This window comes from Dromiciops gliroides, chromosome 4 (assembly GCF_019393635.1).
Source record: "Dromiciops gliroides isolate mDroGli1 chromosome 4, mDroGli1.pri, whole genome shotgun sequence".
In the NCBI taxonomy this organism is placed as follows: Eukaryota; Metazoa; Chordata; class Mammalia; order Microbiotheria; family Microbiotheriidae; genus Dromiciops; species Dromiciops gliroides.
This window is the reverse complement of record NC_057864.1, coordinates 366938482-367226839: the sequence shown is the minus strand read 5'-3', so window position 1 is coordinate 367226839 and position 288358 is coordinate 366938482. Positions and strand designations below refer to the sequence as shown.

The following is a 288358-nucleotide window of genomic DNA, read 5'->3' as shown; positions in this document are numbered from 1 at the left end:
AAAAAATTATCCACTTGGAAGACTTCTTTAATAAAATAAATACTTGTTCCCTTACTTATCTGCTTATTGAATAAAATTATGAATAATTATTTATGCTTAAGTAATACTTTAAGATTCATGTTCCCACACCAACCCTTGATATAGATGGTACAGGTATTATTCCCATTTTACAGATAAGGAAACTGAAACTTAGAATGTTTACATGACAGTTCAGGTCAAACCAACAGTTGCTCATGTTACCAGTTCTCTTCCTACACCACACTACTTACTACTCATATAGACTAGCTTTGCTTAAAGCAACTAGTCAATTTTATATCAGACTCAGCTGCTGTCCTAGGAGTTCTTGAATTGAACCTAGGGTAGCCACTCATCAGGTATACCAACAAGCTTAGCTCCTTGCTGTGAAAATAATACAATTCCATTCTCCTTTGATAAAACATGGGGGCTGGTAAGCAGCACCCTTTGCACAGTCAATCCAGATCAGTACACTGCACCCTCCTTTTTCCTCCTGGGAAACAAGCTTTCTGGTTTTCTAAAGTAGGAGACAAGCAGAGCTTCTGTGTTGATAAAACAAACAGAGCCAGCAGGGAAAGAAATGACCGAGAGCTAGGCACAGGGCCATTGTGACTAGCAGGATATCTTTTAGAGTGTGCCAAGACCCTTAGCTATAGTCTCACTGCCAGACAGTGGTAAATTGTAAATTTATCCTCAGGGACTTCCTGGAAGCCAACAACCAAGGGCCAGAGAGGTAGTTCTCAATCCTGTGGCATGCAGAGAGGATGAGATGCTGTCCTTGGGCTTTATAAAAGTCCCACCATTCCCTGATAATAGTAAGATAAGCATATTGGTGTAGGACCCCAATAAACCTTCCTAAAGGTTAGCATCCCGTCACATTTACATAATAAGGCTCCAAGCTACCACCAAAGGAGAGCTTCAAAATGCTCATTTCATCCTGCAATGAAATGGAAGGATTTTAAATGCTTTCAGCTGCTTGTCTCAGGGATTGTTTGCAACTACCCAGGAAATAGAATCTGGCAGGTGGAAAGGGGAGAGGGAGGAGGGGGGTATGGTGGAAGGAGCTATAGATGTGAGTCTCCAGCAGGGATTTATAGATAGAGGGAAGACTTGGCCAAATAATTCAAACATCATGTTTAATTAAGAACTCTGCACTCCCTGATGGTAACTGGAAAAATTGGAAGTCTCAAGGAACTAAGCAAGTAAGAATTTAGTTTATGTTGACTTCCTCATGGTAAGAGGAGAATGGGAAGACAAGTCCAGATCAACTCAATTCAGTGCCTCCTGTGTTCAAGGTTCTCTGCTTGTAGGAGAGAATAGAAGAGCACACAGATAACTCTAGGATAGTTAGATGCAATAATTGCTGAATTTGATGGTCTTTCTTCAGTCCTCATCTTTCTCACACAAGGTAAGCACTTTTTAAATGCTTGTCGATTGATGATTGGTCTGTAGTATTCGCTATGACCACACTCTTCTCTGGGATATTGACTATCCTTTTCCTGGCTTTTCATCACACTACTCTCTCCTGGTTCTCCTATTTATTAAACTGCTCCTTTTCAGTATTTTGATGGATCATCATTCATATCTAACCCCCTAAAACCTAATTACCCCAAGGATTTATTCTGGAGGCTATCCTTGTCTTTCCTCACCCCTCCTTTCAGTGATCTTATCACCACTTTTGTGTTTAATTATCATCCTTCTATGCAGAAGACTCCAAAATCTAGCTCTAGTGTTTCTTCTGAGATTCAATACTACACACCGCCCCCTTGCCTGCTGTGTATTTCCACATAGATACCCCTTAGGCACTTCAAAGTTAAGACATTTTCAAGACATAACTCATCAAGACCCCCACTCCCCAACTTTCCTATCTATTTAGTCAACCACCATATTTCCAGTCACCTAGGATAGCACCCTCAGAGTCATCCTTGAGTGTTCCCTCTCCTTTATCTCTCCTTCCTCCTTAACCAATGAGAGACAAATCTAATCAACCCCAACCCCACATCATCTTTTGCACCCATCTTCTTCCATCCTTTTACACTGCCATCAGTCTAATACATGGCCTTTGACACCTCTCACCTGTTTTATTGCAATAGCCTCCTAATTGTCCCATCATTATTCACTTCTCTCCAATTTATCTTTTACAAAAATACCAAAATAATCTTCCTAATTTGGCCAGAATCCTGAGCACATTTCTATTGCCTTAAGGATACAATATAAATTCAACTCAGTAAAGTCCTTCACAGTTTGGCTACAAGGTAGCTTTCCAGGCTTATTAAATACATTCCAGCCAAACTGGGGAACTGCTGGTGCCCAAACATGGCACTCCATATTCTGGGCCTTTGTACAGGTTATCCTCTTTAATTTGGAATGCTTGCCTTCCTCTTCTTCCACTCTTCTGCCTCTTAGAATCCCTAGTTTCCTGCAAGGCTCTGTTCATAAGCCACCTCCTATGGAAGGTTCCCAATTCTTTACTACCACAAAATGTGCTGCTATGAATAGTTTGGTATATCTGAGACCTCCTTTTCTCTCTTTGACCTTTCAAGCTGCTTTTAAAAAAATTAGGGCTCTTCCATCAAGTCCAGCACCACCCTGTTTTTATAGCCTTTTTCATAATGTTCCCCATCTCACTCTACTCTATGTGTCCTTGGGTAAATTACTTAATGGGTATAGACTCATTTCCTTATGTAAAAAATGTGAGGGCTAGACTAGATGTTGGGTTTTTTTTTTTTGTCTGATAAAAGTATTTTATTTTTTTCCAGTTACATGTAAAGATATTTCTCAACATTTGTTTATACAAGCTTTCCAATTTCAGATTTTTCTCCCTCCCTTCCCCCTCCCCTAGACAGCAGGTAATCTGATATAGGTTATATATATATATATATATATATATATATATATATATAACATTAAACATTTCTGCATTAGTCATGTTATAAGAGAAAAATCAGAGCAATGAGGAAAAACCTCAAAATAGAAAAACAACAGCACCCAAAACAAAAGAAATAGCATGGTTCATTTAGCATCTATACTCTACAATTCTTTTTCCCCCCCCTGGATTTGGAGATCCTCTTCCATCATGAGTCCCCTGGAACTCTTCTGTACCATTGCATTGGTGAGAAGAATCTAGTCCAGACTAGATGGTTTTTAAGGTCTCTTCCTAAACTCATGATTCTAGCTATCTGGTCTAGGGAATAGAGGGAAAAGCCAACAAAGGGTTACCTTACAGTGGCCATCTGGATGAAAAGTCATAAACATTTTAGTTATTTTCTTAGCATCATTACAAATTACTTTTCAAAATGGTTGGACCTATTCTACCACCATATATGTGTCCATCTTTCCAAAGTCCCTCTCATATTGACTACTTTCCTTTTTTATGATGTTTGCCAATTGGCTGAGTGTGAGGTGAAACATTTGATTTGTTTTTCATTTCTCTTATTAGTGATTTGGAGTAATCATTCATATGGTTATTAATAATTTGTAATTCTTTTGAGAACTGCTCCTTCATATCTTTTTATCATGTACACTGAGAATAGCTTTTGAAGTTTTATATTTTGGATATCAAAACATTAGTTAGAGATATTTAACTCATTTTCCCCAACCAACTTTCCCCACTTATCTAAGTTGCATTGATTTTGCTTGTCCAAAAGCTTTTCAATTCCATGCAATGCATGTTATCATTTTACCTTTTATTATCTACTCTTTCCTTTATTTGATTAAGAATCCTACCTCTAGACATACCCATGAAAATATCTCCACCCATTTTTCTCCATTATTTTATGGTGTGACCTTTTATATTTTATTCTATTATCCATAGGAATTTATTGTGGTATATGGTACAAGATATTTCTTTGTGCCTATTTTTGGCAGAAATTTCCCAATTTTCCTAGAAGTTCTTGTCAAATAGGGAAGCAGTCCTTCCCAAGCAGTTTATGTTCTTGGATATCTAAAATGTTAGGTTATTAAATTTGATTGCTTCTGATGCTTCTGTATCAGTTCTATTTCACTGATGTTTTTTCTTTTCTTTTTAAAAAATTAGTACCAAATCATTTTGAAGTCTGGAGGCACTACTTCACCTTCAGTCCTTCATTAATTATCTCTTTTGAGAGTCTAGACCTTTTGTTCCTCCAAGTAAATTTTGTAATTACTGTAAGCTTAATAATAATAATAAGCTTAATCCTTATTGGCTTTTGATCTGGAAAGAAGTTAAAATAATTTTTACTTTTTTTGCAGGGCAATGAGGGTTAAGTGACATGCCCAGGGTCACACAGCTAGTAAGTGTCAAGTGTCTGAGGCCAGATTTGAACTCAGGTCCTCCTGAATCCAGGGCCAGTGCTTTATCCACTGCACCATGTAGCTGCCCCAATTTTTATTTTTAATAGAAAAAGCCCTTCAACTAAGGAATTTCTTTGGGCCCACAAATCAGGAATCAGAGAACCTCAGAGTTAGTAAGACTAGCAGAGGCCATTTTTTGTTATGTAAAACATTACCATATTTGTCATTTTGTACAAGCAAACTTTTAATTAAAAGAAAAAAATGAAAGAAAGTGAAAAATAGCATGATTCAGTCTGTTCGATCAATATCAGTTCTTTCTTTGGAGGTGGATAGTATGTTTCATCAATAGTCCTTTGGGATTGTCTTGGATCATTGTATTGTTGAGAATAGTCAAGTCATTCACAGTTCATCAAACCATATTGCTGTCTCTGTGCACAATGTTCTCTTGGTTCTGCTCACGTTACTATACATCATTTCATAGAGGTCTTTCCAGGCCTTTCTGCTTGTCATTTCCTATAGCACTATAATATTCCATCACCATCATATACCACAGTTTGTTTAGCCATTCCCCAATTGATGGGCATTCCTTTGATTTCCAATTCTTAGTCACCAAAAAAAGAGCTGCTATAAATATTTTTGTACAAATAGGTCTTTTTCTCTTTTTGGGGATGTCTTTGGAATATAACCCTAGCAGTGGTATTAGCAGAGGCCATTTGATCCAACAAACACTTAGGATGGATCTGTTATTGCCAGGCAATGTGCCAAGTACTGGGGACATAGAAACAAAAATAAAACAATTCATTGTCTCCAAGGAACTTACATGTTTTTGCAGAACACAGCATATGTAAGCATAAATAAATAAAAATATATACAAAGTATTTTGGGGAGGAGGTGCTAGGGACCATGGAGATCTGAAAGGATTTTACATAGGAAGTAGAATATGAGCACATTTTGAAGGATATGAGAGATTCTAAGAGGATGAGGTGATGAGGGAGGGCATTCTAAACATGGGGAAAGTACATGCAAATATATAGAAATGAAAATAAAATCTTATACACAAAGAACATAAACTGTGATAGCTTAACTAAAAAGGTCCATGAGCCATGCTGTGAAGAGTTTGAAATGCCAAGCAGAGGAGTTTATACTTTACCTTAGAGGGACCAGTGAACCACTATTGAGAAGAGAGTCATATAAGATCTGTGCCCTAGGAATATGAATTTGATAGTAGTATGGAGGGTGGCAGATTGAAAAGGAGGAGAGACAAATTCATGAAAGCCAATCATGAGATTATTACAATAGTGCACACAAGAAATAATGGCAGCAAGTCACTTAACTGTGTTTGCCTCAATTTCCTCATCTGAAAAATGAGCTGGAGAGGGAAATGGGAAACCACTCCAGTATCTTTGCCAAGAGAATCCCAAATGGGGTCACAGAGAGTTGGACATGACTGGAACAAATGAACAACAACAAAATTCAAATTATTGTTAAAAATGTTGGGGGCAGCTAGGTGGCGCAGTGGATAAAGCACCGGCCCTGGGTTCAGGAGTACCTGAGTTCAAATCCAGCCTCAGACACTTACTAGCTGTGTGACCCTGGGCAAGTCACTTAACCCCTATAGCCCAGCAAAAAACCAAAAAAAAAAATGTTGAAAAGTATGGTGCCAAACATAGATCCCTAGTGTGCTCTACTACAGATCTATCTCCAGTCAAGAGCAATACATTAATTGCCACTCTTTGGAAGAGGTCATTCCACCAATTCTGAATCTACTTAACAATACCATCATTTAATTTACCTCTCTCTAGATTATAAAATCTAGCTTAAGTGTTGGTTTTAATAAAGGAGCAAACACAGCCATGCATGCTATTATTGAAATGACATTAATAATTAACAGGGCAGGGCCTAAGGTGTGGTAAATATAAACTTGTATAGTATATAGATAGTTCTTCCTTCCCATTACCTCCTCCCCTCAGGAGGCTAACCATCCTTGAATTAGTATTGTTATATTTGTGATATATGTCACATATATATATACACACATACACATATACACACATATATACACGTTTTTGTTATACAGTATTGTTATATTTGCTATTTGTAAAAAGTAGGGTTCACTACAATGAATTGTCTTGTTAAAATATTCATGAAAACAAGACAGAACTAGCAGAGTAAATGAGCAGTGATGAGAATTGAAATTTTATAGAGTGAAGGTTTGAAGAATGAAAGGGATTTTTGTGTTTTGCTATTTTCATCTTTTCTGTTGATAGCTATGATGTGCCAGCTTTATTCAGATGAGAATTAGGAATAAATGGACATTTTAAATGCCCTGCCAAAACAGAACCTGTGTTTACTTGGTTTTTCAGGTTTTATAATGCTGGTAAATATTTGAACTTTTGAACTGGCAATGCTGATATGCCAATCATGGTTCTTTTATTTGAAGACAAGTAGAAATCAATGATTACACCAGAGTATGTGCAATAAGTAAGTACAAAGTAGTACTATAAAGTTGTTTTGATTTTCCCCCCTGAAATGAATGTACTTTGCTTTGCCTGGTGAACAATAACACAATCTGGCTACAAAGAACAAATATGTTCTTTAAACTAGTGTGGGAATCCTTCACAGAACTGGCACCTTCACTTCACTGTTAAAATGCCCATGAAGGATAATGCAACTATTCTTCACTTAAAGGCAAGGATTCTTAAGCTGGAGTCCATAAACTTGCCTTTGAATTATTTTACTGTTTTAATGTAATTGGTTTCCTTTGTAAGCCTATTATTTTATTTAATATATTTGAAAATCTTTTTCTGAGAAGAGGTCTATAGGCTTCACCACACTGCCAAAGAAAGTTAAGAATAAAGAAGCTCTTAAGTCAAGTCAAGTCAAGTCAAGAACCTCTGCTCTAAGGAATAAATGCATTCAATTTACTGCTTTCTACAAAGTGAATTTATGTAAAGTAGACTCTATTTTCCCATAGATTCGTTTTAAAAAATCAGCAGTGTATTCTTTTATGACAATAAATCCAGTTAGATCAATGACTCACAGGTCTATGGAAAAGCTTCCTAATAATTAGAGCTGTCTAATAATGGATGAGCTGCTGAGGAAGTTCAGATTCCCTATTAGAGGACTTCTTCAAGGACAGGATGGATAACCATTTGTTATGTGTGTTGCAGAGGGGATTCCTGTACAGGTATGGGCTGAACAGACTGGCCCCTGAGGTACCTTCCAATGCTAAGATTCTATAACTAACTGGATACTTTTAAATGTTCATTCTAGCTCTGAAGTTCTATGGCTTGGCGGCTTCTCAGCCTCAGATTTGCCATCCCCACCAAATCCATTCTGCAGATTAACCTTTCTAAAACACTGCTTTGACCTTGTTAAGCAACAGTTGGAAAACCATCACTGGCTCCCCATTGCCTCCAGGATAAAGGTCTAAATTGCTTTGATGGATATATTTCCAGCCTCATGGTCCACTCTACCCTATAACAAAGCTTTAGCTTTTTCCGTTTACTCATTGTTTCCTGAATTCACCTTGGGTTCCTCGATTTTACTCATGCCATTCTACTTACCCACAGTTCTCCTTCCATATATCTCTATCTAAATCCTATACCATCAATGAAGGGTCAGTTCAAACCCTACTTTTCACATGAAACCTTCTCTACTAACACTTTCCCCTAGGATGGTGTCTCTCTTAACTATGAAATCTTATAGTACTTCTCGTTTTTACTATTCATCTAGCACAGATCATATCTGTCCTTTTATTTTTAGTTCTTTTCATGTAGTTATCTTATTTCCCCAGTTAGATTATAAGTTTGTTCATAACAAGAAATGTGTTTTGGATTTCTTTGTAGCCCCTATAGCTTCTAACATATTGTCTTGTACATTGTATGCACTTGATTCTTAATTAATTTATAGAAAATGTTGTGTGTGGGTGTTGAGGACAGAATTAAAGTGGTGGCCAAGTCTATAGTATGTGACATTCTCTAGTACAAAAGTAACATTGTGCCTGCTTTGAGTAATAATTCTCTCTTATAAATTAATTTTTATTTTCTATCACATGATCATATATTTAGAACTAGGAGGACAAAAAAGGCCATCTTTGGTCAACACTCCCATTTTATATTTTTGTTTTGTTTTGTCTGATTTTGGGGTGGGGCTATGAGGTTTAAGTGACTTGCCCAAGGTCACACAGCTAGGAAGTTCCAAGTGTCTGAGGCCAGATTTGAACTCAGGTCCTCCTGAATCCAAGGCCAGTGCTTTATCCACTGCTCCACCTACTGCCCCCAACACTCCCATTTTACAGATGAGGAAACTAAAATCTAGCAGTTTAATGATTTTTCCCAGTGTTAAGCAGCAAAGAAGTATAAGAGCTGGGATCTGAACTCAGATCCTCAAGTTCTTTTTATACTATAGCACTTTTTTTTCATTTTTCAAACTCCTTTGTACAACTGGATATGCCTAGATTCTTCAGATCCAGAACTTTTTCTTAAGCCCAGAGATCTCATGATTCCAATTGAAAAGCTTCTAAAATGTCTTCACTTTTGCTTTTGTTTAGACATTTGTATTACTCACATGGGTATTACTTATCATCTTACTCCTCAACTCCTGCAATAGCCTGTTGGTTGGCCTTCTTACATCAAGTCTCTTCTCACTCCAATCCATCCTTCACTCAGTAGCCAAAGTGATTTTCCTAAGGCACAGGTGTGATCATGTTATCTCCCAACTCAATAAACTCCAGTGGTTCCCTATTACCTCTAGCATCAAATATAAAATTCTATATTTGGCATTTAAAACCCATTGCAACTTTCCCCCTTTTTGTCTTTCCAGTCTTTTTAATGCATTCCTCTCTCCCAAATATTCAGAGCAATTCAGAGTCACTGACCTTCCTGCTATTCCTTGCACAGCCTATCTCCAGACTTCAGTCCTCTTCATTGGCTATGCCCCTGCCTAGAACACTATCCCTCCTCAACTCAACCTCTTGGCTCCCCTACCTTCAAAGCTCAGTTCAAATCTCACCTAATGTAAGAGATCTTTCTCAAGCTTCCCCCTCTACCTTCCAGTTTCTGAGGACTTTTCTTTTCAGATTACCTCCCATTTACATTCTATATATCTTCTATGTATATAGTTGTTTGTATGTTTTCATGTTGTCCCTCTCCTTAGAATATGAGTTCCTTGAAGGCAGGGGCTATGTTTTTACCTTTCTTTGTATCCCAAAGACTTAACACAGTGCCTAGTATATAGTAAACATTTAATAAAAAAAATGTAAGTGCTTGATTGATAAATGTACATTAATAAAATAGAAAAAGAGAGGATTAATTCATCTGTTATGGGGTTTGGAATATTAAAGTTTAAGCTGGCTAGGTAAACTAAAGGACACAGGTTTGGTATAACTCTCCTTGAGAAGCTAAATTAAAGGAGTGACACAGCTTGAGAAGTAAAGGAGATAATCCCATTAGTCATGGCTGCTGCCTTAGTGGTACTAAAGGGACAGAAATAAAACAACTGCCCCTCACTCAACTTCTCCCAACCCACCCCCAATAAGGGACATTCCACTCTCAGATGATCACCCCCATTTACCATCTATAAAAGCTATGGACTTTTTCCTGTTTGAGGAGATAAGTATCTCAGAGAACCAAGTCACTGAACCATCTCTCCATGAGAGAAGTCCAAGGATTTCTCTCTTAGTCAACTTTCTCTAGTGCCTAAGTAAAAGATTATTTTATTCTAATTGAATTCTTTAAAGAGGAATACCTAAGGATCCCCACCAACCAACCTATTCTCGCCCCCCCCCCCCCCGACAAATAGAATGTTCATTGTTAAATTAGGAAGCCAAACAAACAAATAAACAGGAAAGAAATCTTGAAAACTATAGAAGAAATAGATGGCAACCAAAATTATTATAGAATCAATAAACAAAACTAAAATCTGGTTGTTTGAAAAGACCAACCAAAGTGATAAGTATTTAGCCAACCTGGTCAAAAAGAGGAATTTCAAAAATTAAATTGACAAACTAAAAAATGAGCAAGGTGAAAGTATAACAAGTCTAGAAGAAATAAAAAGAATAATAAAAACCTGTTCTACACAGCTATACGCCAACAAAATTGACAACTCAAAAGAAAGATGATTACTCACAAAATTGATAGAATGCCAAGTATAAGTTTTAAATAATCCATTGTCAGAAAAGGAAACAACTATCTATAAAGAAACTACCAAAGCAGGGTGTGGTGGGAGAGAAAACCCATTCCAGGTAGATTTAAAGGAGAATTTTTTCAAGCTTTTTTTTTTGTTTTGTTTTGGTTTTGGTGGGGCAGTGAGGGTTAAGTGACTTGCCCAGGGTCACACAGCTACTAAGTGTCAAGTGCCTGAGGCCAGATTTGAACTCAGGTTCTCATGAATCCAGGGCTGGTGCTTTATCCACTGCACCACCTAGCTGCCCCAGATTTCTTTTTTGGGGGGGAGGGGAGATTCTTTCTATATAAAATCAAAAGCTAGAATTTATGTAATGGGGAAATACTAGAAGTTTTCCCAATAAATACAGGTGTAAGCCAAACATATCCCTTTCCCCTATTTATTTTTTGCATTTCTAGAAATGCTAGCAAAATAAGACAAGAAAAAAGAAATTAAAGGCATTAAGATAAGCAAAGATGATGACATTTATTTAGAGGCAATCAATGGCTTTAATTAAAGTTGCAGGCTCCAAAATAAACCCACAAAATCCATAGTATTTCTATATAATACCTAAATCCAGGAGGCAAAAATATACAGGGAAATTAATTCAACATACTCATAAAATACATAGACTACCTGAGAATCATTCTATAGAAGAACACAGTACCTATACATATACAATTACAAATTTCTTCTTAGAGAAACAAAGAGCAACTTACATAGCTGAAGGAATATTCAATGTTCAAGGCTGGGTTTTGTCAATATGATAAAAATGACAAATGTAGCAAAGTTAATGCACATATTTAGTGCTTTTCCAAAGGCATACTTTACAGTTACAGAGAATAAAAGAATTCATTTTGAGTAACAAACATCCAGAATATCAAGGGAAATAAACATTTCCACATGTCAAACTGTTATAAAATGTTAATTAGCAGAATTATTTGTTGCTTATTTATTTTTCCCATATAAATATTTTATTATTTTCCAGCTACATGTAGAGATAGTTTTCAACATTTGTTTTTATAAGATTTCTTGTTTCAAATTTTTCTCCCTCCATCTCCTGACTCCCCGCTTTTGTTGCTTATTTAAAAAAAAACCAAAAAACCAAGTAGATCAAATGAATAGAATGGACAAAAAATAATCATAAGCAGTCAAACTCAGTAAACAAACAAACAAGTGTTAGAAAAAATTTGAAAAAATAAATTACATAGGAAATAACTGCCTATTTAATAAGAACATTAGGAAAAATGGAAAGTAATCTGGCAGAAATTAGGTTTATAATGATATTTATGCCATATATTATAAACAAATTCAAATTTAAATTTAAATATTAAAGATCACACCATGAAAAATTTAGAAGAGAAATAGATACTATAACTTTCACAGAAATTACCAGAGATGAATTCTTAAACAAAGGATAGAGGCAATGAAAGATAATAGAAACAAAGAAGATAAAGTATATAATTTTGATAATGGGAAATTAAAAGCTTATTCCTGAACAGAATAAGGTAAGAAGGAAATCAGTCAACTGGGGAAAATGCATCATATAAAGGTCCAATATCCAAGATATTTAGATAACTAATAGAAATATATGACCCAAGGCCATTTTTCAATAAATAAATAAAGGTCAAAGTTTATGAACAAACTCTTCCCCAAAGAATTGTAAACTATTAACTATATGAAATAATGTTTCACAATGAGTGAAAATGTTCAAGTTCCACTTCATACTCAGTAAATTGGCAAAGAGGACTAAATATGGCAATATTCAATATCATAGGTGTTGTCAAACAATGGGCACAAAAGTGTATTACTGATGTAGCTGTGAAATGATCCAACTTTTCTGGAATTGTGGGAAAAGAATGACTAAAACATCTATATCTTTGACCCAGAGATTCTTCTGCTAGTTATATGCCACCAAGAAGATCAAAGACAAAAAATAAAATGTCCTGTATTGTTATGATATTTTAAAATTCTATTTCTAATTTATGGACTAAAACAAGATTTTCCATAATATAACATAATATAACAGAACAGAACAGAATAGAATAGAATAAAAATATGATTGCACATGAAAGCTCAAATCTACTATTAAATATACAACAAAATCATCATGTAAAGTTCTTTTTTCCTTTCCCTCCTTGACCCCCAGGAAGTAGCTACCATTAGACACAAATGAGTTTATATATATATACATACATATATATATATATATATATATATATATATATAAATAAAATTATTCTATATGTCTATTTGTCAGTTATTTCTCTGGATACAGAGAGTCTTTTCACTAGTATTAAAAATGAAAATGGTGTATATTTCACCAATGAAGATGTCATAATATTTATAGAGAACTTTATGTAGTAAAAAATTAAAAACAAAGCAGATGCTCCTTCACTTAAGAATGGCAAAAAAATTCCAACACACACCACAACAATTCTGGTACATGAATATAAGACAAAGTTACTATGTATTTAGTATTTTATTTTTTCCCAAATTACAAGTAAAAACAAATTTTAACATTGATTTTTAAAACTTTGTGTTCCAAATTTTCTTCCTCCCTCGCTCCACCCCCCCTTAAGAACGCAAGCAATTCAATATATGTTATACATGTGTAGTCATGCAAAACATTTCTACATTAGTCAGGTTGTGAAAGAAAGCAGACTAAAAAAACACTTTAGAAAAAGGAACCAACAAAAAAAATTATGCTTCAATCTGTATTCAGAAGACATCAGTTCTTTCTCTGTAGATGGAGTGCATTTTTTATAAGTCCCTTTAGAGTTGTCATTTAGAGATATAAAATTTCCCCTAAGCACTGCTTTGGCTGCATCCCATAAGTTTGGTATGTTGTCTCATTATTGTCATTCTCATGGATGAAGTTATTGTTTCTATGATTTGTTGTTTGACCCACTCATTAATTTTCATTCTTCCTTTCCATGGCTCTTTACTACATGTAATTTTTATTGCATCGTGATCTGAGAAAGATGCATTTACTATTTCTGCCTTTCTACATTTGACCATAAGGTTTTTGTGCCCTAATACATGGTCAATTTTTGAATATGTGCCATGTACCTCTGGAAAAAGGTATATTCCTTTCTATCCCCATTCAATTTTTCTCTAGACATCATATCTAACTTTTCTAACATTCTATTCACCTCTTTAATTTCTTTCTTATTTATTTTGTAGTTAGATTTATCTAATTCTGAGAGGGAAAGATTCAGATCCCCCACTAGTATAGTTGTGCTGTCTATTTCCTATTGTAGCCCATTTAACTTCTCCTCTAAAAATTTGGATGCTATACCACTTGAAGCATACGTGTTTAGTATTGATATTACTTCATTATCTATCATACCTTTTAGCAAAATGTATTTTCCTTCCTTATCTCTTTTAATTAGATTTATTTTTGCTTTTGCTTTGTCTGAGATAAGGATTGCTACCCCTGCTTTTTTTTCAAATTAATAAAGTATTTTTTTTTCTGTTACATGTAAAGATAGTTCTCAACTTTTGTTTATACAAGCTTTACAATTTCAGATTTTTCTCCCTCCCTCCCCCCTCCCCTAGACAGCAGGTAATCTGATATAGGTTATATATATATACATATACATACACACACACACACACACACACACAATAACATTAATCCTATTTCTGCATTAGTCATGTACCCCTGCTTTTTTTACTTCAGCTGAAACATAATATATTCTGCTCCAACCTTTTACCTTTACTCTATGTGTATGTCTCTGCTTCAGATGTGTTTCTTGTAAACAACATATTGTAGGATTCTGATTTTTAATCCACTCTGCTATTTGTTTATGTTCTATGGCAGAGTTCATCCCATTCACATTCACAGTTATTATTACTGTATGTTTCCCTCCATCCTATTTACCCCCTTTGTACTTTTTCCTCTTCTTTTCACCCTATTCCTCCTCACCAACATTTTGCTTCTACCGCTGGCTCCCCTAATTTGCCCTTCCTTTTGTCAGCTCCCCTCTCTTTTCTTTACCCTTTTTCTTCCCCGCTTCTACCCTCACTTCTACCAGCACCCCCTTTTCCCCTTAATCTTTTACTTCCCTAAAGAATAAGCTAAATTTCTTTATCCAAATGAACGTATATGTTATTCCCTCTTTGAATCAAATCTTTTTTTTTTTAATTTTTTTTTTTTTTGGTGAGGCAATGGGGGTTAAGTGACTTGCCCAGGGTCACACAGCTAGTGTTAAGTATCTGAGGCCAGATTTGAACTCAGATCCTCCTGAATCCAGGGCCAGTGCTCTATCCACTGCTCTACCTAGCTGCCCCTGAATCAAATCTAATGAGAGTAAGGCTGAAACAATTTTCACTGCTCTCTTATTTCCCTCTATTGTAATAGGTTTTTTGTACCTCTTCATATGATGTAATTAACCCCATTCCACCTCCCCTTTCTTCTTCTCCACATAAACTCCTTTTTTCCACCCCTTAATTTTCTTTATATCATCACATCAAAGACAATTTATATTTATACCCTCTGTGTATAATCCTTCTGTCTACCCAAATAGATATACAGTTTTCAAGAGTTATAAATATTATTTTCCTGTGTAGGGATGTAAACAGTTTAACCATATTGAATAACTTTTTTCCCCTGTTTACTTTTAAATTTCTCTTGAGTCTTGTATGTTAAGATCAAATTTTCTATTCAGTTCTGGTCTTTTCATAAGGAAACCTTGAAACTCCCCTATTTCATGGAATGTCCATCTTTTCCCCTGAAAGAATATACACAGTTCTGCTGGGTAGTTCATTCTTTGTTGCAATCCAAGCTCCTTTGCCTTCTGGAATATAATATCCCAAGCCTTGTGATCCTTTAATATTGAAGCTGCCAGGTCCTGTGCAATCCTGACTGTGCCTCCATATTTAAACTGCTTCTTTCTGGCTGCTTGGAGTATTTTCTCCTTCACCTGATAAATTCTGGAATTTGGCTACAATATTCCTTGGAGTTTTCCTTTTGGGGTCTCTTTTAGGAGGTGATCAATGGATTCTTTCAATGACTATTTTATCCCCTGATTCTACAATATCAGGGCAGTTCTCCTTGATAATTTCCTGGAATATAGTGTCTAGACTCTTTTTCTGATCATGACTTTCAGGCAGTCCAGTAATTCTCAAATTGTCTCTCCTGGATCTATTTTCCAGGTCAGTTGTCTTTCCAATGAGGTATTTCAAATATTCTTCTATTTTTTCATTCTTTTGATTCTGTTTGACTGATTCCTGGTGTATCATGGAGTCATTAGCTTCCATCTGTCCAATTTGAATTTTTAAGGCACTGTTTTCTTCAGGAAGCTTTTTGTACCTCCTTTTCCATGTGGCCAAATGAATTTTTTTTAAGGAATTGCTTTCTTCAATCTTTGTGCTTCCTTTTCCAAGCTGCTGATTCTTTTTTCATAATTTTCTTGTGTTCCTTTAATTTCTCTCCCCATTTTTTCTTCTACTTCTCTCAATTGATTTTAAAAATCCTTTTTAAGAGCACCAGTCCTGGGTTCAGGAGGACCTGAGTTCAAATCCAGCCTCAGACACTTGACACTTACTAGCTGTGTGACCCTGGGCAAGTCACTTGACCCTCATTGCCCCACAATAAATAAATAAAATTTTTGAAAAAATCCTTTTTAAGCTCTTTCAAGAAGGCTTTTTGGTCTTGAGACCAATTCATCTTCCCTCTTGAGGCTTCACATGTAGGCAGTTTGAGAGTATTATCCTCATCTGAGTTTGTGTTTAGCTCTTCTCTGTTGACACAGAAGTTCTCAATGGTAAGAGAGCTCTTTTTTATTTCTTACTCATATTGCAGATTATTTTTTTTAATTGAGGTATGCTCCTGGGGCCCCACTGTCACTGTTTCAAACTTGTTCTGTTGGGTAATAGGGACTGTGTCACTGGCTTTCTACTCTGAGGCCTCTATGGCTTTTGGATTTCTCACTGCCCTGCACTTGCTCCTGGAGTGCTGGGATGGCCTGGTCTGGTCGTGCCTGTCCTGTGGGTGGCCTTCCAGCTGGCAGCCTGCCCTCTAAGATGGTACTGGTGAATCTCACCACTGGCCTGCTGTGCCACCAGCTTGATGAGTCAAGATCAAGGGGCCTCAATTGCTGTGCTTTGGCCTAGAGCTTTCTGCTGACTTGCCCCGACCCCCTCCACGCTGTGCTGAGGTGTGCTGCACTCTTTTTTTGCTGGAGTGAGACCAACTTTTCCTGAAGTCTTCTAAATTATCTCAGGTTGGAAGATTGTGTCTCTCTGTCTTTTTGTAGGTTCTGTAGTTTTGGAATACATTTAGAGGCTTGATTTAATGTTCTTTTTGAGGGAACCAAAGGAGAGCTCAGGTAGCTTGCTGGCTTCTCTCTGCCATCTTGGCTCCATACCCCAAACCCCCACAATTGTTTTGACCTGAATCTCTCCAATCTCTCCAAAAGTGAGTTAGAGCATTTTTTTCCATATGGCTATATGTAGCTTTGATTATTTCATCTGAAAAATTCATGTATTTTGATCATCTCTCAGTTGGGGAATGGCTCTTATTTTAACACATTTGACTCATTCTCTATGTGTTTGAGAACTGAGGCCTATCAGACAAACTTGTTTCAATTTTTTTTTCACAATTACTATTGGTAATTGTATTTCCCTCCATCCCATTCCTTCCCCATGATATTTATTATATTTTCTATCTTCTTTCACCCTATCCCTCCTCAAATGTGTTTTGTTTCTGATTGCCCCATCCCCCAATCTGCCCTCTCTTCTTTCACCCCTTTCCTACAGGGTAATATAGATTACTATACCCAATTGAACTATACCCAATTGAACTATACCCAATTGAGTGTGTATGTTTTTCCCTTTTTGAGCCAATTCTGTTGAGGGTAAGGCTCACTCATTCACCCATATCTCCCTCATCTTCCCCTCTACTCCATAAGCTTTTTCTTACTTCTTTTATGTGAGATACTTTACCCCATTTCACTTCTCACTTTTCCTTTCTCCCAGTGAATTCCTCTTACCCCTTAATTTTATATTTTAAGGATATCATTCCTTCATATTCAACTCAGACCTGTGCCCTCTGTCTAAATATATTCCATTCAGCGGCCCCAATAATGAGAAAGTTTTTATGAGTTACAAGTATCATCTTCCCATGTAGGAATATAAACAGTTTAACTTTAGTATCCCTTATGATTTCTATTTCCTCTTTACCTGTTTATGCTTCTCAAATTTTCTATTCATCTCAGGTCTTTTCATCACAAATGCCTGAAAAATCCTCTCTTTTATTGAATTCCTATTTTTTCCCCCTGAAGGATTATAATCAATTTTGCTGGATAGGTGATTCTTGGTTATAATCCCAGTTCCTTTGCCTTCTGGAATATCATATTCCAAGCTCTCCAGTCCTTTAATGTAGAAGCTGCTAGATCTTGTGTTATCCTGACTATTGCTCCACAGTATTTGAATTGTTTCTTTCTGGCTATTTGAAATATTTTTTTCTTGACTGGCAGCTCTGGAATTTGGCTATAATATTCCTGGAAGTTTTCACTTTTGGATCTCTTTCAGGAGGTGATCAGTGTGTTCTTTCAATTCCTATTTTACCTTATGCTTCTAGAATATCAGGGCGATTTTCCCTGACAATTTCTTGGAAGATGATGTCTAAGCTCTTTCCTTGATCATGTTTTTCAGGTAGTCCAGTGATTTTCAAATTATCTCTCCTGGATATATTTTGCATCTTCACTGCCCTCAGAGTCAGTGGCAACTTTCACTATTCAGAAACTATAGTGTTCCAGAATATACAATCAGGGCAACAATTATGTTTAAAGAAAAAATATGAATTTTTGAACTTGAGATTGTCAAAAGCACTATACAAACATCCAAATGCAATATAATTCACCTCTTCCATATATACATATGCACATACATACACAATGCACATAAACACACATACATATCTATAACTGTATATCATGTATGTGCATGTATATATGCATGTATATGTGACTATATTGTGTTTTTTGCAGGTGGACACTAAGTTGGGACCATAGTTGAATGGATTGCATTTAGATATTTGCATAGTTCTTTTAACAAATGTACATATATGTAATGTATGCATAGGTGTGTGTACTAACTTAACAGTCTGAAGATCCAACTGTGTGTCATAGTCTAAACAATATTTTTCATCTCTTGAGTCTGTCTGCCATTTATATTTCTTCACTGTCTGGCTCCAGCCTATCTTTTCAGGCTGATTACACATTACTCCCACTCTAATACTATGTGCTCCAGCCAAAATGGCCCATTTACTGTTCCCCATATAAGAAATTTTGTCTTCTGCTTCTGAATATGCCCTTGAATAGCCTGTACTCTATGCCTGGCAGGCTCTCCCTCTGTCTCTTAGAACAGCTAGCTCTCTCAGTTCAAAGACTATGTCCCTCAAATGTCCCTTCCTGATTCACCCAGTTGTGTGCCCTTACCCACAAATCCCTGTTTGTTTGTTCGTTTGTTTTTAGGTTGTATATATCCAGCATGTACTTATCTGTGAACATGTATCTCCTTAACATAAGTTCCTTGAGGAAAGGGGAAAATCTCACTTCTGCATGTGTATCCCTGTTGCCAGTGCCTGTTACAAATTAAGTTGTTAAAAAATGCTTATTGATTGACCAAAAAATTACTTGTTCATTTGACTAATCATGAATCTTATTGAGGAGACTCTATAAGTTAATGGTCAAATGCAATTTTCTGAAAACAGAAGCATCATTCCCTAGTTCTAGAGAATGCATTTTCCAATTGAACCTTGTACAGGACATAGTCCATGATGATGGTGAACACCTTTAGCAAGCATGCATCTTCTGGTTTTATGCTTTTATTGACATCAGAAATCATATAGTCATTGAACAGTTATCTCTGTAGATGCATTTATCAAGAAATCTTGAAGGAGTTCATCAGGTACATGAGAGATCCTTTGTTGAAAGAAATACTTTATGGGATGCTTTAGTTCATTTTGCAAGGTCAGCAGATAAAATCTGTTTAAAATGTACATCCATGTTGACCACAAAGAAGATATAAGGAAGAAAAATGTCACAAGGGCAAAAAGAAGACCAAGGGGTGTGGGTGGAAAGGGAGAGGTGCATGTTACTCCCAGGCAGCAAGTCTTGCTGTTTTAGAAACAGTATTATGTAGTAGACAGAACACTGGGCTTGGAGTCAGGAAGACTTGGGTTCCAATTCCACCTCAGATACCTATGTGGGCCTAAACTTAACCTCTCTGATTCTCACTTCCCTCATTCATAAAGTAGGAGTAATTATAGGGCCTGACTCATAGGGTTATTATAAAGATCAAATGAGATGACATATGTGAAGTTCTTTGTAAAACTTAGAGCATTATTATGAAAATGGGAATAATAATCACACCTATCTCATAGGAGTTGTTCTCAGGATCATGGAAGCTAATGTCTATAAAGCACTTTGCAAACCTTGAAGCACTATATGAAGGGCAGCTGTTATAGGACAGTGCTGTACAATGGAAAGAGCACTGACTGTGGAGATAGAGGATCTGAGTTCAAATCCCCCCTCTGACTCAGTAGCTAATAATTATATGGTGCTTTAAAATGTAACCCAAGTCCCAATGCCCATTAGTATGGGACTGCACACTGGTGCAGATCAATTCCCTGCATCTGTGTGAGGGGAAGAGGCAGAGTTGGTAAGAGTGTGAGAGAGGAAAGTTTTAGTTTTCTTTGAGCTTTCTTTAAATGTCTTGATTCTCTTTGTGCTTTGGGTGATTTTGGCTTCCATCTTCTAGAGAAAAGATGGAAGATGCCAACCTGCTTCAGATTGCTTAAGGAAAAGATGCTGAGAAGAAGCTAACATGAGAGGAGCTGGCAATCTCTATCATATCCCTATCCCCAGGTGGATACTGGAGACTTCAGGGAACTTCCATTTTGGGTGAGATCTCTACTTTCTCTCTTGGTTGAACTGAATTACCTCATTTCCAATGGGAGAGCTCCTTCATTCCGTATTATATAGTATACATTCTCCTATGTGTACTTTCTCTGTTAAAATTTGGGTTAATAGCCATCTTTGATATTTGCTATATGTGTGTTCACTGTGGAACTAGAATTTGGTGGGGAAAAGTCAAGCCTTGAATATAAAACTTGGGATCCTGCTTTCACCGTTAATGAAAGAGCTTGTAGAAATTAGCTTGAACCTGAAATACCACATCCCCATGACTAATAATATTTAAGGGAGCAGAAGATATAATTCTAGCCTACTACCCCCATTCTCCAAAGAGAATAGAGTAGACAGCCATCGGGCCCCAACCTTTTACTTCCCTTCCTAGAAGGAATTAAGTCTCTCTTAAGAAAGGTGGGGGGAGAAGAGACTAGAGATGTCTATTCTGCTTCCCTTCAAGCTATACAACAATAGCCCGTGCTACATGTGGGAGACAGCTCTCATAACAAAAACAAAGGTGTTTTATGATATAAATATGAGCTGTCTTTAGCCTAGCATATTGAACAAAATATACCTGATCACATTTGTTTCTGTTACCATTTTGTAGCTTGACATTTGATTAATAATCTCCCTTAGGGGGGAACCATACTTTTTTGGTTAACTCCGATAACCAAATGATTAGTACAGTGTCATGGAAAATGAGGATGCACATGCAATGAACATGGGGCCAGAAAACCTCGACTAAGTCCTAACTCATGTTAACTTCCACAAATTATTTAACCTCTCTGGCCCCATTTCCTCTTCTGTAAAATGAGAATATTGGACTAGATGTTCTCTATGGTCCATTCCAACTAGCTCTAACCCTATGAACCTATAATTCTCAGTTGAATACAGAGAAGCATGGGAATACTTAAGTAAATTGATGCACAGTAAAGAGGCAGGAAAATGATAGACACAATGACTATAATAATATAAATGGAAAGAATAATTACCACAAAACTGTGGTAATTGTGCTGTGAAATTATAATGACCAAACGTGGCACCAAAAAAAAAAAAAGGAAAAGGTTTGATCCTTCTTTAAAGAGATGAGGAACTATGGATGAGGAAAACAATCCATAATGTCAAATTTGGATGATTTTGTTGGTCAGTTTTGCTGAAATGTGTTTTTTTTAATATTTAAAAAAATCTTTATTATAAGGGATGGAATTCTGGGAGAGGGAGAGATAAAATAAGACATAAAATTAATTTTGGAACCTATATCAAATAAAATTTAAAGGCAAAATTAAACAGTAAAACAAAAAGGTTTTAACCATTAAACTCATCCTAGAGTTTACTTTTGTTCTTGGTGAACCCTGAAAAAGCATTTAGTTAGGATATACTTACTATGGGACCATTGGCCATGTTTGGCCCAGGGTTATACCATCTGTGCTCATTACCATTCACCTCCTGTAGATGTTGACTTGTGCTGATTTGGAATTACATAGTTTCCTAGCTCTCTGCGGAAAAGGGAAACAAAATAAGAAGCTTAAGATAATTACTGTCACTTAATGTTTTTAGTTTTATATATTCCATCTTTTAAGGATTTATTTGCTTCTCAAAAAAAATGTGATTTTGTAGTTTGAGTACACTGACCCCTCCTAGCAGTGATGTGTCCTGAACCCTTGCGGTCTAAGCAATAAAGAGTGGGTTTTGTATGATATCCCAGGAGGCAGCTGGAATTTGACTCAAAGTAGAATTTTCCATGCTTTTGGTGAAATGATAATTCTTTCATCCAAGTGTTGAGCTTAAACAACTATTGCCAAGAAAACAGATATTTCCTTGGAACAACTAGTAAAAGAGACAAATACCTAGGGGACAACTTGGCACTTTTCTTACTAATTATTACATTTTCCTTTATGCACTTATCCTGACTCTTAACACTGGAATAAAAGTCCTATCCTGGCAACGTTCCCCCAATCTTCAGGCCTTGCCTCACCCTCAGTCTGCCTCTGGCTGCTTATCTTACAATGTGATGGTTATACATCCTTTCCATCTCAGTCATATGATAGGCAATTCAAACTAATGAAAGAAAAGCCCTTTCTTTTCTAGTCAACTAAAAAGGTTGATGCCGTTTCTTCTGAAATTATTGTGCTTAGATTGTCTCTGTTCATTCTCTCTCTCTCTCTCTCTCTCTCTCTCTCTCTCTCTCTCTCTCACACACACACACACACACACACACACACACACACACACACACGCACACGCACACACGCACACAAACAGATCAAAAACAGGAATAGAAAGTACAGTCTGGATTAATTCCCCAAAGCCCCACATCTCTTTTTCATCAATCAGAAGGAGGCTTTTTTTTTTCAGTTCCTTTTAAGTCTTCTTTCACTGCCCTTCACACTTCTATCCCTCCCATCTACCCCACATCCTTTGTTCCACAGGCTAGATTTGTGCATTGTGGCTAGAGTTAATTTGTAGCTATAGATAGCTGGCTTCCTTTTGTAGCACCCTAACCATTTGGTTTGGAACAGTTGCTATAACCATCCCTGCCCAACCCTGGGAGGAGAAAGGTGGTGATCAGAGACTGAGCCTGAGCCCTCAAGGATCTCTGTCGGAGTGTTCATGTTTATCTGGTGAAGTTACTTCTGCCAAAAGATGTAGACAGTGAGGAGTCTTGGTCAGAGACCAGTGATGGGATGTTTTTTAATCTCAAAGTGCTAGCCAAGCAGGAAGGAGCTGAATTGTTAGGCTTGAGCCTCTTGGCTTAAAAGACAACAGAAGCCCCTTGGCAGCTTCAGAGAAAATGTTGCTATGGACTTCTTCCTGGCAGGCACCAGTAAACTCTATTGCATTAACTCCCAAGTCTCAGTTTTCAGTATTTCATCACATCATCTATTTAGAGCTGCAAAGGATCTTAGAGGCCATTTGGTCCAACCACTTCATTTTATAGATGAAGAGTTGAGGTCCAGAAAAATTGTCCAAAGTCACATAGGTAACAAGTAGAAGATCTGAGATGCAAATCTCTAACTCTAAATCCAGTGTTCTACCCACAGTATTATGGTGCCGACCTCTCTGTAGGATTTCCAGATGCTACCTCACAATCTTAGATGATGGAGTTTATAGAGTACTAGATAGGGTTTTAGAAAGACTTGAGTTCATGTCCTATCTCTGACACTTACTATGTGAGTGACAATGGACAAAGCATTTAATCTCCTTAGCCTGTTTCCTCATCTGTAAAATGAAGGAGTTGGTCTACCCTCAACTCTAATTATCTGCTCCTATGACATGCAACTGAAAAAGTGAATGCAATTTTAGGCTACGTCATTGAAAATATCAGGTGCAGAGAACAAGGGAGACACTGCACTCTGCTGCATCTGGACCACATGTGAACAATTGTGGTCAATTCTGGGCATCTCATTTTGAGAAGGAGATTGAGCAAATCCAGAGGAGGTGGCTCAGGTTAGTGATAGGACTAGAAGCCACATCATCAAAAAGGGGATCTTAATCCAAGGTCCACAGATCCCTTGGGGGATTTGAGGGGGAAATTATATCTTTATTTCAATGCAATTGGTTTCCTTTGTAATTCTATGTGTTTTATTTTATATATTTAAAAACATTTACATATTTTTGTTGCTTATTTGAAAGGAATAGCAAGTTGTGTATAGTAGATTAGCAGTTTCATGCACAATCATCTTTTTATTGTACTACGTTATGGAAATGCTTGTTTTATTCCATATTAATATTAATTAATTAATATAAATTAAAAATAAAATATAAACAATTAAAAAGTAAGTCTGGCACATAGTAAGTACTTGATAAATGCATGGTTGATTTTAAAAAAGACATTATTCTGAGAAATATACATAGGCTTCCCTAGATTGCCAAAGAGCACTGTGAGCAAAAAAAGGGGGAGGGTTAAAAACTGCTGTCCGAGAAGGATCCTTTGGAGTAATTGTGGCTTTTTTATCTAAAGAAGGGGAAGCGCCACAATAGCAGTCTGTAGATATTCAAGGGCCATTAAGTGAAAGAAATGTTAGATTTTTCTGCTCGGTCTCAGGGAACACATATAAGAGCAAAGGGTGGAAATAGCAAAGAGAAAAGTTTAGATTCTATATTAAACAAAAAAGCCCTCTAAAAAGTTAAGCGAGTGCCTTCTAAAGGCAGTGAGTCTTCTGTAACAAGAGGTCTTTAAGTAGAAGCTGTGTAACCATTTATCAAAGACACTGAAGAGGGGAGGTTCTTAATCTATTGTGTGTCATGGACCCCTTTGGCAGTCTGGCAAAGCCTATGAGGCCCTTCTCAGAAGAATGGTTTTAAATGCGTAAAATAACATACATAGGACTGCAAAAGAAACCAATTACATTGAAATATAATGATTAGACATACATACACATGAATGTATGTATGTGTATGTATGCACCAGCTAGGTAGCACAGCGGATAGAGTGTCAGGCATGGAATCAGGAAGACACACCTTCTGGAGTTAAAATTTTGCTTTAGACCTTACTAGCTGTGTGACCCTAGACAAGTTACTTAATCCTGTTTGTCTCAGTTTCCTCATCTAGAAAATGAGCTGGAGAATGAAACAAATGACTATGGTATCTTTGACAAGAAAACTCCAAGTGGGGCCACAAAGAGTCGGACGTGACTGAAATGATTCAACAACAATGACATACACACACACACACACACACACACACATACATACAGGAGGGATTCTAAATTTGGGAGATATATAGATATAGATTCATTCATTCATTTATCTATCTATCTATCTATCTATTTATTTATGTATCTTTATTTATTTATTCATTCATTCATTTGTTTATTCATTTGTTTGTTTATGGACTACAGGTTTAGAACCCCTACTGTAGAGCAATGGTTCTCAAAGTGACATCTAATGAACCCTGGGGGTCTCCAAGACCTTTTCAGGGGATCTATGATGTCAAAACTATTTTTATAATGCCATGATGATGTTTATATAAACCACACAAACAAAAGCTCTGAGTTCCTTTCTAATTTTTAAGAGTGTATAGGAGTCCCAAGACCAAAAAGTTTGAGAATTTTTGCTTTGGAGGATAGTTCTGTTCATATACAGGTCGAAATAGATGACTTCTGAAGTTTTCTTCCATATTTTGCTCCCATATTTTCCATATTTCTTCCATATCTGTGGTGCTATCTCTTCACCCTTGAGAGCTACCTGGATTTATTTTGATTAACCCAGACCTACCCAACCACATTATTCACTGATCTCTAATGTTTAAGACACTTAACCAAGACAACTGAACCTTGAGATGCTGGTTCCTAGACAGTACCTCTGGCTGCTTGAATCCCTCACCCAGACAGCTTTAGCCCACAATCTATTACTTCCTTAAAGGTCCTGCATCTCTACATAGTGAAAATAATTTTATACAACATTCAAACAAGAGCTTTCAATAGATTCTTAAAATATATTTCATCCTATGGAGTGAAGAACAGTCTTCTCTCCTTTGTACCTGGGATGGTCAGAATACTTCCTGCATAGCTAATGATTCACTTTGTTTTTCGTTCCACTCACATACATAAAATGGAGAACCGACCCAATTATTTGCAAAAGGGAAATCCTTCCCAAAAGATGATCTAATTGTTGTTCTCTTCCCTTCCTCAACTCCAGCAGCAACAACAGAATCAGTATTTTGGTTGTAAACATAGCACTGAGAGGAAAGAGTGCCAGAACCAATGTCAAAATAACTGTGTTCAGGGCACATAGATGGTGCAGTGGATAAAGCACTGGCCCTGGATTCAGGAAGACCTGAGTTCAAATCCGGCTTGACACTAGCTGTGTGACCCTGGGCAAGTCACTTAACCCTCATTGCCCCACAAAAAAAGTAATAACTGGGTTCAAGTTTCAGCTATCATTTGCTATCGTGTCACTTTGGGTAATAATAATAGCAGACAGAATTTATATAGCAGGTTTGCAAACTCTGTATACATGTGATCTCACTTAATCCTCTCAACAACTATTTGTGATAGAAACTATCTTTTAAAGAGGCAACTGAAACTAGGGAAGTTAAGTGACTTATCCATATAAGGACAGTTAGGTGGCACAGTAGGTAGAGTGCTGGATCTGGAGTCAGTAAGACTCATCATCCTGAATTAAAATCTGGTCTCTGACACTTACTAGCTGTGTGATTTCTGCCTCAGTTTCCTCATCTGTAAAAATGGAAATAATAATAGTTGTTAGGACAAAATGAAATTATAATTGTAAAACATTAGCATAGTGCCTGGTACACAGTAAGCACTATATAAATATTAGATATTACTATTACTTGCCTGAGGTAACACAAATTTTATGTGTCTGAGGTGAGATTAGAATTCAGTTCTTTTTGACTTCAAGTCCAGTCTTCTTTCCCACTGCCTCCTAGCTGTTTCATTTTAGCCATTCTGCATCTATATCCTCATTTGTAAAAACCAAACCAAACTGGGGCAGCTAGGTGGCACTGTGGATAAAGCACCAGCCCTGGATTCAGGAGGGACTGAGTTCAGATCTGGCCTCAGACACTTGACACGTACTAGCTGTGTGACCCTAGGCAAGTCCCTTAACACTCACTGCTCTGCCTCAAAACAAACAAACAAAAACAAGGTAAGTGGACTGGATTATCTCTAAGGTCCCTTTCCCTTTCTAACACTTTAAGTTTCAGGGTTAAAAATCTTTTTTCTTTGGATGAGTCAAATTTCTCAAGTTTTCTAAATCACTCATTTAAGAAATATTTACTAAACATCTCCTACATGCAGGATGCATATAGTTCTCCATACATAGATAAAAGGGTTCCTAAGAATACTAAAGGCTCTGGGTACAAATTATGAAGAGATCAGCAAATGAATCTTTGTAGACTGTCACTTTCAATGATCTGGTGGAAAGAGCTCAAAGATACTCAAAAGGCTTCACCTCTGGGAATTTATTTTATACCTAATGCTATTCTGCCAGCGCATACACACAATGGCTCCTTTTCAAGGATCGTTGATACAAGGACTATGGCCAATATGTATCAGTGTAGTTGAAAAGAACAGCAAGGGATCGATAAGTTGATAGGTACTCTGTGCATGTGATGATTGGCCTTTGATTAGAATTAGCTACTTATTATCTGAAATAAGTACTATTGACTTTTTTTTTTTTTAAAGACTGACTTCCTTAATTAGGTTCTTGCTTAAAGAGAAAAACTCTATTCCAAAGAACTGTCAAAAGGAATGTCTACTGGTTGCAATTCATCAGATGAATCTAACTTGACAATGAAATAAAAATAAAAGCTAACATTTATATAGCACTTTAAGGCTAGTAGAGAAGGACTATTGAAGAAACATACTATTCACCTCCAAAGAAAGAACTGATATATTTTTTTTTTTAGGCAATGGGGGTTAAGTGACTTGCCCACGGTCACACAGCTAGTAAGTGTCAAGTGTCTGAGGCCAGATTTGAACTCAGGTCCTCCTGAATCCAGGGCTGGTGCTTTAACCACTGTGCCATCTAGCTGCCCCGAAAGAACTGATATTGATGGAACAGACTGAAGCATGCTTGCTATTTTCACATTCTTACATTTTTTATGATTTAATTTGCTTGTAAAAAGTGACAAATGTGGTGATGTTTTGCATAATCACACATGTATAACCCATATTAGATTGTTTGCCGCCTCAGGGAGGGAGTAGGGGAGGGAGAGAAGGAGGGATAGAGATTGTAACAAAAAACTATAAATAAAATAAATTTTAAAAAATTATAAAGGGGGAAAAAGGCTAGTAGTGAACTTTATATGTATTATTTCTTTTTTTGTTTGTTTTTGGTTTTGTTTTGTGGGGCAATGAGGGTTAAGTGACTTGCCCAGTGTCACACAGCTAGTGAGTGTCAAGTTCAGACACTTGACCAGATTTGAACTTGGCCAGATTTGAACTCAGGTCCTCCTGAATCCAGGGCCAGTGCTTTATCCACTGCACTACCTAGCTACAGTATTATTTCATTAGATCCTCACAACTCCCCTGTAAGGTAGTTGCTACAATTATACCCATTTTACAGATGGACAAACTAAGGCTGAGAGACTTGTTGATTTGCCTGGAGTTACACAGTTTGTAGATGTCTGAGGAACAACGTCAAATGTATCATATTCAAATAATATAAATGCCTTTGTAACAGGAGAGTTGACTTTCAAATTAAGTTTGGTTTATGCTGATATTAACAAAGGTTTGTACTCTGGAAGCACATATCACATCCCACATCCTCAGTAGAGACATTAACAATGATCTCTTTCTCTTCCTCTGACTCTCTTTGCACTTATTATTTATACAGAATGATTAATACCCAGTTCCCCAATCTCCCGTCTCTTAATTGTCATGATTTTTACAATTTAGTACTTTATTATAGCGATATTTAATGCTGATCCATCAAATATTGTCTGGTTTTTTGATTCAAGGGTATGGCTGGTATCTTGAGGGAAATGATTAATGGGAAGCTGTCTGAAAATGGAATAAACTTTGCTTGGAGGGGGCAGGGAAGATTGTGATTTCCCATGACTGAAGATTTCCAAGAAGAGGCTGGATGATTATAAGAGTATTTTTTTTTCAATTCTTCCAGCTGCTAGTCTCACACACACACACACACACACACACCCACACACACACACACACACACACACCACCTCTTTTGTATCTGTTTTGTATATACCTATTTGTGTACATATTGTCTCCCTCATCCAGACCACAAGCTACCTGAGGGCAGGAAATATTTTCACTTTGGTTTTTGTAGCCCTAGTGCTGAGTAGATGGCATATGCTTAACAAATGCTTGTTTATTGAATGATGATGATTTCTTGGATATGGAAAAGGGGTTTCTGCTTCAGGTATGGCCTGGATAAGATGACCCTTGGTGTCCCTTCCAACTCTAAGATTCTATGAGCCATGAAAATGACTTCTACTGGCTAAAAGGTGATAAGGATATCATGACACTTAGTTCTATTTGTCAGGCTATAGATAAAGAGATTACTGACCCCATTAGATCCTTCTTATAGAATTACAGATTCTTAGAGGGGGAAGGAACCTTGGAAGATATCTAATCTAAGATGTTCTGATATGTGAATCCCCTCTCCAATACCCCTGACGAGTTGTCATTCAACTTCAATTTAAAGATTTCCTTGGAAAATTCAATTTCTCTTAAGTTCTTCTATTCTACTTTTAGATACAAGATAGGAAATCTTTTGACAGAGACAAAAACCTCCCTGTAATAGCTACCCATTATTCCTAGTTTTAGGGCCAAAGAAATCTCATCCTCTTTTCACATAAAAACCATACATATGCTTGAAAATAGCTATTCCTTCCCCTTCCCACCCCATGCTCACCCCACACCCTTTTCTTCTCCAACCTGTCAATGCTTCTCCTCAAGATGCATTTCCATATTGATTTTGTCATCCATCATGCTAGCGATTGCTTCCAGCTTTGTATCATTTACAGATTTATTAAGCATGCTACCTGTACCTTCCTCCAAGGCATTGGTAAAAATGTTGACTGGAATATGGTCAAGCAGAGTCCTCCTAGGTACCACTACCACTCTATCCTATTCCACTCTCTTCCTTCTCCCCCCCACCCCAGGGTGACATCAATCTGTTAATAAAAACTTGAATGTGTAATCATCCAGTTTCAAATGCTCTTAACTATATTGTAATTCAACTTACATCTCTCCCTATTTTCTATAAAGTTATTAAGAGTACTTTTCTAAAATATTTTCCTGAAATATGAGTATGAAATGCTACAGCATTCACTTAATCCACCAATTTAGTAACTCTATAAAAAAAAGAAATAAGATCAATAAGGCAAGACTCACTCTGAATGATCCCTCATTGACTCAAAGTGATGAAAACTCTTGCTCCTAAAGACTTGCAAATGATGTGTACAATAATATTATCTAGAATTCTGCCAGAAATCAGTGTCAAACTCATGTGCAGATTGAAGAATCCACCTGCTCCCCCTTTTGGACTATTGGTACATTTGCCTGTTGACAGTTTTCTAGCACTCACCTCCAAAGATCACAGATAACAATTGAATAATCACACTTATAAGTTCATTTAGTACCTTGCAATTTGACCTCATTGTCCAGGCCAGATAACTCAAACTCATTGAGGGCAGTTGGGTACTCTCTTATGACCTCTTCATTTATCTCATACTGTAATTCCATCTTCATTCATGATAAAAAATACAAACAATAAGATATATATAAACATCATTCTTCAACACAAAAAAGGCATCTTAATTTCCTATAGAAATGCAAAGGGAAAGCACTAGAAATGTTTCTAACTAAAAACAGGTAAAAACCCCAATATCTAAGTAATCAAAGTAGATAAACAAAATAGTTCAACTGAAAAGAGTTAAAACTGTATGAAAGAATATTCCAAATAAGAGAAATGCAAATAAAAAAACCTCTGAGTTTCCACTATAAACTCAGCAAATTGGCAAAGATGAGAAAAGATAGGGATAATCAATGTGTGGTCAGTGGAGCCATGAGCTGGTTCAACCATTATGGAAAATGATTGGAAATCATTTGAAGAAAATGTTTTAAATAGTTTGGTGCACACAAGATATAATCCATACAAATGGAAAGTAATCTCAGAAGGAAGGCATAAACAGAAGGGAGTGAGGCTGAGAAAGGACTCTTGCAAAAAGTGGGATTTGAGTTGAATCTTGAAGAAAGTCAGCAATACCATTTGACCCAAAGATTTTACTGTTAAGTATATATCTTAAGGATGTCAATGATAAAAGAAACCATATTTTAATAAAAGGCCACATATCTTATTGTTTGTGTGGAGTCATTTCAGTAATGTCCAACCCTTTGTGACCCCATTTTGGGGTTTTCTTGGCAAAGATACTGAAGTGGTTTGCCATTTCCTTCTCTAGCTCATTTTAGAGATGAGGAAACTTAGGCAAAATGGGTTAAAGTGGCTTCCCCAGGGACATGGAGCAAGTAAGTGTCTGGGGATGGATTTGAACTTGGGTCTTCTTGTCTGCAGGCCTGGCATTCTATCTACTGCACCACCTAGCTGCCTTCAAGGAAAAGGCACATATAGGCAAGATTTTTTTTTCATGCAAAACATTTCCACATTAGCCAGCTTGTGAAAGAAAATAGACAAAAATAAAACTAACAAAAAATGCTTCAATCTGTATTCAGATACCATCAGTTCTCATTCTGTAGATGGATTGCATTTTTTATAAGACCTTCAGAGTTGTCTTGGATCATTGCATTGCTGAAAAGAATCAAGTCATTCACAGCAGATTATCTCAAAATATTGTTGTTATTTTGTATACAGTACATTTCACTTTGCATCTGTTTGTGCAGGTCCTTCCTGGTCTTTCTGATAGCATTCTGCTCATCATTTTTTTTATAGTAAACTACATTATGGTACTTTAAAGAGAGATTACCTTACAATAAACCCATGAGATTGATTATTGCAACAACAATAATAGATAACATTTATATAGTACCTTATACCTGACAAAGAATTTTCTTCACAATAGCACAGCAAAGTACCACACTTTTCGTCATAGTCGTCTCGTCGTCGTCGTCATCCACCATCACCAAACCATCATCCAATCAGTCCTCATCATCACTCAATCCTCATCTGCCTCCAATCATCATCAATCCATGCATCCATCAATCATCATCATCAACAACTTACATTACTCTTGGGCAAGATATTTTTAGCAGCACTTTCTGTATTAACTAAAAACCTGAAACAAAGTAGAAGTCCATCAATTGAGGAACAGCTACAAGTTGTAGTATGTGAATGTAATGAAATTTTCCTGAGCTATAAAAATGAAAAGGAAGAATTCAGAGAAGCATGGGAAAACATATGCAAACTATAAAGAGAGGCAAGAAGAACCAGGAAAGCAGTAGGAACAATGATGACATGGGGGCTGGAACTATTAAAATTTAAACTGACCTACTAGCTAAAGTATGGATACACCTTGAGAAGTAAGGGAGATAAGCCCAGTAGGCATGGTTGCTGCCCAATGGGCACCAGGGGACAGAGATAACTCCAAAAGTCAGGACCACCACCCCATTCAAGCTTTCCCCACCCCAAAGGGAACTTTTCATAGTCAGGTGGTCACCCCATCTGTTCCCCCACCATCCTACCTCTATAAAAACTTTTGCCTTTCTTCTGTTCAAGGAGATAGGTATCTCAGAGAATCCTGTCTCTGAACCATCTCCCTTGAGGAAAATCTTTGACTTCTCTCTTGGTCCCTTTCTCTAGTGGCCCCCAAAAGACTATTTTATTCTAATTGAACTGTGTTCCAGAGGGTGTTATTATTTAAAGAGGAATACCTAAGGACCCCCACCACCTATTTCCCCCATGACAGTGACTACAACAATGTCAAAGGAAAGAACAATAAAGCCAATTAAAATGAATTCTATGAAATTATAATGACCAAGCTTAGATCTAAAGAAAAGATCAAAGATGCCCCCTTCCCTTCTTTGAAGATTTGGAACACTCACTTATTAAATCACAGACTCTTGAAACCCTAAAACAAACTTGTTAATAGGATTCTTACTGAGGCTAAAGGTGAAAAACAGCTCAGGCAAACTCAATATCCTCCTTTAACAGTCCTCACCACCCAGCTCAGAACAAACTACTTTGTTCACTTCTCAATAGCCTTTATAGGGAGAAAATAACAAGAGAAATGAGAGAACTTTTGTATTTAGAGTTTTCAGAGTCATTTCAGAGACATAATGGAGGCAATAGACTAAAATTGCAATCTCAACTACTGCATCTTTCCAAAATTTAGTGTTGCTGTCATCATTAGTGAATTTTAATCTCTTTGGAAACAGGGTTAAATGCACCCCACCACCACCACACACACAAGTAGAGCTGGCAGAAAGGAGATTGAGCCTGCATGTAGACTAATCCTCCAGAAGCTATTTACTAGTGCCTGTGCCTAATTATTTTCTATGTGTAGTGGGGGTTGTTTCATGGCATGAGAATGGGCACAAAAAAGAGTGTGCCTGGTGAAATTCAGCACCTTTTGAACTTCTTGAGTTTTTCAATTCAGTCCAAACTCTGATATTTGTGAATTCTAACAAAAGCAAATTTTACATCCTTCCTTTTTATTTTCAATTTTTAAAGGGACTTTTATTTCTTAAGCTACCCAGGCAGCAAGACACTCATAAAAGGCAGTGTTTGGATGAGTTAAACATAAAAGAATCTGAAATGCTCAGATTAAATTTCCCCATAAAGTTTATGTGAATTTTTAAAAGAAGGGCAATGGATTATGGCTTTTGGCATGTTTCCAAACATTTTATAAAACTGCTGATGATGAGCAGCGAACCAGGACAACATCTGGCTTTCCATCATGTTTAGGTTTTCACATACTGCAGCAGGGGCTCAGTCACAGGCAAGAGCTGTCATAATAAATCCAGTTTTGCAGAGGACTATATTAAAAACCAGTGAGAGGGGGCAGCTAGGTGGCGCAGTGGATGGAGCACCGGCCCTGGAGTCAGGAGTACCTGAGTTCAAATCCGGCCTCAGACACTTAACACTTACTAGCTGTGTGACCCTGGGCAAGTCACTTAACCCCAATTGCCTCACTAAAAAAAAAAAAAAAAAAAAAAAACACAAAACAGTGAGAATAATGACCCCTATGGAGAAGGGAATGGACTGCCAGGGTTTTGAATTGTTTTTGTAAACAAGAGAAGAAAAATCAGACCTTGGCTTCCCTCCTACCCCTTGTACTAGCCCCAGTGCTTCCAAGTCAATCAAACAGCCATTTAGTAAGGGCTTATATGTGCCAGGCACTATGCTAAGCAACAGAGGTACCAAAAAGAGGGCAAAAATACAGTTTCTGAGTTCAATGAATTTACATTCTAATGGGGGAGACAACACACAAATAACTTGGAGCGCACAAAATGTAATACATACAAATAAAAGATAATCTTTGAGGTAATCTCACTAGCAGAAGGGAGTGAGGCTGAGAAATGACTTGCAGAAAGTGAGATCTGAGTCGACTCTTAAAGGAAGAAGGTGAAGCCATGAGGCAAAGGTGAGAAGGGAGAGTATTCCAGATATAGTTTTATAGGGGACAGCTAGTGAAAAGGCAAAGAGGGAGAAGATGCCATCTTAATTCTGAAAATCACAATCAATAAACATTAAGGAACCATGTATTATTTTTGTACCTCTACATTATGTATCACCAAGACTTTTCTAAAGAAATAATATTCCCTTTTTCTAAGAAGAGAGTGGTTGAACTTCCAGTTGGGTATATGGGTGTAAGGGGATGGCTGATTTATTTTCTTTGCGTGATGTTTTAGCAATGTTCACTCACTCATAAGGTTAAGTATTAGCTTCCATTCTTTTATACTGAATTATAAACAAATATTTGTTGAGTCATCCTTATGGACAAGCAACTTACTAGGTTGATATAGGGAACATAAAGATTAGTCTATAACTTGGTTCCTTGCCCTCAAGGACCTTACGGGTCTTGTTGGGAAGTTAAGCCTATTCTCAAAGGAAGAAAACTAACAAAAGAAAGTAGAACAGGGTAAATTCCAAATAAATCATAAAAATAATAAACTGGAAGAGTTTAAAGGAATGACTTTCTCTGAGCAGGAATTAAAACATGGATAATATTTAGATGGACCCAGGTTTTGAAGGAGTAAGGGTGAACTAAATGAACAAAAGCTGCAGTCTCCTCGGTGAATTACTAACTGGCATGACAAACACTTCATCAAAGATTTTTAACTGTGGTATTTATGATAAGAAATAACGTGAGGGTAAAAGGGAGAGACTGACCAACACATTGACAGGAGCTGTTAGAGGCTGTTCCATTTAACAAGCTTGTCTTACAAAGGACAATGGCATAGATTCTTTCTCAGTAAATCATTTCCATTGTCCATTTCATCAGTCCATCATAGCTTAGGGCTCAGACATCATCTCATACAGCTATCTGGTTTCTGAAACATCTGGTGCAGTCCCCTGGTCCTCTGGAGTTCTCTCCTCTTTGGCATTCTGGAATGGGTGGGGTTTCAGAGCAGCTTCTAGTGCATCTGCTACTCTAGTTCAGGTCACATGCAGAAATCCCCTTTTCTGTTAAAAAAAATCTCTTGCAAAATCAATACAATTCAATGCAGTCAGTTCAAGTTTGCTTTGCCAATAACCAGATCATGTAGCTCTAATAAGAACATTAAATTAGGGATCTCTAATCCAGAGAATTTACACTCTTCCATACTCTTTGGTGTTCCTATCCTTATCTCAACCTGCCAACAGCAGACTGAAGGGAGAATCTAAAAGAATCTAGGAGTATCTGACTTGTAGAGTGAACCCTTGTAGTTATGAATTTGGTATTTACCAACACAGTTATATATAAAAATGTGTTTTAAATTGGCATTGATTCTACCATCATTTAACTTCTGATGTTCATCTATTTCATTCTTCAGCTCAGATTCAAGTCTCAGAAAAGCAAGGGACTTCCGTTTATTACCTATAATTGCCTTGTGATGTAAGTTTGTGGCAAGACAAGTCAGGATGACTGGCGATGGCCCAGGACGAAGTGGATGACCTTGGCATCTTTAATGTCTGACAAACTTCTAAGCACTCCACAGCACCTGCTTCAGCTGCCTTCATGGTCATTGAAACAAATTGTCCATATCTGCCCATTCCACCGAGGGAAGTCCTCACACACTTGGGGTAGACATAACACACTATTAGCTTGAAGGTCTATCATTTACCCTTAATCTGGTTTAGCTCATCTGCCAAGATGGTTTTACTAAGGTGTGATCTCTGCACATACTACAGCTTCTTGGAGTCATAGGTGAGAGTTGGGTAAAAAGGTGGACTCCAAAGGGATGAGCAGCCATCACACCAGAAGTGCTAGTCCTTCCGCAAAATCCCATACACTCCATCCTAATAATAACTTTATGGGGGAGTACTATTATTACCCTTATTTTACAGAAAAAGAATCTGAGGCAGAGAGAAGTTAAATGCCTTGTGTAGAGTCACACAACCAGTGTCTGAGACCAGATTTGAACTCAGGTATTTCTGACTCCAGACCCAGTGCTCTGTCTCTGACAAATATACACAGTGTGACCCTGAGCAAGGTATTTAACTTCTCAGTGCTCTATTCAACTATACATTGAAGAAAATTAGCTGATCTTTACATTTGTAGAAGTTTCTCACCAGGATCTCCCCATTCCCAAGAAGTCCCAAGTACAATCCCTATCCCTAGTAGGTGTGTGTGTGTGTGTGTGTGTAGAGAGCATGCATATGTATGTGCATATATATGCACACATACATATATATGTTTAAATTAGAAATAAGCAAATATACATATATTAGAGATATATGTCAAAAAAATTGATAGGCTTACATCATTAAAAAAAGATTGGTAACCCTGGCTTAGAGGGACCATAGTATAAGTATTTTTTCTTTGCCCTAGGAAGTTGTAAAAAAAATTAATCCATAATTCCTCTGTAGCTCTGAGGCTCCAATCAGAGAGCATGCTCTGGCAAAATATTACAGTTTTAAATTGACTTCCATCCTTTCTAATGGTATTTGAATATTGATGTACATAGATAATCAATGAGAATGGTTAAAAACTTTTATCAAAATTGCTGGCTTAAGGGGGCAGCTAGATGGCACAGTGGATAAAGCACCAGCCCTGGATTCAGGAGTACCTGAGTTCAAATCTGGCCTTAGACACTTACTAGCTGTGTGACCTTGGACAAGTCACTTAACCCCCATTGCTCCCCCCCCCCCAAAAAAAGGTTTCCAAAATTGCTGGCTTAAGAGTTAAAGTAAACATTTAAATACTAAAAGATAAACTTTGAAGAAGCAAATTTTTGCGTGGTGTGCAGAAAGACATCGGGCTCACATTCCTTCTAGAAGTAAGAGAGAGCCCAATGGGATAAAAGTAAAATAAAATAATTGCCACCTTGGGTTTTCAGTGTGGGGGAGTTCTTATCATGCTCCATGCACAGTCTATCCTCACAACTTCCAACCAGGATTACATCTCTAATGATCCCATAACCATGAACATTTCTTCTGCTCTCTCTTCAGCTTATCTTATCCAGTTCCATGTACATTCTCACAGATTCTTATTTCTCTTCCTCACAACTACAAAAGTGGGGCAGAGTGACCATGCCAATCAAAGTCAGGTTCTCTATCACTTCCAGCATTAAAACAAATCTCCCTGGAGAAATGATTGAGGAGAAACATAATAGGTCATCTTTTTCTCCTTGGCAGTTTTAGAGTAATCTGAGGCAAGAGAACTCAGGCAGTTCTCCATCTCAGGTAGTAATCCATCTTCATTTCCAAATCTCTCTCTCTCTCTCTTCCTTCCACTAATTCAGAAAGCCATCCCAAACAAAGAATAAAAAAAGAAAGAGTAAATGAAGTAGTTCAGCAAATTAGCCAATATATTAGCCGTGTCTCATAGTAAATGCAATATTTCATACCTCCACAAAAAAGGAGGTGAATTTTCTCAACTCTTCTCCAAAGTCAAGCTTAATCCTTATATTTGCAGAGCATTGTTTTACTTTGTTATTTCCTCAGTAAATCCATCAGAATAAATACATGCTTTTTGATTATTAATCTCTCTCTTTATACTGTTGCAGTGATTGTGTAGTTTTTCTCTTTGTTTACTTCACTCTGAATCAGCTCATATAGCTTTACCATACTTCTATGAATTCTTCCTGTCCTGTTTTCCACTTTCAAAACACTCCATCGTTAACACCAAAAGAATGGCTTCCTACAACACATACTTCACTGAGTACCAATTTCAGGAGAATGGGCTGATGCTCATCTAAGTCTGAAGATCAATTTATTCTTAAGGACTAGTAAATAGTAACTACAAACAGCTTCAAGCCCTCTTTACCTCTGGCCTGTGATTGTCACAAGGGGTATTATGTGATAAAAGATTTTCTTTATGTCCCTCTCTCACTCTCAAATCTACCTTCAAGTAGAGAGACAGGATTCCCATATGACGGAGCCCTTGGAGGGGTGGAGCCAAGATGGTGGAGGAAAGACAGTGACTTGCCTGAGCTCTCCCCCAAAACCTTCCAAATACCTTCAAATAATGCCATAAGACAGAGCCCTTGCTGGCTCTTGTAAACCTTCAATCTAAAGAAATTAAATATTCCTTCTCCCTTTCCTTTTTCAGTTCTGCTAAAGAATTTGATTATTCTTCTTTTTGAATCTCTGATGAACATTTTAACTTATCAAAATATTAAAACAGTTATTTTCTCAGGAATATGCCAGCTAAGATTGCTACTTCTAAAAAAGTGTCCATGTTTGACTGGGAATAGGCAACATGACATAGGTCACATGCTATGATTTTTTGGTTCCTCATCTGGGAAAACAAGTCAAAACAAATTGATCTTCATGATTTTTAGTATTTAAAACCACCAAAGGAATGTTTATATGTGATACATTTCATTATCCTTATATCCTAGAAGAGAGAATCAGAGAGGAGAAAAATGTATGTTTGTGTTAAGTGTGGTTTAGTCTAGAGGGTAAAAATACCACAAGCACTAAATCACAGCTCCTTGTTGTAGGCAGACAGAGATAAAGGATAGGGCCTAGACACATGATTTCATTGGTATAGGGAACAAGTAAAGATAGTCCTATGTACATAGATCAGAACTGTCTCTAAAGAGTTGCCAGGGGCACTGTTAGTTTAAGTGACTTACCCAAGGGTCACAAAAGTGGGATAGTCAAAGGTGAAACTTGAAACCAGGTCTTTTGTACTCTAAAGCTAACTCTCTCTAGGCAGATAATAGAAATAGATTTTGAATTTGAGTCTGTTTTTCTTTGTTGGGGTGTGATTTCTGAATAGGATGGACAGTTATATTTCTGGAATGGTTAGTGCCTGTTGGGCTCAGAAGTTGTAAGCTAGAGGGCAGCTAGGTGGCACAGTAGATAAAGCACCAGCCCTGGATTCAGGAGGACCTGAGTTCAAATCTGGCCTCAGACACTTGACACTTACTAGCTGTGTGACTGACCCTGGGCAAGTCACTTAACCCTTATTGTCCCGCCCCAAAACCCCCCAAAAAGAGAAGTTGTAAGACATATATAATGACTCAAATGTCATTTAAGGAACACACATGGGTATAAATTTCTCTGTCGATAGTTAAGTTCCCTTTCTGATATGTTAATACTTCATAAAGGAATCACCAGGCATTTATACAGCTTCTTTACTTCCTCTAATTAGATACTGGATTTTCTGGTCTGAAGGGGTTGGTCAAAGACCAAGTACCCTACATAGGCATGAAGACAAAGTCATACAAAAGGCATGAAGATCTCTGAGCTTCAATTCCCTCCTATGTAAACCAAGAATAAGACACTATCTACATTATCAAATTACTGTAATTAAAATGCTTTGTTTTGTTTTGTTTTGTTTTTTTAGTGAGGCAATTGGGGTTAAGTGACTTGCCCAGGGTCACACAGCTAGTAAGTGTTAAGTGTCTGAGGCTGGATTTGAACTCAGGTACTCCTGACTCCAAGGCTGGTGCTCTATCCACTGCACCACATAGCTGCCCCAATTAAAATGCTTTGTAAACCAAAAAATGCTATATAAATTTGGATTATTGATATAACTCTTGGGCAGATTTCAGGTTCAGCTTGGGGTGAGGGGACTCTTTCAATCTCAGTTTTTATATTTCTGCATCTGCAATTGACTGAACACTGGTTCCTCAGAGTATTTAGGATCCTTTTTTCCAAGTTTTTTGTTTTTTAACCCAGGGTAGAAGTGCCAGGGTAGGAGTCCCAACAATTGGACACTTGACTGGTACATCGACAAATCCTATCTTAGGTACAGAAAGCGGAATTTTGACATCAATATAATACTGGGATTTTTTGCCTTTCTTTGATGAAAAGAAATTTAATGGGATCATTCATGCTTTTTGCTAAGAATGACCAAATGGTGGAAAATTCATTATTTGAAGATTTCCAGTCATTCCCACATGACTCGTCAGTTACTCAGTTGTTCTTGTCCCCATATCAAAAACCTCATTGCTACTATATAAAACCAATTAGAATTCTAATTACACTCTTGCATAGAGTCCTATTTTCACTTACCTTAAAGGCAGCACTTTTCAGTCGCTTATGAATGATGAGATGTGGGTCAGAACTACTGTTTTGCTACCAATGCAAAGGCAACTCAGGAAATTAGAGTTTTATAGAGGTTAAGTGACCTACCAACAGTTACAGAGCTAACATGTATGAGAGGTAGGGCTCAAACCTAGGCCTTCCTCATTCCAAGGCTGGCCCTCTATCCATTACACTATACTGCCACTATGCCCTAAGACCATTACACTTTAACAGTACATAGTGCTGTTCTCTCCTAATTGAAGATAAATGACCTGAAGAATAAGCCCTCAGTCTCAGCTGTCTCTGGATTGCATCAGAATCAACCTGAATTTTAACATTCCTACAATCCTCTCTTGGTTAGCAAAGGCCTAAGGATAAAAGAGCTCATTACAAAAATAAAACAAGCAAAGCACCTCAGCTGGGAACATCTTGGAGTTATTACCATTTGCCATCAAGCAGTAATCTTTACCCTGACAACAAAAAGAAATTCTAGCACAGTAAAGCATTTCAATCAATTAGATGACAGCATCACATTTCTAGGAAGGCAGATATCATGGTCACATGCATTTCACTAACTGGATTAGCCAGAATGTTTTGTAAATGTGGCCCAAGAGATCTAGACAAGCTAGAGATCGCTGCTAGGAAAACAGCCCGATCATCTGAAAACTGCTCGTTTTCACCAGGCCTCAATCAAAATCATCTCATCTCATTCAATTGTCTCATACAAGCTGCCTTATACCCAGACTTATTTCTAGATTTTCTTCTGATAGTCAGACAAGAGTGACCAATTAATTAGTGATGATCTGCTTTGGCTGCACTGTTTCTGTGTTACTCACTGACTGTCTCATCTGGGCAACAAGCTCCTTCTTTAAATTTGTTAATAGTTTGATTGGGAGAGTATCTGGCAAGGCCCTTTCTACATCACCCTACAAAAAGCCCGAGGTGTTCAGAGAGGACTAATGCCTCTGGCATGAGGGCTTGCTGAGCCCTTTTCAGAGATGCTCATTCACCTTTGATGTCTATCTATCACCCAATTCTCCCCTGTGACTCTAGGTATAGCATGCATAGTAGCCACACCTTGAGAGAATTATCTCCATAGAGGGGGAAATAAACAGGACTCAAACCTGTGGGTGAGCTAGGGTGATATCTACCCCAAGGATGTGAAGATATCTCCCAACAGAATGAGCAGATGAGAAGGATTAGTTCCAATGTCCATGAAGGCAGTTGAAGCAGGCACTGTGGAGCACTGGGAGCTTGGTCACACATCAAAGACGTTAAGATCATCCACTGTGACCAAAGCCATCATTAGTCATCTTGACTTTTGTCTTACCACTGTACTTTGATGATACTGGAAGAGATAGTGAGGCTCATGACTTTGTGCAACTCTGCTTTGCTTAAATCTGATTCACACACAAGTTAAGAAATGGTTCTATGACATCATCGATCTTCAAAAATGAAGGACTGCTGAGGGGGCAGCTAGGTGGCTCAGTGGATAAAGCACGGGCCCTGGATCCAGGAGGACCTGAGTTCAAATCTGGCCTCAGACACTTGACACTTACTAGCTGTGTGACCTTGGGCAAGTCACTTAACCCTCATTGCCCTGCCAAAATAAAATGAAGGACTGCTAACAACAAAAAGCTACCTTGTACATATAGGCTCTTGGAGCTAAACTTGGAAAGGACCTTGTAAGCCTTTGAGTCCAATCCCATTATTCAGAGATGAGGAAATTGAGGCTGAGAAGTTAAGCAATTTACAAGGGATCACACAGTTAGTCAGTGTCTGAGGCAGAATTTGAATTCTGGTCTTCCTGACTCTGAGTCCAGTACTCTATCTAGCTGTCTCACAGTTGAGGTAGGGGAAAAGTATTAGAAGGAAGGGTTCCAGTTCATCAAGTTTGCAGAAAAATAGTACTTACACTTTCACAAGGTTTACAAAGCCTTCAGTACATCTGATGTTGAACAAATCACTCTCTTGGCCTTGATTTCCTCATTTGTAAAATGAGGTAGTTGGGTTTGATGATTTCTAAAGGTCCCATTCAGTTCAAAATCTAAGATTCTTAATCTTAGATTTCAATTTATAAATCTATTAAACTAAAGGTTGGAAAAAGGAAAATTATGCTCTCCAGAATTCTACCCCTGTGGGCGCACAGAACACTTAATATTGTGGTATGTATGGTTCCTTTGGGTGTGAAATTTATATATTGAAAAATTACATGTGTATCCTTGACCTTTGACTATCATTTTAGGAAACATTTTGGACATTATTACAGAGAAGAAGGCATTTTAGAAAACCAAATCAACAGTTTCTGGGAATGGACAATTGCTGGTACTTGTCCCATAGTTCCTCAAATGCCTATGATTAAATTTCTGGGATGGAAGAAAATTTGATATTCTAAGAATTTGCTCTTCTGTTTTAAAATGCTTCATTGACCCAGATTTTCCTTCTGTCTAAATCAGTCTCATAATAAGTAGGGCATGAAACAGAATGAATTCATTCTCAAAGACACTGAACATGGAGCCCCTGCAGCTGTAAAATTTATTTACTCATTCATTCATTTATTTAACAAATATTTGTTGAGCATCAATAGGTGCTCTGTGCTAGAAGCTATGGGGTATAGCAGTAAACAAGACGGTCTCTACCCTTACAGTCTGAGAGGCACTTTTTAGATACAAATAGTAATAATACAAAGTGGAATGGAAAAAATTTTAAAGTACATACAAAATAGTATGAGAATTTAAGGGAAGGAGAGATTACTTTAAGCCATGGGTAATTAGGGAAGGAAAGCTTCATAGAGTGAATAGCATTTCAGTAGGGAATAAGAGGACTATTAGTATATGAAGAGGCAGAGCTGAGATGATGGGGTGGAGGAATAAGTCAGGGAAGATGTTTCAGGCAGAAAGAACATAATGGTCAGAGGCACAGGGTAATGAGAATAGACGCATCTCCAGGTAGCAGCAAGTAGTCCAGTTCAGCTAGACTGTAACATGTATGAAGAGGAGTAGTTGAAGAGGAGGTTGCAAAAGCAGGCTGGGGTCTAATCCTAGCAGGTTTTGAATGTTAATCTAAGGATTTTGGACTTTGAGGGATACATAATTAGATTGCAGTTTGAAAACAATCTAGGGGTTTGTGTGGATGGCAAGCAAGCTCAATATCATTCAATAGGGTGATGCAGCAGTCAAGAGTGTGAATGTTATCTTGGGTTGCATTAAACAGAAGCACAATTTCCAGGAATAAGGACTTGATAACCCTCTGAATATCAACCCAATCAGATCACATCTAGAATATAATATTCAGTTTTGGGTGTTATAATTTAAGAAGGGTATTGATAATTTAGAGAACATCATCTGAATGGGCTTTCCCTTTCAAAATTACCTTTTATTTATTTTGTATGTAATCACTCTAAGAGTATATAAACTCTTGGAAGGCAGGGACTGTTTCACTCTCACTTTTTTGTTCTCAGCACCTATCACAACATTTGCCACATTTGTCATTGTTGTTCAATCATTTCAGTGATGTCTGACTCTTTGTGATCCCAATTTGGGTTTTCTTGGCAAAGATAATGGAGAGATTTGCTATTTCCTTCTCTAGCTCATTGTGCACATGAGGAAACTGAGGCAAATAAAGTTAAATGACTGGCTCATGTTCACACAGCCAATAAATATCCGAGGCCAGATTTGAACTCAGGAAGATGAGTCTTCCTGCCTTCAGGCTCAGAACTCGATCCATTGTGCCACCTAGCTTCCCTTGTCTGGCACATAGTAGGCACTTAATATACATTTGTTGATTATATCCAGATGATGAAGGGCCTTCAGAGAACTTGAGGATATTTAATTTGGAAAAGAAAAGATGCAGGGTCCTCATGATAACTGTCTTCAAGTATTTGAAAGCTTGTCAAGTGAGAAAGAGATTAGACTTGTTCTATTTGGTGCTTTGGGGCAGAACCAAGAACAATCAGTCAAAAGATGGAAATTTAGATTTGATGTTGGGAAAAACTTCCTAAAATTAGAGAGACTCAAAAGTGGAATGTGTTGCTTGGGAGGCAATGGGTTTCTCTTCTTATTGGAAGTTGTCAAGCAGAGAGGTTTGATATCCACTCCTCCGGAATGTTAGAGTGAAGATTCCTTTTAGCCATAGGTTGGATTACAGGACTCAATGTGCCTTCCAACTCTAAGGGGCTGTTTTAAATTCCTGTCTATTGAAAATCATTAGTAAATTGATGTCTGAGTGAAACAACCAATCTGACTGAGGGGTAGTTGTGCCTACCATGCATAGCACTCACATGGAGATCAGAAGAAGTGATACAAGGACACTCTCGAAGTCTCTCTGAAGAACTTTGGAATCTATCGCATGACATGGGAGACACTGGCAAAGGACTACCCAGCGCAGCAAGCCCGCATCAAAGAAGGTGCTGTGCTCTCTGAGCAAAGCAGAATTGCAGTAGTTCAAAAGAAATGTGACATGCACATATTTAGAGGCACCTCCATTCTAAATGTTCATGTGGACTATTTGTGCCTGACTTGTGGTCAAGCCTTCTGAGCCTGTGTTGGTCTGATGAGCCATAATCATATACACTGTATCTTGACTCCAATATAATGATACCATTTTGATCCTCTTTGAGAACAAAGGACAAAAATCAACCAAATAACTGAAATAAAATAAGATACACTTACCCCTTACATGGTAGTAACTATAAAAATGACTTTGATGGATTAACTCTTCCTTTGATCACTCAGAAATCTGATTCAGAAATCATTGAGACTAAGAATCCTCACTGTGAACAACAAATTTCCCTTATAGGTATCATAGAAATTGTGGATTATGAGAATTGTACCAGATCTTAAGGTCAGCTTAGGCTGAATTATAGGGCGTCATAAAAAAAAAATACTGAGAACAGAGAATAAAGATTTGGATTTGACTTAGTGTTCTTCTACATCTTGCTACCTGAGTGACCTTAGTCAAATTACTCCAACTTTCTCAGTCTTAGTTTACTCATCAGTAAAATCAGGGGTTGGGTTAGATCAGGGCTTCTTAACCTCGGGTCCATCTTCTGTTAGTATTTTGACAACTATTTCAACATAATTGGTTTTCTTTATTATCCTATGCATTTTATTTTTTGCATTTACAAGACATTAATCTGAGAAAGAGTCAAGTTTCCCCAGACTGTCAAAGGAGTCATTGGCAGAGAAAAGGTGAAGAAATCCTGGATTAAATGATACCTACAATCCATTCCAGTTCCCAATTCTATGATTATATGTCTACATACTGACTCTTGGATGTACCCCAGTGCTTGATATTTTGGAATAAATCCCAGATATTTTTTCTTATTTTTCATTTGTCCATGTCTCATAAAAGCAGAGCACAGAACAAAGCTTCTAGTTATTTGAGCTTATCCAGTGTTTACATTCAATATAAATGGAAAGTCAGCACAGCACAATGTAGTACTTTGTACTCTGTGTATGGGCTCTAATGACCTTGGAAAAGTCAATGTGATACCTCACAGCAACCTAATGAAGTAAAATACCAGTTTGGGAGTCAGAAAGACCTGAGTTCAAATTCTGTTTTGGATATTTGCTAGTTTGTGACTCTGGGCAAATCATTTAACCACCATCTGTCTCAGTTTCCTCCTTGATAAAATGTAGATAATAATAGTACCTACTTCACAGGATTGTTGTGAGAATCAAAATGAAAGTATTTGTAAAGCACTTTGCAAACTTTAGAGTACCATGTAAATATTTTTATTATTATTAAAATAACTCTGTGTCCTATTTAGAAAGCAATATGTAATCATCACCATACATTACATTACAGTGAAATATACATCCAAGCAGAAGTTCATATTTATTGTAATCAACAACAGGGGATTTTCTATCAACATTGTATGTAGAAGAGATACTATATTTACCATGGCAACTCAAGCATTACTGCATATCCAGTACTACCTAACAGTATGCTCTTCATAAGTCAGAATTCTACTGAGAAAATTGCTTTATTTGAGTGAAGATTCACAGTTCATGCCTGGTAGTAGTATATTAAATGGGTCAGGGAAACAAGGGTGTTAAATTTAATTCAACAAACATTTACTGAGTTCCTACTGTGCTATTTAAGGTGCCAAATGCTACTGTGGGAAAGAGTTTGAGTGGGTTACACAGATAAGTAGATGCCATTAAGAGGTATTCCAGGGCTTATTTGGAAATAAGCTTCTGGGGGCAGCTAGGTGGCACAGTGGATAAAGCACTGGCCCTGGATTCAGGAGGACCTGAGTTCAAAGCTGGCCTCAGACACTTGACACTTTGTTGTTGTTGTTGTTGTTTTGCAGGGCAATGAGGGTTAAGTGACTTGCCCAGGGTCACACAGCTAGTCAGTGTCAAGTGTCTGAGGCTGGATTTGAACTCAGGTCCTCCTGAATCCAGGGCCAGTGTTTTATCCACTGTGCCACCTAGCTGCCCTCATATCTGTAGCTTTTTGCAAATCTTTTTTTTTTTTTGCGGGTCAATGGGGGTTAAGTGACTGGCCCAGGGTCACACAGCTAGTAAGTGTCAAGTGTCTGAGGTTGGATTTGAACTCAGGTACTCCTGAATCCAGGGCTGATGCTGCTTTTTGCAAATCTTAAAGTGCTATGTAAATGCTGGCTATTGTTAGCTAACTAAATAGTGAAGGGGCCTGCATACAGGAAATTCCTATCAAAGCACACAGATGTTTTCTCTGCAACATGTAGTACAAGAGCACTGAAGAGTTAGGTGACTTGCCCGGGAATACACACAAAGTATGTATCAGAAGTGGGATTTAAGTCCATGTTCTTGGGGACCAAAGAATCATGGATTTAGAGTTAGAAGAGACCTTGGAGGACTTTGAATACAAACCTTTCATTTTATAGATGAAGTAACTGAGGCACAGAGAGATTAGTGATTTGCACAGGGTCACGCATAAGTGTCTGAGGTGGGATTTGAACCAGGTCTTCCTGACTTTAAGTCTAGGACTCAATTGCCATCTCTCTATGATTATAGGATAACAACAACAGCAATGATAACAACAGTAAATCACATAATATTTTAGAGTTTACTAAAACTCTTTACCTATGTTGATGGAGATATGAGAAAAAGAAATATGCAATAGAATATTGGCCAGTCAGAAGCTGCAGTGGGGCCCTTATTCTTAAAGTTCTCCAAAATAAAGATAAACTTTCCCATCAGATCACTGTTCCCGTTTTTAGCACGACCCCTATTCCACTCCTCCACCATCTATGAATGCCTAACATGCCTAACATGTCCTTAGTGGTGCCCTGTAGATTTTGATACTTAAGGCACAGAAGGTGAGTATCAATAGGTCTTAAGAAATAAGTGAAGAAAACACTGTTCCCTCCAGTGTATTTGATGCTCTAGCCAAATGGTACAACTACTCACAAGCCTTCCTACATACCCCTTTAAAAACCTCCAGGAAAAGAAGATGCCTAAGTAATAAATTTCAGTTTAAGAATCTTCTATATTGGGACATTCTTTTTTTTTTTTCAGGGTTACACAACTAGTAAGTGTCAAGTAGTGTTTGAGGCCAGATTTGAACTCAGGTCCTCCTGAATCCAAGGCTGGTGCTTTATCCTCTGTGCCACCTAGCTGGCCCTATATTGGGACATTCTTACAAAAAATTGTTTAAGTCCCTCATTCTACCAAAGGCCAACCAACATTGCCTCATCATCATAGTTTTCCATAGAGTCTCTATCTATATTGAATGTAACTAGCATTATATTAAGCTATTTACATCTTGTCCCCCTATTTTGAATATAAGGTCTTAAGAACAGGAACTACTCTTACCTTTCTTTTTGCTTAGCATAGTGCTTGGCACATAAAGCAGGCACTTAATAAATGCTCATTGACTGACTGACAGCTACATACATTATGCAATATCAGCTGACACATTGTGAGAAGAGTCTAGGCTATGTAAGTTTAATGCTCGGCATGGAGAGATGACAAAGGTGCATGGAGGTTCCGCTCCACTCAGATCCCATAAGCTTATTTTCCTCTATTGGCTTTTTTTCTATAATATGCTGGGTTGCAAAAGAATAAAAGAACCAGACCAAGGACTCTATTTTTTGATCCTCCGCAAGTGTTCTCTGATTCAACTGTGAGAGCAGAAAGAAAATCTCAGAGGGAGCCTTGAACAAACACATACACACATCAAGATAACTTTAAAGCTGCTGATGGGGGGAAAGCATAATAAAGAAAGGAAGCAGGCGCTGAGAATATTGGGTCAAGGTAATTTCATCCTTCTAAACATAAGCAATCATGAATGCTTTCTCTGTGTTGAAACTGGGAATTATTTCACATAACATTTGCAATCTGATACCTCCCCAGTTAACTAATGTCAGTCCTGGCTCCTCCATTAGCCCTAATCTGAATCAAAATGGTTGATGAGATATCAACATAAGTCACATATTATCACTTTTTAATTTAAAATATCATTTAGTTTTACAGCATGCAGTAAAGAGGAAGAATAAGTATTTAGCAAGTCATAGGGTTTTTAAATTATTTTTTTCATTTTTCTTATTGGGAAAAAACTCAGTGAATGGGGAAGAAATGCTCCCCAGAGAGCATGTTTTTGCAGGTAGCTGGGGAGGGTTATTCATTGAGCAAACCCTTAAGATCAGAGGGTGCTTTGAACTAAAGACAGCTTCAAAGACATGTGAAAATGCTTTGTCTTTTGTATATGGTTACCTAGGAGGGAGTGCAACACAAGACAAAGAAGGATTTTCCAATTTAGAAGCACTAGGCATTTTAAGGAAGACAATTGACTGTGGGTAAAATTCAAATGAATGCAAGTTCACTTTCTAATCACTGATTCAGAACCAGGATTTGAGGTAGGTACATTGTAGTGTCAAAATTCAACCTCTTACAAGGATTTAGGGGCAGGCAGAATTTTCCTGTTTATTTCCCTATTAAAATATCTGCAATAATACACATGTATGAAGTTCCCATACATAAGCTATGAAGATATGGGTCTTTGTAACAATATCATTAACTAATTAATACCACATGTATCATGTTAGCAAAAATTAGCATGCATGTCTATGGGTACCCATATGCCAAAAGCCCATATAAAAGGCATGCTCATGTTGTCATAGCAATTAATGATTCTAGGAACAATGATGTACCCAGCCTCTCTTTCAATGAGTGATGGAGAACTGAATATTTAGGGCTGACATAATTTTCAGCTATGATAAACCCTGCTGTTACTTTCACAAGACACTGTATCTCCCAACTTTTTGTATCTTCACTGGCTGTCCCCCATACCTGGAATTCTCTGACTTCTTATTTTTGGCTTCCTTCAAGACAGCTAAAATCTTATCTTCTATAACAAGCCTTCCTCCCTTAATGCTAGGGACTTCCCTCTGGGATTACCTCCAATTTATCCAGTATGTATATAGTTTGTACATAGTTGTTTCCCTCATTCAGTTATGAGCAGCTTAATGGCAGGGCCTATTTTTGTCTTTTCTTTTATCCCTAGTGCTTAGCACAGGACCTGGTACATAGTAGGTGTTTAATTAATGCTTGTTAGAACTTACTATTTGACAAAAAGTACTATTTTAACAAAAACTTCTGGGAAAACTGGAAAACAGTATGACAGAAATTAAGTATAGACCAATAGCTTATGCCATATACCAAGATAAAGACAAAATGGGTACATGATTTAGACATAAAGGATGATACCATAAATGAATTAGAAGAACAAGGAATAGTTTACCTACCAGATCTATGGAGAAAGGAAGAATTTATGACCAAACAAAAGTTAGAGAGCATTGCAAGATGTAAGATGGGTTAATTTTGATTATATTAAATTAAAAAAAGGTTTTGCACAAACAAAACCAATGAAACCAACATTAGAAGGAAAGCAGAAAACTGGCTTTTGTTTGTTTTTTTTTTTTACGGCAAGTATCTGTGATAATGACTTCATTTCTCAAACATATAGAAAACTGAGTCAAATTTATAAAAAATACAAGTCATCCATTCCCCAACTGATAAATAGTAAAAGGATATGAATAGGTAATTTACAGATGAAGAAATCAAAGCTATATATAGTCATATGAAAAATTCTCTAAATCACCACCGATTGGAGAAATGCAAATTAAAACAACTCTTTGGTACCACCTCACACCTATCAGATTGCCTAATATTCCAAAAAAAAAGAAAATGCTAATTATTGGAGTGGATGTGAAAAAATTGGGACACTAAAGTAAAGGTGGTAGAGTTGTGAACCAATCCAACCATTCTAGAGAACAATTTGGAATTATGACCAAAGGGTTATAAAATTGTGCATACCCTTTGATCCAGCAACAAACACCATGATTGGGTCTATATCCCCAAAAGAAAAAAAAGTGGAAAGGACCTATTTTTATAAAAATATTTATAGCAACTCTTTTTTTGTGGTGGCAAAGAATTGGAAATTGAGGGCATGCCCATCAACTGGGGAATGGCTGAACAAGTTATAATATATGATTATAATGGAATACTATTGTGCTATGAGAAAGGATGCACAAGATGATTTCAGAAAAACCTGGAAAAACATACCTGAACTAATGCAAAGTGAAGTAAGCAAAACCAGGAAAACATTGTACACAGTAACAGCAATATTGCATGATGATCAACTATAAGTGACTTAGCTATTCTTAACAATACAATGATACAAGACAATTCCAAGACTCATGATGAAAAATGTTATTCACATCCAGAGAAAAATGATAGAATCTGAATGTAGACTGAAGCATACTGTTTTTCAATTTATTTTTTTGTCTGCTCTTTCACAACATGATCAATTTGGAAATATGTTTTGCATGATTACACATATATAATCTATATCAAATTGTTTACTATGTCAGGGAGGGAAATAATTTAAAACTCAAAAATTTTTTTTAATGATAAAAATTGTTTTTTTACATAAAATTGGGGAAAAATAAAATATTATCCAAAAATATTATTGCTTGTTAACTTGACTTAATTAAAGCCTTCCTCAAAGTTCTATAGCAGATGTACTTTCATTCTCCTCCCTCAAATCCATAATCCTTAACCCTCACATGGGATTTTCCTCCTTAGTTCATTTTCGCTAACTACTCTAGGGGATAATTGCTTCTCTCTCTCTCTCTCTCTCTCTCTCTCTCTCTCTCTCTCTCTCTCTCTCTCCATCATGGAGAAATCATGGGCCCTTCCTCACTATTCTGTTAGCACTGATAAGGAATACTATCTCCATTTCTTTAAAAGCATGAAGATGAGTATTCCTGATTCCAAGCCCAGGGCTCTATCCACTGCACCACCTAGCTGTCCCAGAGTCAGGAAGGCCTGAGTTCAAATCTGATATCAGACACTTACTAGCTATATAACTGTAGGCAAGTCACCTATCCCCATTTGTCTTAATTTTGTCATCTGTAAAATGAACTGGAGAAGAAAATGGCAAATTACCCCACTATCTCTGCCAAGAAGACCCCCGAAAGGGGTCAGGAAGAGTCAAACATGACTGGAAATGACTAAACAACAGCCACAAAGAACATAAAGGGGTCCAGTTAGGAAATAAAACAAAGAAACAGTCATTTTTTGGTTCATTTTGCCAACAACTCAGGAGTAACAAACTTTCTCTCTCTCTCCCTCCCTCCCTCCGTCCCTCCTCTTTCTTTTTCTTCTCTCTCCTTCCTTCTCAGAAGCAACAGAAAGCAGGAAGTGAATGGTTAGACAGTTAATAGAGAACTGCTTTCCTACCAAGTACAGCGGAATTGAGAGAAGAAAGTGCCATGGACTTTTGTTTAAAGGGAGGGAGTGCTTAGCATCCATTTCCATACTTGATCACTTCCATGGGCTCAGCTTCCAACTCCAAAGCCTTAATCATTCTCAACAGCAACCTCAGGGCAAAGGGGCCACAGAGGAGGTTCAGTGTCTGAGGAAAGTGTCCAGCGCTGACCTCTCACCCATAATCTTAACCTTCTACCTCACTTGGCCAAGATGGACTTGGATGCTTAAGTTGGGACTCATCATCTCTATTCCTTCCTTCAAGATGGAGTACAACCAGGCCTTATCATCTGCTCTGCCATTGCCTCCTAAGGTCCTCTAGGCCTCACTACCCATTCTGCCTCAATGCCCTCCAGATCCCTGGGATTATCATTTGATTCACTTATTTAAGCTAACAACCCATGGGCATTTTCTTTTTTCTATAACCAAACTTTCTTTTGTTTTTTGTTTTGTTTTTGTGGGTTTTTTTTAGTGAGGCAATTGGGGTTAAGTGACTTGCCCAGGGTCACACAGCTAGTAAGTGTCTGAGGCCGGATTTGAACTCAGGTACTCCTGACTCCAGGGCCGGTGCCCTATCCACTGCACCACCTAGCTGCCCCACCAAACTTTCTTTTACATTTCCCCCAGAATTAGTATGAGATTCTTAAAAGTAGGGACTCTTTTACTTTTTCTATTTATATCCTCAGGGATTAGCCTGTAGTAAATGCTTGCTAAAGTTTTTCATTTATTCACTCATTAATTCACTTGAAGAGTTCTCCTCAATTCCAAGGTCAAAATGTTACTCTATTCCCCTTAGAACCTTAGAATTTTGCTCATATCTAAATCACTATAGGAACAATAAAAGGGGCCCTCAGTTACTGTATGAGCATTCGGGTTAACAATACACACAAAATATGGCATGCCTTTTATTTCACCTGCAGAGAAAATGTAAATCATATGTAAGGCAATAAATAAAAACACTGTTCCTTCCCTATCAGATGAGCCCTACCTTACACCATAGATCTGCTTAGCTCTCTAGCCACTGTGTGGTTGAGGATTCCCCAAAAGGGGAGGACACCTAAGGCCAATAGAGAACTGACTCTTCATTCCCTGCCTCACTCCTATGTCCAATAAGGGGTCTACTAAGTCCCCTGGACTTAACAATACCAGTCTTTGATAGAGGGTCCTCAAAAAAGGAATACATTTGGAGTTTTTAGAAACTCCTTTTCCAATAGACCTGTAAAGTGTCCACGGCTCACAGTAGTAATGGGCCTTCATTACCAGATTTATATCTCTATATCATGGCTCTGTCCCTCAGTCTTTCTACCTATCTGGGGCTACATGGGTCCTACGTTTATCTCCAGGTTTCTGGGTCCAGGACCTGGGAATTGTCTAAGAAATCCATGCTCAAATTATACAGGAACCCCCCCCCCCTTCTCCCCAGGAGCTTGGCATGGTCCAGGAGTTTGGTCATTGGATATCCACTAGGCATTTCTTCTTTTTCTTCTTAGCTCTCTCCATGGCTGCAAACTCTAGGGCTGAGAGGTTCCCTGAGGAAGGTTGAATGGATAAAAAGGTTCTCACTTACCATCCAGGGACCAAAGTTAATTCTTTTCATAGACCCTCTTGTATAGATAGCATCTCTCTCAGTTTTGGTCTCTGTGTTCAGCTCTCCTGGTTTCTGGTCTGCTTCCTTATAAAAAAAGTCAATAAGCATTTATTAAGTAACTACTACATATGATGCACTGTGCTAAATGCTGAGGTAATAAGGAAAGGCAAAAGTAGTCCCTGCCTTCTAGGAGAGTTGGAAGAATGAGCAAACCAGACAAACAAACTAACAAAGAATATCACTATAAAAGGCTATTATGGTGACAGAGACACTCAAGACACAAACTCAGAAGGAAAGAATGAATCCAAAATGTCTACTTGCAAAGCTTCAAAGAGGATAGACTGGGAGATGATGTCAAAGGATAGGGATATAAAGCGAAGAGGAGAAGATGGAGTTCATAGTGGATGGCCTCTCTTGTCTCAGTCAAGTTTGAGGCCAGGTCTTTAGTTGTGAGGATAGGAGCAGGGTGTGGCATGAGAAGTTTAAGGAGATAAGGAGTAAGTTTAGAGTAACCTCTGGGGAGTGGGCAAGAGAATCAATTAAGAATGATTAAAAGTATTTCCTTGTTGCAATAAACATCCGGTTGAGAACAGACAACAAATTTGTAGTGGAGCTTAATGCTGATTACATGGTTGCTTGACTTTCTCCAACTTTGTTCAGTCTTACATGAATAGGATTAGACAATAGGGGGAAGAATCCTAGGTTGAAATTTAGCAAAGTATGAGGTGAAATAGGACAAAGGAACAAGAGATTTGAGAGTATAAGACAATTACAGAAGTGGTTAACCAAACCAGGCCAAATTGAAAATGGGTGAAAATGCAACCGAAATGAGAGTGATGGCCTGGGATTATATTGAGAGGTGGAAGGATTGGCGTTACAGTGAAAATGAAGAATAATTTTAGGACTAATCCATAGAGGAAATGATAGAAAACTATGATCAAATTATGGAATTCTAGAGTTCTTGATCATGGAAGGGGAGAATTTCTAGGTAACAACATGATCAAGAGTGTGACTTTCCCTATACGTGGCTGAGGTAAAGAGGATTGAGTTGGGAGTTGAGTATTGGGGAAGCATAAAAATATATACTGAAATCCCTTAGTATAAGATAGGGAGTTAGAGCAGTGAAGAAGACAGTGAGTGAAATACTGAACTATTTAAGGAGAAAATATTGGGTTGGGGCAGCTAGATGGCGCAGTGGATAGAGCACCGGCCCTGGATTCAGGAGTACCTGAGTTCAAATCCGGCCTCAGACACTTGACACTTACTAGCTGTGTGACCCTGGGCAAGTCACTTAACCCCCATTGCCTAAAAAAAAAAAAAAAAAGAAAAGAAAATATTGGGTCTAGAGTTGCTATAGTGAATCCAAATGTATTTTACACCTGAAATATGATGAGGTGTGAATTCTGTACTATTTTATTGCCTGAGATTTCTAGTTCTGGTAGGAATTATTAGAGCAAACACTTTAATCATATCTGAAAGTAATTTCTTCAGAGACATTAGCAATCATTTTTGAAGACTCTGAATATGTTAGCCTAAAAATGATGAAAAAGGGGGAAATTACACTTGAGTTTGAAAGTTGTTTTTGTCCATTTTCATGATTTAAAATGTTTACTTACACTAGCAATCACATTAAAATAATAAATAAATTCATTTGGAAATAAAATAAGTGAAAACTTTGATCCAAGAATAAATATCAAGGATTAATGATTGGTTTCAACATTCTGGATGCAAGAAAACAAGTAACTGGTAACTTTATCAAGTATTATGTATTATGGGCTATTTGCATTTGTTTATTCAATTGAGGGTGAAAAATAACTTTATCTCTGAAATTGGATTTCTGAAAACATTTAAGTACACAGAAAACATGCAGAAAAATCAAATTAGGTTGAATTGAATTCTATTAAGGTTTATAATGCATACAGAAAGCTATTGTTATCACTTGTCTAGATCTGCCAAAAACTAAAAGTAGAGTCTGGGATTTTTTTTGAATCAAGTTAAGAGTATTACATCCTGCAATTCCCCAAAGGTTCCCACAGTTTTCTATATTTTCACTTCACCTATCCACATTGGTAGAAACAATAGTTTATCTCTTTTTTCAAGATAGCAAATATTAAAAACCAGTGTGAAAAAAGTATAGGGGGAGGGTCCGAGAGGTGAATAATATATCACCTCTTTATATATGAAAAGGTTAGAGAGTATGTTGATAAAATAACCAAGTTCTCTCTGGCTGTCAAGAAGTTAGCTACCCTCTCCCCTCAATCTTCCCCTTGTGAGTGGGTATTGCTTTTCTCTCTTTGATGTCAAAGATGTATATATGTGGACTATCCAATCAGATCCAGGCTTCAGCCTCATCCTACTGGCTATATATTTCATTGATTCATTTACAAAATATTGTATAAAACTATATTCAGAAAAATAGGAACAAAAAAGGTAAATATCAATGCATTCAGCACAATTCAGTTGCATTTCACATAATCCTCAAACCATATTATGACCCTTCCCCCAGAATAGGCAGGCAAAAAACCCTTCAGTTCCCCCAGGCATTTCCATGGAAAATTGGCAAGTGATTCACTCAGGCCTTTTTTTCACTCTGGAATAAAATTTCTTGGTAGATGAGGGTCCTGTTCTTTGATGTAATAAAGAAACTCAGAGCTCCTGGCTGCTATCTCCTGAGTATATGGGTGGTCCAGAACTGGTTATGTTTTTACTTTTGAGTCTCTAAGTCTCCTTCCCAATTGGCATCACTTCTGAGTGATAGAGTTTCTCTTTGTCTCCCTTCAAGTGTGTGCCCTTTAATTCTATCTATAGTGCCCCTTTCATATCAGACAATTCTAATGAGAATTTCAGTAGAGGATCAAAGCATCTGACTTCCATGGTCCTACTGATGCAGTTGGAGGAAGAAAAGCCCCAGTTCTTGCATGTAGGTCAACATTTTTCTTTTTTTCTGTTCACCATCAAAAATTTCTCTTCTCTGTTCTGATGGTTCATTTTGGTCCCTCACCCTATACCCTCTCTGTGGTAAGTACCTCCTAGGGTTGTGTGAGATTAAAATGAGATAATATTTGGGAGGTGCTTAGCATAGAGTGCTCTATAAAGGTTTATTTCCTTCCTCCTCTCAGTTAGGGCTACTCTGTATAGTCCATGATGCATTGCTATCAACATCAAGCAAGTGTTTGGCACTCTTTTCATCTTGAGAACTCCTATTAGGATTCCCATCAGCATCCTTGGGAGTTCTAACACCCTCATTGCCCCATCATGATTCCCACCTGCTCTCCCTAGTCTGAAAGGTACTCCTTGGGTCCTACTTTACATATTTTAGTAGAATTTTATTCTGTGGTGATAAGAAGAGTTCACATAGTGTAACACACCACGAAAATAAAGTGCTCCTCCATCTTGTCAGTGTTCACATATGACTTGCTGTTTGACATATAAGAGAATGCACTCCTGTATATGTCCTGTATGTCACATTACTCTACCAATTTTTCTTTTTTTAAAATAACATTCATCATAGGCTTTTGCATGACAATATGGCTATATGCCATGTGCCAAGAGGCAGATCTAGAGGCTTGGCCTGTGCAAATGATATTTTCAGGATGCTAGATTGGATCAAGGTTATCTCTAAAATTAAAGTCTACCTCACATGAGGGCTCTTGAAGTCAACCCTAAAACAACCTCTAGAAATATCCATTACAATAACCTGGGGCTAAACCACATTTATCTAAATGGCCTCTACCCATACTCTTGGTCTTGACCTGAAAGTGGATTGGTTTTTTAAATTTGGAAGTAAGGCCCTTGGGGTAAGGAAGGGGGAGGAGGAGTGGCCTAATATTAGGCAACAACCAACCTAATGAATTCTTCTTAACATTGGATTTCTAAAGCAATGAAAACAGGTTCCAAACAAATCAGATATGTTCTGTTTATTCCATTAGTTTGCTTTTTCATGGAAGGTTGAGTACATAAAAGATCTCAGAGAGGTCTTGTTGCAAAGGGGTAGTTCTGTTTCCTTTATTCAAATTAATAATATGGCCAGTCTTAGTAGAAAGTAAAGCTGGAAAAGAAGAGATAGTAACATCTCTACTAAATATGGTGGAATCATTGTCAAAATTGGCTGGTCTGAGTGTTTTTTTTGTAAACTCTCTGCAAGGATACATTAATTAATTAAGCTAGTTTATTTATAGTCAATGGGATATCAAGTTTACTACCTTCCTTGTGAGGAAAGAGAGATGTCTGACAAATGTCATTATCCATTTATTAGTACAGAGAGGGCATTCTTTTTTCTTTTATGAAGCCCTGAACTAAAACCTATTTTAATCCCTGACCAGACTTACCTTCATCAATTATTTTAAGTGTCTCATTTAATAGAACCTTTGATTTCCAAGCGTCTCTTTCCTTTTATTTCCCACTGGAGAACTGATGTCTAGTACTTTTTTGCCAAGAAGCTTTTCTTGCAAATGGGCAGCTCCAAAACAATTTCTAAGTTAGCTCTGTTTGATGATGTTTCCATACCAAGCCAAAAAGGTCTCATTACTTATGATAAATTTCTGGTAAACATGAAAAGTTCTAAGAATTGAGGCTTGTAGGGGCCAAATTTTAATTGGGGAGTGTTAGCTAGGCAACTTGCCACAATATTGGGGCAAGGAAGAAGACCAACAGCCTCCCTCAAAAACAGAACAGGGTTTATTAACAAGAACAAACTTAAAAACATAAGCAAGATCAGTAGAATTAAGGGAAAGGAAAAAAAAATGGGGGAAGGGAAATGATACAACCTGAATAACACCACTGCCCAGGAATCAGCTGAGAACACACAGCTATGTCCTGTCGCCTTCCAGCTTTAAGCTAGAATGGCAAAAACTCCTCCCTTCTCCTTCCCACAGACCCCAGCCTGACCACATACAGCCCCAAGCCAATTGGTTGGCAGCCCTGACTGACAGTCTCATGACTGCCCTCACTGGGCTTCCAGTCATTATAATTTTGCCAGGCCTATGGCAACAGCTACAACCAGTGGGTGAAGCACCATGCTGTTTGTGGAGGTGCTGCGCCTGAGCCCCAGGCCAGTGTGTGCACTGAGGTTTTTTAATTCTAGCCAAAAGATGGGGTCATAAACCCTCAAATAACAATTAATTCTTTACAGGCTTATGTTTTCAACATAGATAGATAGGAAATTAAAAAAAAATTTAAAGAGCTAACATAAATCACTGAAGATTCAAATTGAGAGACCTCAGGTTATAGACAGAATTTTAGAATGGAAAAGAATATTAGGAATCATCCAGTACGATTCCCCCATTTTCTTCTGACCCCTGCCTCCCCCAATCTGCCCTCCCTTTTATCAACCCCCCTCTCTTTTCTTTACCCTTTTCTCCCCTGCCTCTGCCCTCCCTTCTATCAGTGCCCCACCTTTTCTCCTTATCCTTTTACTTCCCTAAAGAATAAGCTTCATCCAAAGGAGCATATATGTTATTCCCTCTTTGAACCAAATCTGATGAGAGTAAGGTTGAAACAATTTTCACCCCTCCCTTCTTTTCCTCTATTGTAATAGGTTTTTTGTGCCTCTTCATATGATGTAATTAACTCCATTCCTCTTCTTCCCATATACTCCTTTTTTACCCTTTACTTTTCTTTATATCATCACAACAAAGACAATTTATGTTTATATCCTCTATGTATACTCCTTCTGTCTGTCCAAATGGAGATACAGTTCTCAAGAGTTATAAGTATTATCTTACCATGTAGGGATATAAATAGTTTAGCCTTATTGAATAAAATTTTTCCCCTGTTTACCTTTTTTTTTTTTTTTTTTTTTTTTTTTTTTTTTTTTTTTTTTTTTTTGTACGCTAAGACTATTTTTTAATGTTTGAATAAAAAAGTTATTTCTGATTTTTTTTAAAAAAGTAAAATTGAGCAGAAAAAATGTAATCTTGTTCTTGGTCAATGATACCTGTAGCTGAAACAGCTGTTCAGACCACAAGATCATCTCCATGATATAACCATTCACCTGGTAGCCACCTGCTCTATTACAGGCAAAATACCTAAAAGGAAATAAATTCTTGAGTACTGTGTTTAAAAACTAAAAATTTGTAGGAGATGGGATTATAAAGTAATGAGACTTCTTTTTAATTAACAGACCAGAATATACACATTTACATAAGGGTTGTCCTCAAAGTTGTCCCTATTCTAGTACTGATTCCAGTGTTTAAGACAAGTTTGGATTCTTATTTTAGTGGTTGTATCTAAAACCCATTTACACCATACAACAAAATTAGTCATTACTTATGCAGTTTTGATAAGAAAGAAAAGTCCACACTATGATCCTATCAGTGCTCACTACCTCTTCCCATACACAAATTTTGAAATTGCTATATTTCCCCTAGCCTTCAAAAAAGGAATGAAAACAAAACAAAATTTCAAACTCATCTTTCATTCCTTTCTTCCATCAGACATCACTCTGTTAGGAGGGATAATTGAAGACTAGATAGAATGTAACCAATAAAAGGATGTTCTTGAGCAGTTCTTGGAAAGTCACAAATTTGGCCCCTTGATTGAAAGAGTATGTGCATTCTAGAGTCTGCTTGTGGATAACTAGCTCTGGAAATTTCTTGTTCTCCACAAAATGATTTTCAAAATAAATCTTTCAAGATAACATCACCATAGTCATTGGAAAACCATGTCAGAACTGCAATAGCTAAGAGGAAAACCAACATGCTATTCCAAATAAGATGCTTCGAGGTATAGTTTTGGAATTTTCTCCCATGACCTTCAGCTTTAAACCAATCTACCACTTCCTTGAAGTCAAATGGCTGTGGTTCATAACCCAGTTCCTTCTTAGCCTTTTCCATGCTGAAATAGTGTGTGACCCCAGTTTTATAGACTTCTGCTCTGGTGAGGAAAGGCTGAAAATTATAAAACCTGCCCAAGAGGAAGTAAACCATCTCTGTCATGAAAGCAATAAAATAAATGAGGCTTAATGGTAGGCGTATGGTGGGGAATGGATAACCCAACCCTTCAACTAAAGGCCGGAAGAATTCGAAATTGTTCACTGGTCTTCCATCAGAGATAAAATAAGGCTGCCCAGAGGCAATGTGTTTCTTGTCAGCTTTCAATGCCTCTGAGGCCAGGATGTGGGCTTGTATCAAGTTATCCACATGGACAAAATCTACCAAGCTCTTGGGATCCCCATACACAAATTTGAAGAGGCCCTTTTCTATATATCTCACTATCCTGGGAAGATGCCTTTGTTCTCCAGGCCCATAGATACCAGCTGATCTCAAAACACAGGTTCTTAAGACACCAACTCCTCCTTCCAAGGCTGTGTCATTTGCCTCCAGTACTTTTTTCTCCGCAACAGATTTGGTACGGGAGTAGTGATCAGGGTGAAGGTGAAGAGGTAGGTAAGGGAGAGACTCGTCTCCATTCATTATAACTTGGCCTCCAAACACCACGTTATAAGTACTAGTATAAACCAGTCTTGGCACTCCTTTCCTTCTGCAAGCCTGGAGTACATTTTCTGTGCCTTTTACATTGACATCTTCAATACGCATATGATTCAATTGTTCCTTTCCAGACATGCCAAAGGAAGCAATATGGAAAACACAAGTAACGTTTTGCATGGCTTTCTCTAAATCAGCAACATGGCAAATATCACCACATATCACCTTCATCCCCTTGGGAAGATCATGAATAGGATTGTTGACATCAAACAGAATAACAGCGATACCCTTCTTGCATAGTGTACAACCCAAACGGAAACCAAAGTAGCCACCTCCTCCTGTAATAAGTACTGTTTCCTTAGGAGACTTTTGGAGGTCCATGTCTGTGTGCTCAAGCAATTTAAGTGAACCTACGGGCCAGGCCGACTGACAGAGTGCCTCCCCTGTTTACCTTTTTATACTTCTCTTGAGTCTTGTATGTTAAGATTAATTTTTCTATTCAGTTCTGGTCTTTTCAACAGGAAACCTTGAAACTCCCCTGTTTCATTGAATATCCATCTTTTCCCCTGAAAGAGAATGATCAGTTCTGCTGGGTAGTTCATTCTTTGTTGTAATCCAAGCTCCTTTGCCTTCTGGAATATAATATCCCAAGCCTTGTGATCCTTTAATATTGAAGCTGCCAAGTCCTGTGCAACCTTGACTGTGACTCCATGATATTTAAATTGATTCTTTCTGGCTGTGTGGAGTATTTTCTCCTTCACCTGATAATTCTGGAATTTGGCTACAATATTCCTTGGAGTTTTCCTTTTGGGGTCTCTTCTAGGAGGTGATCAATGGATTCTTTCAATGACTATTTTATCCCCTGATTCTACAATATCAGGGCAGTTCTCCTTGATAGTTTGCTGGAATATGGTATCTAGACTCTTTTTCTGATCATGACTTTCAGGCAGTCCAATAATTCTCAGATTGTCTCTCCTGGATCTATTTCCCAGGTCAGTTGTCTTTCCAATGAGGTATTTCAAATATTCTTCTATTTTTTCATTCTTTTGATTCTGTTTGACTGATTCCTGGTGTATCATGGAGTCATTAGCTTCTATCTGTCCAATTCGAATTTTTAAGGTATTGTTTTCTTCAGTAAGCTTTTGTACCTCCTTTTCCATTTGGCCAAATGAATTTTTTTAAGGAATTGATTTCATCAATCTTGGTGCTTCCTTTTCTAAGCTGTTAATTCTTTTTTCATAATTTTCTTGTGTTGCTTTCATTTCTCTCCCCACTTTTTCTTCTACCTCTCTCAATTGACTTTTTTTTAAGTGTTTTTTTCTTTTTCTTTTCCTTTTGTTTTTTTTTAGTGAGGCAATTGGGGTTAAGTGACTTGCCCAGGGTCACACAGCTAGTAAGCGTCAAGTGTCTGAGGCCGGATTTGAACTCAGGTACTCCTGAATCCAGGGCCGGTGCTTTATCCACTGCGCCACCTAGCCACCCCTCTCAATTGACTTTTAAAATCCTTTTTGAGCTTTTTGGTCTTAAGACCAATTCATCTTCCCACTTGAGGCTTCACATGTAGGCAATTTGAGAGAATTATCTTCATCTGAGTATGTGTTTAGCTCTTCCCTATTGACACAGAAGCTCTCAATGGTAAGAGCCTTTTTCTATTTCTTACTCATATTGTGACTTATTTTTTAAAGTTGAGGTCTACTCCTGGGGCATAAGAGTCACTGTTTTAGGCTTCTTGTGCTGAGGGATAGGGGCTGTGTCACTAGATTTCTACTCTGAGGTCTCTATGGCTTGTGGATTTCTCTCTGCCCTGGGCTTGCTCCCTGAGCTTGCTCCAGGTGCTGGGATGGGCCAGACCAGTCATGCCTGTCCCATGGGTGGCCCTCCAGCTGGCAGCCTGCCCTCTCCACTGGTGCTGGTGGATCTCACAACTGACATGCTGCACCAACAGATTGCTGAGCCAGGATCAAGTGGCCTCAGTTGCTGTGCTGTGTCCAAGAGCTTCCTGATGACTTGCCCAGACCCCCTCCGTGCAGTGCTGCACTGTGTGAGCTGTACTGTGCTCCCCTTTTGCTTGTGGGAAGACTGTGTCTGTCTTTTTGTAGGTTCTGTAGTTTCAGAATCCATTTAGAGGCTTGATTTAATGTTCTTTTTGAGGGAACCACAGGAGAGCTCAGGCAACTTGCTGGCTTCTCTCTGCCATCTTGGCTCTGCCCCAACTCTCATTTTCTATTTGACAAAATTGTGGACCAGAAAGGAATCAGAGAAAGTAATCTACTAAAGGTGCCACCACATGGTCATTATGGAATTGGGATTAAGACCAATATCTCTTGACTTAAAGCTCAATGTTCTTAGCATTATTCTATAAAGTATACACTCCTTTAGGACAAAGGGAATTTTGTGTTGTTATTTTTTTATTGTATCCAAAGTACCCAGGACAACATCTGGCATATTGTAAATATTAATAAAGATGGACTGAGTTGAATTATACTACCCTATCCCATCCTTTCTCTTAACTGGAAAGAGTTGAATTTTTGTTTTGTTTTGTTCTTAAGTCAAAAACATGGGTAATTGAGGAAACATAGGCAAAATAATTGAAACAAAATTTCTGGATAGTGTGTTCTTCAGAATAAGTTTGACAGCAAATTAGAGAACATGGTCTAGGTGAGATACATGGACCTCTTTCAACATCTTTATTTCTTCCCTTGTTTTCCTCTCCTTCCATCAACATCCTGCTACCTCCTTTTTCCCTCCATGGCAAATCACAGAGACTTTTGCAAATGAAGAACACACAATTAGATTCCAATTTTCCATTTTCTTGGATGAGCTAAGCTTGTATGTATCTCCATTTGAAAATGTTTATAAGTAAATTATACCATCTAATAGGTTCCCCCCTTAACTTAATTTACCTTTGTCACTAAATATGAAACCATGAGTAATCTAAGATGGGTGGTCAATGCACTTTAGAAAACCATTGGGAAACAAGCAGATAATACATTTTAAGCTTTTCTGAATGCAACCTATCTGCCCATTTTTATGAGCCCTGAATAAATGGCCAAAAATTCAGTCTTTGTCTGGAGTTAATGGCCTGCACAGTCTTGTTATGGCATCTCTCATTAAATATTAAATTGAATATTTATGAAGTCCTCAAAGTTCATGCCAAATTAGTCTTAGTAACAGGGATATGTTGGGTTTTATTATCACTATTAACTTTAAGAGATCACAAGCTTAAGAAATGAATGTTTTGTATATCTGGAACGAGAAAATAGATTCTATGCTGGTGATACCATGCAGGATATTTAAGGAGTTTCCTTTATAATGGAAGACCTTGGGAAAACATGTGTATATTCACATTTATTTATATGTAGGACCTGTGTTTGTGTGTATGCACATGCATCTGTATAGATGTGTCTCTATATTTCCCCCAGCAGAAAAATGGCAGAGGGCATTGCTAACTGGGCTAGTCTTCTTGGCATAAGCATGCATTGCGTTGATGGTGCATGCACACTGCATACAAGTTTTACCAATCCAGTGTGAGTTAACCAGAACGAGGCTTAGGCAGCTGCCATGGACTTCTGCCTCTTCCTGTAATTGGGGAGGACAGCCATCCCTATATATACCCTTCACAAACTTTATATAAGCTTTTTCAAAGCCAATGGAAAGGATTTCCTTTTGATTTTGCATATACATTTTTAAAATATATTCTAAAAATAAAATGCTCATATATCTAAGCTTTGCTTCACATCATTTGATTCATTTGCTCCTAGGAAGAAAACTGGCAAGTTCTCTTATTGTCACATCCTGAAACCATCCTTGGAGCTAAATTTGGAGGCACTGGCCTTGCCTCATTTGGGCATACGTGCAATGAAATCGACATTAAATGACTCAAAATGAGGGATGGAAGGGAATAAGCATTTATTAAGTGCCTACTATATGAGAGGCACTGTGCTAAGTGCTTTATAAATACTACCTCAATTAATCCTCCCAACAACCATGAGAGGTGGATTTAGTCAGTGTCCCCATTGTACAATTGAGAAAACTCAGGAAGATAGCAGTTAAATGACTTGCCCAGGGTCATACAATTAGTAAGTATCTGAGACTAAACTTTAACTCAGGTCTTCCTTAGTTGAGGCCCAGCATTCTATTCACTATGCCACCAGCTAAAATGAGTGGAAATTAGGAGGAATAAAAAACCTAGAGATTTCCTTTGATAGACCTTCTGGAACTTTGAAAGGAGAAAAACCTAACCTACTTTTGTCTACTACCGAGACCAAACGATAAAAAAAAAGAATTAACCATCAAAATCAACTGGAAGCAAGATGAAAAGTTAATGCCTTAGTACCTGGGATTCCCCCAGCTTCTGGTGGCTTCCATTCCAAATTACCTAGTATTTATCTTGACTCTATTTTGTAAATGCTTATTTTTATACATGTTTTTCTTCCAGATAGACTATAAGCTTCTGAGTGCAGGAAAAATTTCATTTTTAAAATATCTTTAGTTTAAAATATAACTGCAGCACAGTTATACCTGTACACAGTTGTACACAGGTATGTATGTATTGCCACAATATAACTGTAGCACAGTGCTTGGCACATGATAGCTGGCTAATAACTGCATATTGTTTTATTGAATGCTTCTGGGTATGAGGTGGAAAACACCATAGCACTTCAAACATGACTAGTCCTTGCCCAGTCTAAGAGGGAAGGATTTAAGCATATAATTTCCTACAGACTAAATGGCAGTAATCATTGGGGATGGTGTTTAGTGATTCTGACATTGAAAGACCTTTCATCCAATTGGCTTCTCAGGATTCCATGACTGCCAAAATCTTCCAAAGGCTAGTCATTAATGATGATCAATATTCCTCAGACATCCCCCCAGAAACTCCCTCTGCCAATTCAATTACCATGACTAAATTTTTATGGACAGCATCAATTACATTAGAGACTGAGGTTTCAGAAGTTCTATGACAGATGCTCAGAGGTTTCCCTGTTGGCAAAGAAAAAGCATACTTCCCCAGTCTTTAGTAATTAATGATAATAGCAAATGGCATCCATATATCCATGGAAGATTTATTTACTTAGTGCTTAGTGGGAACAAGAAAGAATCAGCATCAGGAACTGCCACAAAAATTAGAGATTCTTTCCATGCTAAATTAATGAGTTGTATGGTAGGGGGAGTTGAGCCAACTGTACTAAAACATAGAATGTCTTCCTTGGAGTTTTTTAAAATTAATTATTTTTTCATAACAAAATAGTTAAAGCAAATACACTCACACATGTGAAAAAAGAGATGATAGATGACAGATAAAAGGTGATAGACAAATAGAGTGGTTGATAGACAAGACAAATAGATGGTAGTTAAATAGATGAAACCGACAGACAGATAAACAAACCAATAGATGAACAGATAGTCCAACATATAGGTAGGAAGGTGACAGATGATAGAAAGATAGTAGGTGATAGCTAGATAAATAGATAGGAAGGGAGAAGGGGAGAGAGAGAGAAACAATGAAAAATTGGCAAAGCCATAAAGATCGTTGTGAATGTATGCACTGGCTATTATTTACTTTTCCAATTTCCCATGTTTAAAAAAATGGAAGACTTTAATTGATCAGGTTGTAGTCAGTGTATAAATTGCCCTTTTGGCTCCACCTCTTTTGCTCTGTTTTTTTTTTTTACTATGTGGAAGGCACTGTGCTAATCTCTAAGGATACCAAAGCAAAAATCACATAGTCACTGCTCTCCAAAGTTTTTGTTCTCCTAAGGTTGAGGTATTAACAAATGGGGGAGGAAAGGCTGAGCATCAGGCTTGGACACATGGTTGAGTGGGCACCTGAGTCTTAAGGAATATAAAGATTCTTTTTTTGGGGGGGGATATAAAGATTCTGAAGGGAATTGAAGAGAGGGAATTTGAGGCAAGGCAGATGGCATGTGCACAGAGGTGGGAGATAAAATACTAAATTTGGAGAGAAGTCAATAGTCCCATTTGGCTGGACCATGCAGTGTGTGAAAGGGAGTGATATGAAATAAGTTTGGAAAGATTGGGTTGAGACACACCGTAAAGAGCTTTAAATGTCAAGCTTAAGTATTTGCATTTTATCTGAGATGCAATGGGGAATAACTAAAGGTTTTTGAGCAGGGAAAAGTCATGGCCAGACTTTTGCTTTATTAAGATTATTTTGGCAACTGTGCAAATAATCTTTTGTGGAAGACAGAGATTAATAGCAAATATTAAAATAGCTTGGCCAAGGGGTGAAGAAAACCTGAACTAGGACAACAGTTCAGTGAATGGAGAGATGGGGAGATACAGGAGATGTTATGGAGGTAGAATTGGCAAAATTTCGCAACTGGCTAAATGTAGGGGATGACAAATAGGGAAGAATCAAGGATGACTTTGAAGTTATTTACCTACGTAACTGGGTCAACAGTAGTGACCTTTACAGGAAGAGGAAAATTTAGAAGAAGGAAAGAATTAAGGAAGGAAGTTCTGTGTTTGGCATATTGATTTTGAGGTGTCAATCATCCATATGGGAATATCTAGCAGATTCTTGTAACATGGAATTGTAGAACAAGAAAGAAATTAGAGTTGTATGTATATATGTATTATTATGTATGTACATGTTATGTGTATTGTGTATGTGTATATCCACACACATATTAATATATATACATACATGTGTGTACATATATATCTACAACACACTTGTGTGTGTGTATATATATGTGTGTGTGTGTGTTTATATATACATATATGTGTGTGTGTATCAGCTAGGTGGCATAGAGTACCTGGCTTGGAGTCAGGAAAGCATTTTCCTAAGTTCAAAATCTGGAATCAGGTACTTACTAACTATGTGACCCTGACCATGTTTGCCTCAGTTTCTTCATCTATAAAATGATTTAGAGAAGGAAATGGCAAACCACTCCAGTATCTCTGCCAAGAAAACCCCAAAAGGGGTTGAGAAGTGTCAGACACAATTGAAAAATGACTAAACATACCTATATATATATATATATATATATGTGTGTGTGTGTGTGTGTGTGTGTGTGTGTATGTATGTATGTATATGTATATATATGGGTATATACATACACATATACATGCATGCATACATACATAAATGCACATATACATATAGGGAGTAAGGGGGTGAGTGTGATGAGTTGAAGACGATGGGGAAGTTTCAAGCTCAGGTTACTGGAAGGATGGGTGGTGCCTTGGACAGTAATAAGGATTCTTGGAAGGGGGGAAGGTTTGTGGGGAAAGTTCTATTGGGGGAGTTCTATTTCGAGATTTATTGAATTTGAGATGCCTACAGAACATCCAATACAAGATATTCAAAATGGCAGGAAATCTTTCCTCCTGAAATACCATGTTGTGTCTCTTTAGGTAAGGATACTAGGGTCACAAATTTGGTATAGAAGTAAGGCAAAGAATCTTGCTTATTCCTTTTTCACTTTTCAAGTACTTAAAAGGCTGGCATGGAGTCACAAAGAGTCAGACATGACTGCAAAACAATTCAACATAACAACAACATGTGGAGAAAGGATTAGATTTGTTCTGCTTGGCCTCAGAGAAGACACAAGTAGGAACAGTGGGTGGAAGCTACGAAGTGGACAATTTGGTTCTTAATGTGAGGAAAATCTTAAAAATAAGAGCCAGCGCAAAGCAGCAAGGACTGCTTCAGATGGTAGAGGGCTCCCACCTCCTACCTCCATACTGGAGGTCTTCAAAGAGAAGGTGGGTGACCACTTGATAGGCATGTCAGTGAGGACATCCTTGGACGAAATGTCTCCTGAAGTCTCTTCCAAATTTGAGTGGTTTTGATGCTGTGAGTCATTCCATTAACCAAGGAGGGCATGTTTAGCCAGCACTAAAAACATCAGAGCTTTTCCCACCCACATCCTCTATTTTCTCCCCTTGGAGCTCAACATATGCTCAGCCTAAAGATTGCTTGGCTACAGACTCCAACAATTTCCTAGAGAATACCGGATCATCCAAGGCAATCAGTGACTATTAGAGAAATGTGCATAGCTCAAGTACTGGGTTTGAATCTGGACTGGAGGTACTTCCTCTTCAGTACTAGTATTGTGTATCTAACCCTACTCATATTCACCACCACAGGAAATTTCCCAGGTCTTACCTTTTCAGAGATATGCTGATTTAGAGAAATGGGCATAATCCTAGCAAGGAGGCATAGGCTTCATTTCCTAGAATTAGCTGTGGTGTCAGTAAATGCAGGTAATTAGGGAAGAAGGAAAAGAGGAATGCCACCTAGAAAATTAAATGGTAAAAATATATAGGTGGTGAGTGTAGACTACTAGAAATTTAAAAGTGAAAGTGGGGAGAGAAATAGGATGATACCTTAATGGAGCAGCAGAGCCAAGGGAATTCTCATTTTTCTTTTTTTTTTTTTTTTTTTTTTTACATTATGAGATATTTTATTTTTTCCGTTACATGTAAAGATAGTTCTCAACTTTTGTTTATACATGCTTTACAATTTCAGATTTTTCTCCCTCCCTCCCTCCCCTCCCTCCCCCCTCCCCTAGACAGCAGGTAATCTGATATAGGTTATATCTATATATATCTATACATATAGATATATATATACACACACATATATATACACATAATAACATTAATCCTATTTCTGCATTAATCCTGTTACAAGAGAAAGAATCAGAGCAGTGATGCAAAACCTCAAAATAGAAAAAAAAAACAACAGCACCCAAAACAAAAGAAATAATATGGTTCAATCAGCATCTATACTCCACAGTTGAGGCATAGGTTTTAATCTTGCCTCAGAAACTTATTAGCTGTGTGATCATGGAAGGGTTGCTTCAATTTCTTCATCCATAAAATAGAAATAATAACGTTTATGGTACCTTGCCAATCTCATAGGGTTGTTGTGAGGGGTGCTTTATCTCAAACTGCTATATAAATTGAGTTTTGGGGGACATCTTCCTCAAAAACTTTTTCAAAAGTATTTATTTTATTCTGAACCTAAGAAATAAAATAAGCATTTACATGACTTAAGTTTTTGGGATATGAATTCATTATTTGGTAAAAATTCTTGGGAAAACTGGAAAGTGATCAGACAGAAATTGAGCATAGACCAATATATTACACCATTTACCGAGATAAGATAAAAATGATACATGACCTAGATATATATAGAGAGATTATGAAATCTTCTTACATCCCTATTTCTGTTGGTAGAACTAACCTCCAATTCCCCAGGATCAAAACTTCAGTGTCCTTTTTGACTCTTTCCTTCCCTTTAGTTCTCAGATCCAAACCCAATATTGCCAATTGTTTTTTTCATCATTTAATTTTATTAATTTTCCATTTACATGTAAGGGTAGTTTTCAACACTCATTTTCATAAGATTTAGAGTTCCAAATTTTTCTGCCTTCCTCCCTCCCTTTTTTCTGCTGAAAGATTATGCTGAGTTTTGCTAGGTAGGTTATTCTTGGTTGTAATCCCATTTCCTTTACCCTTTGGAATATCATATTCCATGCCCTCTGGTCCTTTAATGTAGAAGCTGCTAGATCTTGTGCTATCCTGACTGGGGCTCCACAGTACTTGAATTCTTTCTTTTTGGCAGCTTGCAATATTTTCTCCTTGATCTGAGAGCTCTGGAATTTGGCTATAATATTCCTAGGAGTTTTCTTTTGGGGATCTCTTTCTGGAGGTGATCAGTGGATTCTTTCAATTTCTATTTTAGCTTCTTCTTCTAGAATTTCAGGGCAATTTTCCCTGAGAATATCTTGGAAGATGGTGTCTAAGCTCTTTCCTTGATCATGGTTTTCAGGTAGACCAATAATTTTCAAATGATCTCTCCTGGACCTATTTTTCAGGTCAGCAGTTTTTCCCAGAAGATATTTCACATTGCCTTCTATTTTTTTTACTTATTTGGATTTGCTTTCTTGTGTCTTGGTTTCTCATAAAGTCACTGGCTTCCATTTGTTCAATCTTAATTCTTAGGCAATTATTTTCATCAGAGAGCTTTTGTACCTCCTTTTCCATTTGACTTTTCAAGCTGTTGACTTTTTTCTCATGTCTTTCCTGCATCACCCTCATTTCTCTTTCCATTTTTTCCTCTACCTCTCTAATTTTATCTTCAAAGTCCTTTTTGAGCACCTTTATGGCCTGAGACCAATTCATATTTTTCTTGGAAGCTTTAGATATAGGGGCCCTGATGTTGACATATTCCTCTGAGGGTGCCCCTTGGTCTTCCTTGTTACTGAAAAAACTTTCTATGGTCCTCACCTTTCTCTGTCGGCTCATCTTGCCTTTCTTTTACTAGACTTTTAACTCCTTAAAGTGGGGCACTGTTTCCAGGCTGCACTATCCCAAGCTTAAGAAGTCCCAGGTGGTATGATTTAAGGAGAATCAGGTTCTTCCCTCGCCAGGCCTGTTTCCTGGTCCTAGATGACCCCAGACCAACTTGCCAATCAATCAGCTTTGTGTGTTGTTGTTAGCTCCAAAGAACCTGTGCCCCTCCCCCACCTGGGCCACTTCTACTCGAGCCTACCACCTGGTTCTCAGTAGGGGTGTAGAATCCAAGTTCTGCCTTAGCACCAGCATAGACCCCTATAGTCTCTCCCCTGCCCAGGGCTCAGCCCATTCACCAGACTGTGAGCTTAGTTCCAGACAGCACTGGAGCTTCAGCTGATTCAATATACCAGCCATTTTAGCCCTCCCTGCTCTGGGGGTCTGCTTCTCTGGTGAGGACTTCCTGAGACTGGATCTGTGTTAGGGTGACTGTGGGGTTGGGCCTGACTCCTGTATCAGCACAGCAGCTCCCTCCTTCTGACCTTCCAAGCCGTTCTTGGTTAGAAGATGATTTCAGCACATTCTTCTGTGAGTTTTGCTGCTCCAGGCATTTTCCTATGACCTTATTTGGATGTTTTTTGGAGCGATTGTGTCATGAGTTTGGGAGCTCACTGCCTTTCCTCCACCATCTTGGCTCTGCCCCGGAAGTCTCTATTGCCAAGTATTCGCAATATTGTAATCATCTTACTCATCTGTCCCTTCTTTCCTACCTTCATAGCCACCACTCCAGTTCATCTTCATCATCTCTATTATAATAGCCTCCTAACATATCTCCCTCATTCCAAGTTCTACTATCTATAATTTACCTTTAAGACTTCATCATCTATATTTTTTCTAGACTGTAACATGCATAGAGTACATTTTTACAATGCATCCTTCCTATCACTTCTATCTCCTGTTAAAAAACGTCCAATAGGGGCAGCTAGGTGGCGCAGTGGATAGAGCACCGGCCCTGGAGTCAGGAGTACCTGAGTTCAAATCCGGCCTCAGACACTTAACACTTACTGGCTGTGTGACCCTGGGCAAGTCACTTAACCCCAATTGCCTCGCAAAAAAAAAAAAAAAAAACACCAAAAAAAAAAACCTCCAATAGCTCCCCATTATCTACATAATAATGTCCTCTGCTCCAGCCTACCTTCCCAGCCTTCTTTAGTAGTTTTCTCCTTCACACACTTTCTGTTCCACCTAAACTGGACAATTGTGCACTAATCTCATCCTGTCCCATCTTGCCTTCAAGCCTTGTTATATACCATTCTCCATGCTTGAGAATAGTCTTTTCTATCTCCCTCTCCCATCTCTACCTTTTGGAATTCTTTCCCTTCTTCAAGGCTCATCTCAGATGCCACCTCCTCCATGAATCCTGCCCCAATATCCTTAAGCTAAAAGTCCTTCCTAGAATTTATCAGGGTACTTTGTTTGATCTCTCCCCTCTACTTAATCATTCTTAAAGTGGTGTTATGATTATTTCTGTACATGGCTCAACTCTTTAGATTATAATCTCCTTGGAAAATTTTTCATTATTGTGTTCCAAGAGCCTAGTATAATGGCTAGAACCTCCCCACCCCCTCCCCCACCCCCTTTGATCCAGACTTGTGATTTCATGGTGTATAGAACTCCCATTGTGGAAACTCTTTCCACTAAATTACATGAATTCCCTGGGGCACTAAAAGTTTAAGTGACTTGCCAATGATCAGAAAGCTAGTTTATGTTGGAGGTAGATGTTAAATCCAGGCCTTTCTGGTTCATTCAGCTTTGGATCTTCAGCCTGAGGCTAAACAGCCTTGACTGGTGAGAAAGCAAATACTCACCTAACTCATATCGAGACAATACTGGATGATGATTCTTGCCATCCACCCCAATAGGACATCCTTTCATATCCCCTGACACCATGGGGATACCCCTACTTTCTACCCTTTTCTCAAGAAACAGTAATCAAACAACGCCATTGCTTTTGGAAAAGATGGGACAATCACCTGCATTATGGCTCTACTTGCTGTCCTTGTGACTCCACAGGCCAAAAACCCTTACCTGATTCATACTTCCCCTATAAGTTTTGTGTCCACCTGTAACGATTGGAATAACGCCACCTGCTGGAGACTTACTGTAGAAGAGTTCTGCCCATGAAGTGAAGGTCTTTGAGGGCAAGACCAGGAGTCATTTCTTTGGCGTCAGGAAGTGATGTGGGCTAGTGGGAGGAGGAAGGAAGAGACTGGCGCTCACTCTTACGCTCTTTCCTTGGGATTCTGGTGGAGAGCGGAGCTAGAAATGTGCTCTCCCTTTAATAGATAGGAATCTAGGCCTTTCTCTCTCTTTACCAAATTCTTATTCTCCTTAATAAATGCTTAAAAGTCTAACTCTTGCTAAAGCTTATAATTTATTGGCGACCACTCATTAGATATTTTAGACAGTTTAGCTAGAATTTTAGCCCTTAACATACCTTTTAGATTGTAGGCTCTTTGAGATCAGAGATGGTTTCAACTTTGTATTTGTATTTCCATGTTTAGCACAGTGTCTGGCATATGGTAGGTGCTTACTAGATAATTTTTATTCATTTATTTCTGACTTCAAGGCTAACCCTCCATTTATTTCTGATTTCAAGGCCAACCTTATTTGTTTGGGGTTTTTTGTTTTGTTCTGTTTTTTTTTTTTTTTGTGGGGCAGTGGGGCTTAAGTGACTTGCCCAGGGTCACACAGCTAGTAAGTGTCAAGTATCTGAGGCCGGATTTGAACTCAGGTACTCCTGAATCCAGGGCCGGTGCTTTATCCACTGTGCCACCTAGCCGCCCCTGAGGCCAACCTTATAACACACTTGAACATACACTTGAAAACTTAGGATAATGCCTAGCACATTGAAGCAGTTTCATAAATGCTCATTGAAGTAGAGAGAAAAAACATTGCTGTCTCTAAGAGTCATTATCATCATGCAGACAAAAATGGAAAACGATGCCTTTTCTTGTGGGACTTCCTTCTTCCAGTTTTTCAGATAAAATCCCAAAGATGGCTAATTTCTGCCCCAATTACACAAATGATATTTTCATTGAATTCAGTGACAATTTCAAATCTCTGTCACATCCAGAGTCTAAATACACAAGACTTAAAAGACATCAGTAATACATGTCTTAAAAATAAATCTATGTGGATCTTCATCCTCTCTGAGAGAAATATTGAATTAAAGTTGATAGCAATTTCATGTGAGTCCTTTGGGAGCAAAATTTGACCCTATATGCCTATAATCCTTTTCTGCAATAAAACAGCCATTTTAGCCCTCCCTGCTCCAGAATAAAATCTGTAAGGCACCATTATAAGAGGCCTTTATAATATGGACAACAAATGTCCATTAGGGACTGAGATAATGTAATTACTGTAAAGTTTGCTTCCAACAACAATATCCTGAGTTATAAAAGACAGGTAAAATAATCCTTACAAATAAAAATAGACCCAGAGCTCTCTGCTCATTTAATGGTGAGAAAGCCTACAGATTTGGTTTGGTGATTAGATAAAAAAAAAAAAAACTAACTAAATTTGAAATCAGATCCTAAATAGATTTGGCTACTCAACTCACCTTTTTCATGTCTTGAAGTTACTTCCAGAACAACCTTGTTATAAGTTAATCTTATTTTAAAAATAAGAAATGAATAAACTTGTTTTATTCAGTCTTACTATGGTCACTTTCACTACTAGGAATCTCCCTATCCAACTGTTACCATTAGATAGTAACATAAACAATGTTTTAATGAAAAATAACTTTTCCAAAACTCTACTGAATAAATAGTAAAAACCATGATTTTCCATGTGTGTGTGAACTCAGGGGACACTGGAGCTGGTACTCTTAATTTTTTTCTGTGGGCCTAATGATGTCATATCCCAAAATCATGTAAGAGAAAAGATGGGGGAGGGGGTCCATGGTTCAGCCTGCAGAGCTAAGCAGGAGTATCAGGCTCAGTGTACCTGGAGTTCACATAACACACACAAAAAATAATGAACTGTTGCTATTTATTCAATGAAGTGTGATGTCCTGGAACCCTTCTAGGTTCAATGGGAAGACTGCTGACAGTGAAAGTGACTTTAGTGAAGATCAAACTCACTCATCCTTGAAAAAATTCTCAGAAGACTTCATCCTGGTAGGATTTTGGGTATCCTGTCTTTATCTTGAGAGTGTAAAAATCAGGATCATTACTGAGAATGGGACAATTCTATTTAATAAGTAGCTGTTGAATACCTGGAGTAGCTAGGTGGCACAGTGGATAGAGTACTAGACAGGAAAATTCATCTTCCTGAGTTCAAAATGGCTTCAGACACTTCCTGTTTGATGCTGGGCAAGTCACATAGCCCTGTTTACCTCAGTTTCCTCATCTGTCAAATGAGTTGGAGAAGGAAATGGCAAATCACTCCAGTATATTCCAAGAAAACCCCAAATGGGGTTTGACAATGAAGAGAAGTCAGACACATCTGAAAAACAACAACAAAACAATAATAAAATTGAGTGCCTACTATGTGAAAGGCCATGTACAAGGCTCTGGAGATACAAAACAAAATCTTTTAAAGCACCTTTGCCCTTAGTAGCTTAAGGAGATACAACATTTAAACACATAAATACAATCTAATTAGAAAGAGGAGAGGATAGCACTAAGGAGAACAGGAAAAGCCTCTGCTAGGCCAGTATTTCTAAAACTTTGGGGTCCCAGAACACCTTTACACTCTGAAAAATTATTTAGGACCCCAAATAGGTTTTTTTAAATTAAATTAAATTTTCATTTTTTAATCATACAATTATTTTATTATTTTCCAGTTACATGTAAAGATAGTTTTCAACATTTGTTTTCATAAGATTTTTAGTTCCAAATTTTTCTCCCTCCCTTTCTTCCCTCTCCCCTCCCAAAAGAGTTTTTATGTGGGTTATATCTATTTATATTTACCATATTAAAAACTAAAATCGATCATTTAAAACTTGTATTTGTTAATTCATTTAAAATAATAATAAATCCATTATAACATAAACAATGTTTTTATGAAAAACTTTGTTTTCCAAAACAAAAAAGTATATTTTAAAGAATAGTGACATTGTTTTACATATTTTTGCAAATCTCTTTAACATCTGGCTTTATATTATAGAAGACAGTCATATTCTTATTTCTTCTTTTACATTCAATCTGTTGTGATATGTTATATTGGCTGAAGTAGTTGAAGAAAATCCAGCCTCACGTGGTTATATAGCTGGAAAAGGGAGAAGTATTTTTAATAGGCAAGTAATTTCTTGGTATTATTAGGAAGACAGCCTTGACCTGACCAGCCTCCTAAAAGGGTTTCAAGGACCCTCAAGAATCATCAGACTACATGTGGAGACTCCATGGTCCTTGAAAGAGCCCCAGGATTCCAAGAGGTGGAGGTGTGGAGGGAGCGCAGGCTCAGGATGTACAGGACAGTCTGTGCAAAGACATGGAAGGGGAAGAGAAACTGCCATGTTCCAATAAGAGCAAGCAAGACATTTAGACTAGAAAATGAAGGGAAATAATGTGGAATAAGTCTGCAAATATACTCTGAAGCCAGACTGTGAACAAGAATTTTAAATGTCAAGATGAGATATTTGTATTTTTCCTAGGGGAAATTAGGAACCACTGAAGATGTGTGAGGGAAGTATCTGGTCAGCTTTATGTTTTAGAAGATTGTTTTGCAGTTATTCAGAGGGTGGGTTGGAGAGAAAAGACAATGAGATCAGGTAGAAGAGTAGGGAACCCTGACAGTGTTGCTTGGAACTGGATACCTAAGTTTGGAGTGTGGAGACAATTACTACTATTATTATTATTATTTTGTGTGTGTGAAGCAATTGGGGTTACGTGACTGGCCCAGGGTCACACAGCTAGTAAGTGTTAAGTGTCTGAGGTTGGATTTGAACTCAGGTCCTCCTGACTCCAGGGCCGGTACTCTATCCACTGTGCCACCTAGCTGCCCCGAGACAATTATTTTAATGAGCATTTATAGGGAGATGTAGGGGCAACTAGGTGACATGATGGGTAGAGTGCTGGGACTCCTTTTTGTGCATTCAAACCTGGCCTCAGACTAGATGTGTGACCCTGTGCAAGACCTTTAACTCTCTTTGCCTTAGTTTCCTCATCTGTAAAATGAGCTAGAGAAGGAAATGGCAAACCACTCCAGTATCTATGTCAAGAAGACCCCAAATGGGGTCACCAACAGTCATTGAAATGACTCAACAACAACAAAGGGAGAGGTAGAGTAGTGTAATAGAAAGAACTAGGGGCAGCTAGATGGCGCAGTGGATAAAGCACCAGCCCCGGATTTAGGAGGACCTGAGTTCAAATCCGGCCTCAGACACTTAACACTTACTAGCTGTGTGACCCTGGGCAAGTCACTTAACCCCAATTGCCTCACCAAAAAAAAAGAGCTAGTTAGTGCTCCTCTGTTGGTCACTTTGTCCCATTGGGCAAGTCACTTCATTTCCAAAGACTACTGCTTCCTTATCTGTAAAGTGTGACAGATTAGATGACCTCCGAGATCCCTTCTGGCTCTAACATTCCATATTCTATATTCATGTTTTCCATCTTTTACATTCTGGCTGAGCATAGACATAAATTTAAAAAAAACCTACAAAACTAGGTTCGAGTAACTATGTGTTTAGTGTGGAAAGTATAAAAACAATCCGAATCAGTCAGATCTCTCTTCTATCTAGCTAAAATCCTGCCACATGATTATTTTGTAAAATAGTACATAATAATACAACTAATGTGTTATAATGGATGACACGTGGCCACTGAGAACAGCCATTAATAAGTAAAAGCTATTCTGTCTTGGACTAGAGATGGTTTCCATGTTGAGTCAGATTATCTGCTAAGTGATAGGAACTAAATGTAATGCACATGGAAGTCCATGTGCTGGCCATTCAAAGACACTGGCACAAACGAACTTGGCTGAAATATATACAATTCCTAATTTTATAAGTACTTATTAAATACCTACAAAGCATTGTGCTAGGTTGTTGGGATACAGAGACAAAAAGGAAATAGTTCTTCCCCTCAAAGAGCTTACATGACTAAGAGTCAAGGGAGTTTACATACAACATGTATTCAGGTAAGTAAATTAAAAATGTGTGTGTGTGTGTGTGTGTGTGTGTGTGTGTGTGTGTGTGTGTGTAAAGGACTTTAATTGTCCCAAAGAGGAGTTTGCATTTAATCCAGAGACAATAGGGAGCCACTCAAACATTTTGAGCAGATGGGATGACATAGACTTTAGAAATCTCAATTTTGTAATTATTTGAAGGATTAATTAGAATGAAGAAAGACCAGAAGCAAGGAGACTGATCTCCTTCTCATCAACCTATACTGTCTGAATAACTCACAGTGATAGCAGAGAACAAGATACTAGTCTTCTGCCAGCCCATGTCATGGTTTTAATAGTTTCACAGCTCTTCCATCTATAGGTTCATTTTCTCAAGAAATCCCCTTCCCTTTCTCCAGAAGGCCACATTGCCAAACTCCTAAATTTTGAGATATTCTCAAGGTAACTTCCAAATTGGGTGCTGCCTCCCAAATCTCCCAAATCTGGTCACAAGGCTAGCTTCTGGAATCATGGTGCCCAGGAAATTTTCTTCTTCCTAGTAAAAAGCAGGAGTTCAGGAATGACATTGTCTATAAACTTCATTCACCTTAGAGGTGAAAGCATGCAGTTCCTTTGTATTTCTCCAGGCTCTATAGCTGGGAAAGTCTACTCTACTCCTTTGATATATGATCAGAAAATACAAAAGGAAGTCAAAAGGTAGATAGAAACTCATCTGCCAGGCAATGTGGGCAATGCATCTCCATATGCTTTTACTCTAAGGTGGCCATTAATAGAAGCAATCCAAAAGAATGGCAAAAGGGAAAAAATGCCAGAACATCTAAGCAGGTGTCTCAGCTCACTTTAGTTAAGTCAGTACAAAGAGGGATTTCTCCCAACAAAATCTTAAGAGTCCAAGCCAACTCATCATGATATCACCCATATTCACTGAAACTTAAGGAAAACAAACTTAAGAAAAATTACATTTTGTCTTCTTAATAAGGTACTGATGGGCATGTCCATACTCTGTAAGGAGAGATTTTGACAATCAAAATTTCCAAACAAAGGTTCACTAGGGACCTCTCTTAATGAACCCCTTGTATACATTTTGACACAAAATCTGAAGGCACCTAGCTATAACTTGGCTCTTTCAAGATGGCCAACACAATCATAGATTTAGAGCTGGAAGTGTCTTTAGAGGTTGTCAAGTCTAATTCCATTTTACAGATAAGGAAACTGAGGCCCAGAGTGATTAACTGATTTGCTTATGATTACATGACTAGTAAGTATTGGAGGCAGTATTTGAACTCAAATCTTCCTGACTCTAAGCCTAGAAAATATATAGTAGCCTCTCCACTGTATCTGTCTGCTTTTCAATGATATTTAGAAGACCATTTTGATCTCTCTTGTACCTTACCTGGAGTGGAAAGACAAAAGTAGATGCAGGAGGAGAGACAAATTTTCTTCTTTTCAAGTATGTCAACATGGGCTAAGCAAAGAAACAGTGTGAATCTCATTTAATCTCTGAGTTTATTTTTGCCTTAAAAAGAATGCAAGATTATATATATATATATATATATATATATATATAGAGAGAGAGAGAGAGAGAGAGAGAGAGAGACAGAGAGACAGAGAGAGACAGAGAGAGACAGAGACAGAGACAGAGACAGAGAGACAGAGAGAGACAGAGACAGAGACAGAGACAGACAGAGACAGAGAGAGCACAAAAGTGTAAAAACACTCTTTAAAGCCAGAATTATCTTTTTTGTTGTTCAGCTGTTCAGTTGTGTCCATATCTTTGTGACTCCATGGACCATAGTTTGGCAGGCCTGTATTATCTACCAAATAGGGAAAAAAAGCTATTTAACACTAACAAAGATCACATGTAATTGTAATAGATGCCAAAAGTATAGTCACAAAACATATTTGCATACATTATTTCTTTTGATGTTCACAACCATCTGAGGAGGTAGGTTATGATAGATATTACTACCCTTATTTATAATTTAGGAAAGTAGTATGTGGTGGGGAAGCTTAATGGATAATTGAAGTTAAGTGGTTTAGTGGATAGAACACTGGACTTGTAGTCAGGAAGACTTCAGTTTGAATCCTGATTCAGATACTCATTAGCTATATGACCCTGGTAAAGTCACTTCTCTGTGCTATGGGTTCCTCACCTGTGAAAAGTGGAGAATAATAATAATAATATCTACTTTGCAGTGTTGTTGTGAAGATCAAATGAGTTCAAACATGTAAAATGCTTTGCAAATCTGAAAGTGTTATGTAAATGCTAGTTACTATCATTACCCAAGATCAAAGATCTAATATAACTCAAAAGAAATCTGAAAGTTCAATCCCTTTATTTTACATATGAGGAAAATGAGGGACAGAAAGATTAAATAACTTATCCCCAGGGGCAGCTAGGTGATGTAGTGGATAAAGTACCAGCCCTGGATTCAGGAGGACCTGAGTTCAAATCTGGCCTCAGATACTTGACACTTACTAGCTGTATGACACTGGGCAAGTCACTTAACCCTCATTGCCCTGCAAAAAAATAAATAAGTAAATAAAAATTTAAAAAATAATAATGGGCAGCTAGGTGGCACAGTGGATAGAGCACCAGCCCTGGAATCAGGAGGACCTGAGTTCAAATCCGGCCTCAGACCCTTGACACTTACTAGCTGTGTGACCTTGGGCAAGTCACTTAACCCCAATTGCCTCACCAAAAAAAAAAATTAAAAAATAATAATAACTTATCCCTGCTCATACAGGGTATATATATATATATATATAGTTATGTGTATCTATATATGCATAGCATATATATGTATACATATATAATATGTAAATTATAAACATTATAATTATTTATAGAATACATTATAATTTATAATATAAAATATATTGTATATGTACACATATTTTATATTTTATTTTATAATTATAGCTACTCTGTGTGTGTGTATTAGAGCTGCAATTAGAAGTCTGATCCCCTGAGTCAACATCCAGCATTCTCTCCACTGTACCCCAATGGGTGTGGGTTTGTTTAATCTAGATTTGTGTTTTAATTCATGGAAGGAATTTCCATGAGGAAACATCCTTTGCCAATGTAGATCACCAATGCTCAGTAATTTATGATCTTAGAGAGTTTCCCAGGGCACTTAGAGGTAAAAAATATTTCACCCAAGGTCATAAAGCCAATAGATTGGTCAGCAGCAGAACTCAAATCCAAGTCTTCTTGACTCCAAGTCCAACTTTCTCTTCAATATACCATGCTGGCCTCTCCATGTAAGTGCTTAGAAGAGATATTTAAGAACACATACAATTTTCTTAATTTCAAAGCTAAAATATCTAATAGAGAATGTTCCCAGTCTCAGAGGAAATGATATCCCAATTAAAATTTAAGTGTTCTATTAACAGCCTCAACACTTTGCAGGAAAAAAATGTGGGAAGTTGAAATTAACTGACAAATTAGAATGATGCCAATAGCCCCTAATGTTCTTCTAGGATGCCATATGTTGACTTGTAGATGATACTGGGTTCTCAAAGACTATGACAGAGGATCATAAGCTTGAGTGAATCCTTCCAAGCTAGAAAGGCTTCAGTTACATCTCCCTCCAGTGATAGATTCTATCTATCATCCAAAGACCAACCTAGTTAAACTCATGGTTTTCCACTAGGTCTCTAAAGTCCGCCAAACTCAAGGTCACCCAGTGGGTTGGCCTTCCTTTTCAAAGGGTATTGGTGTTGGGGTTGTCAAAGGGATATAACTTTGACATTCATCATCAGAGTTTTGGCCACCAGCTCACGCCTCTTACTAGCCACAGCAAACACATGAAGGACTCTCTACTAAGATGAGGAGGGGTTGAGATCTGTGTCTGTAGAGGGAATACTCCACTGGGGAAATTGTAGCTCTTTGGAAGAATAGGAATGCAGAACACCAACTTAAATAATTTGGATAAGTTTCTCAGCAGGAAGTATTTATGGCTATATTATCCAGACCCTCAACTGTACAGCTTATTTTAAATAGATTCCAGGACTTTATGGAAACATTAACTTCTCAAAGCCAGCAAACTGCAAAAACAAACAACCAAAAAAAAAAAAGCCAGCATAACACTATGGCAAGTCAGTTTTTATCTTCTTTACTGCTCTTCTGGGATAAAACTGCCTGAATACTTGCCCAAATCATTATGAGAATAAATAAGCCTGTGTTTTTCTCTGAACTCTCTTTGATTTTTCCATTTCTTTATTAAGCTATGCAGCCAAAAACTCTAAGTGGTCCTCCAGACACAATATGACTGAGTAACCTTGGGAAAACTGACTGAAGAAATACAGGGTCTTTCATATTTTCAATTCAGCTTTAAAAAATAGTACTACATGGCTGACTCAAGCTCAGTTTATGGCCCACTGGCTTTAGGTCTAAATTATTATTTTATTTTGGTTGTATATGTTTAGGGCTCAGTGCCTGAGAAAGAAAAGCCATTGGAAAATGTCTAATAAGAATGAAGACATGAACTGTGTGTATAGACATACAGTTTTTTTCTTTTTTCATATATATACATATGTATAGGGACTATTTTTCCATATGTGCATATATAAGGTAATGCCAGTTTCTAACTTAAACTCATTTGTAAAATCTTATGAAAAATGATGATGGATGATTATGGGCAATATTGTCTTATAAAACTGAGAGAAACGGGGGCGGCTAGGTGGTGCAATGGATAAAGCACTGCCCCTGGATTCAGGAGTACCTGAGTTCAAATCTGGCCTCAGACACTTGACACTTACTAGCTGTGTGACCCTGGGCAAGTCACTTAACCCCCATTGCCCAGCAAAAACAAAAACAAAAAACTGAGAGAAGCAAGAGGAGACAAAACCAGTATCTATGGCCCTTGGCAAGATATCCCTGAACCAAAGAGTCTGGAAAAAGATCTAGCCCAGTGTTTATCTGCAGTCATCATCCTAAAAATCAACCTTTATGGAAATATAGCACTGGCAACCACTCCTGCAGGTGCTTCAGCCACAACTACTGAAGATACAGGAAAGGAAGTTCTTGCCACCAAGGCCCATTGTACTGGCTAATGGTTCAACATCAGAAACTAATATGATTTTATCACAGGAAATGACAATAAAGAAGAATCCATATCTACTTTGCTGCTGTACCCAAAGAACCATAGGCCTTTTCCATCTGACTTGTAGTTGAAACATCCCATATGTGTTATCTCCCCCATTGAAACAAGAGTGGAGACTGTCTAATTTTTCTATTTGTATGTTTAACCTTTAACAGTGCTTTGCACATAGTAACCGTAGTTAAAATTAAGTCCATTCATTATGAGCTCCCTCTTCTCCCCTCTTCCTCATTTCCTATCCCTCAGATGCCTTTTGGAACTTCTTTCACCGCTGTCTCACATGATGAAGTGACCTTATTCCTTACCAAGACTAACCACTCTACCTGTTCAAGAGATCCCATTGCTTCCTATCTCCTCCAATAGACTAACCCCTTTGTCATTCTACTCTATCATTTATTTTCAGTCTTCTTGTCTTATTAGCTTATTTCCTACTGCCTACAAACATGGCCATGGCCCTAGTCTGAAAAAAAACAAAAAAGAAAAACCCTAACCTCACTTGATCCATCCATCTCTGCTATCATCATTCATGTCTTCTGCTAAACTCTTTGAAAAGGCCATAATAAGTACCTCCAACTTTGCTCCTCTCTCTTCTTAAACCTTTATAATCAGCTGACCACCTTATCATTCCACTGAAACTGCTCTCTCCAAAGTTACCAAATGATTTCTTAGTTGCTAAATCCAACAGCCTCTTCTTACTCCCTATCATTCTTGACCACTCCACAGTCTTTAAAACTGCAAATCACCCTCTTTTCCTTGATACTTGCTTAATTATCATCTCCATGCTGACAATTCTCAGTTTGATTTATCCTGTCTCAACTTCTGGGGCTAATTTACAAACTTTCTAAAGTGGGGTAATGTATCAATTATGTGAGGGAAAAATCTCAGACTTTATGATGAAAAAAGGTGACTATATGAAATTTTTATCTATACACAATTTGAGGGAATCATCAATGAGGACATTAGCTGTAACCAAGCAGACTTTTTTTTGGTAAACCATATTCAACAATGGATCATATCTTTCTTGGATCACAAGTGACTCAAAAGTGCAATGAATGTAAGATGTCACTTTGCTCTGTTCATTACAAGAAAAAAATAAGTTCAACTTTATAGAACAAAACACTGCCTAACAGGCTTTTTTACAGCCTGGTGACTCTCATTCATACATCAAGATCATGCAAAATTCCTTGGAATATGAAGCAATAGAAATAATCCTGTTTATTGAAGCACTGATAGTAAATATCAGACAAGGCATAAAATGAGATCTATGCTTGCCAATAATATTTGCCACTGTGATATCAGTCAATAAATGTTTATTAGATGCTCAGTATGTGCCAGGCACTGTGCTAAGTACTATGGATGCAAAAAAGGCAAAAGACAGTTCCTGCTCTGAAGGAGCTCACAGTCTAATGGGGGAGAAAACATGCAAACAAGATATGTGGGAGATAATCAACAGAGGTAAGGCTCTAGAAATAACAGGTTAGGAAAGGCTTCTTGTAGAAGGTGGAATTTTAGCTGAGACTTGAAGAAAGCCAAGGAAGTCAGATGGTGTAAATGAAGCAGAGAGAAAATGGGAGACGTATAAGTCCAGATTGATTAGGGACTCCTTTAGATGATGAGGTCCTTCAAATACTCCTGTTTGTAGATGACATTGTTTCAATTGCATCTAGACTCAAGACATTACCTTCTGGAGCCTTCTGGCTCAAAGGAGCTAGCCTGTCCTTCTACGTAGGGAAGACCAAATGGATGAATTGTCATTGCCCAGATTTCAACATTTTGAATGGAAATCATATAGAGATTGTCCAATAATAGGTATATCTGAGACAGACATTGTAGATGAACTTTGAGTTGGGTTTATTGTTGTAAAGGAAGAGGAGAGTGTGCTTGATTGCTTTCTGGAAATGGCAAATATATATTTATTGACCCCAATCTTCCTATAACTGCAAATGCCCATCTTTTCAGAGTATTGCTATATGACAATAACACCTGGAACACCAGAACTAAGGAGGACCATCAGGACAATGGAAAGTTTCATGGTGGTTATTGAAAGGCTTCAACATATAACTAACAATGAAGTATGAAGAATGGGATTAAAAGATGACATCCAGGAATTATATGATAGAAAGAGAAGATAGATTGACAGGTGGGATGCTACAGTGTTCCATTGGCACCCTCACAGTGTAAAAGAAATTGAACGATTTCACATTGAGTGAAACCCTTTTAGCAAATTCTGGCAGGGTATGTCTGAGTCCCATGATACAGATAGATATGGAAGGGTTGTGATTTGCATTTGTTTTTGTTGTTGGGTTTGGGGTTTTTTTGCTGGCTCCTCATCCAGGTCACATCTAATAATAATGAGGTTTGAGTGGCACAGTGGATAGAGCACTGGGCCTGGAGTCAGGAAGACCTAGATTCAAATCCAGCTTCAGATACTTCCTAGCTGTGTGACATTGGGCAAGTTACTTAGCCTCGGTTTGCCTTGGTTTCCTCAACTGTACTAGACCTACCTTCCAGCATCGTTGAGAGGATCAAATGAGAAAATATTTGTAAAGTGCTTAGTGTCTGGAACATAATAGACATTATATAAATACTAGCTACTATTAGTGGTCTGTCCCAGGTTCTCCTCCCTTAGCACTGTTTTGCTTGATGATCTCATCATTCCCCATGAATTGAATTATTATCTATATTCAGATAATTAATATGTATATATTTTATGTATATATTACACACATACATGACTCTGATCTCTCTCCTGAGCTGCAGTTTCACATCTCCAACTGTCTTTTGAAATCTAGACATCAAATGGGTATTTTAAATGCAGCATGTTCAAAATAAAACTCATTATCTTTACCCACACACTCTTCCCTCTTCCCAGCTTACCTGTTATTGTTGAGAGCATGACCATCGTCCCAGTTATCCAGACTCTCAACCTTAGTTGAGAGCACCACTTTCACACACACACACACACACACACACACACACACACACCCTGATTTATTGTCAAATCTTGTTTTTCTACTTTTATAACATCCCTCGTATATGTCCTCTTCTCTCTAATCACACAGCCACCATTTTACAACAGGCCCTCATCATTTTTCACTAGGACTACTGCAATAGCCTTTCAGTTTGGTCTCCCTCCTTCATCTCCTCTACATCATCAACATGGCTGCCAGAAGGTGAGCCCATGTCACTTTTCCCCTCCCCCTCCAAATCAATGACCTCCCTTCACCTGACCCCCTTCCTGTCTGTCCAGGGTTCTTCTGCTTTATTCTCTTCCATGCACACTACAATCCAGCTACAATGGCCTACTTGCTCTTCTTCTCACGTGGCACTCTATCTTCCAGCTCTATACCTTTATACGGGCTGTCTTCCATGCCTGGGATGTTCTTCCTCCTCACCTCCACTTCTTAGCTTTCATGGTTTCCTTCAATTCACAGCTCAAACTCCACTTTCTACAAGAGATCTTTCCTGGTATGCTTTCTTTATCTCTCCCAAGTGCCTTCCCTCTGAGATTGCCTTTCATCTATCCTGTTACATCTTGTGTCCTCCCATTAGACTATGAGCTCTTTGAAGGCAGGGGCAGTCTTTTTGCCTTTCTTTGTATACCTACCTCTTAGGAAAGTACCTGGGAAATAAGAAAGTCATTGATTAATTGACTAACTGGAGGGAACTCCTAAATCTATAAGATCATAGATCCATTTCAATAAAAAAAATAAGGGTACATGTATACCCAGTGTGATGGGCAGAATCTGAAATGACTGAGGAAACAAAGATTTAAGCTTCTGAGCTTATTGATTTATTAAGCAATGCATGCCAATTGCATAACAATTTAGGACTAGATTTCCTCAGCTTTGGACCCCATATACCGGAGGAGACAGATTTTTATGCATTGAAAAAGATAACAATTAACAGGATATAAACCAGGATACAGAATCAGATAATCTGACTTTTAAATGGAAGAAAGATTAGAGGCTTTCAAAATTAGTAGGGGGAGAGCAAACAGGCACAGTTCCCTGGAATCAGAAAAGGAGGTGTCCTACTCCTGGCCAAGTGTCTTATTCAATCAAAGGAACAAAGAAATGATAAATAATTGACCAGTATAGGGCCAGTTTTCAGATAAGACATAGGGGATGTTTGAGATGTATAATTGTAAGAAAATTTCTTGCATTGATCTTTGGATCTGACCGGGTTTTTAGTTGGCATAACCTAGGTCCATAGCTAAGGGTCTCTAAGCAACAGGTAGAGGTGGTCCAGGTTCCCAGCCACACAGGGCTAAGTTTAAATAATACAATAAGGTTTTCTCACAATGTCCATAATTGAATAAAATTTTCTCACAGGACTGAAATTGGACTGGACCCATAATTGAATAAAAAGGGAACTGAGCTAGATCCAGAACTGAGTCAAAAGATAGAGGCAATGTGCTTCACTCATTTCCCACAATTTCCTCATCAATGACAAAAATTGTATTTTCCATTCTACTGGAGTATGTCTAGTGAAGAATTTGAGCAGAAGAGGGATTCCCCCTACATGTGCTAAGGGCTTCCATATGCCTCTGCTTGCAGATGGCACTGCATTGATTGCATCAAGCTTTAAAACAGGCAATCTTCTAAATGAGATTTGTAGTCATGCAAAAACCAATTATCTAAAAAAGGAAAAAAGAAAAAAAACAACAAGAAGGTAACAGCAGCCTCTCTTTATGGCAGGCCACATATTTATAATCACACAATTGGCTAAAAGGTAAGTGCAGAAAAAAAAATCCCATGACAATCTGCTTGTTGTTTGTTTATTATGAAATAGCTTTTGATTTAGTAGATAAAAATGAATGAAGAATGCCCAGTATTTACATTATGATAGGCAGATTGACAGTCCCATAGAACTAGCCCGTAAATAACCAAGACTGACATAGCAGAAGGACAATGAACTGGGTCAGGATTAAATATAAGGAAGAGGGTGGACTGGATTGCATTTGGGAAATAGCATGGCACTTTTAATAACTCCAGGCTTTTATCTAAAACAAAATCTTATCTTTTAACTAGGAATAGTCTCTCAGGGATGTTATATGGCTGTGAATCATACTACAGACCATGAGGAATAAAAATTTCAGGTCATACAGGGGACAATGTAAGGGCACATGGTAGATTAGGCTACAGCAAATTGCAAATGATTAATTTGACACACAAAGTGATGTAAAAGGTTTCATCAAAAATAGTGTCTTTTGGAGGCAGCTAGGTGGCGCAGTGAATGAAGCACCGGCTCTGGATTCAGGAGGACCTGAGTTGAAATCTGGCCTCAGACACTTGACACTTACTAGCTGTGTGACCCTGGGCAAGTCACTTAACCCTCATTGCCCTGCAAAATAAAAAATAGTATCTTTTTAAAATTCAGTCTATCTTTAGGTTGCAGCATCTCCTCTCCAGCCTCATCATGACACCACTATGGTCCTGCTTTCCTGATTGTTGGGCTCCGGACACATTTGCTTCACTCCCGGCTCACTTTTTCCATGTGTTGCTCTACCTGCTCACCAGCCTTTCCCCATGGGTTCCCTCTTCTGTTCCCCCAAGTCCTCACTATGCCCACTTTGGCTTTCTAGCTCCCCTTTATGTTTTTTATTATCTTATTTGAATGTAAGATTTTTGAGAGTGGAACTATATTGCCCTCTTATACTTGTATTCCTCGTACTTACCACAGTCCTTAGCACATGGCAAATGCTTAAGACATTTTTTATCTATTAATATAATAAAGAAATATATGATGAAAAGGAGATGGACTGGTCATGTAGAGAGGATAAATGGATAGTCTGTGTTCTTCATTAGAAACTACACATCAAAACAGGTAGAGGACAGTCTTCAAAATATTAGGCAGACCCACTGTGGGGAATTTGTAGAAGGACACAGATGAGATTCACACAGGATAAGAAAATGTGGTTGGGTAGTCATCTTTGGGGTTGAACAAAGAACCCACATTGACAGTATCACCAATCCCTTGAAGTTTCATAATAGCTGACGTTTCCATCATACTTTGAGATTTGTGGAACTGTTTCTTTGCAATCCTCAGGTAGGCAACATAAGCAGTGTTCATTTTCAGGGAAACAGCAAGCTCCCTCTCCCTGAAAACCTTCAAACAAAAACTAGAGACCACAAGAGGTATTGCAAAGGGAATTGCTGTTTAGGTACAGGTTGGATTAAATGGCCTCTAAGTTTCCTGAGAGAGAATTTATTCACTGAAGTAGATAAAGCCCTTCCAACTCTGAACTTCTGACCTTCTGGGCTATGCATTTTACCAAAGAGGAAATTGAAGCTCAGAGGACACAGGGGTTGAAAATGTTATTTAGGATGGTGGAAAGGTTTGTTGCAATAGGGAGATCCCTCCTTATTCACACAGGAATTGTTGAAAGACCACTTCACATGTACCAAATAGCTAGGAGCCCTCAAAAGCAGCAAGGCTATCCCTCTCTGAATAACAGTTCCCAATAGGCTATAGACCCAAAATTCTTTCTCAAACAGCAACCAGAAATGAAAAAAAAGTCAGGTACCTATGCTAGGGGAAAGAACAGAGTGATGGAGCTTTGCAATCCAAGACTATAAAGTATAAACCATCTAGTTTATCACTGTCAGCCTGTCCAGGTGAATTCCAGAGAGTATTAAATTATTCTGCTCCTAGGAAACTATTGGCAGCCTGGTAAGTCACCAGTCTTTTGGTGAAAATGAAATAAGTAACAGAATATTATTGGCAATACAAGGAAGGATATATTTTAAGTGTCTAATCCACTGAACTATGGAATTAAAAGCTTAAATAACTACATGCATCAAGGGGAAATGAGAATTGCTTCTTTCACTGGGAGTTTCTGATTTTGTTTCCCTATTCCCTTTGGTATGTCAGGCTGCTCCAGTCCTTGGAATGGGCTATCTTTGTATGTTTTACAGGGAACAGTTACTTTCTGTCCATTTGAATTACCTTGTATTCAGCAAAGAGAAAAAGAATGCTTTCCGGGGGCTAGCCACTACAATGATTTGTGTCTCCTGGTTGCCAAAGCTGAAGTGATTACTACATTTAAAGTGCTTCTCCCAGTGCAAAAGTATCAGCCTGGTGCCGTGGGAGAAACACAGATCTGAAGCTGGAGAAACATTGCATCCAAAGTGATTGTTGCTAGGAAGAATCTCCCTTTTCTCTTCTGGAATCACTCACTTTCTATCTTTAATAGCCAATTATCCTCAGTGCCCCTTTCCTAGCTCAACAGGGAATTAGAACTCATTTGGGGCATCTTGAATCAAGAAAGTGAATCAATTCACAATTTGAATTCTCCTTTTAGTCTTTTCCTTTCCTCCATACCTTAAAAAGAATGACCTAAAAATGGTAAGGATATATCTGTACTCTAAAAAGTTCTGAAATGTATTTCTCCTATAATGTTTCTACTTCCTCGATAGGCACACTCTCCTCAACTCCCTGTAGTCTGGTGCCTACCTCCACCATTCCACTAAAACTGCTCTTTCCAAAATTGCTAAGGACCGCTGAGTACCCAATTGTATGACCTTTGTTTGATCCTCATCCTCTTTGGACTCTGCAGCTTTTGATGCTGTTGACCATTTTTTTCTAGTATAGGCTCTCCTCTTGACTTCCAAGTCACCACTCATTCCTTTAAATGCCAAGCTAAGAAGGCAGCAGCTGCCTTTTTCAAGCCTCCAGCTTACAAAGGAAAAGTCAAAATCTTTTTTTTTTTTTTTGAGAAGAATGTTACAGATTTTATATTTGCTTGGCATGGATGTGACTGACAAGCAATGAAGGACAAGCTTTCTTCTACCTCTCTGCTCCTCTGTTTTGTTCACTGGCTCTTTTTGGGGGGGAGGCAATGAGGGTTAAGTGACTTGTCCAGGGTCACACAGCTAGTAAGTGTCAAGTGTCTGAGGCCGGATTTGAACTCAGGTCTTCCTGAATCCAAGGCTGGTGCTTTATCCACAGTACCACCTAGCTGCCCCCTCATTTGCTGGTTCTTTATCTTTTCTGACTACTTAACGTGGGTATTCTCAAGGGTCTGTCAGTCCTTGGCACTCTTCTTTTCCCTCTCAACACTCCCCCTTGGCAATCTCATTCATTCCGAGAGTTCCAACTATCACCTCTATGAAGATCACTCAGAAGTCTCTATCTCTAGCCTCGTCTCCACTTCATGACTCCAGAACCACGTTTCCAACTACCTACAGGACCTGGATGTCCCCAATGGTACCTCAAAATCAGAGGTTCTAAAACAGTTCATTATTGTAGGACCATGGCTATGGTCATAGCCATAGAGCTAAATGGGGTCATAGACACCATCTAAGACTGATCCCCTCTTTTTACAAATGAGGAAACTGAGGCATGGGGAGATTAAGTGATTTTCATAAGGTCATAGAGATAGTAAATGCTGAGGGAAGATTTAGAACCACTCATATAATTCCAATCTCCTTCCACTGTACTATCCTTCCCTCTAATTCTGTTCCTCCTTTGTACTTTACTATTTCACTTTGTGGTACCATGATTAATGTATTCTCCTATATTGGAATTTCTTTCTCTCTTATCTCTCATATTCAATCAGTTATCAGGTCATATTGATTACTCTCCACAACATCTCTCTAGCCTTATGACATCTCTCTAGCCTTCCTCCTTCTCTCTATTCCCATTGTCACTACCTTAACAGTGGCTCTAGTTTACACTTCTTTGTATCTTCATCCTCACTACAAACAAACAAATAAAATTTGTATACATAGACCTGGTCATATCACTCAAGGGGCCATTAGGTGGTGCAGTGGATAAAGCACTAGACCTGGAGTCAAGAATTCAAATTCAGTTTTAGAGACTTCCTAGCTGGATTACCTTAAGCAAGTCACTTAAACTCTGCCCCAGTTTCTTCAACCATGAAATGGGCATAATAATAACACCTACATCACAAAGTTGTTGTAAAGACCAGAGACAATATTTGTAAAGCACTTAGCACAATCCTTTTTCAGTACCTGACACTACTTATAGTATTGGTATATTTTATTACATGGATATATTATATTCATACATTATATCCATATCCTATATATTTACTCATATTCATACCCATATCATAATATTAATATTCAATATAATATATAATACAATGCAATACAATGTATGCGATATATTATATATCATAATATATTTTATATTATTATGTTCAAAAATCCTTAATGACTCCCTATTGCCTCATAAGTTCACACCCCTTGATCTGGAATTCAAGACTCTATACAATCCGGTACCATTTTATCATTTCAGCCTTGCAGTTTATTGTTCCTCTCAACATATGGCATATTCCAGTCAAACCAAAAAATTTCCTCCCTAATTTCCACCCTGAATATACACAATACTCATTACATTATCTATGCCTTTGCTTTAGTTATTTTCTAAATATGAAATACCATCCATCCTCATTTTACCTGTTGAATTCCTATCCATCCTCTAAAATCCAACTCAGATGGCACCTCCTATGTGAAGATTGTAAAGTTTCTTGCAGAGTATGGATAGTTTAGTGATTTTTCTGGGCATAGTTCCAATTTTCTTTCTAGAATGGCTGGACCAATTCACAGCTCCACAAATAATACACAAATGTGCCTCTTTTCACATAGCCTATACATTTATCATTCTCCTCTGTGTGTATTTTAAAATTCTAAATGTGGGTTTTGGGGGGAAACTGGCTAAAATCACTGATAAATTCACTAAGAGTTTAGGCTTTTAAGGGTTTATTAAAAGATATAAGATAGTAAAGAGAGAGAAAGAAAGATTGAGATCAGATTCCTTATAGCATGGAAATCCTAGCCTTCCTAATCACCCATTTGAAGTCCTGCCACCAAACTGATGTCTCGAACCCAAGAGGAAGAGGTCCTCCGCCAGCGTCAACTTCCTCCTTCATGTTCTCCTCCCAGAAATGGGAGGTTCTTCAAGCTGATTGGCTAGCATCATTCAAATCCATTGATTCACTGGACTTGAAGGTGGTCTTCAGTTAAGTTCAAAGTTTTTAGCTTCTGAGAACAATACCTTCTTAAGAGCTAGCCAGATGTGCTTACAATCTAGTTAACTTGAAGTAAGCTAATCAGCAGTCAATCACTCTCACTTAATTCAACCAGTTTAGATTAATCTCTAGGTGGGCCTTTGAGTATCTGCTATATCCCCTTATCTACCACATTCCATTATCTTGACATATCTGCCAATATGATGAATGTGGGGTGGAATCTCAGAGTTGCTTTAATTTACATTTCTATAATTATTAGTGACTTGGAGCATTTTTTTTCCTTATGGTTGTTGATTGCTTAGATTTCTTCCTTTCAAAAGTGACTGTTTATATCCTTTGATCATTGCTCTATTGGGAAATGAATCTTAGTCTTAGAAGTTTGAATTAATTCCTTATACATCTTGGATATGAAATGTTCAGAGAAATGCTAAAAAATTTTATCTTTGTTTATGTTCTCATTTTTATTACATTAGTTTTTTGTGCAAAACTGTAATCGAAATTGTTGGTTTTATCATATGTGATCCTCTCTGTTCCCTTTGGTCATCAACTCTTCCCTTTTGTATATATCTGAAAGATTATTTTTCCTTATTCCTCTAATTTGCTTATGATGTCACTTCTTATGTCCAAGATATGTATCCATCTGGAGTATGTCTTTGTATGTAGTATGAAGTGCTGGTCTATACTGAATTTCTGCCCAATGGCCATAAACTTTTCCCAGAAGTTTTTGACAGATAGTGAGTGCTTATTACATAAACTGGGTCATGAAGTTTATCAAGCATCATTCTACTGTGTTCATGTGCTCCTCTATGTTACATAACTAATTTGTTCCACTGATTGATCTTTCTACTTTTTAACTAGTGGCAAATTATTTTAATGATTGTTGTTTTGTAATATAATTTGAGATCTAGCACTAATAGACCCTTTTCCTTTCCATTTTTTTATTATTACTCTTGAGATTTTTTTTGACCTTTTGTTCCTTCATATGAACTTCATTGTTTTTTATCATTCTATACAATGATCCTATGGTAGTCTAATTGAAATGGCACAGAATAAGTTAATTTAGGTAGTATTGCCATTTTTCTTGTATGGGCTTTGCTTAATCATGAACAATTAACATAACTCCAATTATTTAGATCTATATTTCCTTAAAGAGTGGTTTACAGTTGTATTCATGGAATGACTAGGTATAACATGGTAGATAGAACCTCCTCCAAATACTTTATAATTTCTGTGGTTATTTTAAATGGAGATACTCTTTCTATCTCTTTCTTTTCAGTTTTGATGGTAAAATACAAGAATAATGATGATTTTATGGATGAATTTTATATCTTGCTATTTTGCTATATTCATCCTTTCAACTAATATTTTATTCCATAGGGTTTCTAAAGAAACCATCATTTTATCTGCAAAAACCAGAAAATTTTGTTTTCTCTTTGCTAATTTTCCCTCAATTTCTCTTTCTTGTCTTAGAGCTATAGCTAGCATTTCAGGGTCTGTATTAAATAGTAGTGGTGATAATGGGCATCCTTGCTTTACCTCTGATCAATTCTTTTTTCCCTGTCACATAAACTACTTTGTTAAATAAGCTACTAAAGGGTAGGGAAAAAAAAACCTTCTAAGACCAGATGATTTATAATTGAATTCAAACATTCAAAGTACAATTAATTCCATTACTTAATGGAATCCTTCCAATTTCTTTCTATTATACAAATATGGCTTGATACCTAAATCACATTTTTACTTTGCCCTCTAGTTCTAAGAAATATATATGCAATTTTTATTTGTATTTATTAAAATAAAAATCTAGGCTTTTGTGGGGATGGGGCATGGTTTTTGCATAGTCCAATTATTCTTAGATTATCTCTCCTTGACCAGTTTTCCAGGTCATTTATAGGTCATTTCTTTTTGATGTTATATTTTATATTTTCTTCTCTTTTTAAAATATTTTTATTTTATTTTCATATTCTTTGTTTAATTGAATCATCTTCTGTTTGGACCATCATAATTTTTAGCACACTCAGTTTTTGCATGACATTTTTCACAATCTGTCCTAAGGTATCATTTCTCCTTGCCATTCTTTCCTCCCTAAATATTCCATTTTGTATCCCTTGTTTCATTTCTTCCAGGTATTCTTATAATTTCTATAACTGGGACATTTTTTTTCTCTGAGTTTTGGCTTGGGCTTATAGAGTCACTCTTTTCCCCAGGTTTTACCTCCTGGCACTCTCAATCCAAAACATTTATTCAAGGGCAGCTAGGTAGCACAGTGGATAAAGCACAGGCTTTGGATTCAGAAGAACTTGAGTTCAAATCTGACCTCAGACACTTGACACTTACTAGCTATGTGACCCTGGGCAAGTCACTTAACTCTTATTGCCTGGCAAACAAAAAAACATTTCTTCATAGTGTCCAGGGATGCTTCCTGGGTTAAGCTCTGCCTAGGGTCTCTTCCTCTGGACTCAGGGACTGCTCTGTAACTGAGGTTCTACTTAATACTCCCTTTTTGCCACAGGGCTTTCCCCAGGGCCTACATTAAGTTCTGCCTGGGGCTCTTCATCCTTACTTCTGAATTCTGGGTCTCCCTTCCCCACCCCAACTCTATTCTGTGTTCCCCATAGGGCTTCAGGTTGTCTCAGGTCAGTCTTTGCCTAGAGTCTTTCTCCTGCTAGTTGGAAAACTGAGCTGTGTGCTGCGGACTCTGGGACATGATGAGTTTCACTAGTTGTCCAGGGGCTGGTTGTGCTGAGTTTTCCACCTGGCTTGTGTACCCCAGAGCTCCTGGAGGTTTCCAATGGTTTTCCAGTACAAACACTGAAGTGTTTACTGGGGATCTAGGCTTCTCTAGGTCCTCTATAACATTATTAGTTGGGTCACAGTGTCTCTACCTATTAGGCAATTGTCATCACTTGGATTATTATTATTTTTTTTTTTGGTGAGGCAATTGGGGTTAAGTGACTTGCCCAGGATCACACAGTTAGTAAGTGTGTAAAGTGTCTGAGACTGGATTTGAACTCAGGTCCTGCAGAATCCAGGGCTGGTGCTCTATCCACTGCACCACCTAGCTGCCCCACTTGGATTATTTAATACAGGAAAAAGTATTTGATCAAATAAACAAATCTTGAATGACTACTGTGTGTCAGGTATTGTGCTAAGATAATGAAAAGAAATGTGATGTGTGACATACAAATAGGATGCAAACTGAGTGTAGGGGCAACATGCCAATAGATTGTGCTTTAGCAAAACAGATTCCAAGCACCTGCCTTGTTATCTGTGTAGTCTCTCTCTTGTTTAAAAATCTTTTCATTCTGAGTTTAACAATGAATAAATACAAATATTTCAAAACAAAAACAAACAAGAGACTGTATGTGAAACTATGAACTGTTATTTACAGTTTGTTCACTTTTTAATATTTAGTTGTTGTTGTTTGTTAGAGTAATGGCTGATAACAGCATAGTCCAATGGAGCCAATTTGGAGATTATAGAACTGGGGCTGCAAGGGATATTCTATCCCCCCTCATTTTGCAGATGAAGAAACTGAGACTTGCCCATGGTCACACAGGTAGCCCCCTGGCGTAGTGGATAGACAACTCGACTGAGAACCAGCAAGACGTGAGTTGAGAGTCGCACCTCTGATACATGCTAGCTGTCACTATGGATCAGTCATGTAAAATCTCAGTACTTTAGGAAACTCCTTAAAATTATAAGTTGCAGAGAAGGTGTCTACTTGTATTGGTAAAGAGAGTTTCTTTGAGTTCTTCATATCAATAAATTCACAGGTCTTGTCCCTATGCCTATATTAAATTTAATAAGGTAACAACAAAATTAACCTATGTTCCTTTTTGAAAACTTTTGTTTTCTTCCGTGTATCGTTTCAATGACTCTCCTTTGTTTTTCTTTCCCTTTTTTCTGCTTCTTTTTCTTGAATCTCAATGTCTCTACCATCAAGTTTATTTCCTATATAATTATTTGTTTTCCTGTGAATTTAGTTTAGGCATTTCCCCTTCAACTTTGATGAATTTCTTTGATGGGTTTCCATCTGATTAACTAACTGTTCCAAACATTCTACATTTTGTCATTTCTCTCTAAGTTTGTCAGAGATATCGTTCCAGTTTTTTTTTTTATCACAACTCACTACAAGCCATGCAGAACTATTTGAAGTTTGTTTTGCATATACACAGACCTTTTCAAGTACTGGTCTCTTATCCTTGTTGATAAAAATCCCTTTTAATCTATGACTTTTATGTCATTCTCACTTGACTGGAATTCAAACTTCAAACGTCTAACCTCAAGCATAAAATCATGGGAAGTCCTCTTGAATTTGAACTTTAGACTGACTCCCACAGTCCCTTCCTGTAGCTGCCTCAGAAACTTTGCCACAGTGCATCCTTATTATCAGTTCAAATGGTAAATAAACTCGCAATTTTTTATTTTATAGTGTTTGGCTTGTCTTCTACTAACCATTAGCAAATAGTTAGATGTCCTCTCTTTTCTTTACTCCTTTTATTAGACCTTCCCCAAGTCTAATTTCAATGAGAAATTATTCGACTAAATTTTCTAATTCTCTACCTTCTTTCTGGGGCAGCTAGGCAGTACAGTGTATAAAGTGCTGATCCTGGACTCAGGAGGACAAGAGTTCATATCCAACCTCAGACACTTATTACTACTTATGTGACCCTGGGCAAGTCATTTAATCCTGTTTGTCTCTGTTTTTCATCTATAAAATGAGCTGGAGAAGAAAATGACCAACCACTTCAGTGTCTTTGCCAAGAAAATGCCAAATGGGGTCATCAAGAATAGAATAAACAACAACAACTACCCTCATTACCCCTGTTATCTTTGATCCACTGTTTTCGCTTCTCTAATTTAAGGTAATCCTGCATCTTCTATTGATTGCTGTGGTTGGCTTCCTTTCCAGTAATTGTTTAAAATAATTGATTTTTTGTGTGTGTCTGTTTGTTTTTGCAGGCAATGAGAGTTAAGTGACTTGCCCAGGGTCACACAGCTAGTAAGTGTCGAGTGTCTGAGGCCAGATTTGAACTCAGGTCCTCCTGAATCCAGGGCCTGTACTTTATCCACTGCACCACCTAGCTGCCTCCACAGAAGTTTCTAAATACAGTCAGAAAGATCTGAGTTCAAATTTGACCTCAGATACTTACTTGCTGGGTGACCTTAGGCAAGTCATTTAAGCTCATATATACCCTATGTCTATTTGCCCATGTGCATGTATTCATTATATATAGGATATCCCAAAAGTTTTAGTGTGCTTTTACATTTTAATAGCTTAAATTATCTAATGTCCTCATTCTACAGAACAGTTAGGTGGCACAGAGGATAGAGTGCTGCTTCTGAAGTCAGGAGGACTTGAATTCAAATCTTACCTCAGACACTTAGTAGCTATATGAGGCAAGATAATTAACCCTGTTTGCCTCAGTTTTCTCATGTGTTATATAAGCTGGAGAAGAAATGGTAAACTACTATTTTTGCCAAGAAAACCCCTAATGGGGTCACAGAGAATCAAACACAACTGAACAGCTTTGCATTATTTTAATTGGCCATCATAGGGGTGTTTCACTAATTTTTGAAATTATTTTTTGTTACCTCTGTGTCCCACATTACAATATCAACTCTAATAGCAAGACTTGTTTCACCTTTTCCAGTGCCTGGAATGTGTATATGCATAGGTATATGTGCATACATGTGTGCATCCATGTGTGCATGCATGTATATGCATATATGCACATATGTGTATCGCATGATGGAATGAGGCTATTTTATAGGTTTTGCATGTGTACATGTATGTGTATGCATGTATGTACATGTATATATGTGTGTGTTTTTAAAACTAGACCTGTACTTTTCTCCGTATAGGGAGGAATACTCTCCACCAAGGCAGATAAGCATGTTCTTGGCCCTTCAGTTTTAGGATGGTCCCCTGGGGTGCTAAGAGGTTGTGGCATGCTCTGCATCACACAGCTAGTATCAGTCAATGAGCATTCATTAAGTATTTCCCGTGTTCCAGCCCTGTTCTAAGAGCTGAGCATATAAGAAAGGCAAAAACATGGTCCCCTGACCTCAAGAAACTAGGAGTTTAATAGGGGAGATAAGCAGCAAAGAACCATGGATATACAAAAGATAGAGAATAAATGGGAGGTCATCTCTGAGGCCTGCTCTCTAACCATTATAAAACCCTGCCCTTTTGCTTTCAACATAGTAAAAACATAATAAATGCTTGAGGGATTAGATTGTTGAATTAGAAACCGTGAAAGAATTGGATTGCAGAATGCTAGAATTGGAAGGGACTTTGGATATAACCTAGTACAACTTCCTCATTTTAATACAGAAGGAAACTGAAGCCCAGGGAGATGTCCAAGGTCACACAATTGGTTAGGGACCCAAGAAAGGACCAGAACTGAGGTCTTTGGATTCCTGTTTTTCACTGTGCAAGATGGCCTCTCATGCAAGGGGAAGATGACTTGAATAAATCACCAAAGCCCAAAGTGAAACACCAGTAACATACTTCTCACAAGAAACAATCAAGTCAAGGGGGGCAGATAAAAGAGAAAATTAGGAGCTGGAGCTCTCTCCCAAGTTAAAATTACAGCAATGATACCAACAATAGGTCATTGCCATGGTCATTTATAGAATAATAGGGTGGAAAAATTTGTAGGTGCCTTTTAACAGAGTGAGTCTGTCCTATCCACATCAACTGCTTGGAGCAACCAAAGCTCAGTATTGCACATTGGTATCATATTATAAAGGATTCCCTAGTTTCTATGCCAAACGCACCTAGGAACAATGTGGGAATGAGAATGCATTCAGACCAATATGTGTGTGTGTGTGTGTGTGTGTGTGTGTGTGTGTTTTTAAATAGCAAACCCTTATTTTATTTCATTAGGATATTTTTCTATAGTAAACATATTAATTCATCCATAATTTCCCATGTTCTTTCCACAAAGGTACTCATAGAGGATAAATTTATGGGAGTGACAGAACACAAATAAATGAAACAGATTCTCTGGCATGGAGAATCACAGTTTTATACAAGGAAACAAAAAGTCAAACTAATTCAGCTAAACACTGAATGCAGGAAACAGACAGTTGAATAAAGTCCATAATCTATTAGGATAAGTCCTTCTAGCACCTGTCAGGTCTTCTCATTTGTTAACTTAGGGATGTACAGAGGTTATGAACTTGAACAGCAGTCTCTTAATAAGAGTTCTGACCTGTCTTTAGTCTCAGTGTTGGTACATCCAGCCTGGTATCCAGATGTCCCTGTTTTCAACATAATTTGCATCCCATTTGCTTTTTGGGCCTCTCCTTGGTCAGTGCAAGTGGGACCTTATCAAAAGGACATTTCTGACAGGACTTCAGTTCTCTGACCAAGTACTTAATTTTTGAAAAATTAAGTGACTTAGACTTAAGTGACTTAAGTCTCTGTCTGTCTCTTTCTCTTTTTCTCTGTTTCTCTCTCTCTCTCCATATCTGATTCAGCTAGGTGGTACATTGACTAGAATGCAAGGCCTGGAGTGAGAAAGATCTGAGTTCAAATTTGACCTCAGACATTTTCTTGCTAGATGACCCTAAGCAAGTCATTTAACCTGCCTTGGTTTTTTCAATATCAAATGGGGATATCTACCTTGACAGGTTGTTGTAAGGATCTAATGAGATAATATTTGTAAAAAGTGATCAACACAATTCTTGGCACATAGTAGCACTATAAATGTATATTCCCTTTCCCTTCCACCCAATATAGTCAACAAGTAATGATGGATTAGCTGGGGCTCAGCAGCCCTCTTCTGATTTCTGCTGTTGTTGCTGGTCAGTTTAACCCATTGCCTCCCAATGCTTTGTGGCATTCTCTTAACCTGTATGTGATGGAATTATTTTTGAAGCAGAGAAGCTAGGCAATTCCTACTTAACATTATGTTAATACACAGATGCCATAATGGCTGATGTGATTAGGACATATTTGTTTTGTTGTGGAAAAGAAACCCAGTCAACATAATTTAGGTTGTCAATATTTCATCTACAGTTACAAATAAAGGAAGGTTGAAGCATTAGTTGTTCCATAGAAAAGGGAAGTAAGTTTCTGTGGGGCAAATGAGCTTCTGAATATGAACTAATTCTCAAAAAGATTTACAATATACAGGAAACACATAATCAAACTGAGTTCACAAGTAGTCAGCCACTGGCCTTGGGCGCAATTGGTTTTGTTCTGGGAAAGGAGATAGGGACTTCCTAATTGGCTTTTGGTCTCAGAGATCTGAAATAGGGTGAATTCTGTTTATCTTTTGTTTGTCTTTACACAAAGACTTGGATAGATGAGAAATAAAACATCAGGGTTGGACACGACTACATGTTTATGCTGAAATGGAAACATTTTCTAAGATGGCATTACTCACATCAAGAAAGGGAAAAATAGGGGGCGGCTAGGTGGCGCAGTGGATAAAGCACCGGCCCTGGATTCAGGAGTTCCTGAGTTCAATCCGGCCTCAGACACTTGACACTTACTAGCTGTGTGACCTTGGGCAAGTCACTTAACCCCCATTGCCCCGCCAAAAAAAAAAAAAAAAAAAAAAGAAAGGGAAAAATAGAGGGCCCCTCTCTCTATCACCACAAACTGAAAGGATTATGTGCTATAATCTCATTTGGACTAGAAATTCTAAAGCAAATGAATATACAGAGCAGTATCATCTTACGGCAGCTTTTTAGAAATCATTTATATTGATAGTTATAGATGGAAAGTGCCTTGGCTTAGGGGGAAGCACGTATTGGAGTCATTTGGACGTGGCCTCACATTCCAATCTTGATTCTGATACTTCACAGAATGTCAGAGTTGGAAGAGACCTCAGTAGCCATCTATCTGGGCCAGTCCCCTCATTTTGTAAGTGAGGAAACTGAAGCCCAGCAGCCCAAGGCCTCAATCACAGTCTGAACTGGCGTCCTCTGTGAATTATGTTAGTATTCTTTCTCCTGAACCACACTGCCTCATCTGGGCAACACGTTACTTCATCCAGGCCAAGAGATTTGAAATCATTAACAGTAACTAGGTTTTCAGTTACCACCTCCTTACTTATAACTTGGGTATGAACCTAGCCTTTTTTTTTTTTTTTTGCTTTTGCTTTTTCAAGTCAAAATAAAAGTTGAATAGCTCTTCCATGTCTCTCTCACCTGGTGTCATTTTAGTCACCTTGAGCAGGTCACAATACTTCTTAGATCCTACACTTTTCTCCAGTATCACTAAGAAAGGGGAAAACAACTTTGTCACCCTTAAATTTCTTCCCCATCTTACCTTATTTTGAACTTTACTGGTTCTGATGTGATTCTTAGAGAGCTATGGTATTCATTCTCTATTACTTGTTCTTGCTTCCATCTTTTCAACATGTCCTTTTAAATCCAAGGTGCCTTGATGAATGCCCCCATGCATCCGCCTGGGTCTCTCAAACAATTCTCCTTTACCTCTTTCATTAGAATTTTTTTCTCTTTTTATCTTCAGAATTTTATTTTAAAGTGTTTCCCATCCCTTCTGGGTTGACTTCCTCTTCCTCTATAGAATTTTAGCCCATCAAACTCAATATATCCTTGCTCTAAACCCTTGGAAATTCTCTCCACATCTAGGAGTCATGTCAAACTAACCTCAACTTTTCTTCTTCTTCTTTTTTTTTCACAAACTCTCAAGATGAGAACATCGTTTCTAGTCCAGGAACTAGCTCTTCCTTATTAGTGAGAATCAGATACAGAATAGAATTTTCTTTTGTTAACTCCTTTGCCTTTTTAAAAAAGAAGCAGGGGCAGCTAGGTGGCGCAGTGGATAGAGCACCGGCCCTGGAGTCAGGAGTACCTGAGTTCAAATCCGGCCTCAGACACTTAACACTTACTAGCTTGTGTGACCCTGGGCAAGTCACTTAACCCCAATTGCCTCACTAAAAAAAAAAAAAAAAAAGAAGCAATTGGGGTTAAGTGACTTGTCCAGGATCTCACACAGCTAGTAAGTATCTTAAGCTGGATTTGAATTTAGGCCCTACTGACTCCAGGGACAGTACTCTATCCACTGTCCCATGTAACTGCCCCTCTTTTGCTTTTAGAAGGACAAAATTACCTTTAAGGTAAATCAAGAAAATATAAGATACTCTTACTTTTGGGGGAGCGAAAGACAGAGAGAGAAACAGAGAGAGACAGAGGGACAGAGAGAGAGAAAATAGCTTAGAGGTTAATATGCAGATAATTTGTCAGCCATCATTACTATATTGTCTTTGTGCCAGACTTGTGATTTTTCACAAAATTCTCATCCATTTTTTCTTGCTGTCTGGGATGTCTGTTCCATAATCCAGTTATCTATAATCACTGCCATTTCTTCCTGCCTTGATTATTTAAATGGTCTCCACCATGTTTCCACATTCTCTTTCCTGGATTTCTTTACATAAACATAAATGTGTATATTTTATGTATGTATATGTATATATTTCAATGTAGAATGCTAATCTGTTCCCTAACCCCTTTTGCCTTTCCTGTTTCCTTTTTTTCTTAGTAGTATTTTTCCAATTACATGTAAAGATAGTTTTCAACATTTACTTTTGTAAGATTTCAAGTTCCAAATTTTTCTCCCTCCCTCCCTTCCCTTCCCTCTCCCCAAGATGGCAAGCAATCTGACATAGGCTATATATGTACAATCATGTTAAACATATTTCCGTATTAGTCATGTGAAAGAATCAGAACAAAAGGGGGAAAACCTCAAAAAGAGAAAAAAATAATACAAAAATTGAAAATAGTATGGTTCAATCTTCATTCAGATCTCACACTTCTTTTTCTGGATGTGAAGAATATTTTCCATTATGAGTCCTTTGGAATTGTCTTGGATCATTGCATTTCTGAGAAGAGTGAAGTCTATCACAGCTGATCATCACACAATGTTGTTGTTATTGTGTATAATGTCCTCCTGGTTCTGCTCACTTCACTCAGCATCAGTTCATGTCTTTCCAAGATTTTCTGAAATCTGCCTGCTCAGCATTTCTTATATCACAATAGTATTCCATCACATTCATATACCACAACTTGTTCAGTTACTTCCCAATTGATGTGTATCCCCTCAATTTCCAATTCTTTGCCACCATAAAAAAGAGCTGCTATAGATATTTTTGTACATGTGAGTCCTTTTCCCATTTTTATGATCTCTTGAGGATACAGACCTAGTAGTGGTATTGCTGGGTCAGTTTTATAGCCCTTTGGGCATAGTTCCAAATTGCTCCTTAGGATGGTTGGATCAGTTCAAGATTCTACCAACAATGTATTAGTTTTCCAATTTTCCTATACCTTCTCCAACATTTGTCATTTTCCTTTTTTGTCACATTAGTCCATCTGATAGGTGTGAGGTAATACCTCAGGGTTGTTTTAATTTGCATTTCTCTAATCAATAGTGATTGAGAACATTTTTTCATAAGATTATAGATAGCTTTAATTTCTTCATCTGAAAACTGCCTGTTCATATCCCATTTCTCAATTGGTTATACTGTTTCTTTTTCTTTTCTTTTCTTTTCTTTTCTTTTTTTTTTTTTTGGTGGGGCAATGAGGGTTAAGTGACTTGCCTAGGGTCACACAGCTAGTAAGTGTTAAGTGTCTGAGACTGGATTTGAACTCAGGTCCTCCTGACTCCAGGACCAGGGCTCTATCCACTGCACCACCTAGCTGCCCCAATACTGTTTCTTTTTAACAAAGTATACATGTCCAAAACCATATTCCAATCATTAGTTCCAGGCCACTATGTCTCAATTCTATTTATGAGGTCATACTTGCTTCCTTTGATTAGGACCTCAAGCTCATTTTGTTTTTTTCCTTTACCTTTCTAGGTCTCTGTTTTCTCATCTGTGAAATAAAGAGTATTTTGAACCAGGCCTGGCTCAGATCAGTCTGGTGATTCAGGCTCAGAATTGAAATGGAATGCAATACTTTTGGGCCATGCAATTCAATAAAAATAAATTTTCTTGAAATAGGAGATTAAACAGGATACAATTACCAATTCAAATAGAAGCTGCTCCTCTCTACCTCCACATTTGCCTTGACAGCCAATATATAGGATAGCATTATTCTCTTTCTGTTTTACAGAAATGCATCAGAAGGGGCTAGGAGAATTCTGCTAAACCTATAAGCCCCAGCATATCATCTCTGTAGGTTACTAAGCCCTCTGGTAATACAGAAGAAATGTCAATATTTCAGACCCCATTGCCCAGGACCAACCACATCCTAAGATCAACTTCTGCCCCCTTAAAGGGAAACCATTCCAGCCTATATCAAATAGTACAACTTGTACCAAACAGGTGTTGTTGGACAAGGTTGAAAACATGAATTGATTTCTCCATTTCAGATCATGAAAAATCTAGCTTAGTACTGGTGGAAATGGAAGGGAAAACATCATGGATGTCTGAGCAACTTAATGATTGGCTAATGACAGCCTAAACAGAGGACATGGATTTGACATTTTGAGATCATCCCCCTTTCACTTGAATGATGGTTAGTTTTTCAGTTATGACTGATGGATACAAATAAGTGGTTTTGAAAACAGAAAACATTATAATAGGTACATGTTTAAAAATAATACTTTTCTTCAGGAGTTTTCAAATTTTTTATTTCCAATTGGGCAATGTAGGAAATAAGTGCTATAGTTCGTTATTTTAATTTCTGACTTCTTCACTCAAGGTACATTTCTTCCAATGTTTATGTTTTGGTAGGTCCCTGATTTCAATGGTGTATATATATATATATATATATATATATATATATATATATTCTTTCCATTGATAAGGGCTATACATTTCTTCTTATGGGACTTCAGTTTTCCCAAATAAAGGAGATCTATCCAAAACACAGAAAGACTTCCTCTTATTCTTTTAATATCTCGGAGGCACCAATGTAATCACTAAATTGTTCATCTACTATCTTTCAGTCTCTCTCCTCACCTAATTGTTTCACTTCTTCTCTGGTCCTACACATTCTTGACAATGTCTTACATGCTGCTTGATGCAAACTAGTTAGTACTGTTCTACATTCTTTTTATATCTACTATGTTCTTTTCCCATCATCCTTTGGGTTGTGATTTTCATTCTTCTGAGATGAGAGTTTTTAATGATTTGAAACAGTGCAACATCAACATAAGGATATTTCTATTAAAGAAGACATGGGCTTTTCAAAAGTACTGAATTAAATAATAATTGGATTTGCCTCATCCATCTTCATGTTGATGTCAAATTAGACAGGAACTTGGAAAATTATCCAATATAGATATCATTATCAATTGTAGATATTTTTAAAGATGAATCTGCCTTACCTAGGAAAGTGGGAAAGGGAGAATATATTTGAAATCTATTCAAAGGGCTAAACATTTATAAGAGAGAGGTTTGAGAGTAATAGGCATAGTGTGTAATGACAAAACATTTATTCACCCATTTTGGAGTGGAGATACTGTCTGACTGAAAGTTTTTGTTGTTGTTAAGGATTAAATTTCTAGCTTGTCTCTTAACTTCAAGTGAACAAATCTATCCTATGTATGGCAGCTTCTGAGATCAAGTATATAACAATAACATCTATATAGCACTTCAGAATTGTAAAGTGTTATGCCTATAGATATAGATATTTAGTTGTTAGTTGTGTGATTAAGTTGAGAGGACAAGTACTTTTAACTCTATAATCCAATTTTCCAACCAAGCCTGGAGTGTTTTCCATGAGACTCTCCTAATTGGTGGAGAGAATGTTGATGTGATGCTAGGGGAAAGAGGAAGAGTTGTTGAGAGAGCTTTGGAAAGGAGACATTCTTTAATGCTTCTTCAAGAGAAACTCTAGTGGTTCTAAACTCTCTTTAGGAATGATGCCAAGGAGGAAAAAAAGAAAGACTCTCTTACAGATATGTAGGGAAACCAGTTCCTTAACATATCCTTTATTTCCAGCTTACCTTCCTAGAGACTTTGGAGGATTTTCCCTTGGGTGAGATCATGGCTTCTCTCTTATTTGAGTGAAATCTCATCTAATTCCATGTAAAGAACCCATTCACTCTTGTGCATTTTCTGTTGGATTCTAATCTGTGTAATTTCTCTGATTTCATTGTTTTACTCATCATTCACTATTTGTGATGGTCTTTTGTATAGCATCTGGTAGGAAGAAGCTAGGCTCGTGAGTATAAGCATGGGATACCCTTCATTCTTTAAAAGATAGTCACATATGAATTAGCTTTGTTCTGAACCCATGTTCCCTTAGACTGGCAATATTTGGGATAACAGATGGGTATCATTCTAGTCTGGTACTCCTCTCAGAGACTAGAAGAAGTGCAGAGTACCTAAGCATGAGGTGTTCAGGGGCTTGCCTAAACCTTCTGCCAGGTCTCCTCCTCTTCTTAGAGGTAGTCCAGATCTCAGATGATATTTATCAATGCCTCTCCTCAAGCCACCTGTATATATCTTTAGACATTCCATGTGTGTATGTATATACATATGTACATATCCGTGTATGTGTCTTATACCTTACGCACCTTACATCTCTATTACAAAGATGGAGAAATGGAGACTCTAAGGAGACTAGTAGTGACTTACCCAAGGATCTATAGGTATTAAGTAGTAGAACTGAGACTTAAACCCAAGGCTCCTGACCTCATGTCCAATGATCTTTCCACTGCCCCACATTGCCCTTTATATATATATATATTTTGATCTCATAGTTATAGTGAAGAATAGAATGTACCATCAAACCTGAATCACCTCTGTATAGATACATCTGTCTTTTAGGGTTACACCAGACTAGTATTTGAAATAAAACTGAATTTGATGGAGTATATTTTGAGCCAGAGAGGCTAGGTAGGCTCTGATACTTATTTCAGGAGAGGTAATTTTCCAATGCCCATTGGGTTAGTTGCAATTTTCATCCTTTTGAGGTCATAGCACTTCATAATCTCTAATACAAAGTCATTGGGATACTATTGCTTTAAAAAAATAAGGTGAACTTTTTAATATTGATTTAAACAATTCAAGAATTTGGGCAAACCATTTAATAACTCTGGGCTTCAGTCTCCTAATGTCCAAACAAGGAGACTGGGCTCAGTGATTCCAATAGGCCCTTCCAGGTCTAAATTCTCTGATTACATCAAAAAGTTGTTGTGAGAAAAGTCCTTTGCAAATGTGAGCTATTTTTATCTAGACACACAGAATTTTATATATTTTCTAGGCCTATATCCAGTACAACTGAGAAACACTTATTGCCTACAGAAAGCCTACACTGAATAATTAAATAAGTTTATAGATTCACAAACAACTTTTCACTGAAGCCTACAGAAATGCATTGAAGATGTTTTCCGTGGGACCCTTTACATGATGAAATCTCTAATCGATTGGTTTTTGAAGTTCATTTTAAAGTTGGAAATTTTTTTTTGTCAGGTTAATTATCTGATTTCCAGGTGGATAGACCCAGAAGGAAATGATTAGGAAAGCACTTCCTTCAGGAACTCCATGATTCAAGTGGCCAGAAACACATCTGGGTTTGGCACCATTCAAATGCTAATCATCCATTGTAAGAATATTGTTATTTAATACTTAGTATTTTCCAGGCTTCCTACTCAAGCAACTCTGAAGCATCGTGCTTGGGGGTAGGAGAGGGGAGTGAAAATATACTGACACTGAGGGGCAAAGAAAACTGCTAGAATTTCAAATATTCTTGGGATCAAAAAGGCTCACCTTCTTGAATTCAAATCCAGCCTCAGATATTTTCAGTGTGACCTGGGCAAATCACAGTAAGGTAGATAAGCCTATTAGGTGTGGCTGCTGCCTGATTGGAGCCAGGGTACAGAAGATAACCCCAGAAGTCAGGACCACCACCTCACTCAAGCTTTCCCCAACCCCTAAAGGGAACTTTCCATTGTCAGGTGGTGATCATCCCATCTGCAGTCTATAAAAGCTTTTGCCTTTCTTCTGTTTGAGGAGAAATGGGTTCCAGAGAATTATGTCTCTAAACCATTTTCTCCCCTCAAGAGTCTATCTCTCTCTTTTTTTTCTCTAAATAAAAGATTATTTTATTCCAATTGGATTTGTGTGTGAGAAGGTGTAATTCTGTGTCCCTCTTGATTACTTAGTTTCTCAAGGAGAGTTACTCCAGACCAATGTCCTTTAGTTCAGCTGGTCAGTTTAAACTTTAATAGTCCCAAATTCCTTGATATGTCCCAACCCTATAACATTTTTGTTTGTTTGTTTTGGTGAGGCAATTGGGGTTAAGTGACTTGCCCAGGGTCACACAGCTACTAAGTGTTATGTGTCTGAGGCTGGATTTGAACTCAGGTACTCCTGACTCCAGAGCCAGTGCTCTATCCACTGCGCCACCTAGCTGCCTCATACCCCATAACATTTTATCTGTATTATTTATTTTTTTATAATTTATTTCTATCAATAACAGTACGTAACATGCTTTGTAACCTCTGAGGTTATAGAAATACCATGGTTTGGGGATTTTTTCATTTTCTTTTCTTTTCTTTTTTTTTTTTTTTGGTGAGGCAATTGGGGTTAAGTGACTTGCCCAGGGTCATACATCTAGTAAGTGTTAAGTGTCTGAGGCTGGATTTGAACTCAGGTCCTCCTGACTCCAGGGCCGGTGCTCTATCCACTGTGCCACCTAGCTGCCCCTCATTTTCTTTTTAGTGGAAAGGTTGTGTCCATACCTGTGATCCCATTGGTCTAAAGAGTTCCTTATATGTAAATGCTCTCCACTAATACAAATCATCACCTTATTTCCACCTCCTAGTTTTAGAGTAGCCTGGGACACCAAGAGGTTCTGGATTCAAATCCCTGACTCCAGAGCTCTATTAAGCCACTCTGCCTTTCAAGAATGAATTACAGGGGGAAGCTAGGTGGCGCAGTGGATAGAGCACTGGCTCTGGAGTCAGGAGTACCTGAGTTCAAATCCGGCCTCAGACACATAACACTTACTAGCTGTGTGACCCTGGGCAAGTCACTTAACCCCAATTGCATCACTAAAAAAAAAAAAAAAGAATGAATTACAGGAGTAGCTAGATAAGCCTTGGAGTCAGGAGGACCTGAGTTCAAATCCGGCCTCAGACACTTAACACTTACTAGTTGTGTGACCCTGGGCAAGCCACTTAACCCCACTGCCTTAAAAAAAAGGAATGGATTACAAGAAGATGAAGCTGATGAAGGTGGCAGAACTTCATTCCCATGGCTCTGCATAGCTACAGAGAATCTGGAGTACTTTTTTTTTTTTTTTTTGGGCAATGAGAGTTAAGTGACTTGCCCAGGGTCACACAGCTAAGTAAGTGTCAAGTGTCTGAGGCTGGATTTAAACTCAGGTCCTCCTGGATCCAGGGCTGGTGCTTTATCCACTGTGCTACCTAGCTGCCCCCAATTTTTTTTACATTAAAAATTTTTTCGAATCTGCATTACTTTTTACTGTTTGTGAAACCATTATAAGATACAAATAGGTGGATCAACCAAAGTTTCTGCTAACATCTCATTTTTGTCATACTTATAACGACATTGCCCTAGGGGTCTGGTCTCAAAAGTAAAATTTAAAGTTCAAAGTTTTCATTCTGACCATGCCTATTTTACACCATGACATTGGCCAAACCACATGTACCTTGTTTCTTCCATATAAAAATGAGGTTAGTATAATTTACCCCCATTCATTCATTCATTCATTTGTTCATTCAGTATTCAACCACTAATGAACCCCTACTATAATTTTTTATGGCATATACTTCATAGGGGATAACTGTTAACCATGGTGGGTATAGCAGAAAGAATACTGGATTGGAAGTAAATATAGCTGGGTTCAAATTCTACCTACATGACCTTGGGCAAATCTCTTCACCTTTCTTTTTTAATCACTATTTGGGGGGGGCAGGGCAATGGGGGTTAAGTGACTTGCCCAGGGTCACACAGCTGGTAAGTGTCAAGTGTCTGAGGCCGGATTTGAACTCAGGTACTCCTGAATCCAGGGCCAGTGCTTTATCCACTGCACCACCTTGCTGCTCCTTCTCTTCACCTTTCTAAGCCTCTGTCCTCATCTTTAAATGCTGGAGTTGGTTTAGACCTCTTAGATCTCTTCCATCTCTAACTCCTATTATCTTAAAGATTATAATATTTTCCAAATTAATAATGCTAATATACTCAAATATTCAAAATGGATATGTGACTTCATTGATTAAGAATTTCTAAGGACACCATTCACAACCTATCTGTTGTAGCCCATCCTATGAGACTCTTAACCAGGTCCTCCCAAAAGTTCCCTATCATGAAAGGGTAAGAGGGGGTCTACCTAAAATGTTGAAGGCTTCTCTCAATTTCTTCTGACAAGGACACCAAGGATCAGCCCATCTCCTTTTCCTTCTGTAATTCTTTGATAATTAATGATAATACATTAGCTTTAAAATGCAGCCACTTCTAAACCATTCCTTGGTGGATTGTCTGCATTATGGCTTATCTGAGGCAAATCCAGCTTTCAAGTTTATCAGTACTTTAATTAATTCCTCTGCTGATATCTTAGCTCTCTCTCTCTAATTACCCCTATTTTATGCAGCATGTATTCCAAATCCTGTTAAAAATAAATATAAATAAGTGCCCTAGTGGAAGGTTTGTGGGAGGACACAGACAGATGAGGAGGTATGAATAGGCCATGTCCTGCACCTTTGGAGAGGAGTATTCAAACTATAAGATTGCAGGTTCATTATAAATGTAAGGTGCAGTTGTTATTGATATTATGGAATAATAATGCCAATGTAAGGCAGTGTACCTTAACAGATAGTTTTCCCCCAAAATCCTTCCCCTTCTCCTACCTTCCTTATTAGTGTGAAGGCAACACCATCCTCCCACTCCTTCAGGCTCACATCCTAGGGGTCATTCTGGACTCCTCACTATCTTTCATTCCCCCATAACCAAAATGGCACCAAGGCTTGTTAATTTCACCTTTGCAACATCTCTCAATTATGCCCCATTCCATTCCTCTGATATTCCACTACTCTGATGCAGGCCTGGATTATCACAATAGCCTGCTGGTGGGTCAGCCTGCCTCAAGTCTTTCTCCATTCCAATCCATTTCTTGGCAAAGATACTAGAGTGGTTTTCCATTTCTTTCTCCAGTTCATTTTACAGATAAGGAAACTGAGGCAAACAGAGTTAAGTAGGAGACTTTCCCAGGGTCACACAGCTAGTGTCTGAAGACAGTTTTAAAATCATGTCTTTCTGATTCCAAGCCCAGTGTTCCATCCACCGAGCCCCAAACTGCCCCTCAGTTTGAATTAGGCAGGCTATAGAAGCAGGTGTTACATTGGAAGAGATGAAACTGATGACTCACCAGAGAGGGAGAAGATGATAGATATAGATTAAGAGGAATAGGAAAAAGCATGGAAGCTCATAGATAGTTGGCCCCAATCTTCTCAACCTTATACAGTGGCAGCTTGGAGCTGTGGAGAGAACACCTACCTCAGCCACAAATTTCAGCCTATATGACCTTAAGCAAATCCCTTAACCTCTCATTGCTTCAGTGGTTGACATCTGTCAGATGGAGATAAAATTTCCACATATTATCTCCTTTACTCAAATATGTCAGAGGAAGGATTTTAACCCAAGTTATTATCACCTTCAGGTCATCTATCACTACCCCTCATTTTTCACATAAGCAGCTAAATGGTACGGTGGATAGTCTAGGTCTGGAGTCAGGAGGACCCGAGTTCAGCTTCGATCTCAGATTTTTGCTAGTTGTGTGACCCTGGGCAAGTCACTTAATCCTGTGTGTCTCAGTTTCCTCATCTATAAAATGAGCCAGAGAAGGAAATGGCAAACCGCTTCAGTATCTTTGCCAAGAAAACCCCAAATGAGGTCACAAAAAGTGGGACATGACTAATTGACTAGACAACATATTTGAATTCTAGTTGTTTGTTGATGGTACCAGACAACTGAATGACCCCACAGATCTGACTCATGTAAAATTGAAGCTGATTATTTTAGGAGCCCAAACCAAACTTTGTTACTGATGGTTTGTTGTAGTTGTTGTAATGGAATTTTATAGAGAATTGTCCCAATACTCTTTTTCTTGTAAACCTAGTTTTAGATGGTTATATGTTAAAAGATACATCTAAGACTTCCAGTCCCCTAGGTCTGTTTACTCACCTTTCTTTCTTCTTTTTCTTCATGTGGTTCTTTCCTTATGATTCACTAGTAGAAAGGTGGCTGCACCTTTTCTGAAACATCTTTGCCTTGTGAGGTTGCCCCCCCCCCTCCCCCGCCAACTTCATGGTAGTGGAAATAATGTAATTTCTACTCTTAGGCTTCTTATCCATAAATTATCTAAAAATATATTTGTTTCTTTAAGTGTTCACAGAGATGCATCCTCCTGGGGATGAATGAAGCAGTACCAAGATGCACCATATGTCTGTCATACAGTCCCCTAGTATGATCCAATCATCTTTTGTATTTCGCTTCTAAATGTGTTAGGGGACTCCACAGACTGTCACTAGCATTGCAGCCCAGCTTTTTTGCAAACTCTTATATGTGAATGAGTGGTTTTCAGGAAAGCGACTGGGTCTCTCATTTAACGTAGCGTTTTTCAGTTAATCCTCTATGGAGCACCTCAGCTTGAAATGCTTTCAAAAAGCTATCTAAACTGCAGAAGTATTTCTGCAGTACTTATCACAGTAGTACTGAGCTGCTTTGACAAATGTGCTATTTCAGTATGAAGGCGAGGCACATAAAAGAAAATGAAGAAAGACACTGTCAGAACTCCTGTTTATGGCTTCGTTTGTTGAATTCTGCCAATACACAAAAATTATCGCAGAGGAAACTGTTAAGAAATAAGATCTTTACTGTAAGATTAGCCCTCCCTTGGTTTTACTCAATCATTCTTCAAAACCCCAAAAAGAGAACAAAAACTGATCTTAAAAAGCATTTTCTATATACTACAGAACAATGTGGGAGAGTTAGCTTGTAATTTTCCAGGAAGGAATTGGATCCTATTTTATTCAGTGATAAAAAAACATGTCTGGGCTCAGCTTGAAGCACAGGGGTGGGGTTGAGGGGAGGGACCAGGAAATAAAAAAGCAACAACAGGCAAACAATATCTTTATTAGGAGGAATGAAAATGCCTTAAATTCATTTATATAAACAAATGCACTGTAATTCATCCATTGAAAAAGTAGCTAGAATCTGTGAGCTATGACCCAGAAGGCAATGATTCCATAACTAACCTCTGAATCGTTCACAATTTTCAATCAGCAGCAAGCACACATTTTACAGTGACTACAGAGTAGAAGACTGGGGAACCAACTAGAAACATCTTGGGCAAATATACACAGATGCTTTTTAAAACAAGGAACTAGTGCAAAGAGTTTCATGTCATAAAAGACAGCAAGACTGCAAACTGACTTCAAAAAGCAGAAAATAAAAAAATCTATCTTTATTAAGAAATAAAAAGACAATTCATTATTTACTGAAGAACAAGAATACATATTGAGTTTGCAATGTCTCTCTCAAGGACGGGCTACAATAATTACATTTAAACATGTGTATTCAAGTATCAATACACAGTAAGTACAAACACTGCCAAATTAAAAAATAAAAAGAACATGACACATAGGAAAGTCAGATCACTAAAAACACTTCATTTGGTTTACATGTTGAAAAATGAAGGCCATGTTAATACGGTAAGCTTTCCCATAATACTGCATTTTTTCTCCATGTATATTATTTGTCTGTCTGGAACCAGACTGGATCTCAGTGATTTGACGGGTTGGAAATCTGAATAGACGAGAGCCCAGTGACTGAAAATTAAGAAATTTTTCTTGGGGAAATGAATCCCAATATGGTAGAAACAAATTGATTTAGTTGAAAAGTTTGATGGTTCAGAATCAGCACCCCTAGATAATAAACTAGCACCAATGCTCATGTGCACTGGCTAATTTCTTGCCCAAATATTTGTTTGTTGTCACTTAGATATGCCATAAGCCAACTTTCCACTTTTCTTTAGAGAGTATCCGTCTTTTGCTTTTCTAAAAGCTATATTCCTGGTTTCATTCCCATACAACCTGGATACAAAAACTGCTTTGAAAGCAAAACCAAAAGAAATTTTGTTTTGTTTTTTTTGGGTGTTTTTTTTTTAACAGCTTTAAAGAATGAACACAATGCTTGGATATTGCATGAAATGAGTATCTTGTGTTTCTAGAAAGTAAGGTTTTATAATTCCATAGTAGGAATAATTATTTCCACAAGTAAGTAGGAAAAGCCAATCAGTAAACAGGATCATTCCTATTCAGGTGCTTACACAAAGCAACACTACCACAGGAGTGTGCTAGTCCGATATGCTGGCCCAAGTGTGTTGGCATTCCTAGGCTCACCCAGTTCACATCCTATGTACAGCTACAATCACCAATTATAATTTTATCTATTCTAACAGCAGAATAACACAAGGAAAGTGAGTGAGATGCATTTACCAAAGAGGCATAGTACAGTCTGAAAAGATTTCAGGAACGAGATGACTATTAGAGCAATTTAGAAACATTGAAAGTCAACAAGTTTTTTCTTGATTACTGTTGCTACTCAGTCTTACTTCAAATAACTCTCTCTTGATTTGAGCCTGAATCTCAGGTTTTGACAAAACTTCCTTTATCTGTCTGACTTTGGACAACACACCCATTCTTTCTCCAAGTAAAGCTTCCTTAATTAAGTCCATGATTATGACAGGTTTCTTGCCTATAAGGGAAAAAAGAAATCACATATTTTTTTCATTTAATGAATGTCAATGAAAAACATAAAAATACAGCAGAATGACTTATCAAAACTGGATTTTTAAAAGCCTTTAAAACAGTCCATATCTCATAGAAAAAGGTAACATCATGTGAAAAAATAGAATTTACATGTATCTCTTACTGTAAATAACAATAATGGCAGGGTGGTAAAGATGATCAGAAAAAATATCAGAAACATTACATACAGGATGGTTGTACAATCACGTTTACAATGGCCATAGTTAACTTAGCACTAGTTGGCTTTGTAATGGCAGAATTTGCGATTTTTGGCCTCAGAACAAGCAGGCAAAAAACCCCTGCTGTTCAGCAAGGCAGATGGCATTATTTCCACTTATGGCAAGGCCTCTTCCATGGCCACAAATGTAGCGTGCGTGGAAAGGACAGAAGTCTTGTCCCCCCTCCCATAAGATAAAGGCGTCCTAGCAAATATGTGTACGCAGAACTTGAGTTTCTCTTTTTCCATAGCCTCATGCCCCCTTATTCCCAACATTCTATTTGCTTATCAGAATCACAGATGCCTCTCCTAGTAGAGCATATTAGAACAAGGGCCACATTTCAATGAGACATGCTTTGACAGTCAGTACAAGGCAAGTCAGTCAGTGCAACTTCATGAATCAAAGCTGGGAGGTGTCTCATAGGCATTTTTGGAGGTGATGATCAGTTCTCATTTCCTGTTATTATCACTGTCATTTCTGTCTGAGTGAACGGGCTCTTCAGTTTTCACGGGGCTTCCATCCACCTGCCTAGTTTTGTTTTGTGTTTCTTCTAAATATTGCTGCACAGCCTTGAGGACAGCATTCTCCACCAGCCTCTTGCTGAGCCTCACCAGTTCAGCCTCATCTGGCTCTCTTCCATTCTTTTCACCTACATGCCACAATAGATAAGAAACGTCACTAATATCATATTGCCATAGAAACCGGGCATGCATTGGTGCCTATTGGTTCAGTTACTTAAAAATAGACACTGTCCCTCAAACAATTAAATTGGATTACTGTAATCCCAAATACCAGTTTTGTTATTCATTTTGATTTTGGAGAAGCAGGGGCTTGGCCCATTTCTTAAAAGGTTAGCTGAAAAGCAATTCATTAGTGCTAAGTAAATGTTCTACCTAGAAATGCTGGGCATCTCCTGACTCTACCTACAAATGGTCTTCTCATATCCAAAGTCCAATCACTCTGGCCCAAGCCCATCCACCCACCTGGATGCATTAGTAAGCAGTTCATTATTTCCTATTAAGAAATTTAAAAACTGTTTTGCTGTTCCTTGTGTACCCTGTGTAACTCTATCCCTCTCATTATCATGTTAACTAAAATTTCCCTGTATTCTAATTATTTGGGGATACTTATTTAAAACACTTGTAGATTCATTTTTAGTTTGTTTTCATTTTTTAAAAATAGAAGTATTTGGCTAAAGCACTCCTGTTAGGCTCTAAACTGGCTCAAAGAATCATTGGTTTGTTATAAGCTTGTAAAAGGAAGAGTGTTTTTAATCTTGTTGTTGCTATACTTTAAGAAATTGCTCAATTTAAGAAAACTGCTCAAGGACATTTTGGATCCTCAGTCATAAGGTACTGAATGTTAACATGCCTGTAGCTATGACTTCACTGCTGGGGATACTGAAAAAAAAAAAGGATGAGTAGATGAATTTATCCTGCATTTTTCCATGGAAAAAGGTCTAGCCAACAACCTAGAGAGAAATCTTCCCACATTCAAGTAAGCAGCAACTTACTTTACTAATTATGTGGTAGCTGGAGTACTTAAGTCAAGTCATAGGTTAATGAATCTAAATTCACCCATAGTATTGAGAGATTATATGGTTAATCACTACATTACATAGCTTAACTCTCACAATAGCTTAAACTAGTTCAAATTTCCTTCTGTCATCATGTTGTGGGAAAACTCCCCTTTAAAGATAAATCAAAGAATAAAATGTCTCATTGACTCATGTCTGAAAGAACCAAATGTCTTATAAGACTCATATGAGGGAAGGATGGAAATGAGTGAGGAAGAAGAAAGAGAGAGGGAGGGAGGGAGGACAGGAGGAGAAAAGGAAGAAGGGAGAAAGGGATGGAAGAAGGAAGGAAAGGGTCAATTTTGGAGGAGAATGATAGTGCTATATATTAAGGAAATATGCACAATTGAGGAAATATAGGATGGAGGTGTGTTTTTAAAAATAATTACTATTTCTATAGCTATCAGTTTGACATAAGCATATTTAACTTATTAATATTACATATCAGTAAAGAATTGACTATGTGTCTCCCTAACTTCTCATGGTCTCAGGTCACATGGAGAGAAAGCAGGGAGAGAAATTCAGCATGGCAGTTAGTACGAGCAGGAGAAAAGCCCCAAAAGACCCACACTGTCTCCCAGAGAGACAACACATGGTTTCAGGGAGACACAAGAGAGTTCAGAAGACCTATAAGCCAAAGAACCAAGAGTGACAAGAGAGGCTTCTGGCCTTTTGCCAGAATTTATATCCTCTTTAGATAGAGGTGGGTCTTTATACATTGATCAAAGCTAATTGGTTAGCATCATTCTGATCCATTGGTTGACAAGATTTGTAGATCTAAATTCAAATGAACTCTACAGATGACACCAGGGAAAAGACCCTTACTCAAGTTGCTTAAGGCACTCAGGTCTTCCTGAATCCAGGATCGGTGCTTTATTCACTACACCACCTAGCTGCCCTCGAAATCCATTATTAATAATTATTTTTCTTACACAGGGCACTTGGATGAGATCAGTGGATTCAGAAAAATAAACGGTTTTGTCACTGGAATGTCCTACAGGGCTGGAAGGAAATGGTGGAATTCAGGAAACAAATCCCAAGTCTCCCTGGGAGGCACAATAATGAGAGAGTTTCAAGATCTAGGAGATCTCAAGAGGTACTGGACAAGAGTCTCACCAGCAAGGAAGGATTGGCTGGTGAAATATAGATGATCTTGAAATAGAAATCTTGAGGAGAAGTGCCCACTCTTTCTTACAGTGTGTGATAAGGAAGGAAAGAAAATCCATATAGTCTGAAATTCTACTAAGATTTAGGGAGAGTAAATTTGAAAGGCTTCAGAGAAAGGACAGATAGAATTGCATGACTTAAATGATGCTGGAGAAGACAACCAAAGTTAAATAGGAAGCTGTCCAGAATGAAATCTTGGAGACACAAAGAAAAATAACTCCAATAAGGAAGAAAAGATAGAGTTGTCTAAAGAAATCAATGGATACACAGGGATTTTTGCTAGACAACTTATATTTTTGAAGGACGTGTATAGAGGATGGAAGCAAGGGCCAGTAAGAGAGGGTGAAAGAGAGAGAGGCATGGCCCTGTACAAAGAGCATCGTGTTCTAACACTTGAAATGAGCTAAAGCAAGTGAAGACTGCTAAGGATAACCAATAAAAAGGGGAGGGGGATTCTTAGGAACTATATTTCATAAAAACAAGAGGATCAAAGAAGGAATAGCTTTGGGTAGATGGGACAATAGTAAATGCAGACATGGGAAAAATTATTCTACCTGGGGCAGCTAGGTGGTGCAGTGGATAAAGCCCCGGCTCTGGATTCAGGAGGGCCTGAGTTCAAATTCAGCCTCAGACACTTGATACTTACTAGCTGTGTGACCCTGGGCAAGTCACTTAACCCCCATTGCCCCTGAGGGGGAGAACCCTGCATTTTTACCAGTGATTAGGATAAAGGTACCTACCAAAAGTATGCTTATCAAATTTGTAGGCGACCCCAAGCTAGGGGGCTAATACTGCATAAAAGAAACAGGAGCCCCACTTCATCCCCTTCTCCACCTCAGTAGCCTAGAACACTGGGCTGAACCTAATAAGATGAAACTCATTCCCAACAAATGTTAAACAACTTCACAAGTATAAGATAAGAGAGATGTCACATACTAGAGAGAAGTCTGCCTGAGAAAGACATTAAACAAATTGCAAATTAAGACTCAGTAGTGAGATATGGCAACCAAAAGACTTAATACAATATTAGGGCATATTAAGATACCCATCAGCAGCTAGGTGGCATAGAGGGTGGACAGTGAGTTGTCTAGTTGGAAGACCTGAATGCAAATTTGGCCTCAGAAACTTAAGAGATATGTGACGCTGAGTAAGTCACTTAATCAAAACTTTATAATCTGTAAAAAGGGGAAAATACTAGCATCTACCTCATAGAATTGTTTTGAAGTTCAATAACATAAGTAAAACACTTTGTAAGCCTTAAAGTGCTTTGTGCATAGTCATAATAGCAGCAGTAGTAATGGTGGTACTGGTGCTGGTGGTGGTGGTGTTGGTAGTAGTAGTAGTAGTAGTAGTAGTAGTAGTAGTAGTAGCCCCACCAGCAGCAAAAGCAGCAGCAGCAGCAGTAGTAGTAGCAACGGTAACAGTTGTTGGTAGTAGTTTTGTATCCCTCCCCCACCCCCCACTCTGCCCTGGTCAGACCATAAAAGAATATCATATTCAGTTCAATGCACCACATTTTAGGACATGGTATTCTCAAGAGGTGTGTTTTTAAAAATAATGGCAACAAGAAGAGTGAAGGGATTTCTTTGAATTTGTGAACTATAAGGATTGGTTGAAGGGACTTTGGGGATATTTAGTTTGAGAAGAGAACTCTTGGAAGGATATGATGGCTCTCTTCAAGTATTTGAAGGGAGATCATGGTGAAGAACAAGTTTCAAAAGGGAATATAGGTAAGGTGGCTGTGACCATTAGAAGTGTGTACAAATGTGAAATGGGATACTTGAGAGGAAGCAGATTCAAGCAAAGCTTGAATGACCATTTGGATATTACAGAAGTTTCAGGTTGGTCCCACTGACCTCTGAATTCTCTTTCTAACCTGAGATTCAGTCTTCTGATTCTATGACTAAAGAAAGGTGACAATAGATGTACTGGAAAATTCTAAGTGAAAGTACTACTCTTCTCCCTCCCAAGAAAAAACAAAATCTAGAGATAAGCAATATTGTTTCTAAATCTTCATTAGGCTTATCCCTAAGCTTTAGTTATTCTACACACCTCTCGGCATTTACAGTTCTAATTAGCTGTTGTCAACTATTCATTATCTTTACTGCTGGATGGGGTTCAGGGTCACAGCTGGTATTCCCAAAACAGTGGTTTTTGCCATTTAAATGCAATACATAGTAACAGCAGTATTGTTTTATGAATGATTTTGAGTGAATACATTATTTTGACTATTATAAATACCCAAATTAACTATAAAGGACATACGAAGAAAGACACTATCTGCATTCAGAGAAAAAAATGATAAAAAGAAGTATATACATATATAGAATAATTTTACATGTATATGAGTATATGCATGTGTAGGTATGTATATATGCATATACACACATGTATTTATACATGTATGCATATACACACGTGTATGCATATACATGTATGTGTGTGTATACACACACCTATTTGTGTCTACTGATAGCCATCTCTAGGGCAGGGTGGGAAGAGGGTAGAAAAAAAAGGGAAAAATATACATGTTAATTTTGTTGTATATTTGAAAGAAAGAACAAGTTGTGCATAGTAGAGTTGCAGTTTCATGTACAATCATCTTTTTTCTCGTACTATGTTATAGAAATGCTTGTTTTATTCATAAATATTTATTAATGCAATAGAAAAATAAATAAATCCAATATGTGATGATTTTTCAGATTTTTTTTTCTATGTTTTACTTACATATATAGTAAGTAGCATTCCTTCCTCTCTCCAATTGTGTACCTGAAGGGGCAGCTGTGGTATACTGTTGAGAGCTCTGAACTCTTAATTTGAAGATAATCTCAGATGAAATTATTCTATGTAAAGTGTCTTATAAAAGGTCAGTAGTAGTAATAATTAAGTCATTAATAATGAACAGTATCAAAGAAGCAACCATATGGTACAAAGCAGCACGGTATTGTAGAAAGAGTTCTAAGTCTGGAGTTGTGAGGACCTACAATTGGATCCCGACTGCTATTTACTCCTGTGGTCAGGAAAATTAGGTCTGAAACCTACTTGCTGGCTGCGCATTCTTGGGTAAGTCATTTCATTTCCCTGAAACCAAGTTTCCTCATTTGTACAACAGAGACAATAACTCCTTCTATTCCAAATCTATATGGCTGATTTGATGGTCAGATGAAGCAACCGTGTAAATTAAGTCAAAACAATACTCATTTATTAAATGTCTGATATGTGCCAGGAACTCTGCTGATTTCTGAGGAGACAAAGAAAGGCAAAAAGCAGAATTTGTGACTATTTTCTAGTGTGAGTAGAATTCATCAAGACACTTGTGACCAAATAAAACAAATCAGAAATACCGTTGACTTCACAGCCATCATGCTGGCTATATGACAAGTCTCTAAACTTCTCTAGGCAACTCTTTAAAAATTATAAACTGTATAGAAGGTGCCAATATACATCAGTAGGAGTCTGCTCACCCAGGAATTTCCTGTACCCACGAAATCTCAGGTCCAGTCCTTATCTCTATCCATATCATCACTGGACTTACTATAATATATACTGTATTCTTTGGAACAAACTAATAGTTTTTCCTTTCAAAAGAAAAGAAAGACAACCACTTAATAATTAAGATTGCTTAGGTTTAGAGTCACCCGGGGGGTTTATTTTTACCAGAAGGTAAGGGGTGTTGTTTTTTAAATGCCCTGCAGTATTTTTGATGCTCAATCTGAGAGTGTGATAGAAAGGTTACTCCAAAGATCATAAGACAGACCACCTGGTGAACATATTCTTCATTTCTGAACTTTGAAAACCTGAAAAATCAAGGTGAGAAGCTCCTCCTCCTCCTCCTCCTCCTCTTCTTCTTCTTCTTCTTCTTCTTCTTCTTCTTCTTCTTTTTTTTGAGAAAGACCTTGGCTGAAATTTCTCTCTTTTTCACAGAGAGCTAAGCAGTCCTTGGAATATAGTAGGCACTTAATAAATGCTTATTGGCTTGTTGATCTGAAGAACTAACTTACCTTTTATTTAACACCGAATGTTAGGAGTTTCTCATTTATTTTCTTAGTTATGTTATAGTTCTATGATGTACTTACTCTTCTTCTATCAAGGAAGAGCTTAAAGAACTCCAATTCCATATCATCTCTACCATCTTTTTTTTTTTTTTAAAGGTTCCGGCATGGTATGTGGTTCAGTGCAAAGAGTCCTAGATTTCAATCTTTGCTTGAACATCATCTTTGTGACCTTGGGAGAGTGACCTAAAATCTCTAGACCTCAGTTTCCTCATATGTAAAATGACTTCTAACAGCCCTTCTGGATCTAAGTCTATGATCCTTTTCCAAGTCACCTAACTGCTTTGTAGTCTGGAGAATTTATATTACTAGCAGAATGTTAACTTCTGGAAGGCAGAGACTGTTTGTCTTTTTTTCTCATTATTCCCAACTCCTAGCATGGTGCCTTACATGTACTTAATAAACACTGTTTGGATTAAATTATTGTCTTCTAGTCAAGGTAGTTTTCCTTACCTCCTTTCTGGAGTTCCTGCATATATCTGTCCACCCAGGGAACACTGTATGCTTTATTTTTTTTTAACTTAGTGGTTCATAAACAGAATGCTAAACTAAAATTTTTTATTAAAAAACTGAAGTTAAAAACACATAGAGGGGGACAGCTAGGTGGCGCAATGGATAGAGCACTGGCCCTGGATTCAGGAGTACCTGAGTTCAAATCCGGCTTCAGACACTTAACACTTACTAGCTGTGTGACCCTGGGCAAGTCACTTAACCCCAATTGCCTCACTAAAAAAACAAAAAAAAACAAAAAAAAAAAAACACATAGAGGGGGCAGCTAGGTGGCGCAGTGGATAGAGCACCAGCCCTGGAGTCAAGAGTACCTGAGTTCAAATCTGGCCTCAGACACTTAACACTCACTAGCTGTGTGACCCTGGGCAAGTCACATAACCCCAATTGCCTCACTAAAAAACAAAACAAAACAAAAAAAAACACATAGAAAGTATGGGGCGAAGGCCATTTACTCAGTTTAGTCTCAAAAAGATCCTAAATACATAGCTATAATTAATAAAATTAAACAAAAAGGTCAAGCCAAGTGTTTCTTTATCCCATAATCTTTCCTAATACTCTCTGAAATGAAATAAAACTTCAAAACTATCATTATCTTCAAATTCTATGTCAGATGACCCTGGGCATCTTATTTAATATCTCAGGTCCCACATGTATAAAAGAGAGATAATAACATTTGAGCATTTATCTCACAAATATAACAAGATTTCACAGGCCTTTAGGAGTTATTTGAATTTCAGTTATTATTTGTATCATTGCTATCTTCACTTACTAACAACAGGCCAAGGGGATAAGGGCTAAGATGGTAATAACCAATATAAGGAAATCACAGACTCTCATATGCACAGAATAGGGAAGTTGACAGGTCCTTTAGAGATAATTAAATCCAATCTTTTCACTTTATATACTAAGAAACTGAGGCCCAAAAGGAAAATGACTTGTCACGGGCTACAGGAAGTAATTACAGCTGCAAATGATACTAAGACTCAGGCCTTTTGATTCTCTGTCCAGTGATCTCTATTATACCGGTTCTTTCATTCAAAAAAATGCTTGTGGAATAAAGAACATGTGTGCTGAAATTCTATATATATATATATATTTATGGTAAGACACTGTATTAGCACTGTTGGGGGATACAAATACAAAAAACCCCACCATTCCTCCCTTTAACAAGCTTATAATTACAATGATTATGACTGTTAAATACTTTATATACATTTGTATATCACTTTAAGGTTTACACAGTTTTATGTATTTACTTTACTCTTTAAAGATATTTTATGTTTGATTCATAGAACAAAAGTATTTTAAAGACTCATTTGATCCTCACAACAATGTTAGGTAAGTAGGTGAGGTGTTTACAACCATCATTTTATAGATGAAGGGTACTAAGGCTAAGAGAGGATGAATAACACTCAAGGTCGCACAGCAGAGTTGAGATTTAGTCCGGGTGATAAAATAGGCACACAAAGAAGTATGATATCAAATAGAATATGAGAACGAAAGAGGTTTAAATAGTGCTGAGAGTTTCCTAAGGAGAGAGGGATCATTTTTGAGGACCACAAGAAGGCTTATATGGAAAAGGTGGAATTTGATCTGGACTGGATAAAATTTCAGTTTTAATCAAGGAAGGGGTTTACAGAATAGAGAATGCTCCCTGAAGGATGTGACAACAGAAAAATTTGTTTGATGACCTTTCACCAAGTCAGCTATGGAAATTATAAATGATTTACCTAAAATGCGGCTGCCACCATTATCATCATAGCTTGCATTTATATTAGACTTAAAGGTTTATAAAGTGCTTTACAAATATTATCTCATTTGAGCCTTACAGCTCTTAGGTGCTATTATTATCCCCCATTTTACAGATGAGTAAACTGAGGCAGGCAGCAGTTAAGTGAATTTTCCAGAGTCACATAGTTAGTAACTATCTAGACCTCCCTAATTCCAGGTCTAGTGCTCTATCCACTGCATCTATCTAATAATCCAAATAATATGAAGTGAAGAACTATTCCCCCTCCCTTATTCTGAATTAAAGCAATCTAAAATGACCTTAATCTGTACCAGTGGATGGAGTTTCCATATTAGGAGTTCCCCACATATAATGAAATCATAGGTTTTTACTCAAAAAGTGGGGGGAGTTGACAATTTTTATGACTGCTGTATCACAATCCTGATTCATACTAAGTTCAAGAAAAAGTCCATGAAAAATTCCAGAGCTCTTTTGGAACCGTTTTCTAGCCCCACCTACCTGCCTTGGATTTGTGGGTGACTTTCTGGATTAAACTGAAGTGCTTTTCATTCATCACTACTAAATATCATTGTATTAGATTCAATTCAGCATCCTAGACAGTCAAAGGGATAGAGCTCTGAGCCTGGAGATGGGAAGACCCAAGTTCAAATCTGGCCTCAGATAACTATGTAACACTGGGCAGGTAATTTAAGCCTGTCTGCCTCAGTTTCCTCATCTGTAAAACAGAAAATAATAATGGCACCTAGTGGTTGTTGTGAGGATAAAATGAAGTAATATTTGTAAAGTGCTATGTATATTTATAAAGTGATAAAGCTCTTAAAGAGCTACATGTTAGCTAGTAGTAGTAGTAGCAGTAGTAGTGGTAGCATTGGTGGTGGTAGTAATGGTTGAAGTGGGGGTGGTAGTGGTTGTGGTGATGGTGGTAGTAGTAGTAGTGGTAGTGGTGGTAAGTGGTTGTAGTGGTGGTGGTAGTAGTAGGAGTAGTAGTGGTGGTAATGGTGGTAAGTGGTTGTAATGGTGGTGGTGGTGGTGGTGGTAGTGGTGGTGGTAGTAGTAGGAGTAGTAGTGGTGGTAATGGTGGTAAGTGGTTGTAATGGTGGTGGTGGTGGTGGTAGTGGTGGTAGTAGTAGTAGTAGTAGTAGTATCCTGAACAATTTTATCCAATATGTTAACTGTCCCTGCTGGGTTTGTGTCATTTGCAAATTTAATTAATATCCCATCTATACCTTCATCTAAGTCAGTGATACAAAAAAAAATGTTACAAAGAATTCAGCCAGTGACAGATCCCGAAACTCTCCACTAGAAATGCCCATACATCTTGACATAGATCTATTAATGGTCATTCTTTGGGTCTCAACAGTCAATCACCTCCAAACTCACACAAATGTATTTTTACCTCTGTTGAATTCACAAGGTAGCAGGAAGGGCTTTGTCAAAGGTTTTGCTGACATAAGAATAAAACCACATTGGTGGCACCTCCCTGTTCTACTCACCTAGCAGATAAGTCATTATATTAACATTAGTTAAACTATCTGCCTGGCTAACCTGTGGTAAACAACATCACAAAAGTGATTTACAGATCACAGGGAAACAATTCCCATTGCCCCTAGGATAAAATGCAGACTCTACAGCTATTTAAAGCCCTTCACAATCTGACTCCCTCCTGTCTTTCCAAGATAATTACACATTTCTCTTGCTCACATACTCCATGCTCTGGGGACACTGGCCGACTTGATTTTCCCCATAAATGACATAGCATTTTCTTTGACTGTGCCTTAGTTCACATTCTCCTCTAGGCTTAAATGTTCTCTTGGAATCTCTAATTGCCCTTCAGGTACATGCCAGATTTTTAAGAAGGTCTTTCCTGATTCTCCTATTTATACATACCCCCTCCCAACATTAAATTTTAAATGCATTTTGTGTACAATCCTCTATTTGTTCATTGCAAATATGTGGCATTCCCCACTAGAAGGCAGCCTCTTTGGAGACTACTTTTTGTAAACTGAGCACCCAGCACAGTGTCTAGTACATAAAATGTGCTTATCAAATGTTTCTTGATTAACTGGAGGATTGTTTGACTGATAGAAGAGGTAGTGGTTTGAAAAACTGTATGAAACCTCCTCATCTTTAGCTATCCTGCTTAGCTGATGCCATGTTGGGTCAGGAATTCAATATTGTTGCAGTAATTTCAGCTTGGTTCTTACAGTCAATCAATAAGCATTTGTTAAGAGCTGTACCGTGTTCCTGGCACTGTGCTAAGCCTTCAGAATACAAGGAAAGAGAAAAACACGGTCTCTGTCCTCAAGGAGTTCACATTCTAATGGTAAACACGTATACACACACACACACACACACACACACACACAATCATACATATACCATACAGACAGAGGAGATGGAAGGTATGTCGACCTTCATCTGAACTAGTTTATACATCATTCAAAGATACTGCTTGGTATGGCAGCTGAGGTGCTTTTCTTTCTTTGAAATTCAAATGATGGTTTCCCAAAATTTGATTTAAATTCTGACCCTGGAGAAGTGAGTACTTCAGAATGTTCAAATGGCACACTTTTGGGGAAAAAAATATGCTATTATAGAGCTAAATGGGTTATCGCTACAAAAGAATTAATATCTTCAGCAGCACAGGATAGCATATTATAAATGCAGAGATTACTCATCAGCCCATTTCACAATAGATGGGAAGTTTATGTCCTGACTGAAAAAAATACTCTTTGAAGGTAAAATGTTTTAAGAAGGAAAAAGTGATTGGTCACAAATGGTCAGTCAAGGGGAAAGGTGGTCCGAGGAGGCAGACAATTTAAAGAGATTGTCCTCGACAGATACTTCTAAGTTCATATGGGCATGAGGGCACCAATGAAAATTAATGGAGGAAACAGAGCGTATCTACAAAAAGCAGGAGCTTGTTGAGCCACAAATTTGTTGCCTTCGTACCCAGAAGCACAGCTGGAAGGAGTATTTCAGAATGTATATTTTCCTCCCTATGTGACCTAAGACTCTCATTTCACTCTCAAAGAGAAAATATGGGGGAAAACCCCAGACCAAACTGAAACATTTTAAAGTACACTGGCTTTTCCTGGTTTAATTCAGTGAGCTATTAGGACAAAACAAATCTTTTGGGAGCAGATCTCTAATAATATAGTCCACTATCCACTATATTTAATACATACATTAAACACACACACAAACACTTAAGTCAAAATTGCCAACCCAAACATTTATCATTTATGGGTGCCAGGGTAGCATGGTAGACACAGTGGTATACTTGGAGTCAGAATTATATCTCAGACACTAGTTGTATGACCACATATAAGTTACTGAGCCTGTTTTCTCAGCATAATCTAAGGTCTAGAAAACTGGCTCTAAAGCAGGCAGACCTGGTTTTTGTTATATACATATTTTCTACATTAACGGTTCAAAACCAAGTGCATATATATATATATATATATATATATATATTCTCTTTGCAGCTTTAAGATTACACTAAAAATGAAAACATATAAAATAGATTCATTATACCACTCTTCCCCTCCCACTCAGTTCTGAGGAATGACTCTGGTGCTACCTCAATGGTCCAAGCTCTTTCTACAATCTAAATCCTAAAAATACTGTGTTATTACAATGCAAGGGACAGGATATATGCTCAACTCCTTCTTAGGTAACTTGGACAGTTTCCCTTCTCCCAAGCTTTACTGGGAAGAGAGATGGAGGGATAGTGAGAAAGAGAGAGAGTAGTCTTATAGCAGGGCTTCTTAAACTAGGGTCCCATGAACTTGTTTTAAAAATATTTTGATATAATTATGATTGTAATTACTTGATGTAATTATTGATTGATTTGACAAGAGTGATTTTGATATGATTATTGATGATAATTTATATACTTCTTTTGATATAATTCCTTTGTAATCCTGGATGTTTTATTCAATAAAAACCAGAATTCTTAGAAAGGGTCAACAGACGGCCAAAGAGGTCCACAATACAAGAAAGTTTAAAAGTTCCAGCCTTACAGAGTTGTCTGGAGAAAGGCTACATGACTTGCCTAGGGTGACAGAGCTAGTAAATGTATAAGGCAGGATTTGAACTGAAATCTTAACTGTCTTCAAGATAGATGGTGAAAAGCAATAGCTAGTTACATATAAAAACCTTAATTTAAAATAATTAAGGAAGAGAGATAAACTCTTTTCCATCTATCCCTTATACTTGAGGGTAAACAGCATAGTTATTTAAGATAACTGCCCTAAAATTTTAAAGAAAACTTAATGAGTTGGGGGTTTTGGGTAGAAAGTTTAATTGAACACAGTCTAATTCTATTTTTCCCTATAAAATGATTCTACAGGGGGCAGCAAGGTGACACAATGGATAAAGCACCAGCCCTGTATCCAGGAGGACCTGAGTTCAAATCAGGGCTCAGACACTTGACACTTATTAGCTGTGTGACCCTGGGAAAATCACTTAACCCTCATTGCCCTGCAAAATAATAATAATAATAATAATAATAATAATAATAATAATGATTCTACAACTTATACAAATTATATGATGAGAACTCAGTAGCAGTAAATAACTACGTGGTTAGTTCTGATGTGTTTTAGTGAATAATCAATTTAAAGGACACTTTAAAAAAACAATTTCTAGGAAATCTATAAACCTAATAACAAAGCAATTTGGAAACAGTTTGTAGTAGATTGACATTAGAGCATCTAGTATAGCATTGGACACAAAGTAGATGAAAGACTGTTGGTTGAATGAGTTGCTGCAAATTCTGATTTTCTATAATGTTCATTTAAATGGTACCTACATTTGACCAGAAGCCTCATGCAAATTCTTCTCAATGTTGGGGGGGGGGTAACCTTTTTTTTGTGTCATGGATCCCTGGTGAAGCCAATGGAACCACTCTCAGAATGTTTGGTGCCTACATTCGTAATTGAAGGAAACGCTAAATTTCGGTTAAAGATTAGGGAAAATACAAATGTGAAATTTTTTTGTCAATTCCATCCAAGTTCACAGAGTCTTTGAAACTTATCCTCAAAGCCCTAGACTCCCTGCTATAAATAAATCTTCCACTAAGCAAAAGCAAATATACTATTACTTGATTCTAGAAGCACTGATTCAAAACACAGATTATCTCATAATTACGAATAATTTAGAAGTATTAAAGGAATGCACATCTTTCATAAACACTAGAACTATTTTTCATTTTTCAAAAGGGAGTAACCTAATATTACACCCTAACTTATCCCTTTTCCTGACAGTATGAATTAAGAGATTTAAAAATAAAGCCCAGATTCAATATTTTAAGTCTTTAATTTTAGTGGTTAGCTTCAGTATTTTGATTGTTACAAAAATTATGCTATCACAAGAATAATTACTATAACACTGAATTTAAAATATCTCTACTACTTGGCTTCTTGGATCATTTGAACCTTTTTCCAACCAGCAAAATCCACTAGAGATGTCTTTAAAAAAGAAAAGGCAAGTTTTGGAACTTTTGTATTTATTTTTACATGTGAACAACTATTTCTGTGACATGTACTAAATCCCAAGGATACTGTCAGTCTAAGCAGCATGTCCCTCTAAAATCCCTCACTGTTCTTTGCCACTACACACTTTTTTTGGTTCTTTTGGGGGGTGTTTGTTTTGGGGTTGCTTGTTTTTGTTTTTTTGCAGATTGTGTTACAAGCATCCCTTTCTCCAAACCTCTAGGATGTCTGAAAGTTCCCGTGTGCTGGTATACTTGACTTCATCCAAGGAAAATATAAGGGAAATGGTCTCAAAAACCTATCTCCTTGACTGTGCTGCTGCCTGATATCATTCCTCAGAGTTTAGACATTTGTTTGACTTAAAGTGCTTCTTGGATCTCAGCTGTACCATCAAACCAACCCTACCTTAAGGTTTCTTTGTTCCTTGACACTAATGTTTTCACTTCCACTTTTCATTTATTTTTATACTACTGGCAACTTTAAAGGAACTAGTTAATTTATTTTTTTGCATGCTTCAGTCTGTATTCAAACAATATCAATTCTTTCTCTGGAAGTGGATAATATGTTTCATCATTAATCTTTTGGGATTGTCTTGGATAATTGTATTGCTGAGAATAGCTAAGTCATTGCCAGTTCTTCATGGAACAATCTTCTTGTTACTGTGCACAATGTTCTCCTGATTCTGTTCACTTCACTATGTATCAATTCATCTAAGTCTTTCAGGTTTTTCTGAAATCCTTCTTGTCATTTTTTATAGCACAATAATATTCCATTACAATCATATACCACAGCTTGTTTAGCCATTCCCCAATTGATGGGCATCTCTTCGATTTCCAATTCTTAGCCACCAAAAAAGAGCTGCCATAAATATTTTTATACAAATAGGTCTTTTTCTCTTTTTGGGGATGTCTTTGGGATATAAACCTAGCAGTGGTAATGCTGGATCAAAGGGTATGCATAGTTCTATAGCCCTTTGGGCACAAGAACTAGTCACATCTTATGACACTAGCAACTGAAATACTTTCCATATTTTATCTCATTTGAGCCTCAAAATCCTGGGAAGTGGGTTATCATCCTCAGTTTACATATAAAACAACTGAGGCTCAGACAACAGTGGGGGGGTTGGGAAAGTGTTACTGGAAAGGACAAACAGTCTGTCAAGAAAATGGGCCATTGAGAACTCTATTGGCAACTACATAGCAACAGTAGATGTGCTGGACTTGGAGGCAGGAAGGCTTGAATTCAAATTCTGCCACAGATATTAAAAAGCTATGGGACCCCAGGTAAGTTACTTACTAACTTTTCTCAGCTTCAGTTTCCTCATCTATAAAACACGGATGAGAGGCAACTTGGTGGCATAGTCAATAGAGTGCCAAGCCTAGAGTCAGGAAGACTCATCATATTAAGTTCAAATCTGCCCTCCAACATGTACTAGCTGTGTGACCTTGGGCAAGTCATTCAACCCTGTGTGCCTCACTTTCCTCATCTGAAAGATGAGCTGCAGAAGAAAATGCAAACCACTCCAGTCTCTTTGCCAAGAAACCCCCCCAATGGTCACGAAGAATCAGATGTAACTAAAATGAGGATGGAATGTTTTTTGTAACTTTAAAGTACTAAGTAAGTTTTAGTTCTCATAACTGAGGGAGACGACACATAGGAAGCCAAATGGACTTTTACTTACCTGAAGAAAGCAGCTCCTAACCATTTACTCCACAGATAGGAAGTCGATGATGAAGATAATAGAAAAGGCCTCTAAAAGAATACAATTATCTAGCTAGAGGAAAGAATGGAATATGTTCTCTTTCTCATCCTTTGTCTTTGCACCCTACATCCCTCTCATACCTTCAAAGAGGAAATCTGAATTATCTATGGTAGAATGAAAAAAAATGAGGGGCCGGAAGATTCTATATAGAAGAGCCTCCAGGCATCTGAGAGACCTTTATCTTTCCTGAGACAGTTTTTTAAAGCAACTAGACAATTTTAATTGCCCCCTGTTTCTGTCTCTTGTCTTTCCTGAAACATAAAAGCCTTTAGGAACTGCAGGATCTGAGTTGTGGGCTTTCTAGACAGTTTGGGTTAATAATATTCTCTTGGATCTTTACTATCCAAGCCTTATTCATTTTTCCTTTCTTTGAATTTCTATAGTACCTTCCGTCTATACTACCCAGCCTAACCCTGTGTGTGTGCATTTGTTTTATCTTCCATATTAGACCATGAGATCCTTAAAGTTATGGGCTATGTCCTAGTGTTGTTGTTGATTCATTTCAATTGTGTCTGACTCTTCATGACACCATTTGTGGGGTTTTTTTGGCAAAGTTACTGAAATGACTTGCCATTTCCTTCTCCAGCTCATTTGACAGATGAGGAAACTGAGGCAAACAGGGTTAAGTGACTTGCCCAGGGTCACACTGCTAGGAAGTGTCTTGAGGCCAGATATGAACTCAGGTCTTTGTGACTCCAGGCCCAGCATTCTATGTTCTGTACTACAGATTTCTTCTCAATCCTCTAGAGGATCTAATATGATGCTCAGCACATTATAGGTTCTCAATAAGTTGGTTCTCATACTATAGATCGTTTAAGCAAATGTAAAAGTTCTGAGTTGTGCGTTCATTGTTGAAAAATATGAATAAAGAGTCCTGCTACATTGTCTTATGACAACATCTGTGTTTGGATTTGATCATATCTGTTTCTTTTATAAAGTTGTGACATGGGGCAGCTAGATGGTACAGTGGATAAAGCATTGGCCTAGGATTCAGGAGGACCTGAGTTCAAATCCGGCTTCAAACACTTGACACTAGCTGTGTAACCCTGGGCAAGTCACTTAACCCCAAGTGCCTCACCCAAAAAAAAAAATAAAGTTGTGACATGCAAGCATTTTCATCATACTAAGAGCTGCCCAACAAAGAATGGCTGACTCAATTTCCCCTCTTCAGCACAGGACATTCTGCCTTCACCTCCATAGCATGGAATCGCTAGTTCCCTTTGAGATTCAGCTCAAACACTCCTTCAAATACCAGCTCTCCTCATTGCAAACAATTTTCTATTTACTTATCTGCACATACACTTTTTCTTTCCATCAGACACTGACCTTCGGGACAAGTAGCTGAGAGGAATTGCGAAACGGAAGAGGAAAAAATAGGCCCAGATAAATAGAGGAGAGGCCAGAACAAGGAGTTCTTCAGAGAGACAATCTTAAACATTTTTGATAGAGCAAAAAAAAAAAAAAAAGAGGAATTGAAAGACTATAAAGGTGGATGTCTTAGGGCCTGAAGGAGTCTCCAGGCACCCTAGAAACCTTTGATCTTGAGATAGCTTTTAGCAATTGTAGACTTTCAATTGTTCCCTATTTCTATCTGTCATCTTTCCTAAAGCAGATATCACATCTCCTCTACTAGACTGTGAGCTCTAGCAGGACAAAGTCTATTCTTATTTATCTTTTTATTCCATACAATGTCCTGTAAATTTTTTTTTAGTATGAATTTATGATTTTATTGGTATAAAGAATTCCCTAGGGAGGATAGTTACAAATCACTGCAACTTACAGTATAGTGACAAGTGTATTGTCAGGAGCATTAAGATGCTAAGTGGCTAATTCACTGTATGGTCTTTAAGTGTAGAAGAGGGAACTTGGGGCTTCTTTGACACCAACTCTCTGATGCTATTTCTTAAACGGGACGTGTTTTATGAACATGTATTAAATTAAGTTGAACTGTCCTTTACTACAATTCTCCCCTACGGGCAAGCTTCATTTCTATCCAGCCTAATCACCTACTAAATGAGAAGGATGGGATATGGAAGCATAAAGCAAGCTGTCACAGGGTTCTAATCTTCTTGCTAGGCTATGGCTAATTAGAATGCATCTACTTGCATCTATCAGAGGTATTAGTTAATTTCAAGCTTCAGGACCTAAAACCATGAGTTGGGATGGTGTAAGCACAAGCAGAGTGGGAACCCATCTGCTTGACATGATTTAAATGAGAGGTACCCTGAAGGCCATCGCACACACCAATAACTCCACTATGACTGGACTATGTCGCTGATGTCTAAATACATTATTTAGATTCCTCCACTGGTTAAAAAAAGAGGAATGAAAATCTTCTCTCTCTATTTTATTGATAACGCTTCTACCCCACCACTCTGCTACTGCTGCTGTTCAACCCTTTATACTGGACCGTCGGAGACCCTGTTCCCTGAGGGGACGAGAATTAGAAATACATTAATTTCATCTTACAAAATAACATAAGAAAAGATAGGGAATTTCTTGGGTGTGTATGTATACACACATATATGTATATATACACACACAAACCATATATGTGTGTGTGTATGTATGTATACACACATATACATACATATGGTTTGGCAACAATTACCATTTTCCCTAATTAGAGGCATGCTTATACTCTTCCTCTTCTTAATTCACCAGAGACATAAGTTCAGTCTGTTCTCCAAGACTGACATTCAACCTCATTATATACTTTTCACAATGATAACGGAGATGCTGACATATGCAAGATTCAGGCAACTAATGTAAAATGCAGCATCAGCCTCCATACCAAATCACTGGTTTTTCTAGCATTTCACTTACTTAAAATAGGGGTCAGCAGCTGATATTGCCCCTGGCAATACCACAGAAAGACTAATGATGAAACTCCTCCCTAATTCTCTGGCTCCTAGGTGCCCTCCCTCACCCCCCATTCACTCCTAGTTTCACTGTGGTAGTGGTGAGAAAACAAAATATACTTCTGAGCTTTCATAGATATTACTATGTCCTCTGTTTTAACTAAAAGGCAAATACAAAGTAGCATATGTAGATAGATGACTATATCTTTAATAATAATAATAGCTAATATTTATATAGCACCTACTTTGTGCCAGGCATTGTACTAAGCACTTCACAACTGTTATCTCATTTGATCCTCACAAAAGACCTAGAAGGTAGGTATTATTATGATCCTCATTTTACAGATGAGCAAACTGAAGCAGACAAAGGTTAAGTGACTTGACCAGAATTATAGAGTTACTAAGTATCTGAGGCAGGATTTGAACTCAGGTCTTGAATTCATTTGATTCTCACAACAGATAGCAGGTGCTATAATCCCTATTTTACAGATGAAGAAACTGAGGCAAATTTTAAGTGACTTGCCCAGGGTCAAACAGCTAGCATCTTGAGGCCAGATTTGAACTCAGGTATTCCAAACTCCAGGCCCAGTACTCTATCTACTGCACTCCTAGGTGCCTCCAGGAAATTGGAAAAAAAAAAGCCTTTATGCCCTCACCTTCCTATCTGTATTTAAATCTATGACCTTAAGCAAAATCTCCAGAAGTCATGAGTTTCCAGGGATTTTATAGTCTTTTTTATATTTGTGAGAATTTACATAGAGAGAAAATGATCAAAGAAAAGAAGGAAAAAAGGAGGGAACAAGAGAAGGATACAGAACAGGGGAGTACAAATGGACGTAATGGAAAAAAGGGTCCATGTAAAGTAATTTAATTTCTTGGAGCCTTAGTTTACTCATCTGTAAAATGAGGAAATTGTTATACATGAACTTTAAGGTCTGATTCATCTCTGACAGCCACATTTAATTTTTAATAAAATGTTAAATGTATTTTCAATGAACCACTTAAAAAGTATTTCCCCAAATCATTTTACTAGGAAGCCTCATATTTTCTTTATAGAATGTAAGTCATTGTTTTTCTCCTAAACTTCTAAGCCTCATAAGTAACTGTACTGAAATTCACCTGCTTGGACACCTACAATAACAACAACAGTATCATCATTATCATTTGTATAGTGCTTACGCTGCCAGGAACTGTGCTAAGCCCTTTACAATTACTATCCCATTTGATCTTCACAACGACCCCAGGACATAAGACACAAAGTGATCCCCATTTTATAGATGAGGAAACTGAGGCAAAGAGAAGTTAAGTGGAGTCATACTTGCCTGGAATCACACAGTTAGGAAGTATCAGAGGTTGGATTTGAACTCCTGTCTTTCTAACTCCATGCCCAGAGCTCTATCCACTGTGCTGCCTTAGCTACCTACATTGATCAAACTAATTACTAATAAAATTATTATTTACATATCTTCCCTAGCCCCCAGGGCATAGCAGGGATTTTAAAAAATAAAACTTATTTAATCACATTGTTTTTACATAAATATGTTTCGCAATAAATAGCAATAACAAAAGGTTTTTTGTATTGTCAATAAACAAAATAAAAAATTTAAAATATTTGTCTTTATCTCATCCTCTTTAATTTCTATTTTTGTATATATTTTATAATGAACAGATTAGTAAAGTAGTAGTGTATCTAATTTGGGTGTGTAAGAGTGGGATCATTTAGTCAGTTGATCAAGTACCCTACCCAACTTAAGTGATGATACCCCATCATATCATCAAATTAATTGAAGATATTCCAATTATGTGAAAAGGCTCTGATCAATTTAGTAGTTTTTAATGAACAAGTGGATTGGCCCAGGGACTTGGTCACACCCCACAAGACTTCTAAAACTAACGATTTAAGAACTGGAGATTCAGGTCTGAGGTCCAACATCTTGCAGTAGAGAAGAGAAAAACCTGCCTTGGAGAAGGAATCTTAGAGGTGAATCTTTCAGACAGCCTCTTTGGTCCCCTCATTTCCACCTTGGACAAAGGAAGACCTTTCAAACTTCAAAATGTTTAGAGATTTGGGGGCAACCCATCTTCTTGATAACATCCCAGAACCATCCCTGGGATAGCAGTGATTGGTGGCAGTGTCTGTGTCAGGAGGCAAGAATGGACTGGATTCAACAAGGAAAGGCTAACTTATATTTCCAAAGAGAGCCCATCAAAGAAAAAAAAAATACACAGTACCTAAGGGGGATATATTGAAGACTCCAGCAAAAGAACTTTGAGGAGCTGTGAGTTTATAACCTTTGCCATAAGTGCTTTCTTTTTTTAAAAGAATTTTTGTGTCTGTGTGAGGCAATTGGGGTTAAGTGACTTGCCCGGGGTCACACAGCTACTAAGTGTCAAGGGTCTGAGGTCGGATTTGAACTCAGGTCCTCCTGAAGCCAGGGCTGGTGCTCTATCCACTGTGTCACCTAGCTGCCCCTGCCATAAGTGCTTTCTAAGCTTGAACCTACTTTTCCCAAAACTCTTTATGTGAGAAACTATGTCACAACTCCTAGGGGAAATATTTGTATCAACTTTATAAATTAAATCTGGATTACTAAAATTGATAACCAGCTGTCAATGATGATGAGCTATGACATTAAGAAAGATACATCACTACTCCCCAATCCCTCAGATCTCTGAGGAAGAAAGCATAGCTACACCCTGGGGAATTGACTCATCAGTTTGAGTGGATGTGTTATATCACCAGGTGCACATCAAAAATGTTTGGAGACCACTAGTATAGAGAATACAAGTTCCCACTGTGTTTACTGTTTTGTTGACTACAAAAAAATCAGTTTTAGATAGCAAAACTCTGCCTTAAAGGTTCTCCTCCAGATAATGTTCCTATATTCAAGATTCCTTAAAAGACATTTCTTCAATACATATTTTTTGTGTTCTGAAATCTCATCAACATGGGTACTTCCTTCAAAGATATGCAAAACAACCCACCCATGACCTTTCATCCTGAGTGGCTCTTGTGCATATTCTGTAAATCCATGACACTGGGTCTATCCAACATATTAGGGACTTTCTTCTAGTTTTTCTGATATTGTGTGGAAATTAATGAAGCACATGGGTTATCTTTTGCCAAATAATGGGTCCACCTTCTTTTCCGGTCATGAATCTCTCTGGTGATAATTCTTTATGTCACTTCTCCTGAGGAATTCTTGGCTAACACCCACTATGTATCTCTCCATTGCTCTTTGAGTGACACATAATTTTAATTCCTCAAGGACTATGGCCTTATAAATAGGCAGTTTCATTATAAGAATACTGTTTTTTAAAAGGATGGTTCTTTTTGTTATAAATATATAACATGAATAACTCTGTTCAATAATCCTTTGAATGTTAATATCAAGAGTAGCCTATATATATATAGCCTCTCTGGGCTACTTCCTCAAATTTGTACTCCCATGGGTGGGTTGGGCTTTCCAGAGGGAAGCTACTACTTTGGATTCTAGGAGTAATATATGGGTCAGCGTTACTACTTCAACAGCTCATCAAGTCCCTCCAGTGTATTTCCCTTTAACCGTAACACCAAGAGATGGACAATTAGCTCATTGCAAAGTCATTTACTAAAGTGGCATAGTAAGTACTAGAGCTACAGAACATTCCCCTCCCATAATTATACCTGGGGCATTCTTTCCCACAAATATGCAGGAAAATTAGGCATAAATTTGGAAGACAATGGAAATGAGGGAGAAATACATACAGGGGAAATACATACAGTGTCCAAGACAACTAACTTTCAGCCCTGGAACTACAAGGGTCCTTTCCCTTCTCATAGAATTCTCACAGAATTCCCTCTTAGGCTCAGTGTCTCTGCTAAGCAGGTTGCTTAGTCTAGTTCCCAAGGTCAACTTCACTCCTCAGCTCATTCATCAATTGTCAGGGCTAACCCTCTCTTGAGTCTATAGCCAGCTCTCTTCTCTGATGACAAAGGTCACGCTGCTTGAAGATGCTTCTGGTCTGGGTGGCTGACCCTGTATCTGTGTCTCTGCTCCCTCAACTGTGCCTCAAACTTTAATGAATGTCCTCAACTGCTGGATAGGGTGTCACTGCCTGTGAATAATGCTGCTCCTAGATGCCATGGCAGATGGAAGCAGGAAGAGGGCAGAGAAAGACCTTGCATCCCACAAGAGCAATTCCCTCTCAGGATCCAGGTCCCTCCTTTACTACTGGTTCTTGCTATAACTGTCTGCAAAGTTAGCAATTTAGCTTTTTAAGGTCCCTCAGAGATATGATTTATTTTGAAGCCAACCAGTGGTATTGACCTTTCCTATTTAACAAGAAAGATATTCTTTTTTTTTTCAGGGCAATGAGGGTTACGTGACTTGCCCAGAGTCACACAGCTAGTAAGTGTCAAGTGTCTGAGGTCAGATTTGAACTTAGGTCCTCCTGAATCCAGGGCCAGTGCTTTATCCACTGTGCCACCTAGCTGCCCCAGATATTCTTATTTTGTAAAGAGATAATTGGCTGTTAACACTTATATTAACACATTAACAACTCATCATGTGTGATATATCTTTTGAAGGGAGGGAAAAGAATTTCTCCTTCTTTTATACATAGAAGTTGCAGTTTTTGACAACCTCAAGTTTTTCCATCAAAGAACAATATTCTTCTTTTTTTTTTTTGGTGAGGCAATTGAGGTTAAGTGACTTGCCCAGGGTCACACAGCAACAATAATCTTCTAATGATGCTGTAGATCTATCTACAAGTCATAGAATACCAAATACTTGGGGAGGAGAAAAGGTTTTCATTCACCCAATGAGTGAATAAGAATCACATATTTCCAACCAAAAAACTGCACAGCCAAGCAGCTATTACGAGAAAAATATGTGACTAGAAAAAGGAGGGAAGAAGCTACCCATGGAAGGAGACTGAAAATAATTGATGCAAAGAAAGCTGAAAGGTTCCAGGAGTATCTATGTCATGGAGGGGGGGTAGGGAGAGAGAGAAAGAGAGAGAGAGAGAGAAGAGAGAGAGAGAGAGAGAGAGAGAGAGAGAGAGAGAGAGAGAGAGAGAGAGAGAGAGAGAACGAGCGAGAGAGCTGTCTTTAGCATGGCTCTTAGAAGTTCTAGAAAGGCATAGACAAGAGTCTCCACAGGATGAGATGGCATGGATGGGATCTGCACTCTTGGAGAGAGTACCTTCACTAGTGAGACTGAAGAAGTAATATTATATATTCTAGTTATACTTTTTGTGTCTTTCCCTATTATTAGACCAAGAAGGAAGGTAGGAAATTTCTCTAATATGAAGCTTATCTCTCTCAGTAGAAAGGGAAGAAGGGAGGGATTTTCACTAAATGGGTTACTTAATCCCAGAAAAATAAAACAAAATAAAATTTTAATTCTGGGCTCTCACTCTGAATAGGCCTTTAAGGATTCTATCCAAAGAAACATGTGCCCAGAGTTCCCCAGAAACTTCCAGACACTCTAAGGGCATGGTAGAGAACTTTTTGGGGGGGTATTTCCTGGCTTTGTCTTGCCATGTGGTAGCCCAATACTGAAAGAACTTGGCATTTTAAAATGAAGTAGTTAGCCGTAAGTGATTCTTAGATTCTCTCCCTTTCCCAAAATAGTGGCAGGGAGAGGGTGGGACACAGGGTCTGTTAAAAGAAGAGTCAGGTTCCTGGCTACCTTTGCCTCTTTTATGTTTGTTCTTTCCTGATCTTAGGTAAATTACTATGTATCTAGGCTTAGAGGCTACCATAGGAATTCAAGACATCAGGAACCCAAGGGTCCTATTAGGTGGGATCTAGCTGATGGCAGGGAAAGTTTCTGCTTTAAAGAGATTAGTTACTATAAAGGAGATTTTCCAAGCGTGGCTGTTTTACCAGAAGACATGCACTAAAAGTTGTTAAAATAGTACAAAACCAAGGTGAAAGGAAAATGCTTAATTGAGCAATCTTGCTTAATGTTCTGATCAACTATAGGTATTGGCCTCTTAGAAGATTTTACCAATAATTATAAGTTAAAATGACTGAATCCTGTTCTGTTAATGTAAATTTATGATTATGTTCAGCATTTCATATGTATATATATATATATATATATATATAAAACTCTCCCATACCTGACTCATAGTGTGCACTGAATTAATTTTTTAATTCCCTCATCTTTGGGAAGCCCTGGGTAAATGTGAGCCACAATCTAATTTACTATAATTAAAATAGTCCCTGGGGAGTTGAAGTAGGGGACTTAATAAGAACCCCAATGAGTATGAGAAAAAAGAGCTTAACTAGTTCCTTAGAGGCATGCTCCGCTCCCTTAAGACTGAACCCAGTCCAAACTATATGCCTGGGTGCAGGACAGAGATCAGGGTGAGTGATCCAGCCTTTCTGAGCCCTGCAAATGATTCCTCAAGGTTAAAAAAGAAAGAAATATGTACTTCTCGGGCCATCATATTCTGGGGAGTGAGCAAGAGAAAATTGGCTATGGTTATCACACATTCCCCTAAGGTCCACTCTGTAGTGGTATAAGGAAGACTCTAATATTATTGTTTCAATATATTCATTAATCAACTCCCTGCAAGGGTAGCAACAATGACCTAAGTTATATACTAAATTTAGCATTCACTTTTTACATAAAATTTTGAGTTCCAAATTTTCTCCCTCCTTACTTTCCCTTCCCCTTCTCTAAGACAGTAAACAATTTGATGTAGGTTATATATGTGCAGTCATGTAAACTTATTTCCTTATTTAACTAATTCTATTCTTGAATAGTTATAAAGTCAAGATATTTTTCCTTCTATCAAGTCTAAGTTTGCCTCTTTGACACTTCCATCTAGTTTTGTCTTCTGATGACAAGCAGGATATGTCTAATACTTCTTCAGGACAGTTCTAGTACAGAGGAAAGAGCACTGATTCTGTAGTCAAAGAACTTGGGTCTAGTCCCATCTCTTATACTTACTAAAATGTTGAACTTGGGGAGTCAAGAAAACATAAGTTTGAATTCCACCTTGGGCACTTACTAGCTATGCAACCCATGGCAAGTCACAGATAACAGTACCTACCCTCACAGGGTTATTGTGAGGACCTACTAGGATAATATATGTGAAACACTCTGTAAACCTTGAAGTACAATATGAAATGTTAGTTATTTCTTGGATGTTATATCACATGGTTGATTCATATTGAGCTTGTGGTCCATTAAAAAGCCCCAGATAATTTTCATATGAACTACTTGACTGTCTAGTCAAGACTCCCCTGTACTTGTGAAATTAACTTTTTTTTTTAAAACCCAAGTATACTATACTCCCTGACCACGGTACTGGGGGCACAAAAATCAATAAAATATGGTAACTATTCTTGAGGCACTTCTAATATAAATGAGAGGAAGAAATAGGGCCAATACTTTAAATATAAACAATACAGTATATCATATTCTAAAGGAAATAAGTAGTTTAGACAGTGAGCACTACAGGAACATGTACAAATGGGACACTGAGACACTAACCCTGGGTTCTCCTGAATACCAATCATCATCTGTATTCAACAGATGATGAGGAAAGATGTCCCATCCAACAAAAGGCCAATAGAGTCTAATTTTTCTAAATGGCATGAGCATAACCAAAGTCCCCAGACAAGAAAAGGCCATCCTGAGATTGCTCTCATCCCATGAAACGAATGAACCCAACCACACAGAAATGGCTTTTATGCGAGCATATTTACTATGAAGTGTTAAAGTATTCCTAAATTATTAAAATATATAAATGTAATAATATTTTGTCTTAAGAATTAGTGAAAGATATATAAGTAAAATATTTAAGGTAAAAGGGTTCCATTCATTATAGAGGCCAGTTTACAGCAAGAAAAGAGCATGTGGGGCAGCTAGGTGGTGCAGTGGATAAAGCACCGGCCCTGAATTCAGGAGTACCTGAGTTCAAATCCGGCCTCAGACACTTAACACTTACTAGCTGTGTGACCCTGGGCAAGTCACTTAACCCCAATTGCCTCACTAAAAAAAAAAAAAAGAAGAAGAAGAAAAGAACATGTAGAATGTTTGTTCTCCAGTCAAGGAGGGCTTTTTCTTTTATCCTTTGGTTTACTCTATGAGAAGAACCAAGTAGTAATTAAGCCTATAGAGTAAAATTCCAATCAAATGGAGGTAGCCTTAATGAACTGAAGTTTTTTTTTCCATACTTCTAAAGATAAGAGGTAAATGAAAAAAGCTCACATCAAGAATTTATTCAAAACTACAACTTATCCCATAACACAAACAAATCTGCATTTCTTATATCTTCTCCATCTAAAGTATTAAACACATGAATCTTTGATGTTCAAAATGATGACCCTGAGGTACTACAATATTATGAGTTGTCATAGAACATTCAAACTACATTCTACAAACTAAGACTTACTATATAAGTGGGAAGATTTTCAAGACACTAACAGAACTTCTAAGTGAATTTAACTAGAAAAATAAATTAACCCCCAAATTCTACTCTGGTTTATTTTACCTTCACCTTATTTGACTATCTAGACTTTCTTAAATATTTGAGGGTCTGCATAGGATTACATCCAATCTAAATTTCTTTTTCAAATATGGCTGCTTATGGATTATTATTTTTAATACATAAATACTGACAGCAATAAAATGCAAATGACATTTAAATTGCTTCTATCACCACCACCAAGAACCAAAAGGAGATCAAAATAAAAAGTGAGGGAAGGAAAGTTATTGGACTCTTACCACTTTGCCATGGGGCTAAATTGCTCCTGTATCCCTGTAGGACTGCTGAGTTCGGGCTTCTCAACTCACCTGCATTTTGAGAATGATACCCACAAATTCAAACATTCCTCGACAACATGTTTCCATCAATTATCCACAATTCTAGTTCCTTTAAACCCACTCTCAGGGCCACTCCCTTATTCAAGTCAAACTGGATATGAATAATGTGTAATACATAGTGAATGTTCCTTATCCACGGTAGACAGCTAAAAAATGTGCACTGGCTGGATAGATGAATGAAAAGATGAATATATGGATGAATGATGTGACATGCCAGATCTCTTTCTCTGATATTCAATGTCCTTGTGGCTCCTTAACTTTAATTAGCCATTTTTTCCCCTTTGAAATCAAATCAGCTTGCAGGATTGGTGATTGCACACTTAGAACTATTATATAAGCAATATATAGGCTTCCAGGCACTGGATAAGTATTTCTCAAATGAATGAATGCAAAGAATTCTCTGATTATTTTTGTTTTGTTTTGTTTTGTTTGCAGGGCAATTGGGGTTAAGTGACTTGCCCAGGGTCACACAGCTAATAAGTTGTCAACTGTCTGAGGCCATATTTGAACTCAGGTCCTCCTGAATTCAGGGCCACTGCTTTATCCACTGTGCCACCTAGCTGCCCTTGATGATTTTTTAAAAAGCATTCATAGTATGCATTGCATGTAGAGCATGGAACTCATCTCTCCACCTGAGCCCTTAGCCCTCCTTGCAGCAAACAAAAAGCAAGAAAAGTTTTAAAAATAGTAGCAGAAACACATGCGATAAGGGATGGGGGGGGAAGTACCCAAAATAAAAAAAAATCAAAGAAGGAGAAGAGAAACACAGCAGAAGAGGTAAGAGAACAATGACAAGACTATCAGAAAGAGTGTGAATGAGAGAAAAAGGGAAACCTCGGCAATGATTGATCCTGACCGTGACTTGCTCTGCTTGGCTAAGATCTCTTCCTTCAGATACCTTCACTTTCTTTTTTAGAAACGAGATTATGATTTCACATGCAGTGCACACCACTTCCTGACAGCCATTTATGAATGAGGACATTCCTTACACAGTATAGGAGATGTGGCTCTCAGCAATGGCATAAGAGAATCCACGGAGTTAGAGGGAAGGATAAAAGCAGTAAAAAACAAAACAAAACAAAACAAGACACTTTGCTTTGAAACCTGACTTTTCAAAAAGAATGGAAATAAACTTGCATTTGGAAGAGGTCAGGAAGTAGAGGCAGCACAGCCATTGGAGGATGGGTGTTTGCAGGGAGGAACAAGGGAGGAATGCTTCTGCACTCCCAATTGTTCAAGGCAAAGTTGTTTTAGCTGATGACTTTCACCAAAATATGAGCTGATAAGAAAAACTGAAAATGTTCAGGAAGCACAAGCCATTTTGAGAAATGTTTAAAAATGGGAATTGCTTATTTCACAAATGAGACATCAAAGCTGGCTAGTGTGAAGTGATAATATGGAGCTGGTTGTAAAGTCATGTGAGGTTCTGAAAACAGGGCTATTGCAAACCATACACTGTCATTTTTGTAAACAATATTCATGATACTGCCTCTTAATTCCAATCAATGCTCACAGTTTTCAAAGTCCATGTTGTATTCAAAATATGTTGTGTGTCTGACTTTCAACCCTTATATACACCGGTTTACTTTGCAAATGAATAAATGAAGTGTAAGCTTAATTCTTTTCTTTTCTTTTTTAAACATAAGCCTGGTCAGTTTCCTGAGGAATAAACAGCAGGAAATATAAAACAGATGCAGAAATCTTGATTTTGTGGATCAGATACTGCAAAATTCTGGAGATCTGAATGAACAATAATGTGACAAAAATTTGGCTGGATATTTGACATTACTGGAAAACTAGGCAAAAGTAAATATTCCAGTGAATAGCCAATTTATAGCAAATACTACATCCAGTAAATTAATTAAAGCACCAGAATTCCAGCTAATGTTCTAAAACATGAATGAATACATACCACTGACAATGAATAAGGAATTCTAGCACATTTGTCATCATGCATGCCACAAACAGAGGTGAAATACATTTGGCATTCATTTAAAATATTCATTTTAAGGCTTTTGGCCAGCAGAAATGCAGCCCAACTATTTCATTGCTTGTTTAAAGTAACCTGATTACCTATCTGAATTACTTGCATAAAGAACAAAGCAGAGGACGGCTCATAGTATCTATCTATACAAAATATATTTCCTTTCAAATCCAGCTTTAACTCAGGCTATCATTATGCCTGCCCTGAAAATATACTGGTTCTAGATAAGAAAATGTAGTCCATTTCCTACTCTGTATCATATGATCGTTTACAGCGTTTTCAGGAAATTCAAACCTAATTGTGAGTATTAACATGTCTAGTTTTAAAAGTAAAGATAAGCTGTCAAAAACTGATGGGGGAGGGGAGAACCCAGAAGTAAGTTATTTTAATATCTTCTCAATATCTCCTCTCTCGAGCATGATCTTACAGATGATTGTTAACTATACACCCACCAGTTCTTTGAAGTACCGCACACATGCACACACACACACACACACACACACACACACAGTTGAAGGTTCTGCTCTTTTCCCGAGGCACTAAGAACCAGCTTAGCAGACAACAGCATGGAACAGTCAAGCGCTCATCTAACATACAAGTCACACTTACTGATTTTTTCCTCATCTCTCGAGAAAGGAAAGCAGCAGAGCTGACCCATGGTGGTACCTGGTGCTTTCTTTCCTTCTCCGTGTTCTCTTCACTGTGTACACCCCAAACAGAAACTGCAGGTGATTCTAACAGGCTGCAAGCAGACTGCTTATTCTACTCTGAGGAACGGGAGGGGGGGAGGAGAGAGAGAGAGAGAAAAAGAGAGAGAGAGAGAGAGAGAGAGAGAGAGAGAGAGAGAGAGAGAGAGAGAGAGAAACGGAGGGAGATAGAGGGAAGGAGAGAATGCGCAGGAGAGAGAAAAGAGAAAGGAAAAAGCCCCACCTACCTCCTTGCCCTCCAGTTTCTTATGATTGCTTCAGGACTGACAGTCACTGAAAAAAGTAGCCGTAAGCTCTCTCTACTAACTCTCCTATGACTGTAGGTTAAATCAATGCCACATACCTGCTGTGCAAATTTCTATATGTGCCTTTAAGAAAAACTAAGGAACATACCAAAAAGGGCTCACTCCCTCCCCATTCCTGTCCACCCCCACACAAACACTGCAATTACACACCCTACAAAAATGCAAACTGCAACCAAAAAAAAAAAAAAGATCTTTCTCCACACTATTTTCAAAAGGAAAATCTTGCTCTCTCCCTAGGAGATAGAAGAGTGGGCAGGGATCTCAATATGTACTGAAAAATGAGGGCACAACTCCTATGATGAAGTTCTGTTAACGGTTTAGAGTGTTGCAAGCACTCAAAGAACAAGAATCTGCTCTGTTACCTATAGAATGGTTTTATGCAAAACAAAACAAAACAAAAAAAAAACAACTCACACATATTTGTTACATGTTCATTGTCTGAAGTCCTCAAGACAATACAGCTATTCCAATAGTGAGACACTAGTCAGGGGATCCCAGAACTAGACTATATCCTAGAGATTACCTTCACTAACTCTCTCATTTTACAGAAAATGAGACTCAAGGAAATGAAGTGATTTGCTGAAAGTCACACTGTTAGCTGTGACTAGGGAGTCTCTTGACTCCCAGTTCTGTTGTTCTATTCCCACCCATGCTGTGGACCTTATTATCAAAACACAATTATCTCAATTATCTGGATAAATCTCAAAGTTACAGGCATAGCTGCAACAAGGAAGGCAAAAGACACCGACATTGTTTTAGATAAAATCCCATAGAGGCTGAGTAAATTCAGAGACTGAACCAAACTCAGTTGAATTCATGTTTTTCATGTTGTTTTAACCAGATGATGTCTCTTTTGATTTAATGTCACAATAATTATTATCATGTTGATAGAGAATATTATTAAACCCCGTTTCTCTATTAGATAATTTTGAAGAGAAAGTTTGCTAGAAGAATAAAACAACTGTTCACAATGCAAGACTTCTCAATCCTTCCTCTCCTTCCACACCCTTCCCCTAACGTTAAATGATGAAGGTGATGATGGCAATATCCTTCTGTGGCACATAATAACAAAATCTCCTTTTCTGTACCCATCAAGAAAAAGGGTGAAATATGGTAGAAGACAGCAACTTGGGAATTTCACAAATTAAATGTCACACTTTTTTAAAATCCCACTTGTGGTTGACAGCCACTAACCATTTTTTAAAAAGAAATAGGTCATCATTTGTTTCAAAGTGACAGAGGAGTCCTACTTTAAAAATATGGATATGTATTTAATGAAAGGATGGGGAAATATTGTTATATAGCATTTGAGTATGCTTCAGTCAGGTGATGCCATGCATTTTTCCAATCATAAGAAACTCTACCCTATTATGAATTTTCAGAATTAGAATCAAATAGGCTGTGTTCCATCAAGCAAAGATTTGTAGAGTAAATGAAAATCTCTGCTATCATCAGATAGATTAAGCTGGGGATTCAAATAAGTATTTTAAACCTTCTACATAATTCTCATTAATTCACTTTAAATTTTACTTCAGTATCACTGCATCAAATATAAATATCTTGACATGAATTCATGAAGGATGTGTGATTTCATCAGTATAAAGGAAACTCCAGCTCTGAGAATTCCCTTCATCAATTCAGGCAGCCATCAGTTTATAACTTAGTTTAAATAAACCCTAGAGAGTTTCCCCACGCAGTGATAGATCAGGTAATTTGCCCAGGGTCACATAAGCAGTAAGTGGCAGAGATGTGATTTGAACCATGTCTTCCTGACTCCCAAATCCAACACAGAATCCTCTAGACTAGCAGTCAAATTCAAATGGAAACATATCTCTGTGTGCCTCACAATGATTTAGAAAACTACAGCCATTATCTATTTTGTATTGTATTTTTATTTATTGAACCCTTCCCAATCATATTTTGTTTTTGTTTTTGTGGTTTTTTTTAGTGAGGCAGTTGGGGTTAAGTGACTTGCCCAGGGTCACACAGCTAGTACGTGTTAAGTGTCTGAGGCCGTATTTGAACTCAGGTACTCCTGAATCCAGGGCCAGTGCTTTATCCACTGTGCCACCTAGCCGCCCCCCCCCCCCAATCATATTTTAATCTGCTTCAGGACACACAGAAGTTTTGCTGGCCATGAGTTCAATACTTCTCTATACCCGCTTAATGTACAGTGACAGAAGAGTTGAATTAGCTCGACTGTATTTGTGAAGAGAACATTTAAATTTTAAGATGTCAATTTTAAAGCCAGATTTTCCAACTATAACATAATCACAGAGCATTAGAAAATTCATTTGGAAGAGATCCATTTTAGGGCTTCGCAGTTTATCAGCTTCTCAATTGTAAACGGTAATCACAAATGGCTTGATTATTCCTTTCCTTCAGAATCACCAGCACAAATCAGTGAAACACTTTATATTTACAAGTTTAAAAACTCACATAGATCTGTAATTTCATCAGTGTGAATGTAGATCATAATTCATCCAAGCCTGCCCATTTACTTCAATGATTCTTTGTCCATGTCTTCCCAGAATCCAAGTAGAGGATGTTATAAAAAAAAAGACTGGAAAATAAAGTGGACCCCAGTTCTTGAAAGAGTAAGGGATAACTGATATATTTTCCCATGTGTTCCACTGATGTTCTCTTCTTTCTTTCTTTCTTTCTTTCTTTCTTTCTTTCTTTCTTTCTTTCTTTCTTCTTCTTTTTTTTTTTTTTTTAGTGAGGCAATTGAGGTTAAGTGACTTGCCCAGGGTCACACAGCTAGTTAGTGTTAAGTGTCTGAGGCCAGATTTGAACTCAGGTCCTCCTGACTCCAGGGCCGGTGCTCTATCCACTGTGCCACCTAGCTGCCCCCACTGATGTTCTCTTGATGTCAAGAGAAAAACCCACAGAAACTGTAAGCATAAAATAATTACCCAAACTGAGAACTCTCTGAAGGCAGAGAATGTCTTATATATCTTTGTATCTCACTCAGCTTTTAGCACAGCACTTTCTGTTTATAATAGACATTAAAAAGTGTATGTCGAATCAAATTGGAAAAAAATAATTTATTTAGATTCTTAAACAGGAGTAAAGTCTCAAACACCTGCCACACTCTGGATAGTCACTAAGGAAAGACATATACTAATAACTTGTCAATAGGTTAAGTTCATTCACACTGTAATAGACATTATGTACATTATTTTATTCATGAAGGGAAATAAAAATTTTCAATCAATAATATTGATTGAAGAAAACAAATAATCAACATCTCTTTAATTTATACTGTTTACCTCTATAGTGGGGGGATCTTCATCACCTAATATATATAATAACTTAGTTGTTTCTATCTCTGGAAATTATATAATAAAACAATTCTAATTTTAAAAATGCAACTACCCAAATGTTCTACAAATGCACTCTTATTATAGCTATGCCAGTGGCAATTTGTTTTATTAGTTCTGTTCAATTCAATTCAACTCAATAAACATTTATTAAATAGGGAATTATGTTACACTCTAAGGATAAAGTCATGGTTCCTGCCCTCTTGAAATTTAAGGCATAGCAATTATACTTTAGGGTTAATGGGTCTTATCCATTAGTCATCACCAGAACATCTGGGGAAAAGACCTAAGCTAATTGCACTATGTGTCTCTGTCCATTCCTATCCCCATACACCTGCATATGGATAAAATTTTTTGTTTGTTTGTTTTTTTGTTTGTTTTTTGCAGGGCAATGGGGGTTAAGTGACTTGCCCAGGGTCACACAGCTAGTAAGTGTCAAGTGTTTGAGGCTGGATTTGAATTCAGGTACTCCTGAATCTAGGGCCGGTGCTTTATCCACTGCGCCACCTAGCCACCCCCATGGATAAAATTTAAGAGAAAAGATCCCAAAGGAACAACATGTATCTAGGGAAGTGTATGTGTTATGGAGTCAGTAGTGCACAATTCTCAGTCAACCAACCCCTGTATCTGTCACTTTGCCATATATGTGCATATACATCCCCATGGATATGTGTTTGCCAGTGTGTACACACACACACACACACACACACACACACACAGAGATAGGGGAGAAGACTTCATCATATGCTGATTATACATGTAGAAAGACAGCATGAGCTCTTTTTTAAAGTAATAGAAGCCAAAGTCACAACTTCCTACGCCCTGGGAATGCAAAGCAATGGCAAGATGGGCAGTGTACATACATAGGTTAGGCAGAGATCTGCCTAAAGAGGCGAGTAAGTGGCACGATATGTGGCGGTGTCCGAAATTCAAATTGTATCTCAATATTTACTGATCGGTTGAACTAAGCAAGTCACTGACTGACATTTCGTCCTTTGTGAAATGGGGATGATGACACCTACTTCCTAAGGTTATGAGGATTCAAACGAGATAACAAAAGCGTTTTGCAAACTTTACAGAACTATATAAATACGAGATGGTGATGCTATTGTTGTTGATGGTGATAGTGATGATGACGATGATGGAAGATGAGGAGGAGGATGGAAGGCTACTAGGTATAATGGATGGAAAAGGAACAGCTAGACGGCGCAGTGGATAAAGCACAGGCCCTGGATTCAGGAGGACCTGAATTCAAATCCAGCCTCAGACACTTGACACTTACTAGCTGTGTGACCCTGGGCAAGTCACTTAACCCTCATTGCCCCGCGGAAAAAAAAATGTATGGTGGAAAAATCAGTGGATTTAGAGTTAGAGGAAAGCACTCAAATTCTGGCCCTGCCAGTTACACAATTGCACAAGTCATTTAATGTTACTTTCCTCATCTATAAAATGAGGGAGCTGTACTACATAATCTTTAAGGTTCCTTCTCTTAAGTCTAAAAATAATGGAAGTAGATGAGATCACCATGGAAAGATTCAGGGACAGAGAAGAGGGTCAGAGAGTCTTTGGAGATCCTCAATAAGAAGATGAACTGGAAAAGGAGACCAAGAAGGATCAGTCAAATAGGTAGGAAGAGAACTACGCAATGAGTTACACATATTATAAGTTTAACTAATGTTTTTAAATTGAATTAAACCAGGAGAAAGTTTTATCCTTGAGGCCACGGGAAGAGTATTAAGAGGAATAGTCAACAAGGTCAAATGCTGTAGAAAGATCAAACAAGACTGTAAGCTCCCTGACAATAAGGTCAGGGACCCTGTTTTATTTATATTTATTTCCCACACATGGTAGATGCTCAATAAATAATAGTCAAATTGTTAAATTTTTTTTTTTTTTAGAATTGTATTCTTGATGTTGGGTGAGTCACATAATTTATTTGGGTTTCAGCGTCCTCATCAGTGGTTAGGAAGTTAAATTCAATAAATTTTAAAGGTCCTTTTCACAGTTAGTCTCCTATGATTATTGATTAGCTGGGTCATTACTAGGGTCAATTTTTAAAAATATTGATAGTAATCAATAAGTATTTGCTAATCAACCACCATATGCCTGATACTGAATATTCTCCTGTGAAGAGCACAAAGAAGACAAGACATAGTTACTATCCTCAAAGAGTGGGATGAATTAACTATATCAAGGGTTGTAACCTGGAATCTTTGGATAGATTTCAGGCAGTCTATGAACTTGGAAGGGAAAAAATACATCTTTAATTTCACTGACCTCTAACTGAAATTTAATATTTCCTCCGCATATTGAAAAACATTCTGTTCAGGGATCCATAGACTTCACCACACTCTCAAGGGCATCTATCACATACACACATGTTTTAAAAAAAACCCTGAATTTGAGAATAATACAACACAGGGTTAAATTAAGTCCAAATTCTGTGCTAAGCCCTAGGAGGAAAACAACAACAACAAAAAAACCACTTCCCTCCCTGAGACAGCTAGTTGGCACAGTGGATTGAGCTCTGGGCCTGAGGTCAAGCAGACCTGAGTTCAAATCCAGCCTCAGACATTGGCTAGCTATGTAATCCTGAGTAAGTCAGTTAACCCCTGCCTCAGTTTCCTAAGCTATCAAATAGAGATAAAAAGAGCACCTACCTCCCAAGATTGTTGTGAGGATCAAATGAGATATTTGTAAAGCAGTTAGCACAGTGTCTGGCACAGTATTACACTGTATTGCTGAGAGGTGCCGACCTGCACTAGTAAAGGAGGTCTTCATCAAGAGCTCCCTTTATCAATAAAATCACAGGGCCAGTCCCCAATGATATTAAGTTGGCCATCCAACAACAAATATATGTCCTGATTCTTTCACTATGACAACTTGAACCCACTCAGGACTAAAATAAAAATCACTCTCTAAGCAATAACCATTATAAAAACCTGAATGATCCATTTTCTCTATAATAATTTCCAACATCTAGTTGCAACACGATTACTGTAGCTATTTCTCTTATATTCCATTACTACTGGTATGCCTTCAAATTTAACAGTCCATTCATTCAATTCAATAAACTTTTACTAAGCATCTACTATGTAAAAGATACCATGATAACGCTTCTTCCTCGAAGAATCCCTCACTTCATGACATCACTTAAGCACAATCTTCTATCCAACGTCTTTCCTGATTCATCAACTGCTAGGGTCCTCCCTAAGTGCCCTATCATTTATTTATTTATTTTAATGTGAAAATGTGGTCTTCCATGTGTTGACTTCTATTGGGCAGGACTATTGCAATATAAAATGGGGAAGGGAAGGAGAGGGAGAGAGAAAGAGAGAGAGAGAGAGAGAGAGAGAGAGAGAGAGAGAGAGAGAGAGAGAGAGAGAGAGAGAATATACAATTATTGAAGAGTAAAGTCAGAATGTCTAGAAATCAAAGCAAGTGTTAGGATGAATGGGTACCTTGAGGGCTACATTCTTTTATACTATGGTTTTGAAAAGAGCTTGTGTTCAAGAATAGCACCTTATAGGCTGATTGAGTTATGGACAGGTCTTTTTTTTTCTTTTTGATTGATACATTTCAAAGCATTTGAATTGATCTAGAGGATATCCAAATCTGTTTTACTACAGGGCCAGACATTCCACTGTGTTCCAAGCATTCTACACTGTAGTAGTCCTGTCCAATAGAAATCAAGGAAGTACCACCCTCTAAGAGCTTCTAAATGCTAAAGAATTTTATCACAAAATTCCTAAGGACGTGAATCTGATCTTGAAAGGAATAACAGACTTTTTTGATAGCATGCTAAGATTCTAGAATCATGGGGTCTTTAGCCAGAAGAAACCTTGGACACTTCATCTAATCCAACCCCTTCATTTTACAGATCAGGAAATTGAGGCCTAGGGAGATTAAGTGAACTTGACTAAGGTCACACAAATAATAAACGTCGGAGGGAGTATATGAACCCAGATCCTTTGACTTCAGGGTCAGTGTTCTTTATACTGTTCTAAAATCTTTTGATGCAATGGATAACAAATCATACTAGTTATTACCCTGTTAACTATCCTGTTATTTTAAATGTCAACAGATTTATGCATGTATGTGAGAAAATTTAAGAAATAAATATAACCACTGTGGCTTGAAGAGAACTCTCAAAAACCTCAGAGAAAATCCCAAAGTATGTATATGCAATGAGGATGTGGGGAAGGAATTGACAGGGCATAAAGGAATGAAGCCCAATACCCTTGTCGTAGTCTAAGTACTCAGGGCTTATGGACTCTCAGGAGCAAAGCAAGTGGTTCTAAGTCTAAGTGTAAACAGTTTTCTCTGCAGTATTTAATTATCTGCCTATTAGGATTATCCTGAATAGTCAGAAGCACTTAGGGACTCAGGTTATGAAGTGGAAGGAAACTTGGTAGTCATGTATTCTAACCCTCTTCCCAGAGAGAGCAAGTGATCTGCATGTGGTCACAAAGTGAATAAATGTCAGAACCAAGGTTTGAATCCATTTACTCTCATTTCAAAGCACTCTTTCTACATTTCCACAGAACGAAGTCACTATCATTCAGAAGAAGCAAAGGAAATGTGTCTTGGGGGGAAAAAACAACTGAAACACGGAGGCAAATTTGGTTAGGAGCTGGCCAATGTATACACTACAAAATTTAGGACCATTGTTTCTAACCTAGTGAATTTCCCAAAGGCCATTGATATTCCATATACTGGATACCTTCAATACAGCTCAATAACTGGTCTACTTAGAAGGGCCCCCATACTTCTTTTAGTGCTCTATTCCTTCCACAAATTACACTGTAGTTACTTATCCACGTACATGTGTATACTTTACCCCTCTAACAGAATGTAAACATCTTTATTTTGTATAGAAGGCACTTGATAAACATTTATTGGATTGAGCTGGAGGCAACATCTCCATTTTTCCCCCTCTAGAATGGAGAATATACTTACTGGTAAAGGTTTTTATTTTATATGCATAGTATTACACTTACCTATTTCAGGATTTCATGTATCTGTGATTTTCATCAGCATAGGTACTCCCTTTACTAATGCAGATTACAATCCCTCTCCACCATCCTGAGTTCTGTAACTAAGCCAGTTGTTAGTTACCAAACCAGTTTCCTGAAGATGAGCCTCCATCAACTTGATTAAGCTGATCATGAGATGCAAGATATTCAGTTCATTGCTACAACCATAGTCCAAGCTTTTACATCTTGGTAGGTCCAGACATAGCTTGTAGTAAACTAGAATAGCCTTGAAGAACATAGGGTCACCTCTCCCTACCAACACACACACACACACACACACACACCATGAAGAAGCAACTGAGCAGAATTTTAGTGGACAAGTATTAATGTTATTAGTTATTAGTAATGGTAAAAGTATTTTCTCTCATGCCACCACTGTGATAAAGGCAAGAAAGCATAGCTAGTATAATGGAAACTTATAACTGGGCACATTAGAACCGTATCAAATTGAAACAAAATCAAGAATGCCCTCAGATTGCACTCAAAGTCTTTCACACATTCATTGTAGATCATTTACCTTAATAACACTTGGTGGGAATATATTATGCAGATATATACTCAGTCCATTTTTTGTTCACATACTTCCTGATATAGATATTCCTGATTTTTTTTTTAATGTTGACATCCAATTCTCAGTCAATTAAAATTGAGGGCCAGCTTAAAGTATTTGGAAATTATTTTATAATAATCAATAAAATAAAATAAAAACTAAACACACACACACACAATTCAATATATTTATGGATCTGGACCCTCAATAGAGTAAGTGCTTCTTCCGCTAATACACAATTCGCTTTACAACCTCTCAAGATGTGTGCTATAAATGAAACCAGAAGATACGATATAAAAAAGTTCTCATCAATCAAGGATGATTTATTTATTTATTTATTTATTATTTATTTATTTATCATTGAGTCAAGTGGAGGAAAGTTGGTCACTTCACCATGCACTGCTCATGATTAAAGTTAAGAAAGGAGACCAGGGCAGCTAGGTGGTACAGTGGGTAGAGCACCAGCCCTGGAGTCAGGAGGACCTGAGTTCAAATCCAGCCTCAGACACTTAACACTTACTAGCTGTGTGACTGTGGGCAAGTCACTTAACCCTCATTGCCTCACCAAAAAAAAGAAAAAAGAAAGGAGATCACCAAGAAGATATTTATACTTTTTTCATCCACATCTTTAATCACTTTGGGTCTCAGCTTCTTTATCCTTAAAATGAATAATTAGATGACATCTAAGGACTCTTCTGGCTCCAAACAAAAACTTCTATGAATTTATACCTTGAATTATACTTTCTATGAATTTATATTCAGTGACTTAAAATGTACAGGTTGATAGCAGAGGAAATGGCAAAAAATGAAATGGGAAAATATGGCTTAGAGAATAAAAAAAAAAACGAATGAGACCAAAGGTTTCTAAGTATAGTATTTTCATAGTGGAAGAGGGGTTTTCTTTGCTTATACTTATCAGGGGATTGCAAGGTGACCAAAAGTCCCATGAAAAAAGTGCTTCTTGCTTCTCAAAAGACATATGATGAAACGGTGATGATTAAAAAGTTGAGAGACATAGTTTCTGGGTAATTTAATGTTTTTTATTAATAAGTCCAGTAAGCTATTAAGAAAATAATGGTCATTTGGCCATCTCTCTCATACCAAAGACAATCATAGTGACAGGGCTCACAGTTTATATACCCTTAAAGCAATAGGTGGTTAATGGGGCCAAGAAAATTATTTCTACTCAGATTACCCCCAGCCTTGGGCTATCAAATCAAAATATGTATCTTATCTTCAATGGGGGGTGGAGGAGCCAAATAACCCCTGGATGGAGAAACTTTCAGCTATCTAAACAAAAGGATCTGTCTTCACCCAAGCTTGAGTAGCACACAATGAGCTTCCCCACCCTAGATTAAATTCCTTGAATGGTTGCCTGAGGTCTGACCAGGATTAGAAAAATTAATGTGAGCTCATTCAGTCATGTCCTCCAGGAAAAAGGGACCTTTTAAAATGAGGAATTTAGGAGAGAACCTCTGAATTTCCCCAAGATATTAGTTAGTAATGATCATTTCTCAAAAAACCAGTGACTAGAAGTATCTTTTCAGTTCCTTTGTGGAATCATCATGTCTTTGCCTGCAAGTATAGTGTTTCTTTAAGAACCTCTCTCTTTTATATATTCTCTCTCTCTCTCTCTTTTTTTTTAATTTGATAAACTCCCATGAAATTCAATGATCTCTATGTGGATGACTCCAAAATTTATGTTTCCAACCTTATGTGTTCCTTTGATCATCAGTCCTTTATCACCAACAACTTGTAGGACTTTACCACCTAGAATTCCCGTGGCCTTCTGGAATTCAATGTGTCTAAGATGGAATTCATAATATTTTTCCTATAAATCTTTTCCTTGTACAGACTTCCCAATTTCTTTTGAAGGTGCCACTGTCCTTTAAGTCATCCTTCTTATTTTCCTTTCCCTTACTCTCCCATATCCTAGAAGTTGCCAGGTCTTGTCAATTCTATTCTACCTTTTCACCATCTTTCACATATCTTCTTCTATATACTCAAACAGCATCTACCCTATTTCATCACTACTTGCTTGGGCCCTTGCAAAAGCCCCTTAACGGGTTACCCAACTTCCAGTCTCTACTTCTAACATTCCATCTGCCAACAGCTGCCAACATGTAGAGCTGAGGAATGTCATATCTCTACAGAGAAGTCTTCCACAATCTGGCTCCCTCCTACTCTTCTAGTCATATTTTTTATGACTCATATTCTATTCAAATCAAACTGGCCTGCTTAGCTGTTTGATCCCCCTACATGACATTCCATTTGTTGCCTCAATTCCTTTGCATGAACCCTGCACCAGAATGAATTCTTTCCTCATCTCTACCTCTTTGAATGGCCATCTAGGTGATCCAGTGGATAGAGCACTGGGCCAGGAGTCAGGAAGAATCATCTTCCTGAATTCAAATCTAGCTTCGTTCACTTCCTTGATATGTGACCCTGGGCAAGTCACTTAACCCTGTTTACCTCAGTTTCCTCATCTGCCAAATGACCTGGAGAAGGAAATGGGAAACCACTCCATATGGGGTCACAAAGAGTCAGACAAGAGTGAAAAAACAACAACAAAACTTCTTTGAAAGCCTCACTTTCTTCAAATTATATAGCCCAGGTGACATTTCCTACATAGTTTTTCATCCTTTCAATTGTTAGTGCTCTCTGCCTATTGGTATTGCTTTGTAAGTCTTATGTGTATATGTTGTATTCTTTCAATATATGTTTTATTCCTTCAGTTGAATCTACTATTTGAAGGAAAGGACACTTTTGGTTTTGGCTTTGTAGAGCACACAATTCTTCATCTAAACTATTATTTATTTAGTTAGTTAATAACTCAGTTGAATTAAATAACAGTTATTAATAACTGTTAGTTGAAGTGAATCATTTGTTGAACTCTACCACCTTCTTTCTAAAGAGAGTCTATGAGCTGTCCTACCATTTAGCTACAATATTTCCCTTCAGTATTTTGGTTGTCAGTAGAAGATTGGAACAAGCAGCAGAAGAGGACTAAATGACTTTCCCCCCACTAAAAACAGGAATCCTTTAAGAGGATTTCAGTGGTTAACTATCCTAAGAATAATAAATTATCCCTCCCAGTCCAATGTCAAGAAACAAATTATGAGTCTCATTTATTAATCATTTCTAATTTTATTAGAGGCAAACAGTACCAAACTTTGAAACATCACAAAAATTTTCCTAATGGCAATTTTAAAAATAAAGAAAGCGCTTCATTAAAGAAATATTTCAATAGAGAAACAGTTTTTATAAAAAAGATCAGTAATTAAAGAATTTTAAGATACAAAATATTCTGGCCTTTCAAAAATATCAAATTTTATATGGAAAAAAATTATAAAATACCCTGCCTTGGGGGCTTTTATTCTATATAATCATGTCTTTTCATGCAGCAACTTTCCAACAGCTAAAGCCTTTATTCGAGAGAAAAGTTATTTACAATTCTATCAGATGAGAAATCTGGTGTCATTTCACTTTTGCCCTCTTCTACCACGCCTGGAATTAGGTCCATCTTAATCAGTGCAAGTAGAGATGCAATGTTCTTTATCACTTCCCTGTCAGCCTGTGCAAAAGAAAACAAGACATTCCTTGGTTCTTCCCACCATCTTTCAGAGGTTTATATATGGCAGTATGCTAACTCATGCTAACATATTATATCTTAAATAATCAATTCCATATAATTCTTCAGCTATTAAAGGATGATCTATTCAGACTCTACTGCTGCTAAGCTCCAGGGGGGTGAATTCTCTTACTTATTCATATTGCTATCAGAGTGTAAGTGGGGAAAAACTCAGGGAAGAGATCAATATAAGCCCTCACTTAGACTCATTTCCTCAGAATAAACTTTTGCATAAAATAAACTGGGGTGGAGGTTAGGAATATTCTAAGAACTAAATTTGGTCCAAGTGAGAAAACAAATGAAGAATATAAAAATAAAAGTTCAAAGAAATAATACTTTAAAAATTACTATAAGCTTAAATAACTAATTCAAAGAAACATTTCAAATTCAACAAATTTGTATTTAGCACCTGTTATGTATAAAGGATTCTGCTGTATAGTAGAATATAAATATTAGCTATGACAAAGTAGGTACAATTTAGTGAGGCAAATAAAACAGCATCAAAAATAACCATAATGTAAATTAAAACATAGTAACAGGACACTGTGGACTGGAGGATAGTGAGATCACCTTTTGCTAGGAGATCAAGAAGCGCCAAGTGAAAGAAATAGCACCATGTGGGCAGGAGGACTTGAATACATGAAACTAATTTCAGCTTATTCTATGAGAGAAAATAAGATGATGGACCTTAGATTTGACAAATTTACATTTTCAAACCAGACCCTTTTTTTTAACCAAGTTCTTTTTTTACAGAATCAAAGACTCTCAGGGTTAGAAAAGACCTCATAATTCAACCTATATCTATATATTCTACAATATCCCCACAAATGGTCACCTAACCTCTACTAGAAGTAGATGGGGAATTCTTCCAGGAACAAAAAAAATGCACTATATTCCTGAGGCAACAAATTCATTTTTGGATAGCTCAAAGTACTAGAAATGTTTTCTTTACATTAAGTCCAAATCTATCTATAAATTCCTGTCTCACTATTTCTAGTTCTGCTATTCAGGCCAAAGATGAGTAAATCTAATCCCCCTTCCAAATGACCACTAGGCTAAGCAAGTTTTCCACAGTTTGTCAATATTTTTCCTAAATTGTGGTTCCCAGAATTGAATACAATATAGCAGATATGTTGTAATGAAGACAGAGTAACAATGTCATCTCCCTTGACTGTGGAAAACCCCCTTCACTATGGGCAAATAACCATGTACCTCTGAAATTTTCCTGTTTTCTCTCTACTTCATCACCTTAAATAAAGCATCACAGGATCAAAAATGAAGGAATATGATCTAATCCAACCCAACCCTAAAAAAAAATCCCCTCTACCACATAGCTGACAAGTGGTCATCCAGTCTTTGTTTAATGACATACAATGTGGGGGAACCTATCACTTCCTGTGGAAGCCCATTCCACTTCTAGATAGTTGTAATTGTTATTGGTTGCAGTGAGCCTAAAATTTTTTTCTTTGTGCAATTTCCACTCATTGTTCTAATTCTGTCTTCTGAGGCCAAACAGAACTAATCTATTATTCCCTTTTCCATATGACAAACGTTCACATACTTTAAGACAATTATCACATATCCAAATGTATCCAAAGGCAATCTTTCCATAGAAGTCTCACCTTTTCCTACTTCCTTAGATTAAATAGAAGAGGAAGAGTCTTCATTGTTGGCTGTGCCACATCCAGACAAATGTTCTAACATCATTCTTCTCTTCCTCTGAATTCCATTTCATCTATTTATTTTATCCATCTCAAATTCTTATCACTTTATGTACCCATTTTAACATCCTTCAGAATTTCAGAATTGATTCATTCTTCTTGTCTTCACCCTACTTTCCTGCCATTACCCTTGGCAACTTCAAAATTCATGTTGATACTACACATGATGACGTTATCTCAGATTGACCTTCCATCATGACTACACATCAGTCATTCAATACATTTCACTGTTACTCTATATTGCCCACCTCTGGTATGTCACACTTGATATTCCCTGACTTCAACCAGAATCGATGTTATCAACACTTCTAGGTCTTTGCTCACTTCTAATTCACTATCATCCTTCTTCAAGTAAAAAAATTCAACAAATATTTCTCAAGTACAAGCTCTGGTGATAAAAAGACAAAAATCAAGCAGTTTCTGAACTCAAGAAGTTTACATTCTATAGGAGGATCTAACTTGGGCATAAACTAGACTCCCCAAAAAGGCTACTCAGGTATAGACTAGAGTACCCAAAATGATTCACTAACATTATGGATTTCTATACCTCAAACTTTTGGATACACCAATCTCTAAGTCCATCTATTTCTTCCATCAACTCTAAACTTTACACCATAGGGAAAGTTACTAGAGAAAAAATTACAGAGACATGGTCCATTCATGTGCTTTCTCTTCTCTTTTTGATACTTAAGCATATTTCCCATATTGGGTTTTCCAAACCTTCTGTCCTTAAATCCGCATTCTCATCCTCCTACCCTCAATAAATGCCCTTGTCTCCTGGTATCTTTTTTAAAATTTTAGTGCTATTTTTTGTTCTCACATTCATTTCCGAATATCATATCCCCACTCCTCTCCCCACTGAGACATCAAGAAATTAAAAAGAGAAAAAAACGAATTCACTAAAACCAACCAACACTTTAATCTTGTCCAATAGTATATGAAATATTCTGTACTCCTCCTTCCTTCCCCATTTTCAAAGAAGAAAGGGAGGTGCATTTTCCCAAGTTTCCTTTGGAGGCAAGTGATCTTAACAATTATAGTGTATAACTGCTGTTCTTTGTAGTTATACTGCTATATGCATCATTGTATAATGATGCCCTGGTTAAATTTATCTCATTTAATTCATGTTTTCTTATGCTTCTCAGTATTCCTTGCAGTCAACATTCCTTACAGGGAAATAGTGCATTACATCCATGTATTACCATTTTTTAGCCATTCTCCAATCAATGAAATTTTATTTTGTTTCCAGTTGTTTCCTAGCATAAAAAGGAATACTTTTAATTTATTTTCATCTTTTTCCAATTTATTAGGGGTGGGGAGAAAGCTCAATTTTGATTTGCCTTTTCTTGTTTATTAGTAATTTGGAGCAAACTTTCATGTAGCTGATAGAGAGTAATTCTTTAGAAATATTTTAGTTTCTCTTCTGATCCTAATTGCACTGATTTTGTCCACACATTAGTTTTTCATATTTAAGTAAATTAAATCTCTTTTATCATGTGTGATTTCCTTGATCCCTTGTTTGATTAAGAATTCTCCTCATTGCCAATGTCATAGCTGTGAAAGGTACCTAGGTTTTTTTGTGGTATGACCTTTAATATCCACAGCCCATATTAATTTTGAGTTTTTATGGCAAGCAGTGTGAAATGTTGGTCTTAACCAAATTTCTTCCGAATATCTTTTCAGTTTTCTCAAATCTCCCCTTTCTTCCTCCCCTTCCCCTACCCACCCCCAATAGGAAGTTGTTCTCCAAGTAATTTATTAAATTATTTCTGAATCCTCCTTATCTGTTATACTGATCTATTTTTCTGGTTTTTAAAAAACTACTTCCAAATGCTTTTTATGATTACCACTTTATAACATAATTTGAGATAGCTTTATTTCCACCTTTTCCCCAATTATTTCCTTAGAAATTCTAGAAATTTTCTTTATACAAATTGTTTTGTTTAACTAGCCCCTTATTAGTATATTTAGTATAGCACTAAGAATATATAAATTAACTTAGGTAGTATTGTAAACTTTTTTATATTGATGTCTCCCAACCAGGAGCAATATTTATCCCTCTAATTATTTAAGTCATTCTTTATTTCTTTAGAGATAATATTTGTAAAAAGTGCTTAGTATAGTGGTTGCTACATAGTAGCAGCAATATAAATGCTTATTTGGTACAAATAAATCACCTTATCAATAAAAATAATTAATTTTGTCTTACCTTTGGCAACTACTTTTAATTTCTTTTCCTAGTCTTACTGCTATTGTTAACATTTCTAGAACTATGTCAAGTAACTGTGGGGGAAAGGGGACACCCTTGCTTTACAGCTATATTTTTTGCTATATTTCTAGTGAACTTGCTATCTTGGGTTATAATATTTACACACATACACATACATAATGGTATTTTGGGGGGGTGTGTGCATGCACATGCATATATACCACCATATATATACATACATACACACATTAAAAATGCACCATCTATATGAGCTTTCCCAATACTTTACTATGTGCCATAATCAATTTTGTTCTAGCCTTTCATTTTCATTCTCATCTTCATTTTAGATTTGTCTTGTATATAACAGATTATTCTGGTCTGTTTTATCATTCTGCCATTACTTTCATCTTATTGGACTATTTAATCCACACACATTTAAAGTTATTATTGTTAGGCTTGCGTCTTTCTTAATTTATTGAATTTGTATTGATTTTTATCCCTTTACTTTTTTGAGGGGGGGCAGGGCAATGAGGGTTAAGTGACTTGCCCAGGGTCACACAGCTAGTAATTGTCAAGTGTCTGAGGCCAGATTTGAACTCAAGTCCTTCTGAATCCAGGGCCGGTGCTTTATCCACTGCACCACCTAGCTGCCCCCTATCCCTTTACTTTAAAATTTTTTAAAATTCTGTACTTTGTATCTGGAATTACCTTTACTCACACTGCAGTTTGATGTCAGTTTATTCCCATAAGACTTCCTCCCAACCTTAACTTCTGGTTCCTTCCCTATCCTATGTTCTTTCAATTTACAGAAATTAAAAGAGAAAATTTTAAAGTTATTTAATTTACATAAATTTAAATAGAGAGAAAAAATTTAAATTTATCTATTTCTCTACCTTTTTATTTGCCCAATTAGGCAAGTGGTTCAACCCTAACTTCTAATTTTAAAAAGCATCCTTTTGTTGTGCATATATACATCACACACACAGACTGCTTCCAATTCCTGAAGGTTGCAATTTTGGATGGAAGTGATACTATGTGGTAGGAATGACTCTGTGCTGAAGTTATAAGAACGTTCATACCTCCTATCCTTACTGTGATATGTGTCCATAGCTAAAGTCATGTTACTCTATTTCCACTTCTGTCATTCCCCACCAGCACCACCATTATGAGTCCTGAATGCCCTTGGGTACTGATCCATCTCTTCTCTAGGGTGAGATGGTGGTCCGTGGACCTTTAACATATTATCAGAGAAAATGGCCTCCTAATGTGCAAATTCTCTGTATGAAACCCTTTATGATATATCTTGACACAGATTACCTCCTCTCCCTGGGAATATTCCTTAATGGCACCTTTTATTTTCTTCCTCTGGGGTATGGATTTCCAACTCCCCACCCCCACTCCTCTACTTCCTTTATCCCATCCCCCTCCAATGCTTTAATTTAATTCTTCCATAGCAATATCCTCTCTTCTTGAGAATTAAAAGAAATTATTATCCCTTCTGTTTGCCTATGGATTTGATGGGGTTTTATCATCCTCTACCCTCTGTCATTTACCTCCTTCCCCAATTCATGCAACTTCCCATTAGGTTCTTCCTTCCTACAAAAATTGCCATTTTAACTACAGGTGATCAGGGATTTCAATCCATAGAGTATTAATTGAAGCCTTCTACTTTCTCTTCTCCTGATTATTTAAGTTTGCCTTGTATTATTAGCCCTCAGGCTTTCTGTCCCTTCATCCCTCTGTGTTCCTTCTTTTACCGAATAAATAAATTTTAAACAGAAGGTGATTTATTTCATTCCTTGTCTTTTCTTGATAATTGTATTTAATTACCTTTCCTGTGTTTCCATTGTTTGGAGCCTTTGTGGGAGTCTTTGTAAGTGTCATCATTTTACAGGGTGTGTGTTTATGTGTGTTCTTCAGGAATGTCTCAAATGATCTCTCATATGTTGAATCTCCCTCTATTTTGATTCAGGGTAATGCATCAACTATTTGAATTACCTTTCCTTGATAACTGATTATTAATTTTTAGTTTGACTACAAAATTTGTTGTTTATTATTCAAACTGTGAAATTTAACCATTTTAAGGTCAGAGAATGTGAAGAGTAAATATTTGGCTTTTTTCTTCATCCTGGCAACAATAATGGATTTGATCTATCAATGCTTTGACTTATTCAAAATTCTGGACAATTTTCCTGCATTAATATTCAGGGGCTTTTTAAAAAATCATGATCTTCTGGGATCCTCTATGACTCTTAATTTATCTCTCTGCATTCTGTCTTCAAAGCCATCTAATTATTTTAGCTTGTATGGAATTCATATTTTGCCTTTTGTTTCTATTCTGTTAAATTTCCTTCTAACTCAATATTTTTTCCATTTACTTAGAATTTTATTTTTCCCCAATTACATGTAAAACAATTTCTAATGTCCATTTTTAAAACATTGTGCTCCAAATTCTTTTCCTCCCTCCCCCTACTTTAAGAATGCAAGCAATTTAATATAAGTTATAATGCAAACATTTCTATATTAGTCAGGTTATAAAATAAAACAGACAAAAAAACCTCCAAAAAAAACCCCAAAATTATGTTTCAATCTATATTTAGACACCATCAGTTCTTTCTTTGGAAATGGATAGCATTTTGCATCATGCTATTACTGTGCACAACGTTCTCTTGGTTCTGCTCACTTCACTATTCATCAGTTCATACAAGTCTTTCCAGGCCTTTCTGAAATCATCCTGCTTGTCATTTCTTATAGCACAATAATATTCCATCCCCGACATATAACACAGCTTGTTCAGTCATTCCCCAATTGATGGGCATTCCTTTGATTTCCAATTCTTAGCCACCACAAAAAGAGTTGCTATAAATATTTTTGTATAAACAGGCCTTTTTCTCTTTTTGGGGATATCTTAGGGATATAAACCTAGCAGTGGTATTGCTGGATCAAAGGGTATGCACATTTCTATAGCCCTTTGGGCATAGCTCCAAATTGCTCTCCAGAATGGTTGGATCTTTTCACAACTCCACCAACAGCTTTCCTACATCCTCTCCAAAAACTCATATGTTCCTTTTTTGTTATATTTGTCACTCTGATAGCTGTGAGGTGATACCTCAGAGTTGTTTAAATTTGCATTTCTCTAATCAATAGTGATCTAGAGCATTTTTTCATATGATTATAGACAGTTGTGATTTCTTTGTGTGAAAACTGCCTGTTCATATCCTTTGACCATTTATCAATTGGGGAATGACTTGTATTTTTATAAATTTGACTCAGTTCTCTATGTATTTGAGAAATGAGGCCTTTATCAGAGATACTTGTTTCAAAAATTCTGCCTCCTCCCCTATTCTGCCCTCCCTTCTTTCACCCCTCCCTCCTTATTCCCTTCTGATCCTACTTTCCTGCAGGGTTAGATAGATTACTCCACCCAATTGAGTGTATATGTTATTCCCTTCTTGAACCAACTCTGATGAGAGTAAGGTCTTTGAGCCAATTCTGATGAGTGTAAGGCTCATTCACTGCACGACTCCTCCCTCATCTCTCCCCGTCCCATTCCATAAGCCCTTTACTGCTTCTTTCATGTGAGATTTCTATTTTCTATTTTACCTTCTGTTTCTAGAATATCAGGGTAATTTTCCCTGACAATCTCTTGCAAGGTGATGTCTAAGCTCTTTTTTTGATCATGGTTTTCAGGTAGTCCAATAATTTTCAAATTATGGTTCAATCTGCATTCAGAATCCACAGTTCTTTTTATCTGGATTGGGGAGCATTTCCATCATGAGTTCTTTGGAATTATCTTGGACCACAGTATTGCTGAGAAGAATTAAGTCTGTCACAGTTCATAATCACACAATGTTCTTGATACTGTATACAATATTCTCCTGGTTCTGTTCATCTTACTCAGCAGCAGTTCATGTAAGTCCTTCCAGGTTTCTCTGAAATCTGCCTGCTCATCGTTTCTTATAGCACAATAGTATTTCATCACATTCATAGACCACAACTTGTTTAGCCATTCCCCAATTGATGGGCATCCCCTCAATTTCCAATTCCCTGCCACCACAAAAAGAGCAGCTATAAATATTCTTGTAAATGTGCATCTCCCTCCCTTTTCTATGATCTCCTTGGGAAAAAACCTACTAGTGGTATTGCTGGGTCAAAGGGTATGCACAGTTCTATAACCCTTTGGACATAGTTCCAAATTGCTCTCCAGAATGGTTGGATCAGTTCATAGCTCCACCAACAATGCATTAGTGTTCCAATTTTTCCACAGTTTCTCCAACATTTATTATTTTCTTTTTTTATCCTATTAGCCAATCTGATAGGTGTAAGGTGGTACCTCAGAGTTGTTTTAATTTGCATTTCTCTAATCAATAGTGATTTAGAGCTTTTTTTTCATATGGCAATAGATAGCTTTGATTTCTTCATCTGAAAACTGCTTGTTCATATCCTTTGACCATTTCTCAATTGGTGAAAGACTTGCATTCTTATAAATTTGGTTTAGTTCCCTATATATTTTAGAAATGAGGCCTTTATCAGAAATACTGGCTGTAAAAATTGTTTCCCAGCTTTCTGCAGATTTTGATTCAATGTAGAAAAAACCCTGAGAATTAGTGCTTTCCCAAAATGAAATGAGCTATCTCAAAAAATAGTGTGTTTCTTGCCCCTTTTTGGAAGTCCTGAAGCAAAAAAAGTTAACTGAGGATATTATAGAAGAAATTCTTGTTATTAACATGGGTTCTGTAATGACTATAATATATGTTGGACAATAGAGCTCCTCCTCCTCTTCCTCTTCCCCTCCTTATATTTTCTCTGTCCATATAGGGAATCAGACCCTTCCCTACAGGTCATCTGCCCAAAGGAATACAAGTTTTGACTGTTTCACCTTCACAAGATATCTGGGGGTTTGGGGCCTGGATGTTCACAGGTCCAAGCCTTAACCTCAAATCACTTTTGACTCTCATAGGTTAGCCAACAATAGGCCCCAGCCCAAGCCTTCTGGCCATTGTTTGGCCTCTTAATTGCTCAGAGAGAAGGTAAATAGCAATTGCTTCTGCTTTGGCCAGAAACCCAGAGGGCTTTCCCCTCCCAGATTGACTTCCTTCCTTTCTTCTTCTTTCTTCATTCATTCATTCATGGCGCTAAGAACTAGGGACACAAAGAAAGGCAAAAGGCAGTCCCGGATCCAAAGGAGTCCTCTTCAATACCTATCATCCACACTTCAACCCAGTGGTTTTTCCTCTTCTTAACCTACCGCACACACCTTCACCCTACAGAAGAGGGGAACCTTAACTCCCTTATACTCTAGCGAGAAAATAAAAATCATGCACAGCAAGCTCCTCTTCTCTAGTATTCTGGGACTCAAAATCCCTTGACATCATCCCCATCCTCTTTTTCTTGCTATGGCCTCAGATGAAGAGATGGCCCTTCTCCTTGCCAAGGCCAGCCCCTCCATTTGTGCCCAAGATCTCTTTTTTCCCCTCTCCATTTCCTCCAGCAGACTGACCCCGTAATGATTCCCCTTCTCTCATTTTCAACCACTCCCTATCTACTGACTCCTCTGCTCTCTATAAACAAGCCTTAAAAACTTTCACTTGATCCTACCAACCTTTCAAGCTATTCCTTATACATTCTCTCTCTTTCAGTCAAATTCCCAGAAAAAGCTGTCTATACTCTTTGCCTTTTCTTCTTACTCAATTCTTAACCAATTTCCATCAGGTTTCCAACCTCATTATTCAATTGAAAATACTTTCTCCAAGGCTACAAAATATCTCTTACTTGGTAAATTTGATGCCCTTTTCTCAGTCCTCATCCTTCTGGAACCCCATCGACACCTGATACTGCTGACTACCACCTTTCTCCTGGACATCCTGGATTGTCATGATGCTACTCTCTACTGGTTTTCTTTCTACCTGTATACTACTACCTAAAATTCCTTCTCTGCATCATTATCCAAATCCCAGCCCCTATGTGTAAGTATATCACAGGGACTTTTCCTGAGTCCAATTAATCCATCTCTTCCAGTCAATGAATAAACATTTATTAAGTGGCTGCTGTGCCATTGTGCCAAGTGCCAGGAATACAAAGAAAGGCAAAAAATAGAATACAAAATTTTATTCAGTGATTTCATCAGCTCCTGTGGGTTCAACTATTATCTCTGCATCTGACTCCTAGATCTTTATAACTATACCATGTCTCCTGAGCTTCAGTCCTGCAATACCACCCTTGAACCAGACATTTCCAATGTGATATCCCTTAAGTATCTCAAATTTAAACATCTACAAATGCATTCATTTCCCCCTCAAATTCTCATTTACTCCAAACTTCCCTGTTTCTATTGAAAATATATTTTTAGTCATCTACATCTGCAACCTCAAAGTTATCCTTGGTTCCTTCTCCCTCAACCCTTTATATCTAATCAGTTGCCAAGTATTTTAAATTCTACATCCACAATATCTTTTGTATCTATCTCCTTCTTTCCATTCATGTTGCTACCACTTTTGTTCTGGCCCATATTCTTTCTTCCCTGGACTACTGCAGAGCCTTCTAATTAATGTCCCTGTCTCCAGTCTTCTCCTTTCCCATTCATCCTCCACATGGCTGTCAAAGTGATATTCCTAAGGTAAAGGACTCACCAAGTTACTCTTCTGCCCACAAAACTCCAGAGACTCCTTCTTGCATTTAGGATAAAATACAAATTTCTCTATTTAGCATTTAAAACCCTTCAAATGTGGTTCCAACTTACCTTTCATGGCTAACTGTATATTACTATTTTTCACACATTCAGGCCAGTTAAATAGGCCAACTTGTTCTCCATTCACAACCCTCCATCTCCCATATTGCCTTTGCTACAGATTGTTGTTCCCCCAGGAGTGGGAAGTATTTCCTTTCACTTTCATCTTGCAAAATTTCTATCTTTATGCTAAGACAAAGTGCCACTTTCTATATGAAATCTATCCCCTAATTGCTAGTGCCCTTCCCACCCCAAAATACTTTGTATTTTTTATTTACTTAACTGCATGTATGTTGTTCTCCCATCCCCTATAACTCCCCCGCCCCCAATTTAATCTCCTGGAAAGCTAGGACTGTTTTGTTTTTACCTTTGTATCTCCAACTCCTAGCCCAAGGTCTAGCTATTATATAGTCAATACTTAATAAATGCTTTCTGAGTGAATGAAAGAAATAAGTTCTCCTTCAAAGTAGTATCCCTGGGAGGCTATCAACCTTTATATAAGATCTATCCCAGCCTACAGGAAAATACCCAGGGTAAGAATCCAAGACTAAAGAGGAATCCAACAGAGCTTTCCATTGGCTAAAGAGAAGTGAAGCCAGCAGCAATTTACTCTGACTCAAACCCAAACCCAAGTCAGGAACTTGTAGAATTCAGACCAGCATAAATAGCAACCAGATTTTGCTTGATCAGACAACACTGGAAGAACTGAAAGTCTGTAGGTACCCAGCCGGTCCCTGAGGTCTTGGAATAACACCATACTCTTAATACCTTCAAAAGGCAGCAACAGGAGTAGCCTAGACCTTCCCTCCAGAAGTAGTACAAAGCCCAGCCCTAATATCAAGTCTGACGTCAGGAAGTAATTTGGAAGAATGAAAAAACAAATAAAAGAATGCCACTATAAAAATCCATTATGGTGGCAGGGAAGCTCAAGACACAAACCAAGAAGAAAATGACTCCAAAAAAATTACAAGCAAAGCCTTCAAGCCCGGACAAAAAGTCAACCGGAATTCTTGGAGGAGGACATTAGAAAAAAAATTAGAAATGAGAGTTAGGGAAGACTAATCAAGGACAAACTGCTTACATTCATATATGAGGAGATGATACATTACATGCCTTCAGAATTCTTTCATCGTTATGGGTCATACAAGGAATCCAATTAGACAAAGCCTGGGAGTACTTTTGTTAGGACTATATGATCTTAAGAAAATAATGGAGAAGGGAAGAGGAATACAGTGGAGGTGGCAGGAATGGAAGTTTAGGGAAAATTAACTCAGATAATCAGGGTATGCAAGTAGACACCTATACAAATGAGGACAATGGCTGACACTTCAAAACACTTTCATCTGAAGAAATACATTTCACTCAATAGCAAAATAGAAGGGAAAGGGAAGAAGTAGGTAGGGAGAATTTGAGGAAGAGTAGATTAAGAGAAGGAATAGTTCTAAGCAAAACAAAGGAAACACAAAAAATATTTATAGGTCTTTAAGGTGGTAAAGAATGGGAATGAGGGGTACCTATAAATTGAGGAATGGAGGAACAAGTGTATTGTGATAGGATACTATTGTGCTGATTTCCTGATTTCTTATCAGCATAATGACCAACCACAGTTTAATAGGACTAATGATGAAATATGCTCTCTACTTTATGAAAAGGAGGCAAAAAGACTCTGAAGGCAGAATGAGACAATTTTTTTTGGACATGGTCAATATGGATATTTTTTATTTATTATACAAGTTTGTGATGGGGTTTGTTATTATTTTCTCAATTGGGAGGGAAGGAACATCTTGAGGAAGTGAATGTGTATAGTTTCTTTCAATCATTTTATAGTTCATAGATGGCATTTTAAATTATCCCTATTCATAGCATTTTCCTTTTTTCTGTTTTAGGACTAAATAAATAGGTACAAAATGATTATTTCAGGAGATTTGTCTTCTCAAATAGTAACTAAAAATAAACCTTAGAATAACATTTATTTCTGCCAACACTTTCTTACACATCAAATTCACAGTCAAACATATGATTTTCTGAAGACTAAGAAGAAGATAGCAGAGTATGGTAAGAATAGATAGATAGATAGATAGATAGATAGATAGATAGATAGATAGATAGATAGATAGACAGATAAATAGATAGATATAGATGGCAGGGCAGCTAGGTATCGAAGTGGATAAAGCACCAGCCCTGGATTCGGGAGGACCTGAGTTCAAATCTGGCTTCAGACACTTGATACTTACTAGCTGTGTGACCCTGGGCAAATCACTTAACCCCTCATTGCCCCGCAAAAAAAGAAAGAAAGAAAGACAAGAATATATATATATATATATATATATATATATATATATATAGGTGACTTTTAAGTTGGTCTAGCCATAGAGGATAACCCTAGGATTACAAATGAAGAAATATTTCTAAATGAAATATTTATTTCCAAATAACATCAAGTACTGACTTAAAAACTGTCTTATTCCACTCAGTTCCTTTTCCTGAAGTTATCCTTTCTAAGCCATCACAACTGATGTTTTTGCTCCCACTTTGGCTGCCATGAAACATGATTTTTAAGGACTATTATGCATGAGACATTGTGCTTAGTTCTGTTATACACATGGCTTCTCTGAAGACCTTCATCTGCAAGTAATTAAGCATTCATTTGTAATCACTATTGTTGTCATCAATACAGATAATAGTATGCACCTGATGTTTTCACTTAGTAAGTGACAACAATATCTCTAAATAAGTATAAGACATATATTCCATATACCACCTATGGGACCATGTGTCTTACCAAAAGACACTCATGTACATATCAATACTTCTTACGGTCCTAATGATATCAATGTTTTCTTACTAAACTACTTAAGACAATTAATTTAGTTACTAGATCACTTAGACATCCTAAGCTTGAGAAGGTACATGATGATATAATTTATAAACAACCAGTACAGTATCAAAATATATCAGCTCAACTGTAAGAGAAATGCTCACACCAGAAAACTATATACTTCTTTTTCACCTCCAATAATCATTAGCCAGGTAGCTGTTTTCAATTTTCACCATCTACAGGCCTTTAGGCCAGGCTTGCTCAGGAATGATTCTCATCAGAATAGTATGTTGATTTAGTCTCTTCATCCTTTCTCTGCTGCTGGTGTAAGCTATCTGTTCACTCAGTCTTCTTTCAGCTCCTGTGGATTTCCTAGTTGTGGATGCTTTTCATGGATTTAAGAATTCTTACCCTGCTGTATCTACTGGTATCTGTGTCCAATTAGTATCTTTTTACTTATTTGGATTTTGACTGCATTTCTGCCCTCATCACCATTACCAGCTCCATTTTACAAATTTCATAACTGCTTTGTTCCTGAGCTCCAGTTTAATGCCCTCATCTCAACTGACATGATATCATATATCCATTCCAATGAAGGAGAGCATTTCAGAGCTTGATCCAAAATAACAGTTAATTTCTCCTTACTTAGTGAGAAGACCTGAATATAAATGTCATAAAGGGGGCAGCTAGGTGGTGCAGTGGATAGAGCACCGGCCCTGGATTCAGAAGGACCTTGAGTTCAAATCCGGCCTCAGACACTTGACACTTAATAGCTGTGTGACCCTGGGCAAGTCACTTAACCCAAATTGCCTCACCAAAAAAAAAATGTCATAAGGTCTTAAAAGGCTCAGTGAAAATTTCAATGTATTTCAAATTCTAGGAAAGAAAGGCTGAATATGATTACAACCAATCTAGGCTAGCAAATCAATGAAGTCAGGACGGAGGCCATTTTCTCAATAGAAAGTATAACCTGCCAAAAGCAAAATTTGTCAGTTAATCCATAGATAGATGATAGTTTAAACTGCAGAGAACATTCAAACAACTTCATGAATACTTATTTACTGGTAAACTATTACTTGATTCATGGAGGTGTTATCTGAAGGCCTATAGTGTCATTACCAAGTGTGATTTTTTTTTTTTTGCCTCTAGGATGAACTTATGACGACTAAGATCTTTGCACCCTCCCTTTTGCCAAAACTTAACAAATAGAAAGACATCCAAAAGACACTAGAAATATATGAGAATCCTCCTAAAGATGAAATTCTAAAGGATACATTTAGAGATGGAAGGGAATTTCAAAGCCATCTTATCCAATCCCCCCATTTTACAGTTGAAGACTAAGGCCCTGGAATTTTCCCAAGATCACATAATAAGTGACAGATACTAGATTTTTTTTTTTTTTTTAGTGAGGCAATTGGGGTTAAGTGACTTGCCCAGGGTCACACAGCTAGTGAGTGTTAAGTGTCTGAGGCCGGATTTGAACTCAGGTACTCCTGACTCCAGGGCTGGTGCTCTATCCACTGCGCCACCTAGCTTCCCCCAGATACTAGATTTTTATTGAGGGTCTTTGACTCCAAAGCATTCTTTGTTGTTGTTGTTGTTGAGGCAATTGGGGTTAAGTGTGTAAAGTGTCTGAGGCTGGATCTGAACTCAGGTCCTCCTGAATCCAGGTCCGGTACTCTATCCACTGCGCCACCTAGCTGCCCCCAAAGCATTCTTAATACTGAATGTTTTAGAGTAGAAAATTTAGGTCACTTGTGGAATCTCTGCTATATGATATTCATGCCATGGGGAGAAAGATATGGTGGCTCTCAAGCATATTCACTTCTGCAAATCTGGAAACAGTGTTCTTTCTTGGGTATTTTTCAAATTCTTTAATAAACTTCTGACTTCTAATCCTTTCAGGAAAGTTTTATAGGCTTCCTTAAAGCTGTCTTTTCTGGAGAAGATTTATCTTATTTTGAAAATTTTAGAGTTCTCAGGTAAATGTGAATCTTCTTTGAATCTCTTCATATCACTTTAATGAAAATTAACCAAGCAAGTCTCATTAAGAAAAACAATCCCGCAAAAAAAAAAAAAATAATCAGTATCCTTGGAGTTAAAGACAGGAGTTAAATTTCAGCAGATTGGTTCCTTTTAATGTTGTTCATGCTTTAAGATGTAGAAAATAGCCCCCTTCTAATTAGAGGATCCCTCTCTAATATAAGCATTTTCCACAGAAAATACAAGACTGCTGGGTCTCTTTCTACAAATACCCTTACTTAGACTGATAAATTCTTAGAGCAATTTGTTCAAGGATGTATTTTAGGGGCAGAGAAACAATTTTCAATCTTTACAAGATTTTCATTTTTTTTTCTCACGGTGAAATTCTGATTTGGACAATGCTATTTCTATTAAATACATCAAAAACACGTTCTTCACTGTCTCTTTTCAAAATAAAAACATGGAAATGTATAGTTATGGAAGGTGTTGTTGGTAAAGGCTTCTCTAGGAAAAAGATTTTCATAATGTTCTTTCATTAAGATGAACAAAGTTAATACATATGAATTTTGATTCATAATATTATGCTTATTCTTGGCAATCCTAAATTCTAAACACTAGGATGAAAACCATAGGTCCTAAAATTTTGACCCATAAAAACAAGTAATGTATAAAAACTCTATAAATGTTCATGTTTTGTTGCTAAAATGTTATATGTAAAAGAGCTTGATAAATACATACCTCACAAGCTCTAAATTACTCTAAATTACCACCAATTACTGACCACAAAATTTGAGAAGAAAAAAGAAAAAAAGCCCAAACTGAACTCACCAATCACAATGGAAGACTCACAGTGGTAGTAGCCATTGCTCTGCTTTTTCTTCAGCATGGAACAAAGGTCTATTCGGTACAATGATTCTTCCCCAAATTTGTGGTCTGCAAAGTTTCCATAGAGTTCAGGATCTATTTTTTTTACTCCCTTGAAACAGCAAAATAAAATCACATTATTCAGTCATCATATTATGAACACATATACAAACATATATATGTATAAAACATTTTTTGACATGATGAATATTTTATAACTGCATATCGCTATTTCAAGATGAAAAATGAATATACTGATATATTTATAAACATGCACATATAGGGGGTGTGAATCTTCCCTGCCTAAAAGGTATACAAGGGAAGTGTTTATCACCACTATTGAATCTTGGCCACAGGGCAACATGAAGATTTTCACAAACGTGAAAGTCTTATAAAAACTAACATATATAATCAAGTAGAAATCTGGTGTTGTAAATAAAATATTAGTGACAGAATATTCTATTTTAATGGCCAGACATTTATGTTTGCTTTTTTAAAAAATCTGTACATTGGCATTCTGTAGTAGAGAAAATTTTCTTCTATGAAATATACATTATCTTAAATAATTTAGCTAAGAATATTACCATAAGAAATTTGAAGATAATTTAAATGTCTTTTATTTAAAGGGCAGTTAGGTGGCACAGTGAATAGAGTGCCAGGTCTGGAGTCAGAAAAACTCTTCACGAGTTCTAAACATCTGGCCTCTTACTAGCTTGTATGACCCCACCAGGCAAGTCACTTAGTCCTGTTTGCCTCAGCTTCCTCATCTGTAAAACGAGCTGGAGAAGGAAATGGCAATCCACTCCAATATCTTTGCCAAGAAAAACACAAATGGGGCCATGAAGAGCCAGACACTAGTGAAAAATGACTGAAGAACAAAACTGCATTCAAATATAAGGAGAATCTCTCAAATCCAGTTTTCCTCCAAATCATCTTATCTCCACTTTCATAGATTGTAAATTAAGTTGTTGGCAAGGTCATGCAGGGCATTTTGGGCACTTCTGATATACTGCACAACAAGAAGGAAAATAGCTCTCTATACCACAGCCCACAGTAACAACAGAACTATTTGAGTCTCACAGTTCCAAAACAGTAAGTGTCCAGAAATAAGCTGAATAAAAAGACAGCACTCTGCAGGATGGGTTTACTGATCTCCCTAGGACTCCACATGGGGACATTCCAAGAACACACTTTCTATATACACAGATGTTGCTGAGTTACAAAATGACAAGTTTAACTCTACATGGAAATCAGCTGAATCTGCATGAGACTACTGTCCCCTCTTCAACACGGCATTGTAGCACCCTCCAGGGCTCCAGAGGAGAACAACTTGTTCGTTACTGTTTAATGCCTCTATGCTTTGATTTCGATCCATGTGAGTGAGTTGAAGTTTAAAAAAAACAAAAAAACAACATTTTGGAGCAGCCTCACAGGAAGCTGCTAGCAGGGAAATTAAGATTGGCAAGTGGACACAAAGATTTTCTTGAACTTGCTGGTCTCCAAATGATGAGGATTAAAAGAAAGCCACAGCAGTGGTACGGAGGGCAGAGATGGGATATGTGAGCTTGGCTCAATTTAGGTATGTGTATCTACAGCCCATTAATTGCTCCACTCAGAGGGGCCCTGGCTTTCCTTGCCCCTTACCACACCTCCCCCATTCCATTGTTTATCACTCTATTAATATCAAGAAATTCTAGACCAGTGAGCATAAGGAGAGAAAAATGGGGATCTAGGTTTACTTGCTGTCTTTTATTTTGTTATATAGTTTCCATTTGTTTAAGTTTAAATACTAAAAAGGTCAGAATTAATTTCTTATTATTTCATATTTTTAGTAGTCAAGCTAAATGAATTGAATAGAGAACTGGTCTGGTAGGTGCATAGGACCCAGGCTTAAATTTCACCTCTGACACCTACTGGCAGAGTGACCCTGAGTGAATTACTTATCTTTGCAATACCCCCAAGGAAGGGTATTGAAGGTACTCCCCTAAGACAACTTCACAGAGAAGGCACAGGGCTACATTAGTAGTGGAAGTCCCTCACAGGAAGCTCCCTACCTTAATGAAATAACATGTCCAGTTTAAAACAATCAGTCATAAATATCTTTTCACTAATAAATCCAACAAATAAATCAAATAGATTTGTCTAGCAATTTTCATCATTCATAACAGTACGACCATTCAGTTTGGACGCAACACCTTGGTCTTTGATGTGTTACATAAAGAAATGGAAATATCACTTAAGAATATGAAATTTTAAAGAGCAGATGGACCAAACCAAATACACAGAGAGAAATTCCACACTAAAAGTAATATAATCTTGAGAAGAATGAGGGATGTTTCACAGAAAGGGGAAATCCCCCCCAAATGAAATTATTTGCAAAGTCTTGTTGCTTCTACCTCTACCTTATCTCACGCATCTATCTGTACCCTTCTATTTATATAATCATCACCACCTCAATCTAGGTCCTCATCATCTCTCACTTGGCCTACTGGGCTTTGTTTTCCCTCTACAGCAATAGTATCAAACTCAAATAGAAACAGGGGCCACCAAACTATACAGAAGAATCCTTGTGGGCCCTGTATTGAATTGGAAAACTACATATTAACATCATTTATGTTTAATTACATTTTTTTAAAGTGAGGCAATTGAGGTTAAGTGACTTGCCCAGGGTCACACAGCTAGTAAGTGTTAAGTGTCTGAGGCCAGATTTGAACTCAGGTACTCCTGACTCCAGGGCCGGTGCTCTATCCGCTGTGCCACCTAGCTGCCCCTGTTTTATTACAGTTTTATTTGCTTTGTTAAATATTTCACTTTTTTTTTTTTTTTTTGTGAGGCAACTGGGGTTAAGTGACTTGCAAGGGTCACGCAGCTAGTAAGTGTCAAGTGTCTGAGGCCAGGTTTGAACTTAGGTCCTCCTGACTCCAGGGCCGGTGCTCTATCCACTGTGCCACCTGGTTGCACCCCACCCCCAATTATTTTTTAATCTAGTTCGAGCTGCACTTGGGAATGTTGTGGATCACATGTGGTCAAAGGGCTGCATGTTTGAAACTTCTGCCCTACAGTGTCTTTCTGTGTGACCTTAGTACCTGTGTGTGCAATTATCATCTCTATGCAAATGAAACCTAAATCTATATGTCTAGTCTCTATGTCTTTCCTGAATTTTAGTCCTGCAATACGAATTGCCTATTAGACTTTCTGAACTTGATGTCCCATAGACATCTCAAACTCAATGGGTCAAAAACAGAACTTGTTATTCTTCCCCCCAAACTAAGCTATCTTTGGAACCACCACTTTTTTTCCAAGAGAATCACTATCCTTTCAATCACCCAGGTTTGCAACTTCAGTCATCATTAACTCTTCATTCTCATTTGTCTGAGATATCTAACCAATTACCAAGTCTTGTTGATTTTACTTACACATCTCTTATACATCCCTTTCTCTCTGCTCACACAGCTACCTTGTACTTAGATTAGTGCTCATTCTCTCTCAAATCTCTCCATTTTCTAATTCATCCTTTGTAGCTAGAAAGCTATAAAATTGATATTCCCAAAGGACAGATCTCATTACATCACCCTTATACTCAATAAACTCCAGTGGCTCCCCATTACCTCTAGCACCAAACATAAACTCTTCTGTTAGACATTTCATAAGAGAGCTTAAACTTGCCTTTCTTGATGTCTCGTGGATCCCTATAGCCTACTAAAAAACTCCTTAAAAGGTAGGAATACAGAACCATTTAATGCTACTTTTTAGAAAACCATGTATTTTTGAAGGCAGAACATTACATTTAAATGCTAGACATCAGGAAATACTCAAGGCAAGAAGATTTAGGTTTGAATTCCACCTTAAACACTGTGTTGTTACCTTGGGAAAGTCAATTAAACTTTTCTAAGCCTCAGTTTTCTCATCTGTTAAATAAGGCTATTTGAACCCATCTCTCAGAGTTGTGAGGATGAGACTGGATAATGATGACTTGTAAAAACATCAATTCTGTACAAAGTATTTTGTAAACCTTAAAACACCATATAAATACCATCTTTATCTTCATCAGTTTTGTGAAGAGTTAAGTCATCAGTTAGGATGAAGTATCGATACCTCTGGGAGACACAAAGAGCCAACATGTTTTCAGCCATTGCCTAAGATCAACAAATGGCAGGTCCCTTTTCTTTTTCTCATGATAACACTCAAAAGATGACTAAAATGTAGAGTTGAAACAATAAAGATTTTAAAGCTAGAAATAAATATTTTAAGAGACACCTATATAAAAGTTAAAATCAGGGGAACAAATAAAATTGAGGGAGGAAGCATAGAGACAAAAAGGAGAAGGAACTAAGAACTTTATGGGAAAGCCTATATTTCTGAGTCAGAATAAAGAAGAGACACTAAAGGAGACTGAAGGGAAGTAAGAGGAAATCAGGAACGTATAACATTCAAATAAGATTTTCAATAAGGAAGGAGTGATCAACAGTCAAATGTAGCAGATAGTAAGGAAGGTAAGAATGGAGAGAAAGACATTGAGATAAGTGATTAGAGAGCCATACTTTAAGAAGGAAGTTTCTGGTGAGTGCTAGGGATAAAGATTTGATTATAAATATTTAAGAAGTGAGTGGGTAATGAATTGGAGGCATTAAGTGGAAAACTATTCTTTCCATATTTTTTTTGAGCTTTGGATATGTCACAATGTCCAAAAAGATGTCAATATAAGGTCTTTCCCTCAACTCCAAATTCTCCATTTTAAAATAAATCAGGAAAAGTAAAGAATAGGATAGCCTCATTAAAACTACTAATTAAACCAATTTTTGTGAAAAGAAGGTACCAAATATTTCCAATATAACTCACATAAAATGGTATGATTACTGAAACCATAATTTACAGACAAGGTTGCATGGTTCAAGGAGAAATAAGGCTTCTGGAGATGCAGAGAGCATATCCGCATAAAAGAAAGCATTTGTAATAATTATCTCAGATCGAGACAGTATTTTCATTGTCTGAAGTATAGTACATATATAATACTGATATCACAAAATAATAATATGAGCATATCATTGAATTTCATTAGCATGGTCTTTGTTTTCAGGTAATGTTCATATTTAGAGATACGTTTCTTTCACAGACAATTGTGCCCAAATATAAGGTGTCCCCAAAGTCTGAAGGCAGGTTTAAGTCTTAGTGGCTTAAACATGCACTCAGACTTTGGGAACCTTCTGTGTAAGTTTCACTATTCAACTTCAGTTGGCAGATTAAGTCTGGGGGGAAAAAAGCACACAAAAATAGAATGTCATTTGGCAGTTTAAAAAATATTCCATTTTTAATGTAGTTCCTGAAACTTGACAAATTTTCCCCAAACATATAGTCCCTCAAAATCCAATTTTAGAGCTAAATAGACTAGAGAGTGAACCTCTTACAATGCTGGTGAAGTTCTGTTTGTTTGGGGGTGACTTCTGCATTAAACCTAACAAAGATCACTTATTCCAATGGGGAGGAGGGATTAACACTTGATTGAATTTTATAATTTTGCTCCAGGTGACTGAAACATATCAATTATATATAACCTAGCTGAAATGAAATGAAATTAGACAGTGAATCAGAAAATCAATAAACTTTATTTAAGTAGCAAGAAACACCGAATGAAATAGATTATAAAATATTGCTTCTATAAATCATTACATTTGACTGAAGATTTAATCTTCCTAATTGATTTCTGTCATAGAGGAGGGAGAAGCATCAATCATGTCAATAGCTGCCTGAAGCTCTCTGACATTCTCTAAAAAAACTAAGAACTGAAAGAATCCATCGTTCTTTAGAGTAACTTGACCATCAAACTGATGATGATGGTAATGATGATGATCCAGATCAATCCAGAGCTATGATTTCATTGGCATAGGAAACTCCTTCTAGTGTATATAAGTGAGTTGTGTAGGGGACTGAGTGGTTCATTGACTTATCTGGAATAGCAGAGTCATATATGTCAGAGGCAGGACCTGAATACAGGTCTTCTCTGATTCTAAGGGCAACTTTCTATCCATTATATCATGCTGCCAATAATGTTGATGATGGCACCATTTTACATTTATGAAACATAATGCAATCATAGCTTATAAAACACTGTTTATATAAATTGTTTGATTTGCCCCTCACAACAACACTGAAAAGTATATAGTGTAACTGTTTTATAGTTGATTATCAAAACACTTAACTGACTTAAGGTGACAGCTATTGCAGAGTCAGAAATTAATTAAATACAAGTCTTTTTTTTTTGTTGTTGTTGTTGTTGCTTTTTGCAGGGCAATGAGGGGTTAAGTGACTTGCCCAGGGTCACGCAGCTAGTATGTGTCAAGTGTCTGAGGCCAGATTTGAACTCAGGTCCTTATGAATTCAGGGCCGGTGCTTTATCCACTGCGCCACCTAGCTGCCCCTAATACAAGTCTTAAGACTACTAGTTAACTGCTAGTTACAGAGTACTGTGCTGCCTGTCTATACACAAATCATGACATGGATTAATCTGGTATGAGAAAGAAAATTATTTCATAGGATCATAAATTTAGAGGGATATAGAGAGTTGTCTAGCTCGACTTCCTCATTTTACATATGAGAAGTCCCAGAGAAATTAAGTGAAAAGTTGCAGAACTGGGATTCAAACTCAGGTACTGTGAATCTAAATCCAGCATACTTTCCATTATATTATTCCAGAAACCCTAAAAATAGTACTTTTACATTGTTAAATTTTACATAGATATTTGTGTGTACTTATGTACAAGTTTATAAGTATACATAATGTGTGTAAACATATACACAGAATATATTGTACATATATGCACATGTGTATATATGTTTATAAATATATGTATATGCATACGGTATATGTATAGGTGTATGTATATACATACACACATATACATATATATTATAGGTGGGTCCATGAAGTTATAAAATAGCATCAATGTTCTGCCAACCCCATTTCTAGTGCTGGCTATAAATGATATCACATAATCTAGACACTTTGCATGTGTATAAACCTGAACATAAAATTCACTGAAACGAAGACTGAAGGATATAAAGAAGGTTTTTTTTTCTCTTTTGTACCTATGATTATTCTGCCATTGACATCTGTACTATTGAGTCTAGACCTAGTCTAGTGACTTCCCCAATCACCTAGCAACCATGAGAACTGAGAGGCTCCCAACCATTGTGGAGATATGATGGAGATAATACTAGACTAGGAATTGGGTAACCAGAGTCCCCATCTTGGCTATGCCATTAGCCACTTTACATCACTTCATCTGTAAAATGAAAGGAAAGAGACAGGGCTAGATAATCTTAAAGTTTCTTTCTAACACTAACATAAGATGTTAGTGTTCTCTAATGAGTTCTCTAATATAAGGTTCTAGCATTTTGGGATTCTTGTGCCAGTAAAGTAGAACTTCTGGAAGGAGAGCTTTGCATTTCAGCAAAACCCAGCAATATGGCCTTGCTCTCACTGATAATAACTCTCTGATCTCAGGTCAAAGATTATAATGACCCAGTAAGATAGGTCCTGAATATTTCATGTAGCCATGTATCTATCTAGCTGTCTCAGTTCATTAAGGCTACTCAATATATTGACACTGAGTGCTGATTATAATTTCAGTATGACCATCCAATGGGATCAAATAACCTGCAGGAGCATCACTATTGTGGTTTTTTAATTTCTTTTTTTTAAAATGCAACCTTTACAGAGTCTGGATCTTCAGGTTAATTCATCATTTGTGATCTCCAGAAGACTCCTTTAGTTGATTCTCCAATGGATTTATCTGAGTTCAATGGTTTGAGGAGGGGGATCTTCAAGTAATTTTTTGCTAGTAGAGATAGCAGCTGACCAGTGGCCAATGATGAGGCTCAGTTCCCCAGAAACTTGTCTGATGCAGTAATCTGAAGTTCCACTTTTATTTAAAATAAACAGCAGTAGAACGGTGGTCCCAGGAAACCACGAAAAAGATCGAGAATGCCATGGAGGAGGTTCTTTCATTAGATCAGTTTTAAATCATGTTCACTGATAAGTACAACTTCTTTAATAAAAGTGTAAACAAGACCAGGATTCGTATCCTTCCTCTGACACCCCTTGTGTCACCATGGACATATCATTTAAACTCTCTGAGCCTCATCTGTAAAATGAGGGGTGGGCCTACATGGTCTCTTAAGTCCCTTCCAACTATAAATCTGTGTTCCTATATGAATCTTGGTATTTTGGAGTCAGCAACTCCAGGGCCTTTGCTTTAGCTTTCCATTATTTTTATCCCTCTGTTGTGCAAGTAACTATATAAAGGATTTTTAATTTCCTGTGAAAATTTGTTGAAGTCAAAGCTGTTACATTATGTACACAAGAGAGAACACCATCCAAATCAGCTCAGCGATACTCATTTTGATTTCATAATTTCAGACAGCTGCTGCTAAAAGACATTTTGAGCCTTAAATATATTCATCAAAATTTAAAACAAAAACACATTTATTTCTACTGGATTTTTTGTAAGACAAAGAATCACATGAGTGAAGATATAGAAAAAAAACCTTTAATTTTGTAAAATATTTTTAAACCCCATAAATTTGTTTATGATCAATAGTGACTGAGTCTAAGTGAATTATACACATGCAAATATTCAATTAAACATTATTTACAATAAAATATCTGCATCATGGCTTATCTGAAGAAAGTCTTGCTTTCTATTTTTTTGTTGACATTAACACTTATTTTTCTTCACCAGCTTTTTGTTATCATTAGTCTTCTGCATGAAGCTTGTGATGTATCAGCAATAAATTGGCATGGAAATGCTTAATTATCTCATGTCCCTATAGGCAGGGGTGAAGGGAGGTGGTAGGGAGGGAGACATGATGACAAAAAGAAGAGAGGAGAGGAGGGAAAAGGGTAAGGAGGGAGAGGGATTAAAGGAGGGAAAGAGGATAGAGAGATCACGAAAGAATAATAGCTCACATTTAGAGTGTTCTATTCTAATCCAAAGCATTTTACATACTTTATTTAATTTGCTCCTTAGAACAATCCTGTAGTACAGGTGCTATCATTATCCCCATTTATAGATGAGTAAACTGAGGGTGGGAGACATCAAGTGAACTATACAAAATCACACAGATACCACAAATCAGGATTCATCTAATTCGTGATCATTTTTCAGCAGCTAGCTCTTCAAAACCTCATTTCTCCTCAAAGTCCCCAAATTCATCAATACCTACTTTGCTCTCAATGAATAACCATGCTTGCAAATTTGAGACTATCCAAAATGAACTCTCTTCTCTTCTTTCTTAAGTCACCTTCTTTTCCTTCTCTCTAGTCTCAGAAGAGATAACATCATGCTTGCCAAAGCTAATTTCCTCTGTCACAATCATTGCCACTGCCTCTGGAACCCTTTAGCCATCTTTTTGTCTCTCATCTTCAATTTTCCTTTCTTTTGGCTTGTCCCTCTCTGCCTACTTGAAATTAAATATAATTTTCCCCACATGTTCTTACCCCTTTAAATTATTATCCTATTTTCCCTCTATGCCACTGCCAATTTTTTTCATTAAGTATTTTATTATTTTCCAGTTACATATAAGGATAGTTTTCAAGATTTGTTTTCATAGGATTTTTAGTTCCAAATTTTTTTCCCACTCTCCCTTCCCTCCCTCCTCTCCAAGATGGAAAGCAGCCTGATATAGGTTATATATGTACAATCACATTAAACATATTTCTACATTAGTCATCTTGTGAAAGAAGAATCAGAGCACAAGGGAAAAACCTCAAAAACGAAGGGGAAAAACAGTCCAAAGGTGGAAACAGTATGGTTCAATCTGCATTCATAATCCATAGTTCTTTTTTCTGGATGTTGAGAACATTTTCTATCATGAGTTCTTTGAAACTGTTTTGGATCATTGCACTTACTGAGAAGAGCCAAGTCTATCACCACTGTTCATCACACAATGTTGCTCTTACTGTGTACAATGTTCTGCTGGTTCTGCTGCTCTCAGTCAGCATCAGTTCATTTAAGTCCTTCCAGGTTTCTCTGAACTCCTCCTGCTCATTGTTTCTTACAGCACAATAGTATTCCATTACATTCATATACCACAACTTGTTTAGCCATTCCCCAACTGATGGGCATTCCCTCGATTTCCAATTCTTTGCCACCACAAAGAGAGCTGCTATAAATATTTTTGTACATCTGGGCCCTTTTCTCTTTTCTATGGTCTCTTTGGGATATAGACCTAGCAGTGGTGCCACTGGGTCAAAGGGTATGTACAGTCCCACAGCCCTTTGGGTATAGTTCCAAATTGCTCTCCAGAATGGTTGGATCAGTTTACAGCTCCACCAACAATGCATTAGTGGTCCAATTTTTCCACAGCTTCTCCAATATTTATTATTTTCCTTTTTTGTCATATTAGCCAATATGATAGGTGTCAAGTTGTACCTCAGAGTTGTTTTAATTTCTCTTATCAATAGTGATTTAGAGCATTTTTTCATATGGAAATAGCTTTGATTTCTTCATCAGAAAGCTGCCTGTTCATATCCTTTGACCATTTCTCAATTGGGGAATGACTTGGATTCTTATAAATTTGATTTAGTTCCCCATATATTTTAGAAATGGGACCTTTATCAGAAATACTGGATGTAAAAATTATTTCCCAGTTTTCTGCCTCCCTTCTAATTTTGGCTGTGTTGCTTCTGTTTGCACAAAACCTTCTTAATTTAATGGAATCAAAGTCTTCCATCTTGCATTTCATAAAATTCTCTATCTCTTGTTTGGACATAAATTGCTTTCCTCTCCATAGATCTGAGAGGTAAACTATTCCTTCCTCTCCTAATTTACCTATGGTATCACACTTTATGTCTAAATCTTGAACCCATTTTGACCTCATTTTTGTATAAAGTCTAAGATGTTGGTCTATGCCTAGTTTCTGCCATACTACCTTCCAGTTTTTCCCTGCAGTTTTTGTCAAATACTGAGTTCCTTTCCCAGAAGCTGAAGTCTTTGGGTTTATCAAACAGTAGATTACTAAAGTCATTTACTACTCTGGCTCCTGTGCCTAACCTATTGCATTGATTCACCACTCTATTTCTTAGCCAGTACCAAATAGTTTTGATGACTGCCACTTCATAGTAGAGCTTCAAATTTGGTATGGCTAGCCCACCTTCCTGTGCATTTTTTTTCATTAGTTCCCTTGATATTCTTGACTTTTTGTTTTTCCAGATGAATTTTGTTATTATTTTTTCTAACTCTATAAAATAATTTTTAGGTAATCTGATTGGTATGGCACTGAATAAATTTAATTAATTAATTAATTAATTAATTAATTAAGGTAGAATTGTCATTTTTATTATATTAGCTTGGCCTATCCATGAGCAATTGATATTTTTCCAATTACATAGATCTGATTTTATTTGTGTGAAGTGTTTTGTAATTCTGTTCATAGAGTTCTTGGGTTTGTATTTTATATTATCTACTGTTACTTTAAATGGAATTTCTCTTTCTATCTCTTGCTGCTGAGCTTTTTTGGTCATGTACAGAAAGGCTAATGATTTATGTGGATTTATTTTATATCCTGCAACTTTGCTATGAGTTGTTTCAAGCAGTTTTTTAGTTAATTCTTTAGGATTCTCTAATGTAAGGAATTGGTTGTGATTTGGGGTTTCTGTGACCCCATCTTTGGTTGGGATTGAAGGCCCCAGCATGTGCCCATGCATGCTGGCCCATGCCAGATGCCCTGCGTGCCTGCATGGGCCTGGCCAAATTATAATGACAGGAAGCCCAGTGAGGGCAGTCAGGTAATCTTAGGCATCCAGAAGCTGGGGGGGGGGAGGCCTGGCATTTGTAGAGCCTCTTGTTAGTTATGTCAATCAGGGCTGCCAGCCAATTAGCTTGGGGCTGTTTGTGTGTGGTCAGCTCTTTTTCTTGTGAGAGAGGGGGCTTCTGGGAGAGAGAAGGGAGGAGAGCAGTAGAGGGAGCAAGACGCTGGAATGCTATGCAGAGGGTTTTCTTTGAAAAATGCTTATTTCCAGGTAGTGGTGAGTTGCAGATTGTGGTTTTTTTTCCTTCCCCTATTCCCTTTTTCTTTGTCCCTAGTTTGATTAACCTCACGTGTTTTAAATTTGTTCCCATTAATAAACCCTGTTTTGTTTTTTAAAGAGGCTGTTAATCTCCCTTCTTACCCCAATATTACGGTGAGCCACCCAATTAACACTTCCCATATTAAATTTGGCCCTTACACAAAGTATACCATAATATCATCTGCAAAGAGTGAAAGTTTTGTTTCCTCCTTGCCTATTCTAATTCCTTTAATGCCTTTTCCTTCTTTTATTGCTATAGCTAACATTTCTAGTACAATATTAAATAATAGAGGTTATAATAGATATCCTTGTTTCACCCCAGATCTTACTGGGAATGCCTCTAACTTATCCCTGTTACATATAATGTTTGCTGATGGTTTTAGGTAGATACTGCTTAGTATTGTAAGGAAAGCTCCACCTATTTCTATGCTCTCTGGTGTTTTTAGAAGGAATGAGTATTGTATTTTGTCAAACGCTTTCTCTGCATCTACTGAGATAATCATATGATTTTGGTTAGTTTTGTGACTGATGTGGTTGATTATGTTGATAGTTTTTCTAATGTTGAACCAGCCTTGCATTCCTGGTATAAATCCCTCCTGGTCATATTGTATTATCCTGGTGATCACTTCCTGTAATCTCCTTGCTAATATTTTAAGATTTTTGCATCAATATTCATTAGGGAAATTGCTCTGTAATTTTCTTTCTGTTTTGGCTCTGCCTGGTTTAGGTATCAATACCATATTTAAGTCATAAAATGAATTTGGTAGAATTCCTTCTTCACCTATTTTCCCAAATAGTTTGTATGTCATTGGAATTAATTGTTCTTTAAATGTCTGGGAGAATTCACTTGTAAACTCATCTGGCCCTGGAGATTTTTTCTTAGGAAGTTCATTGATGGCTTGTTCAATTTCTTTTTCTAAAATGGGACTATTTAATGATTCTATTTCCTCTTCAGTTAACCTGGGCAATTTGTATTTTTGTAAATATTTATCCCTTTCATTTATATAGTCAAATTTATTGGCATACAGTTGGGCAAAACAGTTCCTAATTATTGCTTTAATTTCCACTTCATTGGTGTGTAGGATAGGTGGACTTGAGTCAGTTCAGATTCTGAGAATGGGGTCTGGAAAGTATCCAGCCCCGAGTCCCTGTTTTAATCAGATTATTCTGTTCATGTTTTATTCCATTGCTAACAACAGAAATTATGTTTGCTTTACTGAATTTAATGTACCCTGGTACCAACCCTCCCTGCCTACATTCTGAGCCCCCAGTCCTTGTTATTGCTAGCTATGTTGTTGCTACAACATACCCCTCAACCCCACCCCACCCACCTTGTTCTATGACCAGGCAGGAAAAATGTCTCCTGCTAGCACAGACCCCACCCTGATACTACCTCCCCCTTTTTACATTCCTAAACCATAGCTCCTGATACCAGTTCCTGGTACCATGACTCCCTTCTTCCCCCTTGCCCCTCCTTGCATGGGTGGAGTAGTTTCACCCTTTCCCCCTCACTTGCTTTGACCTCCCCCCCCTTCCCCCTCACTCTTGGAACATGTATCCATACTCTGATCACGCGCTGAACACGCATGCTGAGTGAGACAGGATTGGACGTTAGATTGTGAGCTCACCCTGTGCATAAGGGGACCCCCCTCAAAACTTCCACAAAAACCCAACTCATGAGCCCATTAGGGCACTCCTCATCTTTCACATGGGGTCACCTGTTCTCATGGGAATGAAATAAATCAGCCTCTGCTTGACTTGGTGGTCTCCTCAAATTATTTGGGTAAACTGAGGCAATTTTGTCCCAAACAATTGGTGGTGAATTCACCCTTTTCATTTTTGAAATTAGTAATTTGGTTTTCTTCTTTCTTTTTTTTAAATAAAATTAACCAAAGGTTTATCTATATTATTGATTTTTTAATAAAACCAGTTCTTAGTTTTATTGATTAATTCTGTAGTTTTCTTGCTTTCAATTTTATTAATTTCTCCTTTGATTCTCAGGATTTCTAATCTAGTATTTAATTGGGGATTTTTAATTTGTTCTTTTTTTAGCTTTTTAAGTTGTATGCCCAATTCATTGATATCCTCTTTATCTTTTTTATTCATGTAAGCATTCAGAGATATAAAATTTCCCCTAAGCACTGCTTTGGATGCATCCCATAGGTTTTGGCATGTTGTCTCATTATTGTCATTCTCTTGGATGAAGTTATTGTTTCTATGATTTGTTGTTTGACCTACTCATTCTTTAAAATGAGATTATTTAGTTTCCATTTAATTTTCAGTCTACCTTTCCATGGCTCTTTTTTTTTATGTATAAGTTATTTTATTTTTTCCGTTACATGTAAAGATAGTTCTCAACTCCTGTTTATACATGCTTTACAATTTCAGATTTTTCTCCCTTCCTCCCCTCCCTCCCCCCTCCCCTAGACAGCAGGCAATCTGATATAGGTTATATCTATATATCTCTATACACATACATATATATATATATACACACATATATATACACGTAATAACATCAATCCTATTTCTGCATTAATCCTGTTACAAGAGAAAAAATCAGAGCAGTGATGCAAAACCTCAAAATAGAAAAAAAAACAACAGCACCCAAAACAAAAGAAATAATATGGTTCAATCAGCATCTATACTCCACAGTTCTCTCTTTTTCCTTTTTGGATTTGGAGATCCTCCTCTATCATGAGTTCCCTGGAACTCCTCTGTACCATTGCATTGGTGAGAAGAATATAGTCCATCACAGTAGGTCAACACTCAATGTTGATGATACTGTGTACAATGTTCTTCTGGTTCTGCTCATCTCACTCATCATCAGCTCACGCAAGACCCTCCAGGTTTCTCTGAACTCCTCCTGCTCATCATTTCTTACAGCACAACAGTATTCCATTGTATTCATATACCACAACTTGTCCAGCCATTCCCCAATTGATGGGCACCCCCTCAACTTCCAATTCCTTGCTACCACGTAAAGAGCAGCTATAAATATTTTTGTACATGTGGGTTCCATGGCTCTTTCTTACAAGTCATTTTTATTGCATCATGATCTGAGAAGGATGCATTTACTATTTCTGCCTTTCTACATTTGACTATCAAGTTTTTGTGCCCTAATACATGGTCAATTTTTTAATATGTGCCATGTACCTCTGAGGAAAAGATATATTCCTTTATACCCCCATTCAATCTTCTCCAAATATCTATCATATCTAACTTTTCTAACATTCTATTTACCTCTTTAACTTCTTTCTTATTTATTTTGTGGCTAGATTTATCTAATTCTGAGAGGGGAAGATTCAGATCCCCATTAGTATAGTTTTGCTATCTATTTCCTCTTGTTAACTCACTTAACTTCTCCCCCAAGAATTTGGATGCTATACCACTTGGTGCATACGTGTTTAGTATTGATATTACTTCTTTATCTATCATACCTTTTAGCAAGATGTAGTTTCCTTCTTTATCTATTTCAATTAGATCTATTTTTGCCTTTGCCTTTTCTGAGGTAAGGATTGCTACCCCTGCTATTTTTACTTCAGCTGAAGCATAATATATTCTGCTCCAACCTTTTACCTTTACTCTGTGTGTATCTCTGCTTCAAATGTGTTTCTTGTAAACAACATATTGTAGGATTCTGATTTTTAATCTACTCTGATATTCACTTCCGTTTTATGGGAGAGTTCATCCCATTCACATTCACAGTTAAGATTATTAACTGTTTACTTCCCTCCATCCTCTTTTTCCCTTTGTCCTTTTTTGCCTTCTTTCACCCTATTCCTCCTGACTGGTGTTTTGCATCTGACCAACTTCTTCCCTCAATCTGCCCTTCCTTTTCCTGCTCCCCTTTCCCCCCATTTCTTCCCTCCCTTCTATCAATACCACCATTTTCCCCTTCCCCTTTTGTTCCCTTAAAGAGTAAGCTAAGTTTCTTTATACAAATGGGAGTGTATTTTATTTCCTCCCGGAACCAAATCTGATGAGTAAAGTTGAAAGATGCTCACCCCTCCCTTCTTTCCCTCTATTGTAATGGGTTCTTTTTGTGCCTTTTCATATGATGTAATTAACCCCATTCCACCTCCTCCTAGTCTCCTTTTATTCTGCCCCTTAAGTTTCTTTATATCATCACATCATAGTCAATTTAATAACAATACCTTAATAGAGATACAGATCCCCAAAGTTAAAAGAATTATCCTCCCTCATAGGGATGTAAGCAGCAGTTTAACCTCATTGAACAACCGTTTACCTCTTTATACTTCTCTTGCATCTTGTATTTGGAGATCAGATTTTCTGTTCTGTTCTGGTCTTTTTCTCAGGAAAGCTTGGAAGTCCCCTATTTCATTGAACATCTATCTTTTCCCCTGAAAGAGAATGCTCATGTTTTTTGTGTAGTTGATTATTGGTTGTAATCCAACTTCCTTTGCCTTCTGGAATATCACATTCCAAACCCTGTGATCCTTTAATGTTGAAGCTGCCAGGTCTTGTGCAATCCTGACCATGGCTCCATGATATTTGAATTGCTTATTTCTGGCTGCTTGGAGTATTTTCTCCTTCACCTGACAATTCTGGAGTCTGGCTACAATATTCCTTGAAGCTTTCCCTTTGGGGTCTCTTTCAGGAGGTGATTGGTAGATTCTTTCAATGATGATTTTATCCTCTTGCTTCTTTAATTTCAGGGCAGTTCTCCGTGATAATTTCCTGGAATATGGGGTCTGGACTCTTTTGTTGTTCATGGCTCTCAGGTAGTCCAATAATTCTCAAATTGTCTCTCTTGGATCTATTTTACCTTCTGCTTCTAGAACATCAGGGCAATTTTCCCAGACAATTTCTTGGAAGATGATGTCTAAACTCTTATTTTGTTCATGATTTTCAGGTAGTCCAATGATTTTCAAATTATCTCTCCTGGATCTATTTTCCAGGTTAGCTGTTTTTCCAAGGAGATATTTCATATTGCCTTCTAATTTTTTATTCAACTGGATTTGCTTTATTGTGTCTTTGTTTCTCATAAAGTCACTAGTTTCCATTTGTTCAGTCCCAATTCTTAGGCAATTATTTTCTTCAGAGAGCTTTTGTATCTCCTTTCCCTTTTGGCTTTTCAAGCTATTGACTTTTTTTCTCATTACTCTCCTGCATTGCTCTCATTTCTCTTCCCATTCTTTCCTCCATCTCTCTAAATCTTCCTTCTATTTCTCCTACTTTCTCTTCAAAGTCCTTTTTGAGTACTTCCATGGCCTGAGACCAATTCATATTTTTCTTGGAAGCTTTGAATGTTGGAGCTTTGACTTTGTTATTATCTTCTTCTGAGGGTGTATTCTGGTCTACCCTCCCCCAAAGAAGCCGTCTATTGTCTGCTGTTTTCTTTGCCTACTCATCTCAACCTGGAAGCAGATGTCTGATTGAAATCTGGTTTTCTATGGTCAGAAGCTTGGCGTGCCTATGCCCCTCCCTCACTGGGCCACCACCACTTAATACGGCCCACTGGTTCAGAACCAGGAAGCTTCACCCCAACTCCAGCAGAGACTGCAGCCACTTCACCCCAGCCAACCACCAAACCCCCTCACCAGTCTGCGAGCTGAGCCTCGGAAGAAGCTGCTGGCACCAAAGACTCTGAAGCACTGGAGGTGTGGTCTGTTCCTGGCTGGATCTGGACCAAGAGCTGAGCTTCTCTCTCAGCCCAATCAGCATGTGATCCCAATTGCCATCTTTGGCTGGAAAATAGTCTCATTCTGTTCTTATGTGCATTTGGCTGCTCTGGGTTTTTTTTTTTTTTAATGGCATTATTTTGGAGTGAGTGGATGGGTTTATTGGGAGCTTGCAGGAGTCACAGGCTTTCCTCCACCATCTTGGTTCCACCCCCTTTTTCATCCTTTCAACAAACTTAGAGGTAAGGTAACACTCCCCAGACACCTCTCCATTCTGATTCTAGTTCTTTTCAGTTTTCTCCCTTCTAATTATTCATTTAGGATTACAATCTTTTTTTTTTTTTTGCTTATGACTATTCTCCCTTTAATACTACCCTCCCTCTTAACCTCCTTCCCCATGTATTTTTTACATATAACTGGCAGATATGTTCAATTCTCCTTCATTAGTTTCAGGTTAAGTTTGAGGTTCATCTTATGCCCACTCCCTCTACCCTCTTGCTCCATGTATGTATATTCTTCTCATTCACCCAATCGTGAAACATAACAATTTATATCCTCTTCTCTATGCTAATTTATTTCTCTTTTTATCCTTGCTTCTCTTTGCCTTCTTCAAACTCTCAAAAAAATCCACCTCTAGGCCCTCTGTTTTTATTATTTCTCTCTCAATACCCAGGCTATCAGGATACATATGTGACCCACCATCATATAACTCTTATGTATCAAGAAGAACTTGAACTCTATCCTTCCTGACTCTAAAAGTACCTTGCTTATCCATTATACTGCTCTGTCACTGACAAAACTTTAATCTGTATATGAATAACAATTGTATTTAAATGTATCTGAGAAATATTGACACATGTGGGAGACATTGTCTATTTACTTTATAACAGGCATGTTCGCTTATTTAAGAATTTGTACAGAGTTGATACAGAGGCCTCCACAGTCCCACAGAAGTTTGTGGCTCACAGAAGGGAACTGTTCATTTAAAACATTGAGTATTTTTATAAGTACTATTTGGAATCCCCACAATGAAACTGTAACAGCTAAAGAAACAATTAGAAAGGAGATACTTTCTATTAGAAGTGGGAGGAAAAGATAATGATTGACTCAGCCAGACTATCTATTGCTGTTGTTGTTCAATCATTGCAATTGGACCTGACTCTGTGACCCCATTTAGGGTTTTCTTGGCAAACACTGGAGTGGTTTGCCATTTCCTTCTCCAGCTTATTTTACAGATGAAGAAACTGAGGCAAATGGTGTTAAGTGGCTTGTACAGGGTCACACAGCTAATAAGTGTCTGCATCCAGATTTGAACTCAGGAAAATGAGTCTTTCTGACTCCATCCCTGGTACTCTATCCACTGCACCACATACCTGCACCCTTGATTCATGAAGGGGGTAGTATCTGAATTGAACCTTAAAGGATGCATAATGTTTTGATCAGCAGATATGGTGAAAGAAAAGTATCACAGATGAAGAGAGCAACCTCACTGAAGGTACAGAGCTACAAAAATTAAGGACATAGCAAAGGTACATGTAAGGAAGCAGGTGGAAAATCAAGGTAGTGTATATAGTGTCATGAATATCGAAAGAAAATTTTCCACCAAGTGCTAAATGCTGCAGAGAGGACAGAAGATTAGAAATGAGAAAAGGTGCCTGAATTTGATGAGCAAGTCATTAGTGACCTTTGAGAACAAAATTTCTTACAAACATTGTTCACATGACTCAGGTTTGCTCAGGATTATAGCCCTAGATCCCACCATTGGGATCATAGGCTTAAAAGTACTACAGAGTTGTGTTTTTTTCAAGTTTAATCTATTGTCACATTCCCTTATACAACAGTCTGGATTGGCAGTCTAGTAAAGCCTATGGACTTTTTCCCAGAAGAGGGTTTTTAAATATATAAAATAAAATACAAAGGAAACCAATTATATTGAAATACAATTTTAAAAATTCACAAACCCATGTTCAAGGGTCTTGACCCTCAGTTATAATTCTTTTCAGGATACCTAATCTTCTAGTCTCCAGCCTCAGGCCGAGTTGTCTTCCCCAGGTTCGTACAGGAGTAAGGTTTTTTCTTGCTGTACATCTCCTTGCTCTGAAAAATTCTTCTAGTGGATTGTTTTTGTGTTCTTTGATATAAATCATACTAGACATTCTCTGCTCTTTAATCTCCAGTTCCTTTCTATCAATAGCCTTTGTTTACAAACCTTGCCTTTAGATCTGCCATTTTTTATGTTCTCTATAGTTTCTTCCCTCTCATTTCCTTTCTTGTTTTTTCAGCTCCTTTTCCCTAATCTTTGTCCCCAATCCAGTTTCTCTGGGTGTCCCTCACTCATACATGGTCTACCCAATACTCTTCCTCCTATTTAGAACACTAAAGTCCTTTATAATAACTCTGCTCAGAAATTGATTGGAGATAGATGGATAGGTAGATGGATGGATGGATGGATGGGTGGGTGGGTAGGTGGATGGATAGACAGATATCTGCATTTAAAGTTAGGTTCATTTATTCCTGATGGATATGTTAAAATTCTCAAATAGTTCACATTTACATTTTTACTAAGCTATTTCCTCTCCCCTCCTCTGATATGTATACCATCAATTTATAATGATCTACCTATGAGTTTTCAAGAAAAAGAACTATTTCTTCACAAAGTTGCTTAATAAATATTGAAAAACTGACTAGACAAATGAAAGATTGACTTTTTTTCTGGCTTCACTCATTACAGTCTTTCTGCCCTCCAAACAATCCCAAGTGTCACCAAAATTACTCCTTTGGTATTTTGATTATAACACGTTCCCTAAAATTCTCTACTGTCTTCTCATTAGTCTGTATTATCAGGGACAGACAATTCACTTAGTCATCAAAGCCCTCCATCAATCAGGAACTTGACTTTCTTGTCTGTTCTTTTCAAGCAGCTTTTCTTAAAATTCATTTGTTCCCCCTGCAAAAGTGTATTGAATATTTGTCCATTCAATATTAGGTTCTTTAGTAAAGCTTTCCTGATTCCCCCCAAACCAGATTTAATATTTCCATTCTACAATCCCCTACTATGCCTTTTACTTCTTTTATGATAGTTATCACAGTCTACATGTAAAGTTACTTTGTATATTTTACCTTTCCCACCAATTTTTAAGCTCCCTGAGCAGAGCCCTTATTTTTTTCTTTGTATTCTCCTACTCCCTTCAGTCTCCCATGTTTATTTCACTATGAAAATTTGATGAATGATTTAATGTGCTTGGCCTATATTTCTTTAAAGACACCTTCCTTAAAGTTCTGGTTCCTTGAATAAAGAGAAAGCAGGTGGTTTGGGGGTTTTTTTGTTTGTTTTAAATCTTTCTGGTCTGAGACATGACCTTCCAAAGGATTCCCTTCATTTTGAACACTCTCAGTTCAATATAGGTATGCCTTTCTCCACCTTTACTCAGCATTTAGGCCCTAATGAGATCCATGAGAACAGGATCCTTTTTTCTGGGTACATATTGAAAGCAGTTGCATCGGGAGTTTTAGGATCCCAGACTGCCAAGCTATTGTCCCTTAAAGGCACTAGAATGAATAGAGATGCCATGTTGGCATGCCTAATTTAAAAAAGCTTGCAATCTATTTTATTTTGTCATGGCAGTGACGTATCCTCACATTTCCCATTTAGCTTCTGTCTGATAATTTTGTTCCTTGTAGTTTTAACTTTTCTCTCTCTTTTATTCACTGAGTTGTCTGAGTACAACATTAGGATTGACTATGCTAAGAGTCTCAAATTTGGTTGTGCTATTGTTCTTCAGATTTAGCACCATGGTTTCAACCATTTGCCTATATGTACTCGAATCTCTCAGCAATAACAAAGTCTAGTATATTTGACTATTTGGTATCTAGCATTAAGACTCTAATATTGCATTAATACCCTTAATGCAGACCCTAAATTAAATGTAGATACCAATTACCTTTGTCATAGCTTTCCTTTGCCAAGAAGGTACCAGGCAATAACCCTCTAACAGGGAAAATGGTAGGTATAATTTAGAGATGCTATAAAAGGTACTGAGAAATTGGTGGTCCTTCTTGTCTCCTTGGAATGCAAGTTTCCAATGGGTATGGACAAAACTATAAGTCAGTATAGCTACACAATCAATATCTTAAAGATGTGTAAATAAATACTTAAATATTAATGAATGAGAATTTGGTCATGATATTAAAAACTGCACATTTTGCAGCTACAATTTTTAAATACCAATGTAATATTGAAAAATGTTATTTTGCTCAATTGTCAATGACACTAATATATCAACACATTTCAAAATTTAAAACTTTCAAGAAGAACTATGACTAACAATAAAATGAGTCATTAAGAGTTATCAGGAGGAAATCTGTCAAGAGTAAAACACTATAAGATAATGGGCACAGGCTGCAATTAGGATGACAACATTGTAATTCACTCAGAAACAGGAGCATTTTATATCTGAACTCTAAAAATACAGGCTGTCATATTTATGGTTTGAATGTACAGCATTTTAAAAAATTGTATAAGATAATTTAGTGAAAAAAAACAACTCAATAATCCATGAAATCAGTTTTATTCCATTCTTTAGGTATCTACTGTCCTATGATGAGTTTCATAAGTGGGAAGAACATTCTAAAGCATTAGTAAAACAATCCAGACAATATTTATAAAATTCAATCCAAAAACAACTATAGTTTCATTATTAGCTACAGTTCATGGACCTTAATCTTAGTTTTCCCTCCTTACCAGAGTTAAGAAATTCTTAACTTAAAGGTCCATGAACTTGTTTTTTCTTTTTTAATATTTTGAGAACCACAGTTCAACATAAGTGGTTTCTTTTGTGATCTTATGTAATCTATTTTAGTCACTTAAAAGTATTATTCTGGGAAGGTGCTCATAGGTTGAACCAGACTGCAAAAGGGTTTTATGACACAAAAATGGCTAAGAACTCCAACTTTAGTTAAATCCTACAAGAAAATAAACTTTCATTCTATTTTATTTTAGTAATATGCCATTTTAATTTTTAAATTAACAAGTGTTTTAAATTAGTGTCCTGAAAAAGCCTTCTCTAATGAAAAAAAAATTAAGCCCACAATACAAAGCTGTATAGTCAAACAAAGATATTCCCACATTAGCTGTACAAAAATGTACTCCTAGTTTCTCTCAGGACATGAGTGTTTTATCTTCATTCTTTTGGATTAGTGGTTTATCATTGTATTGACTGGAGATCTAAAGTCTTTCAAAGTGTTTTTTCCTTCATAATGTTATCATTACATACAATATTTTATTTCTGTTTGCTTCTCTTTGCATGAGTTCATAAATGTCATGTGACAAATGGTAGGAAAGGGGCTTGAAGTTGAGAGGAAGAAAGCAACTGAGAACAGGCTTGACAAAGCAGAAAAGGCAAAAACAACAACATATTTATTGACTTTACAAAAGAAGAGCAACAAAAAATATCCTAATTCAGATCACAAAGTTCTTCCCTGTTTCTTCTCAACTTGTTCATTTCATCATTTCTTATGGCACAATCATATTCCATTATATACATGTGTCACAATTTGTCTAGTGATTCACCAATTGGAAGACAACCCCATAGTTTCTAATTTTTAGCTACCACAAAATGAGCTATTATAAATATTTCTATACATATAGATCTTTTTTTCTTTTATTTTCTTTCTTTGGAGCATAAAACTAGAAGTGGTATAACTGGATCAAAAGGTATGCCAAACTTGGCACCTTTCTGGGCAAAGTTCCAAACTTCTTTCTAGAATGACAACCAATTCACAGCTCTACCAACAGTGCTATGGTATATCTATTTTCCAACAGCCCCTCCAACCCTTTTACTCTAAAGATCTATATAGGGGGCAGCTAGATGGTGCAGTGGATAAAGCCCTGGAGTCAGGAGTACCTGAGTTCAAATCTGGCCTCAGACACAACACTTACTAGCTGTGTGACCCTGGGCAAGTCACAACCCCAATTGCCTCACCAAAAAAAAAAAAAAAGATCTATATATACTCCTTTGATAGGGAACCAAATAATTAACAAGACCTGATGGGCAAAAGTTTGTAACTCCCTTCCCGTCCCCTTCTATTAAATTTTGGAAAATGAAATCTTTGGCTCATCCAACTCATTTACACTGGGTTGATTTTATGTTGCCAACTTATCTTCTGATTCAGAAACCTACAGAACCAATTGTTTAATTCAATAAGGTAAACTATTCTAAATCGAAATTATGTAGGAAAAATACTGTCACCATACTTGATTACAAGTTTTACTGTGACTCTGGGCTAAAAACAATTACTACCACTTAATTCCACGATGAGAATTCCCAATTTTCCACAATTTCACAGTGTTCTACTATATCCTCAACTAGTATATGAAAATGAAATTATCTGATGCTGGGCATTTCAAAATGTCTAATGATAACTCGATAAAGATTGTTTTGTCATGGGATAAGAGATTGTACTGATAACTTCATACTATTATTAATTATGCTGAAAAGCACAATTTGAATTTCCCTGGATATTGCTTTGTTCAATCTCTTCACACCCTATTCTAAAATAACCAAAGTTCTTAAATTGCCCCTTTTTTGCCTCAGTTATCAGAGGTCAAATTATCATAGGTTTAAAGCTAAAGAGTTCCTTATAAGCCACTGAATCCAATCCCTTCATTTTACAGATGAGAAAACTTGAGGCCTAGAGAGGCTTACTTAAGCCCAGGGTTACAAAGCTGGTAAATGTCTTAGAACTCTGGTCTTTCTTATCTACTACTATGCTCCTCTCCCTGATACCAAGGTGTGCCAGTAATGAAGGAGAAGCAATAGGGCTTGAGGGCAGAACCTAATCGGGGGAGGGGGTCCTGATTAAAATGAATAAAACAGGAAATTGTGTTTTGTCAACACCAAATCCAAAGACCAAGTGGGAAGTGGAAAATGAAGTCTATCATAACAAACTCCAGCTCAAAGAAAGACACTGATGAGATGACAGTTTATGCCACAACTTTCCATGTGATGTTGAAAGAATTACACAATATATATGTCATCCTAATGAGGGAAATTGTAGCATCCTGGATATTTTTTTTTTTTAAGTGAGGCAATTGGGGTTAAGTGACTTGCCCAGGGTCACACAGCTAGTAAGTGTTAAGTGTCTGAGGCCGGATTTGAACTCAGGTACTCCTGACTCCAGGGCTGGTGCTCTATCCACTGCGCCACCTAGCTGCCCTGTCCTGGATACTTTTATTCAAGGATCTAGTTCATACCCTTTATCTAACCGCTGGAGTGGAGTTTCTAAGTTATAAAAATCTGAATTTTTACCTGGAAAGCCAGAAATATCATAATACAGAAATGAAATCTAAATTATGGAAATCCATCAGAGGCAATATAAAAGGGCAGATGGTGGAGCTTGTGAGAGGACAGTCCCCATCATCACTTTAATGTTTTCTGTGCTGAAGTGTTTATGTGGACCCAGGTTGATCAAATTGAGGACCAAGACAAAGGGATTCTCTAAGCTTTAGAATGTGCCTTCCATCTCTGATGTCCACTGGAAAAACAACAGGTCTGTAAGCATAAAGGCTGAGAATGAAGTGATGGTAATATCCCAAGGCCATGGAATTTCTGTAGATATTTTACTTATACAGAGCTCCCTAATAATGTAGCTTCTACACTACATGGATCCCTCCTTACTGGGTACAGAACACCTTTCTTATGTCTAGACACAAATCAAATTCCACCTTCTACATAAAGCTTCTCCCGATTCCCCCCAACTGCTACAATCTATTACTAACACATATTAGCAATCTTGTATTTGATTATATTCAGTCTCTCTGTATTTACTCTGTACATACATGTTCTCTCTCATCAGAATGTAAAATCCATGAGAGTAAGGAGCATTGTATCATCTTTGTAGTTGTATCTACAAAACCTAGCACAGTGAGTGGCAGATAATATGTGTTTAATAAAAGCTGATTAATTTTGGGCAGCTAGGTGGCGCAGTGGATAGAGCACCGGCCCTGGATTCAGGAAGACCTGAGTTCAAATCCGGCCTTAGACCCTTGACACTTACTAGCTGTGTGACCCTGGGCAAGTCACTTAATCCCAACTGCCTCACCAAAAAAAAAAAAAAAAAAAAGCTTACTGATTGATTTGATTAACATATATGGATGTTTTAGTGCCCTTGATGTCCCTAGTTATTGTATATGTTCTTCCTTAAATTGGCACTTCTCCAATTTAACAAATTACTGATGATGATATAAGTGATGGAGGATAAACCAGACCATATTAGAACACTTCGTGGGGTCATTGGAAAATATGAAAGTGTTATCAAGAAAGATCATGACACACATACATGCTCGATCTAGCAGATCTTGAAATAAAAGGTTTAATGAATCTCTAAGAAGCTACCACATACGCATTCAAGTGTATAATCCAGTATTCAGAGAGGATAGATTAAATCTAGAAAGTCATCTTCCATTCATTAGCTTTCCATATTTGCACCAGATTTTGTGCCTTTTACAGGCGAACTGGTGAATATTACTGCCCTTACCAGCAATCAGTGGCACCAGCCATAACTTCCCACTCTTCTTGACAAACAGTACTGGGGTTTTGGCAGGAAACCTGGAGGACTGGATAAACCCCTTTTGTTGATTATTAAAAAAAACTACAGAAGAGCAGCAGCCTCTAACCTGTGGCAGCATTCACCCATTCCTGCTTGTTCTGCCTTTTGGGAACAATAAAACAAGTCTAATTTCTCTTTCACAGGACAGCATTTCAAGTACTTAAAGACAATTGTCATGTTTTCTTAGTCTTTTTGGCTCCAGGTTGTTTCTCTAGTTCCTCCAACCAATATGCATCACATACATTAAATTGGATCTTCACCATTCCAGTTTTCTTTCTCTACTTGGACTCTAAGTTAGCAATGTCCTTTATAAACTTTAGTTCCCAATGTCCCTTCACCATTATGTCATGCAGCTTGTTAATAAGTCTATCTTCCAACTTTATGCCATCTTCAAATTTGATAACAATTCTATCTATGACTTTATCCAAGTCACTGATAGGAATGTTAAACAACAAGGGCCAAAAACAGACCTAAACAACTGGAAGTCTCTTTCTAAGTTGATATAAAACCATTAATGACTACTCTTTGGGGCCAACCATTCAACACACTCTGGATCCATCTAATTGGACTATCATATAGGTCCATAGCTCACCATTTTTCCCACGAGGAAAGCCTAGGATAATTTTCCAAGTTATTTTCTAAAATCTGCTTCTAGCATTTTATTAAATACACATTCAAACTGCATACAAAAGGATAATTTCTCTGTCTTGATGGTACTAAAAAATTAGCACTGAAGAGGAAACTTTGATTAGCAGTCTCCAGAGATGGCCTATGACTTCTTTTTATGCTTCTTTTTTATTATCATAAAAGTATTTTTTTCCAGTTACATGTAAAGATAGTTTTCAACATTTGTTTTCATAAGATTTTTAGTTCCAAATGTTTCTACCTCCCTCCCTTCCCTCCCCCCTCTCCAAGACAGAAAGAAATCTGATATAGGCTATATAGGTACAATCACATTAAACATATTTCTGCATTAGTCATGTTGTGAAAGAAAAATCAGAACAAAAGGGTGTGTAATTTAAGATTCTAAATGTGGATTCTAATGTGTTCCCCCAGTTTGGGGGAAACTGACTAAAAATCACTGATAAAACGAGTTTAGGTTTTCAAGGGTTTATTGGAAAATAGAAAGAAAAAAGATTGAGAACAGAATTCTAACAGTCTGGCATTCCTATCTTTCCTCAAATCTCCTGTGAAGTCCTCTGCCGCCACCACCATCAAGTCCGGAAGCCAAAAGGGCCCGCGCTCTCTGCGCAGGCTCCCTTTCCTCCTTCCTGTCTCCTCCCAGACCATAGGAGGCTCCTCCAGTTGATTGGCTGGTAGACTTGATAGACAGCACCCATGAGCAAGCGTCATTTCCTGACGCCAAGGAAAAGCCACAATGCCTCTGAGGCATTTTCCTCATGGTGGAGCTCTCCACAGCAAGTCTCCAGTAGGTGGCGTCATTCCAATCATTACAGTCCCCCCTGTTGTTCCTCAAGAAACAAAATGTTTCCTTGACGGAACAGTAAAAAGAATATAATAACTATTGCTAACTAATAATATGTGAACAATAATATAGAAAAGGAAGAGAGAAAAGTTTTGTCCAGAGGGGCGACAGCATATAACTAACTACTTAAAACAGAAATACATACAGGATAAAATGGAGATAATTAACAGACAGAAGGTGCTAGCATTAAGGGGAATCATTAGAAGCTTTGCGTACAAGGTAGGGATGAGAAGGAGGCCTGGAACTGATGAGATTTTACAAGATAATGGGTGATATCCCAATAATGAGCTTCCTGGGGCATGGGGAAAAAGTCTAAGAACTCCCAGAGTAGTAACAAGTAATTTTTCTAATATTACAAGTTGCAAAGCAGTTGATCTGCATCAACAGAAGGTGACAGAGAAAAACCTGCCCTCCCTCAAACCAAAACATCTGGGACCCTCTGAAGCTTGGGACAGAGAATTCTCTCCATCAATGAAATCACAAGTCTTTACCTGCCACAACCATATTTTTTAAACCAAGTCTCTTTTCTCTCTCAAATTCTTTGATTTTCCAAGGCTAAGAAAATCTATTATTCTGTAAATTGTCAAAGACAATAACAATGGAACAGTCAAAGTTGAAGGGGCTATGAGAAAGCAGACACACAATACACTGTAGTAACTGAATTTAGCCAATAATTCTGGTTAGCAAATTGAAGTTGTACAAGAAAAAAATCACTACTGTCTATATCTTTTGACCTGGAGGTCTTATTACTCAAACTATACCTCCAAAGGAGTCAGAGAGAAAAAGAAGGTTCAATATACATTAAAATAAAAACTGTCTTTATAGTAACAATGAACTGAAAACAACATTGGTACTCCTTGCCTGGGGAATGTCTGAAAAAAGACAAATGCAATAGAATGTTATTATTTAATAAGATGGGCAACTAGATGTTGCAGTATATAGAGCATTGGGAAGACTCCTTTTTGTGAGTTCAAATCCTGCCTCGGACGCTTACTAGCTGTGAGAAAGTGGGCAAATCACTTAGCTCTGTTTGCCTCATCTTCTCATCTGTAAATAAGCTGGTGAAGAAAATAGTGAACCATTCCATTATCTTTGCAAAGAAAACCCTAAATTGGGTCACAAAGAGACACACCTGAAATGACCAAACATTTAATAAGAAATGACAAATATGAGGAATTAAAAGAAACAAAGACTATTTATATGACCTGATGTGGACTAAAATAAGCAGAACCAAGAAAACAATATTTGCAATGACTATAATAGTACAAAAGAAAAGACCACCAAAAGGAACTGAGTAACTGAAAAACCAATGCAAGTCTTGTAGTACAGATAATTCAACATACTCTTTGCCTCATGGAAGAGAGGCAGGGACTACTGGGATAGAAAGTTAGATATCTCGTCATATGTAGTCACTGTATCAGGCATTTTTGCTTAAAAAATTGGAGGGGGGGGGGTCACAAGGGAGGGTTCAGAGAAGGAGAAAGGTAGGGGAAATGACTGAGGTAAATACAAATAGGCAGGTCTAAAGCAAGAGACCCTGGTTGATTGTTTTAAAAATAAACAATGGTGTGTGGTGGATAAAGGCCCAGATTCAAATCTCAGAAAAACAGGATTCAATCTCCATCTCTGAAATCAATAAAACATATTAAAATGTTTTAAAAAGAAAAAACAACCCTGCTACAGCACCTACTAGAACTGAGTAAATCACTATTTTAATTCTTCAAATGCATCATAAATCTATGTCCAAAAATCCTAGAAAGTTTATGTGTTAGCAGAATCCCTCTGTCCATAACAATGTCACATGTTATTTCTCAAGGAGGCTAGAAAAGCAATGTAATATGGATTACAATGTACAATGTAGCAATGTAATATGATTAGAAATTGGTGTTTTTCTGCCACCGTGTGTCAGCAAATAGTTCTAGCTAACCAATTTACTATGGGGCTTACTGTGGAAAATAGAAAACCAAGGACTATTTTTTAAATTGAATGACAAAAATAAAACCACAGGTAACATATTATAAGAAGAATGAAGCAAGACTTAACTTCCTTTTTTCCCTATATACAAGTAACAGAAAAACCATATAAACCATATAGACTCATAACTACAAGAAGTATTAGTTGATCAGATACCTCAATCTAAAAATTACTGTTTCCATTTACCTGACAGTAGTCAGAACTTTGAAGGCACAGAGATCATCTAGTGATCCAATACCTCCCCCATCCCTTTCACTGCTATTCAACTAATAATAATAAATAATAATAAATTCAACTAATTTATTAACATGTCATCTTTTACCCCCTACCACTCTAGAATCTCATAAATCTGAAGATCCATTGTATAATGATGTTCTAATATACTAAATGAACTTTCTACATTACAAATCAGTCAACAAGTATTTATTAAGCACTTATTATAACTGGCAGGTTTTTTTAAGTATGGGAGATTCTTGGGCATGTTTGAAAGCCATGGGGAAGGAACCAGTAGATAGGAAGAAGTGAAGATTAGAAAGAGGAGGGTTAATTAAAGATTCAATCTGCTGGAGAAAAAGAAAGGGGATGGGATCACTAGCACATATAGAGGGGTTGACTTTCTCAAGGAAGAGGAGCTATCTCATCACAGAAGGGAAACTTAAATGAACATTTAACGCTAATTAAGGTACCCAAGAACTAGCTAATCACAGTAACTTCAACATGGCAGCAACATACATAAGTAAATTAAAAAGAAGCTTAATTTCCATTAGAAATATTTTATGGTTGTTCTAAAATGATGCCTTCATCATTTTATCTTCGTTTCATCTTTACAAAAGTCTTTTACTTAGTTAATAAAATAATGTTTACTGATACCAAAATTACAAAGTTGAAGCCTATCCTATAGGATATGGACATTCCCACTCATTGATTCGAGGACCAAAAAATCAAAATCAAAACAAGCAAATAAACAAAAAAACCCCCAAAATACCTCATGACTGTTTCAGAAATGAGAACTGTCTCCAAGACAAACTGGTTGAATTCAATTCAAGTTAGGAAAAGCCACCTTCTGTAAGCTTATAAAAATGAACCTGCTTAGCCTTCTTTTGTGAGGGGAGGGTACCAAAGGGATGGAGAAGCTTAGGGGAATAGCATACAGGATTTGATGTGCTCACCCATAAGGAAGGGTTATGAAAACAGAATTTCACAACCCAAGATGTGGTGGTAGCTGAGAAAGTAATGAAGTGTTGTAGAGAAATATATGAGAAGTAAAAAGATGGCAGTGTATTTAGGACCCAGATGAGCCCAGATCCTCCACAAACAATGCTGTAAAGGCTAACAAGGCCCAAGTTTATGAAGCAATAAGGAGAAATCAGTTGTAGACTCTTCCACTCAGTCCGTGACTTCACAGGACTGGCAGAATTCTGGGGCAACCCTGAAGAAGGTAAAAGCAAGAGTAGGTAGAAGGCAGGAAAGCAGCCCCACAGATTTCAATAAATCATTAAGGAAAATGTGCAGAATTCTTAGAACCAGAGGGCAAAGTAAAAATATAAAGAATCTATCTGTTACCTCCTGATGGAAATGCCAAAATCAAAACTCCCAGGAACATCATAGCCCAAATCCACAGCTTCCAAGTCAAAGAAAAATAAATAAACACAAATTGGCAAGAAATAGTTAAATAATGAGTAACAATTAACATAACACAAGATTTGGCAGCTTCCATATAAAAAGGGGTAAATTTGTAAGACAATATTGCAAAAGGTTAAAAGTAAAGCTTATAACCAAGAATAATCAATCCAACAAAACTAAAAATAATCCTACAGGAATAAAAAAAAACCATTTAATGAAGCAGAGTATTTCCAAGCATACCTGATGAAAAATCAGAACTAAGCAGATATTTTGAAATGGCAATGCAAAAGCTAAGAGAAAAAAGAAAAGTACACTCACTACTATGTGTAGATGAACTGTTGAAATACTAATAAAGAGATAAGAAACAAAAATATCTTCTTAGAACTCTAATATCTTCAAGGGTCAGAGAGAAAGGAAAAAAAAATAACAAGAAGGCCTGTAGGTGATTTTGTTCCATTTTAATGGTCTTAGGAGAAGACATAAAAGGGAAGTATAAGACACTATACTAAAAGAAAAGAGGGAAGGGAGGGAAATAAATATTAGATCAAATTAGGGCATTAAAAAGTAGAATATTTAAACACAAAAAAAGTAGTGAGAAGGGAACACTACAAGAGGACAGTATGGAGAGAAATAGAGAATTAACAGTCACAACCATGAAAATGGATGGGAAGTACTCACCCACAAAATGAAAGAAGATAGTATAATGGATTAGAATGCAGAACCCAACAATAAGCTACTTTTGTTTTTTTGGTTTTTTTTTTAGTGAGGCAATTGGGGTTAAGTGACTTGCCCAGGGTCACACAGCTAGTAAGTGTTAAGTTTCTGAGGCCGGATTTGAACTCAGGTACTCCTGACTCCAGGGCCGGTGCTCTATCTATCCACTGCACCATCTAGCTGCCCCAATAAGCTATTTTTAAGAAACATACTTGAAATATAAAGATTCACAAAGGGTTACAAAAATGAGAAGATGAAGCAAAATCTATTATATTTCATCTATACTCAAAAATGCAGGAGTAACAAACAATTTGGGATTAAGGCTATAATAAATATGATTAAAAGATATAACCAGAAAAACTATATTATGCTTTAAGGCACCATACATAATGAATCAATAGCAGTATTAACTTACATGTACCTAACAGCATAGCATCTAAATGTTAAAGGAAAAGTAAATCAAAGTTCAGAAAGAAATCAATAGCAAATCTATAATAGTAAGGAAACTCAATAAATTCCTTTTGGAGCTAGACAAATCTAACCAAAAGATAAACAAGAAAGAAATGGATCTGACCAGAACTTTAGAAAAATTAGAGACAACAGATCTCTGGTGATTACTGAAGGGAAAAAAATCAGTTGGTCAATAATTTTTTTTTTTTTAGTAAACACCTACTATGTAACAGGAACTTTATTAAGAACAGACATACAGAGAAAAGCAAAAGGCAGTCTTTAACCCTCTCCAATTAGAGAGAAGAGATTTCCTCAGCAGGGTAATGAATAACAGAATCTATCCTTCTAAACAGAGGACAATGTTTTTTTATGATTATGTAAAATATTACCAGTTGTCATTTTGTACAAGCAAACTTAATTAAAAGAAAAATGAAATAGCATACTTCAGTCTGTTCCATCAATATCAATTCTTTCTTTGGAGATGGATAGTATGTTTCATCAATAGTCCTTTGAGATTGTCTTGGATCATTGTATTGTTGAGAATAGTTTTCATTCAAAGTTCTTCATCAAACAATATTGCTATCTCTGTGTATGATGTTCTCTTGGTTCTGCTCACTTCACTATACATCATTTCATATGTCTTTCCAGACCTTTCTGAAGTCATCCTGCTTGTCATTTCTTATAGCACAGTACTATTCCATCACCATCATATACAACAATTTGCTTATCCATTCCCCAATTAAATGGGCATTCCTTTGATTTCCAATTCTTAGCCACCACAAAAAGAGCTGCTAGAAATATTTTTGTACAAATAGGTATTCTTCTCTTTTGGGGGATGTCTTTGAGATATAAATCTAGCAGTGGTATTGCTAGAGCAAAAGGTATGCACAGTTCTATAGTCCTTTGTGCATAGTTCCAAATTGCTCCCCAGAATGGTTGGATCTTTTCAGAACTCCACCAACAGTGGATTGGCATCCCAGGTTCCCCACATCCCATTCAACATCTCATATTTTCCATTTTTGTTATATTTGCCACTCTGTTAGGTTTGAGGTGATACCTCAGAGTTGTTTTAATGTGCATTTCTCTGATCAATAATGACCTAGAGCATTTTTTCATATGATTACAGATAGCTTTGATTTCTTTGTCTGAAAACTGCCTGTTCATATACTTTGACCACTTATCAATTGGGGAATGACTTGTATTTTTATAAATTTGACTCACTTCTCTATATATTTGAGAGAAGAGGTCTTTGTCAGAGATATCTGTTTCAAAAATTCTTTCCCAGTTTTCCACCTCCCATGTAATTGTGGTTACATTAATTTTGTTTGTGCAAAAGCTTTTTAATTTTATACAATCAAAATTATCTTTTTTACATTTAATTTTATTCTTTATATTTTCTTTGGTTCTGAATTCTTCCCCTGCCCATATATCTGACAGATAAATGATTCCATACTCCCTTAATTTGCTTATAGTATCATCTTTTATGTGTAAATCATGTACCTATTTTGACCTTATTTCAGTATACAGAGTGAGATGTTGGTCTATAGCTAGTTTCTGCCATACTGTTTTCCAGTTTTCCCAGCAGTTTTTGTCAAATAATGAGTTTTTGTTCAAAAGCTTGGATCTTTGGGTTTATCATATACTAGATTACAATAGTCATTTACTGTAGTGTAGTTTCTATCTATTCTATTCCACTGATCCACCTCTCTTATTTCTTAGCCAGTACCAGATTATTTTTATAATTACCACTTTATAGTACAGTTTGAGATCTGGTACTGCTAGACCACTTTCTTTCGTTTTTGTTGTGTTTTTTTCATTGATTCCCATGATATTCTTGAATTTTTGTTTTTCCAGATGAATTTTGTTATTTTTTTCTAGCTCTATAAAATATTTTTTGATAGTTTGATTGGTATAGCACCAAATAAAGTAATTAATTTAGGTATGATTGCACAGGACAATTTCTTAACATTAGTGTTGGAGATTGACTCACTAATAATCTCAAGTTCAAGAGTGAAAAGTCCTGGCCTTCTAGGAAGAGAAGTGGAGTTCCTAAGCAGCATTCTTTTTCAATAAAGAAAAAGAAAGTCCCTCATGTACCCTGTAAAGGACCCAAAGCCATGACATGGGGTGATAGAAAATCTATACTCATAGGAATACAAAAGTGTTGTTCTGCTAATACTTCTCTAATTCACATCCCTTTCAAGGGCAGCTTTTGGGCTATTTTGAAAGCTTTATGGTTTTTATATCTGTTTATGATGTTTTATATATCTGTGAGTCCTCTGTACCTTCTGAGTTTCCTCAATCAAGACTGTCCTTTCCTGATCCTCATTTTTTACACTGAACGCTTATACAGGACAGCTGAAAATGCTTTTGAGGAAACAAATATTTAGCTATATAAAAGCTGTATTTCGAAATCTTCCAAAGTAAATTCTAGGTACACACAGTGATTTGATCTTTTGTTTCTGTCCCTAAGACTAGACTTGATCTCTGTGAGCCCCAGGCTTTAGGGGTCCTAGGCCACTGGTGGCATGTATGTGTCACTATCTAAAATTGGTACTTAAAGATATTGGAAAAGTAGCATGCCACAGAGGACTTGAGATACGAGGACCAAGGTTCAGGTTTTGCCTTCAATTCTAAGGCTCAAGCAACTCTCTAAGAAAGTAAGTTATGGGGGGGGGGCAGCTAGGTGGCACAGTGGATAAAGCACCAGCCTTGGATTCAGGAGGACCTGAGTTCAAATCCGGCCTCAGACACTTGACAGTTACTTGCTGTGTGACCCTGAGCAAGTCACTTAACCCTCCCTCATTGCCCCACCAAAAAAAAAAAAAAGTAAGTTATAGACAGGTTGTAAACTGTATACATGGAGGGGGTTTTCACACTAACAAAATGATACATCCTTTACGTATTGACCTAGAGCAGAGGTTCTTAACCTTTTTTTGTATCTTATATCCCCTCAGATAATATGATGAAGCCTATAGATACCTTCTCAAAAATTGTTCTTAAGTGAATAAAATAAAATATATAGGATTACAAAAGAAACTGATTATGCTAAAGTAGAGCTACCAAAATATTAAAAACAATAAAAAACAACTGCATGACTAAACATGTACAACCTATTGTAAGGGCTAAAATTCTAGCTATACTATCTAAAATCTAATGAGTGCTCACCAATAAATTATAAGCTTTAGGCAGAATATTTAAGTGTTTAAGTATTTATTAAAGAGCATTAGGATCAGAGAGAAAGGTAAAAATCTAACTATTTCTAAGAGACCCCATCATCTGACCTACCATGGTGAAGTCAGGAACCAAAAGGATCCAACACTTCCTGTGAAACTGGGAACATCTCCCATCCACACACGCACACATAGCTCCAAGCTAATTGGCTGGTAGACTTGATTGACAGTACCCACAAGCAAATGTCACTTCCTGACGCCTTCTCCTCATGGCAGAGCTTTCCTACAGTAATTCCCCAGCAGGTGGCATCATTCCAATTGTTACACTATATTGAATTGCTTGCCTTCTCAATGGTGTGGGGGGGGAGGGAAGAATTTGAAATTCAAAGTTTTAAAAATGAATGTTAAGGAGGCAGTTTGGTGGCACAGTGGATAAAGTACCAGCCCTGGATTCAGGAGGACCTGAGTTCAAATCCAGCCTCAGACACTTGAGACTTACTAGCTGTGTGACCCTGGACATGTCACTTAACCCTCACTTACCCACCAAAAAGAAAATTAATGTTAAAATAAAAATAATTAAGAAAAAATAAAACAAGCTCACAGACCTCAGGTTAAGGACCACTGACCTAAAGTTATTAAAAGATCCTGAAGAAAGCCTCTAATTCAATGAAGTGGACCCTCTATGGAAGACCTACAGAACATTGGGCAGCTAGGTGGCACAGTGAATAGAGCACTGGCCCTGAAGTCAGGAGAACCTGAGTTCAAATCTCACCTCAGATACTTATCAACTGTGTGACACTGGACAAGTCACTTAAATTAACCCCAATTGCCTTAAACATCTGGGGCCAATGTATCTTGCTATTGGACTCAGATGGCTCCAGAGGAGAGAGTAAGGTTGGTGACCTTGCACAGTCTTCCCTTACTTAAATCCAATTCAGTGCAAGTAATGACATCACCCCATCATTACTTCAGGTACAAAGGCAAAGAACAGCAATAGAAGGACATGGACAAAGAACATGTAGGATAGGAAAGCATGGAAGGGTTGTAACATGCACCTAGGAAAGAATACCCATATAGAGGCTGTTAGAGATTTTTCTAGTTAACAAAGCTTATATTTTCATCATGCCAATGTTTTGTTTTCTGAAAAGAGAGATGATTTAGGCTTTTTAAAATGCTGCTATTCCTAATATCTTAAAAGTATATTTTGGAGGGCAGCTAGGTGGCGCAGTGGATAGAGCACCGGCCCTGGAGTCAGGAGGACCTGAGTTCAAATCCGGCCTCAGACACTTAATACTTACTAGCTGTGTGACCCTGGGCAAGTCACTTAACCCCAATTGCCTCATTTAAAAAAAAAAAAGTATATTTTGGGGGCAGCTAAGTGGTACAGTGGATAAAGCACCATCCCTGGATTCAGGAGGACCTGAGTTCAAATCCGGCCTCAGACACTTGACACTTACTAGCTGTGTGGGCAAGTCACTTACCCCCAATTGCCTCCCCCGCCCCTCCCCCCCCCCAGCCAAAAGAATCTAAAATTCTCAACAAACAAATCCCAGGATGACTTCAATAGGATTTTTGCCCTAGTAAGAATTGCTGATGTGAACATAGGGAAAATTTCTTGCTAAATGAACATGAAGTTTTAAATGCTGAATTGTGGATTCTAGAGCTCTTCTGGGAAATATAATTTATTGATAAATGTCTCCAAAGGGCTATCTCACTTCAAATTCAATATTGGAAATACCAAAAAAAAATCTTAAACTGAAGATATTACTGACACCATTTATTTGTTTAAGTTTAAGACAACTAGTAAGAGGATAATCCAATTGAAAGGAAAATGAAAAGGAAAATGAGCAAAGAAGTAATGTCAGTTTGTTTTAATAAAGCATTCCAGATTATTTGTCATTAAATGTTGGATAAATAATTTTTTATTGTATACTATTCTAGAAGAGTGCCTAAACTGCATACTATTCCAAAATAGTATCTTTTAAAATAATTGAATTTTTTCAGTCTTATTAACAGACAAAATGTAGGGCTGTATTTTTTGAATATTCAAAAAGTGCTTATATAAAATAAATAATCTTCAATTTATTATTTACAGTCTGTATTCCCAAAGTCCCAATGAGTTCAAAGTAGGAACAAAATGAGAATTCTTTAGTAGAACAAATGTTCTTGATTTGAAGAACTGCGAATTCATCATTTTTTAAAAAATGCAAACTCACCTTTCTTCGGAGCTCTGGTGATCTTGACAGTTTCATGAAGGTTAGATGGGGTTTGAAACTTCTGTTTTCTCCTGCCAAAATACCCTTTGCTTGAAATGTTCTCTTAGCTGCCTCTAAAGAAAAAAAAAACAGAAATATCTTATCATCTATGAATTGTGATATGATTTATAAAAGTACCCATTTATTTCTTATAAGGATATTCTGAAAAATTATTTTCTATTTCTGGTAAGTTAAAAGTAATATCTGATTTATATACAATGAGCTCTGTAACAAGAAAACCTCATTCTGATATTTGTAAAGCAAAGAAACATTTATTTAAAAAGCTAACCATCTACATAAAGTAGTTGTTGATTCAATGTGATACCCAAATTGAATGTCAATGAGCTTAATAAAACATCTATTTAGGTGGTCAATTCATGTATTTGATTTATATCTGTCAAAAAGATTTTTCTAGAAAATAACATTTTAAAACCAATGCACAAAATTCCTATTTAGTGATATTGTAAGAAAAAAGAGCATTATTAACTTTTTAAAATGGCTACTATATATAGTACACATCTGTCAATGTAATATTAGCCTAACACAAAAGTACTGATGAATGCTGTCCTGCCACAAAGTAAAACAAAAAATTGCCTACATCTAAATGTAAAAAAAAAAAAAACGCTGAAAACTAAGTAAGTTGAGTCTGTCTACAAGTCAGCTGTATAAGTCCTTAATCTATATCAATTTTCTCATCTATAAAATTAGGCAGCTGTTAAGATTTTTCCTAGCACTAAGATTCTATGCTGTTTTCAACTACATTATCCATATCTGATTGAAAAGTAAAACATACTTTTCAGCTTAAAGTTCTGTATTACTTAACAGTGAAGAGAAGCATTTTAACTTATAGAAGACATCCCCAAAGTCAGTATAATTTTAAGCTGTAATGGTGTCAGGACACTATTAGGATACACCCTGTTTTCCAGAGCTAAAGCCCAGCAAGCAAGCTGTGCCTTGAGCTTGACATAACAACAGTCTTTTGCGCTCACCCTATGGATGAACTCAGCCACAGCAAAATCCCAGCATTGTTTCACAGCAGTACCAGATGTTCTCTGAGCTCAGACAGGCAGCGGCAGTACCCATGTTCCAGTTACAAAGCCCTGCTATGAATCAAACTTGTCTCATTGTTACTGTTACCCACTGTTGTCAGGGCTACCGCTCACTGCATAGCCACTGGTATATGTGTTGAGATTTGCGCACACTAAAGTGGTTTCCCCACTGGCAGGGGGTGCAGCATGTGTCTAGTTCCCCTTAGGAAACTAGTTTTCCCTTAGGAAGGAGGATTCCATTTGCAAGCTGTTTCCCTCATAAACAAATAAAACTTTTGTTTGATTCCTGACTCTCCTGTCTCTTGCTTCCTCTGCTCTGGCTCCAGGTATCCATATGTCTGTTTGACAATAGCTTTACACTGCACTAAGAGTTTTGGGACAACCTGTATTAACTCCTTATATGACCACAATCTTGAAGAGCTTCTTTGTTGTTTTCTCTGTAAGATGGCAAATAATCGACTTAATTGATTTTTTTCTTTTGACTTAAATGATTATTTCACTCAGATAATAATAACACCTGTAAGAATTCCCTTACATCTAGCAATAACAGGAGCTCAATGAGCACTTATTGACTGACTGAATATTAAAGGGACTGACCTAGAAGATCTAATGTCCCTTCCAAGTCTAACATTCCATCATTCTACTATGAAAGTAAATTACTTTGTCATGGTCTAGAAAGAAAATAACCAAGAATTAATTCCAAGTAGTTTAGAAGTAGTTATTGTTTTATTTTAGGAAATGAGATCACAGTCCAACAATCATTTTCCCCCTTTACCTCTGCATGAACCTGGCCATATATCTCAAAACATGAGTGTATAAAGTAATCATCAGTCAACAAACATTTAGCATCCATTATAGACCAGGCACCATGGAAAACACTAGAAGTTAAAACAATTCCTGACCTCAAAGAAGTTATATTTTATAGGGGGAAACAACACATGCTTGTGCAAATTTACATATTTATAAATTTTATATTCATATATAAGTATAAACAAAATCAATAGAAGGTAAAACACTAGCAGCTATAGGATAGGAGGGGGTCAGCAAAGTCTTCATGTAGAAAGTGTTGCCTGAGCAGAATTTTGAAGGAAAAGGGGATTTCCAAGAGGTAGAGGTAAGGTGGGAGTGCATTACAGGCATATAGGAGAGACAGCCAGGACAAAAGCACGGATAGGATACAAATGTGTTATATTAAGAATAGCAAAAAAGCCAGTCAGGCTTGAGTATAGCATCTATGAAAGTGAATAATATGTAAGAAAAGGCTAAATAAATGGATTCAGGCTAAGTAGTAAAAGTCTTTCAAAGCTTGAGTTTGTACTTGATACTGCAGATAATGAGGAACCACAGAAGTTTATAGAATACAAGAGTAACATGGTCAGACCTGTGATTTTAGGAAAATCAGTTTGGCAGCTATGTGAAGGTTAGATTAGAGAAAGTAGAGACTCTAAGCTGGGAAATCAATTAAGAAACTAATTAGAGGTTTGTGTTATGTGTAATTGAGCATTCTCCTACTTATGTAAAAGTAGTTCCCAGAGTCATAACTAACAATTCTGGCACCAAGGGTAAATGTCACAAAATACACAGGAGAGAGAGGAAAAAGCAAACAGCATGATAAGCATTCTCAAATAAAATTTTAACAAATTCAGTTGGAAGTTAGAAAGGGCCAACAGGCTCCCATCAGGGGAGAGATTCTCAGATCACTGCCCTGTGTCAGAGCTAGAGGGTGGAAACAGAAAGACCCTTGGATATCAGACCTTGGGAATTCCCTGGATACACAGGGCCACTGCTGGGGAGGTGTTCAGAAAGTCCAAAGAACAGTAATGGGCTGAGAAGAGTTTACCTGGAGCACGACTGATGAGTGAAGAAAACCATTCTCTGGTAGAGTTCTATTTTAAATATTTTTGCTAAGTGCTAAACATAATTATTTACACCTGTTGAAGGAATACAACCATCTAAATTTTGGTAACTTGGGACAAAGATCCAGTTGCTTCATGTTAATTGTACTTCTGGGACCTACTGAGCCTCAATCATGGAAACTTTCTAACATTCGATTTAAAATAGTAAAAGAAAACTATGCTATTGGAGCTATTAGATCCAGAGTCATTCTTCCATCAGATATTACTACAAAACTGCATTCTCTTAAACCACTACTCCCATACCAAGTCTTTTTTTTTTTAAGTGAGGCAATTGGGGTTAAGTGACTTGCCCAGGGTCAACACAGATAGTAAGTGTTAAGTGTCTGAGGCTGGATTTGAACTCAGGTACTCCTGACTCCAGGGCCGGTGCTCTATCCACTGCGCCATCTAGCTGCCCCCCCCCAATACCAAGTCTTAAAGAAGTATGAGTAGCTACAAACACCAAAATATTGAAAACCACCGCTTTGTGGTAATAAATAATAGGAAAGAAATGAGATGTCCATCTATTGGAGGATGCCTCAACAAATAGTGATACACGAATGTAATGGAATATTAATGTGATATAAAAATTGATAAGTATGACAAAGAGAAGCATGAAAAACTTACATGAAGTGGTACAAAGTGAAGTAAGCGGGACAGCTAGGTGGCGCAGTGGATAGAGCACCAGCCCTGGGGTCAGGAGTACCTGAGTTCAAATCCGGCCTCAGACACTTAACACTTACTAGCTGTGTGACCCTGGGCAAGTCACTTAACCCCAATTGCCTCACTAAATTTAAAAACAAACAAACAAACAAAACAAAGTGAAGTAAGCAGAGTCAGGAAAATACACAACTACAACAATGCTAATGAAAAGAACCATTCCAAAATAACTGAAACAGAATGTTACAAAATTATAAAAACTAAGCTTGACCCCAAAGAAGAAACATGAAAAGATATCTCCACCTGCTCCTCTGCAAAGGCCCGAGTCCACAAATACAAAACATAGCATACAATGTCAGATCTTTCCTATGTGTTGATTGATTTTAATGATTTTTCTCCTCTTCCTCTTTTTATCTCTTTGAATCAATCAAGAATTGCAAAGCCAGTCCAGAGCTTCAAGGACCTAGGATTGTATAGAGACTTATATTATCTTATGAAGTATATCTACTTGCAGTAAGCAGTTCACCTACATCCTATGGCAGGTAGCAATGTTTCCTAGGATAAGGACCATGAATTTGAAAGGATTACAGTTTATATACTCTTCCTGCATCACTTTCCCTTGTTCAGTTTCCTCATCTATTTACCAAAGCAAGTTGTTGAGGGTCAATCAGCCAATAAGTGCTAGGATCTGATGAGATATATGTGAAAAGAGGTAAAAAAAACAAAAAACCATGAACATCAGTTATTTCACATTCTTAATCTGGAAAAACCTGTTATCTTAAGTAACAGATTCAAATGATACACAACTAAGACCTGCCCCAAATTTACATCTTTTTTTTTTCTCTCATCTCTTCTCTAGGGCCAAGCTCCCAGGCTACTTTCATTGTGTTAAATAATATTTTATTTTTCCCCAATTATATGTTAAAACATTTTTTAACATTTTAAAAAAGTTTTGAGTTCCAAATTCTGTCTTTCCCTCCCTCCCTCTTCACTCCCTTCCCTGAGATAGTAATACCCATCAAACCACCAAAAACATGTTCTAGAACTAGAAAAAATAATAATAAAATCCAATTTCAAGAACAAAAGCTTAATGTTATCAAGGAAATCAATGAAAACAATGTGAAGGAAGGTGGTCCAGCTATACCAGATCTCAAACCATATCATGAAGCAGTAGTTATCAAAACAATCTAGTACTGGCTAAGAAATAAAGTGGTGGATCAATAATTACATCTTAATCACCTCTAAGGCTCTGTTTTCAGAATCAGAATTAGAATTCCTAGAAGAACTGGAAATAATGAAGAATCAATATCTTCCTTAGATTTTGATTTCTTTCTGAAGCCATATCCCACATAGAAAGCTTTACTGGAAGAGATGGATTTTCTGCGAGTTTTAGTGAACTATATCCAATACGGAAAACAATGAAGCTAATATACTGAGAAGCATCAGGAGAGGCATGGTATCTAGGAGTAAGGAGGAATGAATCCCTTTGTACTTCATCCTAATCCAACCACATCTGGAGTACACTGTTCAATTCTGGGAGTTATACAAGATCATGCAATATAAAGATCAGTTTAAAGAACAGGACTATTTATTTTGTTCACAATTGCTGTTTCTCCCTTTCATAAAACTATTATTTTTCTTGTCTACTTTTCAGCTTATATGAAAGATGGGTTCCCTCCAGTGGCAAGGCAATTAACAGAAACTGGTCAAAGTTAATGCATACAAAATTCCTTAATCGTCCTAAATAACACTATATTGAATTCAAACACTTAGTGGGAAAGTATTTTTAATTTAATTATTTCTTCTTTATGTCAAATGTCACAACTTTCCCAACAATTCAGTATCATGAACCTAGAAGAGATAATGCAATGTTTCTGATAAAAATTTGTACTTTCAAATGGCGTAACAACACAATCTTTTAAAAAAAAATTTTTTTTTTTTTTGGTGAGGCAATTGTGGTTAAGTGACTTGCCCAGGGTCACACAGCTAGTAAGTGTCAAGTTGTCCGAGGTCACATCTGAACTCAGGTCCTCCTGAATCCAGGGCCAGTGCTCTATCCACTGCGCCACCTAGCTGTCCCACAACATAATCTTAAAGTCTTAAATGTATGTAATTTCATTCTTTTCAAAATTCTGATAAAGACTAGATACATACAATATAAACAATTGTAACTTGAATCAATACGAAACCAAGGATATGTTTTATACCATCTGGGTGTCTTCTGCACAGATTATAATGTCCATGTTTTTTTGTGTGTGAATTTGAAAAGATCATTATATTAATGAATGGATAGGCTATTTGATATTCTTATGTTAGAAAATGGAAGATTTGCTATAATATGAATAGTTTGAATAGTACAGCCCTGTAAAATGCATACACAAATGAAAAATCTTATTTACAAGGTACATACAATCTTAAAACATTAAAAATATTAATATTATAAATAGGTCCTAACTACATATCACATCAGGATATGGGTGGCAACAGGACTGAGCTGATTAGCTCCATAAGGGATATAATGGTACCACAATGTCTGAAAAGTACTTAATAAATATTTGTTGATTGACTGATTGATTATCTTCAAAGAGGTAGATATGTGAAGCAGGAAGTCTGGGAACACCAGTAGATTGAGACAGAAGCCAGGTATTCAATGGCTTGCCATGATTAAGAATAAGCAAGAGGCTTAGGAGCCAGGGGGTAAGCAAAGTAAAGAATAAGAAGATCTCGTTGGTAAGAGAGAAAAAGTTCAAGAAGTCAACAGATTGGCTCATATGATGATCAGGCCATATGATCATATGACATTCTCACTCCTCACTCTTTCTTCAACTGCTTGCAGTGTGATTTTTGCCATCAGCATTTAAACTATTTTCTCAAAGGTCACCAATGGTGCTCTTAAAAAAATACAATGATCTTTTTTGAATCTTTGTCTTCTGAATCTTTCTACTTTAAAAAAAAAAACCACTTTTGGCCTTTTTCTATTAGTAGGACTCTCTCTTCTTCCCTTGTCTTCTGAAATATAACAACATCCTGGTTTTCCTCCAGTTTCTTTAACCACACTTCTGTTTTGTTCCTTTGCTTACATAAATTCACATATTTTTTTCCATAAAATGTCAGAGTTGGAAGAGAATCACATACGCTGTCAGAAGAGGCCATTGTGTCCATTGTTTTACCTGTTTGTTACAGAATGCTAAAAATAATACTGTGATGTAAGAACAAGAAATATTAGCAGAACTTCTTTTTAAAAAAATGAGTAAAGGTTATTTGAAATCATGCTTCTGTCGAGGTTATTTAGGATAGCCAATGAATTACAGGAAAACAAGGCTATATGGAATTATATAACACATACATATGATAATAAGTGAGTGAAACTTATGGTGAGGGGAGAATGGATTGAGTGTAACAGTGGTAGGAATAAAGAAAGTTATGTCTAAAGAGTTTCTTTCCCCACAAAAGTTAGTTTGTTTATAAACAATGCTAAAAATAAAGCAACATATGCATTGGAACTTTAAGTACATTTATTTTTTAATATAGGGCTTATTGATAGCTAATAGAAAAGTGAATATATCATAACTGGTCATTCATTTTTATTGATTAGATGGCTAATAAACAATAAATTTCGATCTCTCAGTAAATGAGTTTTGTAATATTCTCCTGTCATTTTCTACCACACATAAGTAGGCATTTTTGCTTTATTCTTATTTTAAATCAAAATGCAAAAATAAATTTAATATGCAACTGGTTTTAAAACTGTCTGTTGCTGAACCAAATATTACAAACCTTTGCTCAAACAAAAAACTCTAGACTTAGTTCCAAACTGCTCTCCAGAATAGCTGGATCAGTTCACAACTCCACCAACAGTGCACTTGTGTCCCAATTTTCCCACATCATCTCCAACATTTATCATTTTCCTTTTTTTGTTACATTAGCCATTCTGATAGATGTGAGGTGTTATCTCAGAGTTGTTTTAATTTGTATTTTACTAATCAAAAGTGATTTAGAGCATTCTTCATGTGACTATAGCTTTGATTTCTTCTGAAAACTGCCTGTTCATATCTTTTGACCATTTATCAATTAGCAGATGGCTTGTATTCTTTAAAAAATCTGACTTAATTCTCTACATATTTGAGGACTTTATCAGAAATGCTATAAAGATCGTTTCTCAGCTTTCTGGTTTCCTTCTAATCTTGTTTGCATTGGTTTTGTTTGTGCAAAAAGCTTTTTAATTTAATATAATAAAAATGATCTATTTTATATTTTATAATATTCTCTCATTTAGTCATGAATTCTTTATCTTCTCTATACACTATTCCTTGCTCTTCTAATTTGTTTGTAATGTCACCCTTTATGTTTAAACCATGTACACATTTTAACCTTATCTCGGTATAAGGTGTAAGACGTTGATCTATACCTAATTTATTCCCTATTGTTTTCCAGCTTTCCAAGCAGCTTTTCTCAAATATTGAGTTCTTATTCCAGAGACTGAGGTCTTTGGGTTTTTCAAACACTAGATTACCATGGTCATTTGCTACTGTGTTTTATGTAACTAATCTACTTTACTGATTCACCACTCCATTTCTTAGCCAGTATCAGATAGTTTTGATGACTTCAGTAATTTAGGTAGTGTTGTCATTTTTATTATATTGTGTCAAGTGAGGAATTTGATAGGGTCCCTTCCTCCTTTTTTTCAAACCATTTACACAGTATTGGAATTCATTGTTTTTCAAGTGTTTAGTAGAATTTTCTTATAAATCCATCTGGTATTAGAGTTTTCTTAATTTGGGAGCTTATTTGGAAGCTTTTTCAATTTCTTCTAAGACAGAATTATGAAAGTATTTTATTTCTTGTTCTGGGAAATTTATATATTTTTGTAAATATTCATCTCCTTCAATTAAGATTGTTTCATTAATATACTGTTGGATGAAATAGCTACTAAAATGTTTTAAACTCCTTTATTATAACTTACAAATTAGCTTTTTTCACTTTTGATTCTGATCTTTTGGTTTTGTTTTTCTTTTTTCAATCAAGTTAGCTAATGGTACATCTTATTTTTTTATACATTAGCTCTCAGTTTTACTTATTCAATTTTTTTGTTTTTCTTTCCATTTTGTTAATATTTACTTTGGTTTTGAGGATTTTTTGTTGGGTTTTTAATTGGAGGTTTTTATTTTGTTGGTTTTTTCATTTGTTTTTAGCTGCATGAATAATTCATTGATCTACTCTTTCTCTTTTATACATGAAAGAATTTAGAGGTATAAATACCCCCCAACCTGCACCCCCAAGTACTGCTTTGACTGCAACATGAAAATTTTGCTATGTTGTCTTATTGTTGTCTATGTATTTAATAAAATTTGTCATTTGGTGCATATACATACATATATATATATATGCAAGCACTGATATTAATGTATTATCTATGGTATCTTTCTGAAAAATATTTTTCCCTATTAATCTCCTAATTAAAAATAAAGTCTATTTTTTGCCAGGATTTGTCTGAGATCATGATTGCTATCCCTGCTTTTATCCCCCCAGCTGAAGCATGATATTCTGTTCCAGCTTCTCATTTTAACTCTGTGTACATCTTTCTGTTTCAAGTGTGCATCTTAGAAACAAAAAATTGTTGAATTCTGGTTTCTAATCCATTCTATCTTCTTCTGTTTTACAAGTTTATCACATTCACATTTGCAGATATGACGGTTAATTGTGTATTTCCCTTCATCCCATTCTTTTTGTTTTGTTTTTGTTTTTGGTGAGGCAATTGGGGTTAAGTGACTTGCCCAGGGTCACAAAGCTAGCAAGTGTTAAGTGTCTGAGGACACATTTGAACTCAGTTCCTCCTGACTCCAGGGCTGATGCTTTATCCACTGCGCCATCTAGCTGCTTAATAACTATTTTCACACTCCCTTCCCTTAATCTCTTTCCCTCCTGTTTCCATGTTGGGTGAAATTTATTTCTGTAACCAAACATGTGTGTCTGTGTGTTTTCCCTTTTTCTGGTTATGTATGTCACTTATGTTCAACAATTTTCACAGTACTTTCCCTTCCCCTCCCTTTCTATTTTTCTTTTAAGATAATTAAAGTATTACAGAATCATTTTCAGTCTTCAGTCTAATTAGATTCCTACTAGGACTCCTGAAGGGATAAAATGATTCAAAGTCTCCCCTATAACATTATGCAGTTTTTCAGGGTAAACTGGGTAAACTTCCCTTCTAAAATATATTCCAAGCTCTGTCTTCTTCTCTTTTCCTTTTAAGTGGTAGTTGCCAAATCTTGTGTAATCCTGACTGTGGCTCCTGAGTACTTGAATTCTTTCTTTCTGGTTGCTTGCTAGCAGTACTTTTTTCCTCTGATCTTGGAGCTTTGGATTTTTGCCATATTATTCCTGAGGGTTTTCATTTTTGGTTTCTTTACTAAATGACCAATGGATTATTTCATTTTTACTATGCCTCATCTTAAATTTTCTTTAATAATTTCCTTAAATCTGATGTTTAGGCTGTTTTATTGGTCATGACTTTAATGTAATCCAATGATTCTTAAATTGTCTCTCCTTGAAATCTTTTTCAGGTCAGTTGTTTTTATTATGAGATACTTTACATTTCCTTCTATCTTTTCAGTCTTTTGACTTTGTTTCAATATTTCTATTTGTCTCATGGAGTCATTAGCTTCTATTTGGTCAATTCTAATTTTCAAGAAGTTAATTTCTTGAATGAGGATGTGCACCTCTTGTTACAAGCTGTTGATTCTCTTTTCATTTATTTATTTAATAGCTCTCCCTTATTTTCCTATTTTTCCTTAACTCTTATTTAGTTTAAAAATAATTTTTAGTCCTTTAAAAATTTTTTTGCTTTAACTCTTCTAAGATTTCTGGCTGGATTTCCAACCAAGTTCCATTTTTTAAGTTTTGCTTGGAGAAGTTTTTGAGTCATTTTTTCTTCTTCTGAGTTTGTGATAAGCACTCCCTTGTTTCCAGAATAGTTCTCTATCATATGATTCTTTTTTTAAAAATTGGTCATTCCTCCACTTGACTTTGGACTTCATGTTAAGATTGGGCTCTGTGCACTTCTGAGACAATCATCTGTGCTGAGCTTCTGTCTTCTTGTGTTCTACTGCTTTTACAACTCAGGTTAAGAACCTAAAAGCTTTCAATGCTTCCAAAGTGATGTGATCTGGGGCAAAGTAAACTCAGTGCCTTCCTCATCTGAGCTCTACAAGTTCCTGACCCAGGTTTGGGTCTATTAACTTTAGCCTAGTTAGAAGTTCCAGTAGGATTATTGCTGAATTCAGCCACAATTGGCCCACTGGAAGGTTCTGCAAGTTCAGAACAGGTGAAGTGCAGGCTCCCCTTTGATATGGAATTCCTGACTAGTTATTTAACTGTAAGCTTCAGTCTGGGCTGGAGACTAAAACTGAGTTCCTGATATGCTCCTGGAATCAGACACACCTACATTTTACTTCTGAACCTGTTCAAGGACAAAACTAGGACACGTGACCACAACTGCTCTGTTTTACCTCCATTAGAGACAAGCCCCCTCCTCAATTAAGCCCCGCATCTATAATGAGAATGGGGTAGTATGAGACAGAGCTTCCAAATAGCTTTCATTCCTATATTCTAGGTTAGTTCAGGGGTCCCCTATCACCCAAACTCAGATATCTTTCAGTCCCTGGGCATTGGAAGTAGGCTACTCCTAGGCAGACCTCATCTTCAGAATCTGCAAATATCTGTTTTCTTAATCCTACCTGGGCTAGCAAAATGACTCACTGAATTTGTTTTGGATTTCCAAATGAGAATTCAGTTTGATGTGTTTTCTAGATCTTTGTAGAGGGGGTATGGTAGAGACACCAACCTGCCCTTCTTGCTGTTACCCCACCATTTTAACTCCTCTGAGATAGGAAAGTCAGTTAAACTGCTTAGTACTCTGTTCAATTTTCTTAAGATTTCCAGATAAAGTGCCAACTTTCATTGGTAAGGCATTTCCTCATTTAGGAGTCCCTCTCATCTGTACAGAATACTAATTTCAAAAAATACAACTATTTGTATTAAAATTATATTAATGATTAAAAGTCCTGAAATCTTCACTCAGAATATAATGATCCATCACTATATGATAAAAATATAATGCTACTTCTAGTTCTCATGTAAAATGAGAAGCCTGAACTAAATGATTCATATGGTTAGACTGGTATATTAATTACCCTGTAAAATTCTATTTTTAATACAATGTCAGTTTGCTTATCTTTTTTTTCTTTCACATAAATATAAAACAAAAATAAATTTCTACTCATTTGAGCTTCCTGGTTGTGCTCATAAGTGGGATATACATATATGTATATATGTTTATATATGTATACATACATATACACACATATAATCTCTATTCACAAAAATACACATAACACATACATGTGCTATATGTGTATGCATATCATGTATATGTATATACATACATATAGCTATTAAAGCTTAAAGTTGTACTAAGAATTTTGGGATACCCAAAATATATAAATGTTTGGCTGTGTTATAGTCCAAAGACAACAGCATTTCAACACATAAGGCCTCATGAGGGCAAATACAGTGTTACCACTGTAATTGGTCTTTGTTAACATATCAAAATCCTTTGGTGCCTATCCATAAAGCATGGTGTGATTTCAAATTCCTCAGAGTACAAAGGTTCTTTCATCAATATTGGAAACCCTCTTTGAGAGAATATTTTCAAGGAATGGATGGAATTCTGGGTGTTGTAAGAAGCCTTTGAATGATCTAAAGAACAATGAATGGCTAACAAGAAATATTTCTTGAGTTCAGAGACCTTTTAATAAAAGAAGACCTAAGCCTGGTATTTTCTTCTTTTAGGCTATGTTCTTGGGAAGGATACATGGCATATACTTGAATATGGACTTAAGCTTCTTAATGGAGAACCAAGACTTTTCTAAATGTTTTATCAGAATAAAAGGGGCAATAAACCATAAAGAATACAAATGGCTCAGGGACAAGACACACTGTGTTAGGTATGGGAGGCAGACAGGTGGTTTTAGGTACATAGAAGGCTACAGATAAGAATAGTCGGGTCACAGAATTCTGGCCACAGAAGGAACCTCAGAAGTCAACTTCTCCAACTCTCTCATGTGATGGCTTAAAAACTGGAGGCTTAGACAGGTGAAGTAATTCACCCAACATCAGATAGATTGTTGGTAGCAGAGTCAAGACTCAAATCCAGGTCTTTTGACAAATTTACTGTATAGTCTACACAAAACAGCTGCATCCTGGTTATCTTTTCTTCATCTTCTTCCTTTTCTTTAAAACTCTATAGGCCATGGGGCAGCTAGGTGGTGCAGTGGATAAAGCACTGGCCCTGGATTCAGGAGGACCTGAGTTCAAAGCCAGCCCCAGACACTTGACACTTACTAGCTGTGTGACCCCGGGCAAGTCACTTAACCCTCATTGCCCCGCAAAAAAAAAAAAAAAAAAAAAAAAAAAAAATCCTCTTGGGGCAGCTAAGTGGTGCAGTGGATAGAGCACTGGCCCTGGAGTCAGGAGTACCTGAGTTCAAATCCAGCCTCAGACACTTAACACTTACTAGCTGTGTGACCCTGGGCAAGTCACTTAACCCCAATTGCCTCACTTAAAATTAAAACAAAACAAAACAAAACTCTATAGGCCTGAGATTTCTCAAAAGGCTAAAATTCCTTCTGAAATATCTAACAGGGTAACTAGTCAATGATGGCCAAGCCCTAGGAACATGCATATTTTGGTAAGTCTACTTCTGGAAGATCTCAATGATGTGGAAAGGAGAGATCCAGCTCTCATTTTATAAATGAACAAACATGAAGCTCAGAGATGTTAATATATTTGACTAAAGTCATAGAGATAATAAGTTGCAGATCTGAACCCTAATTCTCTTGACTCCGTATGCAATACTTTCTACCATACCACACACATATTTCAGACTATTCATATGCAATGAGTACTGGAAAGACTTTCAGTCCATTGGGCCATATCAGAAAAAGGAATTGAATGGAAGACATGGCATGCCATTGCCAGAGATAGTTTACAATTCCCCTGAGACTCCCGATTCCCCCACTGCCTCCCAGCAGTGGGGAAGAGGAGCATTTGGTGAAAAGGATAAAAAAGTAAGGGAAAATAGCACCTGAACCAGTACTACAAACTGGCATGCCAGATATATGCTATTCATTTATTCATTCACTCATATGTATCAATATAAGTATATACACATACCCCTAAAATACATGAGGTCCAAGTTTTTAGGCTTTGCTCACTCATAGCCCCCACATCAAAGCATACAAAGGTATTTTTTGACTGTTTTCTGTTAGTATAATATGTCATAATAAAGAATTTTTTAATTCGCTATTAAGCTAGAAACTAAGTTGCTCTCTTTCCTAGCATATTACAAGTAAGGAGAATTGGTGCGAGCCACTTAGTAAATGAGGAAGAGACGTCCCTATCTGCCACTCAGTCAAAATATCCATGAATATATAGTGCCTATGTTTCTATTGTATCTTCTGTATTCATTATTTTCTTTTTCTTTTTTGTTTGGGGCAATTGGGGTTAAGTGACTTGCCCAGGGTCACACAGCTAGTAAGTGTCAAGTATCTGAGGCCGGATTTGAACTCAGGTCCTCCTGAATCCAGGGCCAGTTCTTTATCCACTGTGCCCAGCTGCCATTATTTTCTGATTGCAAGTGAATGAATATTCTAAGATGGAAAGACTGGGGCAAATAGCAAGACTAGGAAATCTATTCAAATCATCTAAAATCCCACCAAAAACCAGTCCTAGAATCTGTGGCAGTAGTATCTGAGTCCTCATCTGAGAAGCCAGCATTGCCACTGAGTGACCTGGCTGGGAAACACACACACACACACACACACACACACGATTTACATATCAATCAAGAAATCACATCCTACAAGAAGCTAAACACAGTTCAGTAAGGAAGTGATTAACCTGTCAACCACCTAACCCTATAAAGGAAAAAAAAGGACTCCCAGGGTCAGGAATTATCCCTCAGCTACACAACTATAAGGAGGAAGAATAGGTTTAAGCAGTCTAAGGCAGAGGGAGAGACAGAAAGATAAAGGACTATCATAAAATAAAGGACTTTGAGGTCTCAAACATTGACAAAGAACTACCTCAGCTGAGCCTTAAAGGAAGAAAAGAGTCTTTAAAAGGTGAAAATGATATGGAAGGGAATGACAGAAATAGAAAATGGCATGTGTAAATGAAGATAGAAAATTAGATATGTAGTTCAGTAAAGAGTTAAGAAGGAAGGAACAATGTCTAGGAAGAAGGTACAATTAACAGTGTTAAAGTTACAAGTAGGTCAGCGAGGACAAGGACTGAGAAAAGGCCACCAAAATGAGCATTTAGGAGATCAATGGTAACCTTAAAGAGAATAGATTAAGTAGAGTAACAAACAGAAAGCATACTAAGAGGCTTTTTCTCATGTTAACAGTTATATATACATTTCATTTATCTTTGCATACACCAAATGTACTAGAGGAAATTTCTTGAAGAAAGAAACTGTATTTTATTCATTTGTAGCCTCCACAATCTAACAGTGCACACGGTAAGCATTTAATAAATGTTTGTTGAATGAATGAATATGAATATGAATATGACAGGGAAAATGGCAAACTAGTCAAGTTTAGTAAGGTTAATTACCAGTAACTTGACTACTAATTAAAGCATTCTCCAAAACCGTAAGACAAAGAAAAAATGCAAAATGGAAACTCATAAAAAAGCACTCTCATAACAACCCTAAGCTAAGTCATTCAGATATTATCATCCCCACTCTATGGATGAAGATTTTGATGTTCTTAAGAAGCTAAATAGCTCCTGGTCACATAATGTCTTTTATCTTTTAACTTTGTGTTCCCAAATTCTCTTCTTCCCTATTCCTCCCTTAAGAACTCAAGCAATTCAATATGTTATACATGTGCTGTCCTGCAAAACATAGCAGACAAAAAAATAGAAAAAGGAACTAACAATAACAATAACAACAAATATACTTCCATTTGTATCCAGATACCATCAGTTCTTTCTCTGTAGATGGATTGCATTTTTCATAAGTCCTTCAGAGTTGTCTTGGATCATTGCATTGCTGAAAATAACTAAGTCATTCGCAGTAGATCATCTTACAATATTGCTGTTATTTTGTATATAGTACATTTCACTTTGCATAAGCTCATGTAAGTCTTTCCAGGTTTTTCTGATAGCCTCCTGCTAATCTTTTTTTTTTATATTAAACTACATTTATATAGTACTTTAAAGTGAGATTTCCTTACAAAATACCTGTGAGGCTGATTATTGCAACAACAATAACAGCTAACATTTATATAGTACCTTATAACTGACAAAGAATTTTCTTCACAATAGCCCAGCAATGTAAGTACCATCATCACCATCGTGCTTGTCTTACATTGCTCTTGCCTCTGCTTCAAATTTTTTCCCCAGTTACTATTGCTAACTGTGTTTTCCTCCATCATATTCACTCCCCATGAAATTTTCTCTATTTTCTACCTTCTTTTACCCTTTCCCTCCTCAAGTGTTTTGCTTCTGATAGCCCCTCCCTCAACCTGCCCTCTCTTCCTTCAACCCTCCCCCCTTATCCTGTTCCCCTCTTACTTTCCAGCAGGGTTAGATAGATTACTCTACCCAATTGAGTGTGTATGTTATTTGCTCATTCACTCCCCTGCTCCTCCCCTATCTTCCCCTCCACTCTATAAGCTTTCTCTTGCTTCTTTTATGTAAGATACTTTACCCCATTCCACCTCCCCCTTTCTCCCAATGCAATTCTTTCACCCCTTAATTTTGTTTTAAAGATGTCATCATGGGGAAGCTAGTGACACAGTGGACAAAGCACCCACCCTGGACCCAGAAGGCCCCGAGTCCAAATCCAGCCTCAGACACAAGACACTCACATACTGCTCAACCCTGGGAATGCCACCCCACCATAACTGCCCTGCAAAAAAAAGAAATAAACAAAAATAAATGCTTTACACATATCATCCCTTCATAATGAATTCCCACCTGTGCCCTCTGTCTAAATGTATTCCTTTCAGCTGCCCTAATACTGAAAAAGATCTTATGAGTTAGAAGTATTATCTTCCCATGTAGGAATGTAAACAGTTTAACCTTTTAATCTCCCTCGTGATTTCTTTTTCCTGTTTACCTTTTTATGCATCTCTAGGATCTTGTATTTGAAAGTCAAATTTTCCATTCAGTCCAGGCCTTTTCATCATGAATGCCTGAAAGTCCTCTTTTTCATTGAAGTCCTATTTTTTCCCCTGAAAGATTATACACAGTTTTGCTGGGTGGGTGATTTTGGATTGTAATCCCAATTCCTTTGCCTTCCAGCATATAATATTACATGCCCTCTAATCCTTTAAAGTAGAAGCTGAAAGATCTTGTGCTATCCTGACTGTGGCTCCACAGTACTTGAATTCTTTCTTTCTTGCTGCTTGCAATATTTTCTCCTTGACCTGGGAGCTCTGGAATTTGGCTATAACATTCCTGTAAGTTTTCATTTGGGGATCTCTTTCAGGAGGTGATCAGTGGATTCTTTCAATTTCTATTTTACCTTCTGCTTCTAGAATATCAGGGCAATGTTCCCTGACAATCTCTTGGAAGATAATGTCTAAGCTCTTATTTTGATCATGGTTTTCAGGTAGTACAATAATTTTCAAAATATCTCTCCTGGATCTATTTTCCAGGTCAGCTGTTTTTCCAAGGCGATATTTCACACTGCCCTCTGTTCTTTCATTCACTTGGAGTTGCTTTATTGTGTCTTGATTTCTCATAAAGTCATTAGCTTCCATTTTTTCAATCCTAATTCTTAAGCAATTATTTTCTCTAGAGAGCTTTTCCATTTGGCTTTTCAAGCTATTGACTTTTTCCATGACTTTCTTACATCACTCTCATTTCTCTTTCCATTTTTTTCCTCCACCTCTCTTACTTTATCTTCAAAGTCCTTTTTGAGTGCTTTTATGGCCCGAGACCAATTCATATTTTTCTTGGAAGCTTTGGATGTAGGAGTTTTGACTTTTTTATCTTCTTCTGGGGGTATATTTTGATCTTCCTTGTTAGCAAAGAAACTTTCTATGGTCCACATTTTTTTCTGTCTGTTCATGTTTCTAGCCTATTTCTTGACTTTTAAGTCCTTCTCAAAGTGAGGCACTGCTTCCAGGATGCACTGTCTAAAACTTCAAGGCATCTCAGGTGGTACATTTTAAGGATAGGCAGGTTCTCCACTTGCCTGGCCTGTGCTCTGGTCTGTAAATAGCCCCAGGCTTGCTTGCTTGCTCTTTAACTCAGAAACAAAATTCTGTTTCACTATGTTTGCTAGCTTCAGTGAGCCTGTGCCCCTTCCCCATCTGGGTCTGACACTCAAGATTGCTTCCTGGTTCCCAGAATGGACAGAACGGAGTTTTGCCTCAGCACCAGCAGAAACCCCTGTTATCTCCACCCCCACCCCCACCCCCACCCCCAGCCAACCATTCACCACACTGTGGGTTTAGTTCCAGAAGAAGCTACCATGGCAGCCGATTAAGAAGCTCCAGAGGTCTCTTTCTCTGGCGTGGCCTACCTGTGGCTGGATCTGCATATACAGCCTCAGGACTGTGCTCCACTCTCACCCTGGTACAACAGACCTTTCCTGCAAATCTTCTAAGTAATTTTTGGCTGGAAAATGATCTCACCCCATCCTTTTGTGGGTTCTGCTGCTCCAGGAATTGTCTTATGGCATTATTTGGAGGTTTTTGGCATGATTGTGTGGGGAGCTCTAAGGGGTTACTGCCTTTCCTCCACCATCTTGGTTCCACCCTGCTCCCCCCTCCCCTACATAATGTCTTAACACAGGATTTGAACTCCTATCATCTGACTTTCCATTATATTACATTGATTCTCAAAATGACCCCACCTCCTCTGTGAATCCTTACTCTGCTTATAGTGATAGTGGCAATGTTGTAAAAGGGAACAGAAGGTGGTAAGAATTACAATTTTTAGAGAACCTATAAACACTAAGTTAATTGTCAGCACACTGAAATATCTTTGTCCAAAAACCAATAAGTGACCTCAGGAACCATAATAACATTGACATTCTCACTATAAATGAAAGCCAAAGCCCAATACAAGGAAAGATAGTACACAGGTATTCTATGAAGAGCCAAGTAGGTTCTTTGTGTCCCCAAGGTCAACAAGAAACATCATTTCATAGCACACTTGATAGATTACTCTCCAGTGCTAATGAGGAACACAAATGAAAAGAGCATCACAATGATAATGGATTATGTGTCAATATCTGCTGCAGAAAAAAAGAGGCAAATGAAGGCAAGGAAGAACCTGATTTAGAGATCATGCTGAAAAATATAATACTTCAATAGATCTGAGATTTAGGGTTATAGTTGAAAAGCTGTAATGGACCTTCAAGTCTACTTTAAACCTCTCATTTTTCAAGTAAGGAAACTAGCCCAGTGTAGTCAGAGGATGTGGACATTCTTTCTACTTGTTTAGATCCCAACTCACCCAATCCCTTTATCCTGTATAGTTGCTGTCCACACACTCATTTAGATTCATTCAAAGTGCTGTGAAGTTTTCTTCTGCGTCTTTTTGGCATACAATGGATATCAGTGGGGCATTCAGTCTGTCTATTTCTTATTCTTCAGTCCTTTCACAGGACAGACTCAACTCATTTTTTAATCATATTTCCTCAACAATCTTTCTTTTGTTGGTTTTCACACATAGGTCATCCCTGAAAATATGCTGCAAGCCTTCCTGAGCATACCAAGCACCTTTCCATTATACTTTGGGTAACCCACAACTCTTTTAAGAGATTGTGGAATTCCAAGATTCAAAATCATACAGCACTGATGAGAGAACATTTGTGTTAAAAAGATGGTTCCCTAGATAAGGGATTATTAAAAACCCTACACAAGTTCACTCCAGCCAATTTGTTTCTTCTATACTTTTAGGCCCAATTCACTGTCAGTCTGCAATGACTGTCTTAAATATGTATGTTGATATACCCAATGTGCAGTTCATCCAGCTACATGTAGTAACCTGGACAACAGTAATTTTCATTTATTTAATTTTTCCTACATGGACTGTTTATCTCATTTCCTTTTAAAAAACCATGGATTTTACTGAAAACCTGAAGGACTCCATATAATCAGCAATAATATCATCTGTAAAAAGGATTATCTGGAAGACTTCTATCTATGGTAAATTTATTTTTATTTAGACTTCACACAGGATATAGTCTATGACAATGAATATCTTTGGCAAGCATTAATATCTTTGTTTTATATCTCCTTTACTGGTAACAACTAGAAGATCAAAGAACAGAGTTTATCAAAAAATTTTATATTACCTAAAAACATGTGTTGTAGTCCAAGCCTAGCTTAAACTAGTCTCACAATTCAGGTTTGAGAGAGGAATAAAATGAGACTCACATAACACCTAACATATCAGATGTTCTGTAACACAGAACATCTAAAAACTAAAAGAGTTTTTACTTAGCCATTAAATGGAAAAGATATCCATCAAGTATAGACCAATCAAGTTCAGAGACAGCTTCCTTGTGTTTTAAGGGAAAACAGCCTGAGCTATTCCCCAATTGATAAATGGCAAAGGGATATGAAGTCAAACAAAGCTATTAGTAGTGATCTGAAAAGTTGCATAAATAATTAAAGAAATGCAAATTAAAACAACTCTGAGGTAACACTTCACACCCTTCAGATTGGCGAAGATGATGAAAAAGGAAAATGATAAATGCTAGAGGGGATGTGGGAGAATAAGTATACTAATGAAATATTGGTGAATTGGTCCAACTATTCTAGAAAGCAATATGAAACTATGCTCCAAAAGCTATTAAACTGTGCATACCTTTGACCTAGCAATATAACTACTAGGTCTATACCTCAAAGAAAAAAAAAGTACTCACATGTACAAAAATACTTATAACAACTCTTTTTGTAGTGACAAAGAATTGGAAACAGAAGGGATGTCCATCATTTGGGGAATGGCTGAACAAGTTATGATATATGAATGTGTTACAAGAAATTATGAAGAGGCTAGTTTCAAAAAACTTATATGAACTCATGCAAAATGAAGTGAGAAGAACCAGGAGATTAATTTACAAAGCAATAGCAATATTATAATCAACTGTGAAAGACTTAATAATTGATCGATACAAAGATTACAATTCCAAAGGATCAATGATGAAAAATGGATTAATTAATCTCCAGATAGAGCACTGATGGACTTGAGTACAGATTGAAATATTTTTTTTTCTTCTATTCTTTTTCTTCCTCTCCCAAACATGTCTAATGTGGAAATGTTTTATATGAATTTTTATTTGTAAAAGGTTTTATATTTCTTGCATTCTCTCTATTTTTTTTGTTTAGAATTTTATTTTCCAAAATATATGTAAAAATAATTGACATCAATTTTTTAAAACTTTGTGTTCCGATTTCTCTTCCTCCCTCCCTTCCCACCCCGCCACCCCCAAGAACTCAAGCAATTCAATATGAGTTATACATGAGTAGTCATGGAAAACATCCCCACATTAGCTGGGTTGTGAGAGAAAACAGTTAAAAAACAAAACTTCAGATTAAGGAATTGTTAAATAAAAAATTTTTTTAATGTGTTTCTGTTTTCAGATACTATCAGTTCTTTCTCTGCAGATGGGTTGCAATTTTCATAAGTCCTTCAGGGTTATATTGGATAATTGCCTTGTTGAAAATAATCACATGCTTCCCAGCAGATCATCTTACACTATTGCTGTTATTTTGTATAGGACATTTCACTCTGCTTCAGTTCATGTAGGTCTTTCCAGGCTTTCCTGATAGCATCCTGTTCATCATAACTTTTATATAGTACCTTAAACATGACAAAGAATTTTCTTCACAATAACCCAGCAAAGTATGTACCATACATTTTGCCATTATAGTCAATCATCATAACTATTTCCCTCCATCCAATTCCCTTCCCATGATATTTACTTTATTTTCTACCTTCTTTTACCCTATTCCTCCTCAAAAGTGTTTTACTTCTGACTGCCCCCTCTCCTGTTCTGCCCTCCCTTCTTTCACCCTTCCCTCCTTATCCTCTTCCCCTTCTACTTTCCTGTAGGGTTAAATAGATTAGTTCTCCCAATTGGGTGTGAATGTTACTCCCTCCTTGAGTCCATTCTGTTAAGATTAAGGTCTTTGAGTTAATTCTGTGTTCTAAATTTTTCTTCCTACCTCCTCAACCCTCCCTATGAAATCAAGCAATTCAGTATGCCATACTTGTGCAGTTTTGCAGAACATCTTCATCTTCCTCAAAAGTGTTTTGCTTTTTACTGCTCTTTCCTCCAATCTGCCCTTCCTTCCTTCCTTCCCCTCTTCTACCCCCCCTTTATCTCCCTCCCCTCCCACTTTCCCTCAGGTCAAAAATATACTATTATACCCACTTGAGTATATATGTTATTCCTTCTTTGAGCCACTTCTGATGATAGTAAGCTTCACTCATTCCCCAACTCCTTCCCCTTCTTCTCCTCCCCTCCATAAGCTTTTTTCTTGTTTCCTTCATGTGAACTACCTCTCCTACCCCTCAACCCTATTTTAATGATGTCATCATGGGTTAGCTAGGTGGCACAGTGGACAAAGCACCAGCCCTGGACCCAGGAGGCCCTGAGCCCAAATCTGGCCCCAGACATAAGACACCCCACCCTGTTTGCCCCACAAAGAACAAAACATAAATGCTTTACAGATATCATCCCTTCATATTCAGTTCAGACCTGTGTCCTCTGTGAATTCCTTATTGAGAAAGTTCTTATGAGCTTTAAGTATTATCTTCCCATGTAGGAATGTAAACGGCTTAATCTTTTAATACCCCTCATGAATTATTTTTCCTGTTTATCTTTTTAAGCTTCTCCAGGGCCTTGTATCTGAAACTCAAATTTTCTATTCAGTTCAGGTCTTTTCATCGCAAATGTCTGAATGTCCTCTTTTTCATTGAAGTCCCATTTTTTTCTCTGAAAGATTATACACAGTTCTGCTGGTTACATGGTTCTTGGTTGTAGTCCCAGTTTCTTTGCCCTATGGAATATCATATTCCATGCCTCCAGTCCTTTAATGTAGATTCTGCTAGATCTTGTTTTATCCTTAGTGTAGCTCCATAGTATTTGAATTCCCTTTTTCTAGCTGCTTGCAATATTTTCTCCTTGGCCTGGGAGCTCTGAAATTTGGCTATAACATTCCCGGAGGTTTTCCTTTTGGGATCTCTTTCATGAGGTGATTGGTGGATTCTTTCAATTTCTATTTTGCCTTCTTAGTCTAGAATATCAGTGCAATTTTCCCTGACAATCTCTTGGAAGATGCTGTTGAAACTCTTATTTTGGTCATGGTTTTCAGGTAGTCTAATGATTTTCAAATTATCTCTCCTGGATCTGTTTTCCAGGTCACTTGTTTTTCCAAGGAGATATTTCATATTGCCCTCTATTTTTTTTTATTCATTTGGATTTGCTTTATTGTGTTCTTGGTTTCTCATAAAGTCACTAGCTTCCATTTCTTCAATCCTAGTTCTTAGGCAATAATTTTTATCAGATGCCTTTTTTATCTCCTTTTCTATTTGGCTTTTCAAGCTGTTGACTTTTTTCTCATAGCTCTCCTACACTGCTCTCATTTTTCTTTCCATTCTTTCCTCCACCTCTCTAAATCTTCCTTCTATCTCTCCTACTTTCTCTTCAAAGTCCCTTTTGAGAGCTTCCATGGCCTGAGACCAGTTCATATTTTTCTTGGAAGCTCTGGATGTAGGGGCCCTGAGGTTGTTATCTTCTTTTGAGGGTACACTTCGATCTTCCTTATCGCTAAAAAAACTTTCTATAATTCTCAACTTTCTTTGCTTGCTCATCTTGCTGTTTTTTACTTGACTTTTAACTCTCACTGTGGGGCCCTACTTCCAAGCTACACTGTCCCAAGCTTTAGAGGGTCCCAGGTGTTTTAGTTTGAGGGAGGGCAGGTTTTTCTTTCACCTGGCCTGTTCTCTGGTCCTGGCCTATTCTCTTGTCCGAAGATAACTCATGCCAACTTGCTAATTAACCAGCCAGCAGAGTGCTGAGGTGGTTCTTAGCTTCAAAAAGCCTATGCCCTTCCCCAACCTGGGACTCCCACCTTTAAAGATTTCTTCCTGGTTCCCTGCTGGGGTGGGATAGCTCAGTTCCTCCTCAGGTCCTGTAGACACCCCTGTATTTTCCAACCCCTGGGCCACCTGTTCAGCCCTCTCACCCAACAATAAGCTTAGTTCCAGAAGATGCTGGTGCTGCAGCTGATTCAGAGCCTGGTGGTAAGTTTCTCTGGCGCAGCGTGTTTGGGGTCTCTGTCAGCTCAATCATAGGGTTAGACTCCACTCATAGCCCAGTACGGCCCCCTTTAATCTAGAAAATAATCTCAACTGTCTTTTTGTGGGTTTTGCTGCTCCAGGGTTTGTTTTATTGCTCTTTTGGGGGTAATTGTGTCAGGAGCTCTGTGCTTTTAATGTCTTTCCTCCGCCATCTTGCCTCCACCCCATTTTTTGCCTTCTCCAAGAATAGGAAAGGGGTAGAGGGGGGAGAGAATTTGAGACTAAAAATAAAACTATTTTTAAAAAGAAAAGAAAAAACTACCTAAGCTTAGATAACAGACAGTAACAGAAACTCTGTGTTGGAGCAAAACCATTAAGGCTACATTTTCCTCAGCCAAATCAAATACTGCTTTGTAAACACTAATCATAGCAAGAGCTTATGTCTATATGTTTCAGACGAGTGTTTGAAAATGTGGTCTACTAAAGAAAATAATCTACAAAAGTCTACCCATTCTTTTTTATCTTCCCATTGTAATGATTGGAATGACGCCACCTACTGGAGACTTGCTGTGGAGAGCTCCACCATGAGGAAAATGCCTCAGAGGCATTGTGGCTTTTCCTTGGCGTCAGGAAATGACGCTTGCTCATGGGTGCTGTCTATCAAGTCTACCAGCCAATCAACTGGAGGAGCCTCCTATGGTCTGGGAGGAGACAGGAAGGAGGAAAGGGAGCCTGCGCAGAGAGCGCGGGCCCTTTTGGCTTCCGGACTTGATGGTGGTGGCGGCAGAGGACTTCACAGGAGATTTGAGGAAAGATAGGAATGTCAGACTGTTAGAATTCTGTTCTCAATCTTTTTCTTTCTATTTTCCAATAAACCCTTAAAAACCTAAACTCGTTTTATCAGTGATTTTTAGTCAGTTTCCCCCAAACTGGGGGAACACATTAGAATCCACATTTAGAATCTTAAATTACACACCATTAAGAATGCTATTAATATGTGTTTAGCTTATTCTCATAAACATCTCATAAAGATGAAAATATACATATATATATGCATATACATATATATGTTAGTAGTTACTAATATTCTCTCTACATTAGAGACTAAAATTTTAGGGTCTGAAAATGGTGGTTTCATTGTTACTGAAAATAGAATAGATCATTATAGAAGTATTGACAGACAATCCATTTTCTACGTGTTCTTTTAGTTTCACCTATAAATACTCTTGGGATGCAATGGCTTAGTTACAGCTCAAGTGAAATTTCCCTACTTTTGTTATTACTTTCAATGCTTTTTATTGTTTTCTAAAGTAATTCAAGTAATATGTTTCTATAATCCCCAGTGGTTCCCATTTTGCCTTGCTTGGCAAAGAAGTTAAGGGCTTGCTACAAGAGTTAGTTTCTAGGCTCCGCTTTCTTATAGTAGAACTTGCTTTTTATCAGTGAAGCACTTACAAAATAGTGGTAAGGTCAATATTTTTTCCTTTGTTCATTTCTTATTTGGGGGGACTTCCAGATTTGTTTTAATAGGTCAGGCTGAATCTATTATAACTGTTTGCAGCATCTTTTAATGTTTAACCTTCTAATTTAATGTTAATTTTTATCTCTGTCTTAACCAATTGATGTCCTTACAACACACAGAAAGCTAATTTTGATATGGTTCTCATATCAAATACCAGTTATTTCCTGTCTAAATATAGGCAAATAGAAAAGGTAGCCATAATATATATGTATAAGGTATCTCAGTATTATTCACACTTCTTTTCTTTCCTCAAACCTAAGCCATAATTTCCAATTCACCGTATTTCCTTCACAATGAAGTCACAGAGTACTAAAGAATATAGCAAGATAAAATAATAAAGCATTCCATGAATTATATTGCTTATTGCTTCTGGACACAAAATAAAACCAATTCTGCCAAAGCCTTTATTTGCCTTTCCAGGGAGACCTATAAACAAGGCAACTTTCCATTTAGTTGCCATCTTTCTATTTAACATTTTTGTCTTAAGGTCTCATTTACTGCAAAAATGTCAATACTAATGTGGTTCATTTCTTCTAGTAATATTTCAATTTGTTAATCATTAGAGAAGGATCTATCATTTAGAACAAATTCATTTAAGTTCATGTTTATAGATAGTCTAAAATCTCTGTCATGATTTCCTACTGACCTTTTCCATGATCATTTTGGAAATGGAAGTGGACCAGACAAAACTGAGGGCCTTTCTAAATCTATGTTTCACAAGTTGCAATGGCCAAAGAATTGATTTGCCTGGAAGCCAACTCCTGGTAAACCATGTTCAGTTATAATTGTCTTGGGATAGCACCCTCAATCTAACACCTTTCTGGCATAGTAAAAGCTGCCCAGTCTTATGCTCTTCTGGGATAGCCTTCAGAAACTCAGAACTTTCACTTCACAATGAGAGACCAGAATTGGACTTTGCAGAGTTCTCCATAAAAGTTCTCATATGTTTCCAAGGCACAGGTTAACACACATCAGCAATTCCTTGTTGCCTTCAGAATAATATACAAACTTCTCAGCCTAGCATTTAAGGGCCTCTACACTCTGAATCGTAACTACCTTTTCAGTCTTATTCCAAAATATTTCCACTCACATATTTCAATTAAAACCAGATCTTCAAGAGTCCTCCGGTCTGGCCCTATGCTATTCAGTTTACTCCAGAATAAATCTGGTTTCTACATCTGCGTATTTAAAATACACACACACACACACATATGCTTTTGGTTGTTTCAACTAAAAGACGTTCACCATTATTTTCACCAATATCCAGTAAATAACAAAGCATTTGACTATAAATTAAGGTCATACTGGTATATTCTATTACATATAGAATAACTTTAATTTGTTTTTAATTGATATGATTTCATTATTTTAATAGACTATGAAAAGTTTTTTGAAATATTTCTAATCCCCATTACCAAGGTGTTTTTTTTTTACCTGCTATCTCTAGAAGTACAGCTACATGATCACCTTCTGCCAACTTCACAAATCCAACCTGATTTCTAAAATTACCAATTCCTTGAAAAGGTAAATTTAAATCTCTTCCTTGTAGTATTTCTTCTATTAATGCTTTTGTCTCCAAAAGAGCATCTATACCTCTGTTAAGAGAAGAAAAATATAAAAATCAGATAAAGAAAAGTTATAATTTCTAGAGATTATAATAAAATCTTGCAAGATTCATTAAAATCCCTACCAAATGTTGTCATCTCAGAATCATTCCTAAAAAGTCAAACTGTTCAGCATAAGCTCATATGGTAACTTGAACTTTACAAGTAAGCATTAAAGTTAAGGCTAATATGAAATGAAGAACTCAAAATAAAAGTAAATTAAATTTCTAGTATTTTCATTTTATTGAAAAAGTTGGGAGTGAACATATGTGCCAAAAATTATTATAATTTTCATAACCCAAATAGAGGAAAAATAAATTACATTTCTAACATTTTCATTGCATTTTATTTTTAGGAATGACAAGTGAATTACTTGTAATAACTATTTCATGATTCATCAAGAGTTCAGAAATACTGACTTGTCAAAACAAAGTATCAAACAAAACTACTGACTACATCTTTACATAAAGTACCTAAAATATTAAAAACTACAACTTATATTTGACGTATGACTAATAGACTATTAAATTGATCCAAATGTACTAAATAAATAAAAATATGCCCCCTGTAAAGTACTCTAAATACAAATCGCAACAATGGAAAGAGCACTGTATTTATAGACCTGAGTCCAAATCTTAGTTTTGCCACTTTCAATGTATGTGAATTTGGGAAAGATTGTTAATTTCTATGGGTCTTTATTTACTCATCTGTAAAAAGGAAAAGGGTGATTAAGTGATTTCTTATGCCCTTCACAGCTTTAAATCCAAAATTCTAATGTTCTAAAGAGAAAACCTGGTAGTATTAATTAATCTACAAACTGGATGCTAAATCCATGTTGGAAAATACCAGTATTAAAAACGAAGCTCTGCCGTATTTCAATTGTTTCATTTTCCTTACTGAAAACAAACAATAAAGGCTAACTAATTCCACTTTCTACACTTTTATCTCTGTAGTGTTTTGGGTAGTAGGAATTAGTTATTTTCGATATTAAATAAAATTATTGCTATATAGCTCACTTTTTTAGAATGAATTTTTTAAAGTGTCACTAGGGGGCAGACATTATCTAGTAAATAAATAGTTACTGCCTTTCAAGACTACAATATCACTGTTCAAGAAAACCATATTGTTTTACTTTTTTTAAAGTGCATTATTAATGTAGTTCTATATCAAATATGTGAGAAAGAGCAATCAGTGGTAACTTTTAATCAGTGGATATTTTATTCTTCCTACTTACTGACCCAAGTCAGCACTTATTCTGGGATAATTATAAAGTGTTGAAAATAGGCTTGCTAGAGGACACACAGACCCAATCTAATTATTTTTTAGTCATATTCATGTGTTCACAATGACTTTGTAAATGGCAAATTTTCTTATTTTATTTAAAATATCTTCCAAATCCAGTACTTTTGAACTGCATCTTTAGTAAGGCCAGTAGCCTAAAAGTTACTGAGTCAATATTTGTTAAAACACGCATAGGTCTTCCTTATATATGTGATATATGAGGATGTAATAACATGATAAATCTGGTCAGTTTAATACTAAGTTATTTTAAAGGGTTTGGTGGTTCCTATCTTAGAAGAAAGTCTATGTAAGGCACATTTAAAAATTGGAACAGCAACACCCTATCTATTAAGTAGATTCCCCGTTTTTCTTTAACAGTAGATAATCTGCACTCATATCATCTTTTCCTCAGTTCATCTATATTTTCAATTAGGAATATTTTGCTATAACTTTAATTGATTTATTTGATGACTATTTTAAAATATCCCTAAGTTTTACATTCATTTTAAAGAAACAAAAATAATAAAAGTTCACTCCAAACTAAAAGTACTATAATTTTTTTTGGGGGGGGGTTATTTTTTTGTTTTTGTGAGGCACTTGGGGTTAAGTGACTTGCCCAGGGTCACACAGCTAGTAAGTGTTAAGTGTCTGAGGCCGGATTTGAACTCAGGTCCTCCTGACTCCAGGGCCAGTGGTCTATCCACTACGCCACCTAGCTGCCCCTACTATAAATTTTTAAATAGGATATAAGAACTAGAATAAAGAATCAAACTATAATGGTTCAGTTAAGCATATATTTGAAAATAATTAATCAAGTATATATTGAAGTTACTCAAAATACATCAGTGACAAGTGCATAGGACATAGGTTCAAATCCCACATGTTCCACTGACAACGTTTCTTACTGTAAGCAAATCATTTTACTTTTGGGGGGGGGGACACAATTCTATAATCTATAAAATTATTTAGTTCTACTAGATGCCTTCTAAGTTTGCTTTCACCTTTAAAAATATTATTTTATTCTTTCAGTATTTCTCATTATACGTTTTTCCCAGAGTAGACCTATAATAAAATAAATATGTGGTAAACAAGTCTTTGAAATGCTTCTTTCCACTGTCTTACATATAAAATCAACAATTACAAAACCAGTCAATAAACAAGCAATTATTAAAGACCTACTATGTCCCAGGTTCCAGGGGTACAAAGTTAGGCAAAAGACAGTCCCTACCCTCAAGACCAGAGTATAATAGAAGAGAAAACCTGAAAACAACTATTTACAAACAAGATACATACAGGATCAGTTGGAGGTAATCTCAGAGGAAAGACACTAAGTTTAAGAGAGAATGCAAAAGACTTCTTTTAGAAGGTGGAATTTTAGCAGGAACTTGAAGGAAGCTGGTTGAGTTAGGTGGTGGACATGAAGAGGGAGAGAGAGTCCCAGGCATAGAGGACAGACAGATGAAAATGTGCAGAGTCAGGAGATGAGTCTAATGTGAGGAACACCAAGGAGACCAATGTCACTGGACTGTAGTATATGTATGAGGGAGTAAGGTATAAGACTGGAAAAGTAGGAAGGAGCCAGGCTTAATGGCCTTTAAAAGACATATAGAGGGGCAGCTAGGTGGCACAGTGGATAAAAACACCGGCCCTGGATTCAGGAGTACCTGAGTTCAAATCTGGCCTCAGACAATTGACACTTACTAGCTGTGTGACCTTGGGCAAGTCACTTAACCCCCATTGCCCCACAAAAAATTAAAAGACCATATAGAGGGTTTTATATCTGATCCTGGAAGTGACAGGGAGTCACTGGAATTTACTGAATAGGGGAATGACATGGTCAGACTTGTGCTTCAGGAAGGTCGTTTAGACTTTTGAGTGCAAGATGGACTGGAGTGGGGAAAGACTTGAGGCAGGGAGACCAACTAGTTGTCTGTTGCAATAGTCCAGTTGTGAGCTGATGAGAGCTTGCACTGGGGTAGTGGCAGTGGTAGTATGAGGAGATGTAGAGTAGGGGGAGAAATATACAAGAGATGTTATGAAAGTAAAATCGCTGGGACTTGGCAAGAGATTAGATATAGGGGATGGAATAAAGTGAGATGTTCAGGATGACACATTAGATGAGGGTGAGGCTGGGTAACTGCTCAATAGTTGTGTAAGGAAAAAGTCAGTGGACAGGAAGAGATTTAATACAAGTGTTAGAGGAGCAATCTGGAGAAAACTGGATGAAGAGGGATCTCTTGTGCAGGTAGAAGGGTTTGTCTTGGAAAGAAGGGCCACTTCTTCATATGAGACAAATTAAAGGAGGAGATATTGGCAGAAAGCATTTGAATGCTGTGAGATGAAGAAGGAGCTCTCCATGAATGGCTTTGATTTTTTCCATGAAATATGAGGCAAGTTTCTAAGAAAGTAAGAAGGAAGAGAGCCATGGGAGATTAGAAGAGGGATGAAACAGTTTAGAAAAGCTACAGTGGTTAGTGGAATAGTGAGTCATTTTTAGGGAGGACTGTCTTGCCTCAATTTTGATATATTCATATATATATGTATGTGTGTGTGTATATATATACACATATGTATATATACACGTGTATATATACACATAGAAATATATATTATGTGTATATTGAATCTCCCTAAAAGCTTGAGGGCTCCTCCTTATTGATTTTTTATATCCTCCACAGAGCCTAGGAGACATACACAAAGAAAAGACTCTGACCAAACATATCATCCCAGGGTTCATATTGTGTTGAGTGTGACATTGTCCACATTGCAGATAATGATATAGAAAGTATTAAATTATCAGCATTGACAAAACCACAAATAAAATGGGTCATTTCCTAATACATCAGAAGTCCTCTCCAGGGAAGTAGTAACTTCAGTCAGCATAACTTTATCAAGGACAGGTCATGCTGGATTAATCTCATTTATTTATTCACATATTCACTTATTTACTTATCTATTTATTCAGGTAGAATACTTTAAACATTAAATATTTAGATTTTCAAATCATATGATAAAGAGCTTTAGCCTATCCTTATTGATATAATGGAGAGAGGAGCATCAACTAGTTGATAGTTTAGTTAGATAAATCCTTAATTGGTTTAATGACTGAACTCAAATAGTGGTAATTAAAAGATCAATGTCAATAAGAAGTAAATTTTCTAAGAATCTGTCCTTGACTCTGTAGTGTTAAACATTTCTATCAGTGACTTGGAGGAAGTGTATAAAGTATACTTGTCAAAAATTTGCAGAGTACATGAAGATCATTAACATGCCAGACCTGGGTCAAGATCCAAAAAAAAAATCTTCAACTGTACAAGATCAAGAATGAGGAGTATGTGGTTAGACAAGAAAGATCCGGGCTTTTAGTGATTCAAGATGCACCAGATGACCTCTAACTTCATGAAGCCTTCCCTAAATCCCTAGTCCCTACCTCAGGGTTAATGTCAGCTCTCCCTTCTTAATTCTGTCATAGCATTTTCCCTAGATTTCTCTCTGCTCACTGTCTTGTCTCTCATGGTTATCTATGTACTTATCCCTTTCCTCATTAGACTAGAAAATTCCTAAAAGCAGAATCTATTGACACTTTTGGCCTCAAGATGAGGTGCACCCAAAGAGTTATTGCCATCCTTGTCTGGGTTAAGAGAAGTATTATCTAGGAGGTGAGAATATCAATGTACTCTGCCTTCATCAAACCTTATCTATGCTGTGTAGTTATGAGTGCCACAATGAAGGAAGAATATAGACTAGTGTGAGTACATTCAGAAGAGGACAAGGATGATGAGAGATCTTGTTCAAGGAAATGGACATGTTATCATTGGAGAAGAGTTAGGCTAATAGCTTTGTTCAAATATGAAAGGATCAGTCTTGAGGAAAAAGGATTACTTTTGTTCTGTTTTGCTTCTTAGGACTGAAATAATAGTAATGAATAAAAGTTGCAAGCCTAAATATAAATAAAAACTTCTAGCCATTAGAACTTTCTCAAAGTGGGATAGTCTGTTTTGGACAGCGATAAATCTTCACTATCAGTATTTAAGCAGATACAAGACGATTACTTTTGAAAATAACATAGAAGGGATTTTTGTTCAGATATGAATTTGACTAAGCCTCTAAGAAGGCTTCAAACCCTGAGATTCTATGACTCTGAACTCAGAAATATGCTAAGCTGAGGCCAAAGAGAAGTCTCTACTATTGAACCACGGATAGAAAGAGGTCCTCTATTTTGCTATACGAGATACATATAACTCATTGAATATTTTTTTTAAAGCAGAACAACCTAAGAACAATGACTGTATCTACTGATCGCTGTAACGCAAAATAAGACTCTGTACCAATCTGGTTATACAAGGATTGTAATAAAAGGTGGTAGGGGACAGTAGAAATATGAACCTAAATTACTCTAAAGTCTTCTGAATGAACTCATAGCGTCACAGATTTAGAACTGGAAGAGCCCTTAGAGATCATTTAGTCTAGCCTCTTCATTTTACAGATGAAGAAACCAAGGCCCAGAGAGGATAAATGACCAATCCATCGTCACAAGTACTAAGTAGGAAAGCTGATATTGTAACTGAAGTCCTGAAATTCCAAATTAATGACTCTTCCCACTGCACCAAATGGCCTCTCTCTTCATGAAGCCTTCCCTGAATCCCCAGTCCCTACCTCAGGGTTAAAGTCACCTCTCCATTCTTAATTCTATCATAGCATTTTCCCTAGACTTTTCTCTGCTCACTATCTTGTCTCTCATGGTTATTTAAATACTTATCCATCCCCTCCTTAGACTAGAAAACTCCTGAAAGTAGAACCTATTTGACACCTGTCTTTGTACTCTGAGTGCTCAGCATTCTGTCTTGCATATAGAAGGTACTAAATAAATATCTGCTGAAACAACAACAAAAAAATAAAACTGTGTTGTGCACAAGTTACAGTTCTACCTACCACTAAATAGCTGTGTGGCTTTGACCAAATCACTTAATTTCCTGGATCTCAGTTTCCTCACAATAATATGAGGCAAATGGACTGGAAATTTCTCCAGATCCCTTCTTGATGTTCTATATGACATCTTATTATTTCAATAACTCAAATCTCTCCAAATATCCAAATATCTCCAAATCACAATGATCACAAATTCACCATGACTTAGTTAAAGGTACCTGTCTATTGAGTTGAGCAAAAAAAACATTTCCTTACAGCTATCTTGGCTATGAGCCTCTCTAAATTGAGCCTGACTTATTCTAAAATGATACAAAGATAGTTCATTAATAAACCTATACTCAAAGTCTTTCCTCCTTGATGGGCCTTAAAAAAATTTACATTCCACTAGTATAGTTTTTGAGAATGTATGGTCTCTTCCCTGTAATCATGAGGCTTACTGGTTTGAATAAGATTTAAAATACTAATATTCTTTTAATCTATTTTTTGAAGTCTTCAAACCCACTTTCCTCTCTTCTAAGTTGTATAATGTTTGGAGGGTTGGGGAAGAATAGGAAAGAAAGAGTATATCTAAAAATACTTACATGTTAATTTCCTCTTCATTTAGTAAATGCATTACTAGAAGGGTAATATGGAAGGAACCACAATTGCTCATTACTTTGGATAGCCGTTTATCTTGCTGTATTATTGTGTTTTGAAGGGTCTGAATTCCTCTTGTTATCTAATCAAAGGAATAAAAAATGGTGATTAGAAAAAATGGATATTATTGCCAAAATGTAATCTTTAAAAAGTGCAGGAAAAACAAGCACAATATAATAGGGTAATTTCAAAAGCATGCAAGCAAACATATTCTTCATCATTTATTTGACTTTCTTGACTATCATGGACGGCTGAACTAGTTTATTTAGTACAATTTCTGAGTCATAGAATCATGAAATAGTTTAGCTGAAAGAGGATCTCTGAGATCATCTAGAGTAACAACTCATTTTATAGAAAAGGAAACTAATTAAAAGAAGAACAACTTTCATAACACTGTTCTCTTCTGGTTCTCCTACCTATTTGACCACTCCTCAGTCTCCTTTACTGAATCTTCAATCAAGTCATACTCATAAGCTGTAGTTATTGTCAAAAACTTCGTCCTAGGCTCTCTTCTCTTCTCCCTCTTACATAGTTCTCATGGTGATCTCATCAGCTCCCAAGTATTCTATGATGTCTATGCAAATGATTCTCCGATTTTTTTGTCCTAATGTCTCTTCTCATCCCCAGTAGTGCATCTCCAACTATCTATTGGATATCTGAAAGTAGATGTCCCACAGACATCAAAAACACGTCTAAAAACTGAACTCATTCTTTCCTCTCCAACTCTGTCTTCTTCCTAAGTTGCCCAGCACTATCAAGAGCACCCCCAGCCTCACCCTCATCGAATGTGTCATCCTGAACGTCTCACTTTATTCCATCCCCTATATCTAATCTCTTGTCAAGTCCCAGCGATTTTCCTTTCATAACATCTCTTGTATATTCCTCCCCCGACTCTACATCTCCTCATACTACCACTGCCTGGTGCCAGTGCAGGCTCTCATCACCTCACAACTGGACTACTGCAACAGACAACTAGTTGGTCTCCCTGCCTCAAGTCTTTCCTCACTCCAGTCCATCTTGCACTCAAAAGTCTAAACAACCTTCCTGAAGCACAAGTCTGACCATGTCATTCCCCTATTCAGTAAATTCCAGTGACTCCCTGTCACTTCCAGGATCAGATATAAAACCCTCTATATGTCTTTTAAAGGCCATTAAGCCTGGCTCCTTCCTACTTTTCCAGTCTTCTTATACCTTACTGACTCATACATATTCTACCGTCCAGTGACATTGGTCTCCTTGGTGTTCCTCACATTAGACTCATCTCCTGACTCTGCACATTTTCATCTGTCTGTCCTCTATGCCTGGGACTCTCTCTCCTTCTTCATGTCCACCACCTAGCTCAACCAGCTTCCTTCAAGTTCCTGCTAAAATTCCACCTTCTAAAAAAAGTCTTTTGCATTCTCTCTTAAACTTAGCATCTTTCCTCTGAGATTACTTCCAACTGATCCTGTATGTATCTTGTTTGTAAATAGTTGTTTTCAGGTTTTCTCTTCTATTATACTCTGGTCTTGAGGGTAGGGACTGTCTTTTGCCTAACTTTGTATCTTCAGTTTTTAGCACACTGCCTGAAACATAGCTGGCACTTAATGAATGCTTGTTTACTTAGTTTGACTCCAAATTTATCCATCTACACAGACTCTTGTTCACAGTCCAATTACTATGGCACACTTCAATCACATTCTTCCCCACAAAAGCTATATTCTTCCTATTGAGATTCAAGCCAGCTTGCTAATTCTCCATTTGTAGATGGGATATCATATTGTTTTCAACTGAATGACCCTGACAGTAGATTTCTTGCTGCCTTCAAGAGTATCTAGCTTGGTCCCTTTGGGGGAATAATATTTGAATTATGTTTATAGAAGGAAGCTTTTAAAGAATTGCCATGGGGAATCGCGGGAGACCCCCTCCCCACCCAGTTTTGTCCCACATTCAATTATTTCTTTCTTCCTCACTGCTTCCTGAATTGAAAAAGGAAATTCCTGTCCCATGTAATCACTTCCTGGTATTAAGTTTTCCCTTATTCTAAGCATCCGGATCCTAAATAACCTCTTCTCTTCCCCACCCATCAAATCTAACCAATACCTCTCAACATTCCATATCTCCACGAGTCACTTCTGAAAATAAGTTAATTGATAGGAAATTACATATTAGTACTTTAAATAATATTTCCTGAGGCAAAGAGCCACCTCTATGATACACACAGAAAGAATGTTGACAGTCTGGTAAGCAGCACACTCTAACTGAATAATGAACTAAAATATTATGCTTAAGTCTGACATATCCTTATAATCAGTATAAATATGACTAGATTAAAAGTGCCTTCAGGTAAGGGTCCATATCCTACTTCTTTGGGATCCTTCAGAGTTACTAAGACTGTGTTGAGACATAAAAGTTTTAAGTAATACTTGTGATTGTGACCAGTGTTGCTACTGACGGAGGTAAGATTATTTTGTGCTACAAACTACTAATACTGCTCTTAGTCCTTTTTAATCAGTAAGAAACTCATGTAAAATTGCTGTTCTAGGGCCACTGGGATTGAACATATGAAAAAATAGTATATGTATTTCAGGGGCATTTTGATTTTTTAAAGAAATGATTTATGATTTTTTTTTAAGAAAATAGATTCTATTTTAGACCTAACCCTCCATCCTCCCAAGAGACTCATTTTTAAAGGCTAAGTTGTAATCTTTAGGTCTTAGATTAGATTTATCAAAAAGTACTAATTTTTTTTTTAAAAACCTCTGACCATCATTAAACTGTTCATATTCTATATGACCTGGTGATCTCTTTGAGGACATATACCCCTAAGGATATTAAAGATAGGAAAATATAGATTCCACATATGCAAAAATATTCACAGCAATAATTTTTGTGGTATCTAAGAAGTAGAACCAAAGTAAGTGCTCATTGGTTGGGTAATGGTTTAACCAACTATGATTTATGAATGTAACTGAATATTATTGTGCAAGAAGAAAGGATGAATATGAGCCCTTCAGAGAAACATAGGAAGAGTTGTATGAACTAATATAAAATGAAGTATGCAGAATCAGGAAAAGTATACACAAAATGACTACACCAATATAACTGAAAAGAACAATAAAACAAAGTTGAATACTATGCAATTTTAGACCAATTTTGGTCACAGAGAAGAGATAAGCACATGTACCTTTCCTTTCTTTAGCTGGAAACATGGAAGATATTATTACATTATCAGATGGGTTAGTGTATTGGCTAGTTTTACTTAGGGGTTTTTTCTTTGTTATAAGAAAAGGTTCATTGTAGGGAGATAATATGGACATGAAAATCACTATAATGTAAAAACAAAAGACAACAATAAAATGTTTAAAGTTTTGAATCAAATGTCTTTGGGCAGTCATGTGCATTGACTTGTATAATCAAAGACCAAAATAAATATCAAACCCGAAGAAAAATTAAAATGAGAATATATGGTATTCATCTAAGGCAACTCTAACCCTACCTATTTAAATTAGTTATTGATCTAAAAAATTAAGAACTGGATAAAAAATATACTATATCATGCAATATCATTATTTTCTAAAAAAAAAATTTTTAGTGATGCGAACAAAGAAACAAGTATTAAATATATGCAAAATGAAATTAAAATGTTAAATAATGATGAAATAATTAATTTACAATTAATATTTTTGGAAGAGATAAGAAATTTCACTGGCATTCATAATTTCTGGTGCAGACACTTATTCCAACAATGCACAGCTCTAAAACTTCTTAGAGTAAATATTAAATGATTCCTCCAGAACTACATAGCCAATATATAGCAGAAGAGAAACTTGAACCAAGGTATTCCTTACTTTAGGCCTAGCTTTCCACATATTATGCCACACTGACTCTTGTTATATATTCATAATATAACAAATTAAATTCACCCAATGGAATTTTGATGATTTAAAATATGTTAACAATAATATAGTCATGTCATAATGTATTTTTTCATCAAGTGGCCTATCGTATATAGAAAATCTAGAATAATTAAGCAGTGTAGCTAAAAATTCAATTGATTAGAACATCAATAATTTTTAATTATTCATTTATGGTTAGATAGTCTTAAAACAGTCTAAAAGAGATTCTTAAGTCAGCTGACACTCAGGTAGTAAGTTCTCACTACGTGCCAAGCTAAGCACTAGAAATACAAAGAAAGACAAAAACTGTTTCTGTCCTCAAGATGCATACATTCTAAATCAAAATTTAAATAATATGGTACTGACCCCTTAACATTCTTTAACACTACAAATCGTGGCTAACAAATTCTTGGGTTTTATTCATCATAAAAAATTTAAGTATGGGTAAGAATATGAGCATATGCTATCAACATTATTTATTTGACTTTAAGAAAATACTAGAAAAACTAATATCCCCATAGTTATATGCCTTTTGATATAAAATATTGGTTACTTCAGACTTTGTAGTTGCCATACCTGAAGCCCATGATTGATAGATAGATAGATAGATAGATAGATAGATAGATAGATAGATAGATAGATAGATAGATAGATAGCAGAAGTTTCATCATCTGGGAGTTCCCTATACCACATAAAATAATCATTTAGTTAGTCCCTTTCCCTAAATCTCTCATGCAAATTGCTCAGTAGCACCTGGTAAATGCAGTGGTCATATGTCCTTATACATATCAGTATAGTTCTGATTTGGAGAAAAGAAGATATACTTTCAATGATTTTTTAAAAAGAGTATCTTTGTCAGACTATTGTCCTGTTTTTAGTAAAAAAAAAATTTAGTTATTATAGTTAGATTCTATGTTTGGGGATGGCAGAATATCAACATTAGGTTTCTTCCAGTAAAATTTTATTAAGTGCCAGGTCTATAAAAAGCAGTGCCAGGAACTGGTGTTCTAAAGGAAAAGAAAATAGCGTGTTCTCAAGGAGCTTATGTTGTGCATCACACAGTATCTAGCAATACAATCTTCCTAACTTCCTCCCTAATTACTACTATTTTTTCAACATTTCTTGTTCTATATGTGGTCATGGGGTCATGGGGTCACCTGGAAAAAATTCCTTGAATCTCCTGCTTTATAGTTAAATGATTTCTTAAAAATATATAGCTATATAAGGAATGCATACACTTTCCAAAGGTGTTTACCATTTTCATAGAGGCTGTCCAGTACAGAATTCTACTGGAGGAGGGGGCTCCTATATGTAATGTTCTCCATAGCCTCTTGTTTGTAGGTGGCATTATATTGATTGTCCCATGCTCTGTGATGCTATAAGACCTTCCTTTATGAGACCTGAAGTCAATACATTTTGTCATCCACACACAGAGAAAACATTAGATTGATGAAGAGTGCTTATTGTCCAGATTAGATAGACAGCCCATGGCAGCTAATTTGAATAGATACTGTAGATGATAGACATAAAGCTAGGTCTGTAATTGAACAGAAGGAGTAGAGAAGGTTGGATTGCATTTGTGCTGAAATTATGAAGGTGATGGTTTTAGAAAAAAAACTTTGTGAACTGATATAAAGTGAAGTTTGCAGAATTGGGAGAATGATTTATGCAATAATAGCAATATTGTAAAGGCAAACTACTTTGAAACACTTAGGAACTCTAATCAACACAATACTATCATTTTCCTGACAGAGTTGATGGACTTAGTACAGATTGAGACATGTCTTTTTGGAGGCAGACAATGTGAAGAGTTGTTTTGATTGATTATACATGTTTGTAACATGTTCTTTCTCTTTGGGGATAGGAAAATAGGGAGAGATGGTGCGCTTTTGTTGTTTGAAAACAAATGTTAGTTTATAAAAAGAATCAATATTATAGTTAACCCAAAGGAGATTGGAGAGATATATTGTGGCTGGAAGTAGCCTGTAACACACTACTATTAAAAACTTGAACAAAAGAAGTAGTGAGAAGACATTCTCAAAGACATGAATGACCACAAAAGGGTGTAACTGGTTATATAAAGAAAGGGATGTGAGGGTGAGGGTTAGCACAGAATAGATAGTCTGAGTCCCATGTAACATATTATAAGAATCAAGGAAAGGTCTCCACTGTGTATGTAGATACTCTATGAAGGATTAAGTAACCTCTCTCAGGGCAGTAACTTTAATTTTGTCTTTGTATTTTTTAATGCCTATGACAGTGCTTGGCAGGTAATTGGCACTTGATAAAATGTTTGAGTTGCATTAAATTGGAAGAATGAAAACAAGAATAGCATTGGATTAGAAGACATAGGTTAATTAGGAGTCACCTTAGTGATATTTTGAATTCTTTCAAATATTGAAATTGACAATCAGGCAGGGAAAATTGAAAACTGATTAGAATAAGTAAGGTATTGCTGCTAGAGAGGTCGTGAGGTTTATCAGATACAGTTGAAAATCATTCAGAGTGTCAAAGTCAGGAAGACCTAGGTTTAAGTTTTGCCTTTGGTTTTTTTTTTTTTTTAGTGAGGCATTTGGGGTTAAATGACTTGCCCAGGGTCACACAGCTAGTGTTAAGTGTCTGCGGCTGGATTTGAACTCAGGTACTCCTGATTCCAAGGCCAGTGCTCTATCCACTGCACCACCTAGCTGCTCCAAGTTTTGCCTTTGTTAACATTATGGTTACATGGCAAGTCATGTATGGCAACTCTATGCATTCAATTTCATGAAGAACAGTTTTTAATCTGCATTGGTAGAGAGAGTGACCCCTAGAGTTCCCTTTGCCTATTAAATCACAGGTCTGGGCTAAAAATTAAAAAGGATAGAAGAAAATTGAAATATAAATATAGATGGTAAAATCTCCCAAAACAATTGTTTTGAGCTTTGTAATATAAACATGATCACCAAATCACAAAAAATAATCATCTTGGTTATAATGTCTTTGCCTTATAGTTTACATGGTTTAAGTCTAAGAATTTTCAACTGACATTAAAATAAATGTCTTTAGAAATTATTTTATATATTTTATCTCTAAAAAGGGAACATTCAGTCATCCTTAGGTATATTCAATTTGATTTGGTTATGCTTTTTAACAGATAGAGATCTGCTTTTGATTCACTTGATTCTGACCAAGAAATTGCATAATTAAGATTATAAGAAGAAAATTACTTTTAAAATATCCCCAACATTATATTTATATCTGGTTTTACTTTTACCCATATGTGTAGTGTGCCTGATATGTGCATATGTGTGGTATCATAACAACTAAGGAAACACTTTAAGATGGTTACTTAAGCTTTTTAAAACAGATTTTCTTTTGACCTTTTCTATGTAAATGACAAAAATATTCCTTTAAAAAAAAAAAAGTCTGGGGCAGCTAGGTGGCACAGTGGATAGAGCACCAGCCCTGGAGTCAGGAGTACCTGAGTTCAAATCCAGCCTCAGACACTTAACACTTACTAGCTGTGTGACCCTGGGCAAGTCACTTAACCCCAATTGCCTCACTAAAAATAAATAAATAAATAAATAAATAAATAAAAAGAAGTCTGACATAATTTTCAAATACCATTTTTACAATATCAAGTCTAAAGGCTTTAAAGGCAGCTATGGCATAGTGTTTGGAAATAGCTAATATTGGAAGCAAGAAGACCTGAGTTCATATCCTACCCCTGATGCATACTGCCTATGGGACCCTACTGAGGCAAGTTATTTAACCTATCAGAGCCCCAGATAATTCACTAAAAGTATACGTTGTAGAACAATTGCCAGTCTGTGTTGGCAGAGGTGCCCCCTCACTGGGAGTATGCAATCTATTTCTATGAAATCACAGGACTATTCCCTCCACCCTCCAAGAAAAAGAATATAGACAAATTTTCTAATACAAATATAAAAGAAATTTATGTTATTATGATATTGTTATATACTATTACATATATGTTCTATTATATATCATTTAATTCAAAATTATATTCAACCTATGTCATTAAGAATATGTTAAACTGGGGGCAGCTAGGTGGCACAGTGGATAAAGCACAGGCCCTGGATTCAAATCCAGCCTGAGACACTTGACACTTACTGGCTGTGTGACCCTGGGCAAGTCACTTAACCCTCATTGCCCTGCCCCCCCAAAAAAGAATATGTTAAACTTAAGTATATGTATTTGAATATGTGTATACGAATATGTATGTGTGTGTATTTGTATAAGGATTAACATTCTCACAGACCTGAATTTCATCCTCTGTTATTTTTTTTTTAATTTGCTTATTCTTTAAGCCTGTTGGAGAATTATGTGCATAAAATCGAAGAACCCAGTGATTTGTCTAAGGCCCTCTCCAAACAAATGACAGAGATGTGGTTTTTTAAAGTCTCTCAACTCCAAGACAATTACATTCTTAGAGATTGTGACTTGATCATGCAGTCAGTATGTGTCAAAGGCAGAACTTGAACTCAGATCTTCCTAGTTACACAAGGTCAATTCCCTATCCACTAGAATGAAAATCCTCATTATCTTTAGCCCTAGATTATTGGAATAGGCTCCTCCTTGACACAAAAAGAACAACAACAGGCACTGTAAAATTTTCTGATCCCTTAACATACATTCTAATTTGAGTTTATGACAATCCTGTAAAATAAGTATTACAGGTATTATTATCTGTATTTTACAGATAAGGAAACTAAAATTTAGAGATGGAATGACTGCTAAGGGTCACACACTGAGTTAAGTACCAGAGACAGAATATGAACCCAGGTCTAGAGGCAAATAACTTACTTCTGGGAACAGGAAGGTAGCTGCTCAAGGCCCTTACTGTAAGGCTGCCTGTGAATAAGAGATCCACAAGGTGACCCAGGAGTTCTGGTCTGGAATTCCTAAACTGTAACTTATACTGTGGGTTCTCAGCTTCTTGTCCTGACAAGAGAACTGAAAAGGATGGGGAGATTTCTTTTTGAAAGAGGATCTGGGAGAATGAGTGTCTGAATTTACTGGGTGATTTCTTGATATCTAGGTTTATGTCCATGTTCCCTTTTATTTTGTCTGTCCCTGAAAAAATCTTACTCCCTGAGCAAGTCACTTATTACGATAACTATGTTTTAAAACAGAAACTAATATGTCTACTGGGGGCAGCTGGATGGCATAGTAGTAGAGCTCTGGGCCTGGAGTCAGAAAGATTCATCATCCTGAATTTAAGTCTGTCTGGTCTTGGACACTTACTGAGCAAGTCACTTAACCCTGTTTGCCTCAGTTTCTTCATCTGTAAAATGAGCTGGAGAAGGAAATGGCAAACCTCTCTAGTATCTCTGCCAAGAAAACCCCAAGTAAGGTCACAAAGAGTAAGACACAACTGAACAACAACAAGCAACAAAAATACTTCTACTACTTGACAGGTACATTTCTACTGGTAGGACTTTAGGATAAACAGACAAAAATTATATGATCCTTTGCCTAAAGTAGCCTACATTTTACTAGGAGAAAAGACCACGTACACTGATAAATAAATACAAAATATATCTAAGGTAAACACAAAGTAATTTCCAAGGATGTCAGAAAAATAACAACTATGACCTTGACAACCATCCCTTTTGAGTCCCTAGCCATAGCAAAGGCATGCCTGCATCACAGGCCAGGGGAATCTTATAGCCAGAATTTACAGGACATCTGACCATGTATCCCTGTCTCCAGTCTTTCCTCATTCTAATCCATCCTCTAAAATACTTCCAGAGTAATCTGCCTAAAATAGAGTTCAAACACATCACATTCCAATTTCAAAACCTCCAATAGTGTTCTACTGATCAAGTCCAAACCCCTTATCCCTGATTTCAAGGCTCTCAACCAGGTCTGGCTCTAAACTACCAAGCCATGATTCACAAGCTATACAAACATCTACCTCATCTCCCTGTACATGCCACACTCCCCTTCTAACACCACTGCTCTAGGAAGGCTATCAAATCAACACCAGCATTACTAATTGCCTAGGCATGTTAATCACCACTCCCAGGACTCCCAAGGTTCACACTCTCCTTCCTGGTCACCATTTCCTATACATGTACAGAGTGAAAAAGCTATAACCATAAGCTCTCTGAAAAATTATAACTGGCTCTTAATCTTAAGTCCCTTCGTGGTCACTATCTAAAAAATTCTATAGCTCAAATTAGCTGGCTTGGCATCTGAAAGCTACTAGCTGTTTGCCTACCTGTAGGCTATTAGCTGCCTAGGCAATATGTAAGGCGGAGCTTCTAAAGATTCCCCCAGGTTCGCCAAGCCTTGCACAGGCCAATGTACAAGGGCCTGCCCCCTTTCCAACTGCTTCTCCCGGACTAACAAGAAAAAGATTAAAAAGCCTCATTTCAATTTAACACAAAACAGGGTTTATTGATAGGAATAAACTTAAAGATTAGGATAAAGAAAAATAGGACAATACGACCTGACTGCATTTAACTTTCTCCCTGCCATGAAATCTCCTCCCTCGTCTCTCACCTGTGCGTGTCTGGTTGCTGCTGCCTGCCGCCTGTGCTTATACCCCTGAGCCGCGTCTCCTTCTCTGGTCTCCTCTTGCCTATCGTCTCCCTCACCATCAGCTGCCCCTTCACCCTACGTCTCTCCATCTCTCAGTCGCGCCCTGTGTCTTCCCCTTTCCAAAGCTCCTTCACTCTAAGTCCTCCTGCACACCAAGCTAATTCACTGGCACCTCCAGGCTGTGCCCAAAGACCATGCCAGGCTTGCCTGGAGCTCTAGAAACCCATGCATATCCCCCCCCCCCCGAGTGGGGCATGGGCATGGTGCGGCCCGAGGGCAGGGAGAGACCCTTTCAGGGCACCCAAAGCTAATTTTAGCTTCTTACAAGAGGATATAAGCTCTAGAGGACTGGAACTATCTTCTTTGTGTATTTATATCACTGACACCTGAGGAGCTTTATAAATACATTTGAGTCATTAGCATCATTTTTCTTTCCCAAAAGAAGATTCATAGAAACATTAATGGCACAATGATAAGCACAAAGAAATAGGTTAGGTTTAATGTCAGTATCAAAAAAACAAAAAACCTGTTAAAGTCTTTTTCACGTTCACTTTAAAACCAACGTGTGTTGCCCAGGAGAGAAAATGCACATTTCTCTTATTTAGTTGCACCAAATTCACCAATATGTTATTTTGAAGATACTTTGTCATGTTCAGGGAGTTTTCTGATTGATTTCAAAGTAAAATTATTTTTCTTAGAAATATGAGTAATCATGTTTCACAAGGAAAAAAACCCTTCCAAACTGCAAAAGATATGACTTCACAATTTAAAACAAAAGCCCAGGAGGTTCTGGATGTTTAGTTCTTAAGAAGAAAGGCCAAAATGCAGACAGCAAAAGTAGAGTTATCCAACACAGTACAGACAGTTTCCAATTTACAAATGAATTGTGTTCCAAAAATTCACTCAAGTCATTTATTTGGAACTAAGGGCACATTTTCCCCTCTAAACAATTTTATAGACAATACTTAGGTTCCCAGGCTAACTCACAAAAATTATTTAACTCATAATGTACCTTAAGTAAATTAATAATACTTAAGTTTCATAAGCTATATTATATAACAACGATGTTTCTTGCTGTAGGAAAATGTGTTTTGATTACCAACCTGGGATTCTGAGAATACTTGCTATCTTAAAATGGTACAGGCTAAGTAAGACTCAGGACATTACCTGAGTCTGAGCAGGCACTTTCCCTATGGTTGCAGACAGAATTTCAAAAGTTTTACTTTTGAAAATGTACCTTGAAAGGACCTCCATAATCTTGACTCCAAGTATGCCTCTGACTCTTAACAATTACCTACCATTCCAGATCTTGCTATTTTCCCTGGCTCTACCTGATAGCTAGAGTTGTCTTCCCTTTAAGACTAAAAATTAAATTTGAAAATCAACATATTGCTAACCCCAGAAACATTTCTAGCTGTCTTCCTGCTTACATCCAAGACAAAGTGGAAATAGAACCCATCAAAACTAGCATCCATACAATACATATATTAAAAAATGTAGCCAAAGGTGTTCACCACTTAGGAAGAATGTCACGCACAAATTCCAAATTGAAGATTCTGAACATACACTGATATATTCCAGATGCTCCAATTAATGGATGATATGTATTATGTGGATCATATCAAGTCCCTGAATATTACAGAGCCTCCTTAATGAAATCCATGATTCTTCAGAAAACTGCCCTAACAATTTATATAAGAAAAACTAAATGGACAAAGAGGGCCCACTATCCAGACCTTGACACAAAGTTGAATAGCCATTCCACTGAGTTGGGTGATCAGTATGTGCTTTTAAAACAGTAACTATAGAGTGAGAATGAGTTAAGCCCAGAAATATATAAGGAAGGAATCAGTATATTGCATTCAGGAAATTACACAATCCTTTTAATGAACCTGAGCTGCTGCCTGGCATACCTCAAACTCCAAAATTGCAGGTGATCCAAAGACCAACACATATTGGGTAAGAGTGAGTAGCTAAATGTTTCCTTTTGTCCTGCATCTGACTGGGTTTTCTAAGATAAAACTACTGTGAATCACCCAGAGGCTCTCTGCATGAGCCTCACAAGAAACGGCTGTGGCACAAATTTTAAGTGTTTGAGATGCAGGATGATGGGAACAAAGCCTATGCCCACCAAGCTGGTCAAAGTTTAGAAAAGCAATAGAGTGTGCAGGTATTTATCCCCAAGAGTGTGAGTCACACAGTGGTTCTAGGTGTGCAACAGGTCAAAGAGCAGAAGGGGCAGATACATGAGTATCACCAAGCTCAAGCCACTCCAAGGCCTCCATACATTTCTTTATCTGCTCAAAGTAGTTCCTGTTATTAAGTGATGCACTAATTCTTTATCCTCCTCCTCCTCATTTTCCTTCTTCGGGTCCATTCAGCAGTTTAATACCATCTTCTCATTCTCTAGCCTTATGTCTAGCATTGGGTCTGACAACTACCACTAAGCCTCAGAAGGACTCACCAGGGCCAAAGGGAAGATTTCCTATCAGCAGCACATTTCCAATGATAATCTCCATGGTAGTAGAGACATGAAATGTCATAAAGAAAATGTAATAACCAGAAAAGGTGATAGGCTGGTCATGAACAAGAATGAAAAATAACAGATGGTCAGCCAGAGTGCTCTACTAAAAAGAACTAGGAGGAAAACCATTGAGATCCTCTGTAGAGGCTTTATGAAAGAAAAACAAGACAGAATAAGGTAGAGATGGCTTGCAATTTATACCAGTGAAGGGATAACTATACTCAATAAGAACATAGATTCACTGATGCAATGGAGAAAACTAGTCATTTATTTGAAACTTCATACAACTAAAAAATTGCTATAGACTACTACTGTAACATAGAAATGAACTAAATCTTATAAATAGCACCACAGAGATCATGTGTCATTGTTTCTGTTAAATTAAGATAAAATTATGTGAAGGATCTATGATATTGTAAGTATGGGAGATTCTCTGTATGAAAACATCCTCATCAAACATATATCAATCTATTACTTCAGAGATTCCATAAATCTTAGGGAGCTACCCAAGACACATAAAGTGATTCATTTTATCATAGGCAATATTTGAACCAAAGATTTCTAGACTCCAAGACCAGAATATTTATAGCATATCACAATACCTTTATATCTCAATATTAACTATCCTATAAGGGTGACCAAATAGCAGAAGCAAAATATTTTATAATACAGGTTAATTTTCCAGACTAGCCTAAAAAGCATATGTAATTCATAAGGTACTCTAATGAAAATATTATGTGGAGTCTTCAACCTGCAAACAGACCATATTCCAAAATTTTATTGGAATGTTGGTTATCTAGATTTTGGAATTCCTTTTCCTGTAGAAACAATATTATACACAGGGTTTGGATTACCAGTCAACCTACAAATCTATGTCACCAAAATGGCTATCAATTTGAATTCTAGTAAGACTAGAATGAGTTCTGGATCATTAGGTCAGTGGGTCATATGGCTCAGAAGGGACCAGATATGAAGTTCTGGGGTGTATATGGAGAGGCAGAAGGGAATTTAATCCCCTTTTCAAGTACTTTAGAATTGGCTTATTGCATATAGTCACAATATAAAAAGTATTCCAAGTGAGTTGATCTACCTGTTAGCATTTTAGTGCCTTACTCATTGGTTGAACAGTATATAAGTAGAAACTTGTCTTTTCTCTTCATAGTAAAATTTTTTTTTAAAATGGACAAGTTGACTATGCCCATTTCCACCTCTAAATTTTTCTATATGACGGTCACACTTTCTGATTTCATCCAGACACTGACCAATATACAAATCCCATAATTAAATGGAATTTCTTTTTTCTTTTTTTCTTTTCTTTTCCTTTTTTTTTGCAGGACAATGAGGGTTAAGTGACTTGCCCAGGGTCATGCAGCTAGTAAGTGTCAAGTGTCTGAGGCCGGATTTGAACTCAGGTCTTCCTGAATCCAGGGCCAGTGGTTTATCTACTGCGCCACCTAGCTGCCCCTAAATGGAATTTCAATGCAAAATTTTAAAAGAAATTATTTTGCATTAACCAGCATCACAGTGACACAAATGTAACTGACTATCAAGCCTACTTTTCTTTACCTAGGTCAAGTTCTCTCACTCTGACAACAATCAGCAGGGAATCCAGAGTCCTATTTGCTTACCTAGACAGTGGTCTCTAGTCTTATCACTGAATTCAGTGTAGTCAAAGGCTCCCTAGATGAGGAAAGCAGATGCTGGCAAAGACAATCAAGCACTCATATCTCTACTACTTGTGGTATTTTCAATACTCATTATCAACAAAGTCATTTCTTTAGATATGATTAATGCAACTGCCAAAGTAGTGAAAATGGTATTACGTTTTCCTAATGGTAAAAAAAATTTTTTAACAAATATTTAATAAAACCCTGAGTAACAAAAAATAACAGCACCTCTTTGTTGGTGATGGGAATAGAGAGGAAATAATTAGGTTGATAATCTTTTTTCTTTTTATTCTTCTTCTTCATTTGGTCTTCTTTCCCTGGCTCCATATTTTCCTGTCTCTTCGAATTTATTTCAGGTACAACAGCTACTATGGAAAGAGAAGTCAAACAACAATATTCCTCTTAATATAAATATAATGTATTCATTAAGTAACATGAGGCAAACATAGGAATAGGATGTATGAAATAACCACTCATTACTTATGTTGAATATTACTATTTCTTCTCATAAATGACACTCCCTCTTCTCATTTCCACACCTTTCACTGGCTGTCTCCCATGCCTGGAATGCATTCCCATCTTACCTCTACTTCTTAGAATCTCTAGTTTCCTTCTGTGGCATTGAAAAAGGTTCAATGGACATAATTCCTGGGTATTTTAATCATTTAGTTAATAATGTCAGGATTCTGGGGGCAGCTAGGAGGCGCAGTGGATAGAGCATGGGCCCAGGAGTCAGGAGGACCTGAGTTCAAATCCAGCCTCATACACTTAACACTTACTAGCTGTGTGACCCTGGGCAAGTCACTTAACCCCAATTGCCTCACACACACACACACACACACACAAAATAATAATGTCAGGATTCTAACAAAAGGGTAAGTCATTTGGCCTTCTCACTCTTAGACCAAAGACAATCATGGCAGCAGGCAGGCTCCCAGTTTTTCTGCCCTTCAAAGAGTAGGTGTTCCCCAGGGAGGCAATCAACCCTGACTGATTAACATTTAATGAGAGAATAAACATTACAATGAGAGGCTGGACCTGAACTTGAATCATGTCATTCACCTCTTAGGTTAACCCCAGCCTTGGGCAATCTATTCAAAGAATTTGTTCTCACTCAAACCTAAACCAGGACTTTAGAAAAAAGAGAGACACTGCATCTTTTCAAATCACTGGTTATTAATAGTCATTTTTCTCACTTCAAAGTTCAGCTCAAGTGCAATTTCCTACACGAGGCCCTTCTTGATATCCATAGGGATTAGATCTCCCAATCACCCTCAGGAGCAAATCCTCTATTTCGTGCTCAAAACCCTTTACAACCTGTCACTCCTGTCTTTCCCATTTTCTTACCCCTTACATCCCTGACTTATGCTTCAATACAGCAATACTGGCCTCCCTACTGATCCACTCTAACTCCTGAGTCTAGGCATCTTCATTGGCTCTTTCCCATGCAAGGAATGCTCCCCCTCCTCATCTCTGTTAAAAATCCCACCTCCTTCAATAGGAAAGCTGTCCTAATCCCCCTTATTCGCAGGGCCTTTTCTCTCTTGATTATTTCATATTTATTCTGTATTTAGTTTATTTGTACATGGTAATTTTCATTTCAATGTTCTCCCTAATTAAGCAGTGAGCTCCTCCTGAGTAGAGATTGATTGTGCCTTTGTGTCCCCAGCACTTAACCCACTGTGTCTGGCACAGAAGGTACTTAATAAATATCTATTTATTTGTAGATGTTCTCCCTAGTAGAATGCAAGCTCCTTGAGGGCAGGGCCTATTTCTTTTTTTCCTTTGTATCCCCAATGTACAACTACTCCATGGAGTAGTAGAGGGAAGAGTGCCCTAGATCTGTAATCTAGACATTCTGGGGTCAAATGCTACCTCTGACACTTTTCAGCTCTAAGAGATTGTGCAAGTCATGTAAACTTCCTGGGTTTCAGTGTCTTTACCTCTAAAATGAGGGGGCTGGACTTTGTGGTCTCTTCTAATTCTTGATTTATGATCCTATGAAATGCTTATATTTTGACTGAATCAAAAGTATAACAAGAAAGGTATTCATAACTGAGTTACATAAGATTATACCTCTAGCACCTAGTACTTTGAAGACAATAGGCACTTAATAAATAATTGTTGACCCCTGTGATTGAATTAGCCATGCAAACTGAAAAGCAACCCACAACCAAGCAAATTCTGAACACTCTTCCTTCATGTCAGTGTGTATTCAAACTATGCACATGTACTTTAATATTAACGCAAGTAAAATCCAAGAAGACATACCTTTTTTAAAAAAAAAAAATTCTTAGGTTTTACATTCCATGTATTCCAAAAAGACAGAAAATAGAAAGGTAAATCAGTTTCCAAAAAAAAAAAAAATCCAATAGCTTATTTCAAACACAAGTAGATATGGTTTGCAAATTAAACACTGCTTTGTATTATCCACACCAGTGATACCTTACACCAATGTAAATAATCAAAAATTGGCTGTACATGCATAACAGTTAAGTAGTACTCAACAATGAAGGACAAATACAAAAAAAATGGCCTCTGAATTCCCAGTCAACAATAATAAGCCCACTAAGATCAAAATCTTCCTGCACTTCTCTATTCAAAGCTAAGTTCTGTCTGTCTGTCTCTCCAATACCTTTTTATTTGATACCTCTTCCTCCTGTCAATCTTTTGCCATTCTACTGTATTGTGGAAGTTTAAATAGATAAAATTCAAACTACTTAATTTAGTGTTATAGTTAATTTTTGTGTTACTGGTAAAAGGTTTAGTGGGAAAGAATCCTGAAACTTTAACTATTATATAGGAAGATTATTTTTATGAATCTTTACTTTCCTTACTATCTCTACTTCTTAAATGCATAAAGAAAACCACATTATTCCTGTATTTTACTCCTATATGGGTGAGGAGAATAAGAAGATAATATCTTAGCTATATAAAAGACTTTTAACTTATTTTTTTAAATTAACAAGAATCTAAACTTACATATTTTTAACATGTTTTAAATGGTGATCTAAAAGCTAGTCTTTCAAGACCAACTAATAATTTTGTGTCTACTTGGAATATTAATAGCCTTTAGTTACACTCTAAGTTCAGCTAATTTTTTTTAATCCTACATGCAGAAAACATCATGTCAAATTGATTATATAGTACATTTCCATCACTAACAGTTCTTGTGTTCAGATTGAAGGATGGATATTAATACTGAAGAATTTATAGGACAAACTAAAAGAAACCAAAGAGATTATGAAGTTGTTACCTCATCTGACATAGCAAAATGAGCATAGGGATGAGAAGCAACTTAATAAGCATCTGCTGAATTGAACTGGTTAATTGACTAACTTTCACATCATTAGCAAATTCCTTATAGACAACCTAAACCAGGAATTCATAACCTAGTGTCTGTGTTTGTTTGCTTTTAATATTTTGATAACTATACTTCAATATAATTGGTTTCCCTCATAATGTCATTTTACTTTATGCACTTAAAAACATTATTCTGAGAAGAGGTCTATAGGCTTCACCAGATTGCCAAAGTGGTCCGTAATACAAAAAAAAAGGTTAATCCCTTGCCTAAATCCTTATTCTATAGTTTGTAAATTGCTTTGCCTTGGAAAGGGCTTTCCCCATCACAAAAATTTCTAAGTCTGATGAAGAAAAAGAAACAGCAAAATCTCCAAGCTGTAGAAAACAGGTTTATTGAAAGAGGGTACCTGTCTCACAATTAAGACGGTCTCAGGTCTGGGACCCAAAGACCCTGAGTAGTGTCACTCAGATGCTTTTGTAACGATTGGAATGACGCCACCTGCTGGAGACTTACTGTAGAAGAGTTCCGCCCATGAAGCGAAGGTCTTTGAGGGCAAGACCAGGAGTCTTTTCTTTGGCGTCAGGAAGTGACTCGGGTTAGTGGGAGGAGGAAGGAATAGACTGGCGCTCGGTCTCACTCTCTTTCCTGGGGATGCTGGTGGAGAAGGCAGCTAGAAATGCGCTCTCCCTTTAATAGATAGGAATCTAGGCCTTTCTTCTCTCTTTATCAAATTCTTATTCTCCTTAATAAATGCTTAAAAGTCTAACTCTTGCTAAAGCTTATAATTTATTGGCGACCACTCATTAAATATTTTAGACAGTTCAGCTAGAATTTTAGCCCTTAACACTTTTATATCCAGATTTTAGACAGACCCTTCCCAGAAACACCATTTACCCTACACAATTCAAGTGATGTATGTACAACAAATCCTCATTGTATATTGGAAACCTCAGTTTTATGCAAAATTATGTAATCCAACTAGTGGATCTACCATGGTGCAAAAGTATTAACTGCTTCATTCCACTATAATTTCTTTTGATCAGCCATTGGAAGTTACTAACTTTCATTCGATGATTGTCCAGAGTAACTATTTTTAGTATTTGACCTTTAAGCTGATTGGTGAATAATTCACCACAATGGACTAAGCTAATGGTTTCAATTATGTGGTTTCTGCATCAATCCACCATATAGCATATACATAAACTCTACTAATATCCACCTTTCTTATTCTATTATCATTTGCTTAAACCACTAAAGAATACCATAGCATATGAAATCATAATTTGTAGTCTTAAATACTGATTGTCACCATAGTTAAATTGTTGTGGGAAATTCCGATGGAGAAACCCAAACGGCACTCAGGAATAAGGAAGAGCAGTTTATTGACACGCCAGCCCAAAGCAGAGTCACCTCTGATACTCTCGGCAGCCACCAAATGTCCAAGCTGCAGTTTTTATATCTCTTAAGTGTGAAAATGCATTCAGGTTCTCACAGGTACATTGTGGTAAGCTTACTTGGCAGACAAGGCGGCATATTTCAGTAAACAGAGGCATATGTCAGGAAGTTGGTACTAAACCACAGACTTCAGGGGAACAAACAGTATGTTCTACTTTCATTTTGGGGGGTCTCAGCTCGGGCCTCAGTTTCATCCCCTGTATTTTCCCATATCAAAATCACTTATCTCTAAGGGTTAGGGAAAATCTCACTCACACCCCTTTTGGAAAGGGAAAAAGGGAATAAGTATCAATAATAGTCCCTATTATGTGCCAGGCACCATGTTAAGCACATTGTATTTGATCCTCACAAAAAACCTATTATTATCTCCACCCTCTGTAGTATGTCAGAGGAATGACTTGAACCCAGGTCTTCCTGATTCCAAAACCTACCCTCTCTTCAATACACTACACAGCCTTGATTAAAGTAATTAAGTTCCCGACAATTACAGAAAATCTTTACAAAATAATCTTAAAATCTAATAGTTTCCAGATTAGATCCCTAGCCTAGCATGTGCCAGTGGAAAATCTACCAAGTTATTAAATGTATTAGTAGTTGAGAACTTTTAATTCAATTTATTTGGGACAGTGTTAGAAAGAGTCAATTATTTACCTTTAGGCTTAAGAGAGTTGTCTAGAGACTTGAGTGGTTAAGTGACTTGCCCAGTTCTAATCTTGCCACTGGACCCAGATGGCTCTGGAGGAGAGAGGTTGGTAACCTTACACAACCCTCCCTCACTTAAATCCAATTTACTGCAAGTCCTCTTCCAGAATGAGGGACTAACAACACGTTATTATATGAAGATTTCTCAGTAATCATGAAAAGATAACTAGATGCTATAAAATCCTCTGACAGTTCTATAAAAATAGATCTATACATGAAAGATTTTAAAATTAAATATTTTCTAGTTAGCATGTTAGCTAACATATAGGAATAATTATTTTCCACAGCTTTTAAATCACCAATACTATTTATGAAATGTCATTTTGGGTATATTTATAATTATTCTAACTAAAATAATAATATACTGAAAATCTATACTCAGGAATGGAAAATATTAAGAGAATTCTATCTCAAATATTTTTGTTTTGAACTTTACTAAATAATTGTAATGTTGATGTCCAAAAGGCTGCATCTCTTCCAGATCTGGCTTAAGTAAACCAAATAAGGGAAGAATTCTACAGATTTATCTAGGTAGAAGAATAAACATACAGAAGCAACACCATCCAGTTTGGACAGCACAGGGGCTTTATAGAATCCCAGAATTATCTATTTCCAAACTACTACCTATACCACCTCCCTGAATACCTCATATAAGAGAACAACACCAATGGAGCACTGATATTCTGATGTTTTAGGATTCTGTTGGAAACAGACTAAGCAATAAAAGAGAATTTTCCCCCATTTGTTTCTAGAGGGCAACATTCAATAGAAAATGTGAATTTGGATCTATGTGCATCAATCATTTGCTCTGTTTCTAAGAGTGTTGGGTTGTTGTTTTTTGGCATATATATTTGAATCGTATTGGAGTTTGTATAACTCTAAATGTTTTATAAACAAAAGATTTTCAATCTCTTTTAAACAGGCCAGACTATCTTGTGCCTAAATTTGTCTTGTAAAACACGAATCTACATTGGACCAACCCTGGGCCAAAGAGTTCAGAAAGGAGAACTTCCCTACTGGCAGAGTTCCTTTCCCATGATAGTCTTCCCATGATAGACTCAGCAGTTACATTTCATGAGACGTCTAGTGGCCAAAAGGAAAGACTGAATTGGAAGACAGGCCCATAACATCCATCAAAAATCTCTGTACTCAGTAGGTTCTCATTCAGGATCTCCCAGGATCACTCACAATGGGTATTAGAACTACCTGTATAATTTCAAAATCCTTGGGATTCTAAGTATTACTGAAACAGGCAGATTGACTAAATTTACCAGTGTCTCCCTCATTATTCCTCCTACCCCTAGTTTATCTGAATATTAAAGGATAGGGTTTTTCCTGGCTGTGGAGTTGGATTTAACTGTGTTTTGGCCAAAAGCTAAGACTACTTAGTAACAAACATTTGGGGGGTTTTAAACCAGAATTCAAAAACTGACATTTTTGATACAACTTTCTGATTTGGGATATTTGTGGGAACTGGCTTTATTAAAAATAACATTTGAGGGGAAAAGTCGGATGTATTGGAACTTCAGACAAGTCTAGTAGAAGCCACAGAAAAAAACCATTTTTACTTTGTTTTTTGTTTATTCACTTTTTACCTTGTTTAAACACCAAAAGTTTATGTAAAAGCTTAATTCTTTATTTTTGATTGATTGTTTTTGTCTCTACTTCCATACAGAGTACTGTTCTAAGTTATAAGTCAATATATTTCTTTTTTTATTATAAACTTAATAATAGGGGGAAGCTGGTGGCACAGTGGGATAAAGCATTGGCACTGGATTCAGGAGGAAATGAAGCCAAATCCAGCCTCAGACACTTGACACTTACTAGCTGTCTGACCCTGGGCAAGTTACTTAACCCTCATCACCCCACAATAAATAAATACATAAATAAAATTGTTAAAACTACTAAAGTCAACTTAAGTCTTTAAGTTACATATAATTATATATTAAATACTAAAGTCAACTTAGTCATTAAGTTATATATAGTTATATAAATAATTTAGAAATGTTCTTGGTGTGAAAAATATTAATGCCATTTTAAAGGCCTTATTTAATGCTAGTAATATAGAGCTTTTATTACTTTGAAAATGTTATTTTATATGTTCAAAGTGATACAAGTATTATCCCTTTTTCCTAGATAAGAACTTTGAGACACAGGGAAGTTAAACGATTTATCTACAGTCACTGAGATAATCAAGGGAAAAGCCAAGAATCAAATCCAACTCTTTAACTCCAAATCCTGTGTTCTTTCCATCATACTATGCACTATTCTTCTATAATACGAATAGCAGAAATAGACAAGTTACCAATGGGTTGTATTTCAAAAGTTTGTAAATCAGCTGTTTGAACTCAAGTCCACAATTTACCATTGAAACAATAAAATGGTACATTCCCAGACCTGCCTAGGCATAAGTTTATTTAATTCACCCTACCATATTATAATTTAAATAGGATTACATTTTAAATATGGTAACAGGGAATCAGTGTGATGCCATGTAAAAGATTTGGACTCTGGATTTAGAGTCAGAGAACCTGAATTCCAATCCTGGCTTTACAATTTCTATCTCTGTGACCTTGTGTACATATAACCCTCTCAACTCTAAAATGACTGATCTGGATAACCTTAAAGGACTCTTGGAATACCTTCCATCTCTAAGTCTAAGATGTAAACCCAGCTTCCTTTCTGTTTTCAGTTTCCATGAGAAAATGCATTTTGTGGTGCATAGTGAGAGGAAAATGGAATACTACATAAACCCCCTTCCCCCCACCTATCTCCTATCCTTCCTGATAAAGCCACTTTATGGAAAGGAGATTGGGGTAGCACAGTGACTCTTTTTTCCTCCCCAGGCCCAGAGGGATGACTGGGTGGCCTGTAAATGGAGAAGGGAACACTGCCTTGGCACATACTTCTCATTCTGAAGGTGAGCAAGCAGGGGGTGTTCTACCTAAACATTTTATTTTTACTGAACTGTGAGTTTGATATAGTGCCAGTGGTTCTCAAAGTGTTCCCCAAGATCCTTTTGAGGACTCCATGGGATCAAATTGTTTTCCTCATTATATGAAGACATTATTTACCTATTAAAATACTTCTTCCTTTTCCAAGTACTTCTTTGTGTGAGGCTAGATTTTCTTAATATACTTCAACCAAAACAACATATTGAAACAGATTAAATACAGAAAAATCCAGACATGAAAAAGATTTGAAAAATTATGCTCTTCTCAATAATTTGATTTGGAAAAAAAATGTTATTTTCATTTAAATATGTAATGGGCTTATTGTTATTTCAAATATTGTTGCTGTTTGTCCTTCATTCCTGAAGAGAACCATGACATCGGGGAGATGTCATGACTTACACTGAACTGCATTTACATGAGGGAGGCACCTTACACAGGCAAGGTCGCCAACCTCACTCTCTCCTCCAGAACCATCAGGGTCTAGTGGGAAGATATATATCAGGAAGACAGGAGATAGCCCTGGATATTTTAAGGCAATTGGGGTCAAGTGACTTGCCAAGCATCACACAGCTAGTAAGTGTCTGAGGTGAAATTTGAACTCAGGTCCTCCTGACTCCTGAGCCAGTACTCTATCCACTGGGCCACTTAGCTACTCCCTATTTCAAATGAATGAGTAAATGAATATTTAAAAGTTGTATCTGTTTTAATTTCTAATACAATAAATATTGATAGACAACATGTAAACAAAAGCTTTTTGAGGTCGTCAATAATTGTTGTCTTTTTTTTTTTTTTTGGTGGAGCAATGAGGGTTAAGTGACTTGCCCAAGGTCACATAGCCAGTGAGTGTGAAGTATCTGAGGCCATATTTGAACTGAGTTCCTCCTGAATCCAGGGCTGGTACTTTATCCACTGTGCCACCTAGCTTCCCCTTCATCAATAATTTTTAAGACTATAAAAAGATCCCAAGACCAACACATTTGAAAACTGCTAGTGGTAGGAATGCCCTAGTAAAGATTTTCCTTTACCAATGCAGAGGTCATCAAGTCCAATTCCTTTTATAGATGAAGAGACCACTCCAGGTCCTATCCGTTCTACCAGGCTAACTTCATACTGTTTGTAAGTTGCTGTGTCTGGGGCACTAAGAGGTTGTCCAGGATCATATAACTGATGTGTCAAAAACGGGACTTAGATCCAGGTCTTCAAGGTACTGAGGCCAGATGTCTTTCCTCTGTGCCATGTGGCCTCTCTTTAACATTATTCAGAGAAAGGATTTTAATTTTATATTCAAATTAGAAAAATTAATGAAGTCACAAAGAACCAAGCAACAAATGTGATATTTTCAAATCTGAGTTCATGTGATTAGCAAATAAAATACAAGGAAAAAATATTGCAAAAGGGTGCTCTTTCATATATTTCCAAATGCTTATAAATAATAACTAACAGAATTTACACTGGCACTGAGGCTCCAAAAAGGCTACCCTGCCCATCTTATGGTCTTCTTAGATTAAGAGGATACTTTCAACTCTATCCACCTTCAACTACTATGAATTCACAAAGGGAATTCTTCTAGAAACTTGTGCTGTAAAGGAGACACGAAGTTCTAATGCACTTAAACAGCACAGAATTTGGAACTGGAAGACTAGGTTTGAATCCTAGCAATATCATACCCGTGGGATTTCAAAATGTGTTTCTTAGACCTAAAGCATTTAAGATAATTATACTTAATTATTAGCCTTTCTTGTGTTGTTTCCTTATCTAGAAAATGGGACTGATACTACTTTAAAAAATAATCTTTCAAGTACAGGACATTTTAAAATATTAAATCTCTCAATCTGTTTTCTCATTCACTGAATGAGTGGTAAGGCTGGATGTTCTCCAAGATCAATTCCATAGCTAAATGGATGATTCTAAGAAGTGAATGAGGAGATATAGCTCCTTCTTAGTTCATTTATCCTTTTTACCATTGAATGTAGAGTCAATTTATTCAAAGATTATATCAAACAGTAAAGATTTTATCTCTCTTAACTATCGTTCCCACAGCCCCCTTTTCCCTCAAAAAAAAAAAAAAATTCACATATATTATCCAGTTACTTCCTGAGGAAGCCACTGTGAGAGAAGGAAGGAAAACTGATTAGATAAGGAGTCAAGACACTTAAGATTCTGGCTCTGTCATTGATTCACTTCACTCTCTGGAACTCAATTTTCTGATTTGTAAAATAAGGGGGTAAAACTAAGTGCATTCTAAGGTCTATTCCTGCAGCACCAATATTCTACTGATTTTAATTTCACCATATTCTTTTAGACATACTCCTTATTCCCCTTTGAGAGAATACAATTGATGACCTACACAGAAATTTTTACCCTAAATAGTTATTAATTGTGTTTCATGGGGATAATGTAGCTCCAAAAATTATATAAAGTTCTTCAACAGTTTTTCCACAGACATTAAATTCATATTTTATTTGTTCAATTTCCAACTCTAAAAAATTCAACCATTTAAGTACAGATCTATTTTATATGTATATAACAATTAAAGCTTATAAAATATTTTCACATACATGCTTTCTTTTGGATCATTCATGTCAATACATATAAATATAATTTTTTAAAATGTGTACCTAAAAGTAGTGCGTGTGGACATTCATGGGGCTCCAAAATTATGGAAGTAGTCTATAAAGTGTTGAATGATCTGGTCCTTTATCTTACTAGAACCACAAATACCAGGGTTTTATAAGTACTTTTGCACAATAAGAATAAAGTTCAGTTTCCAAAGTATATATACATTTCATTTGATTTTCACAACAACCCAGTATGGTAGGTAGCATAAAACTATTAATCTCTCCAATTAACAAATAACAGAACTCTGATAGAGTTAAGAGTTATGAAATTCTATCATTGGGAAGACAATTTATATTCCTATTAAAAATACAAGTGCTCAAGTTAATAATATTTATTTAGAGAAAAGAAACATATACAGTAGGGATTAAGTATATAATGCCCTATATCTTATGCATTTAATATTAATATACTTACATTGAAATTCATCTTCTCTATCTATAGTAGAAAATGGCATTTCTGCCATCATATCGTCAGGATCCCATTCCTGTATACTTTTCTTTTTTCTTCTTGACACCATTTTCAACTTCTTGGAATTTATTCCTACTTTGACATATAAAACAATGTATAAGCGCATTTATTTTTTTTGTATATTGAGCTTCTAAGGAAGAGGGGCCTATTTCCTCACTTCATATCTTATAGAAGCATATATTAGAGCTCAGAGGCACCTTACAAGCCACTCAGTCCAAATCTCTCATTTACAGAGAAAGAAACTGAGGCAGATAAGTTATGTGACCTGCCCAGGTAAACAGAAGAAAGGAACTGAGGTCATTTAGTCAAACCCCTTTTATTATAGAGGAGCAAACAGGCATAGGGAGAGTAAACTGCCCAAAGTATTAAGTATCAACAAGGCAGGATTTAAATAGAGGTCTTCTAATTCCAGAATTCATTTTCCTTCAATGTATACAATGTGCACTTGATTAAAATTATTAATGATAATACTTCAGAGATCTCTACCAATGCGGGAATGAACTTCTTCATTACTATGTCTCAAGTGGTTAAGGCCAAAAATTTCATCAGTTGATGGCCAACCTATTGGTAAAGAGCTTCACTGAAATTAGTTAAGTTGGTACCTGGAGTGTAGATCACTGACAACTTAGCATTCAAAAAATCTCTAGTTTGATAGAACCTTTCAAAATCCTACAGTCACCTCCATGTCTCAAAGAGGAATCAAAGAAAGACTGTAATATAGAATGATATAATTTTAACTCAAATTTTCACAGCTATGATCTCTCTCTCTCTCTTTTTTTTTTTAGTGAGGCAATTGGGGTTAAGTGACTTGCCCAGGGTCACACAGCTAGTAAGTGTTAAGTGTCTGAGGTCAGATTTGAACTCAGGTCCTCCTGAATCCAGGGCTGGTACTCTATCCACTGTGCCATCTAGCTGCCCCACAGCTATGATCTCTTAATTCTAAAGCTCTGACATATTCTTGCTTTAGTTTTTTTAAATATATAATCCAGGGGGGCAGCTAGGTGGTGCAGTGGATAGAGCACCGGCCCTGGATTCAGGAGGACCTAAGTTCAAATCCAGCCTCAGACACTTGACACTTACTAGCTGTATGACCTTGGGCAAGTCACTTAACCCTCACTGCCCAATCCATATATATATATACACACATATATATACACATATACATATACATATATATATATATAATCCACTCATATTAATGAACAACATTTTATTAGTTACCGAGTTCCATTTATTAAGTATGTCCCTTCATTTGTCACTGGCATGGGTCTATTTTTTAAATTTTAAAAAAATATTTTACATTTCAGAATTCTCACTTAAATCATTACGAAATACAGCTTTTCTAGAAACAAAAAAGTCATTTGAATGATTTTCAATTTTTTCCTTTAAAGGTTGCCGTTTCCTATCAGCTCCTGTCCTCTCTCCCTCTCCACACATGCATATATATTGTTAGTGATAAATAACTAACATTTATAGCCAACAATCAAAGACAGTAATTAATATTTGTATTTGCTTCTAGGTTACCTTTTAAATTGGATAGAGTAATTGCCTAGTATCACATTTATATGTGGAGCTGAGTGGAAGAATCCTATACTTTAACTTTAACTCTTACATAATGCCTGATCTTTCATGGACTGTTATTCTAAAAACCCTTTAAAGAATATTAAGTATGTTGTTTGGAAGAACAGGATAACCTAGGACTAAATTAATTTCTGTGTGAATTTCAATACTATGTCTTCTTTAAGAGTAATAAACACATTAAGTACACAGAAATAAAATTACTGTATATTATTTTGGTCATCTACATTAAAAGACAGCATTTTGACAAATACCCATTTGAGTGATAAAAGATGAGTATCTGGATTAATTACTTACTCCCTGTGTGACCCTGGGCAAGTCATTTAACCAGGCTGCCTCAAAACATGTGGGGCCATCTCTAGTGGTCCTGACGTATATCTTACCACTGGACCCAGATGGCTCTGGAGGAGAGAGTAAGGTTGGTGACTTTGCACAACCCTGCCTCATTTAGATCCAATTCACTGCAACTCATGATATCCCCTCCCAATGTCATGGTCCTCTTTGAGAATGAAGGACAAACAACAGTATTCCAACTGAATTCAACAGACATACTGTATGTCCTAGGAGGGCTTCTTGTATTTTAAAACATAAGATTAAATTTTCATTAACTTTTTTTTTGGGGGGGGGTTGGGTCTGTGATTGTATTGGTGAAGGGAATTCCCATTCAGGCAACTATGATTTCAGGTCAACAATTATATCCACCTCTTAGGATTGCCTAGAAGTACCTTGATCCTGAAGGTAATAGAGATCCACTGGTATTTTTTGAGTACTGGTATTATTCTAGGCAAACCTATGCTTCAGGAAAATTACTTTGGCAAGAAAACCTACTGCAATGGGGCAGCTAGGTGGTGCAGTAGATAAAACAGCCCTGGATTCAGGAGAACCTGAGTTCAAATCCAGCCTCAGACACTTGAGACTTACTAGCTGTGTGACCCTGGGCAAGTCACTTAACCCTAATTGCCTCACCAAAAAAAAAAAAAAAGGCTATTGCAATAGGTCAAGTGAAAGGTGATGAAGACCTAAGAGGACCAATGACATCACTGTGTTGAGGTCAGGGTACAGTCTGTTCAACTGTGGCCTATCAATCCAATATGAGTTCAGCTAATTTCAAAAGTCCAGGTGAAAGGTTATGAACTATATACCATGGTGGTATCTATGTGATAGATAAGAAGAGATATACTCTGTGTATGTGTGTGGTGAAGATTTAACAATAAATTGAATGTGTAGCCTGAGTACAAGAAGAGACGACAACTGAAGTTGCAAGCTTGGGTAACTGGGAAGATGGTGGTGAGCTCAACAGTAATAGGGAAGTTCAGAAAGGGAGAGGATTTTGTGGGAAAGATCTGTTTGTTGAAAGTACTATTTTGGATATATTAAATTTAAGGGGTGCCTACAGGGCATTTAGTTTGAGATGTTCAAAAGGTAGTTGTTGGTGCAGGACTGGAGCTCAGCAGAGATAAGGATTAGATATACTGATCTGACAATCATCAACAAAGAGATGCCACCTGATCCCATGGGAGAAAATGACACCAAGTTACGGAGAGCTAACACAATGGAGAATAGAGCTGGGATCCAAAAGCATTTTGTCAGGCCAAAGCATGGGGCTAAGTATAATAACATGAACTTCAGTAGAGACAGTCTTTCAATTAGGTACTAATAACAACAATTAGGTACTAATAACAACAAAGTCAGCAATGTGATGTGGCAGCCAAAAAAAGTAATCTATTCTTCAGTTTCGTTGGAGAGGTAGAGCTTCCAGGAACACAGAGGTGATAATTTCATTGTACTCATGGTATATCAGACTTCAACTGGCACATTGTGTTCTGGGCACCTCAGTTTAACAAGGACATGAAAAAACTAGAGTTAAGGGTCTCGAGTTCATGATGCAAGGATTAAACAAAGGAATTTGGGTATGTTAAGCCTGGAGAAAAGACTCAGGGAGGACATGATACTTGTGTTCAAGTATCTGAAGAGCTAACATAAAGGATAAGGTTCATTCTTTTGTTCCCAAAGAGCAGAAGCAGAGGCAATGGGTAAAAATTACCAAGAAGACAATTCAGGATAAATGTAAAGGAGAAAAAAATCCCTAGTTTTCTAAAAGTGGAATGGCTTACTTCAAGAGGAGATGAATTTCCCCTCCTCAGAGGTCTTCAAGCAGTGGCTGGCCAAACATTTGCTGGGCATGTTATGGTGGGGATTCCTTTATGTACACATTCAACTAGATGTTGCTAACTCTAAATTTTCAAATTCTATGATTCTGTGATTCTGAGCTGATGAAATCAGCCAGCAGGACAGTATAGCATTAAAAAGGAAAAGAAACAAAGAATATGAAGGGACAGCCATGATTATTACTCCAGACAAGGATGGAGATCCAGCAAAGGAGATTGAGAAGGAACAATCAGACAGGCAGGAAGAGAACCAAGAGCAGGAGTAGGGGAAACAAGTGCCATGGTAGGCTTGAAGAGAGAAATTACTTTCTTTACACAGGTAGTACTTGCAAAACCTGAATTCAAAACCAGGTTTTTTGGCTTCAAATTCAGTGCTCTTCTCACTAGATTATTCCTTCTATAACCCAAAGACTTGGTATGAATTAGACGTAGGCATCATAAGGATAGGCAATGTATTTTTTTCAGAGAAACTAAATAATAAGTTTTTAAAAATCCTGCATTATCAGACAAATTTCAATATTTCTCGTTAAGTATAAAATAAGGTTCATAAAATATATTGATTTTTTTAAAAATAAGTTTAAAGTATCTTATTAATTGGTCTATATAACCCAGATAAGATGTGGTTCTTTCACTCTATGGCTCAAAGTAAGCCAGTTAGTAAAATATTATGTAAATACACTTGAAATACACTTAATGAAGCATGTTAAAATTATTGCCATAGGCACATATACTGTTAAAGTAAGTAACTTCAATAAAACCCTATTAATATAAAAGAAAAACAAAACACATGTCCCTTATCACACAGAATAACAATTTTTATATAGGATGCTCCAAAACTCTTAGTGCAATTTTAAGTTATTAAGACATTCTGTATTTAAGGCATGAAATACAAGTTTCTTAAGCAAGCTACCTCTCTAATAGTTCTATGGGAGACATCACAGCTTCATAAGAACACTAAAATCATATAAGCCAACTCTCTCAATTCAGTAAGGAAACTGAGGCCTCGAAAGAAAAAGTGACTTATTGGAAGTCACACAGGTAGAAAGTAACAGCTAGAATTTGAACAAAATTATGCTAACTGTATAGCCTTTAAACTTTTCAAAGCTGAGTAATATTTAACAAGCCACTTAAAGTCTCCGTTTCTTGGCTTCCTCATTTACAGAATGAGACTAATACTATTACCCATTATAGAAGGATGTTGTATGTTTGGGGGGAAAAAGAGGAAAAGAGAAGGGAATAAGTATTTAGATAGACAGCATTAACTACATAGTTGGGACTGTTTTATGTGGTTTTTTAATTACCTCATTTAAGATCCTCACAATCACACTGGGAGATAGATGCTATTATTAGTTCCTTTTTACAGCTGAAGAAATTGAGGCAAACAGAAGTGATGTGACTTGCCCAGAGTGGTGGTGGTGATGTTCAGGCATGTCCAACTGTTCATGACCCCATTTGGGGTTTTATTGGCAAACATACTTAAATGGTTTGCCATTCTCTGTTCCAGCTCATTTTGCAAATAAAAATGAAGAAACTGAGGCAAAAAGGGTTAAATGGCTTACCCAGGTTCACATAGCTCATATCTGAAGCCAGATTTGAACTCAGAAAAAAAAGCCTTCCTGATTCCAAGCCCAGCACTCTACTACTGTGCCACCTAGCTGCCCAGGGTGACACAGATAATAAATTATCTGAGGCTTGGAACTAAGGTCTTCCCAACTGCAGGCCCAATGCTCTAGTAACTAGAGAGTATAGCTATTGTGCAAAATCTTTGAAAATAAGGCCATAAAATTACAATTTCCAGTGGGAAATAGAAACAGGATGCTTTGAGAGAAATTGTAGAGTGGAAAAAATATGAGTGTCTGTTGTATAACAAAAAACAGTACTAGGTGCTGGGTAAATTCTAGAACTTGCAGAGCATGAAGTTTCTTGCCCTTAATAGTAAAAATACATAATCTTATTAACCTTACTCTTACTCTATCATTACCAACTAAAGGGAGCAAAGAAAGCTTTTGGGAAGAGGTGGCATTTAGCTTAGATTTTCAAGAATAGACTGGAAATCAACAGGTAGAAAGGGGAAAGGAATTCCATACATAGGGTGTGAGTGAAGACATGGAGATGAGAAAGTTAAGAATGTATCCAACCAGCAGTCCAATTCAGTTAAATTGCAGAATATATGAAAGGAAATATTTATGCAAGAGGAGAGTGAGAATAATAAGACCTTTATGTTATGGTAATAGTCCAGACAGGTGGTAATGTACTACTATGGAGCAGAGATGACTAGGATATTCCAATGACAGATTCAACAGGACTTTATAACCAACTGAATAAAGGATAAATGAAAAGAATGAGTAAATGATAACATGAAGTTTTCAAACATAGGAAATTTGATGAATTATGATGGCATTGAGAGAACAGTGAAGTCAGAAAGAAAAGCAAGTTTGGGGGAAAATACTAGCTTACTAAGTCACATTTATTAGCTGCATAACCTTAGGACTTTGGCACTTTGTTGAGTCTTAATTTCTTATCTATAAAATTGGGGAATGTTTTAGGTCTTTAACACTCCTCATACAATTTCTAAGATTCTATGATTTTGTCTTACTCTTTGTGAATGTTATTGATGTAGGGAAAGACTGAATGGGGTCCCAATTGTTCATAAAGAATTTGAAATGCAATCATATCAGCGTCCATGAACTCATGTTATTCCTTTCAATTTAATAGTACCATTTCTTTTTCCTTATGAAAGAAAATCCTTCTCTCTCTTTACATAGACAATTCAAAAATAATCTGTTAACATTACCCAATTCTGATTATCCTATTTCCTCCAGATTTTCATTTTGCACGACATTAATGTGCAAAAATACATTTTTTGTCTTTGTGGTTTTGTCCTATAAATTCCTTAAGGATAAACATCTTTTTCTATTTATGTTATTTCCTCTCCTTCTACCTCTGTCCCCTTCCTTGATTCCTAACTCCAAGGCTCTGCAATGGGTTCTACAAACAGTGGTCACTCAATAAATATCGTTCACTTCTAAAATTTGAAACAAATCACTAGACTCACTGGATCTGGCATCTAATAGTGAAGCTGAGGTTATTTCTAAGCTCATAATATCATACTAAAAACAAACCCCACACTCAGTCTGAGCCCCAAATTTGCATTTTTACAAGGAAAAGAGTTGCAAAATCAAATAGCAAAGAGGGTTGTTTCTCTTCCCCTCCTCCCCATGGTTTACTATACAAATGCTTCATCTGTGAATCTTGCCATGAACTTTGGCCTAGAAAACAAGCACCATGAAACAAAAGTTTAATTTTAAGAGTCTGCATTTTGTCATTTGGTTGTCATTGTTACTCCTGGTTGATTGCATGAAATTGTGCAAGTGATTTAACCCCACCAGGCCTCAGTTTCCTCCTCTGAAAAAGAAAAGGTGTTAGAAAAGATAACCTCAAAAGTCCCTTCCGGTCTAATTCTCAAAACAAAACACACAAAAAAGAAAAGAAAAAAGTACAAATCTATGTTATCAAAATCTTAACATTATCTTAACTTAAATGTTATCAAAACCTAACAAAGTACCTTAGTATGACAGAATTGTTATTTGAATAAACGACTTACAGGCTGAATAACAAACTTGCAAATGCTGTGGGTCATACTGCTGGAAGTGTTTTTTTTGCTTTTTTGTTTTTCCCTAAGTGAGCTGTAAGGACCTGTCTGCTTGCAATAGCTCTGTGGATTCCCATTACCTCAAGAGGCAGCGTGTACCAGTGGAGAAAGCTAAGCCCTCTGAAGTCAAAGGACCTGGATTCTAATACCAGCTCTGACGACTGGTAACTGATAAAGTGAAAGTGATCAAAAAAATGCACTTGGTCTTTTTGCTAAAGAGAAAATCGATGCCCAGGAAAAAATAGATGGAAGCCTCAGAAGAAGCGATTTGAACACACACACACACACACACACACACACACACACACACACACACATCCTTTCACTCCAGAGCCTGTCTTTTCCGCTACACTAAAGCTGCACTCCGTGCAAGGCTGAACAAGCCTATGACTCATGATGTCACTGGTCCTCTTTGAAAAAGGACAAAGTAATATCAGTTTCTTTCCGCTCTAATTTATTATCCTACTATTATGGGCCTAAATTCTAAGATATTTTCTTTTCCTTTATCAGGTCTTAGGGCGCTGTGCTGGGCGAGGTATCTCCTGCCTTCAGGTCCCCCAGGGTATCACGGCCCTGGGGCTGGTCTCAGTGCGGGGGAGGGGGGAGTCTTTGCTCCGGCAGGAGTTTCTGAAGAATTGGGGAGGAGGTGAGGACGTCTCCTCTTACGCTAGGCCTCGGGATTCAAAGTCGGGGCGAGGGAGGTGACACCCCCACTAAGGGCGCCTCCTCCTTCTCCTCCTCCCGGCCTCAGAGCGGCCAAGGCCCAGGAGGGCGGGCCGGCCGGGTGGGCAGCGCCAAGGAGCGAGGGCGGCGAGCGGAGCCCCCGGCGGCGGCCTCGGCCCGGCGCCCACCCCCTTGCCCGGCGTCACCCTGCAGGCTCTCACCGTTTCCCTGGGGATCCATCTCCTGGACCGGCCTGAAGGACTCCTCCCAAGTGGCGGAGCAGCAAGAAGAGGAGGAGAAAGAGGAGGCTGGGACCGCCCAGCCCCGCAGCAGCCCTGCGGGCTTCCCCGGCCACGCTCCGGGACCCAGAGCCGGGGACAGCACAAGACCTGGGGGCAGGAGGACAGGGGAGCTACGGGAGGCGAGGACGGGGAGAAGGTAGAGGGGAAAGGGCAGGGGCGGAGGTAGAGGCAGCGGCCAGGGGGGCCAGGCCGCGAGGCCCGTTTCGCCTCTTCCTCCTCCCGCTGCGGCTCCGGCTCCTTCTCTCTGCCGCCCGCGCTGCTGCTGCGGCGGGAGCTGAGGGTCCGGCGGGGCAGTCCCCGAGCAGCGGCGGGCCGCTGCTAGGCCCGCGCGGCAGCGAGCGCAGCAGCAGCAGCGGCAGCCGCAGCAGCAGCTCCGAGGCGGGCCGGGCTGCAGCAGCAGCAGCAGCCCTCCGGACCAGGGCGGGGGAGGCGGCAGCGCCGCCGCCGGCGACGGCGAGAAGAGCAGCACCATGCAGCGGTTCAGGCCCGAGGCAGCGCGAGGAAGCCGCCGCGCCTCTGGGTCTAGCCCGGGCGGGGGCCGGCGGAGCGCCCCCTCCTCCCCAGGGGAGAACCTCAGGTCCGGCCGCCGCTGCAACCCAAACCCGGGTGGCCTCCGAGCCAGAGGGAGGCGGGCGGCGGAGAGCGCGAGGCGCGCCGTCTCTTTGGAGCGCGGCTCCGACTCCCCGGCGCCCCTCAGCGATTTCCTCAGCCGCCGGCTTCCCCTACCCACTCCAATCCGGTCGACTACCGCCCGGGTCGGTTTCACAGGTCCCAGGCCACCCCACTTCCTCCCTCACCCCGCGGAGCGCCCTGGGGGAGTTTGCAAACAGAGCTGAGAAAGAAGACACGTGCGGAAGGAGGAGGGGAGGGGCCGAAAGGGGCGGGGACGGTGTGCTGGTGGGAAACTGGCGCTCGAGGGCATGGAACGTCCAGTGCTTGCAGGGCCCAGGAATCTTGCTGGGAGGAGCTCGGGGAATGGGGGCAGTGGGGCCAGGGCTTCAACCACTATGTGCAATCTTGCATGCCTCGGAATCTGGCGAGCTCCCAGCCTTGGGGCCGAGGTAGTCCCCACTAGAGATGCGAATGAAAGGAGAAAGTTAAATGGACGGGAGTCACTGAGAAAAGCCAGCCCAACTTCAAAGTGGCGAATCCATCGATTTAGTTCCCTATACAAAGTTTGGGCATTAATTCTGGGAAGAAGCAGCCGAACTCTTTTTTTTTTTTTTTTTTTGGTGAGGGGTTAAGGGACTTGCCCAGGGTCACACAGCTAGTAAATGTTAAGTGTCTGAGGCCGGATTTGAGCTCAAGTCCTCCTGACTCCAGGGCCGGTGCTTTATCCACTGCACCACCTAGCTGCCCCTGAACTCTCTCTTTTTTTTTTTTAATCCTCAAGGTGATTTTGTCATGCCTGCAAAAATAAAAATAAAAACTAGTCCTTCGACTAGTTCGGCCAACCTGTTTAATAACTACAATGCTGAATACTGCTCCAATTTCATTCAGTTCTCTGATCAGCTATTATCCATCCCCTCAACATTCATTTATTTAATAAAACAGTGTCCCAAAAGTCTTATTGCAGTTTTAAGCGGTGATAGTTTAAATACACCTCTTATTTCTTGTGCAAAAACTGGTGTGCTTTCCACTTTCATGTGCCTGTGGAGGTATATTTTTAAAATGATCTTTGGCGTTTTATGGGGGGGGGGTGTTTAGACGCTATTCTTAAGAAACCCTGTTCCAGTTAGAACAAGGGGAGGAGTTGGGTCCCATTATCTCTAAGGTCCCTTGTAACTCTTATGTTTGTTTTTCTGTGAAATAGACAAATCACTGTAAGACTGACACCAGGCAGAACATATAAAAGATACAAAATGATATATAAGTTCACACTTCACTTATCTTCAAATATTGAATCCATTATCACTTGAACCAGGCATTTGTCATCACTTAATATAGAGAGAGGGATTGGACTTGTGATTTCTTTCCTTTTTTTAAGAGCCAAATATGGCATTTTTATTTGATCCTGGAAGTAATATGGAGCCACTAGAGAGTATAGAATAAGGGGGGGTAATGTGGCCAGACCTTTGTTTTAGAGAGATCATTTTGATAGCTGAGTGGAAGATGGACTGGAATGGGGAGAGACTCGAGGCAGAAGGACCAATCAGGCATCTAATTTCAATCATCCAGGCTTAAGGAAGTAGTGGGTCAGTGTCAGAGGAGAGAAAGGGGTGTGTATCTGAAAACGTTGCAAAGGTGGAATTGAAAGGATTTGGCAATAGAATGTATGGAGGGTGAGAGAAAGGGGGGAGTCAAGGATGACAAATAGGTTGTGAGCCTGGGTGACTAGAAGGATGGTGGTCCCTTGACAGTAATAGGGAAGTTAGGAAGGAGGGGAAAGGTTTAGGGGAACGATGAGTTCAATTTGAGACATGTTGAATTTAAGATGTTTATAGGACACTTACAAACAGTGACCAGACACTGCATCAAGACCAACATTTTAGGGTATAGCTGTTGTAACGATTGGAGTGACACCACCTGCCGGAGAGTTACTGTAGGAAAGCTCCGCAATGAGGAGAAGGTGTCTTGGACTTGTGATTTCAATGATGACATCTAAGAATCAGACAACTGACGTTATAATAGATTTAGAGCGCTCTATATCTCCTTTGGTCCTAAATTCTTCCTCTGTGCAGAAATCTAACATAAACTATTCCATGCTCTTTTAATTTGCTTATGATATCCTTTATATGTAAATCATGTACCCATTTTGACCTTATTTTAATATGGTGTGAGATGTTGGTCTATACCTAGTTTCTTCCATACTGTTTTCCAGTTTTGCCTAGCAGTTTTTGTCAAATAATGAGTTTTTATTCCAAAAGCTTGAATCTTGGAGTTTATAACATACTAGTTTACTATAGTCATTTATTAGAGTTTAATTTGTACCTATTCTATTTCACTAATCCAACATGGAGTTTTTAACACTACTATTCTCCTGTTTTTTTCTAATGATAAGCTTTTTTTTTTTTCCTAGTGATAATATCACTTGATTCTATTTTGACAATAAATAACAAATCACATTTGTATAGTACTTTCTAAAGTACTTTCTTCACAACCTGCCTGTGAGGTAAGTAGTTGCAAGTGGTAGTAGCCATAATTTTAAGCTAAAATCCTCAAATGGATTTCTGATCTTATTGATATGAGTATTCCTGACAAAATTGCAGATTTCAGTCTATCCACTTCTACCCATTCCATGTGACCTCTGTCTATATCTTCCCATTAGTTTGCCCTGAGATTCCATTTAGTATCCCAAGGACTTTTTTTGCTTTCTTTTGGCAACATGAGGGTATCCATGAAGCCCAATGATGGGCTTTCAGTCAGTGGTCCCTCATTCTCAACCTATGATCAGCTCATCTTTTTTCATTTATACATTTCTTCAATGATATCCTTTCCTACATTAAAAATGAGGAAACTGAGGCACAAATTAATTAAATTACTTCATCAGGGTCACATAGTAACTGTTAGAGCTTAGGTTTTTCTGACTCATGTTCTACTCTCCCACTGCTACTATGCTGTCACTTGACATAATAAAAAGATTATCTGCTGCCAAAGATTTGTGGGATTTGAAAAAAATGGCCATTGCTATCTTCTTACTTCTAGTTGCCTTTGTCAACCTCTTTATTAATTTATCCAATTCTTTATTAATTTTTTTGCTGCCAAATTTGTGCTTATAGTCAGACATCATGGATAACATATTAGAGAGAGAAGGCACACCCAATTTCTATTTTGTTTCAGAACTAGTTCATCATTTACTTTGGTGCCTTGAAATTTTCAAAACAAAAACAAAAGCAAAAAATGTTGTGCTTTCCACTTTTCTTTCTGGGAAGTTCCCAGGTTATAAGTGTGCTTTCTCTCTCCCTTCTCCATGCATAAGACCCTAGAATTTATTAGCTGAACATATCATATTGGAAAGTAGAAATTGATATTTCAGAGTTATAGATTTAGCTGTATATCAAGAAGTTTAGCTATATATCCCTCCTACAGAAAGCAAAAACAAAAAAACCACCCATTGTTCAAAATGGTACATGTTCTATTTCTGATTTGTTCCAGGTTCACAGTTCTCTTATGAGTAGGTATGTTCTGGTAAATGGTTAATAACCAACTCTAATTTTTTAAAAGGATCCACAACATACTTTTAAGTTTAATCTGCATTGTTAACATTTTATCTATCACTTTCTTAAGTCTAGAAATCAACAAAATAATAAAAAGCTTTGATTTATAAATTTTGCTGTTTTCCAAGGTGTAAATGCTCACACTGAAAATTTTACAGTCATCTCTAATGAGCTGTTAGGAGCTGGCTCCAGAACACCACTGCCTTTAAGAAGTATATAACCTTTCATAAACATCCTTGAGAGAGACCTACAATTAAGTCTCTCTCTCTCTCTCTCTCTCTCTCTCTCTCTCTCTCTCTCTCTCTCTCTCTCTTTTTTCTTCAATCTCTGGCCCCACAAAAGGCCACTCTGACACCAAAGAAAGCATGCTGCTTCTCTTGTTACCATGACCCACATTTAAGAAAGCATTGCTACTATGACTGAAACAACAATCAAGCATAGTCTGGGTATCTCTTTGTTCATGTTTTCTAGGGAGACACGTAGATGCTTGCCCCTGGAAACGAAAGAAAATTTTAGTAATGGATCATTAGTAATATGCTACAACCTACCTGCATACTCCATGAATCTTTTCAATGCCCATTGTACAACCTACAAACATGATTGTTCTGAGATTGTAGTGTTCTGTGATTCATAGTCATATAATATCTCTAGGAAAATGTTGGCATTTAAAAGTATTCTTGGGAAGCAAGGAGTGATTTGGGATCCCTAAAAGCTCTACACAGTTTCCCAAATGCAATCCATCCCATTCTCCTCCCACTGAATTCTGGGTCCAGTTCATTGTCCAAATGTGTGTTCAAAATGTATGTACTCATTGAGCTTCCCATACAACTTCTCATATGCATTCTTCATAAATTTGATTTTTTGGTAGATTGATTACTAGATTACTTTATCTCAAGAGGTAATTAATCCCACTGAGGAGGCCCTATAATATTTTAAGGTAAGGGAATTATTTTCTTGTTTTGAAAAACTGATTGATTTTTAACATTCTTTTCTTTTTAAATTTTGAGTTCCAGATTCTCTCCAGCCCTCCAAGCCCTCTACCACTCACTAAGAAGGCAAATAATATATCAGTTATACATGTGAAATCATGCAAAACTTTTCCCCAAAAAAGCAAAATAAAGTGAGAAAAATATACTTCAATTTGCAGTCAGAATTCATCAGCCCTCTCTCTAGACGTAGATTGCATTTTTTCATCATGAGTCTTTTGTAATTGTTGTGGATCACTCTATTGATCAG

General features: G+C 37.2%; 2 protein-coding genes across 11 annotated transcripts; both read right to left on the bottom strand.

Moving 5' to 3' along the window:
* Positions 1–59885: 59885 nt before the first annotated feature.
* LOC122753058 (short-chain dehydrogenase/reductase family 42E member 1-like) lies at positions 59886–61651 on the bottom strand. Its single transcript, XM_044000147.1, has one exon. The coding sequence runs from the start codon at positions 61598–61600 to the stop codon at positions 60410–60412; it is 1191 nt and encodes a 396-aa protein (XP_043856082.1). The 5' UTR covers positions 61601–61651; the 3' UTR covers positions 59886–60409.
* A 53151-nt stretch (positions 61652–114802) lies between these two features.
* Positions 114803–283805, bottom strand: AKAP7 (A-kinase anchoring protein 7). Of its 10 annotated transcripts, none has more exons than XM_044002906.1 (8): positions 282885–283804; positions 274549–274677; positions 263329–263468; positions 248428–248564; positions 241467–241627; positions 214534–214646; positions 176543–176690; positions 114803–116445 (listed from the first exon to the last, which is right to left on the bottom strand). In XM_044002906.1, exons 1-8 carry the CDS (start codon positions 283435–283437, stop codon positions 116261–116263), a joined length of 1566 nt encoding a protein of 521 aa, XP_043858841.1. In that variant the 5' UTR covers positions 283438–283804; the 3' UTR covers positions 114803–116260. The 10 variants fall into 10 exon arrangements, with proteins under 10 accessions (XP_043858841.1, XP_043858840.1, XP_043858838.1 ...); XM_044002905.1 differs by having other exon boundaries at positions 116298–117365; positions 263329–263465; positions 282885–283805; XM_044002903.1 differs by having other exon boundaries at positions 116298–117365.
* Positions 283806–288358: the final 4553 nt, after the last annotated feature.

Bases quoted from the DNA above. Each gene is read 5' to 3' on its own strand.
- LOC122753058 (XM_044000147.1), bottom strand. From the start codon at position 61,600: ATGGACCTCCAAAAGTCTCCTAAGGAAACAGTACTTATTACAGGAGGA.
- AKAP7 (XM_044002903.1), bottom strand. From the start codon at position 283,437: ATGGTGCTGCTCTTCTCGCCGTCGCCGGCGGCGGCGCTGCCGCCTCCC. The intron at 274,678-282,884 runs GTGAGAGCCTGC...TATATGTCAAAG, and splicing joins GATGGATCCCCAGGGAAACG to TAGGAATAAATTCCAAGAAG. The intron at 248,565-263,328 runs GTGCTGTTATTT...TCCTTTGATTAG, and splicing joins TTCCCATCACCAACAAAGAG to ATAACAAGAGGAATTCAGAC.